The following is a 286,600-nucleotide window of genomic DNA, read 5'->3' as shown; positions in this document are numbered from 1 at the left end:
GATAATCACCAGGCCCTGGTCTGTACTCCCATCCTGAAGTCAAAGCCCAGTGGGCACTGGGGGTGATATCAAAACTGCATTGTTACACCCACAAAACCGAGCAGTGTGGTCAACACTCCAGGAAAACAAGAGACCTCCCCAGCTGGCCTATCCAGGGTTCACTGTCTGGAAGGACAGAAAACAAAACAGGAGGATAATGGGATAGGTCAGGTGCTTTATATCCCGGGCTATGAGGGGCAGGGGCTCAAAGAAAGAAATTGAAGAATTTTAGTGAAATGGCACCTTCTTAGAGTAAGCACTGTGATGAGAAAGAGGCACGCGGAGGTAATGATTCCTTACCCAGTGCAGAGTCTCAGGGTAAGGATGGCTCTGCACATGCTCATTTCCCAATCCGTAGAGATCATAAATATATGTATACTTAAAAATCTAGATCCGTCCTTGTTTCAGATTTTAAACAGTTTTCTAGCTTGGTTGCTTACAATGTTATGTCCAGAGGCGTTGCTAGAGGGGGGTGACTGAGGGGTCTATAGCCATGTGTCTTTTGGTTGTCGCACCGGATAGAAGTTCAGGGGCTACAACCAAAAGGCTAGCTAGCCCTGAGTCCTGACAGTCCTGAAATTAGCATAGCCCCTGATCTTTCCAGACCTAGCAACACCCCTGCTGTCCAAGGAACTCAAGGTGTTGTACAGGATTCTTTCTTTATCTTGTATGCACGCAGGATGATTGTCTTCTCTGTTTATAGCAGCAGTATTCAAACTGTGCGGCCCGTCCCTCGGTGGGGCCGCAGCCTCATGCACGGGTTTTTTTTTATTTCTTTTTTTTGAAGTCTTGGCTAGAGCTTCAGCCTCTTATGAGATTAACGAGGATCCTAAATGCGTGGACGCTGACGCTTTTCACACCTAGTGCCTGTACAGATTTCATAAGTGCGCTGCGCTTCTCGTCAGTACCTGGCATGATACAGGAAGACGCTAAATCGTCCTTTTGTGCCTACTGACTCTTGGCTCTTTGGTGAGTGTCTGCCTCCACCTTTTTAATCGCAGGAATGATCACAACCTGCTCTCCCAGTCCATTGCCTGTTTCCCCAAGGGCCTATGAAAGTGCAAAACTGCTGAGTGGCAGAAATCAACCTTTGCATTTGTGGCTCTGTTCTAAATCGACGGGGCAAATTCATGTAGAAGTTACCAGGAGTAAATCTGACTCACTACTGGCCTAAACTTTCTTTCAGTTCATAGATTCTCCCATGAGGCTGTCACAAGAGTGCACATTTCTCCCAAACATAGGATTGGTTTTAGTGGTCCTGTCACGTATGCACTGGGAATTGGACAGAGGGCCCCACTCATTTCATAAAGACTACTGAAAACCACAAGATAGCAATTCCTCATTGGTATAAAGCAGAGGTCTTCAAACTGTGGGGTGCCACCCCCGGAGTGGCATGGCCTGATGTCCAGGGTGGGGGTACATGGGACACCCACAAACCTACATGAAAAAATAGAGCCTGTGGAGGGACTCGGGGGGTTATTTTTTGATCTGGTGAGGGAGGCTTTGGAACGGGTGGTAGAAACCTAGGATTGTTTTTGAAGCAGCTGGGGGAGCCCTGGGATTGTTTTTGGAGTGGGTGGAAGGTGCCGTGGGGTTGTTTTTGGAGAAGGTGGGGAGTCCTGGGACTATACAGGGAGTGGTGTAAGGGGTGCCCAGGAACTATGCATGAAGTGGGTGGGGGAGCCCTGGGATTGTGCAGTGAGCAGGGGAGCATAGGGTGTGGGGAGCCCTGGGGATGCCTCAGAACAGGGTGGGGGAGCCCTGGGACTATGCAATTTGTGGGGTACGGAGAACCCAAGGACTATGCAGGGAGTGGAGTAGGAGGAAGGGGCAGGTTGGAGCCCTGCGACTGTGGGGGCAGAGGCATCCAGGGACTGTGGTGGGAGCAGGGTGGGAAGAGCAATGGGAGCAGGGTGGGGAGATCCCAGGGACGGGACTAGGAGTGGGATGGGGGAGCCCAGAGACTGTGATGTCAGCAGGTGCGTGAGCACAGGGACTATACTGGGAGCAGGATGCGGTGACAGCGAGATAGTTCCTAGCCATTTGGACTTACAGGCCATTTGGCATTTTTGGGGGGGCCTGGCCTGCCCACATTTTGCTCAGGGGGGGGCTCAGGCCAAAAGAGTTTGAAGACCGCTGGTTTGTAGGGTTATATGTGATTTTACTGAAGGAAAATTCAGAGTGGTACGTTTTACAGAGGTAAAAAATACAGAAAAAATACAGATTTTCAATTTATTTTTTATTTGGGGTGTATTTGGGGGGTCCCCCTGAAGCCCCTGTTTTCCTACCCTTTTAACACCATCCCAACCCATTTTAAAACCCCACTCCACATACATATATATATATATATATATATTTATTGAACATTCTGGTATTTTCTTTAGTCGGGGTAAAACTTAACACTCTGCATTTCTTTCGGTAAATTGACAGGATACCGTTTATAGCTGGTGCCCTATTCTGGCATTTTGGCTGCATAAACACATAGCTTTTAGATTTTGCTAACAGATAATCTAGCTGTTAAATGAGGTGGTGACCAGGCTTTCTATATATTTGTTCTATTGGTCACATGTTTGTTTGTTGCTGCATGGTTTAGCTGACTTTAATATCCCATGTTCCTAGTCCTGCGTGGCTCCTTGATGCTTTGCGACTGTTGACACTGTTCTCTACCGTTAGGGAAACCGAAGCTACTCCCAAGAAGAAGCCGGTGTTTGCATTCTCCCATCAGAGCATTTTGCTCTGGAATGTGCACTTTCTGTGTAGAGAGCCTGTGGAGAGGGCTTCACTGGCTTGATCTGGCCTGCAGGTCTTATGTTTGATAAGTCTGGTACAGGAGTATTTGCCAGCTTTAGTTTCGCAAGGTTTTCTCTATCTCTAATAATGTCGTTTGCAGGTTTAATCAGTTTGTGTCTGCATTAAAAATATGGGTTCGGTTGTTAAAACTGGTGTTGGAAATTATGTTCTTCACTCGCTGTGTGTGTGTCTTGTGGGCAGGGGATCTGTAGTCCACTGTCCCTGGAAGTATGGATGCTCCATCTTGGAATCTCCCATTTAATTCCACTTGGATTGCACTGTTAGTGTCAGGTGGTTGTTATTTGCAGTTTCCATGTGCAGCTGAAGTGTTTGGATGGGTATTTACTATTCTTTTGTTGTACAGGAGTTCTAGAGAGGAATTTCATATGCTCTGTGTTGTGGTTCTCTCCGCTAGTGGTCTGAGGTTGTTGTCTCTTGTTTTCTGTACCTTGGGTGTGTACTGGGATATCCTCCTTTGTCGGTTTATGTTCTTTTTTTTGATGCAGCGTTAGTGTATCTCCTTTCTAGTTTTTGTGATTTTTGTGGTAGAACACTCTGAAGGTTTTTTATCTTTGTACTTCTCAATTGGAGCTTGCTTCATTGTTTTCTCTTTTTACATCTAGTAAATCTGTGTAAATGATTTTAATCTATTTTATATTTATTTAATTTGATAGATGTTTTTAAGTTCAGTTGTCTTGAATTAACATATTGCTTGCTCATGGTCCTTTTGTATTTTCATCATATCAGCTGGTCAAAGGTACCAAGAAATGTCACATTTTTCAAAAACAAGTTCTTTGAATTCTGCAGAGTCTACCTCTAGGGTTCGCTAGACAGTGCTTTAGAGTTGCCCCTGTTTTGGGGTTGATGCTGTGATTTGCTGGTATACTTTGCATCTTCCACAATTGGTTCTGGTTTTATATTACCCCCTTTAGTGATATTGTGTTTCAGTATCTGATTCCTCTTTCATATTCCCATTATCTGTTTCTACTTCAATGGTGAATTTAGGGCACATATCTTGATAATTATCAAAATTATTTGTATTCCCTGTACTAGTAGTGTCCCAGTCTGACGTAGGTTAATCATGAATATGTGCCAAAGTGTGCCTGAAAGTGCACTTTCTGCATGGTTGCTGTTTCTCCCGAAACTGTTTTCCCTGAACCCTGGAAGTGGAGTAAGCACATGTCAAACCCCCTGGTCTGCTTATCCCCGGAACCCCAACTCTTCTCCTCCTCCTCCTCACCTGAGAGACTGGATTCCGGGCTGGTTGAGATCTGTGGTCGGCGGGCCTGGTAGTCCTTTTTTTGTGAAGATTGTGTCTACCCCCGGAAGAAGCCACAGTGAATGCTTACTCAAGAGCACACCTGTGACTCCTCTTCTGGGATGGACTTCTGGGGAAAAAGCACAAAAAACCCCAATGGACAGCAGGTACGGCGTGGTCAATGGGATTCCATGACTCGGTGCCTCCAGACGGGTCCGCAGGAAGGTAGGCTCCACTAGCATGTAATAGAAACAATATGGAATCCAAGTACCCAGATGGGGCTCTACAGACTAGAGATCTGAGAGCCCAAGGAAGGCGGGGAAACGCAGTTCCACAAGCAAGAAAGGCTAAGCTGAAACAGGGTCAGCGGGAAATAGCAGAGAGGCAGGAAAAGCGGAACAGGAGAACCACGGTAGTGTTGAAAACCGTAAAGAGGAATAGGAGAAGCTCAGGAAAACAGCACAGAGGCACGCAGCACATGAGAAAGGAGGAGGAAAGAATCGAAAGAGCATGAGCGTCCCTGCCAGGGCAGCGGGGCACTGTGCGAGAAAGTAGCAGAAAGAAAACTGGTTCCCACAGTGGAACGGAAAGGAAAACTTAGCGTAGCGTAACCAAAGACTGCAAGGAGAAACCGCAAAGGTTGAAACGCACCGAAGCTGGTGCGGGCGTGGCTAAGTAGCTCCAGCAATAGCAGTCAACAAACACTAGACCATGACACCCGTTGCACACACAACATGGTGGAACACCCAATGGCCGCCTAGGCGTACCCTGGCCACAGGCGCCACGGACACAGGCGCATGACAGCACGTCTATAAATGTATCTTTGACACACAAAAGCCAGAGCACAAAATTGCAGCCTGCATGTGCAATTTCTTCACAGTTGGTGTTTCTGCTCAGACTATTTTCTCTGATTTCTGAAAGTGGAGGAAATATGTCTACACCTTCATCTATGACACGCAAAGGTGCAAGCGGAAAAGGTCAGGCTGCACGGTCATAACAATAGACAGGTAAATCTGTATTGATTCTGATACCTTATTCTATGATCTTGATTATGTCTCACTATTGCTTCCCTTCCTGCTACAACCTTCGTAGTGGGCATGCTAAAAGTATGGGTGTATTTTATTGTGAGTCACAACTTTTGATTCAATATAAAACATGGAGTATCTCAAGTCAACCATTAAGACAGGGAAAATAACAAGCTATTTTCTCATAGCTTTTACTAAACAATGCTCTAACAATACACCTCCTACACACCGGCAACCATACCAACTATAGCTTGGCCCCAAAACAAGGTCCTACTTTTTCTACTATGCAAGAGCTCAAAAAAAGAAGAAGTCCATAATTGAGGGGGTTTCTTTGACTAACACTCCAGTACTGTTTGGCATTATCTCCTCTAATACAATATTGAATGTAAGAAATACTTCCAACATCAGGATGTATGAGTGGAATGATGAAGGGGTTCAACATACACCCCAAGATTTCCTAGACAAGGTTTAAGTCATCTACTGTCTCTGGATCAACCCACCCTGGTATAAAATTCCACAGCTGAGCTTAATCTTGTCCTCAAATCTCTAATTAGACTGTATGATAAGATCAGTCTGGAAACAAAAGAGCACTCATTCCTACTGAAAAGAAAGTTTGGAATCCTGCGTTCAAAGGAGACTGCAGGGGAGAGAAAATAACCTGAAAAGTTCATTATTTCTCTGGGAATTACATCCAGAGCGATCAATATCAACTGTTGAGTATCCAGGTACAATAATGGTTGTTACTGACAAACCTTCAAGTCAAGTGTGTCTACGTCAGCATCATTTTACCCTCTTATAGAGAGTCATGCCCCAGATATAAGGGAAGAGTAAACACTCAGTGTGTATCTAAAAAAATCAGTCCAGATCCAATTTCATAAAAAGACAAGATAACAGAAATGTATAAGATCCTTGGATCCTGAACTAAATTCTATATTGATTCTTCATGGTGAGGAAACATTAGATAAACTTGACAATGCAAAGAGTTTTCAAAGAACAAAGAAAAAAACACCAGAAAAAAAACCTGTCTTTTGAACATAAAAAGAATCCAGCTAAAGAGCTGACAAATGAATCTAAAGACTCAAGCATTGTAACTAGATTAATAAAACTTAATACAAAGCCTAATACATCTAAAAAGAACAAGTCGTCAACATCATACGGTTCTCACTCTGAGGCTAGTAGGGATGAGTCACTTTTGGACGTGTGTGTAAGGAGATGTGAGAAGTCATGAAGATATTTCTGCTACAATTAACTCCCTGACACAGGTATGCTCATCATTGAGGTTTGATCCCTCCAGCATCAGTTGGGAGAACATAGCGAAGTCAAATCTACAGCCACGGTAAGGGGGGGGTGATGAGCAAGGCATGACAAAATTCAGTCTCAAGGAAATAAGTCATCACAACACCAAAAAAACTCATGATGACGTTGAGCAGATTTTTAAGGAGTCTAATGAAGTTCCTTTAAACGGCTCCACACTTGTATCTTTATTCTCTGATTCCCTCTCTTCCTCCGCTACAAACACTGAATCTAAATCTCTATACACGTTGAATTTGTAGAGGATGATCGTTTAAATGTGGTTGTGTTTCATGCAAATTCAAGATTCAATTACAGTCTTATTTTAATAGGAACTCATGAGTTTTTGTCTATAGGTTTTGACTTGTTTCCATGTTTGCAACTTGCGAGTTCCTGAACTGTTATGGTAAAATCATCTAATTATGCGAATGCTGAGAGGTTACACAGAAACCGAACGGAAACCCACCGCAAATGATCCATTGCGTTGCACTAAAGGAGCTTGGAGGTTTTCGGAAGGTGTGCTTAATAAAAAATGATACTACTCTAACAAAAGATGAACGTTATTGGTCCTGGCCCTCTTAATATGCAATGGCAAGAATACTTTAAATAAAAAACATCTTTGATAAGAATGATATAAGACTCATCTCAGGGAACTCTAGTTGCAGATTTTTAAATCCCCAGCCCGATTTCCCAGATCTCTGCAATGTTCATAATTTTATGTTAAGGAAGTATGGTTGATTGCTCCTCTTTACTTAGAAGCCTATATTATCATGTTAAAAAAGCTGTTCAGGGTCCTAAAAGTCATCCTTTCAGTGGCCTTATTATTGAAATTGATAACGTTTTGGACCTGACGCTACAGGAATGGAAGTTGGGATCAGATAGTGTTATGGCGGTGGCCTTAGCTGAGATGACTGGGAGAAAAAAACATGAAATCTTGCTCATTAACATATAGTATCAAACAGGCCGAGGGAACCAACCTATCAGGTTGCTCGGACCGCAGGCTGAATCCCACAATCTCAGCCCGCTTCCCGAGCAGCCTGATGGTTGCTTTCCCGCCCCACCATCTTCCCCTCACCCACCTCTCCACTCCAGTCACCGTTCCCTGCCCTCCCTGCTTCCCTGCCTAACTCACCTTATTCATTTGGAGGCGGCAACCACCACCACTGCTCCAGCCTCTATCCTGACCAGCCAGCTAACCATGGAAATGCAAGACGGGCTCTGCAAGATCCACGGTGACCATCTTAAGTAGGTATTTTGTTTGAATGAACGGGACACCGTGAGGCATCCTGTTCATTCAAACAAAATGCATTGCTGTTAGCACCCCAGGTTTCCAGTTTTAAAACCTGTTGTGCTAATAGCAATAACACTAGATTCAGCTGGCGGAAATGGGTGATAACGGTGCTGGAGGCCATCGTTAAGGCCCTCACTGCACTCGGGCCTATAACATGGGCCCCGGGCCATTACCACCGAATCTGGCATGCCGCATCCGGTGTTAGTGCAGTATTGTATTCCTTTCCGAATTAAGGAAGAATCACTCCATTCTATTGTAGGTGATCTTTTTTGCAATCAAACAGGAAACAACATGATAGTTATAGCAGGAGATGTAAATTGTTACTGTCCTGATGTTTCTTGAATAGATGAAATGCAAACTTATTTACGAGGGAGAAGACCTTGAGCAGAAGGTCTCTCACTGGGTAGACCATAGACTGGCTAGCAAATGCACACATTGGGCCTCATTACACGTTAGGCGGTAAGGGATTACCGGCACCGTTAAGGGCACCGGTGCCGGTAATCCCTTACCGCCCTACTACGAGGTCCCTTAGCGGGTCCCTCCCCTAACGCCTGGTTTTGCCAGGCGTTAGGGAAGGGTCCCGCTAAGGGACTTCAGAGCTAATAACGGTACCGCAAATTGCGGTACCATTATTAGCTCCTTCCCCATTCCCATTGAGCCCTATTGGGGCTCAAATGGGAATGGGGAATGGTTCCCAGAATGGGGTCTTACCGGGTCCTCCAGGGTCAGAATGACCCGGTAAGTCCCTATTCCGGGAACACGGACCCGGAATGCGGTAAGGGGGTAGCCATGGCGCTAATAGCGCCATGGCTACCGCCTACCGTGTAATGAGGCCCATTGTATGCTAATACTCAAGGGGAGATACCCAGTCACGGGTACTTGGTGGCAGGTTTCCAATTCTTCCTTAAAGGAATGGTTCGCCCAAAAATTTTTATTTCAAAAATAGATAGCCAATATTTAAAAAAACGATTGCCATTTTTTTTTTTCGAAGTCCCTATGTAAAGTTTTGAGCAATTCAAGCTCAAAGATAGCACATGGGGGCATCCATTTTGTGAAATGGATGCCCGCCGCTGTTCTCGCTTTGGCATTTGCGGCACTAATGAAGGAAACAAAAGCTACCACTGGGTGGCTTTTCCTTCATTGGTGCCGGGACTCGGAGGATGTGGACCGGAGACTACAGGCAGAAAAGCTGCAGCTGCATCTCGGTAAGTGCTATTTATTTATTTTTAAAAATAAGCACTAGCTGCGGTTTTTTTTCTAAGTTTTCCGGGCTGGAGGAGCCCGGAAAACTTAGAAATAAAACCGCAGCTTTAAAAACGTTGTATTTATGTTTGCGGTAGCTTTTGAAGCGACCGCAAACATAAATACAACGTTATTGTGTTTGAAAACGCTGCGGTTTTTCTTTCTAACTTCCTCAGGCTCCTCCGAGCCTGAGAAACTTAGAAAGAAAAACCGCAGCGTTTTCAAACACAACCGCGTTGTGTTTCTGCCTAAATCTGCTTTCCCATTTGGGGCTCTAGGGCTCCGGGGAGCCCTAGAGCCCCAAATGGGAAAGCAGATTTAGGCAGAAACACTGCAGCATTTAGCATTTCCCATTTGGGGCTCTCGGGCCCCCCGTGGGGAGCCCGAGAGCCCCAAATGGGAAATCAGCTGTAGGCAGAACCACCGCGGCATGTGAACACAACCGCGTTGTGTTTCTGCCTGTCTTGGCTTTCACTTTGGGTCTCCGGTGCTCTCCTGAGGGAGCACCGGAGACCCAAAGTGATAGCCACGGCAGGCAGAAACACAACGCGGTTGTGTTTGAAAACGCTGCGATTTTTCTTTCTGAGAAACTTAGAAAGAAAAAACGCAGCGTTTTCAAACACAATAACGTTGTATTTATGTTTGCGGTCGCTTCAAAAGCTATAGCATAGCTTTTAGATTTGGCTAACAGATAATCTAGCTGTTAAATGAGGTGGTGACCAGGCTTTCTATATTTTTGTTCTATTGGTCACATGTTTGTTTGTCGCTGCATGGTTTAGCTGACTTTAATATCCCATGTTCTAAGTCCTGCGTGGCTCCTTGATGCTTTGCGACTGTTGACACTGTTCTCTACCGTCAGGGAAACTGAAGCTACTCCCAAAGAGAAGCCGGTGTTTGCATTCTCCCATCAGAGCATTTTGCTCTGGAATGTGCACTTTCTGTGTGGAGAGCATGTGGAAAGGGCTTCACTGGCTTGATCTGGCCTGCAGGTCTTATGTTTGATAAGTCTGGTAAAGGAGTATTTGCCAGCTTTAGTTTCGCAAGGTTTTCTCTATCTCTAATATTGTCGTTTGCAGGTTTAATCAGTTTGTGTCTGCATTAAAAATATGGGTTCGGTTGTTAAAACTGGTGTTGGAAATTATGTTCTTCACTCGCTGTGTGTGTGTCTGTGTGGGCAGGGGATCTGTAGTTCACTGTCCCTGGAAGTATGGATGCTCCATCTTGGAATCTCCCATTTAATTCCACTTGGATTGCACTATTAGTGTCAGGTGGTTGTTATTTGCTGTTTCCATGTGCAGCTGAAGTGTTTGGATGGGTATTTACTATTCTTTTGTGGTAAAGGAGTTCTAGAGAGGAATTTCATATGCTCTGTGTTGTGGTTCTCTCCGCTAGTGGCCTAAGGTTGGTGTGTCTCTTGTTTTCTGTACCTTGGATGTGTACTGGGATATCCTCCTTTGTCGGTTCATGTTCTTTTTTTTGATGCAGCGTTAGTGTATCTCCTTTCTAGTTTTTGTGATTTTTGTGGTAGAACACTCTGAAGGTTTTTTATCTTTGCACTTCTCAATTGGAGCTTGCTTCATTGTTTTCTCTTTTTACATCTAGTAAATCTGTGTAAATGATTTTAATCTATTTTATATTTATTTAATTTGATAGATGTTTTTAAGTTCAGTTGTCTCGAATTAACATATTGCTGGCTCACGGTCCTTTTGTATTTTCATCATATCAGCTGGTCAAAGGTACCAAGAAATGTCACATTTTTCAAAAACAAGTTCTTTGAATTCTGCAGAGTCTACCTCTAGGGTTCGCTAGACAGTGCTTTAGAGTTGCCCCTGTTTTGGGGTTGATGCTGTGATTTGCTGGTATACTTTGCATCTTCCACAATTGGTTCTGGTTTTATATTACCCCCTTTAGTGATATTGTGTTTCAGTATCTGATTCCTCTTTCATATTCCCATTATCTGTTTCTACTTCAATGGTGAATTTAGGGCACATATCTTGATAATTATCAAAATTATTTGTATTCCCTGTACTAGTAGTGTCCCAGTCTGATGTAGGTTAATCGTGAATATGTGCCAAAGTGTGCCTGAAAGTGCACTTTCTGCATGGTTGCTGTTTCTCCCCAGACTGTTTTCCCTGATCCCTGGAAGTGGAGTAAGCACATGTCAAACCCCCTGGTCTGCTTATCCCCGGAACCCCAACTCTTCTCCTCCTCCTCCTCACCTGAGAGACTGGATTCCGGGCTTGTTGTGATCTGTGGTCGGCGGGCCCGGTAGTCCTTTTTTTGTGAAGATTGTGTCTACCCCCGGAAGAAGCCAGAGTGAATGCTTACTCAAGAGCACACCTGTGACTCCTCTTCTTAGATGGACTTCTGGGGAAAAAGCACAAAAAACCCCAATGGACAGCAGGTACGGCGTGGTCAATGGGATTCCATGACTCGGTGCCTCCAGACGGGTCCGCAGGAAGGTAGGCTCCACTAGCATGTAATAGAAACAATATGGAATCCAAGTACCCAGATGGGGCTCTACAGACTAGAGATCTGAGAGCCCAAGGAAGGCGGGGAAACGCAGTTCCACAAGCAAGAAAGGCTAAGCTGAAACAGGGTCAGTGGGAAATAGCAGAGAGGCAGGAAAAGCGGAACAGGAGAACCACGGTAGTGTTGAAAACCGTAAAGAGGAATAGGAGAAGCTCAGGAGAACAGCACAGAGGCACGCAGCACATGAGAACGGAGGAGGAAAGAAGCGAAAGAGCATGAGCGTCCCTGCCAGGGCAGCGGGGCACTCTGCGAGAAAGTAGCAGAAAGAAAACTGGTTCCCACAGTGGAACGGAAAGGAAAACTTAGCGTAGCGTAACCAAAGACTGCAAGGAGAAACCGCAAAGGTGCTGGTGCGGGCCTGGCTAAGTAGCTCCAGCAATAGCAGTCAACAAACACTAGACCATGACACCCGTTGCACACACAACATGGTGGAACAGCCAATGGCTGCCTAGGCGTACCCTGGCCACAGGCGCCACAGAGACAGGCGCATGACAGCACGTCTATAAATGTATCTTTGACACACAAAAGCCAGAGCGCAAAATTGCAGCCTGCAAGTGCAATTTCTTCGCGGTTGGTGTTTCTGCTCAGACTATTTTCTCTGATTTCTGAAAGTGGAGGAAATATGTCTACACCTTCATCTATGACACGCAAAGGTGCAAGCGGAAAAGGTCAGGCTGCACGGTCATAACAATAGACAGGTAAATCTGTATTGATTCTGATACCTTATTCTATGATCTTGATTATGTCTCACTATTGCTTCCCTTCCTGCTACAACCTTCGTAGTGGGCATGCTAAAAGTATGGGTGTATTTTATTGTGAGTCACAACTTTTGATTCAATATAAAACATGGAGTATCTCAAGTCAACCATTAAGGCAGGGAAAATAACAAGCTATTTTCTCATAGCTTCTACTAAACAATGCTCTAACAATACACCTCCTACACACCGACAACCATACCAACTATATCTTGGCCCCAAAACAAGGTCCAACTTTTTCTCCTATGCAAGAGCTCAAAAAAAGAAGAAGTCCATAATTGAGGGGGTTTCTTTGACTAACACTCCAGTACTGTTTGGCATTATCTCCTCTAATACAAAATTGAATGTAAGAAATACTTCCAACATCAGGATGTATGAGTGGAATGATGAAGGGGTTCAACATACACCCCAAGATTTCCTAGACAAGGTTTAAGTCATCTACTGTCTCTGGATCAACCCACCCTGGTATAAAATTCCACAGCTGAGCTTAATCTTGTCCTCAAATCTCTAATTAGACTGTATGATAAGATCAGTCTGGAAACAAAAGAGCACTCATTCCTACTGAAAAGAAAGTTTGGAATCCTGCGTCCAAAGGAGACTGCAGGGGAGAGAAAATAACCTGAAAAGTTCATTATTTCTCTGGGAATTACATCCAGAGCGATCAATATCAACTGTTGAGTATCCAGGTACGATGGTGGTTGTTACTGACAAACCTTCAAGTCAAGTGTGTCTATGTCAGCATCATTTTACCCTCTTATAGAGAGTCATGCCCCAGATATAAGGGAAGAGTAAACAGTGTGTATCTGAAAAAAATCAGTCCAGATCCAATTTCATAAAAAGACAAGATCACAGAAATGTATAAGATCCTTGGATCCTGAAGTAAATTCTATATTGATTCTTCCTGGTGAGGAAACATTAGATAAACTTGACAATGCAAAGAGTTTTCAAAGAACAAAGGAAAAAAAAACAGAAAAAAAAACCTGTCTTTTGAACATAAAAAGAATCCAGCTAAAGAGCTGACAAATGAATCTAAAGACTCAAGCATTGTAACTAGATTAATAAAACTTAATACACAGCCTAATACATCTAAAAAGAACAAGTCGTCAACATCATACGGTTCTCACTCTGAGGCGAGTCACTTTTGGACGTGTGTGTAAGGAGATGTGAGAAGTCATGAAGATATTTCTGCTACAATTAACTCCCTGACAGAGGTATGCTCATCATTGAGGTTTGATCTCTCCAGCATCAGTTGGGAGAACATAGCGAAGTCAAATCTACAGCCACGGTAAGGAGGGGGGGGGGGTGATGAGCAAGGCATGACAAAATTCAGTCTCAAGGAAATAAGTCATCACAACACCAAAAAAACTCATGATGACGTTGAGCAGATTTTTAAGGAGTCCAATGAAGTTCCTTTAAACGGCTCCACACTTGTATCTTTATTCTCCGATTCCCACTCTTCCTCCACTACAAACACTGAATCTAAATCTCTATACACGTTGAATTTGTAGAGGATGATCGTTTAAATGTGGTTGTGTTTCATGCAAATTCAAGATTCAATTACAGTCTTATTTTAATAGGAACTCATGAGTTTTTGTCTATAGGTTTTGACTTGTTTCCATGTTTGCAACTTGCGAGTTCCTGAACTGTTATGGTAAAATCATCTAATTATGCGAATGCTGAGAGGTTACACAGAAACCCAACGGAAACCCACCGCAAATGATCCATTGCGTTGCACTAAAGGAGCTTAGAGGTTTTCGGAAGGTGTGCTTAATAAAAAATGATACTACTCAACAAAAAGATGAACGTTTTTGGTCCTGGCCCTCTTAATATCCAATGGCAAGAATACTTTAAATAAAAAACATCTTTGATAAGAATGATATAAGACTCATCTCAGGGAACTCTAGTTCCAGATTTTTCAATCCCCAGCCTGATTTCCCAGATCTCTGCAATGTTCATAATTTTCTGTTAAGGAAGTGTGGTTGATTGCTCCTCCTTACTTAGAAGCCTATATTATCATGTTAAAAAAGCTGTTCAGGGTCCTGTGGGATGTTTTTACCCATGCATCCAAACCCTACCATAAAACTGTGCAGTACTGGCAGGGAAAACATCATGATGGCCAGAACTCCCCAGAGAGTGCACAGGGAAAACATGAAGAATAGGCTGCCACCCATTTTTGCCTATGTTGTGAGCACAGGAGGGCACTGCCTAAAACCACCATTGGGCTACACACACAGTAGCCTGAAACCATTGGGAATGGCAATGCTGATTAAAAAAAAAAAACAATTCAGAACTGTGGGGAATTCATTTTCTTAATCCCAAAAATGGTTGCATTACCAGTACTCACCACTATCAGAAAGCTGGTGTTTTAAAACCACCAGACTTTGGTGTAAAACTGAACAAATGAAACAAAACCAGACCAAGGAAAGACTTGCTAAGAGGTGGATACAATGTAAAACTATATTCTGAAATGACTTGAAGGAAGTAAATATTTAATGTATAGGTAAAAATTGTCAGTCTGATTTGAATGTAGAAAACTGGGAACAAAAAGTGACATTTAGCTGAAACCTGGCTTAATGAAACTGGATTCTGCCTGACAACTACCCCCGACAGGAGTTGAAACCTGCTCAGCCACTCTTCCCCTTGCCAAAAGGAGTTGGCACCTCTCTGATTAGATTAGGGTTGGAGCACCTGGGGACTACAGGGAACAGAACAATGCAACTCCCTTGACTCAGGCAAATGTTATATTGGGGGCGTCGTAAAATAGCTTCCTCTTGGGAGAAACTGGGGGGCAGCTGTGCCTCTGTGAACAAGCTGGCTTGGGGGAAGTGGATAAACCAGTTATTCCACCCTGTGATTTGGGAAGCCGCACCCCTTTTTGACCGGGGCATAATTTTAAAAAGATAGATAACTCATAGTGCGGACTTGTCAGAATTATATAAGTAATATCATTATTTTTGTGATTATTTTTGTGATTTTTCTGTGGACATTTTAAGAGGCGTTAGGACCCTGTGGTGTATTCTGGGGGGTTGCTAGCGGAAAATAGGGTCTCACTCCAAATGTATGCATGTTAAAAATCTGACACTTTATCATCTGTAACCCATATCCCTGGTGCACATTTGTGTAAAATCTGGAAAGGTTTAGAGGTCGTTATCTGGATGAAAAGGGGAGAATTCTGTCATCAGTGGACACGACATTGTACAAAGACAGGGATCGGATGGTTTGGTGCTACAGAAAATATGTTAACTGGACCTATAATATTAGAAAAATGGTACATAGATAAATATGTATTTGGGTCAGAAATAGATTTGTGTGCAATCTGACAAAGGGAGGTTCCTCTGACCATAAAACCTACAACATCACTCTGACTCACATTTACTTCCCCCAATCAAGGGAGAGGGGAGGAATTGGCCAATGATAAGTGAGAGGGGCAGGTTTAGTTATGACCAACGCACACACCCACTTTCCAAAACACATAAAAAGAGACTGCTGGGACAGGTAGAGACATTCAATTCCATTTGCTGCGGAGCATGCTGACCGACGACTTCACATCCAGAGATCCAGACTTCAAATCCATCAATCTCCAGAACCTGTAGCAGAAATTAACTCCAGAATTTGTAGCAGAGAGGCCTGAATCCACCAGCTGAATCCTCTTCAGCAGGCCTCAAAACTAACCAACTATTCAACAGCCGGGCGAGCTGATTGAAGTTTTGCTGAGAATTTTTGCAAGAACCTGTAGCAGTACCCAGAAAGCAGTGTTACATCCAGAATCCAGAGAGGCTAGACCAGCAGAGCAGAGCTGACCCAGATCGCTGTGAGAAGAACCGGTGCCTGATTGACCCACCGAGCAGACAGAACCGCAGCCGGATGTGTTGACCAGATCCGTGACGAGGCCTAGTTCAAATTTATATTGTGAGTACCTAGCAGAACTGTGCAGAACCAATCTCTTAGTTAAAATAATCTAATCCAAACTATTTTAACCTAAGTAGAACTGCCTCCTAGAAATCGTGTCATCTGTCATTTTTAAAGCTGCACAACTGTCACCTGTCATTTTGAGTTTACTTTAAATCCGAAAAACTACCTTTATTTAATCGTCCGTATCTCTGGAACCTAGGAACTAGATTTAACTTTCCTCTGAAAGCTTAGAATCTAAGCTTTCCAACAAGCCTAGAACCGACTTCCTACTCCTTATACTTTTTCCGCAATCACGATTTACGCACTCGCGAAATTTACTGCGATTTGCGATTTTGGCTCAATTTCTCCACTTGTCAAAATAGCAGCTCCATTCTTTTTTTGTTAAAATCCGTTGCAACTTGGTAATAACTCATAGAGCATTGCTAAAGTGAGCCTGAACTAATACCAACACGCATCTCCCACTCACCCTGAATCTCTAGAGGGAATTAAAATCAGTTGGCACATTTTCCCATCCATTGCCATCACATTTAAAAAGCATTTTGGGCCTGTGTTTCAAACTCCTACCTGTTTCCTCTAAGCTGGCTGGGGGGAACTGAATTTCGTATTGTATTTGATTGCATTCCTGAGAACTGTGTGCTCCTCTTTCCATCTCCTTCCATTTCTTACATTGCATAGGGGAGAGGGGTGAATTGCCAGAGAAAAAGTGATTATCTTATCTTTTGCTAAAATCATATCAAGTATTTCTGTACTGCATTTTGTTCCTCATTGCTTTTCCCTTGAAACCATAAAAGTATTTTTGCTACTTTATCCATCCTATACTAACTCCTCATTGATTGTAAAGAAGTGTGCTAGTGCCAGATTACCCATTGTTGATCAACATCATATGTCTAAGTGTACTATCAGATATTAATTAATTATAAAGTGTGATATATATATTGTTTAAATTCTCAAATAAACCTTTTAATTTGCAAAAAAAAACCTACTTCTTGGCTCGGTGGGGTCAGGGGTATTCTAAGAGGGGGGTGTTATACAAGGGTTGTCATCCAGAGTACTGAACTGGATATAAAAATACATCAATAAGGGTTTTCCTCAGCATCCCAGACTAGGCATTGACTTAGCTGTAGTGTTGATTGAATATCGCTTACAGTCCTAAAAGTCATCCTTTCAGTGGCCTTATTATTGAAATTGATAACGTGTTGGACCTGACGCTACAGGAATGGAAGCTGGGATCAGATAGTGTTATGGCGGTGGCCTTAGCTGAGATTACTGGGAGAAAAAAACATGAAATCTTGCTCATTAACATATAATATCAAACAGGCCGAGGGAACCAACCTATCAGGTTGCTCGGATCACAGGCTGAATCCCACAATCTCAGCCTGCTTCCCGAGCAGCCTGATGGTTGCTTTCCCGCCCCACAATCTTCCCCTCACCCACCTCTCCACTTCAGTCACCGTTCCCTGCCCTCCCTGCTTCCCTGCCTAACTCACCTTATTCTTTTGGCAGCGGCAACCACCACCACTGCTCCAGCCTCTGTCCTGACCAGCCAGCTAACCATGGAAATGCAAGACGGGCTCTGCAAGATCCACGGTGACCATCTTAAGTAGGTATTTTGTTTGAATGAACGGGACACCGTGAGGCATCCTGTTCATTCAAACAAAATGCATTGCTGTTAGCACCCCAGGTTTCCAGTTTTAAAACCTGCTGCGCTAATAGCAATAACACTAGATTCAGCAGGCGGAAATGGGTGATAACGGTGCTGGAGGCCATCGTTAAGGCCCTCACTGCACTCGGGCCTATAACATGGGCCCCGGGCCATTACCACCGAATCTGGCATGACGCATCCGGTGTTAGTGCAATATTGTATTCCTTTCCGAATTAAGGAAGAATCACTCCATTCTATTGTAGGTGATCTTTTTACAAGGTGCAATCTAACAGGATACAACATGATAGTTATAGCAGGAGATGTAAATTGTTACCGTCCTGATGTTTCTTGAATAGATGAAATGCAAACTTATTTGCGAGGGAGAAGACCTTGAGCAGAGGGTCTGTCACTGGGTAGACCATAGACTGGCTAGCAAATGCACACATTGGGCCTCATTACACGGTAGGCGGTAAGGGATTACCGGCACCGTTAAGGGCACCGGTGCCGGTAATCCCTTACCGCCCTACTACGAGGTCCCTTAGCGGGTCCCTCCCCTAACGCCTGGTTTTGCCAGGCGTTAGGGAAGGGACCTGGTAAGGGACTTCAGAGCTAATAACGGTACCGCAAATTGCGGTACCGTTATTAGCTCCTTCCCCATTCCCATTGAGCCCTATTGGGGCTCAAATGGGAATGGGGAATGGTTCCCAGAATGGGGTCTTACCGGGTCCTCCAGGCTCAGAATGACCCGGTAAGTCCCTATTCCGGGAACACGGACCCCGAATGCGGTAAGGGGGTAGCCATGGCGCTAGTAGCGCCATGGCTACCGCCTACCGTGTAATGAGGCCCATTGTATGCTAATACTTAAGGGGAGATACCCAGTCACGGGTACTTGGTGGCAGGTTTCCAATTCTTCCTTAAAGGAATGGTTCACCCAAAATTTTTTATTTCAAAAATAGATAGCCAATATTTAAAAAAACGATTGTCATTTTTTTTTTCCGAAGTCCCTATGTAAAATTTTGAGCAATTCAAGCTCAAAGATAGCACATGGGGCATCCATTTTGTGAAATGGATGCCCGCCGCTGTTCTCGCTTTGGCTTTTGCGGCACTAATGAAGGAAAAGCCAGCCAGCTGTAGTAAACAAAAGCTACCACTGGGTGGCTTTTTCTTCATTGGTGCCGGGACTCGGAGGACGCGGACCGGAGACTACAGGCAGAAAAGCTGCAGCTGCATCTCGGTAAGTGCTATTTATTTATTTTTTAAAAATAAGCACTAGCTGCGTTTTTTTTTTCTACGTTTTCCGGGCTGGAGGAGCCCGGAAAACTTAGAAATAAAACCGCAGCTTTAAAAACATTGTATTTATGTTTGGGGTAGCTTTTGAAGCGACCGCAAACATAAATACAACGTTATTGTGTTTGAAAACGCTGCGGTTTTTCTTTTTAACTTTCTCAGGCTCCTCCGAGCCTGAGAAACTTAGAAAGAAAAACTGCAGCGTTTTCAAACACAACCGCGTTGTGTTTCTGCCTAAATCTGCTTTCCCATTTGGGGCTCTAGGGCTCCGCACGGGGAGCCCTAGAGCCCCAAATGGGAAAGCAGATTTAGGCAGAAACACTGCAGCATTTAGCATTTCCCATTTGGGGCTCTCGGGCCCCCCGTGGGGAGCCCGAGAGCCCCAAATGGGAAATCAGCTGTAGGCAGAAACACCGCGGCATGTAAACACAACCGCGTTGTGTTTCTGCCTGCCTTGGCTTTCACTTTGGGTCTCCGGTGCTCTCCTGGTGGAGCACCGGAGACCCAAAGTGATAGCCACAGCAGGCAGAAACACAACGCGGTTGTGTTTGAAAACGCTGCAGTTTTTCTTTCTGAGTTTCTCAGGCTCCTCCGAGCCGGAGGAGCCTGAGAAACTTAGAAAGAAAAACCGCAGCGTTTTCAAACACAATAACGTTGTATTTATGTTTGCGGCCGCTTCAAAAGCTACCACAAACATAAATACAACGTTTTTAAAGCTGCGGTTTTATTTCTAAGTTTTCCGGGCTCCTCCAGCACTTTCCGAGATGCAGCTGCAGCTTTTCTGCCTGTAGTCTCTGGTCCCCGTCCTCCGCGTACAGTACCAATGAAGGAAAAGCCATCCAGTGGTAGCTTTTGTTTACTACAGCTGGCTGGCTTTTCCTTCATTAGTGCCGCAAAAGCCAAAGCGAGCACAGCGGCGGGCATCCATTTCACAAAATGGATGCTCCCATGTGCTATCTTTGAGCTTGAATTTGTCAAAATTTTACATAGGGACTTCGAAAAAAAAAATGACAATCGTTTTTTTTTTATATTGGCTATCTATTTTTTAAATAAAAAAATTTGGGCGAACCATTCCTTTAATTGACTGTCTTTGGCTTTACACCTTTAACAATGAAAGTTATATCTTTACATATAATAGAAACACAGTAATGTGGCCAAGCTTGTGTGTTAGTAATTATGCAATTGCCTATATTATAGTTATCAACAGCCTTGGTGTTATCCTGTCTAGAAGTCAATAACTCTGGAAATAAAATGTTTTGGTCTCTTAACAGCACAGCTATATATAATGAAATCCTGTGAAAATCATTGGATAATATCGCTGACACATACTCATTTTATTTGTTCTCTATTTCCAAACTTAAAGAAATGATTGATCAAGTTTTTAATATTTTTGTATCTAATACTTTAAAATCTAAAAAATGAGGCTCATAGGATCACAACCCAGGTCTTCAACCCAGAAGTCTCTAAAAGGCAAAGAGAGTACCTAAAAACTGTCAGGAATCTAATGAAAGACCCATGTACTCATAATCTGGACATTAGTAGAATGAAGTGCAAATTAAAACAAACATATGAAAAGTGGATCAGATTCGAGAAAATTGCAATTAATCTACAACATATGTTGAGAAACACTAAGCACACCTTAGTCCAATAATAAGCTCGGTAGTAACCAAAAGAGCTCTCAAACAGACCCGATCTCAGGACCAAATTTCACAATATAGTTTGCTTGTATATTTGGTCCTGCGCTAGATACTGAAGTAGTTCAATCATGTATTTATTTATTTATTTATCTATATTTATCAAATTGAAAATATGTGGGTTTGTGGTTGGGTTTGTTGGGGAGCGATTGTTCCATATATAATACCACACTGTTTCACCAATCTGCATCAAATTTTGCATAGTTACCTGTTAGGACCCCTCGGTCATTACTTGCTACATGACCGCAATGAAACATCCAGTAATGTTTACTACATTGCCTGCTGCTTTTTCTACCACAAGACGTGCGGCTGTGTAAAGTCTGCTGTATTTTCATCTGTTCATGATTGGCGCCTTCATGAGGGTTGCCATGGAGCCAAAAACGCAAAACTCCTAATTGGCTCATCAGGTGCTCATCTGGGCCTACCAGGAGCCGGCGAGTGAGAGAGCATGCCGGCCTCAACAACAAGGCCCCCACAAAGGCCCCTGTCTGGACCTGTCTGGAGCTCGAGGGAACCCCTCCTGCATGCCGCTGCTCCAGCAACTTACCCCCAGCCAACGTCGCCGACCAAACATACCGTGCATTTTCATTCGATGACCATGGGCTATCTGTTCCTATCTGCACCAGTAAGCCCCACAGAACTTTACTACAACCCTTCACCTGGTTGCCATGGATGTTCGTCTCCATTTCCTTCTAGCATAACTGCAATCTAGATCTTGTTGAGCACCTATTATGTGTGTCTGCCTAAACTCACTAACTGCTTGTTTTCCACTGCTCATTAGTGCCTTCCTTAAAACTGCTCTCTATGCTTGCACCACACCTCTTCACCCTCCTTTTTTGTGCTGTTTGTGTGCTTTTGGGGTACGTTAGAATCTAGTGTGCTTTTTAATCTGTGCACTGATTGTCTTCCTTTGCACACCCCCTCCTCTGTGCCTGCCTGGCTGCTATGCCACTTGGTGAGTTCCAAGCATTGTGAAGCTACCCTGCTTATCTCTCTCTCCCCCTCTACTCCCATGGCACTCTCCATTTCTCCTATCTATTCCAACTGCTATTCTATCACTTATCTTACCTCTCTCACAAAGTCTGGAAGAAAAAGCTGAAAAAAGCTCTCCTGGACTCTAACCCAGGCCTACCTATTTCTGACACTTACGTCAATGCCACTTCCAGACAGACTTTCATGGGCATCCTCTTCACTGTCCCCTCTCCTGATCTATGGACCCTCCCCAAATCTGGTCTCCACTCTTTCTCCTTTCTCCTCCTCACCCTTTAATGGTGGCACTAGGTAGAAAGTACTCCTTTCATTCTTCTCATCCTCTAGGTGTATCATCAAAGTCTATCACAAAGGCACTATCTAGGTCCAAGGTTCTCAATGTATTCTTCTCTTTCTCGGCCGACACCTATCTTCTCTCATAAACTTCCTCCTTTTTCCTGCCACCCCTTCTTCCTCTCCCCTCAATTCTCCACCACCTCCGGTGGGAGTACCACACCCCTGTACACCCATTCGGAAAACCTTCAACTGTGGTACCCAGCTTCACTTAGCTACTCTGAATGCTTGCTCTGCCTTCAAACACTCCTCTGACATGTCTCCTTCTCAAATACTTTGACCTGGATGTCCTCGCTCTTACCAAGACGTGGTTCAATGCCAGCTCTGTCACTACTCTTGACCCTCTCCTTCCTGAGGGCTACAAAATCCTCTCCAAACCTGGACCCAATAGGCCTGGAGGTGGGATGGCCCTGATCTTACCTGAATGGGTCCATGCTTCCATCATTCCTACTCAACCCTACTCATCTTTTGAATGCCTCATGTGTAGGCTTGGGATCTCACCTACTCTCTCTCTCTCTCTCACCCTCGCCACTATCTACTCTACAGACTCCCTGGCCCTATCTCCCTCTTCCTCTCTGAATGGGCAGACATTGCCTCATCCCTTTCAACCTCTTCTTCCAAACTCCTCCTCAGTGACTTCAACATCCACCTAGACTCTCTTGAAACATCCACCTCTCAGTTACGGGTCCTTTGTGACTCCTGCCATGAGGGTCCGCCTAAAACTTGCCACCAAGAACAACAGCTGATACAACTCCGATCTAGCATCTCTGAAACGGTAGTGTAGAGTTGCTGAATGGAAGTGGCAGGCCTTGGGGATCTATGTGATCACTGCGCCACCTGTAACTGCGACGGCCAAAAATGCTGATGCCAGTTATGGCGCGGCGCATTGATCATATAGATCACTGTGCTCACTTTCCCCGGCCAGCATTACCCTTCCAAACCCCCACCCCAATTACCTTTATGGCGGCACACTTCTGTTTGTGCCGCCTGCACCCAGCTATCCCTGCAGAATGAGCTCCTCCCACTAACGTGGGTTAGAGCTGACACCGCAGCTTGCTTTTCTTTTTTTTCCTTACATGTCCCCCGCTTAACGAAATGGAAAGTGGGGGACACCCCCGCAACTTCCACTCTGCTTGGGCGCAGTAAATGTCGCCCTCCTTTTGTGTGCCTCCAAAGTCGCAGTGACTTTGGGTGCGCACAAATGAGGGCGACATTTTGGTACGATTCCGACCTTGGGTTTACCATCTGACAAACTGGCCTCTGCTGCCTGCTCCAAAGGCAATATCGCTTCTCTATCCGCTCCAAGAAGCAGGCCCACATCCAAGCCTGCATCTCTGGAGCCACTAACAACACGGCCAAACTTTTCAAAATCTGCAAGGAACTCATCAATTCACGTGCATTCTCTACCTCTCTCCTTCCTTCGCAGGCTCTGTGGGCTGCCTTGGCCTCCCACTTCACATCCAAAACTCAGGACATCCTGTTCTTACTATCCTCCATCCCATCTCCTCTCCCACACCTACTCTCATACCTCCCTTGGCCCCCTCCTCCTACCCCTCTCACTCTCCTCCCTCTTGCCCATAGGACCAGATTAGGTCTATAAAGTGGTCCGCTCTATGAAGACCTCCTCCAAACAGGTGCTCTCCTTCAGAACCATTAACGACAACATTCCCTCTCTAGCCCTGGCTCTTGCTGACCTCTGTAACCACTCCATCACCACTGGCTCTTTCCCTCTATCCCTCAAGCACTCCCTTGTGCACCCTCTCTTAAAAAATCCATCTGCTGGCCCCTCCTGCCCGGCTAACTATTGTCCTATCTCTATTACCCCCTTCCTGGGTAAACTCTTGGAGACCTTGATCCTCCCCCAACTGACCCTCCACACTGATGTAGTTGGTTGCCTTCATGACCATTAATCTGGATTCTGAGCATCCAGAGGCATTAAAACAGCTCTCCTCGACACCGGTGAAACCATGTCCGCGAATCTGGACTCCAACTCTCCTTCTGTTCTCATTCTCCTCGATCTCTCTACTGCCTTTAACACGGTCAACCATTCTATCCTCATAAAATGACTTAATGACATCCTTGGCATCACTGACCGGTCACTGGATTGGCTAACCTCGTCCCTCATTAATTGCCCTTCCCAGCTGCAACTGGGCCCTTTCTCCTCCACCACCACCTTCTCTACAGGTGGCGTCACCAAGGGCTCTATCCTATCGCTATGGCTCTTCAATATCTACCTTGCCCTTCATGCTCAGCTGATCTCCTCCTTCTCTTCTCATTTCCAGAATTATGTTATGATACATAACTTTCCTTCAGACTTCCCTCTACTTCCCCCCTCTTCTTCCTCCTCTCTCATCCCCGACTGTCTATCCTCCATTCGGGCATCGGTGTAGTGAATGATCTCTGTCTCAATACCAGTAAGACGGGGATCCTCCTCATCGGACACCTGCACCCTTTTTTCCTCCTACCCTCTGCCCACCCTCTTTGGGCGCTCTACCCCCACCATCTTGTGAAGCCAAAAACCTTGTGTCATCTTCAACTCCACTCTCTCTTTCACCCCTCACATCATAGACCTTACCAAGAAGTCCCACTTCCATCTCCACCTCCTCAGAGTTATTCTTCCTTTTCTCACCTTCCCCCAGAACCTCAATGTCTCCAGAGCTCTGATCCTCTCCAGGCTTGACTACTGCAACAGCCTCTTTCTCAATCTCCCTCTTTCCTCCCTTCGCCCCCTCAAGCTAATTCAGAATAGGGCTGCAAGACTTACCGTTGGCCTGAAGCCACGGGGCCATATCTCTCCAGCCCTAAAATCCCTGCACTGGCTCATTGGGACTGCAAGGATCAAATTCAAGACCCTCTGGGGCCTGTGACCATGATATCCCCAACTTTCTCTCCCTAAATACTCCACTGCTTGAGCCCTATGCTCCTCTAACTCCCACTCTCTGACTGTCAAACGCTTCTCCGAGCAGAGGGTTGGAGGCAGGTCACTCTCCTCGGCTGGTGCCTCCCTTTAGAACAGCCTCCTTGCCCCTCTCAGACTTTAGCCGGACCTCCTTAAGTTCCACAAACAGCTCAAAACTCTGCTCTTCCTTCCCTCTTTCCCTTCCCTGCTAATCACCCCACTGCCGCTATGACTAGTGGCCTGATCCTCATTAATCCCACATTATCCCAGGCCCTTCCTCCTAGCCAATACCAGCACCTCCCACCCCCAGTGTACCGTCCTACCTGCTTGGTGACTCCACATCCCTCCCTTGAGATTCACCTGCACTAGCACTTAGCCTGAGGTACTTCTCCTTGGCTCCCCTTAGCACTTCCCTCCCGGGCCCCCTTCCAGCACTTGTCCACTTCCCTGCTCCTCCTTCCATCCCAATCCTCTGCACTTCTCCTCAATGCACTTGCACGGCCGAATGCCACAATGCCTAGTAGGACCACGACTGTATATTTATTGTTTTTTGCCATTGTTATAATTTCCCCTGTTCCCTTCCCATTTAGCCTTGTTGCGCTTTGAAACACAATTATGTTCTATAAAGGGCCTTACACACGCTCAATAAAATAAACATGGATAAATGGCATTTGGACACCCCTTTCCCTGGATTTCAGCAAAACTCTGAATTGGTTTGTGGCTTGGTGAAGCGTTGTTCCTTCTGCAATTCCACACTGTTTCACCAATCTGCACCAACGTTTGCATAGTTACCTGTTAGGTCCCTCCGGACATTACTAGATATATGACATGTGGTCAACCCACCCCTTTCCCCAGATTTCAGCACAAGTCAACATTTGTTTGTGGCTTGGTGACACATTGTTCCTTATACAATTCCACACAGTTTAACCAATCTGTACCATAAGTTACCTGTTAGGACCCTCCGGTCATTGTCTCGGGAGGATAGCTCAGGGGCAGCGTGCTCGTTTTGGAAGCAAGACGATACGGAGCAACAAAAGTTGGATCTCCGGGTCCGTGCTTAAAAACCTCTGGCTATTAAGCGTGTTATAAATAACCTATTACAATTACAATTACTGGCTACATGTCATTAGAACACCCCACTGCTTTCCCCGGATTTCAACACCTTTACACTTGAGACGTTGCCTGAAATCGGTGAAACTTCAGTGTGGTTATAGAAGGACTGGTCCTCAACCCTAAAATGCATGGTTTCTGGGCCAGGTGAGGCAACAGGTGGGGAGAGACCACATAGGTCCCAGAATGCAGCAGCACACCAACTCTCACCTCACCCCAACGTCTGCTTCCGGGTACGTCAGTCAGTCATACACGCCCATTCTCAGTGCAGTTTACTTCAGAGCGCAAGGCACAGCAAGCGATAAGTGAATCGCAACAGCGACCTACAGGATCATTGATTTACAAAATTGATGAGTGTTGTCATGTTTGTCCACAGTCCCTGTTCGGAGGACGGGTAATTTTTGCTAGTTTCGTATAAATCTCAATATTGCAATAGGTTGATTGCCATGAGATCACTTCATGTACTCGTACTCAACAAACTACCTTGTTCTGTATATTTTCAGACCCCTCAAAATTCCCAACGCCCCTCCTCTTCAAGTTGTTTTGCTGTGATATTTGGCATGCACATGCAACCAAGCCAAGAGATAACATTGTCATTACTTATTTATGTGTGCGTCCCTTGAACGAAACCGCAACATGTATAAAAAAAGTTAGCTTAAATAAAATGAAAGTAACAAATCGAACTTCTTTATCTAAAGTTAATTTCACTTTTTGGCTTAGGAAACTATATCATGTAAAATGCACATCCGAGTTACATGGTTGCCATCTTTCACATTTGTATTCTAACCTGAGAAAACTACATCCAAATCGCAGAAGTCATGCTATACAACAGGCGGTTCCATTCCATTCTACTGCATTGCACCCAACATTACTCTGCTCATAGTGTGCGCTACATAAGCAAACCGTTCACTTGTATTCATTTTTTTCATGTTAACATTGTTATATGATTTTATGCAAAGTGTATTGCAGATGTATTTACTTTCTATTTCCCAGATATCTTTGAGAGATAAGGGCACTCCCCTAATGATCCCCTACATCTTTTTGGCTGGGGGTTTAAATGTTTGTAAGTATGGGACTAAACAGACAAAAGGTGGAGAAATAAGCTGTGGAAGAGAGAGATATGGGTAGAGCATAGAGAAGCTGAGGTTGCAGTGCTGAGAGAGGGAGGTTTAGGTAAAAACAGACTTGATTAATGTTGCAGGTTAGGACTGATGGGGACCGGAAGCCTCGGAGAGTGACATGACAAGCAGATTAAGGTGAGAAGGGAGCGAGAATCTTGGGCATGAAAAATGAAGGAGTAACTTAAAGGAGATAAAAGCTTGGGCATGAGAATCTCAGAGTAACTTAAAGGGGAGAAAATCTAAGGAATGGGAAACTAAGGAGTAACCTGGAGGGGCAGAGGGCGGGCATTGGAAATTAAGGAGTAACGTGGAAACTAAGGAGTAACGTAAAGGGGAGAAAAGCTTGGGCATGGGAAACTAAGGAGTACCTTGAAGAGAGAGAGAAGTTTGGGTATGGGAAATTAAGAGGTGCCCTGAAGGGGGAGAGGAGCATGGGCATGAGAAACTAAGAGTAACTTAAAGGGGAGAAAAGCGTGGGCATGAGAAACTAAGAAGTAACTCAAAGGGATAGACAAGCTTGGACATTGGAAACGAAGGAGTGACATGGAGGGGAGAGAAGCTGGAGCAGGGAAACTAAGGAGTAACTTGAAGAGAGAGAGAAGCTTGGGCATGGGAAATGAACAAGTGCCTTGGAGGAGTCAGCAGAGTCTGAGGGAGTCTGAGTGGAGGCTGCACTATTCTATTGAAGCTCAAGACCCTGCTAACCTGTTTGCAGTCTATTCACCATTTCCATTGACCAGAAGGAGGAGCTGCAGTTTAAAACCCTATCTCACCCGCGGAGCGGCGCAAAGTCAGCAGGGTCTGAGGGAGTCTGAGTAGTGGCTGAAGAGAGGTGCCGACATGAGCCGCAGAGAGAATGGTAACATTTAATGGTCTGCGCACTCCCTAGCGTACCAAAACCTTCTTTATGTCGGACCCCCCTCGGTCTCCCACTCCTCCTCTGCACACCAAACCCTCACACTCCCACTGTAAGCAGCCACGGACAAAACCGGCAGACAAACAATTGGATCACCGGGTGAGTACAATTGACATTGCTGTGAACAACTCTAATGTCGGTCTTGACTATATGGGGCCCAAACGAGAGGCTGCACAGACATCCGCGGTGCATCTGGTGGGCAAATCATTCTCCTCTATTACATACGAAAACAATATTGAGAAAGTACTTGTTAACAACAATGTCTTCGCTGCAACAAAGGACTACCCGCATACCGATAGTTTGTATGAAGATGAATTACAACAGTCATCTCAACTGCCAATGCGATCGCTCTCCGGGGATACCTGCCTAGAAAAGTTTCCTTCTCCAATCGCATATCGAAACATCACTGAACTAGTGTGTGTGGACACCAAGGCATCTGCCGAAACGAACGATCATCCGAAAATGGATATATTGCATGAGATGAGAAATGAACTATTCAAACAGTCAAATCAATTACTATCTCGATCGCCTACTCGGGTTCCCTACTTGTCTACGACACTCTTAAGCGGCACAAATAAATGGCCAATTGACCATAATGTCAATCAGTCATTGCAATTTGGAAATCATAAACATTCTGTGACAGTTTGTGTCAATCGATATAATGACACTTCTACACCACGTTCAGCTTAAAAATCTAAAGCAATATAAGTCAAATTAGCCTGGCAAGCTAATTATGATAAATGCAAAGCTCAATCATCTACAGCGGAGACACCGACAGGATTACAACATAAACTAATGGAACGATTGTCGCTAGATGTAACAGAAATTGAGGATCTAATGGTCGATCTCGTGAAAAGGAAACAAATCTTTGGCTAACCAAATATAGCGAGGCCGCTTTCGGAAAAAACTATACCCTCAACACCACGCCTCAACAAAAGAACACAGAAAAAGGGCATCTAACGAAGCCAAGACTCCTTTCTGAAGATACCGTGCCTCAAATGAAGGAAGAACCATCTAGGATGATATGACAGGAAGATGAACAAGAACCACGAAGTGACCACCATCATACCACGGAGGAGAAGGGCAAATGCTCACACTATGATGATCCACCTCGAGAAGCCATCCCAACTTCAATGGCTGAACTGCAAAACATCATGGTAGCCTCCTCAACTCATGCCTTGATCCCGTTTCTCAATATAAACGAACCCACTGCCAAAACCATGAGAGATCAAGCTACACTTCTGACGATGATCCATTCTAAACAACTGTTCTTTCAAAAGTCTGTGGCTAAAATCGAATCAAGACTCGATCTAGAGGCGAAAAAATCTAACCAATGGCAAATGAGGCTGTTTGACATCGCGAGAAGCGATAGAGCGGACAAGGTACAAATAACTGCAACAATGTTGGACATTTTATCAGATAAACAAAGGAAAGCTGCACCGATTGCCGAAGTTGATACATGCCATCTACCGCACTCACAACCTACAGGACATCAGATTAAAGAGTCTCAAAATGGCGAGACCAATATAGGTGGCCTACCACTTCCCCAACATATGGTAAACCAAGCCGAAATCCATCGAAAGGGTTAAGTGAGGAACCAACAATTATGGAAAAACAGGACAAACGAGACAACATCCCAATCGCAAAAGAGAAAACACTAAATCTGTTGCGGATAGACATTGAAGTATGAAGGACACAACAACAATTTGGAAATCTAGACCAATCGAGAAAACAAAGATCTCGTCTTGATACAGTACTTCAATTACCTAATTCACAAGAGACAGATAACATTCCAATATTTGAGCGAAACAAAATTGCCAAAAGTATAAGACAGACAACGAATAATAGCAAACATAACAAGGATCCTCTGGAGAACTAAAAAGGCGAAGAACAATAAAAGAAGCCCTAGAGCATTTTTAAGAAATGTATCAATGCCTACTAAACCACCTTCTGCACAACTTGTGAAAAAGTTACCATCACAGAGAGAAGCTTTGTCTGATAATCAAACCAATGCAACTCCGAAGGAGTAGACAATCGCTCTAATCCCAGGCACACGGGATTCATCAAAAATATAGGGACTACTGTTAATCTTCTTCTCCTAAATCTGCTGAAGCATTGAAAGAAAGATCTACAACTCACGCTGCGTTTATTGACCTACAGCTCGCGTTCGACACTGTTAACAGAACTAAGCTATGGGAGAAACTTGAAAAGTGGAAATGCCCAAAGGAAATTTTAGAACCCATCAAAGCCTTTTACACTAATTGGTCAGTTAAGATCAGACTCTCCAAAAGTGGCCATGTATCAAAGGAAATCCAAAACTGGAATGGGCTGAAGCAGGGCTGTCCACTTGCGACAATCCTTTTGAATTTGTTTGTATCAAATTTTGCAGATGACCAAAGGAACATCAATGCCAACAAACCAAAGCTAAACAACACCCAGATAGCATATATAATATATGCTGATGATCTGGTAATCCTTGATAAAACTCAAGTGGGGCTCCAAAAAAGAATTCATGGATTGGGTTGAAATGTGGCAATAAATGAGCTAAAGATAAACACTAAAAAAAACACAAGTGATGACCATGGCGCATATTTCGAATAAACAAAAGAAACCTCTAGTAATTTTTCTAGATGAGGAAAAAATAGAAACGGTCGTCACAGTCACATATCTATGATTAATGCTAAATCAGTCGGAGACCGAAAATGAATGGGTGGAGAAACTGAAAGAAAAGTCAATATCGCTAGCACGGCAAGGAATGATACTGCATCATAAATATGGAGCTTACTCACTGAAACCAGTGATTACTTTCTTCAGTCATAAAATAATGGCCATTCTTAAATATGGCTCAGAAACCATGTTGAATGCCTTTCGAAATATATGGATACACCTCGAAGGGCTAATTTGGAGAAAGATTTTATCTTTACCTGCAACGTATCCAGCTCAACAGATTCGACGTGAATTAGCATTATCATCTTTGGAATCAGAGAAAAATTGGAAATCTTTAGCCCTATCCAGGAAAACATTGCTCAAACATCATATACCTGCAATTGAGATCCTGCGCCAAAAACAATCAGCAAAGGCAACAGTCCTAAATCTGTGTAAAGACGCTTGTACTAAAATAATGGAATATGAAGAAATATCCATAGACATGCTAATAAATAGACCACAGAAAACAAAAATCAAACTACTAAGGAATGATTGGATGCGTACAAACCAACAGAATTCTCAATGTAAACTAGCATTAACATCTGAAAGCGAGGCACGTGCACTAAACCAACTGCCACAATACCTCAAAAAATGTCCTGAGCGCAAGATGAAAGATACCTTCTTGAGATCACGGATCAATTTACTGCCAACAAGAGAAATTCTGACAAAGACCAAACAATTGCCTACGTCATTAGTGTTTTGTAGGTTTTGTCAACAATCAAATCAGATAGAGACTCTGCAGCATATTATAATGCAATGTACAGCGCTAGACGACAAAAGACTTTTGTTTAGTGGAGTGCCTCCCCAATCAAGAGAACAACTTGAACCTTAACATTGATGGCTATTAATCTTGAGTGGAAACGATAGACTGTTGACATTTAGAGTAATCCAATTTTGGAACTCAATAATTAAGAATGAAAAAAGTTTGCAAAAAACTCAATAAAAAAAAGCAACAAAAAAACTAGTGCCTTGAAGGGGGAGAGAAGCTTGGGCATGGGAAACTAAGGAGTAACATGAAGGGAAGAAAAGCAACTTGGACATGAGAAATTCAGGAGTAACATGGAAGGGAGAGAGAGAGGCTTGGACAGGGGAAACTAAGGAGTACATTGAAGGTGGAGAGAAGCTTGGGCATGGGAAATTAAGGAGTAACTTGAAGAGAGAGGAACAAGAAGCTTGGGCATGAGAAGCTAGAGAGGAGCATACTGCAGTACAGTGACAAACAGAGAAGGTGCAAGAGACAGAGAGAAGGGGTTGGAGGTAGAGCAGCAAAAAATTACAATGTTGATATTTGTTTTAATGAAGTATAATTATAGCCAGAGAGCTTTTTTATATAAAAGAGAACTTAAAAAAAGAGAAAGAAGAAAATAAAAACAAAGACATCAATAAATAAAAGGCAAGGGCAAATGTGTACTTATGTAGTTACAAGATTCAACAATTTCCTGATGGTTATCCAAGGTTTAGTCAAATGATAAATCAGGCCGAGACCGTTGCAGTGGAAATATAACTACCATGTCTGTTCTCTGTGGGAAGTAATAGGTTTGGGGTTGCCATATGATAATGCTGTTAGTCTGCATATGTACACCAAACCTTCGCAGTCCAGCACTAGATGTTTCAATGTTTTCAGCACGACAGAGCAACATAGTCTGCATGTGCGCCTATTTCTGGACACAAGCTGTCTTGCCCCCATCACTTCATATGTTTCTATCACGTTGAACTTTATTCCAAGGTATTCCTGGAGGACCCAATTGTGAAGGACACACTGCAGAACACATGCACACTGGCGGTCACCCTCGGTAACCGTAATGAGACACAGCAGGTGGAGCGGCCGATTTACATGTCTTCTTTATTCCCTTCGTACAACAGAACTTCCCTTCACCCAGCCGCCCGCCTCCCTAGCTCCAACGTCACTTCCCTTGGGATGTGGCCCCAATGCGGGCCATCCCACATAACGATGTCACAGGGTTTGTCTGTCGCGTCCACGACATGACATCTCCCCCCTTTTTAAGACAAGAGATCACTCACATTGGTCAGTCCATTTTCTCGATCAATCTGGGAGGCTTCACACAACATCTCTGAGGCCTTGGAGTATGGAGAATCACCGGCGGGGGTTAGTCCACTCGCTCGCCACTGTCGTCTTCTTCCGGTTGGTCCCCATCCCCAAGATAGGATTCATCCGACTGTCTTTCATCGAGGCTGTCATATGTCTGTTCCCATCCAAAGGCCGGGGAGGCCCTGACCTTCTTTAAGTAGGACGAGTTTTTCGTCACAGACGGTTGTCCATCCCCACTGGCTGTGATCATGGTGCCCTTCTTTTGAGTCACTAATAGATGGTGAGGGGCGAAAGTGGTGTCTTTCTTTCAACCCTTTGTCTGACGCACTAGTACTAGGTCTCCTAGTTCAATTGTTCAGTCCTGAGCCCGCCTGCGGGTATCTGCTTGGTCCTTCATCTTGCTTTTCTCTTCCTGATCTTTGGCCCTTGCTTGCTGTTCAAGCGATGTAGGCGAGGCCTGGGTCGGTCCTTCCGGTAGCCTCGTTTTGATGGGGCGGCGAAACATTAGGTCTGCAGGGCACACTCCTGTAGTGCTCTGTGGGGTGTGGCGGTATTCCCTCAGCAGCTGATAGAGGGCTTGCTCGAAAAGTTTTTTGAGGATGGAGGCTATCTGCAGAGTCCTCTTGAGGTTTGCCATAAACCTCTTGACGATGCTGTTGGCTTGTGTCCATCGCAGGTTCACTTTCGTATGCTGAAAACCCATGTACTTCACTAAGTTTTGAAAGTCCTGGCTAGTGAACGGCGGGCCATTATCTGATTTGATAACACTTGGGATTCCATATGTTGTGAGCATTCGGTCCAGTACCGAGATCACGCATGTAGCCGACATGCTCTCGACCAGTTGAGCTTCTGGGAAGCGAGAGTGCTCGTCTATTAGCACGAGGACGTATGTGCCATTTCGAAGAGGGCCAAAGAAGTCCACTGCCAGCTCATCCCAGACGTTTCTCAGGGAGTGGAGACATTTGTAAAGGGTTCGGGTGTGGTGGCGGAGCCACTTGCGTACAGGTGGGACATCCTCCTACTATTTCCTCAACCATGGTGTCCATCTTGGGAAACCACACCTTTTGTCAAAGAAGGTGCTTAATGGACACCACCCCCCAGTAAGCTTCATGTGCCAGCCTGATTATCTTCTCTCGTAGTGCCTCTGGAATGACCACTTTGCAGCTTTTGAGGACGATGTGGTCATTGAGGATGGACAACTCGTCCTTTACTAGGTCTAGACACCTGATGTCATCTTGTACGGCTTCGGCCTCGTTCCTGGCTTGCTGTTTGAAGAATGAGAGTCTGTCCATTTTGATGCAATGAGTGACGATGCTGAGATCCTTGTCCTGCTCGTACACGGCTGCTAGGTCAGCCCAGTCCACTGGGAGTGATTGGAGATGGTGAACCACGTAGTTGATGTACACGTCCGCAATGTAGGGCCCCTTGTGGGCCAGGCCTGTTGGGTGGCGGGAAAGATAGCCTGCTGGATTGTCCTCCTTACACAGACGATATTGGTTGTTGAACTTATGGTCATGTAGGTGCAGACACCATGTGGCGATCCTGTGTGGCATTCTGGCTTTTGGGTCCCCGTAGATCATCAGGAGGGCCTGATGGTCCGTTATGACCGTGAATGCTTTCCCATATAGGAACAGGTGGAAGTATTCACAGGCTCATACCACGATCAGACTCTCCTTTTCCGCCTGCGAGTATGTCTGTTCCTTGGCCATGAGGTTCCTGCTGGCGTAGGCCACGATGAATACGTTGGAATGGTCGGTGGGGTCTTTCTGCATCAGGATTGCACCCAGTCCCACCTGACTGGCATCTATGATTACTTCGGTCTTCCTTTGTGTGTCAAAGTACGCCATGTCTTCGGCCCGGGCAATGTTGTTTTGCGAATTGTTTCAAACACGCTTTGGCAGTCTCTTGACCATTCAAACAGCTGATCTTTGCGGGTGAGTAGTCGAAGTGGGTTACTTACTGTGGCATAGTCCTTGAGATATCTGGAGCAATAGCTCGCCAGGCCCAGAAAGGATCGTAGTTCGGACGTGTTGTGAGCGGGTTGTGCCTTATTGAGGGCCGCCACTTTGTCCGGGTCAGATCGCATTCCTTTTTCTGAAAAGATATGCCCAAAGAACCAAAGTGACCCTTTTCCAAATTTGCACTTAGTCTTGTTGAGGGTGAGGCCGGCCGCCAGCCTCGAGTGCGGCACACACTTTGTGCAGGGCCACACCGTGCTCTTCCTTGGATTATCCATAGACCAAGACATCGTCCGAGTAGTTAAGGTAGTTGCGCACATGCCCTATGACCTTGTGAATCTCTTCCTGAAGTATCTCAGCGTCCGAGGAGATGCTGAAACTGAGTCTTTTGTATTGGAACAACCCCAGGTGGGTTGCAAAAGTGGTGATGTATCGAGAAGCTTGGAAAATACCTTCGCTCCATGGAGCAAGTGGATCTTGTCAGTAATCCTTGGCGCCTGGTGACGTTTGCGCTCGATCACTTTATTGGATCTCCGCATGTCGATGAATAACCGTATGGATCCTTCCAGCGTCTTCTTGGGAACCGGGTCTATGGGTGACACCCACAGGGTAGGGCCGGAGACTGGCTCAATCACCGGTTCTTGTCAGTGTTTGTCTAGCTCCTACTCCACTTGCCTCTGTATGTTCACAGGTATGCCCCGGTAGTGTTGGGCCACTAGACAGACTTCAGGATTTATGTGCAGTTATATCTTCCGGTGTTTCAGTTTTCCCAGTCCTTTGAACAACTTCAGGAATGCCTCCTCCACATCTGCTGAAATAGCAAAGTACTTGTAGGCCATCAGCTGGTATAAGATATGTACCAGCCCCATGTCAACCGCCGTCCTGAAGCTGAGTATACAGCCACTGTTGGCTTCCATCTTTAGGACGTGTAAGGGTATCTTCACCGCATAGGTCTTATGAGTGCACCAGGCTGTAATGACGCCCTTGCAAGGTAAAGGCGTGGTCGATCTATATGGGTAGATGTCGATTGTCAGCCTTTTGAGTTTTAGAGGCGGGGCGAGGGCATTGTACACCTTTTCGCTCATGATATTCACTGTCGCCCCTGTGTCACTGAGGAATTCCAGTGGTGTGTTGTTGATGTGTAAGATGAGTACTGGGCTATGTTGGGTGGCTGTACTGTTGTTGAGAGCCCACACGTAGCCCTTCTTGCGCTGATTGTCTCTGGATGATGGAGATTCACTGCTCGATGGAGATCTCATCTCTATGTATCGGACAAATCTTCTCCTGCCACTGCATCTGGTGCCCTCGGGGGCCCGATGGTCTTCTCGGGTGTACATGTTTCGCCATTCGTCCCTCCTCTGGCCCCTGGGCTCCCCTTCCTGCAGGTTGCCTGGCGGGCTCGCCCTGGCACTTCTCTGTCGTTCATGAAGTCTCTGCCTACTGGGTGTGTTGACTGGCGCATTCTTGCAGACAGCCTGAAAGTGGTTGTCTCCTCCGCATGCGGCGCATTGTTGCCCCAGGGCGGGTCATTCACCCATGTGGAGATGTTTGCATCCACACCGAAAGCATGTGGCTTCCGATCTTATGCCTGGTTGATTCAGCGCTGTGGACAGTTTGTTGATGACGTCTGTTTCTGACGGTTTGTGTTGTATGGTGATTTTCACTAAACTGTCAGGCTAGGACTCCACAGCCGCTTCCATCCCAGCCAGTGCTAGAATGTCCTCCAGCGAGTGCTGTTTTTGCAGTAGTCTCTTCCGGAATGCTTGTGACTCGCAGCCTGCGATGACTTGAGACCGCAGGGCCTCTTCATTCGGGTACCAGTGGAATTCGCTGTATTCGAGTTTGATGCAGAGCCTCATGACGTAGTTGTCCAGTGACTCCCCTTTCTCCTGACGTGTTGTATGAACAATGTGCTTCTCATAGTCTATGGTGGTGTGGGTAGTGAAGTATTCAGATTGTTTTTCATGCAGGTTGCGATATGATGCCGTGTCCAGGTCGAGTAAAACCCCTACGATGTCCCGTACAGCCGGTCCCACTGCCATGGACAAAGTGTTCTTAAGGCCGGGATCATCTGTGAGCCCTACGGCCCCTACAGAGAAATTGAAGTCCCTCAGCCATATCGCTCATCGGGGCCCCAGATTACTGGTATCACACAGATCGAAGGCATGGGACAAGTGTAGTACTTGCACGGCGCCACCGGATGGGTCTGCCAGTCCAGCAGCTCCTCTCGGCGTGCCATCGGCTGATATGGAGGCCTCCTGATCTGACATGTTGAGCGACGCTGGTGACCCTGCTCAGGCCTGTGATGCAGAGTCTTGTGCGTCCCGATACTGTCAGCTGGTAGATCATCCATGTTTTTGTGTCCTTCTGTTTGTGCGGGACTTGTGCTTGTGCTCGGGCCCTGTGGCTTTCTGCCACTGGTGACATCTTCAGGTGCTGTTGTACTCCATCTGGAGCCGTGCACTCGTGGCCCTTGTGATGAGGGAAAGTGCTCCCTCTCCCTGAGGGGCTGCTGGCCTCACGTGGCCTGTACAAAATGAGGAGGGGAGTGCCTCTCTTCCTTTAGCTTGTGCCAATCTCCCCTTGACTGCACTGCAGGCCACAGGTGGCTTTTCGCTGTGGATGGAGGGGTGCTTCTCTCTCCTCTCACTGTGGGCTGGCCTTCCCCCGAAGTCACGGCAGGCCTAGTGTGGCCTTTGCTAATTGGGGAGGAGGGAGGGTGCTCCCTTTCCCTCCTTTGATGATCCGGGAAATAGAGGCCGCAACACAGTCGTGAATGGGGACAGGCTTACCGCGGGGAGGCACGCCGATGTGCGTAGGACAAGCCCGATGGCATCCTCCCGGCCCGTTGCTCGCCGCATGGCACCACAGCCGGGCTCCTGCTGCGCTGCGTGTGTCTGTATCAGACTCGTCACCAATGTGAAGGTGAGGGTAGGCGGGGGCTGCCCGACACCCTGCAGGCACACGCACACTGGCGGCCACCTTCGGTAACCGTAATGAGACACGGCAGGCGGAGCAGCTGATTTACACATCTTCTTTATTCCCTTCATACAACAGAACTTCCCTTCACCCCGCCGCCTGCCTCCCTAGCCCCAACGTCACTTCCCTTGGGATGTGGCCCCAACGCGGGCCTTCCCACATAACAATGTGGTAGGGTTTGTCCGTCGCGTCTGCGACATGACACCAATTATCTGGCAAATATTCTCCGCTCAAGGATTTACATCCTAAATCTGCCACTGATTAGTCGTACCATAGAATGAGAGTCCATTTTTTGGTAAAGGTTTTGAAGATAGGTCTACTGACGACTGGGGGGCAAGATTATGCTGTGCACACCATAGTTCAGATTCAGATTTTAGCACGGCAAATGAGAGATTTTTTAGCTCTGGCTAAATCAAAGTAAGGTTACAATGCTGTATCACATTTAAATTGGAGTGTTGGAAGTATAATTCATAAATCGCCAGTGTAGGGTTAAGCAACGTGTAATTAGGCTCAAAACCACCCTTGCAATTCCCAACTCCAAAGTTAGGTACTTAACTGGGAGTCATGCAGGAGCCTTAAACAAACATTTGAGGCAATAACTCTCTATTTGCTTCAGCCTTCCTATGTGATGGGGAGCCCAAATGTCAGTGCCATGTAGAATTTTGGGTTAGAGTTTCATTGTATAAATCTTGATAATGTTTTTTTCTAGTATTCCCCGTGTTTTGAGGCAAACAGTTTTGCACTTCCCAAGTGCTGGCAAATACATAAGGAGAGGTTGTCAATATGTGAGGTCCATTTTAATTTATTGTCAGTAGTGATGCCCAAGTAGTTATATTAGGTGACTACTTTTTAATTGGTATTATCTATATTCCAGGAATAATTGGGATAATTGCTGTGTGGATTAGCCTTACAAATCATGATTTTAGATTTGTGTATATTAATTCTAAGACTATTGAAGTTAGAGTATGTGGCTACTAGGGCATTGCAGGATGCTTTTAAGCCTTTGGGGGTATAGTCCAATAGAAGCAAGTCATCAGCATATCCCAGCCCTGTCAGGCTTGTTTGGTCCAGCCTGGGAAGGTAGTTGCTATCAGCGTTCAATGCTTCTGTTAAGTCTTCCAGATAGAGATTAAACAGGAGTGGCGCTGGTATACATCCCTGTTTAAGGACGACATGCATGTGTTTAGGGTCGATGAAATGACCAGTAGTGGAGATCCTGACTCTTAGTGTGGTCTCAGAGTGCAAAACAATGATCATTTTTAGAACCTTAGTGGCATCCCCCAACTTGCCAGTTTATGCCATAGCACCTCTCTTTTCACTGTGTGAAGGCCGAGGAGTAGTCAATGAAAGCAATGTATATGGATTGACTGACATCTAGTATGCCATACACTTTTCACAGTGTGTGAGGGCCAGAATGTTAACTATGGTGGTATTTCCTTTTCAGAACTCCTTTTGGGAGTATGGAAGAATGTTGTGTACCCCAACCCAGCAGTTGAGCTCATGAAGCAGTACATCAGCAAACATTTTTGCCGGGGCATCGTCAATTGTAAGGATTCAGTAGTGTTTGGGGTCAGTTTGAGGGCCCCTCGTGTATAAATGGACAATAATACTGTCCACACAACTCTCAGATAGTTGTATTTGGGGATTTGGATCACTCCAAAGATGTGTGACTTGGTAAGAGTGAACATGAATGTGATTACTGTGGCTTTTAAAAATGATTTGTAACGATGGGGGTTACTGAATCTATCGCTTTGGGGGAAGGTCAATGCGTTGAAAATGATGTCAGCCCCTAAAATCAACTCTGTCTTAAGTATGGTCCCATTGAATATTGAGGCTTCTTATTGGAAAGAATTGGACAGGCTTATATAAGGATTCTTGTGGGACAAAGAACCAGCTAGATTGAGTCTGTGGAAGCTGCAATTACCTGTATAGAAAGGTGGTTTGGGTGTACCAAACTTCAGGGCCTATCATCTGGCCTTTAATTGTGCTTTCTTGGTAGATTACATGGAAACTAGTCCTAGTGTATGGGCTGCGGCGGAGGCTAGTGCAAATGGTCCTTTATCTCCAAGGGCGTTGTTAACCACTATATCGAAAGGAGTAAAGGATATATTGAGTACATCACTGAGAGATTCCTGGAAGAATTTGAATGTCTTGTTGGGTGCATACAGGGATCCGAATGCGTCCGTAAGGATGAATCCCTCTGTCAAATTGAATGGCAAATCATTTTTCTGGCCCGAATGGTTTTTGGGTGGTATCAAATGGATTGGGGACCTCTTCAATGAGGGTGAGTGGAAAAGCACTAGAGATTTACAAAGAGATTTTCGTATTGACAGATTCAAATTATCGGATTACAGGAAATTGGAGTTGGCAGTTGGTATGATTGATTTTCAGAATGGTCTAAATCTGGAATTTTTTACGAGGAAATCATTGGTGAATGAGGGCGGTTTGACAAGCTGGGTGTACAGGCAGATTGTTCTTAATTATAAAAGCAATGATTGCTTAAGAATTGAATGGGGTCGGTGAATTGGAGCGGATATTACTGTGGAAAGTTGGACAAGGATGTGTGAGAATGTCAAATTGTGTTCCTTGAGATTGACTGAATGGACAAGACAAATTAAGATCTTGAATAGGGTCTATTAGACTCCGGAATAATTGTGGAGGAGAGGTTCGAAGGATGGTCCGGCATGTTGGGCATGTGTTCAGGAGGATGGTACGATGGAACATATGATGTGGGATTGTGTGAAGGTCCGAGGGTTTTGGAATGATGTCGGTGGTATTTGCAGAGAAGTCTTGGATGTGACAATTGATTTTAAAATTCTGGGGAATGATTCCATTTTGGAAGATCTCACTCAATGCCAAAAAAAATGGTTCTTTAGAGGAGCTGCAATGGGTAAGAAGATTATCCTTAGAAACTGGAAGTCTGTTACTACTTTAGACAAAGAATTGTGGCTGAATGAAATGCGGGATTTGGCAACTATGGAGGAACGGTTGTATAGGAAACAGGGCAAGATGGGTTTCTTTGCAAAAAGTTTGGGGAAATTCTTGGAACTGTACTGAATTGATTTTGTAGGTTATGAGATGTGAACAGGGGGTTAGGGTGAGTTTCGTTTCATTGATATTGTTATATTTATTGTTTCTATGACTTTGTACATAACAATATTGCATTATACGTTGATGTTTTCTTATCTATATTGAAAATAAATTATCAAAAAAAGAAGAAAAAAAAAAGATAGTAATCCCAATTTGCTATTGGCCTTGAAGAGAAGCATCACAATGGCGGCCCATAACTTAGGGTTAAGTTTCATGAGGGCATTGCAAATTGCATCTGGGCCAAGGGCTCTAGAAGTTTGAACTGAAACAATGGTCTTCAGTATGTTGGCATAAGAATGATTAAGGCTCCATTTTCCAATGGGAGACCCCTACTTTTCTAAGTACGTAGGTTCAGTTCCAATGAAGTTCTCAATCCATGTTTCGCAGGCTGATTTCCAGAAACCCACAATTGGTTTGCCACTATTTGAACCGTTCTCTATTTTCCAAAACGTGTGCAAGTTGTTAGCACTAAGAACCATTGTCAGCCTGTTCCAACTCTCCATTTTAAGTAGTTTTCGTTGGGTTCTAAGCCACTTTCTGTATGTTAATTTTCTTTTGTGTATCATAGTAGATAATTCTAAAGGAGATGGAACCAGGCTGCCAAAGCCCGGCAAAGGTCTTTTTTTCATTCCCTTTTGGCAACCATTATCTTGTAATAAAATGTTTTATTATGGACAAAATGGGACACATTATGGCGAGGTAAATGCCTCTGTGTTTGTTTTAAACCACACTTAGATATATGCGATAATAGTTTTTCGTAGGTTGTCCAAATATAGCTCGTGAGAGTGGGTATCTCGACTTCGAGATCAGATAGGGTACAATTGTTGTTATGTTGACCAGGAGTGGTATCATCCTGCCCACTTGTGACATAATAGGCATTAGCAGCTGATAATACTTGAGTCCACAGAGCTTCGAAAAGTGCATTAGCTTGGCATAGATTGTCGGCCTTCCAGGTAATTTGGTTAGCTCTGATGTTAACATCTACAGAGCCAATGGTGTCAGTGTGACATCTACAGAGCCAATGGCGTCAGTGTTAGTAGAGAGTGTGGAAAAGGTGAACGTGGAGACTAATGGTAGGTGGTCACTTTCATGGCGTGTCAAGACTTCCATATCTAGAATAAAGGAGAAGAGGAAATAGTGTGCGAAGAGATAATCAATGGTAAATGCACTACTGTGCACGGATTGGGTATTTTGACCAGGTTTATCTCCAGAAAATCTTTAGTTGAGCATATAAAGGTCATTGTTAAGTATTTTTGCCCAAGTCTGACCTTTCTTCTTCATGTTAGTTTACTTAAGTGTGGGTGTAGGAAGAATGGTGGATGATTGCTCCCTTGGGACTTTAGCATTAAAGTCCCCCACTACAATGGCGGGTATTGCATTAGTAGTATGTTTTTCTAAAAGGTCTTCACTTATTTTAGTGATGTTCCTGTATTTACGATCATCTGCGGGTTCATAGATGTTAAAACTGAGCAGGGTTCTCCTATTACCCTTTACATGTTCCCAGTTTACAAGTCCCACCAGTACTAAATAAGAGGGAATGTCCAGTTTGACTACGTGTAAAGGTTGTTAAAAGCTTAAAAGTAGTCCTCCTTTAGGTCTACCTCGTGCACCCTCGATGGCGTGGAACTGTTTAGTGCTTCCCCTATTGAATGTAAGGGGATAAACTAGCCGGGATTCCTGCAAGGCCACCACTTCAAATAGGTCTGGAGAAGAACGTAGGCCATCCTCTGAGTCAAGGTGGGTATGTCTGCATGAGTTTCAGGAAAGAATGGTATAACCGGGCATAGTGCTGGCTCAAGAATCTAGGATGAAGTATATTATGCAACCAATTCCAATAATTTGGATTGGCCTCAGCAGAGGTTTGGGTAGTGCTAGCAAGTCTGGTGGTTCTTTGCCAGTTGGGGGTGGGGTGATACATAGTAACTCCTTTAACCCCTTCCGCATGTAACATTTTGTTACACTAACTCACTTGAATGGCTGATGGCAGTGGTTTCTTTTTTACTACCTGGTGACATGTATCTGCAGGCTGATACCTCAGCTGCAGTACATCACCTAATGGTGAACATTTTCACAAAATGGCCCCTGTCATCTTTTTTTGCCATTTCTTGTCAGTTAGTTTCCTCTAGGCTTTTACTCTGTTGTTTGAATCAGGTTTGAGTCCTTTGTGTGTTTTGCCTTTGGTGGGCTTCAGCCCTGAAGGCCACCCAGGCTACAGTGTGCCTGTAAAGCCAGGAAGTGAGGGAGGGTGCCAAACCTTTCCCTGTCCTTTGTCTCTAGGCGTGCCTGAGTGAAACCAGTTTAATTGTCTGGCTGGCTGTCGTGAAGGACAGCCACCCTGCTGTGTGATTGACAGGCTAGGGCTGTGAATGAATGGGAACTTGCACAAAAAGCGAGGTTTTTGGGACTAGAGGCAGAGTTGACCACTGGAGGACAACATTCGAAGCAGAAGATGTGAGAAGACGCCAGCAGCACCCTCCTGGACTGCAAAGTGCCAGGTGAAGCCATGCAGCTGTGCTGACCCTGTTTTCGGATCAACAGTGAAGACCCGTATGGGACGACTTCATCCCTTTGGCTGATAGGACCAGCCAGCCTTAAGACAAACTCTATTTGTCGCAACCCCCTCTCCCTGACTTGCTGTGACTCTCCAAGGCTGCAGAATTCCAATACCCAGGGTACGTCGACCATCTGTGAGTGCATTGTTTTAAGAAGTGCGAATCCAGCCAAAACCCTTGAGGAGTTTACAGAAACAGGAAATGAACATCCAGAGTCCCCTCACCAGAGTCCAGGACCAAGGGATCAAGGAACTTCCAACCAGAGCTGTTCGTTCTTCTTTTGCACTGAAAAAAAGGCGGCAAAACCACAAAGAGCTGCTGAATCATGTGGAATCCATTGCTGCCGAGTCCCTCTTTCGAGTGCTGCTGCAGGAGCCCGCCATACGTTCTCCCTTATGTCACCACGACCAAGGACCAGGAACAAGGCTCTGCTGCACTACAACCAGAAGGCATCCAGCTGGAACATATTCTTCAGTTCACAGGTACTGTGGGTCTTCGGGTACATTACCCTTTTGCTATTTGGAGTGCTTCCTACCTTTGGGAGTGCTACTTAACCCTACTCTGAGTGGACCTCAACTCATTTGCGCTGGCCGTGCAGCATGTGCTTCCTCAGGGTGACTTCTCTTGAGTTGCTGTGATTTCCTTTTGAACTACTGACTATTTAAGACCATTTTTCTAAGAAGAAGAGCATCAGAACTTTGACTTTGGCTGTCCTGGCTCCCTAAAGGCCACCTTCTGAATCTTTTGGCTTTGGCAGTGCGTGTTCCCTTACAGGTGTTAATTGTTGAACACTCTTAATGCTGGGATAAAAGACCGCATGCATCCTTTTGGGAGAATCTAACTGTTTTAGAGAATACCAGTATGTTCTAATGTAACCCTAACTTTTCCCTCCTTAATAACTGAATACTGCAAAGGTGATACAAAATAAGTGTTATACGGGCCTCAAATGACATCACCCTTGGTGCTGGAAAACATGTAACATATGAATGTATTACTCACCTGCTTTATTGTTCACTTTTTTAATTGAATCCTAATTTGGGATTAATGTTACTGCTAGTTACTGCTTTTTAAATAATGCTTTATATATCTTTTTGTATAAATAAATACATATTTATATATAATTTTAAGTGTGTAAGTGTTTACTTGGATACCTGTATTTACTGATTTCATTGTACAGCTCTACAGCTCACATTACTCCTCCTAAAATAAGCCTGGCTGCTAAGGCACGCTACCAGCGTGTGTAGTACAGGACTATATTAAAAAGTGGGTTACCTAATACCAAGAGATAAGCCTTGGGTAGTCCCACACCAGTTGGACTGCACTAATTCTCACCTAACATACGGTAAGATGGGGGGGTCGTCATTAAGCTCCTGTTTAAAATGGCAGTTTCCAAGTGGTGAATATACACTTGATTATCCTTCAAAGTTGTGACTAGCATGGGGGGGGTACAACCAGCGGCGGTCACAGCTGGTGCTGAGAAAGTGGGCAGTCAAGAGGCAGAGGAAGTCAGCAAAGTGGGTGAAACAGCCACTTTGATGGTAGAAGTACGGCCTGTGGGCACCTTAGTGGAATTGATAGTATAGTCTGGGGTAAGCTAGTGGACGGCATTATCTATAAGGCTGCTACCCATTCCACCAGAGAAGTACATATGTGTTGTGTTGATCTTGGGAGCTGAAGATGTAATATGAGCAATAGAGTTGCAAGCAGCACCAGCTTTTTTTTATCATTGGGTGTTCTTGGATGGCTAAGTAGATAGGAGGACCCCGCTTCCGCACAAGGTACCGTGTCAACCGGCAAGCTTAGCGTGTTCATTGGTGTAGCCGAGGAGGAGTTCTCTTCTGTGGAATAATGAGAGGAATATGTGGATGATACCAGTGTCTGTCCACCCTCTGCCATTCTGCCTGACGACGTAACGGTGACGCGCTTTGCGTGCTGCACACGCGCCAGCTGCACTGCTGAAGCGCCACTTCAGATTGGTGTCAGAGGTTTGTATGTGGCAAGGAGGGAGCTGCACAAATGGGGTACAGCTTCCAAGCAGCCACCACTTGCCAAATGGAAACAAAAGAAGCACAGGTGAGTTCCCTGATTTCCACCCACGAAGTAAAGGACCAAAGCAAGAGTCTGCACTTTGTTGGACATAATGGTCATATTCTACACGAAAATTGTGTTTGTAGTACTACTCTTAATGGTGATTATTTGTGTAAATTAAGACATTTCAGTGAACATGTCACATGTATATGTGGTACATTTCTTGACTATATGTGTAATGCTTGAAATGTTGGGCACATTCCGTGGTGGTTTGTGGGCACTTGACACTGATTGGAGAGCATTTTTTTATTCTGAAATTAGCCATTGATTGAGTAAATATTTTTATTAATGTGCGATCATTGAGGAATTAAGTATGTTGTTCAATTTCGCTGAGAATCTTTTAGAAATGGCATGCACAGACTACCGTCCAGAAACGTTTGGGCCCTGGTACTTAATAATTTACAAATCAAACAGATCGGTCTTTCCCAAAGTCTTCTGTGATCTTTTTCTTCCAAGTACTTTCACGGTGAGTGCCTCTGTCTTTGCCTGTCGGTCACTCGATCTCTCTTGCGCTTCCCTGCCTTGTCTCTACTTGCTTCTAGCAGAGAACTTGGTGTTCTCGGTTGACTGCCCCCGAGTCCTCCATCAAGTGCCAATTGCGAAATCTGGCACGCATCCAAACATTAAGTAAGTCTTTAACGTGGCAGGCGATATAATGAGGTGTACAGGCGGAGCAGGCGCCCTGAAGAGAGAGTCCATATGGAACTAAGGTGAGTGAAAGTGAGCAGGCCCTGGGCAAGTGGGCTCAGGGCAGTCAGAGGAATTGGGCAGGACTTTAGCAGGCTGGGTGTGAGGGAGCGTGCCGGTCTGAGCAGGCAGACCCCAAAGGGAGTGTGACGTTATGGCACATCACTGGTCATTAAGGCTCAGGTGGGATAGGACTGCTAGGAAAATGGACAGAGTTCTCCTTTTACGGGCACCATATTAAGCTTCACTTACACAGTAAAGACCGAGGACAGGGGGCAAATCACACATTTGGGGGATCCGGCCTGCTTTGAATACAATCAAAGAACCTTTTGGGAACAGCCGAATGACTGCGGATCCATGGTTTTATGCTAATCACATAATGCACAATGAGCGTGATGCTCTTATTTATTTATTTTTCTACAGCACTTACACTGACATGTTTGCAACATTGAGCATATCTATTGATTCGGGCAGTCTCAGAATTTGGATGTGAGGAAACGATGCTTGTAACATCCAGCGCTCCAGTGTGGCCCAGGGCCGATCCGGAGACAATAGTTCCTTCCCCAGTGCACGCTCTTAGCAGAGTCTCAGGGTAAGGATGGCTCTGCACATGCTCAGTTCCTAATGCACAGGCATCCCAAGAACATGATCTATATAAGATTATGAATTTCAATGGCTGATTCAGATACTGTCCATATAGCAGGCATGGCTTGCGCTCAGTGCTATTTTCATGGCACCAGTATTGTTTGATGGGATGATATGATATGATATGGCATTTATAACGCGCCAATACACAAGTGTTTCAATTGTCGACGTGGCAAGGTAGGGGGGACAGAGGGAAGACAGAGAAAACGATCTTACTAGGCCAGGTGAAATTGAGATCCCGCAGGTGCAGGGTAGTGTTAGTGTAGGTATCTTGTCGGGCTCAGAATATGTGTCTTCTCTGACTGTACCTGGTGTCGAAATCTGACACGGTGGCTGCAGGAACGCATCCTACTCACCATTAAGATTTTTGCTATAAAAGAACACCATTGCTTAATGGGAAGGTGGCTGTTTATTTCTACACATGTATTCCATTGGTTACACGCTCTCTGCCGCTGCCTCTGCTTTAATACCCTATAATTTTAGGCTATTTTGTTTAGTTCAGTGGTTCCTCTGCGTGACGTGCCACTGCCGCCTGCGTCTTTCTCACCTGCAGTGGCGGCTGGTGACTTTGAAAGCTGGTGGGGCGTACATTTCCATGTCCGAATTTGGGAGCTAGCCCACACCACATCAATTGGGGGTGTGGTGGGATTCTCCCCCGCAAAAATCTTTGAAAAATGTCTTCAATTTACTGTCCAAACCCACAGAAATATGACATAAAAAGCATTAGGTTTTACATCCGAATGGTGGTACATTATTTGTATGTGTGCAAGTGTGATGGTGTATTTTACAGCAGCTTGTATTGAGAATAGCTGCTACTATCGTGTGTGCATAAAGAAACAAATTATATAAATAACCACTAATACTGTAAACATATCATTTTGTCATGCTGTTACTGGCATTCATGTGCGTTTATCCTATTACTAAGGTGGGATGTCAGGCATTTCCTAAAAGGGGAGAAACTAAGCTAAAATATTACTTGTTTACCACTTAATTAAAACAACATTTGTTTTCAGTGTAACTGCTAGGTCCCCTGACTGAAATACTAATGTGGACAAGTGGGTACATTGAAAATATAGTAGTACCAGACTCACCAGACTGTATTGTATTTGTACAGTTAGGGGGAAATTGGCATGTGAGGAGGGACAGAAAGCTTGTAGGTGTTGATTGATTATTTACCCACCCATTGACTGCCCATGGGCAAGCTAATCCCTATGGCCATTCCCACCCACTTCCTGCCCTGCCCCGTGCAGAATACATCCTCCTGAGAGCTCTTGGAGCTAGCTTCATTAAGCATTACCATCAAACTTTGTGCTCGAAGTGCCTGCCAGTGTTTTTTCAAAGAAGTCTTCTGAGCGTTAATGACGTAATAGGAGCTCTAAAAGCACTACTGGTGTTATAAAAATGTCTTCACCAGGTCTGCCTTCAGGTACTTGATTTAGAAGCACTATTTGTCATTCGCCTGTTGAAAACAAGCATTGGCAAAGCCAACAGTTTTGGATTGTCTATAAGTATTTGGCAGTTACCTGGGCACTGCTATTAGAATCCCATGTACTTGCAACATTTTGCGCCTACTTCCATCAGCGGGCGGTTAATGCTACTATGAAAGTGCCTGGCTCGTGTCTTTCCCATGCCTACATAAAAGCCCAAACTGCTTGTTTTTAAAAGAAATTAAGACTGCTCATGATACATTGCTCCCAGGTTATCAGGCTGCAAGCAGATGTTGGCAATTGCAGCTTCACGCCATCGAATTGTGCTCCCCCCACAGTTTCATGTTCCCTTATGGTGAGAAGTGCCTTACAGGAGGACCCACTAGTTCACATGCTGGCAAACTTTATAAGAATCAACAAATGAATAGGAGCCAGCAGCTCACCTAAAGTAAAGCAGCTTCAGGTGCCCAGCAACCAAAACATAAGAAACAATAAATGCACGAGGCTGGTCCGCAAAGCGGTGTATTCAATTTTGCTTGAAGACGTGAACACTATTTTGGAGCCAGGACGAAAGTGCCTCCTTCAATGAAAGCTCAGGTGACACACACGACCTAGAATGTTGGAACGCAGGGATAGTGCAAACAATGCTTTGTTCCAGGGACCTGATGCATTCACTTTGGCATTAGTGTGCTGCGTATCAGAGCAAATAAAACACGAATGCGCTGAATTTATTTATGGACACGGCACTGGCGGGGAACCCACTGGGAGAGGTTGGACTCGTGGGAAAGAGAAAAAAATAGGGATGGAAAGAGTGCAATAAGCCAAAGAAGTTTTTATGGGAGGGCAAAAGGGGCACCTGCCCAGGGCCCCCAGCTTGGAGGGGGCGCCCACAAGGCTAGCGGATCTGAAGAAGTAAGATTCCATTGTTCACCAGTCTTAAATAGCACACGTCAGGATATTTTATGGGGTGCTGCTGAGGCTCTAAACCCATTGCTTTTCTGTTTTGGCAAGTGCATTCTGCCTTGATCAATTCACCATGTATTGCTTTCTGTCTTCACTGTGGTATACATAGTTTGTGTGTTCCTTATGGCACAACTCTGTAGCATTCTTTCCTTCCTGTGGGAATTATGTTGATCATGTGCAATAGGCAATGGTGAAATGCATAATGATAAATTGAGTGCCACAATGGTTCAGAAGTTAGATCAGTGTGCAAAGCACCGATTGCAGAGATATGTGTTCATAAGCAAAATTAGAATATCACATTCCAGCAAGGCTGGCAGAGCCTTTCCTATGTCTGAAGTTTATGAAGCTGACTGCATATGTACTTGGTTTTGCAGAACAACATCTGCTATTATCAGCAATGCACCTGTACCAGATAAGGGTTGCTATAAAAACTAACATATTCCCTGTATGGTGAAGGTCTAGAAATTGGTTTGTTCAGATGGGGTGTTTTAAAACCTAGGCAATCGCCTCCAACGATGGCATAAACTGTTAGTCCAAGAGGTGAATAAGTATCCAAATTCAAGACTATGGAACAACGGTGTTCATGTTTGTATCCTGGATTTGCCAGCAGACGATACAGTGATCCTGGTCAAATCATCTAATATCTTACATTACTGTGCTGTCTTCTGTGAGGTTTGCCTTCTTGCATGCTGCTGGTATCGTTTAGCCCATTACTTGATCTTTCTTCTTATGTAGGCCATTTGGGTGGAAGGGTTGGTAGACAGAAGAGAGTGGACCATATGTTGCAGACCTCAGGCAAGCATATTTTAAGGTCTGCTTGTTTGACACAAAAAAAGGTTTGCTTTTTGTCAAAAGTCAAAGCTTTTTATGCACGTTTATAAATGAAAATGTCACAAGCCATTGTTTTGGAAGTATTTAAAGCTTTAAAATACAAAAGACAAACCCAGATTAAATTGGTTAAATCACATCGATTGCTATGCTGGTTCTTATATACTTCCCTTGATGATGCAGAGAATGAAGGTAGAATCATTCCTATTTTGCATAACACCATTCTATAATATTTTGTTTAAAAATGGTCATGTTTGGTAATGTGATTTGTGTACTCGCCAAGTCCGCTTCTTAATAAAATGAGATTGTTTTAGTTAATGGTCAGAACTGGAAAATAAAGTCTTCAAATGCAGAAATGGCAGAGTTGGCACAAATCCCAGCTTCACCTCTTCACCCCTTAACCAATATGTGATCCTGGGCATCGCATTTAATCTTGTATTGCCTAACCTCTCAAAATTGCCAGTCCCTAAACCTTTCAAAATGTTCAGCCTTTCAGAGTGATTTCCTTCTCATGGTATATTCCTCATAAAAGCCTTATTCATGGTTTCACTGTCTTAATAGTGAGCATATTTATATCGCACACCACAGGCATTTGTTCCTTTGATATCTAATGGCAACGCTATTTGAAAACCATATCCCACTTCTAATCTCAGTCTGTCTGGATAAAGACACCTTCCTGGTAGCCTCTAATCTGCCTCCACTACAGAGGCGTAGCCAGGATTGTCTAGCAAGTGGGGCCTGAAGCTAATATAGTTGGGTCCACAACAGTGAAATTAACATATGTAAATGCCCACACAGTGCTGCTGAGTGGGCATTTACAGATTTTGGGTGGGCCTTGCCCGCTCAGGCCCTACCCTGTCTATGGCTCTGCTCCACTATCCATGCTATGGTATGTGTAGCGTCCTCCTTCCTTCCAATTGGGGGTCTCTATCCATCTATGAGCACTTTTGCATTCTGTGAAGCAGCTAGTGTGAGTTCTCTGTCTATTATAGGTTACATGTACCTTTTACATATGGTCCTGCATTAATACTACATCTACCTTCCTGGATGTTATTGATAAAAAGTATCCTGTTAGAGCAAGAATGAAGAGGGAAAGCGGACTTAAAGGGAGTAAACGTGCTTATTATGCTGCAAGACAGCGTATCAACCTATAGGATGTCAGTGCGACGGGTGGGGGGCACGACCAGTATTCTTGATCCCTTAATTGGTTTGGTGGAGGTGGGGGCCAAAGATGTCCGTGCCCATGGCCTCAAATCTAATAAGGATGGCCCTGCAATAAGCAAGGAATATAACAGAAGGAGACGGGGTAGACTGATGGATGGACTAGAGAGCAGGGGAAACGTTACTATAACTTTGTTCCACTACACCTTAATACTTCATTGCCCTTTCACACACACACACACACACACACTGCTTGCACAGCTACTCAAGCATGCCCATACCTAGAACACACACACATTGCATAACAAAGTGAAAAAACAGGGAGCGAGAGTTGCGAGCTAAGGATGCTTGAGGCCAGCTATATGGCGCGTCCCTCACTGCACAGTATTTTGAAAACCGTGTAGTGGAGTCTACCGTGTCGGTGACCCATGAGGAACAACAAGCCGTGACAGCTTGCTCGCTCGCTCCACCAGAGACAGTATTCATATAAATTATATTCCAGACTAAAGTCTTTATAAAATACTTTAGTCTGGAATATAATTTTGTTCAAAGTAATGGGGTACAGTGGCCCCCTGCTGCCTCTGCACCGCCTAACCTACTCCAGCCACCTCAAGGGCCATCTCCAGAACCCAGTGATTAACCTTCTTGATGGCGTAAGTACGGGACTCAGAGAACCTATGATGTGTACTGCCACATCAGGATGATTCAATCATGCTTCCATATAGCAGGCCAGGCGGGGTAGGCCCTGAATCGATGCAGCCTGAATCGACACTCCGGCAAGGCTCTCCTTTCTCACCCTGGCCAGGCTATGCAGGGCCTACCAGGCCTCACCTAGAGATGGTGTAATCTCGAGTCGTCCTCATACAAGAAAACTAGGCCCTGGATTTCACTTCACTGGGCAGGGTTCGAGGCGGCCCTGGAGCTGCCTGTCCTGGGGATTGCAGCCAGGCCACTCAGTGCTACCTGCAACAGCAAGTTAAATTTAACTTAAATGTTTACTTACCAGCGGACAGCGGTGGCAGTCCAGGCATCCTGGAGCTGGCAAATAGCCGGCCTGCTGTTCTCTGGGCAACTCCAACACCTCCATCAGAGCAGAATCGTTCTCATGACAAGTGAAGGTGGCCGTGCGGCACGCACGCAGGCACGCATCATGCTCCCATCTGTTAAGGATTCCAGTTGGGCGTCACACACTGGACCAGGACACTTGGTCTTATCCTGATATGTGGTGCTCAATAGGAATACTTTTTCTTTAATTTCAATGAATTCAAATTGAGCAGATACCCAACCCGTCTCACACCCCCTTTTACATATACCCTGGGTCTCAATGGACCATGAACCAGACGGTTGGTGAAAATACAATATTTATTTATTTGAAAGTTCACAAAAATCACACAAATTTTAATAGTGGGCAGCAATCACCAATGGGGTGATAATGACGATGGGAATGGAAGCAATGCACTTGGTTAACCTTCTAATAGAACATATCCAAAGCACAATTTAATGGGAGCACTTTTTGAATTCGGATAGATAGCCCCCAAGTTAAGGCTTCCCCCTGCAATGTTCCCTCAACCCACAAATAACCATATTCTGAGTGGATAGAAAGAAGCAGCAGGTAGTCAGGGATAAGAGGCAGCGAACAGAATCAAAATCCTTCCCTCACAAAATCAGAGGGAAAAACAGATTTTAAACCCTTTGTAATAGCATGAAATGACACTCAGAAATTGACAAATAAATAATGAATGTGCTGTTAAATCTTTGAGACAAATGCGACTTCTCAAGACAACAGTAATGCATAAACCCTAGCAATCAAAGGCAAGGGATCAACAAGAAGCATACAATTAAAAAACAGGTGGAAATTAGAACATGCTGCAGCCGAATGACACTTTGGAAAGTTGCAATTTTCTCAATTCCCATTTAAAATGACACAAACAAATTTAAGGAAAAGCGGGTGAAGTACTTGAATTCTCAATGCGGTTTTTGAGCTGGGGGATAGATATATATCACACGGGCAATATAGAGGTGAAAATAGGTCTCTAGCTTGGGAATTGAGAGAGATTTGGAAGGTAGAGTGAGGTTTGCTTTTAGGAAAATATAGCAGTGAAAAAGAGGAAATCGGTTTTAAAAGTGAAAGGCAAATTTTACTTGAACTAGATTTAATGGCTAAGAAAAGAGGAACACCACCCGTAAATATCAAAGTTACGCTGCAGCTATAACCCTTCACGCAGTGGACCACTTTCCTTTAGGGAAAATGTATTTATTTAATCAAAATATCGCTGATGACTTATGATCTATGCGGAACAAAAGGAAAACAGGAAAATGGCGCTAACGCTGGGAAATTCAATGACAGGGTGCATGGAGAATTCTAACAGTTTTAACAAGTTACCAGGGTAGGGAGAGGATTGTTTAGAGAGTGGAACAAAGACAAACGGGTCAAGATGGGATAGACTCTGTGTTATGGGATGTGGGATACCCACAGTCTACGCTTGTGTTTCGGAATTTTGGAACAGTCAACAGGGTTCTTGTCACTGCACCGCTCGGGTCACTAGGTAGCAGACTCTCCTGGCAAAAGACAGCTGGGCAAAGGTCTGGTCACTGGATGGCAAGTACAGCTGAGCAATTCGGGTCACTGGAGGGCACAGGTAGTGGACAAGCCGGTCTGGTCTCAGGATGTTAAGGTACCACAGCCTTTCCCCTTTTTAATGGGATTTTCTTAATCTAGGCCTTTGCTGGGATGGTCAGCAATGCTTTAGCCTTTCAGTGGAGTCTGGAAACAGCTATGTTTTAGCTTGGCAGTGGGATCTGGAGTATGGCAAGATGAATGTGGAAGATCAGGAACTCAGGCGCAGGAAATTCAGGAGCGAGTCCGTAGAGTCCTGTCAGGGACTCCTATTTATAATGCATAGTGACCTCATAGCCTATATGGTGGGGCAGGCTTAGCTAAGCATGCCTCTAAACAACTGGATTGGACAATCAATGTTGGTTGCCTCCTCTAGGATGTGACTTTAGGGGTTGTACTATATGATGTACAAAGCCTTCCCACAGTCCTTTTTGCCAAAATCCAATTTTGCCACAAATGGTACATTTATACAGTTGAAGTCTCTTAACAATTTACATAAACAGGTTACATATTTTATGCAGACAATTCCAGTCCAATCCTCCAGTTTGTGAGACATTGTTTCACCCTTCTACCAGTTGTTTGCGCTTTTCAGTGGGAATTATATTACTTAACATCTATAACTTTATACATGGGTGTGGATTCTCATTAGGCATGTAATTATTACAATTCGCAATGGCATCATGGATACTTTCCTTATAATACCCAATTCTCTGCCATTTCTCTTCCCAAGGGGTCAGCGAATGCTACAATGTCTTAAATTATAAACCACAAAATCACATTTGAACGGTGACATTTTCACATTTTTGTAAATTCATGCTGCAGAGATAAAAGTCTTCAAAGTTTATTTATAAAATAGTATCTGGAAACAGAGGCTGTATTGTTCCCCATATTTGGGCATAGCTTCCCAAGCTACCCCCTCAGTCCAAGGTTGTCACAGAAATGTTCTTTGAAGCTTCTGGTGGAAATCACAAGGAGGTGTGAATTTTCACTTTTCACTTTAGTATCCCTCAATTGTTTTTCTTCTTTAGTTCGCAAAACCCATTTTCACACATGTGGAGCAAATGTTGATGGGATTTATCTTTCAAATTAGTTTTTTTCCATCTGCCTTGCCAATATTGTTTTGCAGCCCTAGTTAGTTTCTGGTAGGCAGCAGTATGTGCTTGGCAAGATGGTGCAGCCATCTTTTTGTCGCTGCAAAACGTAGTTTTGAGGCCATGATGCTCACAGGAGCCAGCGCAGCCATTTTGCTATTGACTGCAGATGCGCAGCTTGGTGATGTGAGGAAGTACCTCTGAGTGGGTAAATATATCCCACAAATTCCCCCGACTCTTCTGAGACTCCGAGTCGAGGGAGAGTTGGGCAATCTGGGATTCATCAGGCGGGCAAAACATGGTTTATCAGGTATGAGTCCTTCCATCATCAGGGAGCGGTGTGCCACAATCCTCTCGCGGTCTCTCATTGGAGCGTGGGACGACACCCACATCTTTCTCTTGGCTCTTCCTTTATGGTGTTGAGCGACACCCCCAGACTTTCTTAGATATTTCCTTTCCTAGGCCCCAGGGAGGTTCTCCTTGGTAGTGAAGGTGCAACCAGTACGAATCTATGAAATAAACACAAACCAGTTACTACAATTTCCCACTAACTGCACCCCCCGGAAGGATGACAGCAGTGGGACACACATGCATTCAATAATGACAATTGATATTGAAGAAGAATACTCCCTGTTACATAATTATACTTAGAAATCCATCTGTTCCCTTCTGATTCTTCTTTGTTTTATTCTCATGCTTCAGATGTCTACTCTATTTGATTTTTTCTGGGCTCCGCAATTTGTTGCAAAGTGTGCTTAGGGTGACAACTTTTTCGCTGATTAATATGGACCCATTTCTCTTCTGTCAGTTCTCCTTTGGGGATGCGGATTCTGTAGGTGACAGGTGACATTTTATGTACAATTTCTAAAGGCCCCCGCCAGCTTGGTAAAAATGTACGCTCTTTGGTCTGGTTCCTTTGGAAATTGTACAAGTAGACCCTGTCTACTACTTAGTATTCCTTTTTGGTTGCTTTTAAATCCTATTGAGTCTTCATACCCTCTGCAGATCTTTCCAGATTCTGCTGAGCATACGCAAAGGCATGTTGAAGGTGTTTTCTTAGATTCTAAACATACTCATGAGTTGTGGAGGTGTTTATCAGTGTCTGCTCTTGTGTTCTATAGAGCAGATGCTGAGGTAGCACCATCCTCATCTAGTCATCAGCCCAAATGGAGACATCTTAGTTGCAGAAAAAGTTGTAGATCTGCTGGCCATCAGAACAAGCAGTAATCGGATGTCCCAACTTGGCCCAGAATCTGCCAAAAACTTTTTTTAAATGCTCACAATTGTTTTATTGTACCTCTCAACTCCCCCACTACAGGAATGCCGGTACACAATGTGAAGTTTCCTTTTTACCCCAAGTATCTCCCACATCTTCGCCGGTAAAGTGACTATCTCGGTCAGACTCAATACTTTGGGGTAGGCCAAAACGTGAGAAGATGGAGTTGATCATCACTGCAACTGCTGTTTCTGCCTTGCAATTTGGGACCGGGAGACATTCCAACCATTTGGTAAACAAGCATGTTACTGTTAACATGTGCTTGTTCCCCCTAGTGGAGCAAATCAAGGGCCTGATTAAATATACTTGTAAATCTGACCAAGGCAGTGTCATCCCCCTCTTCCGGAGGGGAGCTCTGTGTGTGAGTGGAGTTGGCTGAAATTTTGCACACACAAGACACCCCTCCAAGTATTGGTCGAGGTCCTGCCCCATGTGTGGCCAGTATGCAACCTCCCACAAGATTTCTAAAGTAGTGTGAAACCCCTGATGACCGGCTGTGGCCGCGTCATGGGCGTGACTAAGCATCAGGCTTCGGAATGAGGTAGGGACCACCCACTGGTCACAGCTAGATATGGATCGTTTTACCAACACACCGTCTTGGATTCAGAACATTTTGGGCCACTTCATCAACACTCTGAGGTCCTCTTTCCCAATGTAATCGGTATCCGTCAGGGGAAAGTTCTCAGGATCCTCAATGTGTTGGTAAAATTTCCCAATAATCGGATCCCCTTTTTGTGACATGATTAAATCAGCATCTGTGGTCTCCTTACTCCACTGGGCAGTTTGGAGTTCATTGTGAGCATTTGTCTGGGACCTAGTGATAGCAGTGACATGGATTTCCCCCAACAAGGACTCGATCTCAAGGAGATCCCCCTGGATGTCTCAGGTTTTGGCCAACTGATCAGATAGGTCATTTCCAGTTTTGTCTGCCCCCTCTATTCTGGAATGACCCTTGATCTTCTTCCAATAGATGATCATCCCACTAGAGGTGACCAGATCATCAACATTTTGGATTAGCTTGCCATGTTTGAGAGGTTTGTTATTAGCACATAGAATGCCTCTGGTTTTCCAAATAACCAGGTGCTCCACAAAACAGTTCTGGAAATAATCTGAGTCATGATTATGACCAGTTCGTGGAGTTGGAGTTGGATGGCAGTGATGAAAGCCTGATGAAATGCCATCAACTCTGCCACCTGACTACTACGGGGACCGATTTTGTACCCAGCGGAGGGTTTTGGAGCATCATTCACCCATGCATTCCCAACGCCGGCCGCCAGATCCTTTTCCCCATTGTTGTCAACATGGTAGGAGCACCCATCAACATAAACTGTGGTCATTCCCTCGTACTTGTCTTCTTCATAGACTTTGTGCAGGCAATTCAGGTATGCCTCCATGTTGTCCTGGATTTTAAGCCTTTCGTCCTCGAGACGGTTTTCACTGGCACAATCATGCAAGTCAGCCAGACCTTGCGCGAGGGGTCTCTTCTTGTTTTGGCCATATCTGACCTCCACAGGAAAGCCTTGCATTGACAGAATCCAAGAGGTAATTCTGGAATTACTCACATTTCTGGCTTGATTCTGTCACTTCGGAGGTATTGCAAAGGCTGCTGTGGAGTCTCCATTATGATGTGTTGCCCCTGGATGAACGGGCAGTAATTTTTCAATGTCCACACAGTTGCCAGGAGTGCCTTCTAACAATTGTTGAATTTCTCCTCCACAGAGGATAAAGTCTTGCTTGAGTAGGAGATGACTTTATTGACCTTGTCATGCTTTTGATATAATATTGCTGTCAAGCATGTATTCAAGAACCCTGTCTCCAAGAAGAACTCCTTGTTTTTGACAGGGTAAGCTAGACAAGGCGCTTGTGAGAGGCTTCTTTTGAGTTGCATTACTGCCTCGGCTTGTTCTGGACCCCATTCCCACTTGACCCCCCCCCTTCAACAGATGTATCAGGGGTCTTGTGATCTCTGCATAATCCTCAATGAACTTCCTACTGTAATTAGTCAGTCCAAGGAGGCTTCTTAGCTCACGCAGAGTTGTGGGGTCTTTAGTTTTAGGAGTGCTTCCACTTTCTTCTCCTGGGGACAGAGACCCTCAGGCGTTATCCCATGCCCCAAGAAGTTGACACAGGATCTGCACCACTGCGCAATTTGAAAGGACAGTTTTGCTCCGGCAACCCTCAACTTGGTCAGAACATAACGGATTTCCGCTATATGTTCCTCCACAGTTACGCTTTTTATCAGGACATTATCCACATAGGCCAGGTTACCCCTTTCACCCAAGTCGGGCAGGGCCTTATGTAGGAAGATGTTGAATTTGTTGCCAGAGTTTATGTATCCAAAGGGAGTCCAGGTCCATGTGTACTGCTGCCCCTCCGAAGGAAAAGGCCAGCTTGTATTTGTCCTCCCTACTGACGGACACGGTCCAGTACCCATTGGTCAGGTCAATAGCAGTGTATACCTTTGACCCCTGGATCTGGGCCAGCCCCTGGTCAGTGTAGGGGAGAGGCCATCAAGACGTGTGGATCCATTTATTTAGCTCCCCAAGGTCTGCACAGAGTCTCAATTGGCCATTTGGTTTTAAAATCTCCAGCACCGGATTATTAAAAGTGCTGTGGACTGGACGAATTATCCCACGGGACTTAAGGTTTTTGATTATTTCCGTCAGGGTCTCCATGGATGCGGAAAGCAAACGATATTCCTTCACAAACACTGGAGTCATTCCAGGGTCCGTGGGAATTGATGTAGTATGGGTTTCAGTGCGACCACAGTCATACGAGTCCACCGCAAAGAGATTCTGAAAATCTAAGAACACCTGTTTCAACTTTTGCTTTTGCTCTGGAGTCTCACAGGCATCAGCTAGGTTGACCCGCTCTTCAACCATTTCACTGAAGCTTGGAAAGACTTCCGGTTTTGCTATCTCAGCAGCCTCCTGAAGCTGGGTGGAGAGGTCTCTGGTTAGAGTATTGACCTGGACAGAGGGTTTCAGGTAGGAGAGGCAGTCATTGTGGACCTGGAATATCACCTCATCCTGCCTGATGTCACAGGTCACCTCTTCCTCACCGTAAGGGCAGGAGGAATACACCAGGTAATTCCCCCCTTGCCGGGTGAAGATCCTGTCTGGTGGTAAGTCATTGTCACTGTCATTGTCCAAACAGTCATTGGGATTGGTCCTATCAGTTCATTTCCTAGATCCATGGAAAAAAGTTGGTCATCAACCGACATTCCAATATAATGGTGCCTTCGCCCAGAGTGATACTCCTGAGGTCGCTGTTATCCACCAATATTGGAATGGTGATGTGTTCTGTATTGACTAATGGGGTTGGGTTTAACCCCAGTCCCTGCTGTTGGAAATGGGCACTGAGGTGTATATGCGTCAGGATTTTGCAGTTTCTGTCCTCTTTTAATTTTTAATTCAAGTGGGAATGGTCGTGTCCGTCCTGGGATGGTGACCTCCTCTCCAATTTGAACTTCAACCGCATAAGGCAGCAATTGGGCTGACAGAAATGCTTTTTCTGAATCATCAAAGTCCATGGCATTTCCCCCTAGTCGGGACCAAGCTTTGTAATTGATCAGGTCCAAATTAATGGCAAACCGATTGAGAATGTCACTGCCTAAATAAAATGCAGCAGGGACATCTCACACAACCCAACAATTATGTTCTATGCTTTTGTTACCTATAGAAATTTTGAGCATACACCTACTAGGCAGGAAATGTTTGGAATTGGGAGTTTCCAGGCCATTGCCCACTTATCAATCAATTTAAATGTGGGAATGGCTGGATCTTTTGGGAGCTTCCTGAACGTGGCTTCGCTGATGAAGCTCTTACCGTTGTTCACGCACACTTGGGCGAGAACAGACTCCTTCCCCTCATTTAACTGAATAGGGATGGGCCACTGTTCTCTAATTTTCTGAATTGCAACTAAACTTTGAGCTGGTTTCTCATCACTTTTGACTATAGGATTGGGGTTTTCAGATTGCAAATCAGCATAGAATGTCAGAGTATTTCTTTCCAGTGAGGAATGCCACTTAAAACTGGAAGGAAGGTTGATTTTCAAGAATAGAGAGGAGTTCCCATCACCAGTTTGCTGTCCTATTACTGTCAGGTCAGGTATTTGATGTTCTGGAAATGAAACTCAATATGATCAGTGCTCAACCATATGGCATGTGCCATTTAAACTAACATGGTTGACACTCTGTTTACAATTTTATTGGCCTGTTAGTGTGAGTCCAGAGGACCTTGTTCACACAGTCTATTAGGGGGGGACAACATGCGCAGGATGTCATTCCCTAGTAGACAGGGTGTAGCCTCTGGAGTCACGACTATGACTGGGTGTTTCACTTTGTGTCGTCCAGTCTTTATTTCCAAATCCGCTCTCCCCTTGACAGGAATTTCATTCCTGTTGAAATTCTGGAGTTGTCCAGGAAGAGGGGTGAAAGGGATCTGGTATCTCTCCCCCTTCCTGAAATCAGCTGCTCAAAGGCCTTTTTTGACAGAAGAGTGGCTTGGGATACAATGTCCACCAGCGCTGAAAATGTACATTGCCCTTGGACTGGGGCATACAATCTACCCTCCTTCTCCTCAAGTGGGCAAAGGTAATGTGCATTTTGGACAAGCTGGGTGGTCAATTTCTTTATTTTGGACTCTGACACAGGGGTAGTTTGGGCATAATTATGTGTTGGAGTTTGGGAATCTGAAAGCAAAATTTCACATTCTGATATTTGGGGAGTTTCGGGCGCCTTCTTTTCTGATTCTGTCCTGCCCCCCAACCCCTTTTTTGGAGGCAGTCACCAGAATTGATTCGGGAAGTTGGGAATCCTCTTTTAATATTTCATTCTCTGGATGCTCATTTGGGGTTCAATGACGGGCGATTCTGAATCTGCCCCCATATCCACCCAGTCTTCATTTAGATCTCTTGGGACCCATTTTTCTTTGGGAGGAGTTCCCCCATCCCTTAAGGAGAAGATGGTTTTCCCAGAATCCTCTGAGGATTCTTCCCCTTCAAACTGGAGGACACTAACTTCCTCCACATAATGGGCCTTTTTGTTGTCTTTATTTCTCCTACCCACCCTCTGTTCCCTTGGTTGCAGATTTTCTGGGGCAGGAGATTTTTGTTCCGGTTCCTGGGTGTCCAGGTTCTTTTCATGAGTGAGGAAGGAAGCTTCCTCTAGGGCTTTACACCCCTCTTTCCCCGGTGCCTCCTTCTCTGGAACCGGCGAGTTGTCAGGGTTCTCTCCCCATCATTGTTCTGGGGTTCCAGACGCTTGGTTTATATGGTTCTGAGCCGCCATGTTCATCTGAGGGTTCTGTTGAGCCCTCAACATGCAACCCGGATCCTGGGTAAGGATCTGGACCTGGCGCTCCAGTTGGGACACTTGTTCCGGCAGGTACGGGGGTCTCTGTTCAAATCTAGGTGGATAACGGGAAGGGTAACTATCCCTTCTCCCGTAGTACCCTGGATATTGTGAATTTTGCTAACCCTCCACCCTTGGCCTCCCCTGTCCCGGATTGGGTTGTCTGGTTTCCTGAAAGTGGCGAAAGAAAGGAGGGTTGTCCTGCAGGTTGTCCTGCAGGTTGGGGTTTTGTGGGTACCGGGGAAAGAATCTTAACCCAGGTCTAGGTCTAAAATGGGGGCAACCTTCACCTCTGCTTGTTGGCTGGCTTGGGTTTTTGGTCTGATTTTTGTTTTCTGGAGGTTTTTGGACTTCATAAATGCGTGTCGCCTGCTCTATGACCCAGTGTAGAGATCTTTTATCGTGGAATTCCCTCACCAGCTGGGTCATGATATACTTTCGGAGTGCATGAAAGAAGGTAGTTATAAACTCCCTGCTACCCGTGTCCCTTTGGAGGTAATGATTCTGCAGATCTGATTCCCTAACCTTCTCCTCATAGGAGGTTTCCTGGTCAGAGGCATCAGCCTTTATATTTTTGTACCAGTATAGGGACGCCCTTCTATCAATTTCTGGGGGACGCTGACCTGTCAGCTCCATTATGCTTGGCCTTTTTAGTTCTGATGGCCTCATGGTTTCCGGCTCATGTGAACCGGTAGCCATGAAGTCAACAGTGCACAAAGTGCTAAATGGGTTTGAGTCCCTTAGTACAGAGGTCATCATACTATGATCAGGGGTTGCCCTGTCCCTCTCTACCTGTTCGGGGTCCCTCCAGTTGGTATTAGGTCTAGAATACTCTTTCTCCAACCTTGCTAGTTTTTCCTTCTCAGCCCCTATCTCTTGATAATAGGCAAAGATATGAGCTTTTTGCTCAGCTATTAGGGTTTCACTGCCCTCTATGACCCACTCTTGATCTGCCACTTGTTTGTGGAGTCCATCATTCTCCTCACAGAGGGCCTTGTTGTCTCTCTGTGCTTCCTGTATGGTTTGGGAACAATGAAACAATTTGTGTTGCAGGAGATGAACCTCATTTTTCTGCACATTTAGAGCCTTTAAGGCCTGCTCTAGCTCGAGTTCCATTTGTGCCCTATGCCCCATTACTATATCACACTCTTCTTTTATACCAGTCAGTCCTTGAAGGTCTGACTCCCTTCTCTCCAGATTGATTTTTAAACTGCACATTTCCTGACACAGGGCCTCTTTCTCCTGATACAGGGTGCCCCTTTGTTCAGCCAGGTCATCTCTTTGTTGATTGATGGCATTTAGTTTTTGGCTCTCTTTGGCAAATTCTGATTGAGAGTGGAGGTCTCTCGTAATTAATGTATTATTTTCCTCTTCCACTTTCTCAATCTGCTTTTGTAACACGATTATTTGTTCTGAGCAAACTTTATTTAATTTTAGTTGTTGATTTAATTTCCGTTGACTCTCTTCCAAAAAGTCAACCTTATCTTGACACTCCATTCTTAAGGCATTTAATTGGACCTCTTGGTCTACATTATTTTGCTGTTGGAGAGCTAAGTCCTCTTTTCATTTTTTTTATATAATCTCCATATTCTGCCTCAGATCTTCTGCAATTTTTGTTCCGCTAATTTCAGTTCAGTCTGGATTTGAGCTAAAAGTTCAGATTGATTTTGCGCCAGAATGTATTTTCCTCATGCTTTTCCCTTATTACACCCATATTCAGATACATATAGGCCGCATTTCTAACAATTTTAATCTGCTCCTCTTTAATTTTTGGAGTCATGTATAACTTGCTGAAAGCTTGGTGTAATAGGCCACCATCCTGCCATGTATCCATGTCTGTCGCGGTGACCTGTTCTTCTAGCCATACTTTTTCATCTTGTTCTGGCCATTCCCCCCTGACAAATAGTTTGTGCAGAAGGTGCTCCCTAGCTATGTTGATCTCTACCGTGGCCTTTTTGAAAAGTGTTCTTTCTTTATTAATTTATTTATAGAAGGGTGATCTGTATTATATTGCTTTTTGTCTATTTTTAGACTTGATTTAGATTTAAATGTATACACAGGCCCGGTACTAGGATTTTTGATTTGGGGAGGCGCTTCTACAGTATAACCCAGTATTCCAACTACACAAAGTGTCACTACCTTGCAGGTTAGTCTGCTGCGTTTGGCTGTCACGGGTGAATAAACAAACTCAATCCCTGACTTGAGTCCCCAATTTGTTAAGGATTCCAATCGGGCATCTCACACTGGACCAGGACACTTGGTCTCAGCCTGGTAAGTGGTGCTCAATAGGAATACTTTTACTTTAATTTCAATGAATTCAAATTGAACCGATACCCGACCGGTCTCACACCCCCTTTTACAAATACCCCGGGGTCTCAATGGACCATGAACCAGGCCGGTTGGTGAAAATATAATATTTATTTATTTTGAAAGTTCACAAAAATCACACAAATTTTTATAGTGGGCAGCAATCACCAATGGAGTGATAATGACAAAGGGAATGGAAGCAATGCACTTGGTTAACCTTCTAATATAACATATCCAAAGCACAATTTAATGGGAGCACTTTTTGCATTCGGATAGATAGCCCCCAAGTTAAGGTTTTCCCCTGCAATATTCCCTCAACCCAAAAACAACCATATTCTGAGTGGATAGAAGGAAGCACAAAATCAGAGGGTAAAACCCTTTGTAATAGCTTGAAATGACACTCGGAAATTGACAAATCGATAATTAATGTACGGGTAAATCTTTGAGACAAATATGACTTCTCACGACAACAGTAATGCATAAACCCTAGCAATCACAAGGCAAGGGATCAACAAGAAGCATACAATTCAAAAACAAGTGGAAATTAGAACATGCTGCAGCCGAATGACACGTTGGAAAGTTGCAATTTTCTCAAATCCCGTTTAAAATGACACAAACGTATTTGAGGAAAAGCGGGTGAAGTACTTCCATTCTCAATGCAGTGCTTGGTCTGGGAAATATATATATATATATATATATATATATATATATATATATACATACATATATATATATATATACATACATATATATATATATATCACAGGGACAATATAGAGGGGAATATAGGTCTCTAGCTGGGGAATTGAGAGAGATTTGGAAGGTAGTGTGAGGTTCGTTTTTAGGAAAATACAGCAGTCAAAAAGAGGAAATCGGTTTTAAAAGTGAAAGGCAAATTTTACTTGAACTAGATTTAAAAGCTAAGAAAAGAGGAACGCCACCCGTGAATATCAAAGTTACACTGCAGCTATAACGCTTTACGCAGTGGACCAATTTTCTTTAGGGAAAATGTATTTATTTAATCAAAATATCGCGAATGACTTATGATCTACGTGGAACAAAAGGAAAATAGGAAAATGGCGCTAACGCTGGGAAATTCAATGATATGGTGCCCAGAGAATTCTGACAGTTTTACCAGGGTAGGAATATGATTGCTTAGAGAGTGGAACAAAGACAAACGGGTCAAGATGGGGTAGACTATGTGTTATGGGATGTGGGATACTCACAGTCCATGCTTGAGTTTGGGAATTTTGGAACAGTCAACAGGGTTCTGGTCACTGCACCGATCGTGTCACCAGGTAGTGGACTCTCCTGGCAAAAGACAGCTGGGCAAAGGTCTGGTCACCGGATGGCAAGTACAGCTGAGCAATTTGGGTCACTGGAGGGCACAGGTAGTGGAGAAGCTGGTCTGGTCTCAGGATGCCAAGGTACCATGGCCTTTCCCCTTTTTAATGGGATTTTCTTAATCTAGGTCTTTGCTGGGATGATCAGCAATGCTTTGGCCTTGCAGTGGAGTCTGGAAACAGCTATGCTTCAGCTTTGCAGTGGGATCTGGAGTCTGGAAAGATGAATGTGGAAGATCAGGAATGCAGGCGCAGGAAATTCAGGAGCGAGTCTCTAGAGTCCTGTCAGGGACTCTTACTATAATGCATAGTGACCTCAAAGACTATATGGCGGGGCAGTCTTAGCTAAGCATGCCTCTAAACAACTGGATTGGAAAATCAATGTTGATTGCCTCCTCTACGATGTGACTCAGTTTAGGGGTTGTACTTTACTATGTACAAAGCCTTCCCACAGTCTTTTTTACCAAAATCCAATTTTGCCACAAATGGTACATTTACACAGTTGAAGTCTCTTAACAATTTACATAAACAGGTTACATATTTTATGCAGACCATTCCAGTCCAATCCTCCAGTTTGTGAGACATTGTTTCACCCTTCTACCAGTTTTTTGCACTTTTCAGTGAGAATGATATTGCTTAAAATTCTATAACTTTATACATGGGTGTGGATTATCATTAGGCATGTAAGTATTACAATTTGCAATTGCATCATGGATACTTTCCTTATAATACCCAATTATATGCCATTTCTCTTCCCAAGGGGTCAGTGAATGCTACAATGTCTTAAATTATAAATCGTAAAATCACATTTAAACCGTGACATTATCACATTTTTGCAAAGTCCTTTGCAGAGATAAAAGTCTTCAAAGTTTATTTATAAAATAGTCTCTGGAACTAGATGGGCTGTATTGTTCTCCATATTTGGGCATAGCTTCCCAAGCTACCCCCTCAGTCCAAGGTTGTCACCAAAAATGTTCTTTGAAGCTTCTGGTGGAAATCACGAGAAGGTGTGAATTTTCACTTTGCACTTTAGTATCCTAGAATTCTATTGTACGAGGCTGGAGCACAGACAAGAGTCTGTCCAACCTAGCAATTATCACTTGGGTGTCCTGGAAGTTTCTGGTGGTTCCCTTTTGTTTCTGGTATCCTCTCATCAGAAACCTGTTTTGCGGCTGACATCCCCCCATGCAGCCACTGCAGTTTGGTATAATTTTATTTATTTTTGGCTCTGAATTGGAAGAAAACCTGCAGAATAGAACCATCTCATACATGTATCTTCACAGCACAATCCCTTTCACATTGCTAGGCAAAGAGAAGTTTTTGTTCAACATTGTACTTTTTAAAACAGGCGTTTATTTTCTTCTTTTGTTTGCAAAACCCAATTTGACACGTGTGGAGCAAATGTTGAAGGGATTTATCTTTCAAATTCATTTTTTTTCCATCTGCCTTGCCAATATTGTTTTGCAGCCCTAGTTAGTTTCTAGTAGGCAGCAGTTTTGCTTGAACCACAGATGCACTGAGACTGACATAGCCCAGAGCTGGAGTTTCTTTGAATTACTGATCCTTGACACTTTGTAACTCAAAAGTGAAGCTTTTCCCGTGCGGCAGAAACTTAAATTCCTTTGGGCCTTTTTCAGATTTAGCTTGACAAAGCCTGTCATTCAATGATCATGCTTGGTTTTGCCGAAGCACAATATGAATGTGGATAAGCATGGCAGGGTCTTATTAATAAAATATTGTGATAAGGAAGCAGAGTAAAAAGAGCATCAGAGCGGCATCATTTTTAAATGTGAATAATGCCCTTTTTCCATGGAACTTTGTGCTGGCAGCGAAGCACAGCTACCTTTTCACTCTATTTCTTTTGTATATGTAAGAACACACTAGCAGGCATCCTCACTGTGCACCCTTGTTCCATCCTGCCCAATATGTGCTTGGCAAGATGGTTCAGCCATCTTTTTGTCACTGCAAAACACAGTTTTGAGGCCATGGTGCTCACAGGAGCCAGCGCAGCCATTTTCTTGGTGACTGCATATGCACAGCTTGGTGATGTGGGAAGTTCTGCTGAGTGGGTAAATATATCCCACACATCACCCCACCCACACTGAAATGTTATTGGCTGGCAAACAGCCAAATACATTTCTGTTGCTATGTGCTCCTCCTGTAAGCAAGGTCAGAAATTACGAGATGAAGATCCATTGCGCTGTTTGCGTACATATTAATGCTGGCGGGGCCACCCCTCTAGCGCCCCACCAGCCTCCTAGTTTGATGGGGTTAAGTAAAGTGCATGGAGCTAGGAACTCCACGTACTTTACTGCAGAAAAGATCTGCGTAAAACAGGACGCGCCCCTGTGGCAGCCAGCTCATTAGACGAAGACAAAAGCAAGGTGAAGGGAACAACATAAACAGACAGTCGGAGAGTCTGTGTGGAGGCAGATATTTCTTTTTATGAATTGGTGCCTTGCTGCTCAAAGTCACAATGCAGCAGAACAGATCAGAACTTCTGAATCGGTTCTCTGCTGCACACAGCACAACTTGAAGTTGGGACACTCTTCCGTGTTGGTGTGGGGGTCCTGGATGGACATGCCCCCCCACCCTGTGAAAACGGCCGCCACTGATCACCTGTTACGGAAACAGAAGTCACTGGGGCATGGGAGTCTGGCCGTTGCTGTTTTCAATGATAGCATTCTGCCTTGGAATGCGCACTTTCTGGGAGGAGGGCTATGACTGACCCGGGCAAGAAGGCTGTAAGAGTGAGATGTTGGTTCTGACAGCCTGATTAAGGCGTGAAGTAGGGGAGAAGCTTGGGCAAGAGAATCTAAGGAGGAACCTGCAGCGGCAAACCGGAGGGAGCAAGAGACTGAGGGAATGGGGTTTGAGGCAAAGCAGGAAAGAATGAAAAGGAAAGACAATGCTGATATTCAGGGATTCATGTGCTCTTTCTTAGACATAATGCTCATATTATATGCTGTATTATTATGTTATAATATATGTATGTTATGGATTCTGTACTAAGATTGAGTTTTCTTGGGTACTTTAAATGACGGTTATCAGAGAAAAGTGGTGCATTTTAGTCAACATTTACTTTGAATATTGCAGGCATCTCATGAGAACATGCAAAATGTTTGATATTTTGGAGGCTTTTCACAGTGATTTGGGGACATTTAACACTGCTATAATGGTGATTCCTACTGTGGAATGGGGCCATTAAGTGAATATTGTTTTTCTTAGAAAGCACTTGTTTTACCAAATGTGATAGCACCCCCGGCCCCCTGGCTTTTTGCTGACTTTTCTAGGTTTCAGACTTGGTTTTTCCTTCCAGATTTGACCTAAAGCCTGAATGACAGTGGGTCTCTGTTTTATGTGCGCTGCCTTAAGAGTCCGTATGAATCCTTATGAATCCTAAGGCAGTGGTGCCTCAAAGGTATGCCCAGGGAAGGTACCTCTTATCTGTTAGACATGCTGCTAGCCTGGTTATGACTTCTTTGTCTGTGTAAAATGGCTCAACCGGTTTGGAATATATTTTACTTGCTTGTTTCCCTTTTGTGCCCTTCCTCCATTCCCCAGAATGATGGTTGTACATTTTTTACCTCAAAGACCTGAGGGGCCACTTGGCTATCTCCTATCATTCTTTGTGTTTTCAAGAGGAATATATATAGGAATTGGCTATCTTTTGCTTCTGGATGCTTGTGTCCCAGGACTGGGTGCTCTAGTCTGCCTGAAACCAGTTTTGACTAGCATATGCAGATGCCTATTTGGGATAGTGTTACTTGGTTCCTTTGTGTGAGAAACCCTTCCAGAATGCATGGTTGTGCTTGATGGGGTTATCTGCCAAAGGCTGTCCACCCCTCTTGTTGCATGATTCTTGGTCTGTGACTGGGTGATGTAGTCACTCATTGCCTCCTGAGAAGGGGAAAAGCAGGTCCGCTAACCACTCACCTTCTCCACTGCTGGAATTCTGTGTGTGCATTCCTGAAGGCTGCTGGTGAGGAAACATCAGGGTTTCCACGAGCATCCTCCGATGCACTGAAAACCCCGACAGTTCAGTACTGCCTCTCGAGATGACCCAGGGAAACCCTTTGCTCTCCTTTCCCCTGATCTGGGCTGGTCAACTGGACCACAGCTCCTGATGGAAGGCCTTGTGACCCTGAAGCTCCCGACTATGCCTGCCTTGCTGGACCTCGAAAAGGGTGGGCCTTTGCTGCCGGGACTCAAGAGACTCTCTGTGCCAAACTAACCAGAGAATCCTCAAGCAATCAACCCTGTTCCATTTCTCCTGGATGAAAAGTTCCAATGAGCTGTGCTGCTTTTGTTCCTTCAACCACACCACCAAACTCACCTTCCTGGTCCATCTTCTGTGGCTGGCTCCTCTTTGGTCTGACTTATTCAAACTTTCTTGCATATTCATGCTTCATTGGGGTCTGTTCAATCTGACTGCTTCCTCGGAAGCCAAATCATGTGCCCGATGATGATGTGGGAATCCTGCATTGATGACTACAATGGACCTAAGCCAAACCGCCTTTCTGCTCTTCTGGCTCATGCTCTTGAGCTGGGAATCACCAAATCTTTCATATATGTCCTTCTTATGGGTCTTGGGGTCCATCCTGAAATGGTGTGTCGTCACTGGGACCCTTGGAGATCATTGAACAACATGCACAGCAACTGCCTCTGGAAACTGACAACTGCCTGCTATTTCAGGTACCAAGTATAGTTCTCCTGACTCTCCAGTACTGCCTGTGAGGGTTTTCTTCATGCATTTCATCATTTCTGGACCTCTTGTAATCCTCAAGGGCCTCCCGTGGGAATCACTCCAGCGGAACCCGGCTACTTGGAACACTTAAGGTAACACTTTACCACCAAATATAGCCCCAAATCTGCAGTACTGCTCTCCCTTAGTCTCTCTCTTAAACTTGCTGGCCTAGATAATAAAGCTGTATACACACCTGTGACTCCATTTTATTTTCTAGGAAAGATTATTATTGAACTTTATAGAACACTTCTTGAAACTGTTTCTACTTGCATGACATATTGTGGCTTCTTTTGTTTTGCAAAGTTAAGTGATTTTTCTCCATTACTTTTGTTATGTAAATATTATAGAATGGGGATATTCTTTAGTGGGTACTACTGAAAATAGTGTACGTTACCTGTGAACCTCCCGCCACTACCGCCTGAGATTTAGTCCTGGGCTGCTCTCTCACGACTCCCACTCGAAGAGCCTGGTGAGCTTGAGGTAATCACTGCCAATACGTCAGGAAGCTATACCTAAATACTCTGACCACAGGGCCTGAGGAAAATCTCCCCAACAAATATGTTTTATTGATGTATTAGAATTTAACAATGCACTGTGTTGTTATTTTATGATGGTTATGTTGCATTTGTGTAGCACCTCCTGCCATAGTTAAGGAGTTGAACTGCGTTTTCCTGTTAGAGAGGCAAAGGAGCAGTGTGATAGAACATTCAGTAGTGGTAGGAAGAAGCAAAGTCGGGTGGATAGTTGGGATGAGGACGACAAATAGATAGGATGTTCTGAAAGGCATCAGAAGGAAAAGGTGGAAGAACTGTGTGTACAATTTGACCAACCTTATGGTGGGACGGCACTGTATTCTCTGGGGCGCAGCACTGAATCGAGAGATAGCTGGAGATTAGGTGTTCGCTGAACAACAGGGTATGTCTGAAATGTACTCACTGCATGAAGCCATTCCCAAGAAAACATGGACGGCAAACCCCTTCTATTTACTTCCTTGGGCCTCCAACAACATTTTGGAGGGATTGTATGTCAGAAATCTGAATTTGCCAAGTTTACAAAAGCTCCATGAAAAGCAAGCAAAACACCTCTAAATATTTAGTTTCTTCATTTATGTCACTATTACTGAAACCCTAGGCTTGTGCTTGTGTGCAAAGTGCTTAATAACACCAAGCCTGTCTATGGCTTAGCCAGGATCATACTTTTGAACCTTCCACAGTGTCATGGTGAGCTAACGCATGTAGAACCCATGCCCAAGAAAACACAGTGTGCAAAGTCCATCTACTTACTCCCCTAAGCTCATAACAACCAGGTTCTAAAGATGGGAACGCTAGACTGAGACTGACATAGCCCAGAGCTGGAGTTTGTTTGAATTACTGATCCTTGACACTTTGTAACTCAAAAGTGAAGCTTTTCCCGTGCGGCGGAAACTTAAGTTTCTTTGGGCCTTTTTCAGATTTAGCTTGACAGAGCCTGTCATTCGGTGGTCATGCTTGGTTTTGCCGAAGCACAATGTGAATGTGGATAAGCATAGCATGGTCTTATTAATAAAATATTGTGATAAAGAATCAGAGGAAAAAGAGCATCAGAGCGGCATCATTTTTAAATGTGAATAATTCCCTTTTTCCATGGAACTTTGGGCTGGCAGCAAAGCAGAGCTGCTTTTTCACTCTATTTCTTTTGTATATGTAAGAACACACTGGCAGGCTTCCTCAGTGTGCCCCCTTGTTCCATCCTGCCCAATATGTGCTTGGCAAGATGGTCCAGTGTAGTGATACACGAAATTGCAACCTTGCCAATCAGGGCTTTAGATGACAGCATTAGCCGCTGAAAGCCAATAGTGTATTCAAAGTATGTGCTAAAAATGCTGACAGTAGTCTGTTGTAGCACTTCCATTATGCAGTAGTGAGCTACAAGGAATATGCAGGCCTAGTATGAAATAGGTCAAATTAAGCATTGTTGATAGACAGGCAGGGAGGGCCCCTAGCTATGTAGCTAATAGGTATTTTTGGAGTGTTTGGAACATCATGGCACCTATATAGCGCTTAGATAGCCAGTCTTAAGCGCTATAAACACTAAGCTATGAGTGCATGCCTTTTAGAGCTTGCAGATGGGGTTAATACATCCCTGCTTCCCTTAGAATATTCAGCCTCACTAACGGTAGGCCTGGCTCCAAGCTAATCTTCCTTTTCTCTGGGAAGGTACTGATAAGACATTCCTCAGCCAGCGCAGATGGGAACCAAGGGAGGGGGTAGGAGCGAGCAGGGAGCATCTCAGAGAGAGCTGGGTTTTTTCCATGAACCAGCCTCACAGAGAAAGTTCTGGAACTATGCGTCATGGTGACTGACAGCAAGAGATTATAAAACATCCATGCACACATGGGATCAGGGGGAGATCGCCTGTGGACTTGATTCGTGCAGAAACAGGTGCCCGGAATTGGCTCTCACGGTGTCCTCCAGCCTTGTTTTTCTATGAGCGGGGCTTGTTTTACAGCTAGCTTATGAGAAACCCAGGTCTCCCAGGGCTGATTAAGGGACGTAAGACTGTGTTTCTCTATGTTTCTCTATATTTCTCTATGTTTCTCTATGTTTATCTAAGTTCCATGTTTCACTATATTTTGCATTGCTCTTTGTTTTATGCTTTGTAATATTCTCTAACTTGAATACCAAATGTATATGAAATTCACTGCTTAGAATAAATATGCTAAAGCTTTGAGGGTGTCATTTGTCACTAGCATGAGATCACTGCTCAGCACAATAGAACCTGTATTTTGGGCTGAATTGGGTATTTTTGCTCTCAAAGGGCTGGCCCCGAGGAAGATTTTGCCCAATATCAAGACATTTGGTGGCAGCTTTGTGGGATTTGTGAAGAGCAGTGCCGTGCTGACATGACAAATGGTGTGAGAGAACACAGTGTAGAGTGGGGAGCAGGCTGTCGCATTTCCTTGATGGTCTCACTGCAGCTCTGAGACTTCAAAAGGCAGCAATGTTGTGTCGGCTTGCCGTGGCCGATAGCTTGTGTGGTTAAGACTCCCTTCAGTAAATCAGTCGTGACTGACTTATTGCATGGGATTGGTGCCAGGGAGTACAAGGCAATAAACGAGCGGGAAATGGCTTTGTTTAAAGCACTCCGATGAATGGTTAAGAAAGATGTATGCTCAATTAGAAAAAGAATTTTATCATGTGGTTTCCCAAGTTTAAAGTTGTAATTTGGAATGCATAGTGAGACGGAGTTCTCATCTCTATTCTGTCATGAGGGCAGGAAAAAAAAAAATAATTGCAGGGATTTGACATGCAAATTGTGAATAGTGATTTAACCATTGACTCAGCCCCAGTGTGCTAGCGAGTGGGGGCTGTAATGTTCGGAGGCGAAGGTTCGTCTTTTTTGATATATGCTTTTGAAGGGTTGGCATTCCTGAATAATGAGGAAGGGGAATGAGCCATGCTTAGGAGAATGAGTAACATCTGTGCTGAGAGCCTAAAGAGTTTTTTCTTTCTTTTGGCAACTGTAAAATTCCATGTGCTAATGGTGGCAAATTCTGTTTAAAGGAAACACACTAAAATGGTTATATTGCATTTTAGGCTGTGCCATGCTTATATTGGGTGAGAGACTCACTTAAAAGGAAAGTGAGTGAATGTTATTTGGATTTTCGATTTTTGTGTACTGATTTGAAATTGCAGAACCAGTTTGCAATGGTTTGGGGGGAAAAACAATTTATATTTTTCTAAATTGCCCCTGGAGTATTTTTGACTGTCCCCATGCTATGCCATGGATTTGTGCTGTTGCCTTATAAGTGATGTATGCTTTGGAAATAGTGTCCTGTTGACTGTGATACATGGGGAAAAATGTTGTTGACACATTAAACAGCCCACAAGCAATAGAGTGTGGGTTGTTCTTGCAGAAAAAAAAAAAAAACGTGCAGGGAGCTGCACTAAATATGGCATTTTTATTTTTTAAATGCACTGAACTGAGTGGTTATAGTTTGGCAATGGTACAACAGAATGAAACATCTGTGTGTGATAAGATAGCACAAAGATTTAATGGGTTGTGAGTTCTCTTGAAAGATCGCACATTACAAGAAAAAAAAGACGCTTTGACATTTTGCAAAATTACATGGAGTAGAAAAATGACAAGAAAAGTGCCGCTTTTGAAAAAACAAGAGTCTTGCTGTGTGTGCAGAGCTTGTGCCTTGAAGCTGTCTTGGGCGAGGTGCGTGAAGGCAAACAAAAGCAGAAACAGTACAAGAAAGAGTTAATTTGGATGAACTGTCTGAAACGAGTGAAGCCGCCACAGTATAAGAGTTATAGGCAAAAGAGATAAGCTGCGTGCTAATGGCGCTGCCAGGTGCACACGAAAGATAAACATGCCTGCATTCCTGAGGAAGGGGGAGCAAAAACAGAGAGCTGTTCAAAAAGTAAAGAATTTGCCCAGTAAACTGTGGTACGGAGCAAAGGCTTCATGCAGGATGGCAGACGGGCACATCACATCTGAACATTTACCTATGCATCTGTGAATGGGCCAAGAAAAGACAGCTGCCCATTCCAACAGACATTACTGTGCAAACCGCATTCCCATGTGATGTGATGTGAAGTGAAGTAAAGCGCTATTGCTGTGCAAGCTGCATTCCAATGCTCCATGTGATGTGAACTGAAGTAAAGCGCTGTGCACTGGAGAAGAAACCTCTAGGCGCTTTGAGAAGAGAAAATACACATCTGGCAAACTGCAAGCTACATTGCCAGGGGATGGAGTAACTGACAAAGACATTATGGCATTCCAGATGGAAGCAAAACTGACAAAAGTGCTTAGCCGTTTTGCAAGAGACAACATGCAGAGCGGGGCTTTGAAGTACAACATGAACACTGCACATTAGCCATGATCCAGAAGCCACACGGCTTAGTGCAAGAATGAATGATTTGTTGAAGCAACAAAAGAAACTGGCTTAGACTATCGCACTCAAAGGGGTGGTTCAAAAACAGCAAACGCCCTTTGAAAAAATGACAAGTGAAAAAACCAGAGGCTTGAAAAGACACTGCTAAGAAAAGAAAGATAAATAAACAAAGCTGCCTGTACAACTGCAAGCGGTATTGGACTGAAAGACTTTACCTTTGAAAAATGGAGTGATGCCAGCAGGGCAACCTAAACCAAGATCATGGGACACTGGAAGCAAGTTGGCGCCTGGCATTGGTGATCGCTTTGGTGAAAAAGAAAAGCATTGTGCGACCTGGGTACTTACTATATGGCTTTGTAAAAGCACAGATCAGTCTGAGGTACCATTGACCAGCTATGATTGCATTGCACAAATGAGTTTGTGATTAGGCAGTTACACCCCGTATGGTTGAGTGTAAATAAGCCCCCAGAAACATGCAGAAAGGTGATAAATAATTGCAGTAGCAATGACAAAGTGTGTAGTTACCTGATGAGACTTTTTGAAGATGGGGGTGGTATTATGGGAAGGGGTGGATAACGCTGATATTGAAGTTTTGATGAAATCCTAACATTTCTGTTTGTATTTTGCCTAGGCAAAGCACGACAAGACATTTCATAATATCAGAAATTAATATGCAGTTTGTGGGTGACACTGATCAAAGAAGGGTCAGACGCATTCTCAGAGAAAGCGAGCCACTGCGACATGCTATTTCAACTTTAACGTGCCCTGCACCGCACTCAATGCTGTAACCTGCGAATAGTGTCCAACAGAGTAATAACTTTTGCTGAACTGGCACGGTGCAGACTTGGCTAATTATCAAGTATTTGATGCTACACATTTAAATGACATGTTTTGCCCTTTCTTGTTTAAAGGACTATGGACAATGAATTGTGGACTGTAACATCAGGCACCACATACAGCTGTGTGACACAGCAATTGAATGCTAACACATTGAAAAATGGTTTTTAAATGCACTGTTGAGATGAATCTGAAAAAAAAACCAAATGGTTTTACTCTTCCAACTGAATGGCTTTAACCAGAGATGTTTTGTTTTTTGAAAAAAAAAAATATTCTACATTGCACCTAGGCAGGAGAATGATTTATGAACTGTTGGGGCAGCAGAATTATGCAAGCAGGAGCGTAATTTATTTTGAGATAAGATGAGTGCGCACATCAAAGTCACCTGTGCGTAGGTTAAGATTCTTAATTGAAGTAATGCTGCCAAGTGTGTGAGCTATAATTTGAAATGGTAATCTTTGAAACACTGGATACTTTTACAGCCAGCTTAAGGCAGGTAAATGAAACCATGACTGACTTGATGTTTGATTTTATGACACAGAGTGTGACACGGTTTTTTTTGTTAAACCAACCAGTTTCATGTTTTTGTGGGGACAGCTGTCTCCAGCACACTAATGCAAAGAGTCACCTTTTGATTGTAAACATTTGGAATAATTCTTTGGAAAAGCGCTGCAAATGAGTATCCACATGGAATTGCTAGAGTACTGGCCTGGCACATTGTCAGGCATCTTTTGTCACTGAATGGATACCATTTGTTTAATTTGTCTAATGTGATGTTTTTCTGACCAAGAACTGCAGCGAGTGTTCTCGCCAAGATTTAATGAACTATAACTTGACTAAATGAATTTTTTCCATGGTGTGATGAAACAGCCACTGCCGGATAGTAGTATGGTGTTTGTGGCTAAAGTTATTATTGTATATGGTAGATATCCCACTTGAAGAAGGGTATTCTCCAAGTCACAGAAGGTAGACACTGTGAACCTGTTAGATTTTCCAGTAGTAAGACAACATGTAAATTGTAGACTGGTAATGCACACCTTCATTATTACAGTGCTACACTTAGACATAGATTTATCATGAGGCAATGTTTCCTTAGTACTACCAAGCTGCTACAAATGGAGTCCATTTCTATGGCCCATCACTAGAGTGCGCGTAGCTAGGGAGCTAGATTCATTAATTGCAGGAGCTTTATATGCTTGTGATATAGAAACTGTGCACAATAAGCTAGCCACTATGGGTTCTGATGCCAGCTCTGCTATAGAACTTCTGGCCTAGTGGGGCCCATTGATATGCCCAGCACTGCTACAAGTATTGACAGCCAATTGAAGATAACAGAATTTTAGACATGAAGACATTTTTGTCTGCCATAGTGCAGGTCAACAAGACTGCTAAATACACACAATGCATTGTATGGCAAACATTGTTAAATCAGCAGGTGTTGGCTTTTTACTGGGTGGGGGCAACCATCCTCCACACACTGGCACGCAGAGCTACAGTTACCAGCATACATATGGATTGAATTGCTTGCTTTTTGATTGCATGAATAACACATGCCATGCTTTGATGTAAATTAGTAGAATTGTTTTTATTTAGACAACCTGGTGCCCATGGGTTCACCTTGTTCACGAAATTAGATGGTTTCTGGTTGGGTTCCACCTACCTGGGGGAAGTGTCTAGTCACACAGCCCATAGTCACGCTTGAATGCCCTGGGATCAGGGGGAGGGTAGGCCCTTAGGGTGAAAGGCTGCCAGGTTTTAGAATTGGTAACCATACATAAATGCAATAGTGCATTGTAGATTAGACTACACTGGATTGCCTTGACATTTTAACTGCATGCTGCTTTTTAACTGACAATCAGTTATACAAAATTGATTTAGGTATTTTTGTGTAGGCCATGTTTTGGCTAGAGTAAATGTCCATGTTCACTTGGTGTAGGTATTTTTTGTGTAGGCCAGGTTTTGGCAAGGGTATATGTCACTGTTCACTTTGTGTACATTTTTGTTTAGGTAGTGTTTTACCTTGCATGCCACGCTAACTAACCGCTATAAGATAGTTTGCTTAAACCTCTTGCAAAGCCCCAAAGTCTTTATCACTGCACTAAATACTATATTGATAGGTATTAGTCAGCATTTGTCGCACAAACGTTGAATAGGGGTGGAATGTAGTGATACACGAAATTGCAACCTTGCCAATCAGGGCTTTAGATGACAGCATTAGCCGCTGAAAGCCAATAGTGTATTCAAAGTATGTGCTAAAAATTCTGACAGTAGTCTGTTGTAGCACTTCCATTATGCAGTAGTGAGCTACAAGGAATATGCAGGCCTAGTATGAAATAGGTCAAATTAAGCATTGTTGATAGACAGGCAGGGAGGGCCCCTAGCTATGTAGCTAATAGGTATTTTTGGAGTGTTTGGAACATCATGGCACCTATATAGCGCTTAGATAGCCAGTCTTAAGCGCTATAAACACTAAGCTATGAGTGCATGCCTTTTAGAGCTTGCAGATGGGGTTAATACATCCCTGCTTCCCTTAGAATATTCAGCCTCACTAACGGTAGGCCTGGCTCCAAGCTAATCTTCCTTTTCTCTGGGAAGGTACTGATAAGACATTCCTCAGCCAGCGCAGATGGGAACCAAGGGAGGGGGTAGGAGCGAGCAGGGAGCATCTCAGAGAGAGCTGGGTTTTTTCCATGAACCAGCCTCACAGAGAAAGTTCTGGAACTATGCGTCATGGTGACTGACAGCAAGAGATTATAAAACATCCATGCACACATGGGATCAGGGGGAGATCGCCTGTGGACTTGATTCGTGTACAGTCAGGTGCCCGGAATTGGCTCTCACGGTGTCCTCCAGCCTTGTTTTTCTATGAGCGGGGCTTGTTTTACAGCTAGCTTATGAGAAACCCAGGTCTCCCAGGGCTGATTAAGGGACGTAAGACTGTGTTTCTCTATGTTTCTCTATATTTCTCTATGTTTCTCTATGTTTATCTAAGTTCCATGTTTCACTATATTTTGCATTGCTCTTTGTTTTATGCTTTGTAATATTCTCTAACTTGAATACCAAATGTATATGAAATTCACTGCTTAGAATAAATATGCTAAAGCTTTGAGGGTGTCATTTGTCACTAGCATGAGATCACTGCTCAGCACAATAGAACCTGTATTTTGGGCTGAATTGGGTATTTTTGCTCTCAAAGGGCTGGCCCCGAGGAAGATTTTGCCCAATATCAAGACATCCAGCCATCTTTTTGTCGCTGCAAAACACCGTTTTTAGGCCATGGTGCTCACAGGAGCCAGCGCAGCCATTTTGCTGATGACTGCAGATGCGCAGCTTGGTGATGTGGGGAACTACTGCTGAGTGGGTAAATATATCCCACACATCACCCAACCCACAATGAAATGTCATTGGAAAGCTGGAAGGAAATATGGGCCCATTTAACTGAGGGCAGGATTTCGACCATGGCTTCCTTAGGTGCAGAAGCCACTTTTTGGCCTTCTGGGAGGTTCAGGAGTCCTGCTAGGGCCTGCAGGTAGAGGTTACATTTGTGTGTGAGACAATTATTCATTATTTGTAGAACTTTGCTTTGGAAATGTGATGTGCAGAGTACCTTCCATTGAACATTGTAGATTGTTGTACTCAATTAAAACACAGTATCAGTATCCCTCCTATACTCTTCCACAATCTCTCTTTCCGAATGTCTTCGACTGTCCCTTTCTCTTTCCTAAACTCTTCCACAGCAAGTGTTCCCGCCTTTGCCTGTCTGTCTCTATTTCACTCTTGTGCTTTCTAACTCATCTCTACTTCTCTCTACCAGAGTATTTCATGGTCTCGGTTGAATACCTCTGACACCTCCATCATGTGCCAGTTGTGAAATCTGGCATTTTTCCAACCAGAAAGTCTTTAACATTGCTGTGGATATAATGAGATGTAGAGGCGGAGCAGGCACCCTGAAGACGGTCCAGATAGATCTAAAGTAAGTGCAATTGGGAAGGCCCTGTGCAGGTGGGCTCAGGGAATTCTGAGTAATAGGGTGGTTCCTCAGCATGCGGACCCCAAGTGACTGAGTGAATGTCACGTCAGAAGTCATCAACCATCCAATGGGAAGAACTGCTCAAAAAATAGGAACAGTCCTCTTGATACTCACACTTGCTTACAGGTATAGGTACATCCCAGGCAATGGCAGTACAAGCTTCACTCACATACTGAAGAGGAATGCCATGAGCAGCTACAACGCAGGCTTCACTCATACTCAAAGCAGGAATAGCATCGGGAGCATCAGCGCAACATATCCTCGAAAACCAAAGAATCACAGCGTGGGCAGAAGCAATGCAATCTCCACTCAAACACGTGCTGGCAGCACTAATGCAATCCTTGCCCACACACAGAAAATGTATGACACAGACCGTAGCAATGCAGGGTTTCACACACACAGAAAATGGTGCGGCATGGACAGTGCCAGTGCAAGCCTCCATCACACAAAAAACAGGTACAAGAGTAGTCCACATTTCTTCACAAACGGAGCAGGTGCCGCGCAAGCACACTCTGCCTTGATGCGCACAGATAGGGATGATTAAAGATAAGTAAGGGTCTATTTCAAAATGACACGTACAGCCCACGCTCCCTTATCCCTGGTGAGCCCCAACCAACTGCTTCCTCAAAAATGCATTGTTTTGCTGGTTGGCTATACTTTATGGTTTCGAAGGTAAAACACAGTTAAAGTGAGACATTGTAGGCAATGGCGGATGCAGGGTGGGTGGCAAGGGGAGTGACAGCCCCCATTGCACCCCGCTGGTGCCCAGTGCGCACCCAGTCTCCCGCTTGTGCCCTATTATGCACACCCCAGCACCAAAAGCTCCTTCCGCTACTGACTGTAGGGCCCACAAGTAGAGCTTTCAAAGAATGCAAGATTGCATCTCAATGTATATGTCTGTTAACGCAACCAGGATATTGCAGAACACTTCCTTTGAAATTGTGCAATTTGTTTGAACGTTTCTAAACTTCATGGCATTTATTGACATTAAACCGTGGTGTAGAGTCCCAGGATCTCCCGATCTGTGGAAGGTTGAGATCATCATAGTCTGAGAGGCTTTGTATCTGACCATAACAGTGTGAGGGGTCTGGCTCTAGGACTATCCTAGTTTAAGGGGCTCTAGATCTCAGATCGTTATGGTCTGAGGGGCTCAGTCTGTAAAACCATCATAGTCTGAGTGGCTCTGGTTCTCAGATCATAATAGTGTGAGGAGATCTGATTCTAAGACCATCATAGTTTGAGGTTTTATGTCTCTGAGACTGTCATGGTTTGAGGGGCTCTGGCTCTTAGACCATAATAGTGTGAGCGGCTCTGGGTCTGAGACCGTCATAGTTTGAGGTGCCCTGGCTCTGTGACCATCATAGTTTGAGGACTCTGACTCAACTCAGAGACCATCATAGTTTGAGGGGCACTGGTCTTAGATCATCAATGTATGGGGGGCTCTGACTCCAAGTCCATCATAGTGTGAGTGGCTTTAGCTCTAAGACTATCATAGTTTGAGGAGCTCTGGCTTTGAGATAATTATGATATGAGGGGCTCTGACTGTAAGACCATCATAGTTTGACGGGCTCTAAGGCCATCATAGTCTGAAGGTCGTTGGATCTGAGATCTTTATGGTTTAATTATGATATGAGGGGCTCTGACTGTAAGACCATCATGGTTTGAGGTGCTCTGGCTCTGTGACCATCATAATTTGAGGACTCTGACTCGATTCAGGGACCATCATAGTTTGAGAGGCTCTGACTCTCAGCTCATCAGTGTGTGAGTGGCTCTGCCTCCAAGACCATCATAGTTTGAGGAGCTTTGGCTCTGAGATAATTATGGTCCCGAGGGGCTCTGACTTTAAGACCATCATAGTCTGAGGGGCTCTGAGACCATCATAGTCTGAAGGGCATTGGATCGCAGGTCAGCATTGTGTGAGGGGCTCTGGCTCTAAGACTATCATAGTTAAAGGGCTCTGGTTGTGAGACCATCATAGTTTGAGAGACTCTGAGATCTGACATTGATCCTGATACTATCCTAGTATAAGGAGCTTTGGCACTAACACTAGTAGTTCTAGGAACTCATAAACCATTTTGAACCCTCATTATCTGACACGCTGTGACATGTGGTCATTAAGGATATCACTCTGAGACCATTTTTCTAAGTGGTGCTGACACTGAGAGTCTGAGAGTTTGAGTTGTTCTGTGACTGTGGTAGTTTCAGGGACTCCGATTCTAACACCCACTCCTACAAGGGGATTTGTCCCTGACACCCTCATGCTCTGACATGTTCTTACTTTGAGCTTCTCCTTGTGCAACGAGGATCTGATTTAGAAACCCTGAGTTTTTGAGTGGCCCACACCCTCCTGGCCTAAAGAAAACAAATTCTGAGGCCACTCTAATTTGGAGAGCTGTAACTCTGAAACACTACTAGTATGAGGTGTAAGACTTTGCCAACCTTTCTAAGTATGTTAATTCAGCTCTTCAGGTGGGCATATTGTGGCATGGGCTCCCACGTAACCAATGCAAACCTTAGAGCTTGAAACGCATTTGTGCGGTTCAGGGTCTCGACACACAATTCCAAGAAGGGCCCACATTGCCAGTGGCACTTAATGATTCCTTTCGTAAGTGCCACTTTTCTCCAAATCCAAGTCCGTTTGTCATCCATGGCCTTCAACATTGTGTGGCAGGCTCTATTATTCCACTGGCATGCACAATGGATAGAATGAAGAAAGCAAATATGGCAGCGAATATAAGGGTGCTTTGGAGTCAGGCAGCTTGAGAACCTTTATAAATAATACAATCCAAGGGCCCACATCACACTGATGAGCCTCGTGCAGGTTGATACAATTGTGAGATGGTTGGACAGTCTTTGAAGATGACTGTCGGTGACAGTGAATAATTTAAAGTGGCACAACCTTTTAATGTCGGTATTTCATGGAGCATTATCCTGAAATCAGCAAAGCTCAACATTAGCAGCTTGAATAAAAGTGTGGGTTCCTCACTGATGAAGCACATACTTAGGCTTCTGCTCAGGGCCATCATATGTGATTTTGGGACCTGGGACAGAGGCACATTTGAGGCCCCCTCCGAACCAATGAAGTTTAGGAATTCAGAATTTCAGGTCTCCTATGCGTCTACCCCCACGGGCCACGCCCTTAACGCACAACATGATATGCTGCCGTGCCAGCAATCAAATAAAGCATGGGTGCCCCCTACAACTCCTCTTAAACGTTCAGCCTGGATGTAATAAGAATTTGAAACAAGCAGCATTTTAAGTGCAACATTAGCACAAGTAAAGGTACTTTTGTGTTCTAGCACAGATTCAGGAAACAGTTTAACAACAGCAGCCACGAGAAAAGTATATAGGCAGTAGTATAGGTGCAGGTCACAGTAGCTGTATAAGCAAGCATTAGCAACGCCAAGAGTTTGACTTTAGTGTATGCATGGAATAGACATTTGGCAGGCACTGCCATTATGGGACTAACTGGCCACTAATGGTAGAAATTGAAAGTGAGTACTTAGGCATATATAGTAAAGCCTGGTAAATGCCGTTCTAAAAGCTATGCACAAGCCACAACTGTTGGCTTTGCCAGTACTTCAGTGGTGCGAGGGCACAGATACTTCTTATAAATCAAGTGCCTGAATACACTATCGGTTAAGAAATTTTTACTACACCAGTATCACATTTACAGTTCCAATTAAGGCATTACCTCTCATTAGAGTGCTTTGAATTAACACTGGCAGAACCGTACAGTGCAAAGTTTAATGTTACTGCTTGATAAAGCTATCCCAAAGAGATCTCAGGAGGATGTGTTTTGGGTGGGGAGGAACAGGAAGTGGGTGGAAATGGTCATGGGGATTAGCATGGCCATTGGCAGTCAATGGGTGGGTAAATAATGAAACATAACTCCACCCACAAACTAGATGTCCTCATCGCCAACAATGGCAGCATTCTACAATAACAAAACAACATCCACAAGCTGTGTGACCCTCCTCTGCCAGTGTTAATTTAAAGCACTCTACTGAGAGGTCTTTAAAATGCTCCACTCATGAGATTAACTGGATATTGTGTTGCTTCATTTGTGATTATATTGACCATTGATAGACCGGTCAGCACGGCCAATTCATTCTTTGCTTGCTAATGGCAACACTGCCTGAAAATGATGGCCTGAGTCTATGATTGAATATGCGCACCTTCCTGGTAGCATTACATTTGTATCTGGCGTGTGTACCTTTCTCGCCGCTTCTAGTCTGTCTTCTGAATCCAAGCATGAGAACTTCTATATTCTGTGAAGCTGCCAATCTGAGCTTATTGTTTATTCTGGGGCCCCTGTACCTTTATAGTTTTGGCTATTGGGCGGCCCTAAAGTGCCACCTATCAGCCAAAACGATTGCATTGGAATACAACTAAGAGGGATCTCTTGCCCAGGCATCCAAAGCAAAGGGCAGCCAAAGAAAAGGGCAATTCCTGTTTGGACCTGTTCAGACCAGAAGGACTCAGAACCAGAACCCCTGCTCCATTAACATCAAGTAGCTATCTCAAATCTGTGTTTCACCCCTCTCTCAAAACAGCCCATCCCTACCATCAACACTCATCAGCAACCATGCCGGTCACCAGCAACATCATGGACACTGTATCGCAGCAATCTCACTTGCGTCACCACTCCATCATCCACAATTAAAAGAAAACGAAGGCTTGCCATTGTCTGCTCAGCAACCAACCATGCAGCAGACATCTTCAATCTCATAATCACACATAACTTGGATGCAGTCGTCATTACTGAGACCTGGATGACATCCAACTGCACCCACAAACTAGATGTCCTCATTCCCAAAGGTGGCGGAATTCTACAATGAGACCATCCAAACAAAAACGGCAGAGACCTCACCATCATTCCAAAGGCATCGTTGCCACCATTGGCTCTTTCGAAAACCTTTCCTGACACTTTCTGCTCTCCCCATAGGACATAGTCACCTCATCTATAGACCACCAAAGCCCAACACCTCCTTCATCGAAGTATTCATGGACTTGGTCATCACCATGTCTCTCACGCATGCCAAGAACATCTTCCTTGGTGACTGCAACAACACTGGCAACCGGGCAATCGAGCCCATAAAAGAAGATCTCCACTGGCTCCTCAACACTTTGAAGCTCAAACAGAACACGAATTACCCAACTCACAGGAAAGGTAATATGCTCGACCTCATTATCACCGCCCTGCCCACCCTCCATCACAGCTCTCCAAACCTGCTAAACTAGTTAGACCATCTGACAATCCCCTTTGACATTAGTCACACCGCACCAGTCAAGAAAACCCATCAGAAACCCTACAAACAATCCTTCAGATCATTCAAGAACTTCCCAGTTGAAGCTTTCATGGGAGACCTTGCTAAACTTCACTTCATGTGGGCTGATTTACCTCTGATGAACCAGGGCTGTAACTGACTCCTCCAAGAACTCAAGACCACCCTCACAACCAACATCAACCGCCATGCCCCAGTGAAACAAGGCACCCTCAAGCCTAAAACGTTTCACACCATGGTACATTCAAGAAGTCAATTTCAACAAACGAACCATCAGAAAACAATAGAAGACTTGGTGAAAATCTGGCAGCACATCCAACCTCAGCCCTGTTCAAGAAACTCTGTAATACACGCAGAAAACTGATCACCAATGCCAAGACCAACTACTACGAAAACACCAGAGCCAAGGCAAACAATGAAAGCAGAGCCCTCTTCAAAGCCGTCAAGCACTGCATCAACGCTCGGCCCAGCCCATCCGTACTGCATTCCATTGAGAAATGCACTATCAACTATATCCTCATCCACAAGACCAGGATAATCCACCAACACGTAGACACCAATGTTACAATTGCCAGCACATTATACATCCCATCTCGCTAAAACGCAACTTCCTGAACAACTTTCAAGACACTCACTATGAAAGACCTCACTGCCATTCTACCATCCCTCCAGGCCCCATTGAATGTGGATGACATCCTCTCTGCTTCCGTACTCATGACACTTCTGACTGAAACACCCTTCCTTTATCTGACAGCCATCAACCGCTCCCTAGCTCATAGCACCTTCCCCTCAACCCGAAGGACTGGACAATTCCTCCCATGTCTCAAGAGACCAACACTGAACCCTGACAACCTCATCAACTACCGCACCATCACCCATCCTCCCTTCCTAGTTAAAATCCTTGAGAAAGCAGTAGCCACGCAACTCCTCTAACACATCGAAGCAAACACCCTCCTTCAGTTCTGACAATCTGGCTTCAGACCCAGATGCAGCACAGAAACGGCTACCATCAAGGTGATCAACGATGTCCTTAAAATGGCTGATGATGGTCATCCATGCCTCCTGGTTCTCCTTGACCTCTCAGCAGCATTCGACACAGTAGACTATCAGACACTCACCAGAAATCTACAATGCTGCATAGGGATGAGAAAGATCGTCACCAGTTGGTTCAAATCCTACCTTGCTAATCTACACCAAATGGATTCCTCCTAATCACCAACTCTACCCATCTCCTGTGGAGTACCACAAGGTTTCCATCCTCTCCCCCATGATCTTCAATTTTTACATGGAACTGCACACAACATCCACATCCACCAATAGACAGATGCCACACAGCTTTACCTTAAGATATCCTCCATCGAAGGCATCCACAGACTCAAAGCAAAAAAAAGCGGTGATGGCTGAAAGGCTTAGAATTAATCTTAAACCTCTGGCAATTGCTCTGGGAAACCCTCCAGACCATGGTTCTTTGCCTACCAAGTCATTACAGAAAGGGGAAAGACCATATGCAAATCAGCCTCGAGTCCACCCATAAAGGAGCAGTCCAGCCCGAACTGCTTGGTCACATCCTTTCTGCATGAGACTGCAAGCAACCGCAGACATGTTTTGGCCTCATTGGGCCTCATCAGTAAGGTGTAACTTGGGTCTCTGGGCCCAGAAGCTACTGTACTCACACCGGGGCATACCCGTGTCACTCGGGGGGACAAAGCACAACAAAGAGGTGATGGCTGGAAGGTTTGGAATTAATCTTAAACCTCTGGCAATTGCTCTGGGCAACCCTCCAGACCATCGTTCTTCACCTGCCAAGCCATTACAGAAAGGGGAATGACCATATGCAAGTCAGGCTTGCTCCCACCCCAAAGGGGCAGTCCAGTCCGAATTGCTAGGTCACATCCCTTCTGCACGAGACCACAAGCAACAGCAGACATGTTTTGGTCTCGCTGGGCCTCATCTTGATGATTTGAAGGGTTTCACAGAGCTGTGCCAGAGGTGAGCTTAATTCAAAACCTTCCAGCCACCACCTTTCTTTTTGCTGTAGCCACAGGCTCAAATCCTTCTAATTGAGTCAGTCATGGATGTACAGTGCTTACCTGAAGCTCAACCCCTCCAAGACTGAATTCCTACGTCTGACCAACAACATTCGGCCACCCAGATCTGGTTCTCTGCTATGCACCTCGAGAGCTTCACACCGCAGCTCGCCACCTGGGCCAAATCCCTTGGGTTTGACATCGACAGACACAAGCTGCTTTGTATCATCTTCCTTTCCAGAGGGAAATCAAGCTCTCATCCCAGAAAACAACTTCAGATCTGCTGTCCAAGCCTTGGTCCCCTCCTACGTAAATGGTGGAAATTACATTTTGGAAGGCATTACAACACCCCTGTGTTCCCCGAGATGTGTCCTGCTTGCTGCAACATGATTTATTAAAGGACTCCGCAATCTCTTGACTCTCCTCAAACTGCACTGGCTCCTGCTGCAAGTCCAAATGATCTTCAAATCATGCTGCATCATCTACAAGGCTGTCACACAAGGTTGCCATCCTGGAGTCGCCAAGCTACTTTACTGAGAAAGAAACTCAGCATCTCTGGAGGCCTACGTTCCACCAGAAGTAAGGACATGTGCAGGCTTGAACTCCGCTGGTGCAGGAAGAAAAAAACAGAAAACAGGCCCAAGACTCTGAAACCTCCTCCGTATCAACATCCAACTCACCACCTCACTTCTACAGTTCAGGCAGTAGCTCATGACCCTCTTCTTCCAGGAATGGCTCTGCCCTAACACCTAGGTCCATACTCTGAACCATACCTGAGAATGGGTAATCTTGATCTCTGCTGTTTTCTCTCCGGGTTACCTGTAGATCCTTTGCTGACAATTGCGCTCCCTCCCCTGTTGTTAGATCCCCACTCCCTTGTTTCTCTGCTCCCAAATCTTGTTCTTCCTCCTATGATTGTAAAGTGTTCCGTTGCATCCCAAAGCTAGTTATGTTCTGAATAAATACCCTTATAACAATGATAATATTAATACTAATAATCATCATCATCGTTTAAAACAACTTTACAGAAACATGTTTTGCAAAAGGAGAAGGATTCTAGCTTCCTGTTCTACATCACCAAAGATAGTTGAAAAGCACCAGAATACTAATTGATGTGAGCCTAGAAAATAGTATCTAGGCGTTACTACTTATTTTAAAGCTTTAATACACCAAACACAGAGACTTGCAGATTGCTATTCATGATGGGCAGAAACACATTTTACATTTTTATTAAAATCAAACTTTATTTTGTTCAAGTAAGAAGAAAATTTGCTAGCTAAAGGCCTGTGACATTTGGCCATCTCTCTGCTGTCGACAAACCCTCCCACTCCAATGTCCTGCATAAAAAAAAGAGAAAGTAATGGGCTCCACAATGACTCCACAATATGAGTAGGCAAACTTTTTCACATATTCAGCACAGTACTAAACAGTGAGAGAAAATGTTTTTCGAGGATCACTGTATCTCCTGGTGTCAACGCAGGGACTTGAGCCACAACACTTTTGTTCCTTCGTCTTGACTTTGGCTACCTAGTCACCTCTACAGACAAACACTTTGCACACTCCATTAGGCATGGCTTTCAGTTTCTACAACCATCGTTTGGAGGAAAACAAGCTCTAGATCTGCACCATGATGACACTGTGTTCGTTTTTATAACCAGCGTTATAGATTATAGTGCGGCGGTCGATACACCATAGTTAAGGTGAGTAGCATTATTCACGGGAAACCAAGGAAATTGAATTGCTAATAACTTTTGACTTCCATAATGGATTTGGCTGATATTTTACAAAGTTTGTCATGACCCTCCCCTCCGGACTGGGCATTTTGAGAAACATTTGTTAAAATATGAAAGGGTTTTTAAGAAAGGGAAAAAAAACGCTGTTTTCGCCCTACTCCCATTCATTTTCCCATAGAGAAAAAGTCTCAATTTCAGCGCAATGCAGGGCACAAAAGGCTGGACGGAATTGGACCAAATAAGAAACAAAGTAGTCACAAAGCCTTGACTCGATTTCCGGGAGAGGTCTCGGGTTATTCTGTACAGTAGTTTTTAAAATAACTGACAGGTAGGGGGGTGCCCCTTCTCCCAAAAGTATAGCTACATGTTTCCCATGTTGCAGAGAGGCTGAGAGGCTTTTCGGAAATGTAAAAGCAGCACTTTATTATCCAAAATCCTATTGGTAATAACTTTTGACTTGCTGGATGGATTTGTATGAAATTTTCGAAAAAACAAACATTTGTCAAGGGACCCCCAATAATATGTTAATAAATTAAAATGTTATAAAGAAAACAAAACACTGCAGTGTTCAGCCCATTCATTTTCCCATAGAGAAAAAGCGCATTCTTTGAACAGTCATAGCGTAGAAACTGCTCTGCAGATTTGGACCAAGTAAGAAACCACTTGGGCAGAGAGCATTGTTGTAATTTCCATGACTGGTTTGGGTTAAATCCATCCAGTAGTTTTCAAAATATTTGACAGAAAAGGAGGATCCCCAAGCTCCTTAAAAACTTTATATCAGTCTTGATGCTTTGCAGCAGAGTGCCTGAGCGAAGCTAATAGCTTTTGACTTGATGAATGGATTTGGATGACATTTTCCAAACATAAAGGTTGTCAAGGGCCCCCTGAACTGGACATTTTGGGAACAATTCATAAAAAAATGAAAACGTTACAAAAAAACATAAAAACATACAGGCCGATTCATGGAATCAATGTGCGCCGAAAAAAACGGCGCACGCGTGCGAAAACGTGCGATTCGCAGTGAAATAGCGAAAATCGCAGTGCAAGTGCGATTATCGCACAGAAAACATCGCACATCAATTCATGGAAGTCCATGCACGCGCAAAATGTGGGATGTGTGCTGAAAAAGTGTGCGGCGCACGCTGGCGCACGCTGGCGCACAGGTCATCGAATGCCGTGCGATAAGGCCCCAGCGAATTTGCACATAGCGCGGCGCACATAACAAAAGTAGGCGTAACACGGGGCGTCACACGCAGAATGGGGAACAACTCGTATAAATGTGGGCGTCACGGGGGAAGTACAGGAGGCAAGTGCGCAGAACGCCCACACGCTCGCCTGCAACACGTATTCATGGAATCGAATAGGGAAAAACAGCGCACGGCCAAAGACGCGCACAGGCCCATATATGTCCGCCACACGAAAGCAGGCGGTAGCGTCCCTGCGCAGGAAAAAAATGTGCGCCAGAGAAGGCCCACACGCGATCGGGCCTCGGGGAGCGTGTGCGTGTATCTCAGAGGTGCGCGAGAAGTTTCACACGCGATCGGGCCTGGGGGAGCGTGTGCGTTTATTTCAGAGGTGCGCGAGAAGTTTCACATGCGATTGGGCCTGGGGGAGTGTGTGTGTGTATTCCAGAGCTGCACGAGAAGTTTCTCACACGCGATTGGCCTGGGTGCGTGTATTTCAGGGGTGCGTGAGAAGTTCCACACGCGATTGGCCTGGGCGTGTGTCTTTCAGAGGTGTGCGAGAAGTTCCACACGCGATTGGCCTGGGCGCGTGCATTTCAGGGGTGCGCGAGAAGTTTCACACGCGATTGGCCTGGGCGCGTGTATTTCAGGGGTGCGCGAGAAGTTCCACACGCGATTGGCCTGGGCGCGTGTATTTCAGAGGTGCGCGAGAAGTTCCACACGCGGTTGGCCTGGGCGCGTGTATTTCAGGGGTGCGCGAGAAGTTTCACACGCGATTGGCCTGGGCGCGTGTATTTCAGAGGTGCGCGAGAAGTTTCACACGCGATTGGCCTGGGCGCGTGTATTTCAGTGGTGCGCGAGAAGTTCCACACACGATTGGCCTCGGTGCGTGTATTTCAGGGGTGCGCGAGAAGTTTCACACGCGATTGGCCTGGGCGCGTGTATTTCAGAGGTGCCGAGAAGTTTCACAAGCGATTGGCCTGGGCGCGTGTATTTCAGGGGCTCGCGGGTGTTTTCACACGCGATCGGGCCTGGGGGAGCGGGGTACGTGTATTTCAGGGGCTCGCAGGTGTTTTTACACGCGATCGGGTCTGGGGGAGCGGGGTACGTGTATTTCAGGGGCTCGCGGGTGTTTTCACACGCGATCGGGCCTGGGGGAGCGGGGTACGTGTATTTCAGGGGCTCGCGGGTGTTTATACACGCGATCGGGCCTGGGGGAGCGGGTTACGTGTATTTCAGGGGCTCGCGGGTGGTTTTACACGCGATTGGGCATGGGGGAGCAGGGTACCACTCACCGTCTGCCTTGCGTGTAGAAGAACGTGTAGCCAACACCCACCCGCTGTGAAGTAATAGCGTGTGAACCCCAATGCCTGCAAAACACACGCACCGCACCCCACGAAAAGCAACGCCCGTGCGCGATACGTCACAGACATGCATACGCGCTAAGGGCCTTTGGTCCAATGGAATCGCGTATGCGTGCTGACGCGCTTACGCGCTAAGGGCCTTTCCTCGATTCACACGCTGACATGCAGAATTTTCACATGCCAAATCACTCTGTATCAAGCTGGCCACGGGTAAGCACACGGAAGACCACGCTCCTGCCCAAAAGGCCGAATTACTGCCCCCCAGAGCCCCGAGCAGCCTCCCACGAGACATCTGCTGCTGCCTGCCTGCCTGCTGCCACCGTGCCCTGCCATTTGGTGCCTGCACATCAGCCATCTGCAGGGGTCCAGTTGCTGTGTCCACCCCTGCTGGAACAGAACACTCCCGACTGGGATACCATCGCTCCACAGCCCAGCGCCAGGACCCAGTTGGCCACCCACGCCTGCCTCGGGGGTCGCCATGTCGGGGCAAACACCATCCGAGACCACTGGCGACCCCAGCCAGAGGGGCAGAGGGCCACCAGCTTCAGTCAGAAGGAAGTTGGTGTCCTGGTGGAGCTTGTCCTGGGGCATTATGATGCCCTCTTCGGATCACCACGCGCCGACAAGTAAGGACGGGACAGGATCTCGGACGACTTTGTGGTTGCCATCAACGCGGAGGGGGTGGCAACCCGCAACATCAAGCAAGTCAAGAAGCGCTGGGAGGACTTCAGGTCCAGGACCCTCATAAAGGCCCGGCGCCTCGTGGAGGGGGGCCGGGGCAGCATGAGTACCATCCAGCTGAGCGTCCTGGAACGCGTACGCCCAGCGCTCCATGCCCAGATCCTTGAGAGGCAGACCCGTCTGGAGTCGAGCAGTAAGTGGCCAAGCATTGCTGTGTGAGACAGGGCATGTTGCAGCGTGCTGGTTGTCTGATACTTGCCTGTATGTGTGACATAGGCCATGTACGCGTGTGTGTGTGTGCAGGGACATCATGGTCATGCATGTGAGACCAGTAATGTGTGAAGCACACGGTTGGTGTATGTGTTTCAATGTAACATGGGGAGCCCTATGCGGAATGGACACATGAGAGCATGCCAGTCTCTGTTCCTGGACATGGGTGTGGGTGAGGGATGGGTGCTGATGCCATGTACATGTATGGTGTCCATGTCTGTGTTTCTGACCTGCGTGTCTGTGACTTGTGGATGCCATGGATGCATGACACATGTCAGTGACAATGTTCAGATTCACTGATGCAGCCTAGTTATCCTTGCATCCACTGTGTCTGGGGTGTACGAGTCCAGATGGATGAAAGTACGTTGAAGTGTGTGCATGTGATAGGCATGACCCATGATGCATGTGAGTCCAAAAACAACATTGTATGCTTCAAGAGTCCCTTGGACATGTTTGCTTATGTCCATAGCATGCGCCATGCCTGTTACTGCATGTGTTTTGCCTGCACTGACCCATGTGTTGTGGAGGGACATGATGGAAGTGATCTTTGACAGTGCCACTCATCTGCTATTGCTTCCTGTCTAGGGGACCATTGTACAGTACCCTGATGCTTGTGTTCTATGTCTCCCTCTACACAGCGCAAAGTGAAGAAGAGGGCGGAGACGGTGCTGTGGAGCTAAGCGGTGGGGATGCCCCCACGGCTGCAGCGGAAGGGGTGGGTGAGCCCCCACAGGGGCTTGCAACGGCGGAAGATGGTGTGGAGCCATCCAGGTTGGTGGTTTCCACAGAGGAGGAGGAGGCCGCTACTGAGCCGCACATGGGCCTGGTGGGGGCATCCCTGCTGGTGCAAGTGGTGCAGTCCAGGGGCAGGGGCAGGAGGCAGCACAGGTCGCCGTGGAGGTGCCTGTGCATGTCACTGTCCCTGACACTGTGACTGCACCACCATGCACCAGCAGGGATGCCCCATCCCAGGCCCGTCCGCAGGTAGGGGGGATGTCCATGTCATCTGACTCCCCTCCATGTGCGGACGAGGGGACCCCTGGCCGTATGGAGAAGGTCCTGATTGGTGTCACGTTGCGCACGGCTGTCATTCGTGATGAGGTGCGTGCTTCCCGGGGGGAGCACGCACATCACGAAGAGCACCGTGCCAACGTGGCCCAGTTGGGAGCGGTCATGGTCGGGGGTCTCGTACATGTGTCGGGCACTCTGGCGACCCTCTCCTCCTCTGTGGAGGCTATGCGCCAGTCGTACTCCATGCCGTCTTCCGGCCCAGATGCCACCAGGGCCCCCTGTGGACCTGCCCCGACCAATGCAACCACCTCGGTGGGGATCCCATCCCTGCCACAGTCGGGAGTCGAAGGTCCAGCAGGGGTGGACACACCAGCAACTCGACCCCAGCAGATGGAGGATGTGACGGCATCATCGGGCAGGGAACGTGCACAACGGCGTTGGTGGTTTCCATCAGCCTGGATGCCGTCGTGCTGGCACAGGCAGTTGCGTCGGAGGCAGCGGCAGGCTCGACGTGGGAGGCATCATGGCTCGGGGCCATCAACATCAGGGGTGCAGGCATCGGCCGGAGGGCAGGAGAACCCTGGAATGGGAGTGGCTTCCATGTGGGAGCGGTTGGGCCAGCAGATAGGTGCGGAGCGGCAGCGGGCAGAGGAGGAATGGCTCACAATGGTCAGGGTGGAGAACTCCATGCGGAGGGCGCTGAGGCGGGCTGAGTGTCTCGAGGGTCTTCGCAGGGAGTTGGAGCTGGACACTGCATTATCCCTGCGGGACCTCCGGGCCAGGGAACATGCCCGCCTCCAAACCATTGAACAGGAGTTCGATGATGCCCTGGCTCATGACAACAACCAATGAGCCGTCGGACTAGCCCACTGCCCTTGTAAATAGTTATGTAGTTAGTGTTAGGTTTCCTTTGCTTTGTTATTTATTTTGGACCTTTTGGACAATGGGCCACATTTTTGTATATCGTTTTATTTTATTAGGTAGTATTTTTATGTAGGTTTCATTTCTTCAGTTGGGCTCATGGACCCTGGTTTGTTTATCTGTATATAGTTGACTGTTGGATTTTTTTTTTTTTTTGGATTTACCCATGGAGCAATGGTTTTCGGTTTTGTTTTTACCTTGGATTTACTTTCTTGAACTGTGACTTTGGACACCTTTCCTTTGGATTATGATTTGTCGTTTTTCATTATTTTACGGACATGCTGCTTTTGGTTTTTGATTCCCATTGTCATTTGTTTATTTTTAATTCCATTTATGCTGTTTTTAATACATTTTTTTCATCAAACTTCAATGTGTAGTATCATCTCATTGGTATCATGCATATCATGATATGGGTTTTGAGATTCACTGACACCCATTGGGTGTATGTGAGGGCCATGTGTTCATTTCCTAACTTGCTATTGGGGTTCTATCATGTCATTGCCATTTCTAAGTGGGTGGATGCAATACTCGAGTGGGTGTTTTGCATTTGGAGGCTGACCATAATGGCCAGGGATCTAGATTGTGATGACATGTTGGCTGGGGGACATGTGTGGGGGCCTGCTGGCAGGTGCCCCGCAATGCTGGGGGATGGGGGTGCAGGGGGACATGAGTGGGACATGAGTGTGGGCCTGCTGGCAGGTGCCCCGCAATGCTGGGGGGTGGGGGTGCAGGGGGACATGAGTGGGACATGAGTGGGGGCCTGCTGGCAGGTGCCCCGCAATGCTGGGGGGTGGGGGTGCAGGGGGACATGAGTGGGACATGAGTGGGGGCCTGCTGGCAGGTGCCCCACAATGCTGGGGGTGGGGGTGCAGGGGGACATGAGTGGGGGCCTGCTGGCAGGTGCCCCGCAATGCTGGGGGTGGGGGTGCAAGTGGACATGAGTTGGTGATCAGTAGTGCAAGGAGACATGTGCCTTTGCTGGGGGGCATGCCCATGTTGGGTGGGCTGCCTGCGGGACATGACCGGGGATGCAGGGTAGTCCCCTGTGGTGTGGGCTGCCTACAGGGGCCGTGGAGGGTGTACAGGGGACACATGGGAGGACCCACACTGCCAAATCACATGTAGGACTCCCCGGCACCCCTGAAATACATGTACCCTGCTGAAATCGCGTGTGAAAATTCTCACGCACCCCTGAAATACACGTACCCTGCTGGAATCGCGTGTGAAAATTCTTGCGCACCCCTGAAATACACGTACCCTGCTGAAATTGCGTGTGGAACTTTTCGCGCACCCCTGAAATACACGCACACGCTCCCCCAGGCCCGATCGCGTGCGGAACTTCTCGCGCACCTCTGAAATACACGCGCCCAGGCCAATCACGTGTGGAACTTCTCGCGCACCACTGAAATACACGCGCACACTCCCCCAGGCCCGATCGGGTGTGGAACTTCTCGCGCACCTCTGGAATACACGTGTGTGGAACTTCTCGCGCACCCCAGAAACACACGCACCCAGCCCGTTCGCGTGTGAAACTTCTCGCGCACCTCTGAAATACACGCACACGCTCCCCTAGGCCAGATCGCGTGTGAGACTTCTCGCGCACGCGTGTTCCCGAAACCCGTAATACACGTTCCCCGCTTTGCGTTTGCTGTTTGCCAGTCCGGTAAACTGGTACATGGTTGGCGCAGCCCTTTGCGATGGTTTTGCGATCTTGATGGCTTTTCCTTGCGCGAGGGCATTCTTGGAGCCGTAACTGGCGCTGCTGCAGGGTCGCTGCGCCACTCTGCGCCACGTCTGCTTTTGGAGGCGAGAATCCATGAATACGCTGTGTGCGGAAATTGATTTTATCGCACGCGGCTGGCACAGACATTCGCACGGGCACGCTGTGCGCCAGCCGCGTGCGACACTTTTGTGAGGAATTCCATGAATCGGCTTGATAGTTTTCAGCCTTTTTTCATTCATTTTCCCATAGTGAAAAAGTGCTTTATTTTACCAGATGTAGCGCAAGAATTGATGGTCTGATTTGCGCCGAACTTGGGAAAGAACTCCCCCACGACCTTACAGAGTCTAATAACATTCTCAACATCATATGTAGTCACTCCTAGGGTAACACTGATTGTTGTGCCTGACTGCGCTTAGATGGCCTAAGATACTAATAGCAATAGCAATCACATCAGGCTAGAGGTCGAGAGTGGGAAAGAAGACACCACGTGAATTTGGGAATTTGGGGGTGGGTTTCAGAGCCTGTTACGGGTAGAGGTTTTTCAGTTTATCAAGGGAAGACCGCTTCAATCTCACAAGAGCACCGCGGCAAGGTCACGAGACATGATCAGATAAACACAGAAAAAAATATGTGTTCACACTATGAGTGAGAGGGGGTAAAGGGAGAGGGTTAGGGAGGGAACAAACAATTGAGTGCAGTGAGTGGACCTGGAAGAAAGAAGGGGGACACATGTTGAGTGCCTGTGAGGACGTAAAAGACTTTTTAATTCTGAGAAATTTTGCCCGTTATCGAGGGAATCAGTGAACCGACACTCTAATGCAGGAATTTCTGTTATTGGAAATGATTACTGTGAAATTATCGTGGGAATAAGGAGTTAGAGAAAAAAGGTTTACCATCTGCAGTGCTTCCATCTGCTGGGCAGGGGGCAATAGGTGTTTGGTAACAAATGAATGGTGTGACATGGTCAGTGCTCATGGCTAGTGGTCCCAAAAGAAAGATATTGGTGCAACAAGTACAGAGGCCATAGCCGAAGGCCACAGCTAGTGAGACCTCACGAAACTATGCAACATGTTTGCCCATGGCCACTGGTCATGGCTGAAGGTCATGGCTAGTGGACCCAAAAGAAAACTATTGGTACAACATGTACAGTGGCCACAGCGGAAGGCCATGGCTAGTGGACCCTGAGTATACCAAGGTATAGCAAAACCCTTGAAAGTAAGTAACAAAAATGTGTTACGTGCGAGTTAAGGTGAACAGATTTAATGCAACAAAATCCTTGCAAATTCAGCACTCGCATCTCACTCAAGTCCACCACAGAGTAGAAAATGCATCACACAAACTAAACAGTGTTAAGGGGTAATGACCAGGAGAGAAAAAAGCAATTGAGGGGAGTGTGGGGACCATGGAAAGAGGAGAGGAATACTTGTTGAGTGCCTGGACAGGGAAGAGTTTTGAATTTTCTAGCCTAATCAGGGGAATATCAGGAGAATCCTGCAAGAATGCAGAGAGAGTGGAAAAAAAAGTAATTTTACACCTGCAGCGATCATATCGCCTAGGCTGGGGGTAATGGTCTCTGTGACGAAGGTCATGGCTATTAGGCTCCAAAGCAACCTATTGGTGCAACATGTACAGGGGCCACAGCCAAAAGCCGTGGCTACTAACCATGACCAAAAGCCATGGCTAGTGGGCCTCAATGAAACCTATTGACTCAACATGTACAGTGGCCACAGTTTAAAGCCATGGCTAATGGACCCGAAGACACCTATTGGTGCAACATGTACAGTGTCACAGCCTAAGGCCATGGCTAGTAGGCTCAGAAGAAGCCTATTGGTGTAACATGTACAGTGTCCATGGCCGAAGGCCGTGGCAATTGGCCCCAAAGATATCTTTTGGTGCAGCATGTACAGTGGCCAATGCTGAAAGCAGAGGCCACTGGCCATGGCCAGTGGGACCCAAAGAAGCCTATTGGTGCAACATGATAGTGGCCGCAGCCAAAGGCCATGGCTTTGTAGATGACATCACTGGTGACATCACTAATTACATCATACACGATATTACTATTACATTTTGAAATATGACAGCATAACATATATGTACATATTTCATACTTATACAGTAGAATTTATTCTGCCCTTGTTTCATTAAATATAACGTGCAGTATACAATTGCCTACTAATACATGAAATTCAAACCATTTGTATAGCATTACATATTTTATTTTAAGTTTATAAGTTGATAAGTACTACAAATGAATGTACCACACGTAATTATATTATACTTCCGTATCAGTGTATTGTTCCATGTCACTTTATTATTAAGTGTAATAAAATATGTAAAAAAAACAATCAACAAAATATTCTAACTTATTTAATCAGTAATTTCACATTTGTTGTAATGATGTATCTCATCGATGATGTCATGTATGATGTAATTAGTCATGTCACCAGTGATGTCATCATTGTGGACATACGCTGCGCAACAGGGGGCGCATAGTTATGGTAGACTTACTGGAGATGTGTTTGATGAATTTGAAGGATTTTGTTGCATTACATCTGATCACCAGAACTCTCTTTTAGCCAAGGTTTCTATCACTGAATATGTATACACACACTCAAGGATATCAACCTCTGAGACAGCAAAGGCCGAGTCAGCCTAGTGGGAAATTGGTACTGTGATCGGGCATATGAAGACAGACCTCTGCAATGAGTACTTAACTCATTGAGTTCTCTTCTGGAAAGTAGTGGCACTCACATTTATAAATAGGCATTTGAACTTTGGCTATGGCACAGGATCAATATATTCCCGACAGAGAGGTTAAAATATTTCAGAGCAATGACTACACTGAATGTTCAAACTGCATGTTCTACATCGAACAAAGAGTACATTAGAGGAATCATTGATCAGATTGTAACATACCTGTCCATAACAGCCAGGCAGTAGGCTCAGACCAAGAGCAGCCCACTATACAATATCATGACATGTTGTTTATGGTTTGTAAAAAACGGAAACTGATCTTTGAATTAGGCAGCCATGTTGAAGGCCAGTCCCTAGGTGGAGATCCAGGGGACGTGCCCCTTTTAGCCGTCCCGCGGAGATGTCTGTGCTTCTGCTCAATGATCAGGCTCTTTTCTTATGGTGAGATCCTTGGGGAAAGGGATGTGTGGGTGGGAGGAGTTAAATTTTTATATGCAAAGATTCACTTAAACTCTGCAGTGGAACAACTTGAAGTAGCAGGCTAGCCAAAATGTAAACAACCGGTTAACACATGCCATTCCTTCCAGAAGCACCTTGACGACCTGAAGTCTACCTCCATTCAAAACTTAACTTTTTGGGAGAGAAACCCATACATTTCCAACCCTAAATATGTGGATATCAACCCAGGATTAAGAAGTCAAAATACTTCCATGCTTAGAATCTTTGAAGGTGAATGACAAACAAATTGAAGGCAATTTTTCGGTAGACAGGACAGGTAGAATTGTCTTGCCTTCTATTTTACAAGGGAGAGAATAACATGGAAGACAAAGCAGCAATTGGATTTGTAAAAGTTTCAATCTAGCCATTGGGAGTGGAATAAGGGACTTTGGGGGATGTTCAGGGAAACGGAAAAAAATACCCTCCATTTTTAAAACTACTTCTAAGGCTTTGCAAGTGCAGGTTATATAATAAACACTGTAAAAAGAAGTATTTGACTTTATTGTCTGTTCGTTTTTTGTCTCTGACGCACACACATCTCATGCACAGAACAGATGTGAATATGCTGCAAGCATGTCTCTTTCCCTCACACAACCATGCAGAACAATGACCCAGCAAGAAGCATAGGTGCAGGGTTCAGCCTGAGCAGCAGTAAGGTGCCCTTCCATCTCATCATGAGCAGGCAGTGCAGCAGCAGTGCAGTATTCCCTCTCACATAAAATAGATATGCTCCACTCACACAGAGCCGGTGCTCCATGGGCAGTAGAACTGCAAAGTCCCCCCTTCCTACACACACACACAGAACATGTTCAGCCCAGGTAGCTTCACAAAAGGTTGCTCCCACACACAACAGACCCAGAGCAATCGTGCAATATTAACTCATGCACAAAGCAGAGATAGAAAATCTAAGAGTGGAACAAGCTTCCCTCTAAAAAACACAGGAAAGGAATTGCAGCTGCTGTAGGGCAAGCTCCACTGCCCCACACAGAGCAGGTACAGCACGGGCAGCAGCAGTAAAAGCTTCAACAGGGATGTCATTTGGGTGTCGCCAGGGGTTGCAAGTGCGACCCCTGAAGTCTCCCTTGCTACCCCTGTGGTCTCCTTTGCTACCCCTAAAAAAGAAATTAAAAAACACTGTTTTTCTTTTTTTTATATTAGCTCCTGGGCTGTGTAGAGTGCCATGTGGCTCTTTGTTTCTAGAGTGACAGGCTTTCTTGCTCAGGCCTCTTATAAAAGAATGGGGTTCCAAAAGTGTAACACTTTGAGCAGTGACCCTAAATAAGAAAGAATAGGAATAACAAATAATATGTCTTTCTGGAATTCTATGCAATACTTGCTAGACTCATTAAAGGTTTACGACAGGCACACCTCAGGGGGTGAGTCACTGATTTAGTCTGTTCTTAAACACCTCAACTCAGCCTTTCATTCCTCTGAGGTCGCTAAATGAGTACCAACACAGGTTGGGTGACATTGTATGTATATTTGTTCTATATAAAGTGCTTAAGCGTAAGTGCTATATAATAACACATCATTATCATTTGGCCTTGGACACTTTCTTGCATTCACAGTAATTTGTTAATATGGACCTATACACACTGATATTAACGATACATAAGGTGATTCATTCTTGTATGAAATGTATATCACATTATAGTGATATCGTAACCATGTTTTCTGTAGTGCACTTAGGAAAAGTGCTATGTCATGCAACTTCCTCTCTTGTCATGGGGTGAAAGGTTGTGTTCCATCGCTTCCTGTGATGTCACTTCGGGGTGGGGTCAAATGTTATCACTTCCTGTGATGGCACCAGGGGTCATGGGTCGTGTCAAGTCACTTCCGCTACCCCTGACATTTTGGTGAAATGACATCCCTGAGCTTACCTCACACAGAGAGCAGTGTAGGATTATCTAAAGCACACCACGGATACAGCACTGCTAGCTGGAGCACAAGCGCCCTGACCAGACACGCAGAAGAGGGGCAACAGTGGCTGAAGTGCAGGCTTAACCCTTCCCCCACACGTTTTTAAAGTCTTCCTTCACCTGCCTGTCATGAATCCACTGCTACTGTTCAAGTTCCCCCAGGGTGAGGGTGAGAGAAGGTGCATAGAATCACAACTGCTTGAAATGCAAACAGGGATATGGTGGAAGCAATCGCCTTCACTCTATATTAATGATCCTACGTCAAGCACTCTGGGCGAATGAGGACTGACAACTTCTCTCTGGACTTGATGTTTGTGCTGAAAGAAGAACGACCTTTCGCAGAACACTGCAAAATGCAAAGCCAACCCTTGATAATAGGGTGTTTTTGTTAACAGATGTCCATGTCTCTGGGCCTGGGTAATTACAATTTCTGAAGGCTGGTGACCGTGCAAGCTTGGACAACCTTGAGCAGTGGAGCCTTGCTAGTGAAGGGACAAGGGACTTCTGGGGCAGAGTCACTGATAGTCTCTGGCACATGTAGACACCGACGGCAGAAAACAGCCAGTCCATTTCCCTGACTGCTTAAACACATGCTAGTTCATCTCCAGCTCTGTCTTTGTTATAATACTATAGTTGTCACAAATATTGTTGAGTATAATTCCTACTTTTATACCTTTGTTAGAAGACAGTTCCAAGACTTTAAGATTTATTTCCGTGTAAAATACCTATTTTATGTTACTCCTCAGCTATTAGGTGCAAAGGGCGCTATTAAGGGCACGGCACATACAACAACCAACCAAAGCAAAGTTAAGCAACACCGTTTTGCAGAGCTTAATTTGTAACAAAATCAGTGGCAGGGCGCAGATATTTTCTAGCATGCTTGTGACACACCAGGCTGGACACCGCCCATGTCTGCTCCATTACAGTGTCAACATACTTGGGGTTAAGGCTGCAACACCCACGTGTTCAGAGGTGATTAATTATCTGACTCTGGCAGTGTCGACATAACATATCACTTGTGGCTCGAAATAACATAAATGTTTAAGTATTTCTAACATTTTGCTCCAATCCTATGAGTGGCAAGTGGAAAATATTGACCATCTAACTACAGACAAAAGAGCAAACATGCTTTCCTTCCATGGCGAAATGATGGGCAAAAACAGTCAAAATGATGACATTTCCTGTTAAACACTGCAATAAGGTATTCTTGTGTAGGTTGTTACTCGTAACAGGCACTCCTCTTCAACATTGGCCTTGTCACAGACCTTTTACCTGTGTTGGGGCTGCTCACTGGTGATGGTCCTGTTGTTGCCAACCCACACTGATGGGGCAGTGCTGCTGGTTATTAAGGTAGGAAATTTGCAGCAGTGACATGCATGCTTAGCAGAGGATTGTGCAGGCATGGCTAGCATGAGTGACCAGCATTGTCACCATCAAACTCATTGGGCCTCATTACAAGTTCGGCGGTAGCCTTGCCGGTAAAACTGGCAGGCTGCCACCGAATGTGCAAATTTTACCGGGGCTTGGGAATGGGCAATTACTGGGTCATTATGGCCTCGCCCGACGCAGTTTTTGCCCATTCCCGGACCCCAGTAAGAAATGCTCCCCGTTTCCATTTGAGCTCCATGGGGATCCCCATTCCCATAGGGCTCAATGGGAATGGGGAGGCCGGGTTCACCAGAATGGTGCTGGTGCATACGACATGCTCTGCTCGTGGGGGCCGCTCCGCCCGCCCGCCAGGTCCGTCCTAGCAGGCAAAAAGGCACCCGCCACCTGACCTAACACCTGACACCGATTGGGTCCACCTGGCAGCGCCACGATTGGAGCACCTCTCTGGCTCTCACACATGATCTGTCACTTAGGAATCTATCTGACCAAAATGCCCTGCCCACACACCTTCTCTTTAACCCCTTGGTAAACCTTCATTTCAACTAAAACAACAGCCAACACATGCAATTGCCAAGCAGTACGTTTTCGGCACCTATCTACAAGAAACACCTTGGGCCTCATTACGAGGTAGCCGGCCACGGAATGAACGGTGCCGGTAATGGACCAGCACCCTTCATTCCAGGCCGCCCTATTACAAGGTCTGCAGCGGGTCCCGCTCTGGACGCCTGGTCAGACCAGCGGCATGGCTACCTCCACACTCGTAATGAGGCCCCTTGTCTCTTGCCTATGAGACGTAGTTCACCTCTTTCCCTCAACATACAACCCATTAGCCACAGTATAAACTGTGCAGGCTCATAATAGAAGGCATCTCTTTCTTTGACTCAAGACCTACATATGGAACACACTTCATTCAACCAGCCTTCCACCCCCAAACCCAAGCTCTGGCTTACAATACTTTTGGATAAGCAGAAAACTCTAGATGGCTAGAGCAGGGCCAGTTGTGTGCTACAAAAATGACAATTGACGTAATTTATCACGATTCCCACCATGACCATGTGTTCTAGAAACAAAGTTTCACTAATATATTCACACGTCTGAATGGCTTTAGTGCAGGAGTCTGCAACCAGAGGCTCTACAGATGTTTCGGACTCCAACTCCCATGAGCCTACACCATTGACTATGCTGTCCTGGCATGGATTTCCATTTACAAAAATGCTTGGGGTATCAGAAATGAAATCACACACAAATAAACACACGTAATGATAACATTGAAGGAAGTGACAACACACAACCTTTGACCTTACCACTTCCCATGAAATTATATTGTGGTTGTAAAAACAAAAGAACATGTTAGTTTCCAAAAATATTTTAAATAGACCTGACTTGATATGCTATTGATGGGTTCACAATATGGCTGGGGATGAAATAGCCCATGGGCACTGCCTTTATTTTTTTATTTTTTTACAACCACATTTTTCAAATTTCAAAAACAATACATGCATTGTCAATATAACATCACAGTAGCTAACATCAATGAACAGTAAAAATAATTATATAATTTAAAAAGAAATGTGAACAGATAAAATAATAAATTCAGCATATATCTTAAGACATCCAACAAGTGCTAAAGAATGCAATGTATAAACAATTTAATTAAAACATCAATAATAGTTTCTTGGTGTGGACTCTCGTCTAATTCATCTTCTAAAATAGTAATTAGCTACTCCATACTTAATCAAACAACTTTCCTTTTTTTTTTGCATGTTCAGCATAAATCTTTCAAAATTGCAGATTGAGTACATTTCTAACATCCACACGTCTTTTGTTGGTGCCTCAGTCGATTTCCATATGTGCAGGATTACTTTTTCTGCTGTTAACAATCCCTTCAAAATCCAAGACACTGGATGATATGGCAGATCTTCCAAATCTCTATCTTCTCCCAGAATCATAGTTTCAAATCTAGATTCTCTTTCGTCGTCCAGTACCTTGTTGATCACTTCCGTGATCCCAGACCACAATGATCCTACTCTGTGGCATTCCTAGAGCATATGTTCAAGAGTACCTTGCGAGTGACTACAACACCAGCATGCATCAATTGTACTCAGCCCTTGACTATATAAGCAATCTGGTGTCCAGAAAACTCTGTTTAAAATGTTTACTTGTCATGCTCTTTCACCAATGTTCATAAACATTCTTGGGATATTTTTCCATAGTGCATAGTGCTTCCCAATGTTGAGGTGTCATCTCTTCCTCCAGTCAGGAAAATTAGAAAACTGATTACCCCCATCTCCACTGGTATCGCACAAATTGGTGAGACTTATAGAAATGTTGCATTACATATTGTCAAAAAAGGGAAATGAAAAACCTCCCCGCCATGAAACCACACACAATTATTACAAAAAATCCACTTTATTAATTTTCAATAATGCCTAATAAATTGTTTCCTATACAACACAACATCTGTGGTACAGATTAACAATTACTAAAACCACTGTTTTTGAACATGCAGGCAGATAATGAAACAAATATAAAAACAAATTACACTGGGGTAGATATCAATGTCTAAGAGAATTCATTTGTATATTCCATGATATGATGTAACATACTTATCCATATTGTAGCCTAATCTTAGTTTTGATCAGACAAAAAGACTTTTGCTATTTTCAGTCTAACAGATAGTCGACATGTTTCGGCCCCAATATATATGAGACACTGGGCCTCATTACGAGTAGTGCGGAATGGGTTTAACGGCGCCGGTAATGGTGCCGGCGCCGTTAAACCCATTCTGCACTATTACGAGGTTGCCTCGCGGGACCCGCTGTGGACGTCTGGTTTTTCCAGACGTCAATAGCGGGTTCCTCGAGGGAACAAGGGAGCTAACAACAGGCCCGTTGTTAACAGGCCCGTTGTTAGCTCCCTCTCCATTCCCATTGATCCCTATGAGGGCTTGAATGGGAATGGGGAAGGACCGGGCCCGGGTTCCATGAAGGAGGAAATACTGGGCCCTCCAAAATCGGAATGGCCTTTAATTCCCCATTCAGGGAACCCGGACACGATTTTGGAGGCAGCCATGGCGCTAATAGTGCCATGGCTACCTCCAAAGTCGTAATGAGGCCCACTATCACTAGTGTCCTTTTCTGGATGATTTCAAAGGCCTTCTTCAGGACAAAAATATTTCTTTTAGTCAATGTCTTAATCTTGTATACCCCTTTGGTGACCAGCATCAGTAGCACTACAAAATAACAACAAAACACAAATCTGTATTAAAACAATTATTGACTCGTGGCAGGTGTATTAACAATTAAAGGCAGGCTGTGTACAATTTTCGACAATAATTCCATTTATTTAATGTTGGTTGTTTCTATTCCAACAATGTGTCTAAGTTTCTAAAACACATTCTAAGCAAAATTTCCTAAAAAGACTAAAAAGAAACACCAATCTATTATTTACATGTGATATGAGCATGAGAATATTTCCTTCAAACCCAACAAATTAGAGGTTGTCATTTCTTTCAATGAAGAGACCATCTATATTGTTATCCTTAAAAGTGGGGGGGGGCATTTTATTTTTACATTTTGAAGACACAAACTCATTGTGTATTCTCTTTTGTCAGTATTCTTTACCTGATCAGTTATCATAGTTACTGGGAACTGTTCTTCCCATTCGGCATAGGCAGCTTTTATCGAGGAGATATGCTTCCTCTATAATGCAAAACACATTCATTGTAATTTAGAAGCCACTTGTATTGTGATGGCAATTCCGTTTTCAAGTTACTTAAATAATTCGTAATGTTGGTTCAGAAAGAAGGCAAAATGCAGAAATACACAATATTTCTACTTATCCTTTCACTTATTTATAAACTGTATTTAATGTGCACTAGGGACCTATCTACATTTTGGTTATTCATCATTGTATCACTTTTAGAGTTATTATTGTTCCCTAAGACTCATAGTTAATCTAAAATTGTATTATTAATTGTGCAATGTCTCTAGTTAGTACATCTCCTCCAACACATTTTTTTCATTTTCCCGTATCATTAACTCCTGGGGATAGGAAAGGGGGGAGGGACTTACTTGTGTCAAAATCGTTTTTTAACGCCCGTACTTGTATTCTTTTTTTCCCAAAAATTAAGACGCTGCTTATCTTTGCTGCAAAACAAAACAAACGTGTGTCACAAATCCGAGTGCACTGTGCACACGATGATAAGTGCCCCGAAGCCACACTGAATTGGCAGGCTTTGTTTTATTAATTGTGCTTTAAGAACCGGCAGAATGTGGCGAAATTTAACCTACTTGTTTTGTCTTGTCTCCAAACGTGGTGTCGGCGTTCCTCGTTCCTACGTCTACTCCATTATTTTCATGTTAACTGGCAAGCTAAGTTTGCAAAACATCTGGCTTTTATAAGAGGACGTCTGTAAGTCGTGCCACATGATACCGACGCCATCTTGGTTTACCTCATTGTAAATCGCGGCAAATACCGACATGGCAGGCCAATTCGATTTCAAAGGTAAATGTGCAATACATCAGAAAAAGCCATTCCTCACATGATTAAGCAAAAGATAAAGGGTTTGTTGCACGACCAACCGCACAGTTACATGCGCCCGTAAATACAGTATAGTGCATTGGAGAACCAATATATCTGATGTTGATGCCGTTGTTAATAAAAACCGCACAACATGCACCTATACATGCGAGCACGAAAGAAACATGCAAGCATGACAAGGAGAAGGCATATCCATGTCCACAAGGACCTTTCTCTAACAGTATTATTCCACGCCACCCACTAATATTCTTTATTCAAGGCAGCAGCCAGACAGAACATACACATTAGTAATGTTTCTGTCACTTCCCGGGCTTTATTATATTAGGGTATTCCACTCAATAGATGAATTTAAACCGTGTTTAACTGCTTCAAGATTCAAGATCATAAATACAGCGTTGTTCACATTTAGAGAACATGAGGTCTTTATTGCCCCCTCTCTCTGTTGGTTGTATTACCTGGGTAATAAACCAAAAAATATCTGTGTATTTATGTTGATGTGACACAAAGTGAGCAACTAAGGGTTTATTCTCCGCCTTGTTTCTCAGGCAAGATCGGTGCTCACAAATCCTTTGTTTGATTTGCCGTTTAGTTTTCCCTATATAGAGTAGATTACAGGGACACTTAATTCCATTCTTTATTTTTTAGATTCTGATATTGTCAATAAAAGTTTCCTCATGTTTGTTGCTGAGAGTCTGCCTTTTTTAAACCCAGCTTGATTTGGGTGAATTCGCTTGGTCAATACACGCTCTATCTGATATGCCACGATCTTTGAAAGAATTTTACAATCTGAATTAATTAGGCTGATTAGTCTATAGCTGCCCAGATTCAGTGGGGGGTCTTCCAGGTTTTAAAAGTAATTGTAGCATGTCTAATTGTGGGAGGTAGTCTGCCCTTGTCTCTACGATGCCTAAAAATGGCTTTAATCAAACCCAAAATGCCCAAGAGCATTTCTCTGTACAATTCAGCAGGCAAACCATCTGATCCCGGACATCTCCCTACATTCAAGCCAAACAGAGCCCTTCTTATTTCATCCATCGTTATCTCCCTTTCCAATTCCAAATGTTCCTTCACAGATAGGCGTTCAGAAATTCAACATTCTGTGTAGAATTTATTTGAGAACTGTGTCTCACTGTACAGATTTTCATAATATTCTCTAAAGACATCATTAATTTCCTGAGGGTTATAGGACACACATCCTCTGTGTCTTTCAATCGCACCAATCGTTCCTTCTTCTGCTCTCACACACAAACGATGTGGCAGTAAACGATCACACTACTCCCCTCCTTTGTAATGATAATATAATCTTACCCTGAAATGAGCACATTCAGCTTTTTCACTCAAGTTTTTTTTAAAGTCATATTTCATTTTTAAAAGTTTCTAGGCCTCATTACGAGTTTGGAGGTAGCCATGCTGTTTTTAGCGGCATGACTACCCCCAAACGCAGGTCTGGGTCCCGAAAAATGGGATTTACTGGGCCATTACGACATTTGCAGGTCCGGTAAATCCCATTTTCAGGACCCGGACCCGGAATGTCCCCATTCCCATTTGAGCCCCCATAGGGCTAAATTGCAATGGGGAAGATGCTAACAATGGACTTGTTAATGAGGGGTCAGTTTTTAGCATCCTGGTCTGCTCGCAGGTGCCAGTATGCACGTCTGGCCAGACCAGACGTGAATATCGCCACCCGTGAGCAAACTCGTAATGTGGTGGCCCGGTATGAACAGTGCCGGTACCTTACCGGCACTGTTCATACCGCGGCCGCCAGGGTCGTAATGAGGTCCTCTGTCTTTTCCATGCATCTGGTGAACTCTTAACTTCCTTTTCCAAATCTTTCACATTGGTGTTCAGTGTTAACAACTCTTTATCTTTTTCTTTCCTCTGAATCCCTGATAGTCTCATGAATACTCCCTTAATCACACACTTGTCAAGATCCACCTCACATTAGATTATGTGTGACATATTCCAACACTTCCTTAACCAAAGACTCCCTCGAAACATCATCTTTTAGGATTGCGGTATTCATTCTCCAAGTTCGTGTTCTGCTAAACAGAACTTAACGGGTGCATGGTCCGAAATTATAACACTCTCAATACTACATGTCTTAACATTTCCTGTCACCTTTCCAGAAGTCATAATATTATCTATCCTGAAGTAATTGTCATATGCCCCAGAATGAAATGCCAGTTCAGTCACATATCACCAGTTACTGCCATTTTATGGCAGTTGCAGCGTTACATGCCTGCAATTGTCATCATAAGCTAAACACAGCTATGCATTTGTAGGTGCTGCCACAATATGCCAGATGTAGCCTCACATGCCAGTTATAGCCAGAACAGAGAAGGTGCATTGTGACATATACAGGAGAAAACAACATATGCTAAGTGCAGCCTCACATGCCTCAGAAATGCCTAAAGAAATAGCCATTGCCACACAGACATGGTCATTTTCACTGTATGTAATGCTGCCATCATATGTCAAGTAGAGCATTAAATGCCCAATTATTGTTACTCAAAGCCTCAGATGCGAGGTATAGCCGCAAATTGTAAGGTCCAGACAAACATTTGCAGGTGCTGTCAACACATGTCAAGTGCAGTCTGAAAACCCCCAATAATTGAATCCATGACATGTTGTGCGGTTTTATGCTAATATGATGTATATTGAGCCAGATCACACCGTAGTAGTATTAGAGTGCCTAGGTGTGTCTGTGGAGTGGTGTATGCCCTCACCAGGACAATGCAGACTTGAGTCTGCTGGAATAAAGAAAATGAGTAAGGGGCAGATTAGAGGGTCCGCAAGTGGGAAATAGATGCTACAAACACAGGAACGGAGGGATGCAGTAGGGGAAGAATGTTTTGGGACTGCTTGGGTGTGTGTCAGTCCTTTTAGGTGCACCATGATTCAGCAAGAGGCAGGAGGCGGATGTGTCCTAAAGTGTTGCGATCCAGGGTTGCATGCCCATGAATGATTTGGGGAATTGTACATTGGTACACGCTGCAATGTTGGATGCAGAAGGGGCACTAAAGAATTCTGGAAGTTTGATGGCTTTTTTGCTAGGGGGTCTCTCTACTTTGTACCCACTGTCAAAGGTCAAACTCCAGAAAGTTAACTCTGTGACTGCCACACCTGAGCCAAAAGTGGTGGCATAGGCAATGATAGACTGTGTATAAAGGTCAATGTTCTTGGTAAGAGAAGGTTAAGGCGATGGAGCTGTGAAATTGAAAAGGACTGGCACCTCGGGTGTTATTCAGGGTTTGCTCCATGTCATGATGCTTTAGAGTTTGTGTTAGCTCACAGTGAGACACAGCGGTGCCTTACTTGGAATGAGGCTATCAATGTATTAGAACACATATAGCCTGAGCTTCCCGCGCAGAATGTGTTCAATAGACTATGTGGAAAGGGCAGGTAGATGTGCAGCCAAACAGGATAGGTAGGGATAGAAGGGCCAGGTGTTTGTCCTTCTGTATGCAGATACAGACTGGCACCCTTCTCATGTGTCATGTTACTATGGTTTGACTGTTACCATGAGGCTATGGCATGCTCTATACGGCCACCTCACAGGAGCGAGGAACACGGAGGGAAGGTTTCAGGTCTCAGGTCAAAAGCCAACAAATGTAAACACCAGTTAGCTCTGATACTGGTAGTAAGTGGCCCCTCAGACAGCCACAGTGGAAATTATGGGCATGAAACAGAAGTGATTGTGGCCCAAAATGGCCTCACATATACAATATAGTCACTATATATATCGTAATGTGCAGATTCCCAAGTTCATTTTTTGCCATGATATAGCAAGTGTAGCCTTAAATGCTCCAGTAATGCCCTCTAATGCCTCATATGTATGGTACAGTCACCTCGTGCAAGGTGCAGCCTCACATGCCATTTTATGCCATGCACAGCTTGGAATGCCCAAGTAACACCATAACTTGTCTCATATAGCCCAAATAATACCTTAAACATGCCTCATATATATTGTGTAGCAACCATATCTATAGGTAGCCTCATATATACAGTTGGTCAAGCATATCCTCTAATACCAGAGTAATGATATCCAATGCAGTTAATGGATATTGAAGTCAACATATGTATTGTGCAGGCTCATGTGCCCAGTCACTGCTATCAAGCACCAATTAAAACCTTCCAGAAGTGTCATCCAATACAAGTGCATGTCTCACATGTCCAGTTGCTGATATTTGCCAGTAATACTCATTAGTAGCCTTCAATGCCTCAGAAGTGTCATCCAATGCCGGTTTAAATGGTATATGCATGTAAGGGTTTCCATATGTAATGAGTGGCCTCATATACCAGGTTGCTGCCATAATAGTGCCCATCTGCTCTCCCCTACCTCCTGCCAGTTACATATGTTTGGTTCGACATCTAATGTGAAGCTCCCAAGATGCTAGGGACAATGGGCAAAGTAAACTTTACTTCTCCTGAGCCAGAGATGGCAAGGGTAGTGTCAATGATGATAGGAAAGGTGCTGATGCTATCTGCTGGTACCAATGGCAACACTCAAATGACATCCCTGTGACTAGGGCTGATGTCAGTTGTAGTTCAATAGTACCGGAGAATAACATTGGTTTATATGTTCACCTCTAATGCTACAAGTCAAAGATGTTGGTGGATGTTTAAAATTAAACACTGCACTGCATCACCTTTTCAGTGTTTAAATTGCAAAATCCGTATTTAAACATGTTGAGCATGAAAGAATGAAGTCATGGGAACATTGTTTGGTGGGAATGGCTTACATCATTTTGTCAGTACAATAGAAGTAAGTAAGCCTTTCGCACACATCATAAGTAGAGACATTGAGATGGCTTTGGCAATGCCTGTTTTATATATCTTTGGTGAACTTTGGAGTCAAAACTTCACTTCAGTCTTGCATAAAGGTTTCCGTGTGGGGGAGGTTAAGACTGCTTTGGTACTGGTCTGGGATTTTCTGAGTGGAAAGGTTTATAGTTGGTTGTCAAGAAAACCCATTAGGCACTCAGGGAACAAAGTTACATCTGGACTAGGCCCCTCCTAGAGGAGCCTAGTTTCAGAATAAATGTTCCAAAATGCATCCATTAGCATTTCCCAAAATTGAAAATTGTGGTGTGTGCACAGATGGGATCAGGCCTGTTTTTCTGAGGCCTTGCCTCAAACAGACCTCATTCCATTAGTGAGTCATTTTGACATGATTGAATTTGAAAATTGTGGTGTGTGCACAGATAGGATCAGGCCTGTTTTTCTGAGGCCTTGCCTCAAACAGACTTCATTGCCATTAGTGAGGCACTTTGACATGATTGAAGTTGAAAATTGTGGTGTGTGCACAGATAGGATCAGGCCTGTTTTTCTGAGGCCTTGCCTCAAACAGACTTCATTGCCATTAGTGAGTCACTTTGACATGATTGAAGTTGAAAATTGTGGTGTGTGCACAGATAGGATCAGGCCTGTTTTTCTGAGGCCTTGCCTCAAACAGACTTCACTTTGACATGAATGAAGGCAATGATACTGACCAGATGGAACCTAATGGATATTCAAACAATGGAGGCCCTGTGTCAGTGAATCCTGGTAAATTATGTGCTGAGAATATGCGTGAACATGTAAACCTTTCATTGATATAAAATCACATGATACTTTGCAAATGCATGCTAAAGCATTTAGCCGGTCCGATAGCACAGCGAGTAGAGCACTCGCTTTGACATCTGTGCAGAGCCTGCTGATGCAAGTTTGAATCCTGGCAGGGCCAAACTCAACCTTTTGTCCTTCCGAGGTCGATAAATGAGTACCACACACCGTGAGTAATAATAAGCAGCGCTCAGATACCTGAGGGCTCGTAGCGCTATATAAATGCTAAATTATTATTATTATTATACAAAACAATGGGCCTCATTAAAAGGTTGCTGGTCCAGGAACTACGGTACCGGTAAACATGCCTGTACCGTAGTTCCCGGACCGGAAAAACTACGAGTTCTGCCCGCAGCTGGCATTGCGGCCGCCAGACTGGCCTGGCGGCCACACCAGCATCCGCAAACAGCATCCGCAAGCAGATCATGTCGGATGCAACGGCACCATTCATAACGGTGCCTGGGCATCCGGCTTCCCCATTCACATTGAGCCCAATGGGGCTCAAATGGGAATGGAGAAGAATATTTTCTGGCGCCCAGGAATGGGCAAATACCGGGTCCAGCAAGGCTGTAATGACCCGGTAATTGCCCATTCCTGGGCGCAAGAAAAAATTAAATACCGGTGGCAGCCGTGCCTGGATTACAGGCACGGCTCCCGCCAGCCTCGTAATGAGGCCCAATGTCCCTTATAAAGTTACAAGCATACTGGTTATAAACAAGCTGAAAGGTGCATTTCGAAGCTGAGAGACCCCGTTCTAATATAACACTAACTTCAATAACAAAACTTAAGAAAATCATAACTAACCATAACTTTATGTATAAATATGCAACCAAGTCGAACCATATACCAAGACAGACTTAGGTAGCAGGTTTCTACTATTAATTATGGAATACACATTTTTTGGAATTTAAGAATTTTAAGAGCTGATTGACTGCCCACCTTTTTCTTTTCACACATAGCAACGAGCTTAATCAACCAGTGATGATTGGGGTTGTTCATTCTTTGCTAGTGTCTGAATATTAGGCACGGCAATGCAACAATTGGGTAGTCAAATAGTGTGACATAATCATGACATAAGCATGGATATATTTTGGCATTTTAAACAGGGAGTGCAGAGAGGGGATAGGATTCAGACTCTGGAAAAAGCTGCAGGAAAGACATCACATTCCCCTAGTGGATGAGTGATGAATATGGATATTACCTGCAGATGACAAGGCCTTATCCATGAGGGCATTGCAACCAACTTTAACTAGAGTCAGTCTGAGCTTCATGGAATCAAATCAGGTGGGGCCTTGCTGAATAGGGTTTTTCCAATCAGAGAGGGTCTCTGCTGGCCCCATGTCATTAAAGATCAATTCAAAATGTGTATGAGAATGTCCCAAAAGAAAATGATAGATGCTCTCTAGAACTATTCTCATGATAAGTCCCAGATGGGGGTGGTCCGAAAAGGTTGCTAACAAAATACATTGATTTTGTAATGGGAAATTGAAAGTACATCTCACTGCATGGACAAATCAAGTGAGATGTTATTTTAGTCCAGCCCAAAAGACATTTCTGAACTGTGTGCGCTGTGATACAGATAGCATTTTTAACAGTTTGCAAGCAATTCTGGAAACACCCAAAAAGTTCAAAAATAAATGGTTGTATGGCCTATTTGGCGGAATACGGCCAGTACTAAATAATCGAGGCCCAAGATACAGAGCATGAGGAGTGAAGGTTGCACGTGTGTCCTCCGCTCCCCCTGTTCAGTATTATGGGTTTCGGAGATTGCAGGGGTGTCCCCCTCTTCCTTGACATTGGAAGCGGGGGACCCAAAAAAAGAAAAAGAAAAGCGAACAAAAAAGAAAGCAGGACCCTGTGGTGTGAACTCTGACGTGCGTTAGAGGGAAGGAACTGATGCCGTAGGAGTACAAGAGAGGCAACGGTGGCTGACGAAAAGGCAAGTAAGGGAGGGGGTTTTGTCTAGGGCTGTTTACGGTACATGGATTTCGGTTGTTTTACCAAAGTGAAAATTGATTTGTGGTGAAACCAACTAAGGTAATTTCTGCCGCAATTGTTTCTACTTCAGTAAACCAACCCAAATACGCTATTTTTTTTATAAATTAGAATCTCATTAAATTGTACCCAATGCGTTTTCACAGAAATAGTTAACATTAAGCTGTGATATGAAGATGACCATACCATAAACTAATGAAAATCTGCTTTATATTGTATGTTATGTGAAGACCATAGCTATATAATAAGGATTGGAAAATGAGAGCTTGTTCAATTGTGTCATTTCTACTCTTATAGGAAATTATACAAATGTAAATCCCAGGCAATCCCCTCAATCCTAATTATATAGTACAGAAAAAGAATCTTTCGTCATTGGGACTCAATCTGAAATATAAATGTTGAGGGACACTTTTACCAACCATTCTCCCAGGATGGGTGGGTGAATGCAAATGTTGTTCTTTTTTAATCAATAACACTGTTTGCTTAATCAAAACCTGTACAATTCTGATGAAATTTATGATAAGCTTAGTTTAAAATACACACACACTACTAACAACCCATTGCACAATATTAACATGGACAATGTGAGTCATGCAACGGTTCTTTGGTTCTAGTATCTATTTGTGCTATTGGGAAAAGAATCATGTTTTATTCATCTGAACATGTTACTTTGTGTGTAATTTGGAGATGTTTTTAAATCAAGTGAGTTTTGATACAGTGGTGCACAAGCAGCATACTGATGACTAGAATGTCGATTGCTATTGAGAACTAAACATGTAGATATGTGATTATGTAAATGGAGGCTTGTGTGCAAGAAATAGCATTTTCAGAAGAAGGTTAATTTTGTTTTTGTAGACAAGATGCCTGTGATGGTGAAATATTGTGGTGACTTTCCTGCATAACACTTGGGGACCACCATTGCCTTAATTTTACTTTAATCAAATAAAATATGGATTATGAAATTAGCCTATTGCTTGTTGCCAGAAATGTGAGTGGAAATGTTTGTTGGGGGTATTATATCAGGGGGTACCCACTTAGTGAAAAGAATAATATATCAATTAATATATCTTACAGGAAAAATATATCAGAATTGAATATCTCAGAATCCCTGCAGCAATGTTAAACTTCCTTGTCTTATAGGAGAAAGGCACTGCAACCCTGTCTCAATTCAACACACTGATCCAGTGTTTGATGACAGGTTTTACATCTCTGTTCCTACCTATGGAGTCCTTTCATCCTTCGATGCAGAAGCTCCCTATACCTCTGCCAATCATCTGAACGCATCTACCATTCAATGTGTCAGGCACTGTATCTCTGTGCAAATCTACTCAACTATAAAGACATGAAAGGCAGAGGACCTGTATCCCTGTAGCAATTCTCCGTATAATACTCAGGGAGGCTTGCTCTGTATCTCTGAGTGAATCCCAAGCTCAAATTCCTCTGCCAACATCCTGAGCGATCAAGGCCAGGGTAATGGGTTAGTGGTCACCTCATAAAATTTTCTTTTTTTCCTTTACACCAGAGGTGGGGCCTTTTTTACTTCTCATTCAAGCAATGTTTTGTCCTCTTGCGCACAACTCATGCTGGGTCGTCTATGGGTAACAGTGGGTCCTGTCATGAAATGGCACCAATGTTCCCCCCCTGAACTCACTCCCCAGAAATAACATGTGCGTCTTTCCATGGATGTCACCTCAGGACCTGTTGCCCAAGGTGAACTCCAAAGACCTCCAGACCCTGATGAAACACTCTCAAAATGATCTTCACTTTATCTACCCGTGCCAGAACCAACATCAAAAACATCACAACTTGCTATCTGGGTGCACTGTGTTTTGTAGCATCCTCATTCTCTTATGGCAAGCAATATTTTTATAATGTATCTAATATGTACATACCGCACCATCTTGAAAACTGCTCACTCTTGAAACAATGCCCAGTATTAAGTTGCCTCTCCCCCTGCCTCCCCTTGTAATATAATGCATATCAGTTTGCAAGTTAGAGAAAGTATAATATGCACATACGCATTTGGCATATGCATGATGCAAATGATTTGGAAACCTTTGGCATTTGTGGATTGCTCCTTAAAAATAATTTTGCACATATATTGGTAATTGCAATCTAGCTTTTATTCAGACTCCTCCTTGGGCCTTATTACAAGTGTGGCAGTCCGGAAATAAGGGTGCCGGTCACACAGTACCAGCACCCTTTCTGTACCGCCACACTACACCTCTGCAGGCGGGAGCCGTTGCACCTGACAGGTCTGACCTACCAGGCGTAACAGCACCCGCCCGCAGAGTTTTCACGGACTCACCGTTAGCAACGGTGCTTCCGTGTCCCTATTCCCATGGAGTCCTCTGGGACTCCAATTTGAATGGGGAATTACAATTTCCGCTGCCTGATATCGTGGGCCGCCGGGACTTGGAATGTCCCGGTGGCACCAGAATCAAAGGTGGCAGAAACAGTGTTACGAGTCTGGCAGCAACCCACCCGTAGCACCGCCGGACTTGTAATAATGCCCCTTGTGTTCATATTCTCTAAACAAGACCAATAAAAGAATTGTAAGTCTTTCTGGCAATGCTATGACCTCATAAGATATTCTGCTTTTTCTACTTAGATCGTCATTATATCAAGGAAGTCCAGTCAAATCTCCTCAGCCTCTTCCACCACTCTGCCTCTCCTGGTGAATATAGCATGGCAATCTGTGCCACCTAAGTAGCATCCTGGACAGGAGCATTGAAAGGTCAAGAGGTGAAAATCGAAGAAATCAGCTGAAACGCATTTTGTATTGCCCTCAGTGGGCTCCCGTACGTGACCTGTAGAGTATAACCATGACATTCAACGACCTACTGGAGTCCATCGGTGGAGTGGGTTATTTCCAGATTCTGCACACGTTTGTGCTTCTGGTGCCTGTCTGTTTGGTAGCATGCCACAATTTCTTGCAGAACTTCACTGCGGCTATGCCAGGTCACCATTGCCAGCTTCCTCCTGAAGCCAATTGGACTGGGCCCACCAACCACACCTATGGCCTTAGCGAGGCAGGTCTTCTGATGGTATCTATACCGCTGGGTGGCAACAACAAGCCAGAGAAGTGCTGGCGCTTTGCCTCAACACAGTGGCACCTCCTGGAGACTAATGCTACAGTTGCCAACATGACGAAAGAGAGCATTATGCCCTGCACAGAAGGGTGGATCTATGACCACAGTGTCTTCTCCAGCACCATCATCACAGAGGTAAGAACGAAACAACCTACAAATGCCACCATCTGTGCAAGTTACTTTTTGAAGAAGAGGCCCTTTTTGACGCTGAGGGTTTCTTTTATAAAACAGGTATCATTGATGACGAAGATGCTAATACTGTGTCATGTGGCAGTCAGGGGTGGACTGGTAACCAAAGGAGGCACTGGAAAGAGGTCCATGATGCAGAGGCCCACTGGGAAATCTCCAGAGTTCCAAGTGGTTTAGTCCAGCCCTGGTGGCAGTAGACATTTCCTCTTTCTCTAAATGCCCTTTATCCGATTTCCCTGCATTTGGACTAGACCACAGACATCAGAGGAAGTAAGCCAGAATACAGATATGCTTGTGAGCCCAAGGAGCAGTTTTGAGAATCTGAACTATCATGTTATGAGTCATAAAGCGGTGCTGGGCAACCAAGCAGAGACTGCCTTCTTAACAGCAGAGTTGACTTAAATACCTTCTTTATCCAGAGGAACTTGCCTAGTTATCAATATTCAAATGCTAAAAGGTGAGATGAGCAAGCTGCTTTGTCTTTGGGTCAAAGTATGCCTCCTGGGTTCTGATTCACTGCCCGGGGTGGTAACATGTAGGATGTGTTTTACATCTGGGCCCAGCCATATGGGCACGCCAAAGATACTTTGCAGATAGATGAAAGAACAGAGTTTGTGGTGCTGTTGATACAATTCTTGTGTGGCCTGTGCTGAGGTGCTGAAGGAGGTACACGCAGAGAGATGTTCTGATCAAGAGTGATCTAAACTGATCAACAGGGCTCTTGTATACGCTTCTCAATGTTCATGGGTGTGCACTCCACCTGGCCTGTACATAACACCATACCTCCCAACATTACTTCTAATAACCATTTCTGCTAAGATGTCACAATTGATGCAAAGGCAGGCAGGGGACATGGCAAGGACAGGCTGTTCCTCCTTCAATGTTGGTGGCTTGGAGAAATCAGGTATGGGGTCTGCTGTAACTGAAGGACTGGCTCAAACCATCAGCTTTGATAAAAGTTGGTTCGTACATCTAGCTCTTCTAAAAACACACCAATTATATTTCATGCAATGATATAAAACATGCAAATGTACTTTAAACTGTTCATTGCACATATTTCCATGCATGAGGATAGTAGACAGAGCACGGTTTTGATCTCACATATGGGCTGAGCTGGACTGGGTCTGAACATTGCTCCTGAACAGTTTCTGGTCTGCTTTGGGCTCCAGGCAAAGATGGCATCAAGGCTGTGCATTGTGCTGATCTCTGGGCAGGGCACTGACTGGAAATAGGATGGGTTAAGTTCTGGACCAGTGGCACGGTTCGATTACAGGCACATCTTAGGTAGAGCATGGTTGGTCTCTGTGCTGGGCTATGGGATGAACTGGTCTCTTGGCTGCAGGGTCAGACAGGCCCATAGGGCAATAGGCCCATGACCGAACCAAAAACACAACATTCTAGTGTGGGCCAGGTTTTTTGGTCAAAGTGGGCCACTTTTTTAGCCAATGTGGGCCAGTTTGATAAGTTACCTCACTATGCATCTAGTAGTTTTGACCAGTGTTACTGCAATACATATCTTTAACATGCACAATTTGCATCACATTTCATCAAAAACCTCCCCCTTTGGTTCTACTCAAACAGTCTGTCACAAAAGGAATGAATTGCCATTTGCAACAGTGGGCCACTGTTTCATTGGTACTGCAGGCAATTTTGGGGACCAGTCTGACCCCGCTTGGCTGGAATGTTGTCATAGCTCTGGATTGGACTGTGCCCTAATAAATGGATTCTGGTTTGGGATACACTCCATATAAAGCTGTGCCTGGGCTGTAAGGTCTTAAGCAGAAAGGTGTGGAACGCAGGCAGGGCTTAGCTGTTCACAGGTTGGGCATCTGGGCAAGTTTGTGTTCTGGGGCAAGGGTGGGCTGTACAACTGGGATCTGTGCTCGGTTACATTATCACTATGACTGTGCAGAATTCCGGTCTAGGCTGGGGCGTGCGCTATCCGAATAAGGTATTAGGGTGTAGTTGCCAAGGACGGCTCTGGGTTTATGAGGCTCTCGGTGGGTCTGGGTTCTAGCTAGTGTTGCATGCTAGGCTTGCTTTTGTCTGGGGTAGGTTCTGGGCAAAGATGATATCAGGGCTATTTTCTGAACTAAACTCAGGGCAGGGCTAGGCTCTGAGCCAGGTTTTTTGATTGATTTTCTATGTCTATCGCGCTCGCACACGAGTGTTTCAGAGCGCAACAAGGCAAGGGAGGGGAACAGGGGAGAACCAAACAACGATCTTACGGTAAGTGCGGAGCAAAGGAGAAACAGATCAATAATAATAAATAAATAATAAAGGCAACAAACAGTGGTAGTGCAGCCAGCAAGTGGCAAGTGCTGGGTGGTTTAGGCAGCAGACAGGGTATGTCTGATGAGTGCAGGAAGAAGAGTGGGGGACAGATACAGACCCCAGTGCAAGGGGTGGCCTCGAGGCAGTGCGGGAGGGCCGCAGGGTGAGCAGGTACCTGGGCCCGGAGGACAGGGGGTAGGCCAGGTGCACAGTACTGAGAGAGAGGAGATCAGCATAGGAGAGGGGGGGCAAAGGCAGAAGCAAAGAGGAAGGTCTTGAGTGCTTCCAGAACTGGAGATGGTTCTCCTCAAGTTTCAGAGTGGGATGGAGGCTGTACAAGATGGAGGCCCCAGCCGAAGACAGAGGTCTACCCCCATCTCGGTGCTTTAAAAAACGACTGATCCTGAGGCAGTTAGAGGTCGAGGAGTGAAGAGCTCAAGAGGGGAGGTATTTGCAGAGGGATAGCTGAAGGTGTTTTGGACCCAGGCCCAGAAAGCCTTGTGGACAATGCAAAGGGTTTTGAATTTAATCCTTGCATCAGCTGGGAGCAAATGGAGAGATTTCAGAGCTGGAGAGATACGATCCGAGTGCTTGAGGCCAAGGACAAGTCTTGCAGTCCTGTTCTGGATTAGTTGCAGAGGGCGCAGAATAGAGGCAGGTAGATTTAGAAAGAGGCTTTTACAATAGTCCAACTTAGAGAGAACCAGAGCTTGTGAGATAGTGAGCTTCTGGGGGAAGGAGAGCAAAGGTAGAGTACCTTTGAGGAGGTGCAGTACAAAGTTTGACTTTTTAGAGACATCAGAGAAGTGGGTGGCGATGGGGCCAAGATGTGGGTTGGGTTTAGCCTTCAAGAGATTGTGACTTAAGGCTGGGCACGGGTATGGTTAGGCCTTAGCCTGGGCTCCAGGCAGAACTGGGCTCTGGGCTGTGCCTTGAACCTGGATGATGTATGAAAAAGGCTGAACTGCAGAAACTACTTTTGAACAGGCCAGGTTCTCTTCAAGGGAATACTGCACAATGTGGTTCAGCATCACAGCAGGACAGAAAGTGGTCAATAGTGGCTTTTTATTACATTCAAAACGTAAAATAAAACTGACAAGTCAGAATGATATTAGTTGTATTGTTCAAAAAATCATAGGCATTAATTACACTTGACAATTTTTCTTAGCAACAGCTCTGTAGCTAACTATTTTAATTAGATTTTCTCTATTTTTATGTTGGTTAATGCATGGACCTAACTCGACTGCAGAAGTGCTGCACAGGGAGTGCGTAGCCAGCGTTTGGGATGGCATATTTTAAAATTAACGCAGTAAACTGTTAGCTGTGGTGTGTGCATCCATTGTGATTAGTCCTTGGTCAGGTGTTGTTAAAAAAACCAGGCTTTGAGATATTTGTGAAACTGGAAAATTGTGGGGGCATTCCAAGCTGATACCGGGATCGAGTTCCAGAGGGTGGGTGCATGAAAAGAGAAGGATTTTTTGGTGGTCCTATCTTTGCGGATGAGTTGGTATTCATGGCGGAGGATCCATTTGCGGCACAAGGAGCTTTTGCTACCAGGTAAGTGGAGCTTAGCCACCAAGTATGTCATCACTTCTTTGTAGGTATTCTGTCCTGCAGAGGAGGTCAATGGGAATGGGGAGGATGCTAAGAACGGGCCCGTTAATGACGGGCCCGTTGTTAGCATCCTGGTCTGCTCGCGGGACCCGCTAAGGAAGCCTGGTTTTACCAGACATCCTTTGCGGATCCCGCAAGCAGACTTCGTAATGAGTCGGTAGAGGGTTAACGGAGTCGGCAGCTCTACTGGCGCTGTTAACCCTCTACCGCCAGCGTCGCAATGAGGCCCAATGTAGTTCACATAGGATGGGGGTTATCTGGTTGAATTTCAGCACACTCGTAATAAAATGTGATGCACCATGGTGGGCAGCTTTTAGGGGAGCCAATTGAGTGGCTGGGATCCTTATCAGGAGAGCATTTCCCCTATCAATGTCTGAGACCACAATCCCCTGCACTACTGTGTGGAAGTCATGCAGAGGGACGAAAGGTTGATTTTGCAATGGGTGCAGATTTGGAGCCAGGCCGTTAGGGCCTTCTTGGGCATGTGTTTCTGGAAGGACAGGCTGCTGTCAATGGTGATGCCTAAGAAGTCAGCTGTATCTGAGAGTTTAATTTAGTTTAGTTTAGTTTAGTTTATTATTTGATAATGCGCTCCAAAACCCTTGGGTAGCCGGGCGCAGCAGTAATAAGAATATTTAAGCTTGGTTACATACAGTCATTGCAGTGCATAATTAATTACAGTGTTTGCAGTACAATATTGTCTAAAAACATATCATTGAGCCATTGTTCGACAAGTTGTTGTTTATCACTACGGGCCATACACCATTGGTCTGTCACAACCCTCATCAACTTATCATGACTCCTAGGAAGTAATGGTTCATATCTTATTAGAGTTTGTCCTCTGTTTCATTCCATAAGAGTGTTTACCCTACGCACTGGTGAATTTCTTATTCACTGCTAAGTTTATCACAAAAAGAGTTTACTAGAAAGCAGATAGTAACGGAGCGCAAGTGAGATCTAGACAGGGAAGCATGCAATGATTTGGTGATGGCCCTCTAAGACCAATGGCATCAAGAGGTTCTGTGACCTAGTTTCTCTGGGCCCTTAACACAAAAGATTAGGTGATGGGCTAGAAACTAACATAGTGGATGTAAACTGGACTGCTAATTGTGTAGCCCTCTGCAATCCCCCTGAGGTGGCACTGGGCATGGAAAATACTGACCCTTATGATGCACTTGAGATTCTAGAAATAAGTACAACTGGTGTTATTTCCCATTGTAGAAGTAGCAGACACAAATTGCCCGTCATAAACTTGCCCATTCGCCAGGTCTGCATAGCATTCCAGCTGTCCTGTTTAGAGAAAATATAGAACTATGGGCCCCAGTATTGACAGCTTGTTTTAACGTTATGTGCACGAAATGCCTAATTCCCAGATTCATTGGGGAAAGTGATCATCCACCCCATTTACAAAAAGGGTACAGACCAATGTCTCTACTTGTCTCTTCATTCAAGATCTTCGGAAGAGTGCTGTTGGGTAAAATTGAACTTTGGATTGATACCAGTAGCATTCTTGATGACATACAACTTGGTTCCGGCCCAGGACTGTGCACAAGTGAACACAATGTAATCTTTATCTGATCCTGGCTAACTCACTTTATTTAAAGCACAAATCAATATATCTTGCTTTTATGGACGTGAGCAAAGCCTTTGATAAGGGTAATATTTATATTGATTTATTTATTTATTGGGTTTTTATAATGCGCCTATTCAAGGAACAACAAGACAAGAGGAGGGGACAGGGATGACAAAACAAAATGGTCCTACTAGGTCTTGTGCCATTCAGATCGTGCAAGTGCAGTAAACAGAAGTGCAGGGAAGAGGGGGGAGATGCCGGCGAGGCTAAGGGAGTGCCAGGGGTGGCCAGGTGAATAGAGCCTGGGGAGAAGATAGTACAGGGCAGAAGGTCCACATGCTAATTGCGAGGAACAGGGCTGGAGGGACTCAAGGGCTCAGGTCCTGCCAGGCTAGTGCAGGGGTAAAGAGCCCAATCCAATGCAGGAGGGGAGGGCAGAGGAGGCCAATGCAGGGTTAGACTGGTCAGGGATGTCCAGGTATCCTGTAAGAATCTGAAGTAACCAGGCAGCCAGTCGAGAGTCAGAAGGGGAGCATTAACAGGGAAGGGGGAGAGGGAAGGAGGAAGAGAAAAGCAGAGTCCTGAGAAGCTTCCAGAATTTAAGGAGATCCGGCTGAAGTCTGAGAGGGGTCGGGTGGCCATTCCAGAGGGAGGCACCTGCAGAGGAGAGATAGCTACCCACTACTCTCTGCTTGGAGAAGCGTCTGATCTGCAGAGAGTTACAGCTAGAAGACCGAAGGGCTCTAGCAGGGAGGTATTTAGGTAGAGGGAGTTGGATGTAGCGGGGTCCCAGGCCCCAGAACGCCTTGTGGATGATGCAGATGGTTTTGAAATTGATCCTCGCAGCACTTGGGAGCTAGTGGGAGGATTTTAGGGCTGGAGAGATGCGGTCCCTGGGCTTGAGGCCAAGGATAAGTCTTGCAGACCTATTCTGGATTAGTTGGGGGGGGCAAAGGCAGGATAAAGGAAGATTGAGGAAGAAACTGTTGCAGTAGTCCAGCCTGGAGAGGACCAGAACTCTGAAGACACTGGGCTTCTCATGGAAGGTGAGGAAAGGGAGAATGCCTCTGAGGAGGTGCAGCTGCAAGTGAGCCTTCTTGGCAAGGTCTGTGGTGTGAGGAGAGAAGGAGAGAGAGGAGTTGAAGATGACACCCAGGTTTTTTGCCTCATAAGAGGGTCCAGGGAGGGGCCCCATGGAGGGAGGCCAGAGCATAGGAGGGAAGGAAGGAGCTGGGGTCCCGATAAGAAGGATCACAATCTTACTGGTGTAGAGGAGCAGCTGCATGCCTCTGTAGGAAATCCTGCCCCCCTGCCTCCTACATGTTGGAAGTACAAGACTGTGCCATGTTTTACACCAGCAGTTATGCCAATTCTGCAGCGAGTGTTTGAAAAAAGGTATCCGTATGAGAAAACCCTATCAAATGTATCCCCGAAGAGATGACAATCTGAGGGAGGAATTCCCTGAAGGAATATGAACAAGAGTGAAAGAGCAGCCAGTGATATCATAAGAGACGAGCGTGACACACTGAGACTACTGGCTGAAGAGAATGTATGGATCTTGCAGAAACTGATGACGAAGTTAAGAATCGACTTTAATATGCAGAAAAGAAGATTGCACACATGTGAACTGCAGAAAATGCAAGCCGTTCAATAACTGTACAAGTGATAAGAAGCTGGCTATACGTAGTGAATAGACTGCAGACAAAGCTGACATTGTATAGAAACTGGACATCAGTGTCATGAATCTAGTAAGCCAAGACCCATGAGGAGGAAAGGCAGAGAACTGTGTTGCAGCAAGAATAAGCTGAGATCGTGAAAATTAATGGTGAGGCTCTCTGGCCTGGTATCAAAGCTGATGCAGCCAGGGTCGGTTATCTATTCTTGAAGGCAGTGAACATGAGAAGCTGAATCATCCCTAGTTAAGTGCAAAGAAAGAACACCAAGTGTGCCAAGTTTTATTCAATTAAGAAATTTAAATGCTGCAAAATGGACCAAATTGTGGTGTCCTGTCACGTGAGCCAAGGATGGAAATATATTTGAGCGTGGAGTCCTAGAACAATGTTAGTGCATGCTCGCACTCCATTATATTCCCAGAGACAAGAATACTTTGCAAGACCAAGTTCAAAAACAATTTTCATGGCAGAAGTCATGTGTGATGAGACATGTTGGTCTAATTGGGTGGGGAGGTAAAGTCAAGTCCACCTCCTGGCATCTGGGTCTGAGCTTACGTGCTGCTAGGTGAACCGAATGTTCCAGACATGGCACGAGCGTGCCAAACAATTATAGAAGGCTGTTTACCAAAGGGCCTTTTAGTTTAAAAGACAATGATAAACTGTGCACTTAATAGTGTTGAAGATGACATGTTTTAGAGGTAGGCATAAGTTGTCCACCTGACAGTAGATAGCCAATCACAATCCCAGCCGATATAGAAAGTATAATTAGATGTTCCCCTTGGACGTATCACAATCCCGTATAGGTTTTCTATTATTTGCCACGTAGTATGACGTCACGTCTGATGTATTTTTTGTATATCAGGATGTTTTTATGAGAAATGCGTTAAAAGCTCGAGCAAATGTCTGGTGATGTCCGTTGTAACTCCCTGTTAATAAAGCAGCATTTTGCCATCTTCCTGAGTTCGTTCGATTATTTGGTGTCGTAGTTATTCTGCATTCCCCATCCATTGCATGCACGATACCCAAAGGGCCAAATGCTCACTGGCATTAAGACAGAGATCGTTAGCACCACATCATACCTGCATGGCAGACAGTCAGGAATGAGAGAGGAAGAGCAGGAGGCAGACGAGGGAATCTTGAAGGAGAGCATAACACTGGAGGTTAGGAGAGAAGGCAAAGATCAGATCAGCTAGAGGGGCAAATTAGATGTTGAAAAGCCAAGGCGAGAGAACAGAGCCCTGGGGAACATCACAGGTGGAGAGTGAGATGGCGGAGAGAAAATGGCCCAGTTGAACCTGGGAAGGTAGTTTAGAAAGGAAGGAGGCCAGCCAGTCCAGAGCCAAGTCAGTGAAGCTGAGGGTATCTCAGAGCTGATTTATAAGGGTGCAATGATTGACCGTATTAAAGGCAGAGGCAAGGTCAAGAAGGATGAGAATGAAAGGAGAGTTGATATTGAGATTACAGAGCAAGTCTTCATGGGTGTTCAGGAGTGCAGTTTCCATGCCTCTGGCAGCTCTAAAGCCAGGCTCGTGGTCGTGGAGGCAACCAACAGATCCGGTGTGGTGGATGAGCTGCGAGACGGCCATCTTCTCCAGGAGTTTGCCCAGGAAGGGGGTAATGAAGATAGTGCAGTAGTTAGCCAGACAGGAAGGGTCGGCAGAAGGCATTTTGAGGAGAGGGTCTACAAGGGACTGCTTGAGAGGTGACGGGAAGGATCCAGTGGCAAAGGAGTGAATGTAGAAATCATCCAGGGCTGGAGCAACAGAGACAATGTTGTCCTTGATTGTTCTGGAAGAGCGGGGGAGCGCCTGTTTGGATAAGACTTTCATAAAGCAGATCTGTCTAGAAACCTCTTTGGGTATTATGGGAGAGAAAGAGGAGAGTAGGAGGGAGGCAGGGCCAAGGGAGGCCTGAGAGTGGGTGAGGGGGAAGGATGTGGAGTAGAGGAGAGTGAGTGCAGGATATCGTGAGTTTTAGAAATAAAGTGAGTGGGCAGAGATGTGCATAGGGCCAAGGAAGGCAGAGGAGAAGTGGAGACTGCAGTAGGGTTGGCGAGCTCCTTGCAGATTTTAAAAAGTTCAGCCATGTTGTTAGTGGCCGCAGAGATGCAGGCTTGGATATAGGCCCTCTTCTTCAAGCAGATGGAGTTTGTCAGAGGATGCGCTTGAAGCCTGCCACTTCCGCTCAGCTCCTCTGCACTTGCGCTTCAGAGAGGAAATGTCGGAGTCATACCAGGAGTTTCAGTTGGAGGCAGGTTTCATACGGATCTTCATGACAGGGGCAAGGATGTCCGGAGTGTTGGAGATGGAGAAGGAGGATAGCAGTGCAGGCGGGGGTTTAGCCAAGTGACCCAGGAGGTCCAGGTGAGTGCACAGGAGAGCAAGATCAGACCAGGAGGGAGGAGTAATGAGAGGGTTGGAGATGGGGATGTCTGGAGAGGTGAGAGCATCCAAGGTGTGTCCCGCTGAGTGTGTCGGACTGGTGGGAAGAATGAAGAGGGAAAGAGAGTCAGAGAGGTTGGGGAAGAACCCAGAGGCCGCATCAGGGGAGTCAATGTGAATATTGAAGTCTCAGAGGAGGAGAAGCTTGCAGGAGGAGGCCAGGAGAGAAGAGGTGAGGTCAGCCCATTCTAATAGGAAGAGGGAGACCTGGCCAGGGGGCCTGTAGATGGTGGCCAGAGTCAGAGAGAGGCCAATAGAGACACCAAGCCTGCAGACAAGGCATTCAAAAGAGGAGAAGGCCTTAGTGGGTATGATAGTAGCAGGGACTCACTCAGGGAAGATCAGGGCCACTCCAACACCAGGATGGCTAGGCCTGGGCTTAGAGAGGATCTTGTATCCCTCAGGGAGGAGAGTGGTAAAACATGTGGCAGTACCCACAGTGAACCAAGTGTCGGTTAGTGCAAGGATGTCTAGGTCGAGGTCTTCAAGAAGGTGGCAGATGCCAGAGGAGTACTTGACGGCAGAGCGAGAGTTGAGGGTAGCTAAGTGAAGCAGGTTGCCACTTTTGAAGGTCTTCGGAGAAGGGGTATAGGAGTGTGGTGCACCCGTCGCAGGTGATAGAAAGGCCAGAGGGGTGGCAGAAGGAGGAGTGGAAGGAGAGGGGTGGAATTGGATGAGAGACGGAAGACACCTATCAAGAAGGAGGAGTTTGGGCTGAGAGCCCTGGACCATGACAGTGCCATTTAGGTAGACATTAATGATGACCCTAGAGGACAGGAAGGGTGGCAAGAGTACTTCCCAACAGGTGCCACCATTAATTAGAGTGAAAGAGGAATTTGAGTGCACTGAGACCATATGGGGAATCCAAAGGTTCGGAGAAGGAACAGCAAAGAGGATGTCAGTGAAAGTCTGCCTGGAAGAAGCATTGACTTAGGTGTCAGTGATTGGCAGGTCTAGATTGGAGATCAGAAGATCCTTCTTGAACTTTTTTCCTTTCAGACTTCCACAGAGGGATAGGTGATAGAATAGCAGTTAGAGAAGATAGGGGAGATTGAGAGCAGCATTGATGGAGAGCACAGAGAGAAGGAAGGGGCGGGGAAAGGGAGGAAACTGCAGTGCACAACACCAAACTACACCACACAGCAATGCAACAATCTAGAACCAAATTTCAAGGAAGGGAAAACGGTCTAGGTTCATCATACAGCAGAAAGCAAGACACCAAGAAGCGAGTTATCTGGACACAGGGAAAACCTAGATAGATGGATAAAGGCAAAAAAGCCTAATATTTAAATACAACAGCAATAGGAAAAAGCTGTGTACACTAACAAAGCAAAAGCAGTTGAAACATATGGAGCCACGTTAAGGGGCTATGGCAACATACAGAGGATCCAAGTTGACGGGAATTTCATTTTTAAATGAATTCTCGGCCTTCCACAATCAGCCTCAAACTATGTTGTCCTTACTGAGTTAGGAATGTCGTTCTTGGGTGATGAAATGGTAGTGGAAGCAATCCTGCATTGGCTCAGATTATGGGCAAACCCGGAGGCCGGTGTAACACATTAAGTAATTAAACATCTGTGTAAAGACTGGAGGGGGGTCTGTACTTCTGCTCTCTAAATGGTATAGGAGAGGCACAGAGGACCCCTGCCAAGATTCTCTATTATGGTAGCAATGGACAAGCAATCAAGCCCTAGCTTCTCAGGAGGTGATTTAGGCTGGTTCTTAAGTACAGGTCAGTCCCCAATCCCCCACAAAGGAATGTCCACACACTGTATTAGTTAAAACACAGTCTTTATATGATTAGTATGTATTCAAGGTTATGTACACTATCACAATAACTCACTTTGTGCTCAGAAAATCTACAATGGTAAATATATACAGTTCTAAAGTGGTACCACAATTATTATCAGATCTCATTAAAGTGCATCAACTATACTCTGGTCAAATGTCACACAGATCACTTAATAAAGGTAACCAACAATAGATATAGGAGGAAAGCAGTTGGTTAGAACAATTGGAAGAATAATGGCCCTGTTACCTAGACACAATTCTGTGTGGAGATCCCCCACCCGGGCAACCTGTAAAGTAAAGATATCTCACAAGCCCAGTCCATATATTGTTCTATAAGTCTTATTTCCTTCTATAATGTTTCTACCACCCCAATGTACCTGGAATAGCAGAGTTTGACGGATCCTTCTTGAGCAGCTCCCTTTAAAGCAGGAGCCACGGATCGTCGATATTCCACAAAGAAAGTGTACTCGGTGTCGAGGCGGCAGCTTCGGTCCCAGAGGTGCTTGTCGTCGATGAAGCGAAGGCATCCTGCAAGTAAGAGGCGTGCGGGGCACCTCGATGACGATAGTTCAGGACCGCAAAGAGTTTATGAAGAACTTTGGCCCAGCAAGGACGTAAAGCCAGCAGGTGTCTCTATGGTCGTTGGGTGGCGAAAAACACACCGGCGGATGCTCCTCAGCGTGTCGAGGGCCTGGCCTTCTCTGGCGGGATAAGGTGGCGGCGGTGCGGACGAGCGCATCCGTGAATCAAAAGTCTTAGGCAAAGGGGCGTGCGGCTCTGGTTGTCAGCGGCGCGGCGTCAAGCGGTCCCCTCTTCTGGGCAACACAGCTTCGACGGGCCTCCAGCGGTTACAGCAGACTTGCGAACCCTGGTCGACGATGGTGGATGGAATGTCCGGTGCTGATCTTCGTTCTCCTCGGCGGTCCCAGTCTCCGGTTGGCAGCCTTTCGAGGTTCTGACTTCCAGGGCGCTTCGGCGAAGGTTAGCAGTGCTTGATGGTCCCTCGGAGCACAGGAATAGGGCGCCTAACCAGGTCATCTCTTGGATCAGTCTCGACGGCTTTAGGCTTTCGGATTTCAGCGAAGGGGTACAGCAGTCAACCTTCTTCTTCAGGCTTGGCTTCGAGGTTAAGCATCAGTTTCAACTTCAGCTTCTGAACAATTTTCAGTGGTGAGAGGTCCCCAGATATACTGTTCTGTCTCTCATCCACACTGCTGTATCACACTCAGCAGCCAATCATACAGAAGGGCATTCATGCAGTCAGTCAGCAAATCAGGCATACAGTGCATTCAGGCCATTCTCCACCCTCTCAGACACTCACAACAAGGAATGTGTATTGGGCCAAGTATCCAGCCATTCAACACTATACACTGCATTCATACCAGTTTCGGGCAGGGCTCTCTCAGTCATTGTGTCAAACACCAGAAGCCAGACATACACAACAGGAAGTGCATATTGGTCACACACTCCATTCACCCAGGTCCCACCCACAGGGTATACCCACAACATACAGTCACTGGGAAGGCTCCAGCCAGTCTGGCCTGGACTTCACAACAACACCATATATGGAACTTCCACCCAACAGCCAGTCAAGGGGAAGGGACAGAGTCAGGGCTTCCCAGGACTTTGGAAAAACAAGGTAACAGTCAATAGAGAGCAAGAGGCCACAAGGGCCATCTTGTTTCCTATCAGGAATCAACTGATTCCAATGACAAGGCCGGGGTATCCCAAAATGGAGGATACTCAGAGCACCTGTCAAATTCAGCATGGATCTGCCACCAGCCCATACCCTATTCTGTGGGCCACACACAGGTGCCCAAAAAACATACACTAGGGGCGCAGGGTTGTACCCCCACCAATGGGTGCCATAAGGGTATCCCAGGGGTCTGTACACCAAACCAAAAACAGGAAGAGCTGCACTGCCAGGAGTCCCATATGGACTCCTGGGCAGAAAACAATACAGAACACAAATGAAAAAGGACTACCGGACAAAGACAGGGAGGCCATGTCCCTCCAATGCATTTCCAGCATCACAATCTGTTGGTCAGAGGGGGAGTACAGTCAGTTTCCTGGTTTTCCCAAGTAATAAAGTGGCTGGTTAAATTGAATGTTGAACATCCTCTGACCAACACCACGTTCATCGCTAAAGCTGCTGCGACACAGTTCAAGCATCAGCTGTTAACTATCTAGAGCTGAGATAGAACTTATGGAAATACGGAAGGCCACTAATAGAAAAGTGGCAATTATTTCAATTGATGAAATTCAAAACGAATTAATATGGGTAAATAATCCTGCAGAAAGAAACCTCTTGAATGAAGCACGATTTAATTGCCTCCCTATAAGATCTACAATGTCTCTCTGGTCAGGGGGCAGAGAAGATAAAATGTGCCCCTTTGGCTGCGGAGGAGGATATTCTGCACTTTGTACTTTTCTGTCCAGTTTTTAAAGACATTAGAGCAAGAACGTTGGTCGCAGTCCTTAAAGATGCGCAATTTCGACATGCCTTGTTATATCTTCTATGGATAGAGAGCCGTATCAGAGTTGCGAGCTGCTATCGTTTTTAAAACAAGCTTTCGCCAGAAGGACATCTGTGTTCTCTATTATGCCTATCTGATGGATGTCTTGTCCTTGTCGGGTTTATAATCATACATAGGATGGACACATATGACTTTGTGAAAGTCAAAGAAACTGAATGGGGTGGAAAATATGTTAGCATATTCAAGCTGCTGCCTTTTATGCTGTTGTATTGATTATCTATGAATTTTATTTATTTTATTTTTTGTATTTGTTATGCGCCCAGACCCTGAGGTATCACGGCGTAGTTACAGACATCTTAAAATTATATTTTAGAAGCAGTATTCATACAAACAGGAGATCATCATATTACAGATTACAGGAACAATCACAGCAAAACTACAATGGTGTATATCAGGCACATGGGATTCAATGGTAGTGGGGCTGAGGGTATAAGGTGAGTCCCTCCAAGGTTTATTGGTCATCATCTAGTTAGCATTTATTAAAAAGGAAAGTTTTTATCAGCTTTTTAAAGCATTGGAAGGAGTCTTAATTTTTCATATTTAGAGGGAGGGTGTTCCAATGTGTAGGTGCCAAGACTGGAAAGCTGCTGCCTCCCGCACTATTGCTTTTGTAGCGCGGGATCGCTAGGAGCGAGTTAGAGTTGGATCTGAGCGTTCTATTCAAGTCTTTTTTAATGATGGAATTATTGATGTAACTAGGTGCTTTCTGGGCAAGACATTTATGGGTAAGGCATAATGTTTTAAAAAAGATTCTGGCCTTGATGGGTAGCCAGTGGGCCTCTCTTCTGATGTGAGAGATGTGGTCTGACTTTTTTAGTCCTAGGGCTGCTCATAGTGCTTTGTTTTGGATGAGTTGTAATTTAGCTAGATTGGCGTTGGAGTATGCTAGTAGGAGTACATTACAATAGTCCAATGTTGATAATATTAAGGCCCTTGCTAACGTGGTACAGTTTGTTGGAGTTAGGAATTGGCGGCTTAGGGCTATATGTTTGGCGGTGTAGGAGGTGGATGAAGCTAACACATTGATGTGTTTCATCTTGGTTAAGTTAGCATCTAGGTATACCCCTAAGGTTTTAACCTGTTTCAGGACAGGTATGGAGGTGCCGTCAATGTTGACAGAGTTATAGTCAGCATGGAGAGTATTGATATTAGTTGGAGAGCCCAAACTGAGAATCTCAGTTTTCTCATCGTTGAGACAGAGGTTGTTTAAGGCCATCCAATTTTGTACAATTGCACAAATATTGTTAATCAAGAGGGTGTCCTGTTCATAGTTCCCCAAGATTGGTATGAGGATCTGGGTGTCGGCAGCGAAGTTAGTATTTATGACGGCCATGGCATCCAGTGCTGCAAATAAAAGCTTGGTGTAGGCATTGTATACGGTGGGAGATAGGCAGGGTCCTTGGGGGACCCCTGTGGGGACTGGTATGGGATCCGCCGCCTCTTTGCCGATGGAGGCTCTGGAGGTATGTTCAGCTAGAAAAGATTTGACCCAGAGGGTTGCTTTGTTTGATAATCTGAAATCATTGACTAGGGTAGTACAGAGTTTATCATGATCAACCAGATCAAATGCTGCAGATAAATCTAGTGATAACAGTATACCTAGTTTATCTGCGTCCCTGATGGTATCCATCTGGATTTTCACACCTAAAAGAGCCGTTTCTGTGCTGTGGTTGGGATGGAATCCTGATTGTCTGGCACCTAAGAGCTGGTTTTGTTCTAAGTGTGCTTGGATTTGGGTATAAACAATTTTGTCTATGATTTTGAGCAGGAAAGGGACCGTAGTTATGGGATGTGGGGATGGTTGGATCCAGAGAAGTTTTTGTTCAGCAGTCGGGATACCCATGCTTCTTTTATACTGGCTGGGACCACATTCCTGCTGAATGAGGAATTGACAAAATTGGTGATGATGGGGGTGAGGGTAGGGGCGCAGAGCATGACTAGGTGAGCTGGGAATTTGTCACCTTTACAGTTAGAAGCTTTTAATTTAGCTATAGTTTTTGATACTAGTTCTTGGGTCACTGGAGTGAAATGGAATAGCGAGTTGGTGTTGTCTAGCGATGGTGACATGACAATTTTTATCAGCTAACAGATTTTTTTTATTGATTTTATTTTGTAGTATATCAATCTTAGATGCTACAAGCGCTTAGGATGGTGGAGCACCAGGCTTTACTCGAGTTGACAGGGGTAGTGGCTGGGATACGATTTTCCAATTCTGTAAGGATGCTGAAAAGCTCCTTAGCATCAGAGTTGGCATTGCTAATGCAGGTGTTGTATGCGTTGGATTTATGGGTAATGATTGCTGTTCTGTAGATTTTGCTTGCTGCTCTAAAGGTGTTGGCCGTGTCTATCGTAGGTTTGTTTGTGTAGATATGTTTGGGGATCTTTTAGTTTGTCTGAGGGAGAATAACTCTTCATTGAACCAGAAGCTATTATGTTTCTCAGCCTTTCGTGTTTTTGTTGTCACAGGTGCTAAGGAGTCAGTGGTAGAGGTGAGGCAGTTCGGGTAGAGGTCTGGAAGACATGGATTATTAATGTTTACAGAGTTGGTTGAGAGATTTTTGCTGAGGATGTGGGAGAAAATATCGGTTGTGAGTTTCAGGATATTTCTGGTTTCATAGGTTTCAATTTTTTCCATGGTACCTTGGTGGTTACATAGCTGCTTACAATGAAGTTAACACTGTAGTGATCTGTCCAGTCTAAGGGTAGGATAGAGTCTATAGTTACATGGGTGTTAAGCGTAAGTAACCAATCAAGGATTCTTCCTTTATTGTGGGTACAGGCTTTCACTAATTGAGTGAAATTCATATCTGTGAGTGCAGCTTAAAAAATGTCTGCTTTGTGGTCGGTCTTGTCATTGAATCCTAGGTTGATATCTCCGAGTAAGATACATTTGGTATTTGGGTTGAGATATGGGGTGAGCAGGAGCGGGATATCTAGATCAGGATGGGTGTTGTTGTTAGGTGATCTATAGATGAGTAGGATGTTAGTAGTTGTTTTAGAGTCGGAGATTATTTTGGCTAGGAGGGGTTTGTATCCATCTATTTGTTCAAGAGGGCAAGCCCTGATTTGGACATTGGCTTTGGCTATTATGACCACGCCGCCTCCCTGAGCCTTGTGCCTGTCAGACCTGAGAATATTGAAAAACTCATGGGATGGCTAGCGCGAGGAGCGGGCCGGAAGCTTGGTGTAATCAAGTTTCTGTGACAGCTAGGATGCCCAGTTGTTGGTCAATAATGTAGTCATAGATCTCTATGCCATGAACGCCAAGTGATCGAGCATTAATGAGCGCACCTTTGATGTTGAGAGGGTGCTCTGAGGGATGGGGTTTAGGTGTGATAGGTGTCTTAGTTCCTTTAGTGTTAGGGGATCTTTTTGTTGTGGCTATAGGCGGCGGAGAGAGTTTCTGAGCCACAGGGAGATGGTTTTGTTTATGGGATTTTGGGCTGTACCCTACTGGGATAAGATGAGGGGATTGTTGTTCTGTACTAAGGCTTGGTTGCCATGGATACAGTATTTTAGTCTGTGATCTTAGTCTAGTTCGTCTAGTCGTACCCTGAATAGGCTTGGTAGTAATGGGTTCAGTGTTAGTAGGCACAAGGTTTGTAGTCAACATGGGTAAGATGACCGTGAATTCGATTTTGTTAAGGATCCTAGTACTGCTTAGAGTATTGATATGCTCCTTGTTGGGCAAAAAGGCAGTTGTGACGGCAGGCAGAAAGGGCGTTAGGCATGGTATGGGATGATGCCTGTCGCATCCAATTTTGGAGAGGCCATTGCCCGGGGCGATAAAAGCATTTCCTGTACATGGGATGCAATCATTGATGATACAAAATGGAAAAATGGTGGCTACTAATAGGATTAGCATATTTGTAAGCTCTTGGATAATAATATAACATCGACTATGATTGGCATTACAGCCAGAACGCATAATTAGTAGGTACGAAACACAATAGAACTGATGTCAATTTAACACTATAGATTTTCGCTTTGCAGCTTAAGTTAAACATTGGCAATTTTAGGTGCACCATTCGACGGGAAACACATCAAATAACAGGTGGAGAAAAGAAAGCAGCAGTACTGTCTAGAGTGGAGAGGAATACCAGTATAGCACAGTGAGGGTCACAGGAAACAGATAAACTGTAGCGTAAGCGATTTCGTGTGCGTAACAGATTAACCAATCGGTGCAAGTAAAACAACTAGGTGACCATTGGTACCGTGCAGTTGAAGTATAAAAGAAGCATGGTGTGTCATAATAGTGTAGTCAATATTTACGTTGGGGCGAATTGGTATGGCTCTGCTGCGAGCTAATAAATGAACGTTATGAAGCAGACATCTTAACATCTTATGTTAGGCATGCTATTACGGGCAATGACGTGTTAGCTAGAATTGTAACAAGACATTGGGCCTCATTCCGAGTACGGCGCTAACCAATGGCGCTATTAACGCCTTGGTTGACGCCGTACCCGGACCGGCAGCGCCTTGGTGGATGGCGGAATTACCGCCCCATTCCAAGGTTGGCGGGGCGGTAATTCCCCAATCCCCATTTACCCTTCCCCATTCCCATTCTTGCCCCATAGGGCATAATGGGAGTGGGGAAGGCGTCAATTACGCCACCGTAAATTACGGTGGCGTAATTTACATCAAGGTCCCTTAGCGCCATGGTTTTTAACACCTGCTAAAAGCAGGTGTTAAAACCACCATGGCGCAAAGGGAACTCGGAGTATGGCGGTAAGGGATTACCGCCACCGCTCTCGTTAGCGGTGGCCGCTATCCCTTACCGCCATGCTCGGAATGAGGCCCATTGGCAACTAGAGTACGGATAGAGTGGTCTAACTTACACGACAGAAAAGTTCGGGAGGGTTGGTTTCACCGCAGGCTCTGGGTAGAGCATTGAGTTAAATAAGGGTAGGCCAATTGTGCCTGATTGGTAGAAGGAACGGTGTGCACTATGATGCGACCTCCGTTTGATAATGAGATAGCGAGCTATGTTTTAGTAGTGGTTACAGAGTTAGTGATCATGATAATACATTTTGCGACAAAATGTTTCAGCTCCGTATAACAAAACGAGTCGCAAATGTCAATGTCAATGTATGATTGTGGAGCGTTCGCGTGAGAATAGGGCAATCTTACTCACGATTTGCAATGGTATAGAGAGGTGATGTCCCTCCGTCCCGCCCTGCTCCGACAGGCTCGGGACATGAGTGGCCTTGTGGGTCTGGCAATAGGGGGAGGGCTGGCTTCTCGCCGGCCGGCGAATCAGGCTGGAATAAGTAAGAGGCTCCGACAATAAGGACTACCTTTTATCCTGCTGAATTGGTATTTATGTACAGGTTTTTAAGAAGGATGGCACTGGTCTTAAGATGAAAGGATAGAATATTATATTTGTTGATTTATATTTGGATCTAGCTGGAGCACAATATTGAGAAAACTGGTCTCCAAGATCCTTATCGGACACAGGGTTTGAAACTTAGCATTCATGGAATTTTTCAGAAAAACATAAAAGGTGTTTTTGAAACATTTTTTCAGCCATTTCCACATTCAACATGAAGAATAAACAGAGGAAGATAGAGCACTGTACTATCTGTTCATCAGTCATGTTGTGTGCATCCTCTGATCAAGATGTAATAGATTGAACAACTGTGGGGGGGACAAACCTCTCCATGACTCCTGTTGTGTCGTATGTGTTGCAGTGTGGCTCCACAGACTTTCAGAGGCATTGGCTTTTCATAGTTTCTCCCACATTTCTGATAGGCCTATCAGCATGTGTGCATTAATGATACATGCTGGGGTGTCAGTGCTATGCCTGTGTATTGTTCTGGTCCCCCTGTTACATCTGGTGTTGCATACTGAACTTCTATCGCGATGTTGGTTTTGTTGGTGGTGTGGCCAACATGTGTGTTCGTGGCCATTGATAAAGTAGTAGCAATCACTTTATAGTTTGTCAAAGGGAATCTGTCAGGGGATCAAGATTGCTTGGGGCTACAGCTCTTGGTAGCTGTGCCCACAATACCTGAGGCAGTTGGATCTGCCGGTTATGGGATGCACAGCATTGCGCTAATAAAGGAGACCAACACCTCTTAGAGTGTCATGCTCTGACCTCGTCCAGTTGGGCGCAAGGGCGCAGCCCTCCTTTATATTCCCTTTCTTCATCAGGTGCGCTGGTCAGTGCAATGGCTGTGGCATGATGTGACAACAAAGATGAACCCTGGGGTTGACTGTGTTTGTCAAGGGAGCGGTATTGTCATCTGTGTGCTGGATGTATCGTCAGTCGCATGTGTTGCTGTGAACTCATGGTTACTCGTTATGTGGTCTTCCAGATGTTTTCAACTGCAATGATCTCTCACCATGGACTATGCTGACTAGGGGTGTTGGGAGCTGAAGTCCAAAACATTGGAAGGGATGCATAATGAGTAACCATACGAGTGTGAAGTGTTGAGGCTGACCAGCAAATTAAGGCAATTGCTTTCCTATAGTTGGGAATGGGTGTAGATGTCCTGTTCTGGTTGCTCACCTTGATTCACCTCTTTGCGCCTGGTGTGTTGACATGCATGGCACAACGTTCATTCATCGCCCACTTTTGTTTGCGGCACTTTTTGCAGACAACGTTTTGCTGAAAAGAAACATTGGAAAATATGGCAGGAGCATATAAGAAGTAGGGTGGAGTGCTGTATAGAGAATAAATAATAGGGGAGGGGAGCTTGGGGGGGTTGGAGGGACCCCCCCCAAAAAAGAAATTGATTATTTCTTTAAGCAAAATATTTTTGGCAAAAAAGTGCCGCGAAAATAAACGGGCGATGAATGAACATAGAACCGGCATGCATGCAGAGTGCATAGGGCAGTCACAGGGAGTCTCAGAAATCACAATATGTACATTCTGAGTGGAAGAAAGGGGAACTAGGCCAACAATCCCTGCACAGGAGAAGGTTTCGAGAAATCAGATTGTTTCATAAGATTTTCACCCCATTGCCAGAGGGGATTCATTTCTTGCTCGCACATCCATCAATGGTTCACTTAAGTACTTTTATTTTTTTCCCCATCTATTTATTCCGGAACACAGATTCTTGCCTTGATTATTCAGAGTGCGATAATTCTGGTGCCAACCATCACTATTATTATTTCAAGCAAGCATGCAGTGACCTGCAATGCAGTGACTCTCTGATAACTCATGCACCTGGTGCCAAGAACGTGGAGTGTTGCTACTCCCTCTACCAACACAATGCATCCACTCCATACGACGCGTGTTCACACTGGAAAATACTCAATTAAAATACGAGTATCTGAACCGCCCACTTGCCAGCCTATTGGGTAGCCACCTTTTCTGTATTATTCTTTGCCCTTTCTTGTAGGTTTGGGCTATTATGTGTCACTTGTGACACCTAAAATAGCCCAAATGATTGCACTCAAATACTGATTCATGTATTCATAGGGAGAAGGGCTTTTGAAGAGGAGCACCCAGAAATGACATTATGGAGGGATACACTGTTATGCACCCATTCCTTGCCCATTGCCTTGCTAAACCCTATGGCTAACCCCACCCCTTCCTGCCTTTCCCCGCCCACATGTTCTCTGCATGGGAACTCTTTGAGGTCTGAGCTCTTCCGTGCTGATGGCCATATTGGAGATGCACTTAATTGTTATCCTGTGAGGAAGATCATTGATTCATCAAAATCACGTCATTTGATTTGAAATGTAGGGCTTACAAATAATTCTGTTAATTTTTCATTGTGTGTTATGAAAACCTTTGCTCATATTTTCAAAATATTGTACTTTTCCAAAGACAGTATGTATTTGTTAAAACATGTTTTCAAATTGCAATGTGTTCACATCTACAAAGAGTTTTGTGTTAATTATAAATAGTTCGGTTTCTTTAGTAACTGACCCATAGCAATGAGTCACAAACATTCCTTTTTAGGATGACATCTGCATTCACAGTCCAGCCGCATGAAAACATTGCACTGCACTCTCCTTGGTTGCTCCGGGAATGGTTGGTGGATGTGAAACAGGCTACTGTTGTGGGACTGCCGAGCTGGCAGGCTCTCCCTCCTCCCCTCACACCCACTGCACACACACCGAGCAGATGAACCTCTGTGTCTTTAAAAGCAGGGAACGCGGGCATGCTGCTGGCAAATTATTCATCCAAGATGTGAAGTTTCTGACACTACCTGCGTCAGATAAACTGTCACCCAAATGTAAAATAATTAGTGATTGATGACAGAATCATTTACATTTGTTTCTCAGTTTCCGGCTGGCAAAGACTGCCAACTGTTTTTTTCTGTTAAAGGTAGGCACAGAAAAACCTGCTGAGGTTTCTGCCGAAATCACTGCCAAACTTCCCTGAATAGTTGTCTCTGTCCTAACAAGTTGGTTAAAGTGCTGCTGTGGATAGAAAATGACTCCGCTTTGAAATGGGATTTTGAAGTGTTTGCTGACATTAGTACATTAAATGTGCCATACATCAAAACTGCCCATATGCACGCACGCTGTCCATTGTTGGACACTTAGGGCCAATATCTGTCAAAAGGTACGAGTACTAGAACATATAATGCTATTGCCTGGCAAATGCATATGCAGGATCTGGGCAATGCTTGTTTTTACTTCCAGTAGCACTTTGGTGTTAATGGACAGTGAAATAAAAAAAAGACAGCTATTAAATAATAGGCATTAAAGATACCATCGATCACTGGCAGTGTCTGGAGGACCTTGAAGGAAGTTCAAATCAAAATGTCGACGTACTTAAAGATGCAAAAAAGGTAACAGGCGCCCCTCTCTCGAAAGAACACGGCATGATAAACTGTTCAGTGGTTATTAACCACTTTGAGAGTTCGCAGTCATCTGCTTTTTGCTCACTGTACCTTTAACAGATGGGAAATATTGATTTGCATATCAGTCTTGTCCCACCCACATGGGCAGTCCAGCACCGAAATGGTATGGCAATTCCCTTCTGAACAAGAGTACCAACACCAACCCCATACACGTGTTTCAGCCTTGTTGGGCCTCATCAGTGAGGTGGAGCTGTGCCTCTCTGAGCACAGTGAGCAGGGAGTCCACGTCTGGTTGCCCCCAGGTAACTTAGGGTAACAAACCCCAAGTTCCTTCCAAATATACAAAAAAGGTAGCAGGCGCCCCTCTCTCGAAAGAACACAGCATGATAACCTGTGGATGTTAACCACTTTGAGAGCTTGCAGTCATCTGCTTTTCACTATAACTTTCACTAGGGATCAAAGTGGGGGAGTCTGGCACATAAAGTTTCGCTTCTCATTTCATGGGAATGTAATTTGTTATTAAAACCACTATAATGTGTTTGTGTGGTCAGTAATAATCACCTTTCACATATTTAACCACGAAACACAAAAGTAATGTAAGCTTGCACTTCACAGCACTGTACTGTCATTTGACTCATGTTTAAGTGCATACGAGTTTGGCAGATAGTAAGGGAAGTCTGCACAATGAAGTAAAGTGTTTTGCCAATTAGCACACATTGCAGTTCATTTCATGATATGATAGGTTATTAATAACACGCTTAATACCCAGAGGTTTCTAAGCGCGGACCTGGGGATCGATCCTGTGGTGCTCCGTGTCTCTTGCTTCCAAGGCAAGCACATTGCCCCTGAGCTATCCTCCCGAGACACCCGAAGCACTCGAGTTACCCATTAATTACATTGAGGTGCCCTGTTACATTTTGCACCTTGATGTTCACAGATACCTCTGCATAACTTTCAACATTTGAAGGCAGGGTGCAAAAGTTAACTGCAAAAAGGTGGCGTAGATGCTCATACGCCACTCTTTGCACTCTGAAGTGCAAAATGAGTAAACACTGCCTGCCATGTACATTTGCGAGTCAGTGCTTACAATGGATTCCAATGGAGGTTCTCTAGAGATCCACAGCATTTGTGCCAACATGAAAATGGATGCTGTGTAAATGCTATAGTGGGATGTAGGAAGACTGAGGCAGAATTGTAACTTACGACCCAGCCCTTCTCCACATATGCATTCTCTCACACAGGCACCACCCTGCTCTGAAAATACAACTATGTTCGTTCATATTGCACTGTCTGCTCATGGGCAAAAACCATGCATATACCCGACACCTTGATCACTGACTCCCTTATGGCAACAAGGTACAGTGAGCTAAAACGTGCCTGTAGACCCTCCCAAGTGGGGACCTACACAGAAAACAGGTTATTTGGCTGTGTTCCTTTTCGATAGAGAGGCTCCAAGACCATTGTTGAAAAGGGCTTAGAGAGGCACAGCTTCACCATTCTTCGGATGCCCATCAAGGCTGATACACGTGTCTACCGTTGCTCTTGGTACTCTTGTTCATAGGAGAATTGCCTAGCATTTATCTGCTGGAGTGCTCAAGCGGGAGTGTCCAGAATTGTACGCAAATTAATATTTATTTTCTTTCGACAAGGTACAGTGAGCTAAAAAATGGTTGCAGACCCTCCAGAGTGGGAACCTACCCATAGAACAGGTCATTTGGCCATGTTCTTTCTCGGTAGAGGGGCTCCAGAACTTTGTTGAAACCAATTAATAAGAGTCTGTTCCCTATAGAACCTCCTGTTCACTCCACTCAGGCCATCAGACAGACCCTCATGTGGCACACAGAAATACAATTCAACTACAAAGATGCCCCTGCGTGTTCCCCCTTCTGCCAATATGGCTATGTGGCCCTCAGTAAGAGGAGGTGGAAAACATCTCAAACCACAGATCACTTCCTACCAACTGCAGCTTCACCCCCAAAGACACAAAGACACTGAATCCCTAGACAGGCACACTAGTATACCTACACACACATGCACTAACACAACAACAACAATGTCCATGCCCTACATTAGTCGAAAGTATAAACCCTGGACAGCACCCTCACCATATAAACAGACCAGCAATCCCACTGCATCTAGATCTCAGATGGTGAAAGGAGGCTCATCACACATCCAGCACCCATGAACAGTGCACTCCCCAAAGCATTGCCACAAAAACACACACCGCACACCACGAACCCATCTTGACAAAACCACACTGACCATGTTCAACACTGGCAAGTCTGAAGCAATCCCTTGAGCTCCGGCATCCTTTGAGCTCTCCATCGCAGCGCACATTGCATACGCATCTCGCACTTCCTCCACTACTCAAGCAATGTTGCTGCTTCGTTCCTTAATAGATGCTCTCCTTCCAGCGCCCCTGGTGGCAATTTTGAAATTGTTCTTCTACATTAGCGGGTTCAAGAAGTGCACTGCCAACTGTGACTCCTGTGCATCGGATAGAATAAACATCGACATGAACACTTGTTGGCCCAACACATTTTTCAAGAACTGTGAAAGCAATACTCATCCACCCACCCCAGGAATGTTTTTTGTCAAATCCAGATGGCGAGATTATTGAAATGTCTATTTAGATGCCGCTGACAATGAGAGACTCAGGTCTGAAAAAAAGAAATCCTTATGGTCGCACTCTTTGTGACCAAAGTGTCTAAGAAAGTTTCGTCCACATCCCCCCTCAATGCAACTGAGCTGGAAACATGACCGCCTGCCTGACATGGCTGTCTGATATTACTACAAAACAGCTTGGCTTCTGTTGACTGCCCGCCTGACCTGACTGCCTGATGTTACTAGGAAACAGCTTAGCATCTGTTAGCATCTGTTAACCACCCAAAGTTAACCTTGCCATCAATAGATTTAATGTTTACTCCAGGAAACCAAGAATTAATAAAGGAGTGGAAGACTAGGTCTCTGTGCTTTGCTAATTGACTCTCTTCTGCACGTTTTGTGTATGCATCCACACCAAATACACACCTGTGGAGGAGTGCATGTGGGTGTGCAGAGATCGAACCTGGAAGAAAGCATAGCTATTGTCACGAATGTGGAACATATGGCCAAAGCTGATGAACCCAATCAGTCAACAGCATAACAGAACCACCTGATGGCGAGTATCAGAGGTAAAAAGAGGCCAGGGAGCCCGAGAAAGTTAGGATATAAAAAGAGCAATGGAACCTCTAAAAAGGAAAGACAAAGAAGGGCAAAGGATGCCCATGACACCCACATACCTGCACAAGATCAGATGATTTCATTGCGGCAGAACAGTGCATTGTGCCAGTGAACGCATGTGTCCAGCAGTCAATCATTAATGTGCAAACTGTTGAGTGAAGGGACACTTTGCAGCTGCATGTCAAAGAAAGAGTTGGATTTTAAAGGTAGACTCTGTTGTAAAGGAAGGATCCTGTATGCTACTCATTATGGCTGTTAGTACTATTTATTTAAATGTTTGTAAGGCGCCACATACCCGTAGGCCTCTATGGAGTAGAGAAGTAAGCTGTTGATGTCGGCCCTCTTAATTTCAATGACATGTGTGCCTCGCTCTACTGAGTACTTTGCGAGTGCTCCTAAAGGGATCCAGATGCACAGGGAATGTGTGCTTTTAACACGCAGGGCTGTGTGTGGATGTGATTGGTGTGACATGTTACACACATACAACAGATGCCTCTCCTGCAGTGTGGGGTCGCATCGAACTGAGGGAGGTGGCCATTGAATGCTTATATTTAGAGACATTTTATGGGAAGGAATTATGTAGAGTGTGAGAAAGCTCTTTTAATAGCAGTGGAATAGAGGGCCAGTTCCCCTTTTTCTATCCCTATTGGACAGGGGGCAGACCAGCGCTCCCTAAGGTAAGAGGATACCTCCGAGGGGATAGCGCAGTTCTTCCTTGAGGGAAAGAAGGAGTGTAATCTGAGGACATGTATTGCTTTCCTTGGAATCACTCTACCCCGCGCTCCCCCTGTGTGTGTTAAAGATCCTAGTGTTTGGTCATTATGAAAGCACTTGGCTTCTACATTGTATTACACCCTCACACGTAGTTAGCTAAAGAAAGAAGATAGTAATAGGTCTGACACGGAACAAGTGATGCACATACAAGACTAACCACCCTAATCCCTTAAAGGAATGGTTAGGTCAAAATGTTTTATTGCCCCTACGGGTCAGCCATGTGTTTTTAAGCCTAAGTCGCTCGATTTTAGAAAAATTTCCTATGGACCTTAACCGAGTTTTCATCCATTAAACCCACGCGAAAACAGGCATCAGGTAGCTGCCATTTTGTGATAATCCTATCATTTCCCCCATCGCCCTGGCTGACCTGCTTTTGCGGCACTAAATCATATCCCCCGCCCCTGAGCCTGTCATCAGCAGACGAGTACCGCCCATTTCACAACGCCAAAGCACGTCTCGTGTCAACATTCGCTGCGCTTCAGCTAATGACGTGTCGCCATGGAAATGGCAGGACGCCTCTTTCCTCAACAAGTATAAACAGACCGTTTCACAACACATAGCAGCAGATTTTCGATTCCATTCCTCTCTCTGTGTTACTTTGAGTATTCTGTGACTCGTTTCTGTGCTCTGGTCAGCTACCTTCGTTGCTTGTAGCCCGTGTGAACAGATACCAGTACCACCCCAATCAATTATTTTAGTTTGTTTAACACACAATGGCTACAATAATGCCCTACATGTACGAGCCCGAGTATACCGAGGAGGAACTACTGGAAAGGGAAACACGCGAAAACGATGGCTCTTCGGACGGCAGTTGGGAGGACGATTCAACAGCTGAAGAGCCTGGACCTAGTCGCATGGACGGTGTTTCCACCTGGTGCACATGCAGTCGGTGCGAGCTAATGCCAACCGAGGACGAGAACTGCTGCTGCTGTGAAAACTCGGGATGCGTGGCCTACATTTCGGAAGGCGAGCCACGACCGCAATGCATCACCGAGCTGCCAGACTTCAGGGCAGCCTGCCTCACATGGTCCGTGTTGAGGATAATGATGGTGCTTATGCACGAACTTCGTGCAACTGTTCGTCCTCGTAAACCGAGTAACGAGTAAGTATATTCTGCTTGTCATGCCACTCCTATTTCATGGTCTTCTACTATATCCAAAATTACATAAACATATCATTGTAACGCACGAAAGTCTTTCAATAGTGTGCAGTGTCTAGATAGCATTTGTCCGAGCAGAATGCCATTAGTTACAAGAATTGTCATTGACAACAAACGTTTATTAAACTTATCTTGGTAATTTAAAAACAGTTTGTTTCATTCCTTTTCACATGTGGTACAGGCTGGTGGCCTATCGTTCCTTTACATGGTGGCTTCATGGGAGGCTTGGACACCACGTTCGAAGAGTGATACCCGCCTGTGCTGTTCGTGCCATAAGAGAAACGTTCCCGAGTGACAGCGGTCAGGACAGGGGATTTTCTCTTGCTGCGCTGCAACCTGAACTGTACAATGTGTAAAGTTTTGTATTTTTGTGTCATCAAAATAAGATACAAAATAAAACACCACATGTATTTTAACAACGGTTCTTTCGATTTTTTAAATTAATCAAGTGTGTCTCCATTCAAGGATGGACGTCAGACATCTGTGCTCGGAATGGGTGAAGTTCAGGTCGCTGTGAAGCGGGGTGGTCACTATCTAAGCTAACATAATATATTATCAATAATGCATGCACTAAATAACACTTGTTCAAAGTCTTTCAGGCGGTTATGTCTCTATAAAAGTCACACATATATCTATACTATCAATTAATATTGGATTATACAGGCCTTAGGTCAAGGGTCTTGACCACTATAATACACTGTTTGAAGTGTGGGTCTGTGCTCACAAGAATCTCCGGTATGTGGCATTTGTTATTGATAGGCAACGATATACTGCAGTAGGGGTCTAATGTTAGTTGGGGATCTGCTAGATGGGCATCATGGCGTGGTCAGTGGTCTGGCACATGAAGAGAATACCTTGCAGGGACACAGGGTCAGAATGGCAGTAAGTTTCCACTGGCGAGGGTGCGTGGGCAAGGACACGTTTGTGGAGATGAACGAGCTATGTGCTTGGTTCAGGCCGGTTCACATGCAGGACCGTGATCTCAGAGAGTGATGTGTTACATTTATTAGCTGTTGCAAATACTTCTGGAGTTTTCCAGTCAGAGTGGGAACGAGGGTGTGGGCCATGTGCTCTGCGCGCTGTACTATCGCAGTGAGGCCTGGTCACCAAGATGGAGTGGAAAGGGGGTACAAAAATGGAAGCCCTGTGTCCTGCTCAGTGTTCCCAGCTACGCGAATGTCATCCAAAGTTAACATCACATAAGGGCAAGGGGCGAACCCACTACTGGAGGCACTTGGTACGAGTTTCTACTGAGAAGTAAAGGATGAGAGGGGCCTGATGGCCCCTCGCTCTCACACACTTGCCTGCACGCCCCAGGCCCTCTATCAAAAGTGGTTCGCACCCGGGGATGAGCGCTGGTATCCCACGCCCAGGGGCCATCGTTCACATGGCCTCCTCAGACCCCGTGTCTCCAGGCAGGCCTCCCCCGAGGCAGGCCGCCCCCCTGCAATCCACATAAGTGTGTCTCCATTCAGCAGTCTTCCTGTGCCTTATCTGTCGCCCCAGGCCCATCCATCCCACCATCCCACCCCCTCTATCAAAGGTGGTTCGTACCCGGGGATGAGCGCTGGCATGAGGAGCTGTCACGGCCGCAAACGGCCAAGGTGCCAAACAGCATGTACACTTCAAAAGGTATCCCACGCCCAGGGCCATCGCTCACATGGCCTCCTCAGACCCCGTGTCTCCAGGCAGGCCTCCCCCGAGGCAGGCCGCCCCCCTGCAATAAACATAATACCACGACATACACACGTCATTCATTCATTCACAAACACACCCCTGTTTCTAATACTTTATAAACCACTTGATATGTCTCATGAGAACATCTTTGTGCTTTGCAAGTCAACTCCTGAACCTTCTACCTGAGAAGCACTGAGATCTATGCTAATCTGCTCGTCGCCGTGCTATCTGTGACCGCTTCGAGCAAACTCGTCAGTGTGCTACCTGTGGCCATCTACCTGTTCTCCTGCAACATACTGTTCGGCCTGCTGAATCCAACTGTTTGTTGGTCAAGGTAAGGCCGTGTATCCTAGTCATATTTCGGTCATTTTTACATTTCAATCTATTTGCTATTACAGTACCCAATAGAGCTGTGGTCATTGGTCTCATTGCTATCGACTTGAGTTTCAATTGTTATGCTATCAATAGATCTTTTTATTTTCATCTGTGTCAATTGTCATCGAATGGCATCCTTCGGGGGTCCAGTCTATAATGTAACCATGTTTCCTTTTCGTGCAAGACAGAACATCCAAGGGACGAGTCACATGTTCAGAGTTTAGTCACATAATTAAAAACATTTCTGTAACTTACGCAAATACTAAGCCGCACATGATGAACTGGTATGGTTCCGGCGATCAAAACAAACCTTGCATTGAGCATGGTATGGTTCATTTACTTTTTTTATGACATTTTTATTCATCAAGGTTTTATAATAATCTTGATATTTAATTTTCAGAATTTTCAACAATGCCTGCCTGTTCGAGTAGCAGTTGCCCTTCGAAGACCCATGCTAAATCTGAAGGCACTACAATGCATGTTTTCCCGAAAACTGTTGATCGAATAAGAGAATGGGTCAGACATTGCGGATATCCACTGGATGAGCTGGAAAGTAGAGTCCAACAAGTCTTTGAGGACAAGAGGGGTGATCGATACCGTATCTGCAGCCGGCACTTTCCCTCGAACATGTACACCACATCTTGGGTAACAAAGAAGAATAAACGGCGATCGACACGAAAATTGCTCGCAAACGCTATTCCCACTCTATTCGTCCACAATCCGCCACTGGTGAGTCAAGTGTCCGTTTTTAGCTTTAGGCCGTGCGGTAGTGTGTAGGTAGCGAATGGATTCATTGATATTTTAGATGTTGTTTCCAATTTGTAATACTTTCGACATTGAAATGAGTGTATAGCTTTTTGAATAATGACATTTATCAATATTTTTTAGATTTCATAACACACAAATGAAATCTATATATGGGCACAGGCAACTGTGCTATATTGCGCATTACTCAAGTATTCTGTCTCCTTACATGGCAATTTTAAATATTGGCATTTCATTATCAAACAATAATTTACCTTTACAACTTCTTGACTATCCCTTGAATCTGAAGCAAGAACATTCTACTTCCGTCACATGCTCGCAGTTATCAACCACTTCTAGCGCGTATCAGGTAATCATACTTGGCTATTCCGCTACAGACTTGTTTTATGGATGTCAAGTAATAGTTTTGATGTATCGTGTGATTATTTTACCAATTGTTTGATTAGTGCTTTCCAATTGATATACACCTTAGTTGTCATCCCCTGGTGTTTGTTTTCAATTATAATTAGTGTTATCCATACTAATGCAAGTACTGTCTTTCAGGGAGATGCTGAAGCGTCCACCACATTGACAACAGCCCTAGATGTTCTTCAACAGCACGAGGTATGGATACTGACAGCTCCATCGACCGTGATCGTCAGGACTGGAACACTTGCCGTTTGATTGTTCTACACCATGTTTCATTCGTGGTTAGCCGTTGATCTGTACCTGTGCGGTCGACCCCAAGCGTGTGTTGTGTTTTCAATATTGTAATCCTTACTAATGCAAATACTATGTTTCAGGCAGTTGTTGAATCGTCAACCCACGCAGTTGATGCAGAGCCTGACATTCAAGTAATTCCGGTGGAAGCGGGACCATGCGGATACGAATCGGAGCAACAGCTTTCGGATTTACGCACCACATTGACAACAGCCCTAGATATTCTTCAGCAGCACGAGGTATGGATACTGACAGCTCCATCGAGCGTGATCATATAACGTGATTCCATTTGCTATACTTTCTTCCCTATTAACGCAAGTACTCTGTTTCAGGGAGACGATGGAGCTTCCACTACAATCACAAGATACCATTTAGATGATGCAGATGTAAAGAAATCGGAGAAATAAGTCGATTAAATCTGATCATATTTAAATATTACTTGATTCTTTTAGACAATGCAACATTTGTGGTTATCTCTTTAGATGTACCTGTGCCGTCGACCCCAAGTGTGTGTTATGTTTACAATATTGAAAACCATACTAACGCAAGTACTGTGTTTCAGGGAGTTGCTGATGCCTCCTCTTCAACACAATCATTCGTGGGAGTCCATGCAGAGCCAGAGCTATGGATACTGACAGCTCCATCGAACTAGGTCATCAGAGCTCGAATACTTGTCGTTTGATTGTTCCACACAATGTTTAAATCGTGTTTGGCTATTGAGATGTACATGTGTGTTTGTCCTCACGTGTGTTTTATGCTAACAATATTTTGATACACAGTAATGAAAATACTATGTTTCAGGGAGTCGATGGAGCCTCATTCCGTGCTGTCTATGCGAATACAGAAAATATAGTCGTTGCAGCGCAAGAGGAAGGGGAGACATGCGGATACGTATCGGAGCAACAGAGTGCAGATGTTGAAGGTCGAGTCAAAAAAGTTGCAAAGAAAAGAAACAAAAATAAGGTTAGTTACAAACAGTTCATAACTTTTATGTTTTTTTCAAGTCAATTGTACTATACTTTATCTTGTGTTTAAACTGAACATCCCTTTTCCAATCTATCCTCTAGTTACCGGTGGGCGTCCGAACTATACATACACAGACAGTGAAGCGAATGAGAGATGTTGCTTGCCAGACCATTTACACTATGGAGGAACTATTAATTCAGACGCCGCATGTTGAGACTAGAGATGCTCATGTCCAATGGCCAGAACATGAAATTAATGTGTCCGGAGAATCCAGTAAAGTTGTAAAGGACCATTGCTACAGTGCGACCGCACCACCACAAGAAGATGATACTGAATGTATTGAAGATAGCTCTGAAGTAGTCGCAGATTAATTCACACAATCTACACCCGCAAAAAATTGCCACCCAAAAAGCTGTCGACATTGTTGTGTTCTCCCATCAATGTTGAAGTAGCAGGTGTTGAAATGACAGAGAATGAACCAGCAGCAGCATTCACCAACGCATCAGAACTTGATAGCAGCGATATTTCTTTCAAATGTGGTGATATGTCCTCAACGTCACAGGCCGAAACGACTTTGACGCAGGATGACAGTCTAATGAAAGAGGGCAAATACATAGTATTCGACAGTTGTTTGATGAATATTATAAGTATGCTGAAATGTGAGCATTCAGTTAGAGGGAAAGTATGTGGGAAGCCATTGATTCATGTGACTCGTCAAAAACAAGGCAGTAACGTCAAAATACATGCCGCCTGTAGATTAAATCATACGTTCTCATGGTCTGCACAACCGATGCTGGGGAAACTGCCAGCAGGCAATCTACTGTGTGCAGCTGCCTCGCTTTTTAGTGGGTCCAGTTTTAGAAAGTTAGAGTCTTTCTTTCAGTTTGTCGGACTCCATTTCATTTAAAAAACGCAGTACTACAAATACCAACATGAATATCTGTTTCCGGCCATTAGTGATGCTTGGAAAATTGTACAATTGTCTCTAGCAAGTACATTTGAAGGCAAACTATTCAGGCTAGCCGGCGATGGACAGTGCGACAGCCCTGAATTTTCTGCCAAGTACTGCACCTACCACTTTCAGGACATGGATAATAAGACAATTGTGAGTTTGGTGGTTGTGCAGGTAACACAATGTACATCCTCAGTGGCCATGGAGAAACTAGGATTTATAGGATTTATAAAATCAGTGGAATATCTGCAATCGAGGGGAATGCACATCGACCTCATAGCCACGGACAGACACATTTCAATTGCCAAGACAATGAGAGAGCAGTTCCCACATATTAAACATCAATTTGACGTATGGCATCTTGCTAAATCAATCAATAAGAAAATCTCGGCTGCAGGGAAAAAAAAGGTTTGGAAAGTATTTCAGAGTGGTCCCAGTCTATCAGCAACCATCTTTGGTGGAGCTCCAAAACTTGTGAAGGGTCAGTGGAAATACTACTTGAAAAATGGCGGTCACTGATGCACCACTGTACCAACGTGCACCGCTGGTCAGAAAACCTACATTTCCACCAATGTGAACATGGCCCTTTGTCCCCAGTGGAGGCACGGAAGAAGAAGTGGTTGAATCCATCTTCACCGACACACAAAGCGATTGAGAAGATTGTTTTCGATAAAACTCTATCAAGAGATTTGAGGGGACTGACAGAATTCTGTCACACAGGAGGTTTGGAGGTGTTCCACAATATGTGCCTAAAGTACAGGCCAAAGCGCTTGCATTTCAGCATACAGGGCATGAGACATAGGACTCTACTAGCGGTCTTGGCCCATAACGAGAATCTCGGCCGTGAACAATCTAGGACTAAGGGTAATGTAAGGATGCCTCGCTACACTAAGGCCTTTTCAAAAAGAGGTAAGCAATGGGTGATCAAACCAGTCTATGAGGAAATAGAGTTCGACTTTGTCAAAAGCCTTATTGTTGCTGTATTAGAGAAGCACAGGTATGGAATTTTGAACGTTCCTGTGCAGAGCACTGATCCATTGCCACCCAACATTGCCACTGTGCCATGTCCACCCAAAGGAGAGCTGGTTGTGAAGTACAAATCCCGGTTTAAATAATTGTAATACGATTGTCTTTTTGTAAATAAATGTTATTGTACAGTGTGCATACAAAGTACGCTAACCCTAACCCCTACCTTCACCATCCTGGGTGCCGAACAACCTGGGTGTCATCTTTGAATTCTCTCTCTATTCACCTCATATTGCTGACCTTGTCTATATGTGTATGTATATATTTTTGTTGATGTAATGAATTTTCGCAATCTCTTCTAAATGCTGGGCACTGGTAACCAAGGGGAGGCTTGCGTATTGCAAATAATAAAACAAACAAACAATAAATCTCACTTTCAACTCAACTCCTCGGGTACTTTATACTTTCCCTGACCTTCCCCAAAAAATTAAAAGTCTCAATAGTTATGGTTCTTTAGGGCTTCAAAGCTCGCAGACAACGAGGACAAAATTGGGGGCCTTAGAACACGCCAAGCGAGCCGTTACAGATGGGAGAGAAGCCAGTTCGCATTTGCACATTGAGGCATAGTACATAGATGGATTCGAACCTTCAAGTTCTCACAGATGGCTTTGCTACGGGATGTTGCAAAGAAAGAATGTATGCTCATTTCTAGTGAAGGTCAGCGGCTTTGATTTTCAGCTCGCACCCTAAAGAGGCCCACAACTCGCACTGGCAGTATACAGTTCTATTGTTTTTTGACCTTGAGAGATAGGGACCATGCCGAAAGAACTTCATTTGAAGGGGTGTTGGGGAGTGCAATAACGTAAGAGACGATAAGGCAGAAAATTCTTAAACTAGATCGAGTTTCATGTTAGTTCAGTATACGAAAAATCGTTGTCAAGAGCAGAGTGGGATTTACGGACTGCATTACGCAGAGACACAATGGAAATTGCAAATATAATGTAAGTAATTCTTTAGATGCTTTTATACCGGAATGAAGAATTAATGAATGGATGCATGAATAAATGAATGAATGAAGAGCTTTGAAAACGTTTGTGGGATCGTCCTTGTAGCGGGCACATGGGCATGCAGGTCCACATTCCACACACATGTAGACAAAAAGTCGTTTCTCATTGTGTACTAACCGCGATTTATTTCGTTAGTTTTCGCATTGATTTTAGAGCCGAACATACTCCATTGCACTATCCTATAAAGCAGATAGTTTCAGCTCGGCCGTAATAAATAAAATTAATAATATTAATAAAGATCGGCTGGCGAGACTAATTATAAATTGTATGTTTTCAAAACAGGTATATACTTCCCTTTTGCCACTGCCACCAGTTTCAGACACCGGCAGATGGTTTTTTCAACCGCCAGCTGCAGCTTAATGTAAACAACTGCACCATTTTGATGATCTTATGGGACGATCGCCAAGGGCCCATATGCCCTAACGCGGTACTAGCGGCTAGAAGCAACATATCAACCTTTACGCTGGCCTAGTGCCTACTTGATGGAACAGCCTTGCGGTTCAACGTGCGACAAAAGTGCTTCTTTGAGCGAAAACCAACACCCTGTGTACCATAAAGGAACAGCGCGTGACTCACGATAAACTTTTACGGATTTGCGGATAGAGATAAAAGAAAATAAATGACTTTCGGAGTTCATATGGCAATTGCTAAATATTCTATAAACATTGTCAAATAAGTGTACTTTACCAAATTTACCGTGTTGCTGTTTGATTTTAAAGTACAGTTTCATATTCCGAATTGTGGCGCGCTGTGTTGTGAGCTGATCTGTGTTGGTTTACAGGTTCTGTGTGAAGTCGTGTAGAAGACGACTGGGTGCGTTTGCCTACGCAGCACAGAAACGTCACGGAGAGAGGCGGGGAATATGAATGTTTTGATAATGTCAGGCTCAGGGGTGGGGGATCTGATTTAGTGTCGCAAAAGCAGGTCAGCCAGGGCGAAGGGGGAAATGATAGGATTATCACAAAATGGCAGCTCCCTGATGCCTGTTTTCGCGTGCGTTTAATGGACGAAAACTCGGGTAAGGTCCATAGGAAATTTTTCTAAAATCGAGCGACTTAGACTTAAAAACACATGGCCGACCCGTAGGGGCAATACAAATTTTTGACCGAACCATTCCTTTAAGTGTCCAAGTTGTCGGATTCTTACCAACATGCATTGCACGGAAATGATGGCTGACAGCTGTTCTTGGTGCTCCATTACAATCTGCGAGGCGTTGGAATAGTTGCAATATAAGAGGTCAGTGGGGAAATTCAAGAAACCTGACATTAAGAACTCTACCAGATTCAAATACTTGATGATAGAAATTATGGGTTTCCATCTTGAATTAGTCGAGTTTAAAGACAGATGCATGCTGGTCGTACTGGTCTCTACCATGGAATTGGGGGAATAAAGACATCTTCAATTGTCATGGTGGGTATTATGCTAAGTGGCCATTTCATGGGGATTTCATGAACAGTATCTTCAGGAAGGTATTTTGCTAAAGAAAAAAGAAAATGTAAGCCTGAGTAGGGAAGCGCAGTGAGGAGGTGCAGTGGCAGCAACAGACCGCAGTCAAGCAAACCTAGAGATCTGCAGTTATTTCTATGCTGTCACTAATGAATCTGCCAACACGACCCTAAAATAGGAAGCACTGTCAATGACTTTGCCAGTGTGAAATGGTATCCAGTCATTGCATCGACAACCAAAGGATCGACAGCCATGTCATCCAAAAAAAAGCATCTAAAAAAAGCATCTAATACATTTTTTAGATGGTAAAGGGTTTAGTTTAATAACAATTGGTTTTAAAGGTTAAAAAAAGGAGGTTGGGGGGCATTACAAAAAAAGAAAAAAAATGCATTAGATGCTTTTTTTTAAGATGCTTTTTTTTTTAGATGGTATGGTATTAGATGCTTTGGCTGTCGATGGAATGACTATAAACCATGTGAAATATCTTCACCAAGGACCTGGAATATTTCCACTATTGATAAGAACTGTAAACACATTGCACACTCTATAGAAACATGATTTGTGGGAAGCCAGGCAAACATGATGGCACTGGGAGACTGTGGACTCACTTGGAAAACAATAATCAAACAGAATTGCATACTCACCAGAAAACGAGTAACAAGGGACAGTGTTTATGGTTGAGGAAGAAGATTATGATGGTGCAAGAGCAGTCAGAATGCATCTTCAAGAAATGAGAAGAACCTCAAGAACCATGTCTCATATTGCCTCCTCCATGCAGCATAGCAATGTTATAACTTAGTGAGCCGGGCACCCACGGTGGCAAGTCTGGCAGCACATTTTTACAGACTAGTACTCCCAAACAATCCATCATCAAGACTGCTTTCGTCAAGTGTACACATTACCACAGATAACATCCCTGGTGCATTTCTATTATGAGAAGACAGACAAAATATTGTCAGTTCAATTCCTGCAATATTCCTTGGTGGACACCAAAGGATGCTGGCTGTTTGTCAAAGCTGTTTGTCCAAAGTTTCAAGTACTCAGTCACATATATTTATTCATGTTTGCACTGCATGATCAGCAAGGAAAAAATATTTAGTGACAATCAGGGACTGGCTCCTTAACCTACACAAGCTCAACTACCATATTGTGAAAGGTTCACCAGGAAGCAGCTCTTTCAATGTTGCACATCTTGGCAGTATTCAAAGCTACGGTTTTGACATAGCTCAAACCAAAAAAGGGCTCACTGTTGGTTTTGTTGTTGGGCGTGCAATGGTAGATTGTAACCACTAATGTGTGCCCTGGTTTGTGCATTGCCTGAACCACATAGCACAGGACATTCTGAAAAAAGACACAGAGGTTGCCAATGTAATGATCCTATGTTAATTGGCAGTCATTTCAGCTATTCAGTCAAAGCCTGGCAAATTAACTGTGAATGATCTTCTCCAGCTCAGCCGCACAACGGAGGTTTTAGAACTTTTTCAACGTTGCTACCCAGGCTATCAGCAATGATAACACAACTCTCAGGGATGTAATCCTCTTTATTTATTTATTTATTTATTTATTTAGATTTATATAGCGCGCAAGCAGCCCACGGGCATTGAGGCGCTGTTACTTGTGAGAGCTTAGTTACAGAGGTACAGGAATGGTAGCAGTTGTTGGTACATTATAAGTATTACAGACATAATACAATACTTACAGCTTCTGCGATTGGTCATTACATTCCAGCTTATGCAGTGGGTCAAAATGTATAGTATTCATGCTGATGTGAGGGACCTTATGTGAAGAGGATGGTTTTCATAGCTTTACGGAAGGCGATGAGGGAGGCCTCACCTCGGATAGTGGGAGGTAGGGCATTCCAGTGTGTGGGTGCAAGATATGGGAAGCTGGAACCCCCCGCTCTGGCTCTTTTTACTAGTGGCACATAGAGCATGTTGGTATAGGGTGATCTGGTTGGCCTTGTGGAGGAGACAGGGTGGATCCTTTCGGAGAGGTAAGCGGGAGCAGTGAGGTGAATGCACTTGTGGGTCAGTGTAAGAGCTTTGAAGACAATTCTTTCCTTAATTGGGAGCCAGTGGGCTAGTTTTCTGGCCTCCGAGATGTGTTCTCTTTTAGCAATGCCTTGGGCTGCACGGAGAGCACTGTTCTGTATGACTTGTAACCTTTCCAGATTTTTGTTGGAGGTTCCTAGGAAGAGTATGTTGCAGTAGTCTAGCCTGGAGCCAGTGATGGCTCTGGCTATGTTTGTGCAGTTCTCTTTGGAGAGAAAGGGCCTGACTGCGTTGATTAGTTTAGCGTGATATGCAGCTGAGGAGGCTATTGCATTGACTTGTCTCTCCATGGATAGGTTGGAATCCAAATAGACTCCAAGGGTTTTGACTGAGTCAGAGACAGGTATTTTGATGGTGTCGATGGTGAAGTGACTGAATTGGGAGTCTAGATTTCTTAGTGTGTCGGTGGAGCCTACCAGGAGGAGTTCAGTCTTATCGGAATTGAGGCATAGTCCATTGTCTGCCATCCAGGCTTGAATGGTGTTGTAGAGGTTGTTAAGGGTCAAGGAGTCAGTGTCGTAGTTGCCAGTGAGGGTAAGGAGGATCTGGGTATCGTCAGCATAGTTAGTGTATGAGATACCCATAGCGTCGAGGATGAGGAAGAGGGGCCGTGTGAAGATGTTGTACAGGGTGGGAGAAAGGCAGGAGCCTTGGGGCACACCGCAGAGTATGAAGGAGGGTGAGGCGGAGGCTAGGTCAGAGAATACTTGCATGGTTCTGTCTTGTAGGAAGGAAGTGATCCATGCAGTGGCGTCAGGGGAGAACTTGGCAGTGGAGGAGAGGTGGTGGCAAAGGACGTCGTGATCAACAAGATCGAAAGCCGCGGATAAGTCAAGAAGTAGGAGAAGTGTTGGTTTGCCCATGTCTCTGGCATCGTCCATCTGGTTTTTCAGGTCAAGTAAGGCGGTTTCCGTCCCGTGTCTGGGGCGGAAGCCAGATTGACGGCGTCCCAGGAGTTTGTTCTCTTCAATGAAGTGCTGGACCTGCAGGTAGGCTGCTTTGTCCAATATTTTGAGGAGGAAAGGGACAGTGGTGATAGGTCTGTAGTTGTTAGGGGATGTTGGGTCAAGAGTTGGTTTTTTTAAGAGAGGGCGGACCCAGGCTTCCTTGAGGGAAGCGGGGACTTTCCCTGTGGCAAAGGACGCATTGACAAAGGCTGTCAGGAAGGGAGCAAGCGCTTCAGTACAGTCCTTGATGATGGTGGCTGGGCATGCATCCCCTTTACAGTTAGAGGGTTTGATATTCCTCATTATGTTGATGATATCTTTTTCCTGTATGGGTTTGAAGGAAAAAGGTTGGGGGGGGTCCGAGGCTGGTGGTGGGACAGGGATGTGTGTATTAGGTAGGGCTAGTTTGGTAGCCAGTATTTTGCTTTGGAGAGTCTTCAATTTGGTCTGCATGGCCGTTTGTATTTCGTCGCACCAGGCTTTGTCTTTGGTGAAGTTCTGGGGGGCGAGGGTGGGTGTCTCCAGCTCCCTGAAGATGGCGAAGATTTCTTTTGAGCTAGATTGGGCTTCTGAGATTCTGGATTCAAAGGATTTGGACTTTGCTAAGGTGATTGCCTTTTTGTATATGGTGGAGCGGGTTTTAAAGATCAGCTTATCTTCGTCGGAGTGGGATGTTTGCCATTGCGTAAGTGCAGCCTTTTTCTCATTGCGGAGTATGAGAAGGTCCGGGGTGAACCAGGAGTTAGAGTGGGTAGTTGGTTTGGATTTCCGGGGTTTGAGTGGTGCAATGGAGTTGATAGCTGCTTTGATGGCAACATCATAGGCTGTTGCGAGGGTTTCTGGGTCTGTGGAAAAAGGTGGTCTGAAGGCTGGGCCTTGGAGGAAGGGCAGTATCCTTTCCTTAGTGAGCTGACGGGAGCTTCTTGCGAGGCAAGGAGGCAGGGGTTGTGGTGCGGGAGTGGAGGGGCTGGTGGTAGGGATGCTAAAAGTGATGATGTGGTGGTCGGACCAGGGGGTGGGAGAGTTTCCAGTGATGATGAGTGGGCAGTTATGCTGTGCAATCCAGTCGAGAGTTCTGCCCTGGGTGTGAGTTGGGCAGAAGATGGTGTTATTGTATCCTAGTGCCCTGAGGGCTGAGTCAAGGGATTTGGCTGCTGAGTCCTTGCTGTCCAGGGGGCCTAGGTTGACGTCCCCAAGGAGAATGGCTTTTGTGTGTTTTTTGAGGTTGTCGGAGAGGAGGTGGGTGAGAGAGGCTTGAAAGTCTCCTGTTGGGCCTGGAGGGCGGTAGACAGTGTGAATGGTAATGGTACAATGGGGAGAGATGTTGATTTTGATTTGGAGGTAGTCGCTGTTGTTGTGTAGGGATTTCTCTACATTTCTAATCGAGAGGGCGTCTTTGGCAATGATTGCTACACCTCCCCCTTTAGAGAGTCGATCCTGCCTAGTGATGGAATACCCAGAGGGCAGTGCAAGGGAGAGCGCGGGGCCGGAGGCCTCGTGAAGCCAGGTTTCTGAGATCATGAGTAGATCAAGGTCATGGGTGGTGATGAGGTCATGGATGTCCAGAGCATGGGCATTGATTGACCTAGCGTTGATCATGGCGCATTTGAGATGGGGTTCTGTAACGGCTAGGGGGGGGGTCCACGGGGAGAGTGGGTGCAAGGGTGGGCGTGGTTACACCTGGGGTGGTAGAAGAGTTGCACAGTGCTGATTTTCCCGTGGTGGTGGACACATGTGGAATCACATTTGGCACAATAGCATTCAAGGTGGGGTCAGAAGAATTGCATATCACAGATTTTGCATTGGGGACATCATTTACGGTAGTGGTGGGCACATGTGGAATAACATTTGGCACAATAGCATTCAAGGTGGGGTCAGAGGAATTGCATATCACAGATTTTGCACTGGGGACCTCATTTACGGTAGTGGTGGACACATGTGGAATCACATTTGGCATAATAGCATTCAAGGTGGGGGCAGAAGAATTGCATATCACAGATTTTGCACTGGGGACCTCATTTTCGGTAGTGGTGGACACATGTGGAATCACATTAGGCATAATAGCATTCAAGGTGGGGGCAGAAGAATTGCATATCACAGATTTTGCACTGGGGACCTCATTTTCGGTAGTGGTGGACACATGTGGGATCACATTTGATATAGAATGAATATAATTTGGAATGGGGTGAGCTGATTCATTGACAACTATATTGTGGGTAGCTATAGTGGCTGTGAGCTTGGCAGTTGGGCGGATGATCCTGGCCCTGTTTGCACCTATAGTGGGGGGCATAGTACGGGAGCATAGACGTTCATTTCGGGTGCTAGTGGGGGTGGGCTGGGTGCTGAGGGTGGACTCTAGCGTGCGGGCACGCAGTCTGAGGCACCTAATGGCAGGGCCTGGGTGGCAGCTGGCAAACGGGCACCTAGGCAGAGTGGCCATTTTTGAGAGGTGAGTCTCGTGCTTATAAGCAACGGGATAGTAGGCAAGGTTAATTATGCTCAGCTCAGTACAGAGCGACAGGGGTTATAGAATGGCACTTAGTCAGCAATGGTGGTGGCAATGACGAATCAGAGTTCAACATGAGGACATTTTGCGTTTGAATGTTCCTGTTAATCTTGCATAGTAGAGCCCAGAGGCTTACCGTAGTGTTGGAGGCCCATCATTGGAGAGGTTACAGTTCCTGCGGTAGAATGGTGCATTTGTTCATTTGTTCATTTGTTCAAAGACCAGGTTGAGAACCTAAGGCAGGACATTATGAAAAATAGGATTTTGAAGCTCTGGGTCTGGTCAACGACACCCACCAATACTTAGAAACAAATGCCAGGAGCAACACAGATGTAGTTGGATCGGGTGAGTGCTCGGTGCTACAGTTTTAAACCCATGCTACAGATTTTGATAGCCTGCTTCTTTTCATAAGGTGGCGTGCCAAAATACAAGACCTAGATCCTGGACTGAATTGTGGCACATGAGAGGTCTCACCTGCAAGTTCCCACGATAGGAGCTCAAGACAGCCCTTTTCTTTCACCTCCATGCATAGCAGTCTCTGAGGCACCTCCCTCTCCACCCCTAAAAAGAAACTCCCAAGACAGTGAAAACCAGTAGCCTCTCCAGCGTCTCCTCCATCTGTTACCAGTGAGAAAAGTACAAGTCTGCCTTCCTCTATCGGAGCTTTACAAGTTTAGTCCGAAGCAGAGAACCCTATTTGGAAAAGCTTACCCAGATAAGGATTAAAGACACAGCCAACAGAGCAATTGTCAATATAAAGAAGGCCAGCAGAGGAGAGGCTTGAGCAGTATCTCACAAATATTGAGCTGTGGACCATACTTAATGAGTCTCTGCTTTATTGGCCCAGCAAACCCGAGTACGAGTAACCGCCAACACTAAGCAAGCTGGCAATCAAGTAACTAGTGTTTCCTGCTGTCAGGGTGAACTATGAATGTGTTTTTACTCAGAAGCAGCCAGCATCGGCGACAACAGAACAAGTCTGTTAACCAAAGATGTAGGAATCCTAAATATGTGAATGGTGAATCAGTTCTACCTTCCCTGCAAATATATTGTTGCAGGTGAGGGCCGGGAGGATAGCTAAGGGGCAATGCACTCACCTTGGAAGCAAGACGACGCCAGGCAACACGTGTGATCCCCGGGACACAAGCTTAGAAACGTCTGGGTATTAAGAGCGTTATAAATAACCAATTACAATTACAGGGGTTTAAAATTTGAAGCATGCACATCTGAGAGACTTTGAACATGTACCTGAGGCTGCTGACATGACCACAACGCAGAGGGTGACACCATCCTGTATGTATGCTACTGGGGGGTCAGCTGATTTTTCCCAGATGTGGGTTATTCCTTCCCTAAACATCATAGTTACATTAAGATCATTTGATATTTTAGGATGTGCACAAGAATACGTAAATGTGCCCTAATCCTACACATCACGAGAAGACCAGCCAACTGAGGCTGGGTATATGTCCTTTTTCAACAGGAAGATTTCAGACGCTGCAATCATGTACTTTACTTTGAACAGTTATATTGTACATTTCAATCATTTTACCGGATGTTTGTATACTTCATGTTTTTATTGCGCAAACCACTTTACAACAAGGTAAGTGTTTCACACAATGTACTCAGTGACTTTCTGCAAAAATGGAGTACTCACCTCACAGATGGGAAATGTCAGCCAATCAGAGCTATAGAAGAAGAGACCAACAGGCATCAGTCCTACAGCCCAGCAGACCATTTGATTAAGGCCCTATGTCACCCACACATTTAACACCACCCACCTTGACAGTGTCACACTGGTCTCTTGGCTCCAGTAAGCCAAATAACATAACATAGCAAATGGCTCACAAGGGTGCAATCACGTTTTAAAAAGAAAATATGATGCATTTCATACTGAGAGTAAATTTAGAACAAAATACTAACACTTTTTGACGTCCCTATTGTGGTGATAGTTCAATGCCCAACTGTTGACCTTATTACTGTAGCGTAGAAGAAAGTCCAAAGTTCATGACAAACGTGAGGATCACAGCAGACCTGGGCACTCCACGCTGGTAGGTTGGAAGAAGTTGGTGCTATGATGTTTGGACAGAGCAGGTCAGGCTGCGATGGAAAAGACATGTGTGAGGTTAATATGCTGCTGGATGTAACGTTTAATAAGACATATAAAGATATCTGAGAATGAAACATGTAATGTTGAATGGAGGCGATGGGCCTCATTAATACCACCAGGAAACCGGCAAATGAAATCACTGTTACGGGCACCTGGTCTGCCGGAATTACCAGCAGATCACAAGTGCAGATAAGGACGGTGAATCCCCGTTCCCTAGGACTCCATGGGGGATTTGCCAGTATTATCGGGTAATACCGTCTATTGCTGTTGGTGGGGTGGCGGAATGACCTTCAGCTCTTGGCTGGAGGTAATTGCAGCCACCCCACCGCCAAAATTGGACTTTAACAGTGCATTAACCTGCCAGTAAATGTAATTAACGGGACGTTTTTACTGCACCGGCAAACTCCTAATGAGGCCCTATGACTAAGATTTGAGATAAATAAAAGACGTGCAATACAGTTCTGGTTTGGACACATATGGGTCCCTTTTCACCCCGACGGAACAGGTGTAGGACCTGCTGAGTATAGTAAAAAAAAAAAACTAAGTATAAGAAAAGGTGGAGATGCGTTGCAGAGGGAGTTGTGGTTGTACAAGGATACGTGGAGGTAAGAGCTCAACATGACAAACTTGCAACACAAATTCTATGTGTACCTCACAGGTAGTGCCTAGAAACATTGAAAGTAGAATTGTGCAAGCGTGTCCTGGTTCCTTTAACAGTCTCAGCGTGCATGAATTCATTGAATCCAACTTGAAAGCTCTAACTATCCTTTGTGGGTCTCAGTGGCTAACAGAATGTTTCCCCTTCTTTTGCAGTGGAATCTTGTGTGCGATCGACGGCAGATGAGACAAGTGGCCCAGACCATCTACATGGCGGGGGTGCTACTGGGAGCTGTCATCTTTGGAGGCCTCGCAGACAGGTGACTGCCAGAGAACATTGAAACAAAAATGGGTTTGAGCCAAGTTGGTAGCACTTGCATGATATCCTTGAGATGAACAGTAGAGATCTTTTTTGTTAATTAATGTTTGTAATTAACCTCCTCGGTTGGCCAAACATTAACGTTTTACCGGGAAACATATAATCGGCACACAATCTTCTGCACTATTTGTATTAGTACATTTTGAGAGCAGGCAATGCTTAGAAGAACAATTGAGGAACACGGTGTTTGTCACTGCTCTGCTTTCCAAATAAAAACTGAAGCAGCCGTAGTTTCTTTAATTCTAAAAAATAAACCTGCACCTCCGTCCTTCTACATGGCACATCCATGACAGTGCAGTTCATCCCTGCCCTGCAGCAGAATATATTTGTCCAGTAGACAGACAGCAACTCCCTTAGTGCACCTCATGTCTGTCATGCAGCCCACCCTGCCATTCAAGTCAAGAAAAAAAGACATCTGTGGAAATTATTCTGAATCCTGCCCTAGAACACTCTCAACTTTGCCAGTAGTGGGGTTCATAACCATTTACACCAATGTGCCGCAGTCTTTCCATTCAGAGCCCTCTCCTACTCCAGCAAGACAACCGATAAACAACTCTGCCAGTGCACCTCAGTTCTACTCTGAAGTGTCCTCCTGTATTTTCAGTACATAGACTCACACACACATCTCTGCCAGGACACCAAAAATCTGACACACAGCACCCCTTATATTCCAGTGTAGGGATCTAGTCATAGCTTTGCACAAATAATACACATCATGTCTACGGATGCTCTCCTAATGCATCTCAGTCTTGACCTGCAGCCTCCTGGATTTCCAGCACTTGGGCTCATGGTCCAACCCGCTCTGCCAGCAAACCAGAGTGGTAGCCTGCAGCTTCCCCTACTATGCCATCTCTGTAGAAGCATTGTGCTAGTGACCTGAGGTTTCTATGATAAGCCAGGCTGCACCAGATAACACACTGCTTTCTGTTATCCTTCTGCTCCTAGGTACGGGCGGCGGGCACTGCTGACCTGGTCCTACTCTCAGATGGCCCTGGCTGGCACGTGCGTGGCATTCCTGCCCTCCTTCGTCAGCTACTGCTTCTTCCGCTTCCTGTGTGGCATGGCTTTTTCTGGGATCATTCTGAACACCATCTCCCTGCGTGAGTTCCTTGCCAGTTGTTAGCAGTGCTGTCTGCCGGCAACGTATGAATTGGGATGAAGCCGTGGCAGCCCCCAAATCTAGAACCCGCTTTGCAGGCATGCCACTGGTTCAGGGCTCTCCCTCTAGAGTAGGGTTGAATGTGAGAAACACAATTCTGAAAGACAAATTGATATTTTAAGATTCTAGACATTTTCGAACATTTAACTCTTACTATCTCGTCAAGTAGGCATCCAATCACACTTTGCAATGCTCATTTATTGTATTCATTGGATGGTTTTTGGTAGGTGTACATATTGCTATTAAATCATTTCAAAGCTTCCAGAAGAACTGGCTACAAACGGGAGCCAGTTAGAATACAAATAGGATCCGGTGAAAATTTGACCTCCAAAGATCTCTTGCATTGGGAGCGAATTGCTGAGATACAGATTCCTCTTGCTGAGGAGGCGGACCCAGTCCACAAAAAACAGGCAGGCATCGGCATGGCATCTTAGACCTCTGAAACTAACAACGATGATGGTGGGATCCACTGTACATTCAACCTTCAAGAAGATGCCTGTGCAGTAGAGGGGATAGAAAAGCCTTCTAGATAGAGAGGCCACCATATCATGCGTTTGCTGGGCATGATCCAGTAGGTCTCGTCAGTCTTAGATTTCAGATGGCCTAGCCAGTGTCCAGGGTGATGAAGATGGCACCAGATTATGGTGCTTCTCAAACGATAGGCCCGCGGTATCGTGGAGTGTGCAGAACACAATGGAATTTCATAAAGTCTCCTTGTCAGGGCAGGTAGAACAGTGCTCCAAATCGATGCCCTTTGTATGTGTAAAGTTTAGCCTTCAAATGGTATCTTGTTGAACTGATCGTGAGAAGTCTGTGGGGGGAGGCTGGCTTAAGGCGAGAGGTTACGTGGTATTATTGAAAGACTAATCAGTAGTAGGCAGGCATTTGGCCTTACAATCCCTTATCTACAAGAAACAAATAGCTTCATTACAAGTTTGTCGGTGTAGTAAGAAAGTGGTTGTAATTACGTTACCAACATTTTTTTGTCAGTAACAGCATTACCGCTATTTTTACTGCACCACGGAATTCTGAGAAGTGGAGGATTTGCCTCCAAGAACATGCTGGTGGTAAATCATCCTCTATAAGGTAAAAATGGGGATTAACACTGCCCTTCCTCATAATCCTGTGATAAGACCACACGACTAACTGGCGGTAACAGTAAATTCAAATGATTTACTGTTGAATTACCACCAAACACACAATGAGGCCAGAAATCCTGAATGTACCTCCATGAATGTACCTCCATGTGGACTGATCTATTGAGGCTAAAATTATAGTGTATGAGAACTCAATACTTCCGACCATACTAAACACATTAGAAGTGTTTCCCAGCAACCAACCCGCATGGTTGCGAAAACTGGAGGGGAACATTTTGCGGTCTCTTCTAAACCTCCCAAAAGGGGTACTGGTGGCAGCCATTAGGTGTGAACTGGGTCTGCCTTCTTTAACAACCCTGTGGCATATAGCAGCCTGCACATTCTGGGATACGATCCACTACGGCCTTGTGGGGGGGCTCATTATTGGCGCGGTCCACCTACATGCTTTGAGATTCACCAAGAGTGTTTGGTTTAAGGACCTGGAAAATTCTGTAAAGCGTTACCTAGAGTTAATTGGGGTATTCAATCTGCCTGAAACATGGTTGCATTTTAACCTGGCGAAAATACAGGTGAGGTCCCTTAATTTCTAGGCTGGTGAAGATTTAGATTATTTAGTGGGCAGACGGAAATATGCACCATTTTCAAATCAAGCTTTTTCAATATCGAGGCCTAAGACATATCTATTAAAATGATGACTTCCAGCTCTGACCAGATTCATTTTATCTCTTCGCCTGCAATTCCTTCCGGTTCTAGAAAATACAGGGGCCTGGGTGGGTGTCTTGTCCCAAAAGTGTAGAATCAGCTCAGCACCTACTCAGGCATTGTGAGGTATTGGGTGAGGTCTATGGTTTGTATTGGTCTCCTCTGATGAATCTGGAGCATCATATTTGGGGACGAGTCATTGGTGATCACGGCGGCAGCTTTCCATGTTTGACACTCATTTGTTCATAAACATGCGCTTCCGGGTCAAACCTGACAGTGCAGTTTGTATCTAGGAATGAAAATAATTGTATTGCTTACAGTCTACCTTGCTGACAATGGTTTTCAATGGTTTTGATGAGTGTAATATTTTATGTAATGTATTTAATGTATTAAATTTTGTAATGTAGTTTTTATATTTGAGTGTAAAATTTTACAATCGATCCAATAAAGTCCTTAAAAAAGAGCAGTGAGGTTGGAGAATGGGCAAGTGTGGAAAATGAGCAGGTTAGTCAAAGTGCAATTAAGAAATGTTTGTATTGTTGTAAGTGGGGTTAGAGTTAATGTTGGGACACTTACAATAAATTAAAGGAACCAAAGAAAAGAAGAACACTTCTTTAAAGGAACAAGATGTGTTTTATAATTTGTAACTGGGGGTTTATCTACTTCATGGCAACCTGTGAATGTTGTGCTGAGAACGAGAGCCATGTTCTATGAAGGAAGCAGGCGAAGTGGTTGGCGCTGGCGGAGAGGTTGCCTGGAGCGGGGGCTCTAGGCAACCTGTGAATGTTGTGCTGAGAACGAGAGCCATGTTCTATGAAGGAAGCGGGCGAAGTGGTTGGCGCTGGCGGAGAGGTTGCCTGGAGCGGGGGCTCTAGGCAACCTGTGAATGTTGTGCTGAGAACGAGAGCCATGTTCTATGAAGGAAGCGGGCGAAGTGGTTGGCGCTGGCGGAGAGGTTGCCTGGAGCGGGGGCTCTAGGCAACCTGTGAATGTTATGCTGAGAACTAGAGCCATGTTCTATGAAGGAAGCAGGCGAAGTGGTTGGCGCTGGCGGAGAGGTTGCCTGGAGCGGGGGCTCTAGGCAACCTGTGAATGTTGTGCTGAGAACGAGAGCCATGTTCTATGAAGGGAGCGGGCGAAGTGGTTGGCGCTGGCGGAGAGGTTGCCTGGAGCGGGGGCTCTAGGCAACCTGTGGATGTTGTGCTGAGAACGAGAGCCATGTTCTATGAAGGAAGCGGGCGAAGTGGTTGGCGCTGGCGGAGAGGTTGCCTGGAGCGGGGGCTCTAGGCAACCTGTGGATGTTGTGCTGAGAACGAGAGCCATGTTCTATGAAGGGAGCAGGCGAAGTGGTTGGAGCTGGCGGAGAGGTTGCCTGAAGCGGGGGCTCTAGGCAACCTTTGAATGTTGTGCTGAGAACTAGAGCCATGTTCTATGAAGGAAGCGGGCGAAGTGGTTGGCGCTGGCGGAGAGGTTGCCTGGAGCGGGGGCTCTAGGCAACCTGTGAATGTTGTGCTGAGAACGAGAGCCATGTTCTATGAAGGAAGCGGGAGAAGTGGTTGGCGCTGGCGGAGAGGTTGCCTGGAGCGGGGGCTCTAGGCAACCTGTGAATGTTATGCTGAGAACGAGAGCCATGTTCTATGAAGGAAGCGGGAGAAGTGGTTGGAGCTGGCGGAGAGGTTGCCGGGAGCGGGGGCTCTAGGCAACCTGTGAATGTTGTACTGAGAACGAGAGCCATGTTCTTTGAAGGAAGCGGGAGAAGTGGTTGGAGCTGGCAGAGAGGTTGCCTGGAGCGGGGGCTCTAGGCAACCTTTGAATGTTGTGCTGAGAACTAGAGCCATGTTCTATGAAGGAAGCGGGCGAAGTGGTTGGCGCTGGCGGAGAGGTTGCCTGGAGCGGGGGCTCTAGGCAACCTGTGAATGTTGTACTGAGAACGAGAGCCATGTTCTATGAAGGAAGCGGGCGAAGTGGTTGGAGCTGGCGGAGAGGTTGCCGGGAGCGGGGGCTCTAGGCAACCTGTGAATGTTGTGCTGAGAACGAGAGCCATGTTCTATGAAGGAAGCGGGAGAAGTGGTTGGAGCTGGTGGAGAGGTTGCCTGGAGCGGGGGCTCTAGGCAACCTGTGAATGTTGTGCTGAGAACGAGAGCCATGTTCTATGAAGGAAGCGGGCGAAGTGGTTGGAGCTGGCGGAGAGGTTGCCTGGAGCGGGGGCTCTATATTTATACTTAATACCGCTTTCAAGCGACTATTACTACTACTATGTGTCCTGGATAAATGGTATCGACATAACAGTTTCCTTGCAACACATGTGAAAGATGCCATGGGTAGACCAGATCGCCAAACCATTTACTTACCGGAATTCCCCACGTTTTGTTGCCCCAGAGATCAGGTGTAGTCCTTTTGGATATTCAAGCTGATGCAAACATGTTTGAGATGATCCTTGCAAGCCTTAAAAAGTCTAGACATAGACGATTTAAGGGTTAAATACACGCTCTCAGGGAACAGAGGCCTGGCCAGAAAGAAGTGACCCAATTATGCATTTAGGAAGTTCAAGGGGGAGACCTGTGAGAGTGAAAGCCTTGTCTGGAACAATCAAAAACATTCCGTTTTTCAAGACTGCTAATTGGGGTCCAACAGAAACACCTTTTTGTATGCTGTGGACGTGCATACCTGCAAATTAGAACAACCTTTGTCACATCTTCCAAATCTGAAAATTCATCTTCATATTAAGTTGAAAGTCACCTACAATATGGAAGAGGCCATACCCATCCTACAATAACTGACAAAAGGAAAATGGACACTTGATAGGGAAGTCTTCCTCCCAGAGGGGGGCAATTCACTCCTACTCCCCAACTTTTCAATACTTCCTTCCTCATTACTTTGCATGGACATGTCTGCTTAACCGCTATAGATGCGCAATCACTCGCTCTGTCATCACTACCACACCACCCCTTGCACTCCCAGACCTCACAAAGCATCCCATGGTTGTGGGGTATAAGCATTTCCCATATTGTATATTTGTGGATACGTATTAATTTATGGTCGAACATTTCAACCATCTACAGAGCTGCCACTCTTCTCTGAAAGATATCTGAAGCATATCTCTGAAAGGTCACTGGGGCCACCACTCTTCTCTGAAAGATATCTGAGGCATATCTCTGAAAGGTCACTGGGGCCACCTTGGCTCTCAACAGATGCTCACTGTGACTGTTTGAGGACTGTAAATTGCTCAATGTGTAGCACTTCAGAACGCTACCCGCCACCCACCTTGCAGGTGGATATTCCTATTTTAGCACCCAGGGTTTTGCCCACCCACCATAGGTGATGAAGAAGCGCTTCGAGTTCCCCATTATGCCAAGTAAAATGTCAATGACCTGATGAAGGATTGGGGAGGAATACTGGGAGGTTGATGTCTTGGTTAATGTGAAAGACAGAGGCAATCGTTGGCATGCAAGTGAAATGCATGCACAAACCCATGTTAGATTTATGAAAATGAACAAAGGGAAGATCAGTGCACAGCTTTTGGACCTCACCACTACCAGAAAGATGGTCTTCCTTGTAATAAGGCTCATACCTGACAAAGCCATGGCTTGCAGTACCTTAACCATCAGGGCTAACAGGGCCAAGTTTAGATCCCAGGAGGATACGGAATGTGCAAAAGCTTTAAAGGTCAATTAAAATGTCTTTTATCAAAAACATTTGACAGTGATCTGATCCTTGGAAAGACGCAATAAATGTTAAGGGAGAGAGGTTTTCGCAGAACTGGGCCTAACCTAAATAGGGGACCCTCACCATAGTGTAGTAAAACCCCTACTTAGATGGAGACAGGACTGGCCCACAGGTGAGACTGCACTTCAAAAAACTGGGGAATGGAGCTATGGACATACACAAGCTTCACCTTGCTCCCTCTAGCTTTCTTTACTTTGGTAGCCATTACGACTTTTGTGGTATCTGTGTGGTAAATCCACCCAGATACCACCAAACTGTATTACTGTTACTCCACTTGGTCTGGTGGTATTACCGCTGTATTACAAGTGGCAGTGTAAGTCCCCATTTCTTTTTAGTCCATACGACTCAACAGGGTATTTTTGGAGGAATTACCGCAATGGTCATTCCACTGTGTTAATTCCACTGAAAATGGGCAGAAAGCCTGCAGATTTATTCCCAGCTCATAGCTGGAGGGGAATCCTCCAACTTTCGACTACCTCACAGTTGGCCAGTGCAGTAATGCAGCAGTATATGGTAATACTGCCGCATTTAACCCACAACGCAAAACTCATATGGAGGTCCTTTATATTTTCACCAACTTCAGATGCCTAGTCTTTTTTTGAGGTGTAGAGAGGCTTCTGACCCCACCTGTCTTCCTCCCTCAGATCCTCCAGCCCATCCCCCAAATACATAATTCAATCTCTTGCTGAGATTGACAAGCTGCTTCACTTGGAGGACATAGAGCTGCTCCAGCATCACAAGGAGGAGGAGGTGGACTATTAGAGATTGTTCCCCTGCCTCGCATGTCCTATGTATAAAATCCAGAGGCCCTCCAGTTGCACCTAGTATGGAGCATGCGGTAAAGGATAGGACTCCAGTGACCCCTCTTGGATCAGTGAGTCCAATTTATTTTGACAAATAGGTTTTCATGCAAGATTTTGAAACAATAGCAAATGTTTTTTAAAGACCCTTCGATACGCTCATAAGAATAGGTTTCTAGTAAGGTTCTCATCTCATCAATGTGGATTTACATCATCCATTCTTGTGCATATTGTCGGTTCTCTCTGATTTTCTGTGGTAGTAGACAGTGTAATGGGGATTTACAGGAGTCACGAATGATTAGATTTGAGAAGGCCATGGCAAACACTTTTAATTATAGCAAACCTTTTCCACCCAACCCAGCAAATCTAGAAAATAACTCTATAAGCAATGCTTACGACAATCGCGTTTCACATATCACAGAGAACATTTCCAGAAGGCAGATGACGAAATTCATGAGTTTTATCATCTATTGCTTTGTTGTACTAAAGAAACGGGGGAATGGATGACCTACTTTGAAACTTTGAAATACACAAACAAATTGTCAAAAAGGTTTGTATTTGGTATCCCCCAATGTCTATGAATTTTGGTGTCAGCAGCAGAGTGATGGCATGGTACGAGGATTTCTGCCTATTCCTTGGTGTGCTTGCATGTACTTGGAGCTGAGGGGTGTTGGGCAGTGTGGCACACAAGATGTCAGGACGAGCATGCAATAATCCAATTTGGTGGCGTCTTAGGGGCAGAGGTAGGGAAAACATTGCCCAAACAGATAAAGCATGAACAGGGTCACTGAAGGCCTCTCTCACACATCGGTACAGCATAGACCAGGTCAGTGCAAGCTTCCCTCACAAACAGGTACGGTTAAGGTCAGTGTGAACTCCATGCAAATAGGTACTGGTACAGGATTCTGGGGCCAACGTGATTTTTCTAAGCAAATTTGCCCAAGTACAGCTTTGGCTGGGTAACTGTATACCACGGTCTGTGCAAATTTGTTATAAATGGGTACACGTACAGCACACATTGGACCAGTAAAACCTTCCCTCACAACCTGGTGCAGGTACAGCATGTGTAAGGCCAGTCCAAGCTTCCTTACAGATGGGAACAGGGGCAACATGGTCAGGTCATTTCAAACAAGCTCAGGATTGTCACACATACAGCATGGGCAGAGCCAGGGTAAGCTCCCCTCGCAGACACGAGCACTGCACGGACAGTGCCAGTTCAATTTGATTTGCAAAGAATCTTTACAGCATGGGTGCTGGCTACAGACAGCTTATCAGCTTTCAGGAATACGTATCTCTCTGCTTTCAAATGCACCTTACTCCAAAATAACAGCTCTTACCAGAAGTTGCCTTGGGGGAGGCGGCAGGTACATGGGGTGCACTGCACAGACATGCAGCTTTCTGCACTATGTCCTGGCAATATCTCTCTGACAGTTCTACTTCTTGTGTTGGAGTGGATGAGAAAGGTCTGAAAATGGGGTGGTGAGCACAGCTGTTGGTAGAGACACAGCACATATCTGACCATGCACGCACACACATACACACACACACACACCCACACACACTCTTTGGAGTGCAAATTCACTGCAGGCAAAGTGTTTTCTGCATCCCCTATGTTGATTGCCACAGCCAATGGTGTATGAGTTGCTCTGTCTCTGCTTTTAAGTGACCCCAATTTGGAATGTCAGATCTTTTTTTATCATCAATTACCAGTATTCTTCAATGACATTTCAAAATGTTCAATTAGTTTAATAACTTACACCGCAAGTTTAATATAGCATTAGAACAGACATGAATCATAGATAGGTTGAGTGCTATGCATTCACCTTCAACATGAACACATTATAAGAATAGCCCTAATCTTGATTTAATAGCCTGCGCTTGATAAACATACACTGTCAAACACGCAGGCGAGCCCTGGCTAGTGTGGTTCACCATTACTCAGAATGTTTGCACAGAAAACTGCAAAGCAATTATGAAGTTTTTTCTTACCAATTTTCCAAGAAATTCTAGATTATGCTGCCAGCTATTAAACACCCTCACGCAAGGTACGGTAGCTTGCAAGTAGTGTTTGCCCCCAGAAATGTATTTATGCGGTAGATTTAAAGTGGCATGAATAAATATATTTCAGCATTATGGCAAATGCTGCAATACATCAATTATGGGGTTAGTACTCCAAGCCACCCCTTCCACGATTGCTTGAAAAGTTATATCAGGTTGATCATATTAATGCAAATGTTTAAGAGGAAATGTGCTGCAAGCATAGCGTGCTTTGTCCTAGTCTGCGATTCTGTTGAAACTGCTATTTAGCTCCTCCTTACTGAACTTGCATGAGATGCCTACTCCCACCTCATTTTCCTCCTGTTCCTACTTGTATGTTCTCCGCTTCTGCGTTGCTTTATCAAAACTACCTCTTGTTAGGCCTGTGTGTTTTTACATTTCAGCTAGACCATTTGGAATGCAGACCAATTCAGGTGTCAGCGGGAAATAACCCTGTTTCATCTTCAAGCACAAAACAAGGTGTCTATCTTACTACATCATGATTTATTTACACCAAATTATCAGTGACTTTTAAAACAGACAAAATAACAATTGATACCCGGGAAGGAATTAAACCACAAAATAAGACCCTGCGGAATGAAGATGCAGAAAAATGGGAATGGATCCCAGAAGACCTGGCCAATTCAACTAGTAGATAGCCATTTATCGAATTACTACATAAGCACGGGTTACATTATGAACAGAAGGAAACCGCCAAAAATATCATCAAATCACGCTGGCCTCATGGAACACCAGAGGATTTACTCACCTCCTCTCTCCTAGCGACGTCAATTTGGGAGACTTTGAAGTCTTATGTCTACAAGCTACGTGGCTAACCGAAAAACAATATATGGACGTTTATGAGGTGTTCATCTCACCAGCTCCGAAGGTGCTTTTGATCGACCCTCGTCAGGACTGCTGGCCTTCATTCGATCAGGAGGGGAACTGCACCATGTAAAAACTCAGGTATCTAGTTTATTCTTCCAATTGTTACAACTAAACCAGAGAAATCAAACGTTGATAGAACCAGGGGATGTTGGGGATGACTTTATTATATTTAACACATATTGGAATCCCTTAGCTGTGAGTAACACAACAAACTTGCAAATGGCAGAAAATATACTTGATGATGTCTACTTGAATATTCAGCCAAAATATGTGATGCTCTGTGGAGACTTGAGTATATCGTAACCAAAAATTAGGAAAACAAAGAATCTAAGTGACATCAATAAACCAACTGCACAAAGAGGACTCATGTGGTCGAATCTGATGATCTCAAGAGAACTACTCAATCTTCACTTGGCAACACAGATTGAAGTGGAACCAATACCCACATGGGAAAGAAATGGTAGCTCAGCAATGCTAGATCATATTTTTGTGTCAAAAGAATTATTGGCCCAGATAACAGCCTTCTGAAATGTAAAGACAACCCATAGTGACCATAATCTAATGATGGTAAAGTGGCACTACAGGTGTGCAATAAGAGCAAAGATGAAGGCCGCAATATAAGAATCTTGGGGGAGAGTGCGTTCGAAGTTATCAGCAACAGCAGTCGAAAGCTTAACTTTAGCATATACCTTGACTGCATCTGGGAACAACTTCTTGAATCATGGAAATCCTGATTATGAACCACTGTTAACAATTTACCAGAAAAAAAGTTAACAAAAGAACAACGCATTGGGTAATCAAAATAGACATCTATATGATAAAAAGCTTGTGCAAGAAAGAAGGAAATTGAGAGCATTGAAGAGATGAGCAGGGAAAACCCAAAAACTGGAGGATATAAAAACAGCAGAAGCAGCAATGAAGACATATAAGAGCTGGTTAAGATCATACCGAATAACACTATATCAGCTAGACGCAGAAGGTTTGTTGAGAGCTATATGTGGCCGAAAACAGAGAGAATTATGGACTTTCATTAAATCAACAATGAGAGAAACAACAACCTTCTCCAAAACAGTGTTGGAGAAGAAGCGTGGAATAAACATTTCACAGATCTCTTCCAGAAACCTTGCTTAATGCTCAAGGATGATCTGAATCTTCCAATCCAACGTAGGGATAGTAGTCGCCTCAAAGAAACACCACCATATATGAATTTAAGATGGAATGTTCTACATGATGAAGAATGTATACTGCAGAAAATCAGGAAACTTACCAACTCAAGAGCACCTGGCCCTGATGGCTGAACTAATGCACACTTAAAGGAGCATCCTGCAGAATGGGCCAGCTTAATTTCAGAAGTTATAAAGAAAATCACTGAATTTAGATCTATCCCAGACTCATGGAGAACTGCTACAGTGGTACCAATCTACAAGAGCAGACAAAGAGATAACTCAAGACATTATGGACCAATACCATTATTGGACGTTATCGGGAAGATATTTGGGTCCCTTCTATTGGACCGTTTTCAAGATTGGGCAAAAGTAGAAGGACTCCTAGATCCCTTTCAATCAGATTTTTTTAAGAACGCTGGAACTTCAGTGAACATACTGCTTTTAAGTGCGCTAAAGGGGAAAATAAAGGATGGAACTCCGAAGATCTATATGGCTTTTGTTGACCTGATTCAGGCATTTGACCAGGTCAACCGACAATTTCTCTGGGAGAAATTCAATGCCAGGAAATGCCTGAGTGAGATTCTTGATCCAATATGCTCGCTTCATAAAAATACATTTTTGAAAGTAAGATTGAATCAAGCGTGAACATTATCAAAATCAATTCTGACGGCAAGAGGAGTCAAACAGGGGTACCCTTTAGCACCAACCCTCTTTAGCTCATATCTTTGGGATTTTTAAGAATCAGAAGCAAATGTAAGATCATTTCCGTCCAGCATGGCAAGGGAAAAAATCTCACGACTGCTCTACGCAGATGATCTGATATTATTAGATCAAACTGCAATAGGGCTACAAGGTCAACTGGACAGTCTGGCAGGATATATTCTAGCCAACAACTTGGAGACTAACAAAAAATATACCAAAAGTATGATGTTTGACAAGATCTCACGAAACAAGGAAACGTCAAGTTGGTATCTGGAAGGAGAGAAGATCCAATCTGTGAAGGAATTTAAATATTTGGGGGTCATCCTGAGCAATAGCTTAAGGGGAATTAATATGCAAGAAGCCTTGTTTTGAAAAGATCAGGAAGTTGTCATCTTAAGCAAAAGCCATTGACAAAAAATGTGGCCGGTACACTCTAATACCCCTAATACAATTCTAAAAGGGAAAGGTCGTGCCATGTTTGACCTACGGAGCAAGTGCAATACCCAAGATCATTGATGAAATCTGGGATATTTTTGGCGGCAGATATTAAATCTTCCGAAGTCAACTGCATTACCAGCAATACGTCGTGAACTATGTATTCTCTCTCTCCAAGCTATGGTGGACAGGAGCACCATGATGCTCTACAGGAAAACAATCCTACCAGATTGCACAAAAATCTTTGATATAATTAATATCGAGATGACAGGAGGAACTTGCTGATTGGGCTGAAAAAAATCAAAGAAAGCTCGACGAGATAAAGTCCTCAGAAGATGAACTAAAGTTAAACCCCACAAAGGTAAAAAAAGAAAATGTCTGAGTGGGACTGGATTCAAACCTTGGCAAAACGATTGAATATAGGTCAGTAGCCCACCTTCTGCCAACAATGAAATGACTTGACGCGATCAGATCGTATTGGGGGAAATACCCAAACAAAACTTTAAGAGCAATCTTTATGAAGGCGCTGTTAAATATTCTCCCAACGAATGAAATCAGGGTGATAAGAAGCATTTCAACTTCAAACACGTGTCCATTTAGTTTGAAGGACGGCCAAGCGGAAACCATCAGACATTTGCTCTTGTCCTGTAAGGGCCTGTCAGAGGATCGCAATTTTCATATGGGAAGCCTGTTTAAAGATCTGATAACATACGATGAGGAAACCTGGTGGAGATGCTTGATGGATGGAGAACTAGTAGGAGATGTGATAGCAGTGGCGCAGTTCCTCAAAAAAATCAATTTCCAGAAAAAACGTAATGCACAGTGAAAAGATGATCTGATTCCACTCATTATCTTTGGTGGGAATTTTGGTGTTTGCCTATTCTTCTCTCCTTCTATTCTTCTCCTTTCATTTGGACGTGAGGTTTTATGATTTAGAGTTTGTCTGATGGTTTTAGGATGTGTTTTTTTTAAAGATGATCTTCTTTTTAAATTGATTGGAGGATTGGAGGAAATGTTTTCTTTGTTCCTTGTAAAAATTATTTCAATTGAATCAAGTTAATAAAAAATAAAAAAATAAATAACCCTGGTTCCACTGCCAAGTTACTGACTCGTAGACTTGTGAGCACTGTGGTTTGCGGGAGGTCATCATGCAGACACTTTAGCTCACATTGGTTGACTTTTCTTTTGCAAATTATGATAACAGACAGGGACAAACATTAGGCAGCTGCCGTTTGCCTCGTTTTTTTGCATCAGTCCTGCATGTTTTGCAGTTGTCTCGGGAGGATAGCTCAGCGGCAAGGTGCTCGCCTTGTTAGCAAGACGACACAAACAAACACAGGTTCGATCCCCGGGGCCACGCTTAGAAACTTCTGGGTATTAAGCGTGTTATAAATAACCTATCATATCATATCATATCATATCATATCAAACCTTATTGCCATGCAGCAGTGATACCTAGTGTCAACAGTAAGGAATGCAAAAGTAACACTTATTGGATTCCCTTTCAGTTCTCGAATGGATGCCCACGAAGGGACGGACGGCTGCGGGCACACTGATGGGATACAGTTTCACCTTTGGCCAGATAATACTAGCCGGGATGGCATATGGTATCCGTGACTGGCGCTGGCTGCAGTTTGCCTGCTCGGCACCCTTCTTCGTCTTCTTCCTGTATTCCTGGTGAGCAAAGAAACAGGCTTTCCTCCCACCACCGCATCCCTCCCATTGTGCCTACAACGCTCTTGCCACTGTTTCAGTATCTTAAGGTTTATAGCAGCATGTCTCCTCCACTGCTATTTATATAATATTATGCATTCCCTGCCTTCAGTACTGTCGCAGTGTGTGTCCACTGTTCTTGATACTGGAGAAGTACGCCTCCGCTTTAATACGGTTCTATGCAATAATGTCCCCGCAAAAATGTCGCCTCACAAACACATCACTGGTTTTTGTGGAGAATTCATTTACCAGTGGTGCAGGGGACATCCCTGCAACCCGTCTCTATACATGATGTCTCCCAGCGACATTATGTATGGGGACATTATAACCTGATATTTATACTACATCAGTGTGACCCATGTGGGCCTTAAATCTGTAGCACTACACTTAAACTAAAGCAGTGTGGCAGTGTTTCCTCATCCTTATCCACCAATGCACCTGACAATTCAGACACTGTGCCTCTCCCACTGGGAGTTTTGCACTGTGCATCTTCAAAAGCATTAACCTCTGTTCCTCTCCTTAAGTACTCCAACACTGTGGTCACACTTCACACTCCAGAGCTTTGTCTCATGCTCAATACTTCAGCACTGCACCTCAGCACCTTCCCTCCCAGGACTACAACTCATTGCCTTTCTCTCAGCACTCGCTCTTCCTCAGAACTCCAGCATCGGTCCTCTTTCTTAGTTCTTTAGCACTGCACCTTTCACTCACCACTGCAGCACTGTGCCTCACACTGAGCCATCCTGCCCTACAAGTCTTCCTCATCACCCTAGCGCTACCCTGCCCATCCACCTCAATACCCCCTTTTACTTCTCACACAAAACACTGCACGGTGCTTATCTGTTTGTCCTTTACCAATGTAACCCACCATCTGTCCCTCAGCAGAATGCCTACCCTCCTAGACTAATATGTAAGGTCTCTCCTTATGAATTAAATTCCTCCTGTTTAATAAATGGAATCAATAAATATAAACCTCCTTTAGTACTCCTGCACTGCTACCCCAGCACTGTTTCCTCCTCAATACACCAGCATCGTCCATCTCTGTCTCTAGCAGTGTACAGGACTCGAGCTCTATGCTTGTGAGTACTTTTGCAGCACCACTCCAGACGCCCAGTAGTGTGCCTACCCTTCCACACTGTAGGTTGGAGCCTCTCCTTCAGTACTCCAGGCAGGCCTCTAAATCAATACTTCCGCGTTAAGTCCATCAATACCCCAGCATTGTGCTTCCTCTGGAGAACTCCACAACTGAGCATCTCCCTCATTAATCCAGCAGTGTCCCTGTCTCCGTGTACCCCTTGAGTGTCCCTTTCTTGTAGCACTTTGGCCATAATAGTTTAAGATTGTCACTACGCCAGAATTATTCCTCCATCTCAGTTCTCCAGACCGCTGTTCCTTTATCAGTAATACAGTGTATGTGTACCTGTGCAGCACTATACCACAGACCCTTTCCATAAATACTCCAGCACTGTGTTACTCCACCTGAACTAATTCAGGAACTCTCACTGAGTTCTCTCGCACTGTCCCCCTCTTTTAGTACTCCATCAATGTGGCTCCTATTTAGTACTCAATCATTGTTTCTCTTCCTCAATAGCCCAGCACCGTGGCTCGCCCTCAATGTCTGACTACCAGCTAGTAATTAATCTGATATTCCCATTTTTCTCCTTCTATGACCACTTCAGGATCCTGCCGGAATCTGCTCGATGGCTGATACTGAATGGAAAGTCACAGGTGGCCCTGAGGAACCTGCGTAGGGTGGCATGGGTGAACGGGAAAGCAGCGGCAGGAGTTGCCCTCACCGAGGATGTAAGGAAATCCCACATAAGGGCAGCATTGCATTACCTAGGTTCTGAATGGCCAGTAAGGGAACAGGAAAGTGGCTGGCCTGGAATATCCTTGAACTCCAGTACTTAAAATGGCCGAAAACGGCCCATGGTTGCCATGTGTGCCTTGAATAACAGGCAGATGCATGAACACTCCATAATTTTACAAGCCCCCATTCAGGAACTAACATGCCCGAACGCAGCACAATTATGCACCTACTAAAATGAGAGTAACACATGGCAAGCTGAAAAAAACAAAAATATGTACATTAATCACCAGTGCACGAACACGCATTAGTGCCCCAAAAATGTCCCAAACTCCACTGGGTTATCCTCAAGGTGATGATACCCATCCAAGTGCCACCAAATCTGCAACGTCAACTTAATTACTTATTGGAGTGCATCCTTTATCAGTGTGGGCAATCCTCCTCATAATGGGAGGAAAGCAATTCGGTGGCATTTGGGATCACTAAAATGCAATGCACGGATTAACAAGCTGGGTACAGACGGAGAGGAAGACTAAGGAGAGGAGAGATGGAGGCGAAAGAGCGGCAGCAACCAATTCCCAGTCAAATGCCTACATCACCCGTAACAAGGAGAACACCCTATTTCATACTGCTGCGTCTCATGAAGGCCATGTAACCATTCATGGCAAAATATGGCGTGAAAAGAATAATATGAAAATGACCATTAATAATGTAATCACATTATACTGAGACTGCATAACCGTTCCATGTAATTGATCACAGTCTGATAAAAAGATGGCAACCTTCCTTCGTGTGACGTCCACATGGTTAAACGTGTTCATTTTCAAGATGATATGAATCTTCTTTTGTATTAATAAAAACTCTCCATTCCCATATAGTTAGGTGCTCTATGTAAACCCATAAAGTGTCGAATTCCAGGGCCACTTTCCGGCACATCTTCAAAATGTGTCTTTGAGGATTGCCAAATCGGCCAATTTCAGTTGTGCCTTTTAGCCCAAAGCTACACACCTCCACATCCTCACTAAACTTTCAGGCGTGCTGCATGGCTCTCCCAAGAATGCCAGTGACACTCAACAGAACGTTCCAGGCGCTTGGCGGGGCCTCTGAGGTCCTATGCATATGCAGCATGCCCACGGCACAGAGCAGAACCTCAACGTCATTATCGCGATCCGATGTGTCCTCCACAGGCATACTGCAAGAGGGCCAAACCTTTATTTCCGAGATCTGGCCGCAACTCGAGTAGCATTCACACAAAACATTGGACCGGAAACTCCTTACCCGTATTACATTTTACAGACGTTAAACTGACCACAGTACTGTCTTTCAAAGAGAGGAAGAGAAAATCTAACTGTCCCTCAAAGCGTCTCAGCATTGCCTAGAATGCGGTAGTGAGCCGCCTGTTGGGGGTTTGTCCTTACCCCCAATCGCGATGCACGTAAGCCCCGCCGCGAGTACAGACTCACACACACACGTCCGTACTGCTCGGGATTCCCGGTCGCACTGCTGCGGCCGGGAACGCCCCCTTTATTTATACTGCACGCGGCGGCGTGCAACGTCACGCCGCCGCGTGCGCGTCCCTTCAAGGGACAGCGCCACACTCCTCCTTTTTCGGGAGGACAACAACAAATGCTTTAATGTTACACACTCCAAACCAAAAAACTCCAATAACACAACACTTGAAAACAGTTTCCCCACACACCCCTTTATTAGCATCCACCCGGGTCCCCTTAATTAACAGTCCAAGGACTCAGGCCGATCAGATAAACGTCCCGGCACATAGTCGCTGAGGTAAGCGGGTTTCCCTCGCCCAGCCCTCTGGGGCTACCTCCCGCTTACCTCCGGCACGGGTAGTCCACCCACAGGCATCCCCCTGGCAGGGGACTCAGGTGTGCCGGATTGGCCTCCTCCGTCATCAGGCACCTCCATTAAGTCCGGTTCATGGGGAGGGTCAGTTCTCGGGTCCTCTAGCTTCTTGAAGAAGCTTACATTGCGGGTGACGGCCAAGCTTCCGTCTGGGGCAGTCACCATGGACCCCTAGACAGCCACAACGTCCAGCGGCTCCGGCTCGTATGGAAGGGAGAGCTTTCCATGAGGGTGTCGGTTTCTGATGAGGACCCCGTCGCCTGGCTCCAGCCGCTGCGGGCGGAGCCCCCTTCTCATGTTTTCCTGCTCAATCCTCAATCGCCGGTCCACCTCTACCTGTTGGTTATCAATCACCCCCGGTTCCTTCTCCCCCACCTCGGGCAGCAACCCCCGAGGGCAACGCTTGAATAGCGCCTCGGCCGGGGCCACCCCCGTGGACACATGCGGGGTGGTGCGGTACACACGCAGAAACTGATAGAGGGCTCTCTGGAGGGACTGTCCCTGGCCTTGGGCAATTCTGAAGGTCTTGTTCAGTGTCCTCATTAGCCTTTCGGCTTCTCCGTTGGCCCGTGGCCACAGGGGGGTGATCTTCCGGTGTTGTACCCCACAGCTCTCCATCAGTTCCGAGAACCGCTCGCTCTGGAAGGGTGCCCCATTGTCAGAGAAAAACGTGTGGGGGAACCCATGGGCCGCAAACACCTTCTCCACTGCCACCACCACGTGCTGGAAGGCCGCAGACTCCACGAATTCCACCTCAGGGTATCTCGAGTATTCATCGACGATCACTAGGAAGTGGGTACCCATCGTTGTAGATCCAAAGTCCGCATGGACCACCTCCCAGGGTGGCGTCCCTCCAGGCATCGCCTCTATGGCCGGCTCTCGTTGCAGAGGAGACGCCGCCTGACACCAAAAACAGGCCGCCACAAAATCGTCCACCTTCCGCTCCAGCTCAGGGAAGTATACTTTCAGCCATAGCCTGGCCTTGGTCTTTGCCGCGCCCTGGTGTCCATGGTGAGCAAGGGTGATCACGTCCTTTACCTTGGACTGGGGAACGACTATCCAGTCACCTCTGAGCAGCAGGCCGGATGCCGAGAATGATAGTTCTTCCCTGACCTTCCACAGCTGCTCTAGTCCCGTCTTGGCCTCTTGAGTTCGTCCCGCCAGGGACTCCAGCACCGATTTCCAGGAACCCTGCTGCATGGAGTGTCCCAGGATCTGGAAACACTCATCTCCTGCTGCTGCGGCCTCGAGTTCCGCCAGGGGCATCGGCGTGGCCGCCTCCACCACCATGCGGACGTGATCCTCATGCACATGTGTCATATTCTTTTCCCCCATGTGCACCCGGGTGTCGGGATAGGTAGTCTGCCGCATTGTTCGCCCCCGGCCGATACACCAAAGTGACCCAGTACTCCAGGAGAGTGAGCATCCACCGCTTAATCCTCGCAGGTGGCTTGGATGACGACCCTGCCAGAATGGGAAGCAGAGGCTTATGGTCTGTCAGAACCATCACTGGGCGTCCCAGGACATACAGCATGAAGTGTCTACAGCCCCAGAGCACCGCCAGCGCCTTGCGCTCAATCTGCAAATACCTCTGCTCCGTCTCAGACAGCGCCTTGCTGGCAAAGGCCACCGAGCGGACACCCCCGTTACGATCTATCTGAGTTAGCACGGCGCCCAGACCAAATGGGCTGGCGTCCACAATGACTTCCGATGGTAGGGCAGGGTCAAAGAACGCCATGGTGTCTTCGGCCGCCAGCGCACCCTTGATGTCCTCGAACGCCGCCTGCTCAAGCGGGCCCCAGTGCCAGGTGGATCCTTTCTTTGTCAGGGCCCTGAGGGGTTCAGATCTCGAGGCAAGATTTTGAATAAACCGTCCACAGTAAGTGACCATGCCGAGGAAGCTCCTCACATCGAACACCCACTCGGGTGGCTGTGCCTTTTTTATGTCCTGGACTTTCTTGGGATCCGGCGACACATCTCCCTCCTGGAAAACAAAGCCAAAGAACTCAATGGACGGGCGCAGGAATTCACATTTTTCACTTTGAAGGGTGAGGCCCAGCGACTGCAGTCTTTCAAAAGTCTTTGCCAGCCTCCGCAGGTGGTCCACCTCCGTCCTAGCAAACACCAGGATATCATCACTGATGTTCAGGACACCCTCTAGGTCAGCAAGGGCACCCCGGATGATATTCTGAAAAACCATTGCTGCCGAGGACACACCGAAGCTAAGTCTTTTGTAGCGGTAGAGTCCCGGGTGAGTGGTGAACGTGGTGATGTACCTTGATTCTGGGTGTAGGACCACCTGATGGTAGCCCGCCCGGAGGTCCAGCTTGGAAAAGAAGCAAGCACCCTGCACCTCCGCATAGATGTCATCAATCGTTGGGGTAAGGTGCCTCTCCCTCTTGATTGCTTTGTTCGGCAGCCTCATATCGACACAGATGCGGACAGAGTCAGGCTGTTTGGGTTTCCTCACCATGACAATCGGGGACACCCATGGAGTCAGACCCTCCACCTTCTCGATTATGTCGAGGTTAACAAGATTGTCCAGCTCCTTGTCCACCTGCTCATGAAGGTGAAAGGGTACCCTGTGATGTTTTAGGGCAATGGGCTGCATGGAGTCGTCTATATGTAGCCTCACTGGGTCACCGACCATCTGTCCGATTCCATTGAATAGGGCAGCATACTTGTCAAGCAGGTCGTTAATATCCTCCAGGTACACTGAGTAAACAAAACTGACAATGCCGAGGGCCTCGGCCGCTGCACAGCTCAACAGGATGTTCGTGGTTACCGCCGTTACATAAAATCGTCCAGTGATCTGCGAGCCATCATGCTCCACCTTCGCCACGAAGGCACCGTCCAACGGGATGGGTTCCAAACCTCCGAATGCAAAGATGCGAGCCTTCGGTGTGACCAGTTTGGGAGGCGTGTCCATGGCGTTGTAATGTCCACGGACCATCACATTGATGGACACTCCCGTGTCTACTAGGACCGGGACTGGTGACACACCTCGGCTGTCTCCTGTTTTTTCCTTTTAGGGCCACCACACTGGAGACGAAGAAAATGTTCTCTTCCTCCTCTTCGTCTACCTCCTCCACCGGGGCATCTTCCTCGCTCTGGTCCATCTGAGCGACATTCGGCGAGAGATTCTGGTGAAGGAACCGGGCCGGACCTCTTGGCACCATCACAGGCAGGGCTGCCTTGCACACCTGGGAAAAGTGATCGGCAGTCCGCACCTTCCACATGTCCTTCCAGCCGCTGGGCACTCCGTTGGGTGGGGAAGGTCGTACCCACACTTGGCATGACTCACCAGCTCTTCCAGCTCTGTCACGGGGTCTAGCGCCAGGTCTTATGGTGCCTCTTCCACCTCGCCACATGGCACACACCTCCTCTGTCTTAACTGAGCGGGACCCTGCAACCATTCTGGCTGCCTAAGCCTCAGACACCTCATGGCACCACCCCAGCTCATTAATGCGTGGCAACGTGGTGCCCGGCTCTCTTAGGACCTGCCGTCTGAGCTTGCCCAAGGAGCACGCCTGGATGAGCATTGTCCTTATCATGTCCTCTGCGTCGCCCCACGCACATGCCAGCGACAGGCGCCTTAGGCGTCCATAAAGGTGTCCAAAGTCTCATCCTCCTTTTGCCTTGCAGACAGCATCACAAATCTTTCACAGTCCGAGTTGGTAAGGGGCAGAAAATGAACCTGGAGTGCCGTCTTTGCCGCAGCATAGGAGCCATCCCCTGGTTGAAGCAACTCAAATATCTCCTGGATCGAAGGTCCCGCTGAATACAGCATGGTTGCCAGCATGCTGTCATCATCCGTCGATTGTGCAGCCCTTAAGTACATATCAAGGCGGTCAACCCACCTTTTCCATCTGGGCCCTAGGCTGGATGGCGGGCCCGAGACGTCAAATTCGGGGATGGGATGCAGGGCCGCTTGGGCCCGTGCTTGGGCCATGACGGGACGTAGTGGTTCAACAACAGGCTGTACCACTGGTGGCGCCTGAGGCAATGGAGCCTGGCCTCCTGCTTGAGCCTGAGGAGGCTGCTGTTGAGCTGCTGGTTGCCCGCCGTCCTGTGGAAGCTGCTATTGAGCTGCTGGTTGCCCACCGTCCTGAGGAGGCTGCTGTTGAACTGCTGGCAGTCCACCGTCTTGACCATCAGCCCCGTTCATGGGCGTGAGCGCACAGGCACCCCCAGCGTGGAACCTGGGGGCCGCAACTCACTCCCAACACCGCAAAACAGTCCTGACACACAACCAGGCAAAATAAATGTCCAACCTGGGAACGAAGATGATGATGGCAGAGTGTCCCCCTCCGCAGACTGTCTCATGTACGGACACAGCAGCTGGATATGATGATGAAAAGGATAAAGAGAATGGAAAATCCACAGCTGCAGCAGTCTACCCTGATGATGAAGAGGATGAAGAAGAACAACTCCCCAGCATATTGATGAAAAGAATGATGAAGAACGAAATCCCCAGCTGCAGCAGCAACTTGTGGGCACCGATGTTCCAAAAATTGAGCCAAAGGAGAACTTTGGGCTAAGCAGGCCCAGCCATTGTAGCCTTCCTCCTCGCTTTCACTCGACGTAGGAGACTCAAGGATCAAAGAAATATCGAAAAATGGGCATGGGTATGCAGGTATAACTGCCTGCTAGCAGTGTGTCCAAACATTTGGCCTGGATTCCACTCACCGCCCAAACCGGAGCTCTGTGAAGTTCCACGGCTGAAATTCAAAATGGCCACCAGCCGCGTGGTCGAAGCACGGCCTATGACATGAAACGAAATTCTATCAAGATTCTGCTTTGGGAAAAAAATTGATCTTTCAATCACCGCCGGGCCCAGGCATCATCCCCACCTCGTCGCCACTGTTGAGGGTTTGTCCTTACCCACAATCGCAATGCCCGTAAGCCCCCCAGCGAGTACAGACTCACACACACATGTCTGTACTGCTCGGGCTTCCCGGTCGCTCTGCCGCGGCCGGGAACGCCCCCTTTATTTATATTGCACGCGGCGGCGTGCAACATCATGCCGCCGTGTGCACGTCCCTTCAAGGGGCAGCTTGACACCGCCTATCTATGATAGTGGATAGAAAAAGGAAAAGGAAATAAGGGAGTTGGGGGGGATCAGAACACCTTCTGTCACACTAGTTGTTATGTAACAATAACATGTTGGCTAGTAGTGCCAAGAAATTCCTTATTAATGATTTGTGCATTTTTGTTTGCTTTTTATTATTGTTATTGTAAGCTATGACACAAAAAATACAACAACCTCAAAAAATTGTACTTGTAGAACTCTAAAAATGGGAAAACCACATAAAGCCACTATTTTTTATTTTCCTCATTCGTGTATCCCTTGGGGGTACCTCAACCCCATAGTTAAAAACAACCATGATCACTGCATTATTTAAAATGAACTGGTGCGCAAGGGTATAACGTGAATCAACAATATCCCTTACTGATTGGTTGACCGGTTTCAGTGACAACCCACTAATTCTGGTCGCCTTCGTCAGGACCATATGAGACAAAAAATATGTGCATAATGTTTTTAACAAACCCCTATTTACATTCAACATGGCCGTGTTAGGACTATTATATGCATGACCGTACGTGATGTATATTGAAATGTACAATTCACTCCATACACCTTGTCAGCATGACTATGAGCTGCCTATTTTCATTGGTCTCAGGTAAAAGTGTCCAAACCTTTCTTGGGGGAATTGTTCTGGGGCACATATAATTACCATCTGATCCTGCAATTTTTTAAATGATATCTTAATATCCCGCTCTTGACAAGTACCATTCACTCATCACAGTTGCTTGTAGAAGTACCTGTATATCAACAGCATAGCCACTCCTGCGGTCTTCCTAACGTTTCCTGTGGTCCTCCACAGGCATTCCAGAAGACCCCATGGAATTGTGGCTTTTTCTCAAGGTATGGTGGCAAACAATCAAACCTTCTTGCATTACCTTCTCAGTATGTTGTGCACCATGTTAACCTGTATAATTTCTGTGGTATTCCACAGCAATATGGTGGCATACAACAAAGCCAGCAACATGCAATCTGATCATGACTGTGTGCAGTAAAACTAGATACCACGAAACTACATAGTCACCAGCTATATCATAACCTCATCCTCAGATACCAGAAGATGTACTATTTTGAGAGTTTTGCCAAACACAGGTTGGGCCTTAGCTGTATTGTGTTTAACCCAGTAAAGAAATGTTAGTGAATGGGCATGGTAGAAAGACTAAGCAGTATTGACCTGCCATTGTATGTGCAAGTTCCAAGTCCACCAACCATGACCCCGCAAGCAGCTGGCATACATGCTACACAAATGACCTGCATTCTGTTCTCCCTTTTGACCCAGGTGGTAAGGTCACACATGAAAGCCGAGACGATGGCTATGAGATCGACTCACTCGGCGTTGGACCTTGTGCGCACGCCGGCAGTTCGCAGGATCTCCTGCCTCCTGGCCCTGGTCTGGTAGGTGCACTATAGCACTAGACATTATTAAATGTTCTGCTCCATTTGTCTTGCTTTGTTGATATTTGCAAATGATCTTGGTATCCGTGGCAAAGAGTTCAGTTGCTGTGATGTCCTTAACTGCATGTAGTGAAGATGGATGCCTGTGACGTAATGTGGAATGTTTGGAAAGAGCCTGGTTCAAGTGTTAAAGGTTTGTCTTTGAGTGCCTGTGACTGAAAGGTGGTGGGTGGACCAGTGAGTGTTATCTCGTTTAACTTGTTCTGTGTAACTTGCAACTTAAAGTGGAGGTTGAATTACGTGAATCTGAACACCAGGCTCTAGACTGTGTATGACAACTTGTAGCAGAAGCATCATATTACAGTTCGGCTATGAGTCATAAAAGGACCAAGAGGGGCTGTGTGTAGGAACCACCAAGGACTCCCACCATCCCTCAAAGCAGGTTAAACCACCTCCACCTCCACAGAAGCAGGGGAACAAATCGAAGAACCACCAACTCAAATTTTATGCCAAAAAAGCACAGCCAAATGTAGTTGCGTTTATTAGTATCAGATGGTGCTTCCAAGCTGGTGATGGGCGGGTGTTCTGCCGCATCAGCGCGTACTCCATCACAACATCCTATTCCTGGTACAAAGAAACAAAAAAACAGCTTATATACACATCCGCGCAGCTCATAACATAGTAATGTATTCGAGATGGGATGCTGTTCCTTGTGATCTCTGATCTCTGACTGCCCATTTGCAGTCGTTGCCATGTAATTTCTTTTTTCTGTGACCTCCCACAGAGGAAACTCAGATGGTATGCTCAGCTTGTGTCATGGGTTCCTGTTCCAGATAAACACTCCATCTCTAATGTCCAGTGAAACATCTCAGACCTGCCTTCTTATTATTTCCTTGTTATTGTCATGTATTTGTTTTCATCAAAAGTGGGTAACATCTAGTGTAGCTCTCTCTGGGACCCGTCTTCTGGTACGACCGTCCTCACTTTTTGATTCCATACGGCCTGTACTGGTGACACCCCTGATGCCGTGTGAGGCAATATACTATGAGAAACATGGTGAGAGCTTTCTCCAGGGCTTCCCCTTTCTCGTGAGCATTGCGGAATGCTAGATTTAGCATTCTCATGAACCTCTCTACATCTATGTTGGCTCTGTGCCAGCAAGGCAGGATCCCTTTGTGTCTGCTTCTGTACTGGTGCATGAAATTCTCAAATTCCTTCCCCTGGGATGGCGGCCAGTTTTAGGATCTCACCATCTCTGGTATTACATGTGTGGCTAATATCTCCTCAATCACCAGAATAACCTCATGATGTGATGAACTGCACCTCAATGTAGCGGGAGAATTTTTCCAACACCACCAGGTAGTCCATGCTCGCATTGTTCCAGGGGATGGGGCTCCTCTCGTCAGGTGGCCATAGACATGGTTGAAGTTAAGACTACTATGGCTGAACTTAATGGAAAAGTCACCCATTTGGATGCAAGGGTAACAGATTTGGAGAAGAAATCCTCTGATATGGGATTCGAAATGGCTGGGAGTTATAGAGCCTACAAAACTTTAAGGGCTGATGTCCAGAAGGAGAAAGATCATCGCCTAGATATGGACTTGAGATTGTGAGAGAGAAATCTTAGGCTGGTTGGAGTTTCAGAACATTCGGATCCTAAAAATGAAAATCTGCTGCCATTGATTTTACAGATTTTTAAGGAATGCTATGGTGTGGCCTCTCTGGAGAGTGACATTGGCCATGTTTATCGGATTGGTAAACTTCCTGGCTTGAAACCTAGGCACATCCTGGTGTCTTTCACTCTGGCCAGGATGAAAGAATCAATATTAGCTGCTTCTAGGAGCAAGGACTCTGCCTTTTTTTTTTCATAACAACATTTTATTGGGTTTTACAAATGAGCAATACATTGAGCACAACGACATATGATCAGCAACCGCTAAGTATAGTAAGGTGATAATGACTCTTGGTGAAAGCAGCTGGGGGGGTTGAGGGAGAGGCCATATTGCTGTATTGAGCAAGACTCTGCCCTTTTTAAAGGCAAGCCTATTTATGTGTTCCCTGATTACCCTAAGGAGGTGATGGAGACGAGGAAGATGTTTAAGGGGGTGAAGGAACGAGCAAAATCACTGCAGATAAAGGCTTTCCTGAACAGATTTAATAACCTCACTTTGACTTTGCCAGATGGCAATAGATCCACTTCAGATCCTCAAGAAGCTCTTTCTTGGCTGGAGAAAGTCTGTGTTTCTGATAACAATATTCACTAACTGAACGTTTTTTAAAAATCTTTTATTACATTTGTTTTTTTATGTATACACTTTGTATTGGTCAAAATGGCGCCCAGCAAGGATTTCAGTTAGTGTTTTCTTTGTTTATTTCGGAATCTTTCCATTGTCGTGGTTTCATAAGATGCATGCAGCGCAGTTCAGAGAGTAAAGCACCTTTGTTTGGATCCGGTCAGCTGACATGTTATGGATGCGGCTCTGATTGGCCGCGCCGATATCCGGAAACGGCTCACGCTGCGTGAGCTGTGTCTCCCTCTGCTCTGTGAGGCCACTGGCAGCAGTGCTGCTTTCGTTGGCTCCGTGCGGAGCGTAATAGCAGCGTCATCGCCAGCGGGTCACGGCTGAGCGATGGACTGCATACACCTTCTCTTGTTTATGACACTCTGAGTCACCGTGGCATCTGATGCAGCCACATGGGTGACGGACACCATGCGACCGGTGAGTTGTGTCTGCTATTATTTTACATGTACTGCTGCTATGCCTGGATTCAAGGAGGTGACCTGGTATTCTTGTGTCTAATGACACTGAATCTCCGTGAAGAATAGGGGGAGCTGGCACCTTCTCTCACCCGCCCTCGACATTGGCAGCTTGGTGTAATGCGGGTCTCCAGGATGACTCACTGCTCCCTTCGTCCACTATCTTTTAGCCTTTCATTATCTGCTAGGTCTAACGGGCGCTTAGCTATGGGATTTGGAGGTTTTGATGCTGACTGCCAGTCACTTGGAAGCACCCCAGCTGTGAAGTATTCAGATGTGGAAATTTTGTCACCTTTTACAAAACTTTCTTTTTTTTTTAAACTGGAGGAATTCGCTTGGGTGAAGACGGGACTTTCTGCTGATTGTTTACTGTCAGCCAACGCACTCCTTCCCGACTACTGTTGTTTCCAGCTTTTTGGTGGCTGGCTGGCATAGTTGCGAGCAGGCTGGAGGAGAACATTCATGTTATGAACAGCTGACTTCTTAGGGTTCACAATCGATTTGGTGATGCATGATAACATGGTTGATGAGGATGGGGTGTTTGCGGGTTACTTGCCTATCAGCATGGATGCCGCTTGATGAGGCCAACCTTGTCATTGATATAAATACCACATTTTATTACACAGCGATTGAATTATATGAAAACCTTTTCTTATGTGTACGCTTCATCGCTGTTTCATGCATGGCCGAAATTTTTAGGATCTTTTCCAGCTGTACTACGCCAATTGACAGTCTTTTGTACATCTGTTTGCATGTTATGATGTTGTCACTTGGGCAGTTTGAAATGCTGGCTTTACGGTGTACACACTTTAATGTTCACCTTTAATGTTGGGATCTTACGTTTTTGTGAGGTAGGAGACATGCTGATCTTCTGGTTCATCTGGAGAAGATGGGTTAGCAAATGTGGAGTATGATTGATGTGTGACTTGTGGACTCAGTGTGGGATTTATTACGTGGAGATTCCCTTGGATTTGGGAGGGGTGCCGGGAGTATTGGGTTGGTCTTTTTTGCTTCTTCAGCATTGGTGTTCTTTTTCTGCTGCAGGGGGTTTGGGGTTGTTTCCTTTTTGTTGGTTTTTGTGTTTTTGTGTTTTCTTTTTTTTTAGACCTCTTGAATTTTCTGTCATATCTGCCACTGGGAGATCTCGGCTTTTGATATCTTCTTGGAATGATAATGGGCTGAATAACCCTGTCAAACGGCAGAACATTTTGAACAGCTTAATGGATATGCAGTGTGATGTTTATTTCCTACAGGAGACTCATCTTTTGTTGGAAGACATTGGGGTGTTGCGTAAGCAATGGCTGGGTGATGTTGTTGCTTCCTGTTATTCCTCTAAGAGCAGGTGGGTGGCGATTCTTTTACAAAGGGGTTCTCCTATTAAAATTCTGAAGACTGGCTGTAACCGGGAGGGGCGGGCCGTAGCTCTTCTAGTGGAAATACAATTTGTCCATCATGTGTTATGCACTGTCTATGCCCCCTCGGTGGACAATGTTTTTTTTTGGGGAAGTATCTCACATGATACTTTATTTGAATTCAGCTAATATTGTTCTGGGTGGGGACTTCAATCTGGTTGATGATCCTTCCATGGATAGCACTGGACGTTCGGCTATGCAAAGGACAGATGCACATTTTTGCCTCTTTCGGACACTGATTGGGGATTTTGATCTAAAAGATTGTTGGAGGTTACAACACCCAGATTCCAAGGCATCTACATTTTATTCAGGATCTCATAACACTTATTCTAGGATTTACATGTTTTTTGCTGCTGGTGGGGCAATTACTAATCTATTGTCTGGTCGAATTCGATGTGTTGCAGTCACTGACCATACACCTATTTTTTTTAGTTTGTCTTTGAATTTTGAACGCTGTAGAACTTTTCAGTGGAAGATGAGCACATCTATTTTACAGGATAAGACTATTTTAGAGAAAATCAGAACAGAGGCTGAATGCTTTGTGCGTGAGAATTCTTCAGATGATCTTAGTAAGAAGGTTACATGGGAGGCGTTCAAATGTATGTTAAGAGGCATTGCTTTAGGCTTGTCCTGTGGCAGGAGGAAAAGGTTGGCAAATGTGCAGTTGGAAACTCATGCCTTTATTGCTGAAGTGATGAGCGGTTTTATTCGTGATCCAAATAACACTGATATGAGAATAGAACTGAGGAGATTGAAAAAAAAACGTAATGATATTTTGGACGCTAGGGCCGAGAAGGATTTATATAAAATCAGGAGTGCTTACTTTGAGAAGGGCGAGAAGTGTGACAGATGGCTTGCTTACAGATTGAGGCAACAGATTTCTGAGGGTGCCATTAGTTCTATAAAAAATTTGGATGGGGTGATCACTTTTGATCCATGTGAGATTAATGCTGTTTTCAAGGACTTTTACATGAACTTGTATGAGAATGTTGATGAAATTAGTTATTGCTATTGCTGGATTGAATTCTGGGAAAACACCAGGACCTGATGGTCTGCCGGCCGAGTTTTACAAGATTCTTCCTGAAGCGGCATTGGGGCTCTTGAGGGACATCTATGTTGAGTCCAGGAAGGTGGGATTTCTTCCAGAATCTACCAATCATGCTACCATTTCAGTATTTCTGAAGAAAGGAAAGGACAGTGTCTTACCTTCCAGCTACCGGCCGATAAGTTTATTAAATACTGATAACAAGATCCTGGCTAAAGTACTCGCTTTACGCATTGAGGATGTGATTCAAAGACTTATTCACACAGAGCAATCTGGTTTTATTAAACATCGTAGTACTTCTAGCAACAATCGGATTCTTTTGTTGACCATGTCTCAGGCCCAGAATTTGAATGAAGATGTGGCTGTGTTCTCTCTGGATGCTGAAAAAGCGTTTGATCGTCTTAATTGGCAATATATGTTTACTGTGCTGAGGGCGATGAATCTGGGTGATGATTACATCTCTTGGATCTCCCTTTTGTATGCTCGTCCTACGGCAAATGTTAAGACAAATGGTTTTTTGTCTGTAACTTTCCATCTTTGGAGGGGCACTAGACAAGGATGTCAGCTTTCACCCTTATTGTTCGTGCTGGCTATCGAACCACTTGCTATTGCTCTGAGGAACGATTTGTACTAGAAAGGTGTGTCCTTTAATGGGGTTGAGCTGAAAACTTGGTTTTATGCTGACGACCTTTTGCTGGTTTTACGGAATTTGGAGATTTCTTTGCCATCTTTGATGAACATTCTGGATCGATTCTATGTGGTGGCAGGATATAAAATAAATTGGTCGAAGTCCGAGGTTTTGCCTATCACGGGGAGTTGTGCTAGATCATTGGTGACTGGATTTGGATTTTAGTGGTGTTTACGCAAAATGAAATACTTGGGGATATGGCTGACTCCAGCTGTAAATGATATGGTGGAGGTGAACCTAGGGGAGGCCTGCCGTGAGCTGAAGTCATCTACGCAGAGGTGGTTGGTCTTGCGTTTGTCCTTGTGGGGCAAGGTGAATGCCTTGAAGATGGTTGCGCGCCCAGAAAATCAATTATGTTTTAAGTATGCTCCCATTGAGGATCAGTGCTTCTTACTGGAGATTAATTGATGCAACTTTACAAACCTTCCTTTGGGACGGGAAACCTCCTGTACTTAAATTGTGGAAGCTGCAGCTGCCTGTTGAAAGAGGGGGTCTTGGGGTTCCCAACCTTAGGGCGTATCATCTTGCATTCTCTTGCCAGTTTTTACTTCCTTTTCTGGTTGATTCTCCAGGTCCTTGGGCTGTGCCGGAAGCAAGTGCTTTGGGCCCTCTTGCCCATGAGCGTTGCTTACGACTGTCAGTAAATGTGGTAGGAAACTTCCTTTGACCGAATTTATGCGGGATGTATGGAAGGGCTTTCACAAAATGTGTGGTTCAATTGCTCTGAAATCACCTTCGGCCACGATAAGGTTCAATAAGGCAATCACAGAGGCTGGCAAACCTATGTTTTGACTGGAATGGTTTGTTGGTGGAGTTCACTGGATTAAGGATGTATGCAGAGGTGGAAAATGGATTGATTTTGATGTGCTTTGTGCAAATTTCAATATTGAAAATGTTTCAATTGTAGACTACAGGAAACTGAAGAGATGCATTGGTGAGATTGATGGGAGTGAATCTGTGATGTTGGAACATTTGGTGATGGGTGGTCAGTCTGTTGCAAGTAAAGTGTACCGCCGAATTGTTGCAAGTTACAAGGACAATACTGGGCTGATGGATGAGTGGAGTAGACGATTGGGTTGTGAGATCACTGCTGATATGTGGAATGAGTTTTGTGCGAATGTGAGACTTTGTTCAGTTAATTTGAGTGAGTGCTCTAGGCAAATTAAAATTCTAAATAGGGTGTTTTGGTGCCCAGAGAGACTCAGGAAAAGGGGCACGTCGGATTCGGACATGTGTTGGTGTTGTGATTTGGAGGTTGGTACTCTAGAACATTTGCTTTGGGGTTTCTGGCTGTCACGCTCACCTGGTCTCCTCGGGGGCGTCGCTCGAAGATGCTGAAATGATGTCTGCCCTGGCGTTACATGGCTGGATGGAGAGACTTGCACGCGACTTCTCCTTCCCTGTCACTTCCCCGAATGCTTTTGCCTACAAGGTCGAAATAGGATGTTAGCACCGTGAGGAGCAGGGTTGTGTCCCACCTCCCGTAACCTCCTAATGCCCCCTCTCTGCTTCAGCCTCACTTTGGTTTGTTAAGTGGTGGACTCTCCATCCTGCGATGACTTGCAGGGGCGCAATATGACAGTCTCTCCCTGGATCAAGTTCCTTCACTGATCCTGTGGGGGTGTAGCGGAGTCTTGATTTGCTTGACTCAGCAGGTAAGTCTCTATACCAATAGATGCTTGGAATAGTTGTTTAAATGTCTTATTACGCAAGTTTTAACCTTGTATTCACCTTTCTTTCAGGCGCGGTCTTGAGCAGTTTTTTAATGAAGATTTGACTCGTCCTTCAACGCTGAGCAGATTCTATGTGGGTGTGTATAGCGTTCCTGAGTGGCGCCAAATGTCTCTATAATGGTTTCTTCCCATGCGCGACTAACCTGCTGTGTTCTTTTCTTTCCTGCAAACAGGTGCAGCGTGGCTCCGGAGCGGCAATCGGAGGAACCGCTGCAGAGGAATCCCAAGGGAATCGGTCTCTGGGTGAGTATCAGCTGTTTTTGCAGATGCTTTCTTTTCTGCAGGTGCGGCGAACTGAAGAGCAGCTGAAGAAGCGGCCGCTCAGATGGAATCCTTCAGGTAAGGTTGAAAACTCAGTATTAATTCCTGTTTCTTCTTCTTCTCTTCTTCTGTTGTCAGGTTCCGATGGATGGAAGTTCCAGAACGGGCGTGGCTGCTGACGTTCAGGTACTGAAGCTAAGCAGACACGGTGAGCGTTATGCTGCAGGAGTGCAGAATAACGCGAAGCGTGTTCTGTCAGTAGGGTGTGGTTTAAATAGCCTTGTAAGTAGTTCCAATAAAATAGTCCTTCCAGCCTCATTCTGCAATCACAGGTAAAGTAGTCCCACAGCCACACCCAGGATAAGCCAGATGATTCAGCCCCTTTTGACTGGGCTGTATGTAGTCCCATGTAGTGCATTACCAGATGGAAAATTATGAGCCTGGCGCCAACGGCGCCACAACTGAGTCCAGGAAGTTCTTGGACTACCCTTGGGGCTTTATAAGCCCTGATGGGTGTCAGTGACTGGGAAAGGCCCACCAGCTCCAAGTGTTTTGGAGCATGCACCATGACACTGGCAAGAGGTGTGTACTATATGTTTATGGGTCCTGAAATGCAGTATTGATTTATATTTTAAGACAATGGTCTTGGGCTGTGGTGTCTTTCCATGGCTGAGAAGAAATTTCTGTTCAGGGGAGCTTCTGTGTCCAAGAAAATTATATTGAGGGGGTGGAAATCCCGGATTTCACCTAAATCGAATGATTGGATAGATGAAATGATTTCTTTAGCGGCTATTGAAAAGGGAATGTACAGAAGAATGGGGAAATTACATCTGCATGCTAAGGTTTGGGATGTTTTCTTAAATATGTATTAACGTAAGAGGTGGTTTTTTTTGTTCTTTTTCCTTTTCTCTGCATATGTTGTATATATTGATGTTCTTCGTATGTAATATGGCGTAATTGTTTCCAAATTGGTGTATTCTTGTTTGATAAAATGTAAATAAATAAACCAAAAATAAATAAATAAATAAAACATCTGGCAATGAGGGAAGATGACCTGCACATTCTCGCACTCATTGATCCAGCAGCGGTGCCATACCCCAGCTGTACGAGAGAACACCAAGAGGGAATGCAGCAGTGAGGGAAGGACAAGTGAGTCGTGGACAGTAACGCCTCAGGGACAGACTTTGACAGGGATCCTCCTACTGAAAGAGTGCGCAGTGCACTCCTACTGCCTGGCATGCCTTCCTCCTCAAAGAGATCGCATTGCTGAACGTGAGCTGCAAAACTATTGCAACCCTCAGAATTTCACACTCGTTGCTCAAACTTCAACATTGAAAAACACTCCGTACCGCAGTGCTCAATCCCACGCCTCAATACCTGCACCAGCAACACAGTGACATGCGTCACAGCACACTTAAACTCCCTGGACAGCATGACAGATGAAGCTGCTGAACTGCCTCAGACAGGGGGCATCCCTCTGTGGACGCAGATAGCTGCTTTGTATAACGAACCCCCTCACAAAACAATCAAAATGATTGGGAAGAGTGGTTGGAAGAATTCAAGTACTTTATGAAAGCATGAGGGGACGATGTTGGATCCTTACCCCAAGTGGGCAGCTCCATCCAAAGAAGGCCCAACATCTGCCTCCCAGCAATACATTGGGATGGAGAAGTAAGCCCTAGGACTGGAAGGCTGACACTCTCACTAGCAGGCAAAGATACACTTCACAACGGGTACAAATTAAGAATCAAAAAGTAAATCCCTCTGTATGCTGTCCAATACTAGAGGAAGATCGCAAATTCATCTGCTAAAGAAAACCAGCTCCCAGCCGCATTCATTGGCATGTGCACCCTGTCCCCCATGAAAGCACCCTTGACCACCAGGCACCCATTCCAAAATAAGGCCCAAATGCTCCCTTCATCAGAAAATGAAGTGCTCCCAACCTTCTCCCAGGATAATCTGCAGACCAGGAACAAAGTCCTAGAAGTAGTCTGCTGCTGCACACGATACCCATCCTCACTCACCACTAAAGAGGTAGCACCAGGATTTCTTTCCTTGGGTGGCCCAGCAAATGCTATGTGCTAAAGACACTTGCCTCTTTACTTTTCTTGAACTAGCCGCTTTGGCACTTCATGGGGCCAACAAAGAAACTCAAAGATGTCATCAGGACCACACCCTAACGCATTGTTCTGGAACTTCAGTACAGTTAGATTTCTCTTACAAAGATGTTGCCTAAAAAGGGGTCTGTTGGCTGGACATGCAACCCATTAGTGTTACCTCATTTTTTAATACCTTTCCATGGCACTGCCTAGTGACCCAGTCCTGCCTAGGGATCATCCAGTGTAGACTGCCTTACAAAACTGACTCTCTGCACTGAACCAGCAGAAATGTAGAAGTCTCAGGCGTTCAGAGGACCTCGCCTTGCCAAACTATAACCAGCAAGCTCACAAAAGTGCATTGTTCCATTGCATCGAGTGACTTATCACTGGGAACCCTACACGTTCTTGATTTTACCATTTTAAGGGAATTAAAGGTGTTTGCATTTAAGCAGCATGAAGTAGCAGCCTATTTCCTTGTAGCCCTGGTGGCTACCACCTATACCACATAATATCCAGCATTAACACCTCTTTCTCTTTCTCCTCTTTTGCTTTGTGTTGGAATAGTGTCCATGACTCACGCAAGTAAAGCCTCACGGCGAAGGGCCTGCTTCTCTGAATCCTACCTGGTGAATTATGAAGTATGTGGAGTTCTTGGCCCTCGAGTGTGCCCGCCTCAATGCCTACTGCAATGAGGTTATGTACTCTAAGTCACTAACACAGAATTTGGTAAAAGTACATACAAGGTACTCAAACACTTAAAAGAAACCCTCATCACTGACACATATATCCGTCTTAAATTTAGTATCACTACCCAAATGCAAAAGATGCACTCTGATGAGCTACGGGAAAAAAGCGGAACTGGAATTAGTAGTTATTAATCTCCCTACTGCTATATATACCACGAATCCGGAAACGACTCGAAATCTGCCAAGATGCATTGTGCTTAGTAGCTGGAAGCTACTGAGCTGAAATCACCACTTGCAAAGCTTTCTAGCACTGAGCTAAACAACAACCACACAGAGCACAACAGGAGGTGTGCATTCCTACCTCTCTGCAATTTAATGGTTCTACAAGAAAGCACTCTAAAAACGTAGGTATTTCTTCACTCTTGAAATTCCCAGTGACTTACTCATAAAAAGCACACCGTTCCTCAAGCCCTCGCTGAAACAGCCAAAACCAACCAATGTCTGAAAACTGTTAAAACCTTTCTCCTCTTTCCAGCTTCCGAGTCGGGCACCCTGTAATGCATGACCCCTGTGTGGGGATCTACGGCTCAGGCGATAGACACACTACATATGCCATCATACGCTGTGCCGAACTCATGAGAGATCATTAACTCGTAGATGCAGATTTCATCCTTCCCAGTGGCTTGAAGCTGCATACCTTGCCACCATAAAGTAATCTTTAAACATGCACTATTCTAAGCTAATTATAGCCTGGACCACCATTTGGACATCTGAGATGTGCAGTACATTGGAGTACTATTTGTTTATGTAGATTACCTCATTATTCTATGAGTTACATTTAGTTACATTCTATAACTAATATTTGATTTTCCTTTTCAACTTTGACAAATTGTGGTGCATAATTGATATAATTGGAAATGTGACTATGCCAAGCGTATTAAGGCCTAACTTTTGTTCCACCTAACATCGGGTTTTTGGCGATTGTAAGAGGATGCAATTAACTGATCTCGGCAAAGGAAATCTGTCTCATTCTCAGATTAAAGCCTTAGAGTGCCTGAGCATCGAGTGGATGCAAGAATTTAAATTATCCAAAGAAGTTGGCAGTGTAGTACTCTGGCGAAATCATAAATATCTAAGATAGAATGTTCATCAGTTTAAGGATAAAGCAGGTTATAATATTACTGCTAAGGATCCTACAAGCAGTCCTAATGACAATTTAAAAAGTAGAATTGCAAATATGGCAAGGGGCAGGCCTGATCAACAAGGATGACGACAAATATTTCTATGTTAAATTTTCTTGGATTCCAACCTTCTTTTATTTCTTACCGAAGGCATCAAATTCATCAATGAATCTCGCAGGCACAAAATTGTAGGTTTGATTGGTTCGCTAATTCAGCCATTGTACAATTTCATCCACTACTTTCTGGAGTCTTTTGTAACAAAACTTCCTTTGTACCTTCAGGACGCCCGTGATACCCATAGCAGGATTTCAAGGATACCTTGAGAACAGGATGATTTCTCTGTTATTCTCGATTTTACCCATTTGTATACTTTGATGAGACTTAGCTAATAAGCCAGCATTCTCATGAAATATTATCTATGAGTCATTTCCTGCAGGATAGATCAGCAAGTTTGATGAACCACACCAACATGCTCATCAAGATGGCATATTTTGTTTTAAACAACAATTCTGTTGAAGTGGGAGAATGGAAGACCAGGCTCCCGTCCTTCACCTCTCGCGCTTGGCCTAGAGGGTCACGACCCAGACACCCGCCACGAGAGGAGTTTGTCCATTTACCAGACGACCAGATACCCTGGTACAGGAACATACGGATGTGTCCATCTGCCTGCCCAGCAGCCCGCACTGGCCATGCCGACACCTGCGGCACGGACCAACTAGACTAAAATCTACACGTCGTTAGAGATGCCATGACGACCTAGACAACGGGAAGCACATCTGTACAAATATACACACTGGACATTCCCACACCGATCTACACGAAGAATATACTCAGTGCTATGACGTAGGCGACAGGCATATTCACGGACGTGCATCTTTATTATTTTTACATAGGCTCTCAGAATGCAGAAACGCAAGACGCGTCATGAACTCATCTACAAAGCTTGCTCACGCTTCTCTTGAAACCAGTTACCACCATGAGAGGTATAATGAAGACACGATACTGGTCATGGAACTATATGCTACTATAACCTAAAGCACCTATGCACCAAACGGACCACTTATGCACCAGGCCCAAGTAGGCCTCAAACAAGAGCTCCCGTGGACATTAACAAAGCAAGAGTCAGGTTGCTGATCCTGCAGAAAGAGCCCGGTGGAACAACCAGCCAAGGTCGCAATGTTGCAAACCCACATTCCAAGAGCAAAGCATCAAAGGCACGATGTTGCAACCTCGCACTCCGCGTACCAACGTTAAGGTCACACCTGCAAATTAAACCAGACACACAGTGGAAAAGCAATATTAATTGTGCAGAATTCTGCCTCAAACACGGTCCCTCCCCACGTGACCAAGCCGAACCTGACGAGATGCCAAAACCCAGGAGAGAAGAGGCGTCTGGATCCCTCGCTACGAGACACAGGCAGATACACTTGAAAGGCTCAATGGACATCTGCGACAGTGGGAGCGGTCAGCCTTCCAGCTATGAATAAATCCTCACATTGTCTGCACGTACCCATAATGAAACATTGTTGCAAATTGCAGGTACACCGAGAGCTGGGAACAGCGGTAGTCCCAGGCTGGGAAGCTCACGGGCGCACCAATCAGAACATGGGGCTCTTACCACTGACGCCAGTAATATTAACCAATCCTCAGGAGTCTTCATGTAACAATTCTCATGTATCTAATTGTAGGGACAACCCAGATATATCACCTGACTACCCTTTGTCCACTAACATTGTTCTCTATATGTGTGCTATACTAACCCTACCACTCGAGCAACCAATTAAGAGTGGCAATAGGTTTTTTGTTAACTTTCTGAAGTGACTCAAGTAGCGCGTCATAATACAGTAAAAAAGGCCTGCGAGCCCCACGATTGTGTGTGTGTCAGGACGGACGCGTACGCTCCTTGACCCATCCCTGCCGTTTGTCTAATAAACAGCAGAGTCACCTTGCTCCTTGTGTGTGTCTCATACTCTATCTCATCTGGGATATACACGGGAGGAGTTGGGGCCTCCCTGCCTGGAGGTCTGCGGACGGCCCGGCCGACCCCGGCAGAATTTCCCCCCGACAAGTTGGAGGCACTGCTGAGATCTGTTTAAGATCGACTTTTTATTTTTACTTTTTCCAGGCACTCCCGTTGCGAGGAGGCCCGGCGGCGCGGCCCCCTCTGCCGTTGCCCCCTTCTGAGTACTACAGGACCATCGCGGAGCTGCGAGAAGACCGGACAGCGCAATCCGGATATTGGCCCTCGGGAGCCGGTTGAGAAGTATCCCGCCCGCGGTTGGCGAGTGTCCAGACGTGGTCCAGATGAGGGGAGGTGGCGAGCCGCTTGGAGGGGTGCACGCAGTCGAGCGGCCCTGCATCGAGAGAACTTGGTGAGCATGACACGCACAACAAGCAATGCGAAATTGTGAGGGAGGGGGAGGAAGTAAATAAGGGAGGAGGGAGGTGTTGTACAGATGCACGGCGAAGGTCTAACAACTTAGTGTTGCCAATGGAATGAATGGTAGCGAAACGAGTGCGAGAGCAGTCGGCTACATCACGCGAAAGAGGGGGGCGGAGCACGAAAACATCACGTGCGGCCGCTCGTAAGACACTGATTGGCCTAAATCGCGACTACGTGTAAGGGTGGGTGTGTGTGGTTTCCTACGATTTGGCATTTATTGATCAATGAGTAGACGAGGATCCCTATTGTTCGAGCAAGAAACTCGATAGGTAGATGACGTTTCCCTGTAGGCGGTAGCTAGTTGCCTAGTTGCCCAATACGGAAGATAATTGGCTGGTTAAGCCCTCCTGTTGAGGGGCGTATCACACGCGAGGCGACGCAGTGTGCGCAGTCCGATTATATTATTGATTTGATTACCTTGTTCCAGGAGTGACAGGAAGACAGCTGTAGGGTTAGCGGGGGTAGATTGCAAGTGTATTTTGAACTTAAAGAACATATGAAGAATGTACCAGTAGCTCAAAGAAATCTGTGACGTCACCAGTAGGGATTTAATAGGATATCGCGAGCACAAGGTTTTGAGAGTGGTGGGGAAGAGAAATATGATAAGGGAGCGGACACGGAGATAAACGATAGACGAGTGGATCGGGAAAAGGAGAAGGGGAGAGGGGCGTGGCTGCGCACGGAGAACGCCGGCCACGGCAAGTGTAAAAGGGGGAGGAGAACGGGGAAACAGGACGACTGTATAAGAGCGTCGTAAAGGGTACGCAGCCGCAGGGGGCTGCGTGCGCTTCGGCCGCAGGGGGCCGTAAGGGAGGGAATATACAATATAAAATCATACACATGTATATATACATTTTTTTTTTAAAAAAAAATTTTAATAATTTTTATTGCATGATCTGTCAAAGGATTGTCGTAAGTCCCCACACTTGCGGGGCCAGGTAAACAATAAAAGGTTGTATATTGTAAACTGCTAGTGAAGGGAAGGGTAACAAGTGGAGCGCCACTAATTCATACGGGACAGGGTCGGGAGGGTGGGGGAACACCCTCACTACCCCACTACAACACATATGCACCACACTGCCACCCCATAGGGAGAAATTAATTAAGTACAGCATAGAGTGGACCCAGGGGACGGATAACAAAATGTTAACACCATGGCCGCCTAATGGTAGTTTCGATCCATATGCCCAACATTCACTGCTAAACCATCTGCACAATACATACAAGGGGAAGAAGTTGGCAAACCATGTGGAGGTGTTTAACTTATGGAGGATGTTCCAGGGGTCCCGACCAGGACCAAATGGAATGTTCACTATGGGGGAAACACCGGAAGAAAAGCAGATTAAGAAAGAAGGAGAGGATGGGAAAAAGGGGCGTGAAAGCTCAAAGAATACGGGGAACGGAGGAGAGGGAGGAGAAAAGATTGATAAATCAGACGACATAAAAAAGGAACCGAGCAACGAGATACCCATAACACCGGGAGTGAAAACAGAGGGAGGAGGGTTGTACCCTTTAAGAGAATTAGGAGAAATAGAAGGACAGTTAAGGGCGGCTGAAGGATACTCGAACCCGGCATACAGCCCTCCACCATATGTGGCTCATAGGAAGATACCAGTGGGGGAGGGGAGGATTGGAGAAGAGCAGACTGTAGAGATAGGAAATGATGAGTGGGTAGCTGCACAAATATTATTAAAATTACGAGGTTCACTAACTGGAGAAGAGAGGGAGGTAGTAAAGAGAACAGACGAGGATAGTGCAAGAGAGAGTGAAATGAGGGGGGAGGAGCTATTACAACAAAAGGAAGAGATTTTGGAGGAAAGATTAGCAAAGCTAAGGGATGAGCAGAATGAATTGATCAAACAGCTTGAGAGGGAGGAAAGAGAGAGAGTGAGGAAAAGGAAAGAAGGTAAGAACGAATTGGAAAAATTAAGGGAACGAAATGAGGAGCAAAGGAGAGAAGCTGAAAGGGTAAAAGCAGCAGCAGACAGGGTATCAAGAGTAGTGCTGAGAGAAAAGAAGAAGGAAGAAGAAGAAAAGGAAAAGGAAATGGCAATATGGAAGAGGAGGGTACTATCAGAGACAGCTAAGAAATATGAAGAGGGGAAAGTAATAGAAAGTATAGTAGAAAGAGAAAGGGTGAAATGGGAAAGGAAGAAAGAGGATGAAAGAATATTGGAACAGATGAGCAACGAAGTGATGGAGGAATTGAAAAGGAAAAGGGAGGAAAATAGTAGGGAGATGGAGGAGAGAAGTGAAGGGGAAAGAGAAGGGAGGAGTAGGGAGAGTGAAAAATGGGGGGATGTATATAGAAGTAGAGAAGTAGCAACAACATCAGCACTAGGGGGAGCAGTCGGTAACAAAGGAAAAGAAGAAATAGACCTAATAGATTTAGAAACAGTAACAATAAAAGGGAAAAAGGCAGAGTGGGGGGTACCATTTATGAATGATTTTTGTAGTGAGGAGGAAGAAGGAGTGGAGAGGGAAGGAAGAAAGAGTGAAAGGGAAAGCTTAGATAAGCTATACCTCACTCGAACAAACATAGACTCGCCATGGGTCAGTAGGAGAAGGGAGGAACTGCAGAGAAGTGAGGAGGGAGTGAAAGGACTAGTGGAAAGACAAACCCATGAAACCACACCATCCCCATCTCCATCACGCCCTCCCCCATCACACCCTACATGCTCAACCACCGCACGCTCGCTGCGCGGAATGAAGCTCGCGCCCTTCATGGACGAACTGACACCCTATGCATGTCGGCTTAGAGACCTCCCTAGTCGCAGGCAAGACAGACAAATAAACACGCCTACATTAAACACAGGAAATGACGAAAAGAGGGGAAAGGATGGAGAAGGAGTTAGGAGCAGGGGTAATAAGGACGAAGTTGAAGAGGTAAAGGAAACGGAAGAAGGGGACGGGTGTGAGGACTCGATATTATGGAACATAAAGGGTGACACAAGACACAACTTAATGCCACTGTTGGAGAGAGGAGGGGTTAGACCACAGTATGTCCCTTGGAAGCACACGGATAAAGAAAATATAAAATGTAGGCTCCCATCACTAAGTGGAGGTGCGGGTCAGTGGATATATGAAATGGAAAAACACACCGCAGGACAGAAACTAGCAGTAGGAGATGTAAAGGGCCTGTTAATATCAATATTAGGGGATAGAGCGGATGACATTTGGAAGAGAGCGGGATTCCATGGGGTAACAATAACAAACACATCGCATGATGGGGCACCATTTGCAAACTGCAGACATGCGCTATGGCAGGCACTGAGAGTACAGTACCCAGACACATCAGACATAGGAGCAATTACTTCCCGTAAGATGCGTGAGAATCAGGATCCTGTTGATTATATCCAGGATATCCAAGAGAAGTGGCGCATGGAAACTAGAGAACAATGGGACAAAACACCAGCCATATTTTATCATATACTAGTACAAGGGCTCCCAGAAGGAGTTCAGAAACAACTAAAGAAAGTAGTGGGAATGGAAGCAAAACCATGGCCAGAAATACAACTGGCTATAGTACATCACTGCAGGACATGGCAAGGGAAAATGAAACAAAAGGAAGAAGACAGGAAAACAGAAGAGGCTAAACTAGTACAGAAAAAACTTACTAAATACACAATGGAAGGGGCACTAATAACTACGCCCACACCAATGGCCCAAAGCCCCACACAAGTAGTGGCTGCACAAGATCCCGCTCAAATAGCACCTCCACAGACTATAACACAACAAGTCCCGCCACTGCAATTACACGCACCAAACATGGGAGGAGGGTACCCAATGCAAGGAGCTGGGTATTATAGCTATAACAGGGGGAGAGGAGGATTTATGAGAGGGAGAGGATACGGATATAGTACCCAACAGCAGGTGGGAGGACTTAGAAATTCCTACCCCACAGGGCAACCAGTATACCAGGACAACACAGGGAGCTTCCCATGGCAAAGCAGGGAACCACCCGTGTGTTGGAGTTGCGGATTATTAGGACACATGTCACGTACGTGTAGGGTCAGGCCAGGAACACCAGCATGGAATGAACAGGCACAACCTAGGACCTCACAAGAGCAGCAGGGCATACAACAACAGCAGACGTTACAACAAGGAAGTGACCCACAACAACAAATAACACAACAACAGCCACAAACATATTCACTGCCACAACAACAAGTAGCGCTAACACAACAACCCCAAACTTAACAAACGCAATTGGGTAGGGTGACGGTGTTGGGACACAACCCTTACACAGGGAATGGCCAATCATTGTACCCCCAATAGGATAGCCCACAGACGGCCTTGGTGTGTCCCATCCTGTCAGTAACACCTAATAGTGCGGAGGAGCCACGCATAGAGGTAACGATAGGTGACAAAAAATTATCATTCCTTGTTGACACCGGGGCAACCCGGTCTTGCATAAGGGAAGGTAAATTTAAGATGTCAGGCGTAGCCATGAACACCCAAGGATTTTCTGGGGCTAAAGGGTTGGTTCCCTTTACTGATAACGTTCCCTTATCTATTGGAGATTATGATCTGTCGGTCCCACTTTTGTATTATAGTGCCTTACCAGTAAATATACTGGGGAGGGACATAATGAACAGGTTGAATATGACGATCTCCTTTACAGAGGATGGCATAATTTGCTCTACTCCAGGGATTAACATGCTCGCAGCACGACAGATTATGCAAGCATACTGTGGACAGACAGCGATTAGGGCGGAGCCAGTAGATGGCGAGCTATTCCAGTATGGAACAGACATGGCATTTGCATGGATGCCAGGGATAGAAGGGAAAATATGGAGGAGGCCAGCAGCCTATCTGTTCCGACCAGAAACACCTGTTAATGAACCAGAAGGAAAGGTGGTTGTAATGGACATTGAGAGCATTATTGCAAAAGCTGATTATATTGCTGTGCACGCCCAAGATAAAGAAGGGAGAGCATGGAGGGCAGTGATAGCACTAGCAGAAGGATGTAGGCTGACCCAGGTGTCAGATGAAGAGCTGTTCTCAGAAGAAAAGGAGGAAGGTGAAATGGTGTTCATGATGAGTGTAGAAATATGGCTAAGAGTGGCTTACAAACAAGTAGCACAGAAAATTGCAATGGCACTTGAGGCACCCGCATGCACCCCAGTCCCATTCTTTAAGGAGGATATGTCAAGGGTGCCCAAATCATTATGGACTACTAGCCCTTATGACGCGGGATGCATAAAAAGCATAGGGGGTGTAAGGATAAAATTAAAAAAAGGTGCCATGCTACCAAGAGTGAAACAGTACCCACTGTCAAAAGAGGCAGTTGAGGGCATATATGAAACCATAACGGCCCTTATAAACAATGGCATATTGGTCCCCTCAGAGTCACCATGTAACACGGCTGTGTACCCAGTGCGCAAGGCTAAAGGGGGGTCTTGGCGCTTCATACAGGACCTCAGGCCTTGAACAACATAGTCGAAGCAGAGTATCCAGTAACAGCAAACCCGGCCACAATATTGTGTGGCATTCCAGCAGAAGCATCACGATTTACAGTGATTGTCCTTAAAAATGCTTTTTTCTCAATACCATTACACCCAGACTCACAAGATTTGACAAGCTTCACTTACCGAAATACAAAGTAGAAACATACCAGATTACCACAGGGGTATTGTGAATCACCCTCAATTTTCAATAGAGTAATACAGATGGATTTGGGTAACGTTGAAGTGGAAAGCACAGTGTTACAGTATGTGGATGACATAATAATTTGCAGTACAAACGAAAGTAAATGCAGAGAGGACTTGTTAAAAATGTTGACGATATTGGCTGAAAAAGGGTACAAGGTAGACATGGAAAAGATACAATATTGTCAGGAACAGGTACTTTACATTGGCTAACTGATATCCCAACATGGAAGAAAGATTGCACCACAAAGAGCACAGGCCATTTCAAGCACTCCAATGCCACAGACTGTGAGAGAACTGCAGCAATTTCTGGGGCTGTGCAACTACTGTAGAGCATGGGTATTTGATTACAGTTCCTACATAGGACCCCTGCTTGAGGGTTTGAGGGAAGCCAATAAAGGGGAGAAAAAGTTGGGGTGGACTATGGAAATGAGGGAGGCCTTTGACGAATTGAAAGACGCGATATCAACTGCTCCAGTACTGGCATCCCCAGACTATGAGCGACGATTTTTCATATTTTCACATTGCGACTCAGCAGTGATGAAAGCAGTATTGGCCCAAAAAACGAGCATGGGCTATAAACCAGTAGCATTTTACAGTGGTCACTTAGACCCTGTGATGTTAGGTCACTTCCCTTGCGAACAAGGTCTCGCTGCAGCTGCTTTTGCAGTGGAAAAAGCATCAGCAATAACCATGGGGTGTCCAACTACACTGTTTGTGGAACATGCACTATTTGCAATATTAAATAAACCCAAGTCCACACTAACAACACAAAGGGCATCGGGTTATGAGATCATTTTGTCTAGAGCTGAACTAGCAATTGTTAGATGTAGCACGGTTAACCCTGCAAGGTTCCTAGCAGAAGTAATTGAGGAGGGAGATTACGCCCATGACTGCACCCGAAACGTACTCAAGTACTAGAAAAGTTGAAGAAAACGCACTAGAGGGAGGTGAGCTTTTGTTTATTGATGGGTCATCAACTATTGATCAAGGAGATGGGATACGGAGGACTGGGGCAGCAGTGGTAAAAATGATGGAGGCGCCGGTGTGTGTGGCTATGAAATGTGTACAATTACCACATCATTACTCTGCTCAAGCTGCGGAACTGGTTGCACTAATATTGACATTGAAGGAAAGTTTTGACAAACGGGTAACCATATATTCCGACAGTGCATATGTTACATCCACTGTCCACTCAGGGCTATCAAAATGGAGAAGAAGAGGGTTTAGGAGAGCTGATGGCACTCCATTGCAACATGCCCTCTTGTTGGCTGAACTAATTGAAGTAATAAACGACCCCCAAGAACTAGCCCTAGTCAAATGCACCGCACACACCAATGGTGAAGACCACGTCTCAAAAGGGAATGCAGCAGCAGACGCACATGCGAAATATGCTGCATACTTTGGTGAGATATGGAACCCCACAGACTCACAGAGAGTGAGAGGGCGGGGATTGGCTAGGGAGATGTTGATAAGAGAAGGGTACACCCATCTCCCAGCCACACAGATTATGGAGCTACAAGCGGCTGCACCAATGGCCGAAAAAGAAATATGGGTAAAAAGAGGATGTACAATGTCACCAACCGACGCACTATGGCGCCAGGGTGGCACTGGAAAAGTTGTAATACCATTGGCACTTTTAAACACCCTGAGCCAATTACACCACCCAGCCCATACAGGCAAGGAAATAATTGCAGCACGAATTAAAGAAGATTGGTTCTGTCCCGAGTTAAATTCTCATGTGTCGAATTTTATCAGCAATTGTCTCACATGTCAACAGTTTACGGCCGGTCATACCCTAAAAGTGATAAGAGGTACCATACCCCGGCCAGAGGGACCTTTTCGGCACCTTCACATTGACTATGTTGATATGATCAACATATGTCAAGGTAATAGGTATATGATTGTAGTAGTATGCCCATTCTCTAGGTGGATTGAAGCAGGGCCCTGTTCACACCCAGATGCATTTAGAGCAGCCAAATTCCTACTAAGGGAGGTCTTCCCCAGGTGGGGAGTGTGCGAGGTCTTAAGGTCAGACAATGGCCCGCATTTCGCAAACGAAATGTTCCAGCATATCACATCCTTGCTGAGCATAAAACACAAATTTGCATGTGCATACCACCCACAGGCTAACGGTGTATGTGAACGCCTGAATGGCCTATTGAAGGAGGCAATTGCAAAAATACAACAAACAACAAAGAAAAGCTGGTTGTATTGCCTTCCATTAGCCCTATTTGAATTAAGGAATAGGCCAGGGTCCGACCACCACCTCACCCCTCACGAGGTGGTTACTGGACGTCAAATGCGTCTTCCCCTAACGCCAACGTCAAGGGCATTCACTGACCACGAAAGTTCAGCGAGTGTGTTAGGTGATGAAATGTATCAATATGTGTCTTCTTTGATTACTAGTGTTGTGTTTGTGTCTCAACAGCTCGAGCGCACACGGGGCGGGTCTACCAGCAATCAAGAAGAAGGTGCCAGTACAGAATTGGAAAAGGAGAACTTGTGCAAACTTGCCAAAGGTGACCACGTGCTACTTCGCAATTTCAATAGGAAGTGGAACGATAAGAGGTTCACTGGCCCCCATCTGGTAGAGGACGTATCAACAAGAGCAGTAAAATTAAAGGACAAGCGTGCCTGGAACCACCTACATGATGTAAAGATCTACAAACTGCAGACCCGCCCCAGCGCCAACGACAGGTCCATTGGAAGAACAGCAACAACATCCCCGACAGCGGAAGGAAGTTCTACCACAGACAACGACCCAATTGTTCCCTTACCGTGTAACTACCCAGCTTCCCCGGAGACAATAACTGACGAAGAAAGGGGTGATCCCCATACTGCCCACCCCATGGTCACACGCTCAAAGAGTAAAAATACTTCCGCCATCTGAGCACAAACCCCCCGCCCATTGACCCCCAAGTATAGTTATAACTGAACTGAAAGACATTGCCTGCACAAATACACATGTAAACACGTGAATGTTCTCTTTTTCTCTCGCACATACAGGAACTGCGTATTATTGTATTGTAAGAAAAAGCTAACTAACAAGTTCACTGCCCAGGCGTAGATGGTACTCCCAGACGATAACTACCCAGAAGAATTGTCACACCAATTTGTATACGAAATAAAAAGGCCAACATACCTAAAAAAGAGAAGGGTACGTGTCTACTACACAGCATTCCTCCTGGCCATAGAATATTCCATGCCCCACCTCCGCCCATATTTGCCGGTCCTAAGAGACCGATCACTTAGAGTAGCGTGGGAGCAGCTCTTCGCCTGGGCACTGAATGACTATTTGATAGGGAGAGCTTAAAGGAAACAAAAAACTAACATTTAATAACAAGCATTTTGAGAATTTTTAGGCGGGCAACTTTAACGTCGCAAGAATACGCTGCCAGGACTGCAGCAAGGTAAGAGCAAAATGCTGGTGAGATTAGCATATGTAATAAAAGTAATAGGGATTTTGATGATCACCGGGTTCTTGGCTGCCTCTGTATGGCAGTACAGCTATGCTATTAATTTTATTGCTGCACCCAAACCTAATATACCCCCGTCCCCTGCTGCAACAGGTGTTACGTCAGGTGATAGTAGTAACATTGCACCCAAGAAAAATAGAGTTAAACGCAGCACATACTCAGACAATAAAGGTATTGATAATTATATACAAGATTCAGCACACGTCACAAACAACATATGGTACGAACACATGACCCGCATTGGTAAGCAGACAGCTGAGGATAGCTGCTACGTTTGCTCATTAATACCATACGCCATGAGTGCTTCACGAACATTTGTTGCTACAGAAATAGATGAAAAGACAGCACAGTGCATAATATACTTGGCACTGTTCCAAACAAAAGGAAGATTTCAAGGGACAGTAGTGCACATGACATGGAAAACACAAGACTCATACCCATATGAAAACAACTTCCTCAAGACCTATTTGAATTACCACAAGAGCAGTTTACATGCTGAAGCATTCAGATACATAACAAGTGGCCCTGCAAAAGGAGAAACAAAGAAAGTAACACTGCAGTATCTACCATGTGATTGGTACGCCACTGAAGTTCCGGGTAAACAAGGATGCTGGGAGAGGCCGCTGGTGACGATAACAGGAAAGGTGTATCTGGACAACAGCTGGGAGATAGGAGTGATTGGCAGCAACATGGTAACAAAAGAAACTATCTCAACTATCGAGGCACACAATCACTGATGTTGGACGACGTGGATCAAGTATGTACCAATGCTCACGTGGGTAGAAACAGATGAAGACCCAATAACCATACTACCGCTGACTGCGCCCAAGGTGTGCTACCAGCATAAAGGAGAGGTGGACGTAGGATATAACACCAATTGTGCAAGTGTGATGGAGTTACCTGAGGGGGGAGCAGGAACAGCAGTAATAATGGACCATTATTGGGCCTGTGGAGAAAAGGCATACCATACACTGCCTCCCCTGTGGAATGGTGTGTGCACAATGGTGCACGTCAATGTACCATCACTAGTGGTACCTAAGAAGCATGTCAATGTGGCGAACTTTCCCAAAATGGATGAAGGGGACAAGAGAAAAAAGAGATCTGCACCACTTCAGGAGGAGCAAGGGAACAGGACCAACAGCAATGATACTGTCCTAAATAGAAGAAAAAGACAAGGAGAGCCACTGACAGGAAATTACCTATGGGGAAGGTCGGAAACGGCACTAACCTCAATACCGCCAGAACACAGACTATTGAGCAGAGCAGCAATGTTCTTCTCCTCAATAATACACCCGGGACTGCAGGCTTACGCAAACGCAAAATGGCTCCAAATAGCTAGATGGGAACTAATGATGACCATCAATTCTACAGTAAATGGGTTTAACGCAATAAAAGAGGAGCTGCGAGCTATAAGGATGGTAGCACTCCAGAACAGATATGTATTGGACCTTCTCACAGCAATGGAAGGAGGAGTTTGTGCAAAGATAGGACAATCATGCTGCACGTTCATACCTGCCAACGATGCTGACAATGGTACACTGACAGAAGCAGTTTCACAATTGGCCCAGATGCACTCCAAAATGATGGATGAAAGTAACGTGTAAACAAGGATAAGAGCTGGTTTTCACTATTATGGTCATGGATGCCATCCTGGCTGTCAGATGGATTGAAAATAATAGTGGGTTGTACTATTTTGGCTGGAGCTACGCTGATCATAATTAGATTTTGGAAGGCCCGGAAGGCACGTACCACTGATGAGTTGCTCGAAATGGTGGGAATGCACCCCTTGATGCCAGTAGATGACGGCCAGCATACAGGTGTGATAATACAGGAGAGGGAGAAGTTGCGCACCCAAATCATCACCAACCATCTAGACCCACCATCAGTGAAGGTCGAGAACCCAAGAAACCCCAGGAGCTACATAGGAAAATGGGTATACTGTACTCCTGGAGGAACCTGTGAATATATGTATTGGTCATTTGAAGATCATGTAAACCATTATGGACATCTAGGAGGAATAACTAAGATATGGCGAGTAAGAGGAGATAACGAGAAGGATATGTTTGTGGTCGACAAGTCGACCAGAGGGGGGACTGAAGTGGGAGAATGGAAGACCAGGCTCCCGTCCTTCACCTCTCGCGCTTGGCCTAGAGGGTCACGACCCAGACACCCGCCACGAGAGGAGTTTGTCCATTTACCAGACGACCAGATACCCTGGTACAGGAACATACGGATGTGTCCATCTGCCTGCCCAGCAGCCCGCACTGGCCATGCCGACACCTGCGGCACAGACCAACTAGACTAAAATCTACACGTCGTTAGAGATGCCATGACGACCTAGACAACGGGAATCACATCTGTACAAATATACACACTGGACATTCCCACACCGATCTACACGAAGAATATACTCAGTGCTATGACGTAGGCGACAGGCATATTCACGGACGTGCATCTTTATTATTTTTACATAGGCTCTCAGAATGCAGAAACGCAAGACGCGTCATGAAATCATCTACAAAGCTTGCTCACGCTTCTCTTGAAACCAGTTACCACCATGAGAGGTATAATGAAGACACGATACTGGTCATGGAACTATATGCTACTATAACCTAAAGCACCTATGCACCAAACGGACCACTTATGCACCAGGCCCAAGTAGGCCTCAAACAAGAGCTCCCGTGGACATTAACAAAGCAAGAGTCAGGTTGCTGATCCTGCAGAAAGAGCCCGGTGGAACAACCAGCCAAGGTCGCAATGTTGCAAACCCACATTCCAAGAGCAAAGCATCAAAGGCACGATGTTGCAACCTCGCACTCCGCGTACCAACGTTAAGGTCACACCTGCAAATTAAACCAGACACACAGTGGAAAAGCAATATTAATTGTGCAGAATTCTGCCTCAAACACGGTCCCTCCCCACGTGACCAAGCCGAACCTGACGAGATGCCAAAACCCCGGAGAGAAGAGGCGTCTGGATCCCTCGCTACGAGACACAGGCAGATACACTTGAAAGGCTCTATGGACATCTGCGACAGTGGGAGCGGTCAGCCTTCCAGCTATGAATAAATCCTAACATTGTCTGCACGTACCCATAATGAAACATTGTTGCAAATTGCAGGTACACCGAGAGCTGGGAACAGCGGTAGTCCCAGGCTGTGAAGCTCACGGGCGCACCAATCAGAACATGGGGCTCTTATCACTGCCGCCAGTAATATTAACCAATCCTCAGGAGTCTTCATGTAACAATTCTCATGTATCTAATTGTAGGGACAACCCAGATATATCACCTGACTACCCTTTGTCCACTAACATTGTTCTCTATATGTGTGCTATACTAACCCTACCACTCGAGCAACCAATTAAGAGTGGCGATAGGTTTTTTGTTAACTTTCTGAAGTGACGCAAGTAGCGCGTCATAATACAGTAAAAAGGGCCTGCGAGCCCCACGATTGTGTGTGTGTCAGGACGGACGCGTACGCTCCTTGACCCATCCCTGCCGTTTGTCTAATAAACAGCAGAGTCACCTTGCTCCTTGTGTGTGTCTCATACTCTATCTCATCTGGGATATACACAGGAGGAGTTGGGGCCTCCCTGCCTGGAGGTCTGCGGACGGCCCGGCCGAACCCGGCAGAATTTCCCCCCGACACTGTTGTCTTCGGTAACCATTTGTTTCTATAAATTACAGCAACAGACTTGGGGACTCATACGTAAACCTCTTGATAAGGTACTCATACACAAACCTCTTGATAAGGTACTCATACGTAAACCTCTTGATAAGGTACTCATACACAAACCTCTTGATAAGGTACTCATACACAAACCTCTTGATAAGGTACTCATACACAAACCTCTTGATAAGGTACTCATACGTAAACCTCTTGATAAGGTACTCATACACAAACCTCTTGATAAGGTACTCATACACAAACCTCTTGATAAGGTACTCATACAAAAACCTCTTGATAAGGTACTCATACACAAACCGCTTGATAGGCTACTCATACACAAACCTCTTGATAGGATACTGAGAGGAACAGTGGGTATGGTACAATGTGCAAACCCTCAGGGATGACCAAATAGAAGTGTGCTTAAAATACATTGATGGACTGTTCTTAATCTTGGAGGGGTGAGGTACTGGATTTACCTATCTTTATAGAGCTTTAGATAACAATCCCACCAGCATAGATTGCTCTTCTTCTGTTGATAAGGAGTGATTTTCTAGATCTTAATTTAAAGGCCCATAACAATCAAATCCAAACGTCAATGTACAAGAAATCCATAACTGGTAACAAGATACCTCATGCTTTATTGGGTTCCCTGTCTGTCTGCATGGAGTACGTGAGCGAGGGGCCTGGAGTGAAGAATGTCCAGAGCATGGCCCAGAACGTGAAGTCCGCAAGTAACAGGTAAGAAAGCCTTTTTAAAAAAAATAAAATGTGTGCATGTATGTTTAAGTGTGTGTCAGATGTGATTGTGTATGTGTGTGGCTTGGACATCTTTTCTTACAGTATTACTACTGGCAGTATGCGCAAAGCAAACATGAGTATGTTCTTATATGGGAATATAGGCATATATATTGGTGCAGCCAGCATGGAAATGTTATTTATATTGTGGGGGAAGTCATCATGAAAATGCATTGGGAACTGCTCCTGTGCACTGTTGGTGACCTGTATCTATTGGATTTTTTCATGGGTTAACCTGCAAAACCGATTACAAAATGTCTGGCTTGTTAACCCAATTTTTCACAGACAGTGTGCTGTACAATGCACCATTTTAACCCATTATGCAAACTTCTCGTGGGGAGAATCCAACCGAGCCCCACTTGGTTGGTTCAGGCTCCATGGCTATGCTCGGGTGCTCTTGTATATTTGTGGCAAATATTGACGCCCCCTCCAATGCAAACATTCACCAACCACCTCTAGTGGCTTGTACATTTGGGTACCAGGAGCCAGGCACTACCCCTTGTTTCTACTCTAGGTGAAAGATTTAAGCTTTGATTAAAAAACATACATCTTACATCTAGTGCAATGCGCTCCGTGCTGCAGCATGATCATCATGGGCATTACGCATGTGTGGTGGTCCAGGCCGGCCTGGAGTGCTTCACGACCCCTGTTTTGTTTAGGAACTGGAGGGGAGCCTTAGCATGGCTCACAGTGGGGCCTCCAGATGCTGTTTTACGCCACTGTCCCACTATACGGTGGGGAGGACATTCATACAGTTTTCAATGTAGAGTTCAAGTTCCCCACTGCTGCTTGTAAAAGCCACACTCAGGCCAGATAGTTCAGAAAGATTTGTCTACGTTTACATCAAAGTAATCAAAATAAGGGACCGCAGGTAAAATGGCTTAGATTCTGGGGAGAGAGGGTGGGACATGTTGCAGCACAGACAATTGCAACATCATTTCGATGGCAGTGGTATGGCCACTGTGAAGAGTGTGACTGATAGCACAGCCGTTCTACTTCCTAATCCTTATTTTCACATGGCTGAGATGGAAAAGGGATTCGCTAGATGAGTGCCGGCAAGAGCAGTTTACCAGGTCAGTCATTGCAGATGTGGTGAATCTGGTGATGCACAGGTGCGCCCACCATTGCAAGTCCTGTGGCCCTACGCCGTAGGCCATTTTGCCTGATTGCACCTGATCTTTGCTGGCATAGCAAAATCTGGCACAATCTTGGAAAATTCTCCTCTCCAGGGCACATTTTAACATGGGTGCAGTTTTGCATGCACTTGCACTGCACGCACAGTGCATCTGCATGCATGTATGCAATGCCTGTCCATACTGCAATGTCCATTTGGCCCACATATTTACAGCCACCACTGAAGGACATTGGTGAAGGGCATAGGCTGATGTCCTGGAGGCATTAGACATCTAATAAGCAGTCAGAATACATTATGACAGGAGTAGACTGACACTGGTGCAGCAGTGGCGCCTAGCTCTTAGTAAGGGCAAGACAATGAGATAGGTATTGAAATGAGTGCCATCTACTGGTGCAGCATTAACACCCTTGGTAGTAAGACATTAATGTAGGACTTGGTGAGAGCAGATGGGCACCAGTGCAGCACGAACACCTAAAGAGCATTACGTTGTCTAACATACATTGCCTGAGGTTGTGCCACCTCAAAATTAAGCTTTGTAAATTGTGCCCAAAAAGAAAGAGTGTTGTCAATCATCCCTGTGCCATGAAATACAACCAGAGTGGTAAAATAAATATGTTTAGAGTCAATAGTACAAAAAAGAAATTCTGATCAGGTAGTTGATGTATTCTCTAATCATTAACAATTACTATCATACATTGTTGCGTCATGCACTTGCACATTTAAAGGGCCTGGAAAATATTTTAAGAGATAGCTTGAGGTACTATTTATAATAGTGATCTTTTCTTCCTACTACAGGTTCGCCATGAGCTTTGCTTACTATGGTCTAGGCCTGGACCTGCAGAAGTTTGGCTTCAACATCTACCTCATTCAGGCATGTTTTGGTGCCATTGACATCCCTGCCAAACTAGTGGGCGCTGCCACTATGAGCCTAATTGGTCGCCGGATTACGGAATCGTCTGCACTCATCTTGGCGGGGCTGATGATCCTTGTTAACGTATTTGTCCCTCAAGGTAAGGTAAAGGAGCATATGCTTTCACTGGTGCATTAGAGTGTTATGCGCTGAGGTCAATATTGCGGCATGCTGTAACTGTTGTGGCCTGTCTGTGTGCCTGTTCTACGGGCCTCTGGTCAGCACATTGCTTGTGTTCACGGTAGCTGCCATTTTGGATCTGCTAGCTGACTATGCAGGTGGGTTTTGCATTCTAAAATGTCTGCCACCGTGTATGTTCTTTAGATTATTGCACTGGGAAGGCCATGACATTTTCCATGCCATCTTGGTATTTAGCTACTGTGAAGGCATCATAAAAAAGGACACAGACAACAGATTCAAATCTTAAAATTAATACTTTTTTTAATTTAAATGTCAGTATAGAAAAGGGACTAACTTGCCCTATACTAAGGTGGACTTTTCCTACCTAAAGACAACTAAGGAACCTCTGAGTCATCTGTGTCCAAAACCTATACTTGCCCTCACAACTAATTCTATGCAAAGATTAGGGATATTAGCAACCAAAAGAAAACAGTGTTAAACCCCCAATGTTCTGAGCTTCTTCCAGCTCACAGCTTCTGTTCAACCCTGTTCCCCAAGTGGAAAAAAGTTGCATAACAAAGTCTCAAAATTCCCCTTTTGAAAATTCCATGGAAAAGGAAATAGTTTAAACCATCACCCGGCGTTCTCTTCCACAAGTTTAAAGCTGCTCCCAACAAAAGCACCAGGGGTTTGCACTGTAAGCACTCCCTTCACCAAGTTCAGGATAGCTCACAATGTAAGCACTGGGGTTCCCTTCCCAAAGTTTAGAATAGATCACAATGTGAGCACCGAGGATCCCTTCCCCACCTTTGTATTTGGAAAAATGCCATCTGCTTTGTTGCGGTTTAAATAAAAGCTGTCTGCTTTGTTTTTATTCAATTTGAAGTTTAAAGAAGTATTTTAAAAAGTTGAGCAATGAAGATTCTCACCATTAAAATGTTTGTTTCTCAGATCGGAACGTGCAGAACTGCTCCTTCACCTTCTTCAAAGTGTACAGTCTCTTTAACGCTGTATATAATTGTTAGTTTTAATGAAATGTTTGTTTCCCAGATCGGAACCATGCAGAACTGCTCCTTCTCCGTTTTCAAAGTGCACAGTCCCTTTAGTTTATATAATGATTAATTTCAATGAACAGTTCAAACTGAGACTTTCGAGAACGTGTTCTGTTCCATTCAGACCCAGGCGACCACCCCGCAACAATGTATATGTTGACAATTATTGAAGAATAGCTCACAGCACTCGCGGTCAATTTCACACCAGGTTTCCTGACTTCTGAAACTCGCTGGCTTTCTCCACAGGGTTTCCGCATACTGTGCTGGATTTGAATTGATTAGGTTGTCTCCAGGGATCCTTCCTCTGCCCCTGAGACACTCCCGTGCTCTCACAGTGCCACGGGAGAACAAACACTCCGCTTCTTTTTTAGAAGGCCGGCCCTTCAGCATGCTGCCTTCCCTTGCCGTGCAGTTGCGCCAGAGAAATCCTGTTCTCGCACCACCTCAGTTCGAATCACCTGCTCTTGCAGCCTCTGCTATTCTGACCCTTGTTACATGGCAGCTCTGCATCCAACTGCTTCCATGCAGTGTCTTGCCTTTCTCTCCCTGCTCTTTTGGTTTCCCAGAATGTATGCACCTGTAGTTTGTGAATGAGATGCAGGTAGGAGTCCTCTCTTTCAATTGCCTGACCATAGTTAGGCTTATTAGTGAGACATACCTGATCTTGATAGTGGTATTCCTTTATTTTTTTAATTTAAATGATATGGTTTGATGGACAAACCTTTCATCTTTCATATCATTATTACATTTCAAACTGCATTTGCAATCAAGCTACGTCCATATTTTTGTTAGAAGGGGGTGTCTATCTCCACACAAGAAGGACACTAATGGGTGTCTCTTTGCTTCCTTTTATTTCAAATTTCAGAAGTGTCCATGATGTTATTCCAAAATTTCACAATCGTGTATATCATTTTATTTTCATTTCCAAAGAGGATTTGGGCCCATCTGTCTTCAGGGCAGAGCTGATTCTGGTTTTTAAAGAACATTTCTCTGTATTGGTTTCTTTTTTCCATCAGTGCCGGGCATATCATAATGATTTGTTTCAATGATTCTATTGCATCTTTGTCATTACAAAAGCGGCAGTGGTTGTGTTTGTACGATATCATTTTCCTCGATGCCAGGATTTCACACGTCGGCATGATGTTTAGCCGTATTCTCATGAAGATTTCACGTATGCCATGTGATGGAAATAACTTCAAGTATGTTGGTAGCTTGTTCAGGGGTCTCTTGTCGAATCAGCATGGAAGATCATGTTGATATTGAGCTTTTAGGTCATTTGTTATGATCCAATCGTTGTCTGCAATTTTCTTTTTTGCTTTTTGCAGCCGATTCATTAGTGTGTCCATTGATATTTCAGCTGCTTCTCTTTTGATATCTACAACTTTTTTCCATATAGCCAATTGTTGTTCGGTGTTTCCGCTGGATTTGTACCGGAAGATGTCGAGTGCTGGTACATTTTGTTCAGTAACTATTTTGCGGTCGAGGTCACGTTGTTTCCATGCAACAATTGGGGACAGTGATTGGAGAGCCAGTTCAAACTGAATACGGGGCATCGGGAATGTTGGTGGTAAGGCTAGTGCTTTCCTCCAAAAAATGCCCTCAAGTTGTTGCCATGTCACATCGTCCATATTGATCATGGTCTCACCGCCGTATACTAATATGGCTACCCCTTTTTGTCTGTAGAAGCTTATCAGTGGTATCAGAGAGAAGTTCCCAAATTGCTGATGTAACATTCGGGCTTGTCGGGCTAGTGATAGCGCTTTTATTTTTAGACGCTGGGTCCATTCTTTATCGACGGGAGATTGATTGAGCCAGACTCCCAGATTTTTGAACGTTTTCACTTGGTGTCATTTTTGGTTGCCAAGAAAGAAGGAAGTAGTGATTGGCTTTCTCGTGAGAGTGACATGACTTTTGCTTTTTCCACATTTATTTCCATTTGATTATTAGTCATGTATTCTTCTGATTTATTCAGGGCAATCTGTAGTCCTCTTGGTATTTTATCTAACAGAACAATTGCATTGGCATACATCATTCTCGATATGGGAGTGATGTTCAGTTTAGGCGGGTCTATCATTGGGATGGATATATGTTCCTCATAATCAGCTGTCAACAGGTTGAACATGATAGCTGCCAATGGGCAGCCCTGTTTAAGTCCATTCCAGGTTTTTATCGGATCGGATAGTGATCCTTCCTTGGACATTCTGATCTAGATCGACGTGCTCGAATACAGCAGCTTGATTGGCTCGAGTATTGCGACGGGACACCCCGATGAACTTAGCTTTTTCCTTAGAGGGTTCCAGTTCACCATGTCGAACGCTAATTTCAAGTCTACAAACACAGCAAAAGTTGGTGTTCTGGATTTAATAGCTTCCTGCTTTAAAAGATTGAAGAGATTGATATTCGTTTCGATGTGTTTTACAAATCCAGTTTGTTTTACTGCATATCATTTTTCTTTGACTGCCCAGTTATTTAAGTTGCCAAGGAGCACTTTTGCAAATATCTTCCCAAGGGGGTCCAGTAAAGCGATGGGGCGGTAATTTCGTGGATCCTTAGTGGGCCCCTGTTTGTAAATTGGGATCATGATTGCTTATTGCCATGTTGTGGGAATCTTATTCGTCTTCTGGATTAATTCAAAGATGCTGCCAGATATCTTTCCCCAGATCTAAGGATTTGTTTTAATCATCTCATTTGAAAGGCCGTCAAGACCCGGTGCCCTTGGGGAGTTTAACTTCTGTATTGCATTCTGGATGTCACTTGTCTCCCAGTCGAATTTCCACTTTCGATTATTTTGTGCCGGGGGAGCGTCAACTTGCAAAGGTCTTGCTTTGTACAGATTTGTGATGTGTCCAATCCAGCTCTCCTCTGTTACATCGGTGATCAATGGGTCTCTTATCAAAGATTGGCAGGTTAGTAGGGACCACAGCTGTCTTGTGTTTCTGTTTTTCATTGCATATAGCTTTTTTTCGGCATCCTCCTGTTGGATGATCATTTTGTGTCTTCAAGAAGGAAGCAGATGGCAGCAGAGTGTTCAGAGTGGCTGAATGGGCGTTAAGAATCGCCAGGTGAAGGCGGTCTCTGCCTTTGAATGTTTTCTGAGGAGGAGTACAGGGGCATGGTACTTCATTTGGGGGAGTAGAGGAGGGACAAGGGGGAGAGGCAAGAGAAGGAAGAAAGTTAATGAGGGGTGGCAGTATCCAGTCAAAGAGAAGGGGGTTGGCCTGAGGACCGTGAACCAGAATAGTGCCAGTATGGTAGACATTAATGATACAGCATGAGGAGAAGGAGCCCGCCAATAGTCTAGCGTTCCAGGGAGTGATACAATGTTACCAAATTCAATGTTTAGTATCAGCTTTGCTATCCATGGGTGAAACAACTATCATACTCCTGCCAGTCCTTCTGCACTTGCCTCAGGACCCTGTACCCCACCCCCTCACTGCACTTGTAATAAATCCTTGAGAGCTTCTCTCTCCACACTTCACCAGTCTCTACCGAATGGGTGCCCTTGGTTCCCCTGCCCCTCCATTGCCCTGTTCGCACTTGCACGATCTGTACACAGCCCTGCCTGAAGATCATTCTGTCTGTTCTCCCTTGTCCTCACCCCTTAATGTGCACTCGAAAAAAAACGCAGAATCGCTGTCAGGCCTATTTGCTGAATCTAAACGGTTAAATGTATCATATTCACTTAATTAGACTGTGCAGACCGTTATCGTCTCAGAAATTCAAGGGCTCTGAGCGACTGTTGTTTTTACCCCATGTTCCCACCCTCCTTGAGCGCTTTAAAACACTTGCCTGTGTATAGGTACTATATAGATAAACATTACTGTAGTATAATGACTTCTCAAGACTGCGCCAAATAGTGGTTAACACAAACTTAATTGGTTGGCATAGTTTCGTTTTATTTTCTGGTGCCCTTAAACTGACATGTGTTTCGGCTGATTCCAGCCTTTTTCAAAACAGGGCATATTCCAAAGTTTTTCAGTTTGCATAGTTCATTCAATGTACATGAGCACATATTATGTATCCATAACATAACAGTAAAACATAAAGCATGTATTGCAAGTCATGAGATTACAAAAAACAATTCATAATAACCATGGATCAACCATAACATAAGGACAGAAAAAATGGGGTTGGTGTTGGGGAGGATTGTTGGGAGAAGGAGAAAATAAACCGTGTACTAGAACGTTAGTTGGTAATTGCAATCAAAAAGATAATGTCATTAGTATAACCTAAAAACGGTTTTCAGGTGAAACATAAGGAGTCTGTTTACCAAAGTTTTTCAGTTTCATATGTCATGGGTTAGATGTCTCATGTCCTGTAAATATAAGATACCCATTAATGCGATTGAAAGTGGCATTGGGCGATTAACTCATTGCCTTGTTTTTTTCAGTAAGATATTGTGCGCAATGCAAATTAATCATATATTGTATTGAGCAGTGTACGCTCTTTGTAATAGTTTCAGGCTCCATTCAAACACCTGTGTGCTACCCTTCCAATACTGAGGTGACCTGGGGAGAAATGAGGCACTGATGAATTGCGGGGTCTGAGGGAGATATGCCCTTGTCCCGCCCTTGTCCCGCTTAGGAGGGCCAAAGCCTGGGCAGGATGCTAGAACGTTGGCGTGGCTCAAGGCCCCAGGCCGCGTCACAGGTGTAGCCTGAGCAGGACAGAGGCAGCCTGTAGGAACAGCAGCCTTCACCGGGGCCAAAGAGGCTGGCTGCCAAAATGGATAACCCAGACCCCTTTTCTGGAGTGCCCTGGGGAGAAGTGAGGGACCGATGAATTGCGGGGCCCTGAGGTAGATCTGTCCTTGCCCTGCTTAGGAGGGGCAGATCCTGGACAGGGTGTTAGAATATTGGCTTGGCTCAAAGCCTCAAGCAGTGTCAAAGGTGCGGCCTGGGGAGGACAGAGATAGCCTGCAGGAACAGCAGCCTACACCAGGGCCAAAAATGGCTGGCGCCAAAGAGGATTCCAAACTTCCCACCCAATGGAGTCAGTTCCTTGGTGGGGTAAGCATAGAGTCACTGGAGTGAAGCAGTAATGCTGCTGCCCAGTGCCTCCTCCCGCCTTGTAGCACTGCGTAATAGCAAGCAGTCCTGGCAAAGAACGCAGGGCCCGGGAGGTGTGCAAGATCTGCAACGTGGGGTTGGGCCTTCTCCCTTTCACGCCATTCCAGCATCCATAAAGGCACTGTCAAAGAGGAAATTAATTTGTATATCTAGATGGCGTATGCAGGATAAGTGTACCCACCCCTAAAGTGCACATCAGGCATGGGATGGAGAGGTGGTGGGTACCCCCGAGCGGCACAGGCCAACATGTGCAGAGAAGGTAAATGCAAGGTGTGCTGTACTCAGAGGGACCTAACTATAGATAAGAACAGCAGACATGAGTCTCCATAGAATTTAGAGCAAATAACTAACAAGAAAGGGTTGCACTGAGGGTTAGCTCATAGTCCTGGTTGCTTAACTAACCGTTTCCTTTGCAGCTGGACTGGGGGTGGAGCGTGGTTTTAGTTGTCCCTCCCTGGCTGAGTGGGCAAGGATTTGCAACAGCACTCCGGGTCAAAAACACCAGCATTACATGTGGTTTTGTGTTTACGTGGAGCATAGCCTGGTGACTCTCTTATAGCGATGAGAAGCCCAGAGAACTATAATGTTCATCTGAGTATCCAATTACAGATGCTGCAAGCTGAATCTGTCACACCTCTGTTTTTACACTGAACTACATTTCTACTGTGTTTTTTCCATAGGGATGAAAATTGCACGTACTGTGCTGTCGGTCTTGGGTAAAGGAAGCTTAGCTGCAGCCTTCACGTGTGCCTACCTCTACTCTGGGGAACTCTACCCAACCGAGATCCGGTATGGATGAGTATTATGTTATAATATTAGTCTTTTATACTGTGCACATCACCACCATAGTGGTGTTAACCAGCAACTGAACGTGCCCCATCCCTGTATCTATTTGAGAGGCATTGGCCTGCCAGCAATTCTCCAGACTGAGTTCAGTCCTTCCCAGTCATCAGGAGAAATCAGACTTGTGGGTTGTTCAGCATCAGACCCACTAAAATTAATAACATGTGCCCATGCTTCTCTTTCAGGGTTTCTCCAGCTAATATTATTGAGGAGGCTGCTTGTCACATTACCAGGCCCTGCCACTCAGTTGCTCCCTCCACCACCAGTTTTGGCGCCTTCCAGGGAGCCTCTTTTCCTTTGATGCTGTTGAGCAGGCACAAGTGGATCTAGATCACGTGGGCTAAGCTACACCCACCTGCTTAACCCTGCCACTTCCATTCAAAGTGAAGAGTAGAAGAAGAAAAGGGCAGTTTCTGGTTGGACCTGCTCGGAAGGGGAGGACCCAGCATTAGCATCCTTGCTCTTCTACCATCCGTAAAGCTCTCTCTAATATGTTTTTCATCCCTCTCTCCTAACAGCCCAACCCTACAATCACCAATCATCGCCAACAACTCCACTCACCAACAACATCATGGACACTGAATTGCAGCAATCTCACCCACGTCACCATAGACCCCGTCAGCACTCATTCATCCACCACTACACAAAAACTCATGCTCGCCAATGTCCACTCAGCAACCAACACCAACCATGCATCAGAGATCACCGACATCATCGCCACGCATATTTGGATGCCACCTTCACAAAGGAGACCTAGATGACATCCACCTCCACCCACTTGCTAGATGTCCTCATCCCCAATAGCTTCAGAGTTCTACAATGAAACCATCCAAACAAGATGGGAAGAGGCCTTGCCATCATTTGCAATTCATCATGACCATGCATCTACCAAAACATCGCCGCCATGTACTCTTTTGAAAACCTTTCCTGACACTTCCTGCTTTCTCCAACAGACACAGTCACATTTCACCTCATATACTGATCACCGAAGCCCAACCCCTCCCTTCATCAAAGACTTCACTGACTTGGTCACGACCATGTCTCTCACTCATGTCAACAATAAATTCCTCTGCGACTTTACTATCCCTAGTAACCAAGTCAATGAAGGAAGATCTCCAGTGCTTACAAAGACCCAAGTGACAGGACAGGTAATATCCTCAAACTCATCATCACTGCCCTGCCCCCTCCATCACAGCTTTCCAATCCAACTCGACTGATCAGACCATCTGGTAATCCCTGTTGATATCAGTCACACCAGAGCAGTGAAGCAAACCCATCAGAAGCCCATCAAACAAGCCCTCATGGAAGACCTCACCAAATTCCACTTCAGACAGGCTGATCTAATTTTTTGAACCAGGACTGTGACTCGCTTCTCTGAGAACTCAGCACCACTGTCATAAGCATCATTAACAGCCATGCCCCAGTGAAACAACACACCCTCAAGCCTAAACATTTGGCACCATGATACACTTAAGCACTCAACTTCAACAAACAAACAATCAGAAAACAACAAAAGACTTGGCAAAAATCCAACATCCCATCCGACCTCAACCTACTCAGGGAATTCTGTGCTACAGGCAGACGACTGAACACCATTGCCAAGGCCAGCTACTACCACAGCACCATAGCCAAGGCCACCAATGAAACAGAGACACCTTCAAAACATCAAGCACTGCATCACCTATGTGCCTGACCCACCCATACTGCACCCCACTGAAAACTCCACAGCCATCAACTCTTTCTTCATCAACAACATCAGCATGATCCTCCAATACATACAATACACCAAGGATACAACTGACAGCACAATACACATCCCATCTTGCAAAACCACAACTACCTGTACAACATTAAAGACACTCACTACGGAAGACCTCACTGCCACCATTGCATCCCTCAAGGCCAAATCATATGTAAAAGACATCCTCCCTGCCTCTGTACACAAGACCCTTCTGACTGAAGCACTGCTCCCTTTCCTGACAATCATCAACATCTCCCTAACTCAGGAAACATTCCCCTCAACCCTCAAGACCCAATAAACCCTCCTGCTTGTCAAAAAAGCAACACTGAACACTTTCGACCTCAGCAAGCATGGCCTCAGCATTCATCTTCCTTTCCCTAGGTAAACTCCTTGCAAAAGCAGTAGGCACTCCTCCAGCCAACAACCTCCTTCAGCCCTAACAATCTGGCTTAAGACCAGATGCAGCACAGACAGGGCTACCATCAAAGTGATCGATGACGCCTTTAAAATCCTTGATGATTGCAATCCTTGTATCTTGGTTCTCCTTGACCTCGCAGCAGCATTCGACACAGCATTCGACACAGTAGACTACCCGACAGTCACTGACAATATACATCGCTACATAGGGATCAGTGAGAATGTCCTCAGCAGGTTCACATTATACTTGCTAATCGCCACCAGTTGTACAAATGGATTCCTCCAGATCTCCAATTCTAACCATCACCTGTGGTGTCCCGAATGGATCCATTCTCTCCCCTGTGATCTTCAATCTTTACATGCAACTGCTTGGAGCCCTCCTTGCTCCACACAACACCCATCAATATGCAGATGACACAGAGCTCTACCTCATGATATCCTCCATCAAAGACATCCACAGGCTCAAGGCCTGCCTCTAATTGATCCAATCGTAGATATCCAGTGTTTACCTGAGGCTCAACCCTTTCAATACTAATGTCTACTGCAGACCAACAACACTGAATACCCTGACATCCAGACCTGGCTCTCTGCTATGCACTTAGAGGGCTTCACACCACAGCTGGCCACCTGTACCAAGTCCCTTGAGTTAGACATCGACAGACACCTCTCCTTCAAACCACACATAGCAAGGAAGACACAAACGGCATGGAACCAACTTTCTCCCGTGTGGAAATTCAAGCCTTTCATCCTAGAAAACAACTTCAGATCTGGTGTCCAGGCCTTGCTCTTCTCCCACCTCGCCCTTTTGGAAGGCCCTCTGGTGACTATGCTTGCACTACGACTCATCAAAGGACTCAGTAAATTCAACCACATCACCTGAACCTCATCAAACTGCACTGCTCCTGATGCAAGCCTGTATCATCTTCAAATCTAGCTGCATCATCTACAAGGCTGTCAGCCAGAAGTCCCCAAGCTAACTCGCTGAGAAATTCAGCATATCTGGAGGCAATGATCCACCAGCAGTAAGGATATGTGCAGACTTCAACTCTGCCGGTGCAAAAAAGGAAAGTCCCAGAAGACAGGCCCTCTCTGTCTATGCCACACGATTCTGGAACGTCCTCCCCATTGACATACATTTTAGGAGGGTGCTCGAGACTCTCCTCAAGGAATGGCTTCTCCCTAAGACCTACGTCCACTCACCCTCCACTCCCCATTCTACCTGAGGCTGGGTGATCAGATCCCACCTTTAATCCCCTGATTGCTTGTAGATTTCTTGCTGACAAATTGCTTGTCGTCACCCTCCCCTGTTGTTAGTTCCCCACTCCCATGTTTCTGTACTTCCCTCACCGTGTTTTCCCCCTGTGACTGTAAAGAGCACTGTTGTATCTCTAAGGTAAGGCTGCGTTCAATAAATACCTTGATAAAATTATAATAATTAAAAACATAGTAGAAGGGCTGCCAAGGCCATAAAACCCAAGGAGTTTACTTTCTGCCTCCCCAGTGTGTACAAGGTGAACATCATTCTAGCAAGATGCCCCAAAAACATATATTATAGCAGGGTACTTAGGAAATTTGCCAAACTCAAAGCATCAATGTTACTAGCGTGCATCAAACCATTTCCATCATAAATAATGCACAAGTGTTATGGCATTGTCCCAAAATGCCAGCATTTGTCCCTTTAATGACACATATGTAATTACTTTGATACAAAAAGCCAACATCTGTCCCTGTAAAGTCAGGAAACGCCTGATATGTCGTTACCCCTAAATGCCAGCATTTGCCCCTTTAAAGAAATAACTGTGATGACTTTGCCCCAAGATGCCAGCATTTGTCGCTCTAAGAATATACATGTGATGGTGTTGCCCCAAGATTCCTTTGGCTTAATTTGCCAGCATTTGCCCATATGAAAAAATTGAATTTACATTGAGCCTAGGAGAAAGCATGAATGAATGAATGGTTTATGCATGAAGTATTTGGAAGGCACCAAAGTATTAATGAAGGCATGGGTGAGTGAGTTGATTCACGGATGGATGCAGCTATGAAGGCAAGAATAAATGCCCCCATTAGTTTATGGCAGAGCACATGAATCAATGAATGTAATGCATGTGCACATGCAGAAATGAAATAATGTACGCATGCTTGAATAGATGCACAATGAAGGGATGAATGCGTGTATGACTGAATGCAGTTATCCACAAACTGATGTATGTATAAGCAACAAATGTAAGTGTCAATTTATTTGCATGTATGTATGCACTAGTTAGTACGTGATTAATTAATAGTTACATGCATGTTGGGAATTCAATAGTTGCCAGCATCGAAGTCTCTGGGAGACCAGGTGGGTCCCTCAGCACCAGACTGCTTAATGTTTCGCCCTTCCCTTCAGATCAGGGATATGAATCTGGGGTTCACAGAGAGGCTGTACTTGGAGGTGACCGTGTTCATTCGTTCAGTGGTCTGCTGATTGATCTTGTCTCCCAGGATGTATATTAGCCAGACCTTTCACATGTTCACTGCCAGCAACATTCACAGTTTTGGGGTTACTTCAGCCCATCTCGGGGAATTAGGTCCAATCACCAAATCCCTATGACCTCCAGTCATGTGGCCCCTCCCGACCCTAGGAGTTAGGTGAGCTGTGCCCATGACCACCTTCCAAAGCAGGGATATGTCTTCTCTTAGCGAACAGTCTACCTAGAGTTATACTAATATCTATTTGGTATGCAGTATTTATATCGAAAATGTTATAAAGAATTAACATATATCGAATTTATTTTATAATGAAACATGCACTTATGGGTGGGATAAGGGGTTAAATCTTGTGGGGAAACGGTTAGGGTGAGTTTTTAGGGGTGGGAAACAGGGTTTTGAGGGGGACCCCCCCAAAAAAGTGCATTCTTCATAAAATGTTTTGGTATAAAGTATTTGATATAATTGCATACTTCATAAAATGCTTTGTTATATAGACATGTAACCATCTATTTCTTATATAGTGCTACACACCCATGGGTCTCAGAGAGCTGAAATAACAGCTGTCATTTTTATCCCACAGAGTGGTACTCAATGTATCAACCACGGAAGGATGAAAGGCTGAGTTGACCTCGCACAGATATCAGGGGCGAGCGTCCAACTTGCTGTGCTATCTGACCGCTCTGCTATATGTCACAGTTTAGTCACGGGGAAGGTGGAATCTTTAGATTAAATAGAATCAGTAGAACAATTGGATGGTTAACAACAAAAACACAATGGTACCCTCCCCAGAGTGTATGCATTTCAGTACACCTTTGGCTATAGTCGGAAAGGCAGGTGTCTACTCTGGTTGGAATTCCAAGGCATACTAGAAAGGCTTCCGTTTATCCTGGTGAACTGATGCCTTTTTATTATGTCTGTGCTCGATGGAATAGTGTGCAGACCCTACTTTGCACACGCTTGTCAGCATTCAAAGGTATTTACTAGTTATATGGACTTTAAGTAACGTTTGTCAAATTAGAGCCTGTTCTCAGATGGTGATATCACCATCTACCCAGTGCTTAGCCACAGCAATGGAGGAGTCTTTAGGGTGAATACTCATTGGTAGAACAATTAGATGATTAACTGAAAACAATAACTACCAACTTGATTCATGGAATTATTTGCATAAAAAACGCAGATTTGCGCACCTTTCTGCCTGAAAATCCCTGTTTGAAGTATGGGGATTTTCAGGGAGAAAGGCGCGCAAATCTGCATTTTTCACGCAAATAATTCCATGAATCAGGCAGAAAACGTTTCCCTCTGCAGAACAATGCAAAGCAGTCCAAAAAGCAGGCGTCTAATCTAGTGGGAATCCCAAGACATAGAAGCAAGACTTCTGTTCAGTGCAGTGAACTGAAGTATTTTTGCTATGTCTATACTTAATGCAAAAGTGTTAATATCCTACTTTGCATGCGTGTTTCATCATTCAAAGGGATTTACTAGCTATATGAACTTTAATTAGGCACGTTCTGCCAATTTACTGTGGTTTTTGATATGGTGAAGGTCACCCATGCCGCCTTCAAGAGATAACATTGCAGATGTGTATTCATTATAAAATGAGGGCACATAATATCTTATCCGTAGTCATTTGAAGACTTTTTCGATTGACACTTAAAGAAAGGTAAACAAGGCTACCTACGCATGTGCTTAGGCTGCATGTATGTAAACTACTGCTTCAGTGAGCCGAGTTTCAATTCTCCATTCCGACAGCAAGCATTTATGATTAAAAGTTGAGTCTCTGTGATAATACCAGGTGGGTGCATTGATTATAAGGTCTAGTTCTCTGGAATGAGTACATGTTTCTCATTGTTTGCTTGAATTCACTTTCAGTCGCATTTCACTTAAGATCTTATTAAATCCTCAAGACATACACCTGTATTTGTTTGCCAGACTGGTAAATCCCTTTGAATGGTCAAAATGTCTGCTAGTCAGACTTTGCATACTATTACATTAAACATAGACATTGTAAAAAATACTTCCAATCACCATGGTAAATGGAAGTCTTTTTACTATGCCTGCTTAATGTAATAGTCTGCAAACAATAACCTTTACACAGCTCCCCCAGCCCCTGTGATTCTTACTTGACATGACATACATGTCCAGGGGACACAGCAGCTCCCACACCTGACCAATGGAATCCCTCCACCCACAGGATTCAATGAGACCTGTGATTTTCCCTTTGAATCCAATGGCTTGCAGGTTTTCCACATCTGTGGGAAAAAAAGAGTGCGGATCACAATTTATGGCTTCGCCATTTTGCTTGTGGCGCCTATACACCATTTGCAACATCCTCAATGGTTGTATTGTATAGTTTTCTAGACAGAGGAAGGATCTCGTGATTACACTGCAGGCACTGTGGAAGCCAAGGATATGCAAAAGGTTTTTCCAAATGACCAAAATAGAGGGAAACCTATATGGGCGCGCTTAGGTACGACACACTCGAAGTCTGTGACTTCATTTAATAAACACAATCAAATAGAATAGAATGCATTGATTTAGTTGTCATTTATAAAACAAAGTTGAGCCTGGCATATATTCCACACAAGGCATATTTGTTTCTGTTTTTGCTGGGATCATTAACCCCACTTAACATTAGGTGAGCTGAAGAGTGTAGCCCTCAAAGACCAAAATAAACGAAGCAACTTAAACTTGGACTCCTAATGAACAAGAAGAAACATACCCATACCCATCTCCACCTAGCCCTGCCTATTTCCTGAGTCAACCTACCAGGCTGCTGCTGTGCAGCAGAAAGGATTGCCGGTCGATCCACAAGTAGAAAACATTGTGTGAATCACAGTGGGGCCTGGCCAACTTCAGCCTATGGTCTCCCACTCAATGCGGTCAAGACTGTGCAATAGAGGTTAGTGAGGCCCTAAAACAGTCACTATAACTGCGGACACACTCCTCTCCACTACAGGAGAACTACTTGGCGTATACTCCTGTTACCTGCTTTTCAATCAGCTATATACTCTACCAGCTTTACACTATACCAAATATGGGCAAGGAGCGGGAGAGCCAGAATTAGAAAAACCCAATTGGGACAAGCGAAGGTCACACGCAGAGATGCCAATGTTTTCCAACACAAAGATTTGGAAAAAATATTGAACACAGCAGAGCAGGCATGTTAATTCTTGTCACTCGCAGTTTCTCACCTGTTAATGCCATGTTCTTGTATCTACTCCACCACAGGCAGACCGGCATGGGATTTGTCTCCATGAATGCACGCGCGGGCTCAATGGTGGCCCCTTTGGTCCTCATGATTGGTGAATATGTTGCTTTCCTGCCCCCATTGATCTACGGATTGGCTGCAGTCCTAGCGGGCAGCGGTGCCTTATTCCTGATGGAGACACTCAACTGTCAGCTGCCTGACACCATTGTAGATGTGGAGAACAGGTAAGTGACCAATCCATAAAGATTCTTGTAGACAGTGACTGTTGGAAGTGGGAGCAAACAAGGTGTATCATTCTTGTCCATCGGCAGACCAATGACAAAATCAGCAACCAGGAAGGGTTTCGCTGTTCAGGGTAGACAGTGGAATAGGCACTCTTATTATGCTGAATGGTTCTTATATAGCACGCAAATCTATATTTGATACTTGAAAAGATGACTGAAGTCTCCCACACTGATGTTCAGGCCAGCTAAGTAAACGCAGGGGGTACTGTAGCTCAAACTCAATGTCTGTACAGTCGTTGTGTTGGCAACTGTATTCCATGGTTAGAATATGGGTTTCACCCCCCTAGCAGGGGGCGGACATGGCTGCTAACCGCCCGCAACCTCAGCCATGGTAGGCACGAGAAAAGCGAGGTCCTAGGCGAGGGCTGTGGGTCATTCCCGGCCATCCCCGCACCCCCGCTGTGGGGGTAAAAGCCATTTGCACACCGGGGTTGATCCTGGTGCAATATATTTTTTTCTTCCCTCAGGAGAATTGCTGCTTGAAAAATTGATAGCCGCCACCAGAGAGAAAGGGGACTAAGTCCCTTTTCCATTTCTGTGGCAGCGGCTGAGATTGGAAGGTGAGCTCAGCTCAGCTCCGGTCCCGCTGGTAACTTGGGAGGAGGAGAGGGGTGGCAAAAGGGGTTCGTTGGTTTTGTGGGGTGAGGGAGGTGGGGATGCAACAGTGAGAGGCTCCCGGTTGCCTCCTCACATACATTTTGATTTTAAAAATGGCACCACCCGGGGAAGGGCCTCCGGTGGCTGGAACAGTGGGTGGATAATGTATATTCTTGCCTGCTGTTCCAGCCATCTGATTGACCAATTGCCCTTCCCCAGGTGCAAATGGTTGAGAATGCCCTAACATCCCAGTGGCAGAACGTAGGTGCCAACTAATCCTCGGTTGTGTGACACCTTCAATGAGTGCTGGATTTTTAGGCATCATTACTTTGTATGCTGGACTTTTAGGCCCATACTAAAAAACTGCACAGCAGCATAATGAGTAGGGTGAGAGAAATAGCTTTCGCCCCTAAAGTTACACATTGAAGGTAACCACGACCTATTGTAGTAGTTGGTGATTCTGTGAGTGTCATCAAGAGGGCTGATACGTCAAGAAGCACCTGGCAATGGCCTTACTTTCACACAGTCGTTTTAAGGCACCAGAAGCCGACACTGCCAAGAGAGTGGCATTGAGCTGTTCCTTGTCAGGTCTCTGCTTTTGTCTATTATTGATGTTTTGGTCACCCACACTACCGCTATTCATGAGCATTTCAAAGCCCCCAATTTTCTGCAATTTTAATCTTAGGCCTAAGTAAACTGAATCGCTAGATAAGCATCTTTTTAAAATGTTTATATAGTTGACTTGTCCATGTCTGCTGTTTTGTGAGAAAAAAATTAAGTCCCTGATTCATGGATTATTTGCGCCGAAAAAAACGGGATTTGTGCGCCATTCTGCACGCAAACCCTGTTTAACAAATGGGGATTTGTGGGCAGAATGGAACACAAATCCCGTTTTTTTCAGCGCAAATAATCCATCAATCAGCCTGTTAGTATACCATTTTTTGCAAATCTTCAAATGGTATGCACATTATATATAATAACAGGAGGTGCTGCCCGGTCAAAATATTAATATAAATTAGGGGAGACTGTTGAGCAGCTGACAAAATGGCTGCTTAGCTTTGTGGCTCCAAGCACTGCCGCTTCTTATCCGTGGACATCTGCGGTCATCCACATTATCCTGCCTTCACACCCGTCCCCTGCCTTGCTGAAATCTGGGGCTGCCTGCACGCGAAATTTATTTTGAATTGGTGCCCTGCGGCCGCTATACGCAGTCGCGCTGGGCCTGGGACCGGGCCTCGGTAGCTGTGGAGGCGTGCGGCGTGACCGAGCGACGCCCTCTGCTGCCGATATCCCTGTGCCTATGAGGCTTATGCCGGCTGCCTGCTGAGCTTGCCTGTTTATCCGGGCTCGCCCGCTGTGATCCTGGCTCGGGCGGACTGGTGTACGGAGTGGCTGTGAGCCTGTGGGTGCCCCGGGCGAGACGTGTCCCTGCACTGAGGCGGAGCCTGTCCCTGAGAACTGCCAGCAGCCTTCGCTTGGACGGGGCCCACGTATTGCGCGGCCGCTGGGGCCGCCCTGCTACGCAGCACCTTGCTCTCCTCCTCGCCGAGCCCGGGGGGCGGAATATCTCCTGCAACCTTGTGTGCCTGCCGCCGTGCTGCTGCCCGAGCGGTGCAGTTCCTGGCCCCGGAGGGCGGAGACTTGCGGTGGCGGGACTGGGCGCACCATCCCTCCGGAGTCCCTTGGGGGTGCTTGGCCGCACTCTCTCCCTTTGCCCTGCGTTGGATCCCAGCGGGCTCTTTGAAGGCTTCTGATCATCCGCTTCTTGAATAGCGTACTACGCTGCAGGTGAGGAGCTGGTGGGATTGATGCGCAGTGCTTTCCTCCACTGTCCCCCGACCTCGCTGCTGCTGCCCCATATCCTTGCGAGGGCTGATCCTCACGTTTCCATGGCTCCAGGACCCCGAGCCTAGGAATCTTCCCTACCCTGGTCACCATATCTGCAGTGGCACTGCGCTTCCAATGTGAATCATCTATGCTGTCTTCTATCCTGGTCTATCCTGGTCTCCCTGCACTGCGTCTTTCAATCTCTGGCTGGAGGCACCGGCTGCTCTCGCCTGATAGAACTGTGGACCCCTACTGGTGAGAGCGGCAGGAGAGCTGCTCTCAATAACGTGGAGCCCCCACTGGGGGATTGCTGGCGGGACTTGCCCTTCGAGACGTGTCCAAGACCCCTAATAAGGGGTTCCCTCGCCCAACTGAGTGACTGGTAGGATCTGTCTGGCCCCTAATTCTCTGCGCCATACGACTTTTTGTTGCATAATACCCATAAAATACCCTACTCTGAGGGCTGAGAACTCAGCCGCCATCTTGCACGATGTCCAACAGGTCCAGGAATTCTAACAGGACGGGAGCCATGGACACAATCGCGAAGGCAACCCCGAGGCCGGATGCAGCCCAAACATCAGGTGATCAGGTGGACAAGACGGTCCCCGCGGAGGCTCTGGCCACAAATCTAATGGTTATGATGGAGTCAATGGCCAGGAATTTCGCAGCCTTCCATGAAATGTTGGATAACATTAATGCGAATGTTGCCTCACTCAGAACCAAACTGGATCAACAGGGATCGAGAATCACGGAATCTTAAACCAGGATAGGTGCTAATGAGGACAACATAACTACAATGCAGGACACGGTGACCACTCTGGTCCGTGATATGAAGTCAGTTAAAGCCAAATGTGATGATCTCGAAGCCAGATCACGGAGAAACAATATATGCATTGTTTGGGTTCCGGAGAATGCGCTGAAGGCCCAGCTCGAACTGGCAACTGAGAATCTCCTAAAGGAGCTGCAGGGCAACCCCAAGCTGTCCCCTTTCTTTACTGTTGATAGAGCTCACAGAGTGCTGTCTCCGCACCCCAAACCGGGGGATTTCCCGAGACCTATTATTGTCAAAATCCTAAGTTTTAAAGACTGTGACAAGATTCTCCGACTTGCACGAGAGAAGGGAGAGCTCAGACTGGAGTCACAAGTGATCAGAATATTTCCAGACTTTTTGACTGGGGTGCAACAGTAGCCCCGCCAATTCCTTGGAGTTAAAAAATTGCTTAGAGAGGAACATTCCCTATGCCATATTATTCCCTGCGTGCCTGAAGTTCACATTCAACAACAAACTGTACTTTTTCACGGTGCCGTCGGAAGCAGTGAAATTCAGAGAAGCACATGTTCCCTTACATGCTCCCGCTGACGACCTTATGGACATTGATTGAGCTCTAACCTTGGCCTGTGTCCTCTAAGTCTTCTACTCATACGTTAGTCAAGAATCATACTGGTCATCGGTATTGGCGTATAACTAAGCTCAGTCATGTAATTTACCCTGTCACACCGCTTTTGCTGTTTACACGTCATTTAGTCCCTAGGGGTACAGGTTATTGAGCTACTGTAAAACTGGATAGCTTAACCTGATTATGTCTGTTGGTTTGTCAGTGATTAAACTGCACTGCCTCAATGTTTCACAGGATGGCCCCTACTCCCCACTTAAAGATGGAGGGGCAAGCATTGGACAACTGCTAACACTGTTTGTTTTGTAATGGAACCTTATGTGTTCCAAGCGTGCTAGTGCACGGCAATGACGCACCCCACTGCGATTGCACTGTTCTTAGATATGCCTCTGTTGCGGGTGAGCCCCAGTTGGGCTTCCATGCAGGTTGGGCCAAGTTGGGGATGGCTCAACTGTGTGCAGGTACGGGTGTGTGATGTTCACACTGCTAATTGGGGTTTGGTGGTGAGGGAGGTGGGAGGAAACGGGGTGTCATTCAAAAAAGGCTCACGAGGTTTCACAGCACACGCATTGAAGAGACACAAGTGCACTTTCAGCTCTAACTACAGGAGTTTACACAATCACTGGATCTGGGATGTCCATTGAGGTAATGCTATGCTGTCTAAACAGTGTTCTGGAATGTCTACGGGATTGGGAACATCATGTTGGCCCAGGAGACTATGGTGTTCGCGCTGAGACATGGTGTGATAGGCACTTAAGTGGTGACCTTGCAAATTATATCTGTAGATCGCGGCAGGTGCTATGGATTAGCCTTTAATTGCTGAAATGCCCACTGTCATAATGTCCTGGAACGTCTGGGGATTGAGTAATCACACCAAGGCTTGCAAAATCCTGGCCTATGCTAATAGATACGGCTGCAAAAAATTGCTCCTGCAGGAAACACACTCCAATGGTCGCATGCCGAGGATCATGGCTCCATCCTGGGGCCCTGCTAGGTACTTCACTTCCTATTCCACCCAGGCCAGGGGCGTACTCACGATGGTCCACAAATCTATTAAATTTGTATTACACAAGAGCTACATAGATCCCGATGGGCGCTATATCATACTACACTGCACGTTGGTCAACAGGGAGTATCTGCATGTGAACTCCTACTGCCCCAATGTAGACTCCACAGAGTTTTTTGATACTGTAGCGACCATACTGCTGGGCTATGTGGGTATTCAGGTTATATGGGGGGGGCATGAACCTCATTTTGGATACTGTTCTGGACAGGACTCGGACTGCTGCCGGATCTCTGTCTGATGCTGCACGCAGGCTACATGGCCACATCACAACCCTCAACATTTGTGATGCCTGGAGGACACTACACCCTCAACGCCGTGAATACACTTATTATTCGTCAGTCCACGATAGCTCCTCCAGAATAGACCTGTTCCTTGTGTCGAGTGAAATTATGGGCAGGGTGTGGGGGGCCCAGATCTTGCCCTGCACATTGTCTGACCACGCCCCAATCACCTTATCGGTGGAACTGGAAACATCTGTCCTGACTTTCAGCACCTGGCGCTTTAAATCTGAGGCCCCTCAAGGATGTTGTGTTCAAGGCTGATATACTGACTGATATTGAGTCCTTCTTTGAGCACAACTCCCTCCAGGCCACGTCTGCTGGGGTCAGGTGGGACGCTTTCAAAGCATATATCGGGGGGATGTCCATTTCCAGGGAAGCGGGAGTGCTGAAAGCGATAAGAGCTGCCCTCGGTCGGTCTGAGGCCAAATTGAGACAGTTGGAGCTGCAATGCTCTACTGCTGCTGACCCCGCCAAACTCGCCCAAACTAGCGAAGAACTCCAGACATACAACGCACTCGCTACCAATGAAGTCCAATATTTTAGCCGCCCACAGGCCGCACGGAAATATGGTGTGGGTGATAGACCTGGGAAAACATTAGCGACCCTGGTGAGAAGGGAATCTGGCCGGGCCCAGATCACCTCTATCAAGGACAAGCAGGGTAATACATAGTGGGCGGAACAACAGATTTTAGACAGATTCACTGACTTTTACAGGTCCCTATACTCTCAACCCGCTGAACACATTGAACAACACATGCGTGAGCTGCTTGACCAAATACCCACCACATGTATCTCCCCCTCTACCAGGGACCAACTCGAATCCCCAATCACCCTGGATGAGATAGTTACAGCTATCTCAGACTTGCCTAAGGGTAAAGCGCCAGGCCCTGATGGGCTCACCACAGAATTCTATCAAGAACACATTGCTATATTGGCTCCCAGGTTGCTTGAGGTCCGGGACGAGTCACTCCGCATGTCCGCCCTCCCCCCTCCTTACGCAAAGCTGTCATTATGGTATTGCTTAAGCCTGGTAAGCCTGACGACGAATGTGGGTCATACAGACGACTTGCTCTCATGAACCTTGATACAAATTTTTTTGCCAAAGTCATAGCGAACCGCTTCCTCCCGATCCTGACATACTTGGTTCATGAGGACCAAGCAGGTTTCGTCCCCGGGAGGTCCACCTCCCATAATATCAGGAGGCTGTTTAATGTCATGTCCCGTATTGACCAAGATGCGCAAGCCGTGACGGTCACGCTCGACGCTCAGAAGGCATTCGACATGGTCTCGTGGAGGTACATGTGGTTGGTGCTGGAGACAATGGGCGTTGGCCCGAACATGATTGGATACATTAAACTATTATACACCTCCCCCGTGGCGCGAGTGTGGGCCAACTCATTGACATCTAACCTGTTCACACTTGTTAGGGTTACCCGACAGGGTTGTCCCTTCTCCCCGATCCTCTTCGCTCTAGTAATAGAGCCAATGGCGGATCACATCCATGCACGCCATGCCCACAGGGGAATAAGACTGAAATACACCCCAAAAATGATATCCCTGTATGCGGATGATGTATTACTATACATTAGGGACCCCACCACCCATCTCAACCCCATATTAAGAGACTTCACCCGCATTGGTACCCACTCAGGGTTTACAATTAACTACTCAAAGTCTGAGGTGGTCCTGCTCACTAGTACTACCCAACAATCTACCACTGACTACCCTCTTCACTGGTCCCCTGACGGAATCAGATATTTGGGAGTCCAGATATCCCTAACCAAGCCCACCCTGCTTGCCGATAATTACCTGACGGTAGCATAAACAGTCAAGACGAAAATATCGAGGTGGCGATCTCTCCCGTTGTCTATGGCCAGTCGACTCTCCCTCATCAAAATGGTCCTACTTCCCAAGCTACTTTACACTTTCAGTAACATACCCATATGGCCCGGGAGGGAATATTTCACTAAACTACACACACTATGTACACAGTTCCTATGGCACTCCGGCGCGGTGCGCAAGAAATGGGCGGATATGGTACTCCCCTACAAACAAGGGGGCTTCACGGCTCCCGATCTAACACTTTATTGGACTGCGGCCCAGGCCCAACACGCCTCTCACTGGTACCCCGGCTCCCCAGCCCACCCACATGTTAAGTTGGAGAGACTGGCAGCTGCCGGTATCAACATAATGTCCCTCATACTACACCAGCGCTATACACCTGACTACCCCATTGATACGATTGGTGCGACCCTTCGTGCCTGGACCCATTTGCTGCACCCAACAGCCGAGTCTCCTCCATACTATAAATAGCTCCCTGTGTGGGCCTTCCCCGGTTTGGAACCGACACATGATACCGCTCTAGCTCGACATTGGGGGGCTCTAGGATACCAGGCATTGTCTGACTTCTACCCCGATGGCAGGTTCATTGACCCCCAGACATGGAAACCAGGACACACTTGGTCCGCTCTGGAGACCCTCCAATATTATAGGCTCCGGGCTGCATTCCGTACTAAATGGCTCCCCTTTCCCAATGAGCCCCCTGATACTCCAGTGATCGCATATATTGCCAATTCGGGCAGCGCCCGTGACGTCGTCTCCTCATTATATAAGATACTACAGGACACTGTCCAGGTTCAGACTCTCAGGGCATGCGGTGAATGGCGGCGGAACTGGGCCTGGAAATCTCCGACCAAGTGTGGGAGAAAATGTACCTCAATACTCAAAAGGTTTCCCTTAACTTCTGCTACCGCGCCATGCAGTATAAACACTTGAATAGACTGTACTATACCCCACATAGGACCTCTAGGTTCATCCATATCACTGTACACGCCTGAGCCCGCTGCAATGCGTAGGAAGTGGATCATTTGCATATGTCCTGGACCTGCAATAAGCTGGGGGAGTTTTGGGAAAGTATCTTAGAAACACTTACTGTGATTGCTGACACTGTAATTGACCCTGGCCCCTTGGGGATCCTGTTTTGGATGTGGAAAACAGATGATACTAGACGCATGGCTAAATTCCTCAACATAAGTTGTATGGTAACTAAGAAATGTATACTTCAGAGTTGGAAAAGCTCCTCCCCGCCGGTTTCTCAGAAATGGATTGGTCTCGAAATTGTGAGGAAGAATACCTTACCATGCTCCCTGCTCACTCTCGCCCCAAGAACATCTAGGTTGAATTTAATACCTACCTCAACAATCAAGGGGAAAAGACGCCGATGTCTGGCTCGTCCCCGGCCCCATCAGAAACCACTTCCACATCGTGAGTTGCTATGCCCCGCTCTTCCCATAAGATGTTATACTTGCATTGTTGTGATTGCTGCATTGTGACTAATGTATTGCTCTATAGTATACTTGCTATGTATATCTTGCGCTTCAACATGTGTGCCTATTGTGAACCTCTGCCAATAAAAAGAAAAGTTTTTTTTAAAAAATCTTTAAAAAAAAATTACTACAAAGTAATGACCTCACACCCCCTCTTAAATGATGTGTGCAACTCTTGAAAGAAGTACAACCTGAGCACATTCTCTAGTGAACTCAAAATGTTCAATGTCAGGTGGGAAATAATCATCCAGACTAGCTTTAAGTTCACGTCATATTGCATGTTGGTACTTGGAGTTCTGCACATGTAGTTTGAATACTAATGCAAAATGGCATGCACTAAAAATACGAGGATTTACAAAGCATGATTTGGGTGATAGGTCTCTTTTTCACTAATTTTTTAAGAGGCAATAGTGTGAATAACATAGCTTGAGAAAAGTGAGTAGGGGCTCATTACCAACATTAGCAGGCTTTAGTTTTCATCAGGTAATTGCATGCTGATCACTGTTGTGTGGAAGAAGTGAAGCATACTCCCCTGGGTCCTTTGTGTGTGGTCGTGTCTGCCTTTCAAACGTATGCTTGATAAAATAAGTACCATCTAGTGGGGCAACAGTAACGTCTATGATTTACAACTCCATTAAGCTATTGACACTCTTTGTGCTGCATTGAGGTTTACTCCTTGTGCCAGGTAGCCTCTAGACTATAGTGATGTTGTCAGAGTGGGATGATGGAGGCCAACGATATGGCTGCTTGGGTCCCACCACCTCATTTTCCACCATGCATTGAAGATGCATATCACCCCCCAAAAACAGCAACTTTTCAGAGGTTCACCCCCAGTGTTGCCTTGCTGTATATTCCACTATCCCAGCATGCCATTGGCTGTTAGCTGAAATAACATGACTGAATGAAGGTGTTACATGTTATGTGGAGGCCACCTGGCATCAATGATGCTGGTGGTGAGTGCCCTCACTCTCAAACCTAAGAGGTTTGACAGAGGAGCCCCGAGACAGTGAGAGGTGTGCCTCCAAGAACCAATTTAAATGCAGCAAGAGGGTGAAAGTGCAATACGTCCATGCTAAGCCCCCTTTTACAGGCGTCCTAGGCGCCTAAACTCTACTGTGCATTCTTAACTCTGTATCCTGTGGAAGGTTTTCACACCCGCTAGCATGGCCAGCTGCCAAGTGACCCCCATCTATGCCGGACCTGGCTTTTTAGCCAACAACACTTTGCATTCTACCAGTTGTTTTGTGCGTCCCATCTTAATTATTTATTTACAAGCACCAACATAGGCAGGGCTGTTGCATAACAAGTCAAGAGTGACTTCGGGAAAAAACATCATTCAAGAGTTAAAAGGGGCTTGGTTGCCAACCAAGTGAGCAGCAGTGGACAGTGACAAGTGTCAAGATAGCCGGTTCTGAGGGATTTGGTTTAAATTATGCACCCGCTTAGAGAGTTTAGGCACATTTGCAAAATAAAAAAGGACATTTGATGTTGATATCAAAATAAGGGAATTTTAGATGGGTCTATCAAGCTCGAGGAAAATCGGGGTCACTATCAGAAAGGCAAAGATCATAAGTTAACGTATTCAGCTGGCGAAAATAGCAAGGGTATTTATCGAGACCCAGTGCAAAAATAGGCTGACTGCATAGGGATCCAAGGCATTTGCACCGACACGAAAATCCATGCTGGCGCAAATGCTGTAGTATTTGTATGGTGGAGAGGAAGGGAGCAGCGGAAAGGTATGTTCCTCCCCTCCGGCATGCAAATCAAGGAAAATGGGGCAGGGCGTAAATGGAGGGGGTAAAAGCCTTACGCAAGGCATTTACGTCTTCCACTTACATTACACCCCCATTAAAAAGTTAGCATCTGCGGAAAATGCAAGGCATGTTCCACAGGAATCCTTAGGTTTTATACCTGCAAGAAAACCTCATGCACATTTAAAACCAAGTGCTTTTCCAAGATGGAGGAGCAAAGGAAAGCAGAGATGTACACTTCACTGTTCTGCCCTTAGAAAGGCACACAAATGAGATGGCGCAAAAAAGGCACGTTTACGCTTTTTCATTTTGTTCTCCAAATTGCAAAATTACACCCATGGGGTCGGATTAAAAAAATACATTATTTGCCCTTGACTTAAATCTGGAGAAAGCCGAGTCACAACGAAGTTACTGAGGAACGTGTTGGGATACTTGTATTGGAGTGAAGGCGATTAAAGCTCAAAAGATCATGTTCTGGGAGTTGGGGGATCAGGGAGTTAACTCAATCATTACTATTTGTCACTTTGCTCAGGGTGAAAACCAACAATCACTGATCTATTTCATTATCTCCACATAGGATGAGAGAGAAGCACCTCCCAGACAAAACCATGGCCGGCGAGCAGATGGCACTGACACAGAAAGAGCACAGCACTTCACCCGGATGCGTTCTGGACAGGATATAAAGCAATGGAGAACATTAGCATCCACGCTGTCACTTATTGACACAATCTCATGAAACACACAGCAGGACAAAGTTTCAGAGGCCACGCCCAGTATTCCCTACGAGCTCTGTTGAATCCCCCTTGTTGGAAACCAACCTCAAGCACTTTCATTTTCTTTGCTTGTACACTACTCGAATCCCAGAAGGAAGTGGGCATCATGGGGCATGGCCCTCAGCCATCACCCGCTGCTGCTCGTCGTTCACCTCCTATTGCAAGTGAAACACTCAGTCAGGCCAGGTGTCGGTGCACTTGGGAATCTCATTACTGCTATACTCTCACTGGCCACGAGATGGCGCAGCAGCCTCGGTGCCTACGCTCTCCTGTCTGGAAATGGCATTAGTCTTCTTAAACCCACATGCTCAGATTGCCGACAAGATGCACAGGAACCAAGAATCAAGTCCCAGCGACAGGGCATTGATTTGTATTATTTACCGGAAGCCTTTGGTATATGAAGATCTTTCCTGACAATTAAAAATCTTCAGAAACATTCGGATACATGTGTTCTTCTTGCACTAGTGATGTTTTGTGTATTGTTACTTAATGAGGGTCTTTAGTAATGGAAGTGGCAAGTCAAAGGAACACGTAAAAGCAGTTCATGATGTCCTGTAATGCGCCATTTCATGTTGCCGCTGACCTGAGGCATAGCAGGGCTTTGCCTTCCACTTGCATCTCAGGAGAGCATTTGATTTGAGGATGAGATTTGCTGGCGGGTGTAATGGATTCCAATGGACTGCGTCTCACATTAGCACCTGCGAATGAGCAGGTGGATTCTGGGAGTCCATCAAAAAACACCAACTGAAACGCGCATCCGCAGGCAGTGTTTTATTTCTCCCAAACTGGAGAGTAAAAGTTAAAAGTAAAGAGCAAAGTCGATTTACCCTTCATTTACTCTTTAAAATTACACTCCACTTTGGGAGGGTTTAGACTTGCATGCAGGGGACCAGCAACCCGTAAGTGTAAGATCCGGTGCCTCCCCCAACCCCGCATGCAATGACCCTTTTCTTTAACATAACCCCCAATATGTCTCTCTGAATCTGAACATAGGATTGGCATGTATTTGAAGGGAAATACAAGTCTGTAGGGTACTCAGTCTACACACATTGTTTTTGTTGATGGAGTGGTTGAAAATATGGTAGGTTTCAGATATAACACCAAGAAGTGTATGTTCAATGCGGACATAACGTTAATGGAAATGGGGGTTAGTGTTAACGGAAGGCGTAAACTCACGCTTGTATGCCTTCTAGTAATGTTACCCAGCATTTGTATTTATTTGTTTGGTGGAGAGGAGGGGCGGAACATAGCTTGCGTTTCCGCCACCTCCTTCCTCTCGTACATAAACATGCGCCAGCATCTGCCCTGACACAGCTTTTCCTGCCGATGCAAATGCTGGAGATCCAGATGTGGTCGCCCATAAAGCAAGAGGATTCCATAGGGTCCACTCAACTCAAGCCTATCTGGACTGCTAGTTCGGAAGAGTAAACCCAAGGCTTCAATCTTAGAAATCTATTTCAATAGAAAATGGAATAATCATTTGCTAAAAACATTTATACATTCACCCTTCGGTTCAGCTTCAAGGTTACGTTTTTCACTTTTGGTTATTGTGCTTCTCAGTTGTTATAACCGAACAGGGTGTCACTTTAGCACATGGCGCTTTACACTATTTTTAAGATATGTGTTTTACTATATCGGACATATATAAAGTTGGCCGGGTTTTATGTAACTAAACCTTCAAGCTAAACCGAAGGGTGAATGTAAACATGTTTTTAGCAAATGATTATTACATTTTCTATTGAAACAGATTTCTAAGATTGAGGCAATTGGTTTACTCTTCCCATACTAGCAGTCTAGGTAGGCTTCGAGCTGAGTCGCGCTTTATTAACCAGGGATAACCTGCCTGCTGTTAAACAAAGCCCGTGCTATCTTCGAAAGTTGTAGAAAGGACCCCGTAGGGTTGCATTGTACACACTCGGCAGGGTGGATGTACAATTACAATGAGCCCCTGCCCGACAGGCTCGCATGTCAGGCAGGGTTTAATTGTATTTGTGAATCATGCGAATCATGTGTACCATGTGAGTATGGTAAGCAGCGTTCACAACTGAAATTAAATCCTGCTCGACATGTAAGCATGTCCGGCAGGGTTTAAAGTAAACGCTGTCTGGCATGGGAGATGCCAGGCAACGTTTACTCACTTTGCACGGTGGAGTGGAAAAGTGCAGGGCAAAAGGCAGCATGCACAAATGTACGCCACCCTCTGCGTGCATGTTTGCACTCTGCATGCAAACGATGAAAATTTGGCGGCGGGGAACCATTTATACTGCAGTGCAAATGAAATGGCTTCCCGCCATCACATTACACTTTAGATTAAAATGGCCCCCGAAGAATACTGCTTTTGAGGTCATGACAAGTGTCCAATACGGTTTTTACAGAATAATAACGACGCAAGCTAAATTGTTAGCTGGGCAATCCTAAAAATTCCCTATGCATCTCTATATTTCTTCCTCAAGTATTTTCCCTCCAGTGTTATATTCCTTGAGTGCTTTTCCTCGAATGTGCGTTTTCCTTGCTTTGCTGCACTTGACATCCGTAAAGTTATTTTGCTAGAGTTGTTTTAACAGGGTTTTTTCTCAATATTCTTCTCTGCGATTTAAAAACATGGTTTGGGCTCCCACAACATGCCTTTTTCTAATGGCCATGTTACGAGTTTGGCAGTATATCACCCGGTAAACACCATTACTACACACAGCAAAGGTGGACAGTTACCATCAAGCGTGCAGTAGAGCTATTTACAGGATGAGACAAAAGATGAGCAGCCCTGGTAATACTAGAGGTGCATCCCCACGTCCATTCATACATGACTTCTACAATACAAAAGACAAGGCGACAGAGAAAACAGGCACACAATTCATCCCATATCACACAATCAACAGCAATGAAGATGGCAGTGGCACTGGTGGCGGAGGCTGGTGGGTCATCTAATGGCAAAAACCGCCCGAGCCTAAGGGGCACAATTGTAGTACAGGGTGCCTGATAAGGTGCAGGCAGTGTATGCTTATCCAAGGTCCACCAAGGACACAAATGAGGTTTGCGATGACCTGAAGTGCCAAACACAGGCAGGAGCGCCAAGCCACTGGAGGGGGTGCAGTCCTTGACACCATACAATTATGTAGAGGAGGAGCTAAGTAACCCCACCTCAACCGTTCCGCCCCTTTCACCTGCATGTTAGAACCACAGTATGTGACATACACAGAGCAGTTGGAACGACAAAGGCCAAAGGGAACCATTGGGGCAAGGTTCCCATTGAGGAAGCCACATCTACATACAAGGAGTTATGATGGTTGTTTAAATAAGATTCCTGAAGAAGCATGAAGAAGCAAAGCAAATAAACAGCAAGGAAGAATGGTAACGTCACCAACCGTCGCCAGTGTACGTCACACAGAGCTGAGCTGACGTACCGAGAAGAGATGCAGAGACCAGAGAATGCAGATATTCTATAAGGCATCAAGAAAGTATCAAGGATAAGTGACATCTTGGGATCAAGGTGAAGAAGCTTATGCCACAAAATTGATGAAGGCATTGAGTCATTTTACACAGATCTACATGATCCGACCATGCCAGAAAGATGTGAAATGTACGAACCACAAAAGGTTTGTACATTTCCCATGCGAACACACGTTCAATACCCCTACATACCCACACCCCCACCCACACCCACAACACACCCATGACACCCCCCATCCACACCCTCAACAAACCCTCACCTACACCCCAACAAAAACAAATCCCTACTTACCTTCTCTTCACGCTGTGTCCCTGCGGCGCCAGTTCCCTTTCACTTCTGTGATCAAGAACCGGCGCCGCAGGGTCCTTTTCTTTTTTTCTCGGGAGCTGCAGGCGTTTCTCCCGCAACCCACGTTCACTATACTCTAAAGTATAATGATGACGAGTTTTGTGTATAAGATCTCAGTTTTTACTAAGAATGTTGGAGTAAGAGGATCGAGCAATTTTGTTGATGTTCGTTAAGCTCCCTGTTTTAGATCATTGATATTAAAACAGTCTTCCTTTTGATTATTGATGTATGAATACAAATCTGCATCCCCATCCATCTCCAGGGTAATTGCTACTCATCTTAAAGGGCTGGGCTATCCAGTTCACTTGGTGGCGGAGAGGATGGTTCACAGCCATCGACATGAATACATTTTAGAGTCCTGGCAATATCGAACAACCTTTGCCATTCGGCTGGAAGGACGTGAAGCTCCACGTAGATAGTGGTTAGTGTAATCTGAAAACGATTGTAGGCTGGGTGTGACGGGTCCCCTGGTTTCAGACAGAATCCCCTCTGAGGTCTACGAGAAGCTGATCAAACAGAAGTTTGAAGAGGCGGTAAAAGAGCTGTACGATCCAGAGAGTCGGAAGACAAAAATGTGGTGAGTAAAAACTGAGAGAGTTAGCAAAACGTATGGGTGATGAGTGAAGAAAAGAAGTAAGAGAAGGGAAAAGTGAGTAACGGAGGGGGGCAGGATAAAATATAACGTGAGAATAAGAGTGTTATATATATGAGGAATGAGATATTGACTTGAGTGTGGCCAAGCAATAAAGTATCTTGAGAGAGGTCACGATAAGAGAATACGCCCTGGCCTGCGTTTTAAAGAACGTATCAATAGAAATTTGAACCTGGAGTCTCGTAGCAGATGAAGTAGAAGACGGATTTGATTAAATGCAAATCTAAAGAGGGTAATTTACACTCCATATGGAGTATTTTAGAGGGCAAGACAGATCTTAGAGAAGACTGTAGAGAAGAATATATGTGGCCCGTCGAGTTTGTCTGTTTTATGTGATTTTGAAAATTATGATGTCGTAAGTGGAAAAAAACGAATTGACTGTTTTAAATTGAACTTGGTGGTTGTTTTTAGCAAGATTAAAGTAAAAATTGTGATTAAAGGGATTGGAGCCTGCTACAAGTGGTGCACGCTGATATTGTATTATTTTTCTGAAACATACCTTTTTAAATCTGTGGTTAAAGTAAGCGAGTGTCAAACAGGTTAAGAGTAACTAGTTGAGAATGGAGGATATTACTCCACTTACGCATCTCTGCAAGCAGTTGCCGAAACATGCACCTAAGCTTAGACAGTATAGCGCGGAATGGGTTAAAGGAACCGCAGATAAAATGTTTATGCCATGGCCGCAGGAGGGTCACTATCAAAGGCAGTTCTGCAGCATATGACGACATATTTGCATGCAGCATATACGGGAAAGAAGCTAGACAAGCAACTATCTGATCTAGAGCTTTGGAAGATGTACCAAGAGGAGCGAGATGAGCCGCCTCCTGAAGATTGGATACTTAATGTATGCAAAGAGGGGGGTGAGGAGCCCTCTGTTCCCCCCGCCCCAGCTGAAATAGAAGACGAGAACAAGAAAGACGATGGGTTAAACCCATTAAGGAAGCTTAAGGCAGCAACAGGTTATAGTAACCCTGCATATGAGTCGCCTATGCAAAGTAGTGACGAGTAGTGACGAGGGTCCAGATAGAAATACTGAGAGAGATGTAATCTGTAAGTTCCCAAGGGACAGGGAGGGATGCGGAAAGGAGAGAAGTGATCGAGCAAGCACATCTCTAAAATAGATAAAGGAAGAGAAATAAAGAGATGGAAGGGAGAAAGAGACAAAGCTGATGAGGTAGCGCTTTCACAGAACAAATGCATGGGTGGCCAGATTTTGCTTAAACTCGATGGTACAAGCATCAAGGATGTGAGGCAAAGGGAGGATCAAGACAAGCAAGATATAAAAGATAAAGAAAGAGAAGAACGATTGAAAGACGAAGGAGCGAAAAGGAAGGATAGGCAAAGATGAGAGCAGTTATATCAAGAGGAGCAGTGAAGAAAACAAGAAGAGAGCAATAGAGAAAACAAAACGATAATAGACAAAGAGCAATTGATGAGCGGGTAAGGTTAGAATGAAAACGAATGGAAGAGGAGGAACAGAAGTTAAGGGATAAGAGAATACAGATACGAAAGGATGAGGAGATACGCAGGGCAAACGAGAGAAGGGATATGAAGAAAAAAGAGGAAGACAGTGTAAGAGAGGAAGCAGGAAAGCATAGAGAGCTTGATGACGACATATAATGTAAAAGAAGGCAGAGAGGATGCAATCTCGATCGCCTGGAAAAAGAGAAAAGGGATCACGAACCAGAAGTAGCATGGGAGAACATAGAAGAATTCTTCCCAAAATACGAGTCATTACCAGGCCCATCTAGAGTAAATCTGGAGAACGAGTTTGACTCTAGGAGCATTGGGGAAGTGATCGATAAGGTCTACCATGAAATGAAAGCCCAGAAAGAATCAAAGGGGAAGGAAAAAAATTATCGACTGGAGAGCACTCAGTTGTATGACACAGAGGGAGCCTTGTGTAGTATGAAGCATAAGGAGCTGTCTCTAGATCGACACTGAAACGAGATGAGAAGGAGAGATGTTGCACGAGTTAGGCACAAGAAATGTGAGACGAAGACAGAGACACCTTCCGTGGGGAAGAGAGAGGGGATGCATGTGGTCCTGAGGGATGTTTTTCAATGGACAAGGAAGTAAGATGGTCATATTTAAATGCACCGTATACCTTGGGCGTCCGCACCATTGACACAGTCAGATCAACCTAAAGGGCAACTCCATGGTGAGAGGGGGGAGTCGCCACCATATGTGTGCAGATTAAGATCATTTCCAGGGAGATGGCAGTAAGGGAACCTTATCTCTGTGGTGGACAGACAAATGATGAGAAATGAGAGTGAGTTTGGGACTTCACAGTTTCCAGTGCTAGAAAAAGGGGGGCCAGACCACAGGATATACGGTGGCTCCAGATGGACAAAGATAATTTATGGTGTAAACCCCCGAGTTTAACTCCTAGTGCTGGGAAATAGATACATGAGTTAGAGAAGATGACGGCAGGAAACACATTGGCAATAGGGGACATTAAGGGTCTCCTGATCGCCATACTTGGTGAGAGAGCTGATGACGTTTGGGCAAGGTCAGGATATGCTGATGTTACTACAGTTAACACTGCTCATGATGGAGCACCGTTCAATAACTGCAGGACAGCGATCTAGAAAGCGCTTAGAGCACTGTATCCAGACACGTCTGATATGGGAGCTTTAATGACACAAAAAAAGATTAAAGAAGGGGATGTTCGGCTTGTTTACATTCAGAATCTCCAAGAGCAGTGGGCCTTGGAGACACGTGAAGCTTGGGCAAAATCTATACCTGTGTTCTATCATATATTGTGCCAAGGGCTGCCAGACTATGTACAGAAGCAGCTCAAGAAGTTAGTGGGTATGGAAACCAAACCTTGGTCAGAAATTCAGCTGACCATCGCACATTACTGTAGGCTCTTGCAAGAGAAGAATCGCAAGAAAGGCGATGTTAGGAAAAGCGAAGAGGCGAAGTTAGTGCAGAAGAAATTGGGCAAATATGCCACTGAAGGGGCAATGTTGACTAGTGTAGACAGATGGAACTCACAGTAGACCGTGAATATGCCGCAGGTGAATAACCGAAGGCAGTTTGATCAGGGTAATAATGGATTTGCTCCGCGAGGAAGGGGAGGATATCGAAGAAGAGGTTTTCAAAATAATCCAGGGAATTGGCAGAATAATCAGGGAAGCTTCCGGAATAATCAAGGTGGGTTTCAAAATATGCAGAATGATGGTCAAAATATGCAGGATGGGCAGATTAGGAGACCTCCTACATGTTGGACAGGTGGTATGACAGAGCACTTGCTCGTATCTGCAGAAGTCAAGGGTGCGTGCAAAAAGGCCAATTTTGAAGAGGAGGGACTTCAATCCCAGAGTTGAGACGAGTTTGCTCAGAATCAAACGATGCAGCAGCAGCAGCAAGTGCAGAGAGTGCAGCAAGGCTTGCAAACACAGCAGGTAGAGGTCAACCCACCACAAGGGCAGTCACAGCATTCGCCCATGCAGATTCAGCAGATCTCAAGCACAGGACAGCTCATGACTCCTAGACTATGGGGTGTCACTGTCAGTGGAGGGAAACCTTTTGCAGGTAACGGAATGAGGCTGTACCCGCAATAGGACAGCTCACTAGGAGACTTGATGTGTTCAGTACTATTTGTGATGCCGAATCCTCACAAGGAACCGAGGGTAGATGGCAATATAGGAGGCAAACATTTTTTGATTTTAGTAGACACGGGTGCAACGCGCTCATGTATACGAGAGGGACATTTTTCAATGTCTGGCAATGCCATGAATACTGAGGGTTTCACAGGAGCTACAAGTACAGTTCCTTTCACTGAAGAATTACCAGTCTCTATAGGAGAGTGTGACATGTCAGTGCCATTGCTATATTCAAGGCAGACACCTGTCAATATATTGGGTCGAGATTTTATTACAAAGTTGAATATGACAATCTCTTTCACTGATGAAGGCATAGTGTGTTCAACACAGAAATGCATTATTTAAACGTGAGTTATGCAGTACGCATTCTGTTGACATGGCTACCAGGCCTAGTAGGCAGAAATATGAGAATACCTGATGAATTTTTGTTTAGACCAAAAATACCTATGCGTGAAGAACAGGGACACGTTTTTCCATTAGCACTGCAACTTGCCATAGTGCCAGGTGAAATGGCTTTGCTTGATGGAAATGATGATAAAGGCAGATGATGGTGTGCAGTAATTGCCATCAGGGAAGATTAAAGATCAAGGGACGTCACTGATGACAATCTTTTTGGAGATCATCCATCTGATGACGAAGTGATATTTGACATGAGCATCACTTATTGGGTAAGAGCAATCAAAAGTTCCTCAGAAAATGATACTAGAACAAAAGCATCCTGAGTATCTTGACGAAGATATGGCGAAAGTGACAACTTAATTTTTGACTACAGACCCCTATGACATAGGCCTGTTGAAGGGAGTTAGAGAAGTGAAGATTAAATTGAAACCGGGAGCAGTTTGACCTCGAGCACGACAGTATCCCATGTCTCGAGAGGCAGATGAAGGTATTAAGACGATTTTCACCATGATGGATCAGGGTATCTTAGAGACATCAGAGTCACCCTATAATACTGCTGTGTGCCCTATCAAAAAATCTAAGGGGGAGTCTTGGAGACTAATTCAAGATTTAAGGCAGATAAACCAGATTGTAGAGTTCCCTCTAGTTCCTAATCCTGCTACAATGTTATTTAATATACCTGTTGAAGCATGATATTTCACTGTGATTGATTTGAAAAATGTGTTTTTCTCAATCCCATTGCACAAAGACTTGTAGGATCTGACGTCCTTCAAATTCAGACAGACTAAGTTAAAAAGCACGAGACTACTGGCCACCAGGGAGCGCACGGATGAGCTCCATTGTGTGGTCCCTAAAAGCGGTCTGGGCCCCAGCCACAGTACCCCCCATAAAGGAAAACAGACAAAAGGATGGCAGAAGCTGACCCCAACATAGCGTGAAAAAACCTGACACGAATCGGACATGGAAGAGTAGAGAAGGGGGGCCCCGGCGGGAACGCGTAGCGTTTCCCCCGGGGAGATTTTTGGCGCTGCACACGGCCAGCGAGTGGCCGTGGTAGGCAGAGTGCCTCCCGGGGTATTTAAGGGGCTCAGGGAAGGTTCGGGAGCCAGGCGACGGTTAGGACTTGAAGATTGTCGTTCGGTCCTGTCGCCTGCTCCCGAGCCTTCCCTGAGTTAGCTGGGCCTTCGTTGTCAGGATAGCGTAGGTGAGAAGGATAGTGTTAGGTTCTAGGGGAGGTTGTATTAGTTAGTTGATATTTTGTTTAGATAATTTGTTTTTGTATTAGCCGGGGGTACCGTAGATAAGGTACCCCCACTTACTGCTTTTTCAGGTGCCACTCCCTGCGGATTCCGGGTCGGGGGAAGAGTTTCTTTTTGGGCACGGCATTTTGTCGAGGCATCGGGGAGTGTGTAGGGAAGGGGATTAGGTGGATTCGCGCTCAGACGGTTTTCCTTTCTGCGCGTCCGTTGGTTTGGGAGGGTGGGTGTGCATACGGGGAGCTACGTTAGCCGTCTCGTGTCGGAGGGGGCGTTGCGGTGTTATTAAAGGGGCCGCAGCATAATTTTTGTTATTTAGGTGCGGTGGGGCTTATAAGCCACCAGGGGGCAGTGTGAATAGTCGCATCTCGCCCCAATTTATCTGGGTTGCTGGTTTTTAGGGTTTTATTTTCTCTGGGCACTTTAGTTGCCTGGGCTGCGGGTTTTTTTTAAAGGTTTAGGGCATTAATTAAGGGGTAAGTTTAGGAATAATAAAAAATAAAAAATAAAAATTAATAATTTTACAGGAATTTTTGTGGAAAGCTGCTGGGTATTTTATTACATTTGGTTTTTTTTTAAGTGCTTAGTTATTTAGGTGTCAGTTTGAGTTTTCAATTTGGTACAGGTCCACGGGTAGAATTTGGCTCGGGAGTTAGGTTAGCTAGTGAACATTCTAGAGGTATTTATATATATTGTAGTGCACATCCAGGTTACTGTGCAAGATGGTGGGCCAAGGAGTCAGCAAGAAGGGTAGGGTTGATGCTAGGGCTCTTAAGGAGGCTCTGGAAATAATTAGTAGGGCATCTAGGGCCCAATTGGAAGGGGCAGTTGGGGAGGTCACTGGGGGAGAGGGCACGGGGGAGGGGGAGATAAGTGGGGGAAGGCCGCAGAGGAGAGCTGCGGCAGATGGGGCTCTCGCGGCAGTGGTGGCTTGCACCCCCGCGGCAGGGAGAGGGGAAGTATGGGAATCCAGGGGAAGGAGGTTGAGAAGGGAGATAGACAGGAGGGCGTCTGAGGGAGAGATGATTTCAGGTGGGGAGCCTCTGAGGGAGGGAGTGAGTAATAGCCCCAGGGAAGAGGGGAGTACGCAGATGGAGAGGGCTCTTGGGGACACGAGCGAGGGGGTGCTGAGGGGGGTGGCAGGGCAGAGGGGAAGAGGGGGAAAATATTTGCAGAAGAGTACAGGAGGGAGAAGGAGGGAGAGGTCCCCATCAATCGAGGAAAGTAGAGTGGGGCGCGGAACGGCCTCCAGGGGTACGAGGATGGAGGGTGGAGGGCGCTGCGCAGCCCCCACTGGTCAGAGTGAGGTTGAGGGTTTTAGTACGGCCCCACCTCGATCAGCACAACGAGAGCCTAGAGGGTGCAGCACGGCCCCTAGCAATGAGGAATACAGGGTGGAGGATGGAACGCCTCGCCCGGGAGAAGAGGACCAGGCAGGGGACCCCCCGGCCCCGCCAAGAAGACGTCAAAGGAGTGACGGGGCGTACGCCCCGGGCTCGCAAGAAGAAGATCGCCTCAACTTGAGCAGGAGCTCGCATCAGCAGTGGTACATAAGGGATGATGAAGTTGGATTGGAGGAATATGTGGGGCAGTGGGGGGAAGAGGGTCATAGAGCGGCAAGGGAAAGGGGGGAAGAGAGAAGAAGTTTGATGTGGGATAGGGAAAGGCAGGGGCATAGGGGGGTAAGGGGTCGGGGAAATTATTGGTTGGGTGAGTCTGTTGACATGTTTTGTCCCCGCAGTAGGAGCCCTCTAAGAAAGGAGATGAGGAGCAGCGGGGAGGACGCCAGACCACAGACGGCAGGCGTGGAAAGAGGTGAGCAGGAACGGGAATGGTCCTCTGCATGGCAGAGAGGGGTCACGAGAAGGGTGACGGGGAATGAGGGGACGAGTTTGCATGGGGTAAGAAAAGAAGCTGGTGTGCAGGCCATTGGAGCTTTGGGGGTTGAAAAGAGCATGTGCTAAGTGGAGGTCCAAACGGACAAGGCGATGGAGCCATTGGTGCTTGAAGTGCAAGCTGGTAATAAAAAAGAGAATGAAGTGAAAGGAAAGGAGAAAAAATTTCCGTACATGGGGATAACAAAACCATTGGGGGCACACTTGATGGCAACGACAAGGGAGACGATTCAGGCAGGGGAGTTTGTAGATGTGTTCAAATTGCTACATAGGGAAGTGAGAGCAAAAGAGGGGTCTAAAGAGGAAGAAAGGGAACTGGCGTCGCGCCCAAGGGTCCCGGTGACTATTGAGAATTGGACGTCGGCATTTATCATTTATGCCAGCGTTTATTGTGAAAGATTTCCAGAGCGTTGCGTGGCTCTGCTTAAATATATGGATGTTATCAGGAAGGCTTTCACGAGTTTTGGGGGTTTTGCATGGGTAAGGTATGATGAGGAATTCAGGGCGAGATTGGCGGAGGACAGTCAGGTGGTCTGGGGGGAGATAGATATGGATCTTTGGTTGCAATGGATGGCTCCAACGAGGCCTGCCCTGACGCTGCACATGGTGAGCGGGCTGCCGTACCTTTCCGGCCCTTTCTTGGTCGCCCCGCCCACGAAGGGGCGGGGGGAGGAGGTAGAGGGCAGTCATCTGCAGCGTGCTGGGGGTATAATAAGGATGGCTGTGCACGGACCCTGTGTAGGTTCAGGCACGAGTGTAGCAAGTGTGGTGGAAAACACCCTCTCACGCAGTGTTTCCAGCAAGGGGACAGGGGGAGGGGAAGGGGGACAGGTAGAGGGGTTGTGGGGAAAAGCTTTTACTCCAATTAAAGTGGGGGTGCTAGAAAAATGGTTACAATTTTATCCGGACAGAGAAGGGGCGAAGATCTTGAGTGAGGGTTTCGGTCAGGGGTTCAGATTAGGGTACCAGGGCCCAAGAGTGCGCAGGTGGGCTGATAATTTGAAGTCAGCAAGAGAAAATGTTGACGTGGTGAGACATAAATTGGCCAAGGAAATAGAGGCAGGAAGGATAGTGGTCCCATTTGATGATTTGCCAGGGGATTTAGTAATATCCCCATTGGGGGTGGTGCTGAAGAAAGCTCCGGGGGAGTTCAGACTGATACATCATTTGTCATGGCCGGAGGGTATGTCAGTTAATGATTTTATTGCTCCGGAAGAGTGCGGAGTTGTGTATGCCAGTGTTGACCAGGTGGTGGAACTGATAAGGAAAGAAGGGCGAGGGGCCTTCATGGCCAAGTGTGATATCAAGGCGGCTTTCAGGCTATTGCCGGTGCACCAGGAGGATTTTTGGTTGTTGGGTTTGCAGTTTGAGGAAGGTATATACATAGACAAATACAAAAAAGGTAGCAGGCGCCCCTCTCTCGAAAGAACAAGGCATGATAACCTGTTCAGTGGTTATTAACCACATTGAGAGTTCGCAGCCATTGCTTTTTGCCCACTGTACCTTCACAGATGGGAAATATCCATTTGCATATCAGTCTTTGTCCCGCCCACAAGGGCAGTCCAGCACCGAAATGCTATGGCAATTCTTCTCTGAACAAGAGTACCATCAGCAACCCCATACACGTGTTTCAGCCTTGTTGGGCATCATCAGTGAGGTGAAGCTGAGCCTCTCTAAGCACAGTGAGCAGGGAGTCCACGTCTGGTTGCCCCCAGGTAACCTAGGGTGACCAACCCCAAGTTCCTTTCATAAATACAAAAAAGGTAGCAGGCGCCCCTCTCTCGAAAGAACAAGGAATGATAACCTGTTCAGTGGTTATTAACCACATTGAGAGTTCGCAGCCATTGCTTTTTGCCCACTGTACCTTCACAGATGGGAAATATCCATTTGCATATCAGTCTTTGTCCCGCCCACAAGGGCAGTCCAGCACCGAAATGCTATGGCAATTCTTCTCTGAACAAGAGTACCATCAGCAACCCCATACACGTGTTTCAGCCTTGTTGGGCATCATCAGTGAGGTGAAGCTCAGCCTCTCTAAGCACAGTGAGCAGGGAGTCCACGTCTGGTTGCCCCCAGGTAACCTAGGGTGACCAACCCCAAGTTCCTTTCATAAATACAAAAAAGGTAGCAGGCGCCCCTCTCTCGAAAGAACAAGGCATGATAACCTGTTCAGTGGTTATTAACCACATTGAGAGTTCGCAGCCATTGCTTTTTGCCCACTGTACCTTCACAGATGGGAAATATCCATTTGCATATCAGTCTTTGTCCCGCCCACAAGGGCAGTCCAGCACCGAAATGCTATGGCAATTCTTCTCTGAACAAGAGTACCATCAGCAACCCCATACACGTGTTTCAGCCTTGTTGGGCATCATCAGTGAGGTGAAGCTGAGCCTCTCTAAGCACAGTGAGCAGGGAGTCCACGTCTGGTTGCCCCCAGGTAACCTAGGGTGACCAACCCCAAGTTCCTTTCATAAATACAAAAAAGGTAGCAGGCGCCCCTCTCTCGAAAGAACAAGGCATGATAACCTGTTCAGTGGTTATTAACCACATTGAGAGTTCGCAGCCATTGCTTTTTGCCCACTGTACCTTCACAGATGGGAAATATCCATTTGCATATCAGTCTTTGTCCCGCCCACAAGGGCAGTCCAGCACCGAAATGCTATGGCAATTCTTCTCTGAACAAGAGTACCATCAGCAACCCCATACACGTGTTTCAGCCTTGTTGGGCATCATCAGTGAGGTGAAGCTAAGCCTCTCTAAGCACAGTGAGCAGGGAGTCCACGTCTGGTTGCCCCCAGGTATGGGTATGGGTACACGTGTATGGGGTTGCTGGTGGTACTCTCGTTCAGATTGGAATTGCCATTGTATTTCGGTGCTGGACTGCCCCTGGGCAGGACAAAGACTGATATGCAAATGGATATTTCCCATCTGTGAAAGGCACAGTGAGTAAAAGCAGTGGCTGCGAACTCTCAAGTGGTTAATAACCACTGAACAGGTTATCATGTCTGTTCTTGCGAGAGAGGGGCGCCCGCTACCTTTGTAAAAAAAAAAAAAAAATAATAAAAAAAAAAAAATATACATAAACAAAGCCTTGCCAATGGGGTGCGCAATTTCCTGTGCTTTGTTTGAGCGGTTCAGCTCTTTCTTACAGCGGGTATTCTCATTCAGTTCGGGTTGGGATAGTGTGCTGCATTATTTGGACGATATTCTTTTCATTAGCGGGGCAGAAAGGGGGGGAGTGTAAAAAAATGCTGCAGTTGTTTCAGGAGCTGATGGAAGAGCTGGGGGTGCCATTAGCAGAGGACAAAACTGAGGGGCCGGCAGTGGTATTGACATTTCTAGGAATTGAGCTGGATTCAGTGGCCATGACCTCACGCTTGCCGCACGACAAGGTGAGCAAATTGGTGGTTTTGTTGGAAAAAGTGGTGGTTGCCAAGAAAATGACGCTAGTTGAAATGCAAAGTTTGGTGGGGCATCTGAATTGTGCATGCAAGGTGGTGGCCCCAGGGCGAACATTTTGCAGGAACATGGAGAGGGCTATGGCGGGAGCGAAGTGCCCACATCATCGGATAAGAGTATCGGGGGCAGTGAGGGAGGATTGCAGAATTTGGTTGTGCTTTTTGGAGAATTTCAACGGAGTGTCAATGTGGTTGCAGGGAGACCCTGTGACTTGGGAAGTTCAGATATTTTCTGATGCAGCAGGAGCGGGAGGTTTTGGAGTTTTCTGGGGAGGAAAGTGGTGTGCGGAGAGATGGCCAGTACGGTGGCTGAAGGAGGGAAGGAGTATAGCATTTCTGGAATTTTTTCCACTTCTAGTTGCATTGCAGTTGTGGGGGAAGGAGTTTCAGAATAAGAAGGTGAATTTTAATGTTGACAATGAATGCGTAGTTCATGTGGTGAATAGGCAGTCAGCTAAGGATCAGAGGGTGGTGAGATTGATGAGAGAATTTGTGCTGCGGTGCATGGAATGGAATGTGGTGTTTAAGGCAACACATGTGCCGGGGAAGGATAATGGCATCGCTGATGCATTATCTCGTTTTCAATGGCAGAAATTCCGTGGATTGGCTCCAGATGCAGAGCAGGAGGGGCAACAGATTGCGGAGGAGCTGTGGAAGATAGGAAGCTGAGAGCGCTTTCACTGGTGGAGGGTTCATTGGCCTCGGCATCTAAGGAGGCATATAGGAGGGCCTGGGAGGACTTTATTAGAGGGGGAGCTTGTAGTTGGAAGGGTAGATGGGACGCGGAAGAGAGGAGGAGAGATGATGTTATGAATTTTCTCCTGAGGTGTATGGACAGGGGTTGGTCAAAGGCAACGATTGTGGGGAAGTTAGCTGGGATTTCTTTCTATGGGAAATGGTTTTGGGGTTTTCAACCAAGTGGGGGGGAAATGGCAAATAGGATGTTGGAAGGTTGGGCTAGGAAGAGTAAGAGGGACAAGGATAAGAGGAGGCCGATATCGGCGGAATTGTTGCAGAGGCTGACTGAGGCGGTGGGGGGAGTTTGCTGGTCAGTATGGGAGGGGGAACTGTTTGTGACTTGTTTTACTTGGTTATTTTTTGGGGCTTTCAGGGTTTCAGAGTTGGTAGAGGGGAAAGGGGGGGTAGGAGGACTGCAATGGGATGATGTACGAATTACAGAGGAAGGTCTGGACATCAAGATCAGAAGATCCAAGACTGACCAGAAGGGGAGGGGTTCTTGGGTTCTACTGGGTAGAGGGAGTAGGAATTTAAGTCCAGTACAGGTAGGATTGGTGTGGAAGGAACGTTGTGGGGGTAGGGCAGGCTTGGTGTTTCAGCATGAGGATGGGTCGCCGGTGGCAGCGGCACATGTGCTGGGGGTTTTGAGGAAGGCGTTGGAAGTGGTGGGTGAAAAAGCAGAGGATTTTGGGACTCATTCTTTTAGGATGGGCGCAGCATCTGAAGGCAGTAGGTTGGGGTTTTCCGAAGACGAAGTGAAAAGCTTGGGGCGTTGGAAATACAAGGGGTACGTCAGGGATTTCGATAAAGGGAATGTGTGATGAGATGGGGGAAAGGATTTTGGGGAGGACTGCTCTTATTGTGATGTTTTGACTTGCCAGTGATTGTTAATTTTCTTGTTTCAGATGCTGCTCGAAAGGAAGGGGAGTTGGCGCAAGTGTGGATTGTTGGCCATTCAATTGTTAAGTGGGCTGGGAAGGAGGCGGAAAAAAGGGTGTTTGGGAGGCAGCTGGGATGCAGCTATAAGGAGGTGGTGGTGAGATGGCACGGTTTGGGGGGTCTGCAATGGGATCAGCTGCTTCCTATACTAGCAGGGATGAGGGAACGCTATGGGGTTCCAGATGTGGTAATTATTCACGCGGGAGAGAATGACCTTGTGAAGGATACGGGGGTCTCTCTGCAAAGGAAAATGAAGAGGGATTTAGTTTGGATGAGGGAAATGTGGCCTAAAGCAAAGGTGGTTTGGACCAAGTTGTTGCCGCAGAGAGTTTGGAGGGGGGTGAGAAATGAGGGAGCAATAGAGAGGACTAGGAAAGGGATAAACAGGGAAATGGTCAAGTTTTGTGCCTCGGTGGCGGTACAGGTGATGGACCACATAGACATAACGTATGAAGGGCTCCTTATTTTTAGAGAGGACGGAGTACACTTGTCCATGTATGGGAATAGTTATTACCTGGCGGATCTGAGTTCCTGGCTGGGAGACTGGGTAAGAAGTTGGAGATAGGAGGGGAAAAAGGGGGAGGGGGAGTGGGGCAGAAAGAACTCCTCAGGGGAGGGTTTTTCTGGTGCCGGGGGCATGGCCCCTTTTGATGTGAGGGGAGGGAAGCACAATGGGGAATAACACGGGAAAGGAGGGGGTGGCGCTGTTTGCACAAGCAGGTCACCCCGGGGGAGCAGGTATTGAGCCTGGAGGGGCATGGCCCCTGGGAGAAAGCGGGACGCCTGGGAAAAGGGCAAGGAGACGGTAGGCTCCAAGGGGTAAGTAGGGAGGAGATAGATGAGTTATTTATTTAATTGCTGGGAAGATGAAAATGAAAAAGGAGAATGTTTAATTATTTAATTGTTTGTTGTAATATTTAGTTAGTTTGTTAGGCCATGGAGCCAGTTAAGCATTTTGAATTGTAAGCTTTGGCCTGTCACATTAAAGCGACCTTTTCCACTTTTAAATGAGTCTGGGTTTTTGTGCAGTAAGCCAAAAGGGGGGCCCCGGGGGGAACGCGTAGCGTTTCCTCCCGGGGAGATTTTTGGCGCTGCACACGGCCAGCGAGTGGCCGTGGTAGGCAGAGTGCCTCCCGGGGTATTTAAGGGGCTCAGGGAAGGTTCGGGAGCCAGGCGACGGTTAGGACTTGAAGATTGTCCCGCCCTCCCACCCCTTCATTTTGGGTTGTAGGAAGAGGTCTGTTTGAAGCAGAGAGAGGGTCCAGGGTACATTTTGTGCGGGGTTTTTGCTAGAGGTAGGGGTGGTAGTTTTTTGTGACAGGTCAGGGCATTGTGAAGATGTGATGTGATTTCAGTTGCTGATGTGGCAGGTCAGGCTGGCTGCAGGTCGGAGGAAAGGGGGAGATTGGTGTAGAGGGGAGTATAATGGGGTTTGAAGTGTTCTGGGCGCCGGGGGCATGGCCCCTTTTGATGTGAGGGGAGGGAAGCACAATGGGGAATGACACGGGAAAGGAGGGGGTGGCGCTGTTTGCACAAGCAGGTCACCCCGGGGGAGCAGGTATTGAGCCTGGAGGGGCATGGCCCCTGGGAGAAAGCGGGACGCCTGGGAAAAAGGCAAGGAGACGGTAGGCTCCAAGGGGTAAGTAGGGAGGAGATAGATGAGTTATTTATTTAATTGCTGGGAAGATGAAAATGAAAAAGGAGAATGTTTAATTATTTAATTGTTTGTTGTAATATTTAGTTAGTTTGTTAGGCCATGGAGCCAGTTAAGCATTTTGAATTGTAAGCTTTGGCCTGTCACATTAAAGCGACCTTTTCCACTTTTAAATGAGTCTGGGTTTTTGTGCAGTAAGCCAAAAAAGCCCTCGGTTGTCCCACGCGAACTTGCTGCACAGCAAACTATGTGCCTGCAGCTCCGAAGGGATACGAGGCATTGCCAGCTGCCCAACAAGTGGAAGCAGCAGCTCAGTGAGCCGGTTGCAGGGACGGAAATCCGCCCCCCCCCCCCCGCCATATGGACACCCTCTCAATCGTAGCACCCAATGCTGGAGCGTCTCAGAAGCCTGCCCCCTCCCTCCCACCTCCCCCACCCCTGCTGCCAACACAGGGTTTTTGGGAAGCACATAGCAACATAGCACATAGCAGCAGGTCCAAGGGGCGCGGATGAAGTAGCGGTGAGCCGTTGAATGCAGCACACCTGTTCGGCACTGCAAGAAAGACTACCGCCCTTTTGTCTTTCGGGGCACGTTCCGTGCCCCCCCAGATGACGGCTGGAAAGAACTCGGACCTCGGCTGAAGGCACTCTTCCGATTGGAGGACCACGAAACTCGCCCGTGCCTTTCGCTCCTGTGAGGCTCTGATTTTGGCGGCGATCCTGCACCATATTAAATCGCACGCAAGGGAACCTTTCACGACGTGGTTTCACTGAGCCGCACTCGGTGAGAAGAAGACTGGCCCACAAATGCACGGCTGCTGACCTGGATTTACAGGGATAAGGTAGGACTGTGAAGTGTGACTGAGAGAGTGGTCACCCCCTATGATCCATATTTCCACGGCCCAAGAAAGCTACTGTTTCCTAGCGTGCCCAGAGGCTATGAGGGTGAATCTATGCGCTTGAAGCTGGCCAAAGCTCACTGACAGTGTAGGCCAAGGTGCTAAATTGGAGCAGCCCGCAAAGCGCACATGGACATTTAACAGAGGACGTGCATGGCAGGTGGCTGGCCCCCTTGGTGCGCACACGGCCCAGAGTGGAATTCATTAGAATCTGCTGGAAAAGTGCCCCACGGCCCCAGTTGACACGCGCTGCAGGTGCTCGAGGGCCAGCCAGAAGTCAAGTTTGTTGAAGCTGCCCCCACCTATACCATATCAAAATTAACTAGCTCCCAACTCCTGGCAACACTCGAAGGGGCGCCCGAACAGTTAGTGGGAGAAGTGGGCTTGAGAAAATAAGATTGAAATGTTACACGAGCCACATCAGTAGTGCGTTCATACAGAAACTTGACCCTGAGACAGTCGAGGTGCGGGACGAAGTGTGCCCCTCACAAAGCTCCTAATGAAACACAGGTCCCTGGAACACAAGATTGCCTGATTAATATTAACCAGAGGGCAGTTCTCAAACTTTGAAGCTGGAAAAGGAATTGCACCAGGCGAATCGGCAAAGGACACAAATGAATCATAGGTACTAAAACACTTCCCTGGAACCATCCGGAAATCACCAGACGCAGATTGTTTGATCTTCACAGCCATAGTAGCTGTGCAGCGAAGAGGTTCACCTTCCAGGACACAGCAGGCAAATAGAGACCCGCATTGAGCAACGTCCATACATATTCAAGTTCCCGGAGAGTGTACCTCTCCCTCGGTGCCGTAGTGGCCCCAGAGGGACCCTCGTCACATACAGGCCAAGCAGATCCCCTCAGACATCACGAAACGTAGTACTTGATAAGTGCTCGCCGGCCTCAATATCCGGATCACATCAAGGCCCCACTGAGAGCACGCCCCCCATCCTCATATGATGAGATAGCGTCCTCTTCTCCCCTGAAGGGTTGGGCCCCCGAAATCGGGGCGTGTGCCCTCCTTCAGCCGACAAGCTGAATCGCTCATTCTGTAACGCTCACCTGGCTCCCACGGAGGCGCGGGCGTGGCTGGGACTGCTGTGACCTCTTCTGCAGAGATGCGTAAGACCCGGAAGATGGACTGGACTGAATTCCCCAACCTGGCTTTTCTGGCTTAGAGGAATATCCCACTGTGTGTGAAAAGGAAGGGTTAATAGTCTGCGGGTAATGTTCCGACCTCCCACTTCCCTTCTCTCCCTCCGTGAAACCCTTTTGGGATTCCCTGCGAAGACTCACCTTAGGGACCAAAATGACGAGCTCTCCATCCTGCTTCTGATGCAGGGGCGCGTTGTGATTCCAGTTACTTCACTGGATTGATGAGTTTAAACTAGTTTGTCCATTCCCGTCGTACCGCAAATGTTTATGGCAAGTTTGAGTTTATATTCACTCATCTGTTCTTTTCTTTCGCAGGTGCTGGAGAAGATTCCGGGCTGCAGGCGATTTGGATGAAGCCGAATTCTGGTAAGAATTCCGATCAGAGATTCCTTTGCAGTTTTAAGTATCTCCTTTAATGTCCAATGTCTTTTTCCCCCTAGGGGCCGGGGTACGGCAATGCCGGAGGTAAAGCGCCAACCCGAAAAGAGCTGCTGTGTCTCTCTTGCAAATGGGTAAGTCTTGAGTGAGCGTATTGCTAATGTTCTCACATGCTCTCACTAATACAATGTCTGTTTCTTTTCCCCTTAGGGGCCGGGGTGCTGAGATGCCGAAGGTATGGCACAAACCCGAAGGCGGAGAGGGAATTGAACCACAGGTAAGTTCTACTTAGATTCGTGTTTCCCTTCTCACCTCTCTTTCTCCTTCCTTCCAATAGGTGCTGGATGGCGGTGGAAGCTCCGGATGGACGTCGCAGAACTCGAAAACGCCACGTGCAGGTGAGTGAAATGCAGCGTGCTGCGCGCGACGCGATGCGCGTTTAAAATGTTTGCCTTCTTTGCAGGATCGTCGGAGTGCAGAAACCGGAGTGCAGATGTATCAGGTAAGGTTCTTGTTTTCACCTGTTCTCTTCCCTTTTCTTCTTTAGGTGTTTCCAGGATGCTGGCAGGCGTGATGGAGGACCAAGGCAGGAGCAGGCACGGTGAGCGTCCAGCTGCTAAGTGCAGAACAACGCGAAGCGTGGTCTGCTGCTTGGGTGTGGCTTAAATAGCCTTTCAAGTAGTTCCAGGTATGTATTCTTCCCCCAGAAATATGTATTCCTCCACCGGTCACACCCTAGGGATCAAGTAGTCCCTAGAAAAATAGTTCCTTCCAGTCTTGGAAGTTGCAGCATGGTCTGCACAGGTAAGTTTACACCAAGCACTGCTCCCAACCTACTTCTGTATGAGCCTGGCGCCGATGGCGCCAGGACTGATGTCCCCTATGAGCCTGACGCCAACGGCGCCAGGACTGAGTCCAAAGGGCCCCCATCTGGGGCTGCTGGGACTTCCCTTGAATGCATGGTGTCTGTCTCTGAGGGTGCCGGGCCTGGTTTGGCTCCTTGGATGAAGGCATCATGACAGTACCTCCCCCCAAGGCCCCTCCCAAGGGTGTCCAACCTGGAGGCCTCGGTTTATTTGGGAACTTCCGGTGAAAATTCCGTATTAGTCAAGGTGCATGTACATTCTCACTTGGTTCCCAAGATCTTTCCTGAGGTCCATATCCTTTCCAATCAATCAGATAAAAGAGTTTTGACTTGGACATCTTAGAATCCAATATGTCCTTAACTTCGAATTCCAATTCCCCATCTATTGGAATTGGTTCTGGTGGTTTGCATAACCTGGTTCCGGGTGGTACTGGTTTCAACAGTGATACGTGAAAAACGGGATGGATTCGCATATTAGGTGGCAGATCGAGTTTGAAGGCTACCGGGTTAATGATAGCTTTGATTGGATAAGGCCCTATATATCTTGGGTTAAAAGTTTGTGGACCTTTAAGCAGTAAATGTCTAGTTGCAAGCCACACTTGGTCTCCTACTTTGTAAGGAGGTACTTTACTTCGATGTAAATCAGCATTTTCCTTGTACCTTTCTTTGGCTTGTTGTAAATGAGTCTTTGCTTCCTTGAAGGCTTGGGTTATTGTGGCATGTAAATGATCCACGGCGGGCATTTCAAGGCTTTGAGGGGATTCAAGGTCCGAAGTCCTGGGATGATGGCCGAATAGGGTATAGAAAGGAGTCTGACCCGTTCCAGAATGCACAGAATTGTTGTACGCGTACTCGGCAATCCATAGAATGTCCTTCCAATTACCCTCAGATTGAGGTAACATACACCGCAGATACTGTTCCAGGGTCTGGTTTGTTCTTTCGGTTTGACCATCGGTTTGAGGATGGTGGCTGGTGGATAATCGCACATCAACTTGGGCCATTTGGCAACACCTTTTCCAGAAATGAGAAATAAATTGACTTCCCCGATCAGAAACCAATATGGATGGGAAGCCATGTAAACGAACAACATTTTCAAGAAATTCCTTTGCTAAGGTGGGGGCTGAAGGCAACCCCTTCAATGGGATAAAATGAGCCATTTTGGAGAAGAGGTCTACAATCACCAGGATAGTATTATACCCATGACTAGGAGGCAGGTCAGTTATAAAGTCCATCGATAAGGTGTGCCACGGTGCCGGAGGGATGTCCAGGGGCCGTAAAGGACCGGCTGGTTTTTGCTTCTGACTTTTATTTTGGGCGCACACTCCGCAGGTCATCACAAAGGATTTAATATCCTTTCGCCAGGATGGCCACCAGAAATGCCGTTTGATCTTTTCCTCTGTTTTAGCGATGCCCGGGTGTCCTTCCATTAGTGTATCATGATAATGTGCTATAACGAGTTCTTGCAATTCCTTGTGAGGCAGAAATAACCCCCCTTGGAAATAGGGTAAATCATTATTAATGGAATAGTTTGAGCCTTTCTGGCTCCATTCTCGTAAAGCTGTAGCGTCGAAAAGCAATTTAACTCTACCTTGAACATCCTCAATAGTTTGAGAAGTGATTACACCCAAAATCCTCTGTTCGGGAATAATCGGAACTGTGTCTAGTCTTGAGGCAATGTCACCCATTCCAATTCGAGATAGAGCGTCTGCCTTGCCATTCTTGCAACCCGGGCGATATGTGATTATAAAGTCAAATTCTGCAAAGAACAGAGCCCAACGGAGTTGACGAGAAGATTGAGCTTTGGCCGTTTTCAAGTATTGCAAGTTCCTGTGATCTGTAATCACTGTAACGGTGTGTCTTGCGCCGAGCAGGTAGTGATGCCAAGCTTTGAAAGCTGACTTAATAGCCAACAGTTCCTTGTCTGTGATTCCGTAGTTCACTTCAGGAGCCGAGAATTTCCTGGACCAAAAGGCTACGGGATGTAGTTGATTTGAAACTGGATCCCTTTGAGAAAGGACAGCCCCCATGGCTAAACTAGAAGCGTCGGTTTCCACAACGTAAGGGAGGTCCGGACGAGGATGTTTTAACACAGGTGCAGAGGTGAATTTGGTTTTTAGTTCCTGAAAGGCTTGTTCTGCCTCCTTATACCACTCGAAGCGTCTGTTTTTTCGTAGGAGCGCCGTGATGGGTTGAACCACTCGAGAAAATTCCGGGATAAACCTTCTGTAAAAATTGGCAAAACCTAGCATACTTTGAACTCCTTTCGCAGAACTAGGAGACGGCCATTTGAGGATCGCATCCACTTTCCGTGAGTCCATTCGGACTCCTTTAGGACGAATCCGAGAAACTCAACTTCCGTAACATGAAAAAGGCATTTTTCAAGTTTTGCAAACAGTTTGTGCTGGCGCAGTTTCTCCAAGACAGTTCTAACATGTATTCGGTGATCAGATTCCGAGGAGGAGTACACCAGGATGTCGTCAATATATACAATGACACAAACATCGATGAGTTCTCGAAAAACGTCATTCATAAAATATTGAAAGGCAGCAGGTGCGTTGCACAACCCGAAAGGCATTACCTGGTACTCAAAGAGTCCATATTTGGTGCGGAAGACAGTTTTCCATTCGTCGCCTTCTCTGACGCGCACCAGGTGGTAAGCTCCCCTTGAATCTAACTTAGTATAGATACAAGCATCTTTTACCTGGTCAAGGAGCTCAGGGAACAAGGGCAGAGGATAACGATTCTTGACCGTTATCTGATTTAAGGCGCGGTAGTCAATGCAAGTTCTAAGGTCGCCTTCTTTTTTCGGTACGAAGAATAGAGCTGAGGAAGCAGGTGACTTTGACGGGCGAATATGATGAAATGCGAGGTCAAAGAGTCTGTCTTCACGCTCGGCAAGCGGGCCTCTATGCTTGTCGGGCTTGGTCGTTTCCCGAATCAGGTTCTGGAAGATTACTATCTGTGGCACCAACCACCTTCTTAGGTGGTTTTACCGGGCAATCCCGCAGGAAGTGTCCAGAAGCTCCACAGTAAAGACATAATTGTTTTTGTCTTCTTCTATCTCGTTCTTTCTGAGTTAGTGGTCCTTTAACTCCCCCAATTGCATTGGCTCTGAAGCGTCGGTACCCTTGGGGCTTGTGTGGGTTTTGATCAGAACTCGGGTTTCAAATCTGGACCGATCCGCTTTTCTATTCTGGAGTCTATGATCAAGTTGGACCACAAAGTCAATGTATTCTGCGCAGAGTTGAGGCGGGTTCACTATTTGAGCAAGAACGTCTTTTAGTTCTCCATGCAGACCTCGGTGGAATAATGTAATTCTTTTATTCTCAGGCCACCCAGTCTCTACGACCAATCTGTTAAATGTGGCTATATAAGATAGGAGATCTTGGTTTCCTTGCCGCAAGGACAGAAGTTCGTTATCCAAGGCCTCACCCTGAGCGTGTCGAGCGAATAATCTTTCCATGCTTGCCTGGAAGCCTTGAAAGTCCTGAAGGATTGGGTCGTCTTGATCTACCAACGGAATCGACCAATCGGCAGCACTGCCGCTGAGATAAGATAGCACAAAAGCCACCTTGGTTTGGTCATTAGGGAAGGCCCCAGGTCTGCATATGAAATGTAAACGACATTGATTCATGAAAACGGCATATTTCTTGGGATCCCCAGTAAAACGCTCAGGGGGGCCAGAGGCATATTTCCTGGCAGGTTAATTTGCACCGGGTTGGTTGAAACCATCGGAGTGGAATTCATCCTGGAGCCGGGTAAAGGCGTTTGTCCTGCCTGACTCTGCAAAAGCTGTTTAGCCAAATCATCAGTTCGTTCTTTGGATAAGATTAGTTCCCTTCTAAGGGCGTTAGTTTCCTGGCGGGCGGCATGCACTTCTGCCCGTAATTCCCCCAATGATTGGGCCAGTTGGTCTGTCTCGGAAGTCTCCATGCCGCCTGGGTGGGAAATTATGGGTAGGCTTCGCGTTCTGTAATGCTCACCTGGCTCCCACGGAGGCGCGGGCGTGGCTGGGACTGCTGTGACCTCTTCTGCAGAGATGCGTAAGACCCGGAAGATGGACTGGACTGGATTCCCCAACCTGGCTTTTCTGGCTCGGAGGAATATCCCACTGTGTGTGAAAAGGAAGGGTTAATAGTCTGCGGGTGATGTTTCGACCTCCCACTTCCCTTCTCTCCCTCTGTGAAACCCTTTTGGGATTCCCTGCGAAGACTCACCTTAGGGACCAAAATGACGAGCTCTCCATCCTGCTTCTGATGCAGGGGCGCGTTGTGATTCCAGTTTCTTCACTGGATTGATGAGTTTAAACTAGTTTGTCCATTCCCGTCGTACCACAAATGTTTATGGCAATTTTGGGTTTATATTCACTCATCTGTTCTTTTCTTTCGCAGGTGCTGGAGAAGATTCCGGGCTGCAGGCGATTTGGATGAAGCCAAATTCTGGTAAGAATTCCGATGAGAGATTCCTTTGCAGTTTTAAGTATCTCCTTTAATGTCCAATGTCTTTTTCCCCATAGGGGCCGGGGTACGGCAATGCCGGAGGTAAGGCGCCGACCCGAAAAGAGCTGCTGTGTCTCTCTTGCAAATGGGTAAGTCTTGAGTGAGCGTATTGCTAATGTTCTCACATGCTCTCACTAATACAATGTCTGTTTCTTTTCCCCTTAGGGGCCGGGGTGCTGAGATGCCGAAGGTATGGCACAAACCCGAAGGCGGAGAGGGAATTGAACCACAGGTAAGTTCTACTTAGATTCGTAAGTTCTACTTAGATTCGTGTTTCCCTTCTCACCTCTCTTTCTCCTTCCTTCCAATAGGTGCTGGATGGCGGTGAAAGCTCCGGATGGACGTCGCAGAACTCGAAAACGCCACGTGCAGGTGAGTGAAATGCAGCGTGCTGCACGCGACGCGATGCGCGTTTAAAATGTTTGCCTTCTTTGCAGGATCGTCGGAGTGCAGAAACCGGAGTGCAGATGTATCAGGTAAGGTTCTTGTTTTCACCTGTTCTCTTCCCTTTTCTTCTTTAGGTGTTTCCAGGATGCTGGCAGGCGTGATGGAGGACCAAGGCAGGAGCAGGCACGGTGAGCGTCCAGCTGCTAAGCGCAGAACAACGTGAAGCGTGGTCTGCTGCTTGGGTGTGGCTTAAATAGCCTTTCAAGTAGTTCCAGGTATGTATTCTTCCCCCAGAAATATGTATTCCTCCACCGGTCACACCCTAGAGATCAAGTAGTCCCTAGAAAAATAGTTCCTTCCAGTCTTGGAAGTTGCAGCATGGTCTGCACAGGTAAGTTTACACCAAGCACTACTCCCAACCTACTTCTGTATGAGCCTGGCGCCGATGGCGCCCGGACTGATGTCCCCTATGAGCCTGACGCCAACGGCGCCAGGACTGAGTCCAAAGGGCCCCCATCTGGGGCTGCTGGGACTTCCCTTGAATGCATGGTGTCTGTCTCTGAGGGTGCCGGGCCTGGTTTGGGTCCTTGGAGGCAGGCATCATGACACATTCTTGTTTGACCTGGGAAGCCTATTATAGACTTTGAACTCTGCAAATCTCAGAGGTTCTTTTGACGACCCTTCCAGGTGTCAGTAATAGACTCTTCCTACCACCTCCTCTGTACTGCAAACCTACGACCCCTTTTTACTCTTCGTTGCAGAGCATGGAGCAACCCCCTTACCACAGGAAAGTTTAACTGGAAGGACAGAGGAAGAGTTGCTCCTGTGTATATGAACATAACATTGAAACTTGCCAAGTTCGCCTACTCTCCGCTCCTCCTGCAGTTGGGAGCACTGCTATCCCGATCATGGAACCCTCTGGAGCAGACTCTCCTGCCACCAAATGGGACATTGCTGCCCTTCTGAGTGAAATAAAGAGCATGGGGCCAACATAGGCGGGAAGAAGATTACACAGTGCATGGCTAAGTTTGAAGGGAGACTCAAAGGAGTAGAGAATAATCAAGTCTCCATAGACACCCTCGAAACCCAAATGGAGCTCCGAATAGCAGAGATTGAGCAGAGTGAAGAAGAGTTCCATCTTAAAATGGACGATTTGGAAAATCGCAAGAGAAGAAATAAACTTTGCTTTTTTGGTATCCCTGAACATGACGGTGAAACTGAGGGGGACCTTAGGAAGACGATCCATGATATAATCAAATTATTAGTTGTAGACGAGCAGATCGACAAGACCAAAATGGAGGGAGTCCACGGGGCCGGAGGTCCAACAGGTGGACCGAGATTGGTCCTTGCCCGCTTCCATAGGTACCAGGATAAGGCCAGGATCCTGGAGAAAGCTAAGACCAGTGGGTCCATCACCCTCGGAGGAGCACAAATCATTATTTTCCAGGATCTATCTTCCTTGACCCTAGCTCTAAGGTGAATGTGTGTGCCCCTCATGAGATGGCTCAAAGAACGCGGAACCAGATACAGATGGGGTTATCCCTTCTCCCTCTCCTTTGAACACGAAGGCAAGAAAATACGTCTGAGATCAGAAAAAGAGATATGTGCATGTTCCTCAGAACTCCTGGAGACACATGAAGATGGTGGAAACCAAGAGGAAGCGGGACAAAGTGGACAGAAATGGCATCTCCAAGGGCCAAGGAGTTAACGGGTCATGGGATCAAGGAAGTTCCGGAGAGGCAACACATCACCTGATAGGGACAACTGAGTCCGGCAGACAATTCAATCGATCTCCCAAAGTTTATTTCAGGTCATACCAGAAGTGTGCGATGAAACCGTGAGATAATTGAAGGGCCCTCATCTGCCCAGTCCCAGCCTGGCATGGATACGGGGAGAACCTCATTTGTCGGAATGCTCCTTACTGAAGAAAGAAGGGTGCTTCACTGGGAGCGAACATGTCGGAGAGACAATTTTTCAAATATTCTTATAAGAGTTATTGTTTGGAATTAAGATGGGGGGATGTGAAAGAGGAGCTCAAACGTTATTGAAGATGCTCTATGAGATGGGACCGTGAAGTAACGTCTCCACTGGTGGTCCGATTTAAAATTAGTGTTTTCAACTGATCTCGGTCAGACGCCACCAACAGGAAATGGTGTATGGGGTTGGGGGAAGGAGGAGGGAGAAAAGGAGCGAGAGGGGGGTCGGTTAGGAACAGAATCCTCACTAAGATACGATTGGGTACACACATGAGTGTACACACATGATTGATTAATGACTCACTGGGTTGCCATAAGGATTCACAGGGTAGGAACGGCAAAAGTTTTGATGTATGTGACTACGAATGGCAGTTCACACGGACCAACAGATGGGGGGGTCTCCTTAAGGTTGGAACATTGAATGTCAAAGGTCTTAATTCCCCACCGAAGAGGTCCTTAGTACACAGAGAATTCCGCAGGGCGAAGCTAGATGACCTCCTTTTACAAGAAACAAAATATGACAGAGGGGAAGAACAGAAACTCCTAGGGTTACGAACGGGATCTGAACTTTGGGGTTACGGGCCTCTAAGAAAAGGGGCCATAGAAATACTCATCAGAAAAGGGCTGGGCTTCAAGGCCACCAAGACATGGGCTGACGTAGAGGGGCGTTCTTTACTGGTAGCGGGCTCTACAGGAAAAGTGAACATAACATTTGCCATGGTATACTCCCCTAACTCAGGACAATCTAGATTCTTGGCTAAAACAGTCCCCAAAATCATGCTAGAGGCCACCGGCCATGTCCTCCTCGAAGGCAACCTTAATATATGGGCAGACCCCAGCCTGGACAGGAAATCGGGTAACCCTGATACGAAAGAACGAGCTGAGGGAGGTCGCACTGAAGTTGCGGACATGTTCAATATATACAGATTACGGGACATATGACGGGAACTTCATCCTGACGAGCAGGGGTACACCTTTTATTCTGCCCCCCCATAATATGTTCACCAGAATCGATTACATATATTTATTGGAGGAGTTATATAATACTGCAATAAGATCAGAGATTGTCCCGGTCACAAGGTCGGATCATGATATGGCCACAACAGACATGAATAGGGAAAATTTACCTACGAAGGGAGGCAGATGGAGATGTAACAAAACCCTCTGTAAAGATCCTATCTTCAAAGCAGAGATGGAAAATGAAATTACTGAGTATTTCAAGATAAACAATACTGGGGAGATTTCCAAATTAACAGTGTGGGAATCGGGGAAAGCGACTTGGCGCGGAATCTTGATTAGAGAGGGCTTGTGTATGAAAAGAGAGAGGAATCTTGTTGAGAATAAACTCAGGGGTGAGATTCTTCTTTTAGATGAGGCGGCAAGGAGGGAGGAGAATGGGAGAGCAGATAAAATCCTAGAGGCATAGAGGAAAAGGGAAGAGCTTTGCCTCTTGGAACAAGGATTAATAGCCTGTGGGTTACAGCTTCTGAGATCGAAGTTCTATGAAAAAGGAGATAAGGCTGATGCTCTGTTGGCAGCCAGATTATGCGACCAAAGAGCAGAGCGGAGAGAGTTTTGGAAACAGTGGATCGAGAGAATTCCCAGAGCGCAACAAATGCAGAAATCCCAGAAGAACTTGCCACATTCTATGAGGCGTTATATAGGTCGGAGCCTCAGCCTGGCGTGGTGGGGATTGGTGATTACTTGTCCTCTGTTGAAATGCCAAAACATTCGTGTGACGAATCCCTTGGCTTGGAGGGCCCGATAACTGAAGAAGTAAAAAATGCGATTAAGAGGCTGTCACTGGGCAAGGCTCCCGGGGAAGATGGATACACTGCCGGATTCTATGAATCCTTCCTCCCCTGCCTACTCCCTTTCATGGTGGATCTCTTTAATGAGATCCTTGATACTGGGAGAGCTCCGGACTCTCATTCGGGCTCTTGTCTATGTAATTCCCACAAAGGGGAGGGATCCCAAGCAATGTGGCTCCTACCTCCCATTATCATTGTTAAAAGTGGGCGGCAAGATATATACTAGACGTCTTACGGCCCGACTAGAAATATTCATGCCACGTCTAATACATGCTGATCAGGTTGGCTTTATACTGGCTAGACAAGGAGACGATACTATGAGGAAGACCCTACACTTGATCAACGCATCCCAAAAAATGGTCAATGACCCTGCCCTCCGTCAGTTGATGCATAGGAGGCCATCGACAGGGTTGAATGGGTCTTGCTGGTGGCGGTCCTCCGTAAGGTGGGGATAAGCCCAAAACTCAGGGAAGGGATTCAGGCAGTGTATACATCCCCTAAAGCCTCTGTCTTTGTAAATGGGGAGTACTCCATTGGTTTGAGCTAGGGAGGGGAACACGACAGGGATGCCCTCTCTTGGCCATACTCTTTGCTCTCTCATTAGAACTCTTAGCTCAGAAATGAAGGGACGATCATCAGGTTGAAGGACTTCGACTAGGAGCAACTGAATACAAGGTATCCCTGTATGCAGATGACCTGCTTTGGCACATTTCGAACCCCACATCCTCTATACCCAAAGCAATATGACTAATCAAAGAATACAGTAATCTCTCAGGTTTCAAAATTAATGTCAATTTTATTTCCACTGCATAAAACTACACAGGCAGACGTGGATAGACTTTCCCTGCTAGGCTTCATGGTGGAAAAGGTTCAGCTTAAATATTTGACCATACAGATCACGAGGGATATCAACGACCTCTACGAAGCCAATCCCCCCCCCCCTCCTCCTAAGGTTCCATGCTGATCTCGCCAAGTGGGAAAAACTGACGATATCTTGGTTGCGTAGGCTAAATGCGATCAAAATGTTATGCCTCCCCGCTTTCTATACCCTTTTCAGATGCTTCCGATTTGGATGCCGAAGCCTTTCTTTGATGAGGTTAAAAGGGCTATTACAAAGTTCCACTGGCAGGGAAAGAGACCAAGGGTGGCGTATGACACCTTGGCACTACCTAAAGATATGGGTGGGATGGGGCTGCCAGACCAGCGACTGTCCCGGAATGGCTATGGGTACCGAGAGACAAATTGTTACAGAGACTGTGAGACCACCCTATATTGGGGCCTATCTGGGAAATATGGAGAAAGGGAAGCGACATGGGTAAAATTACTTCATGGCCCTCCCCCCTGAGTCATCTGTGGTCCCCCGGCATTAGAGAAAGCATTCCCAATTTGGAGAGATTACAGCCCTGGTTTGAAGCTGGCCTGCAGATGGTAGGTCAGCTGTGGAAGAATGGCTCCTTCATCACAATCATAGAATTAGGTGAAAACCTAGGTCTCGCCTCCTGTCTGTCTTCCAGTTTTTGCAGATCAAGGGTGTTTTAACAAGGGAAGTATGGAAAGAGAACGTAAGTAGAGAACTCACCCCTTTTGAGAAACTGTTAAATTCCAGAACAGAAATGAAAGGATTGATATCTGCCATGTATAGGGAACTGATTAAGGCTGGGAGAGATTCCACGCTATCCCTAAAGAGTAGATGGGAGAACGATCTGGGTGAAGTAGTTGATCAGGCCATGTGGGAAAGGATGTGCAGGGACGCCCCTCAGGTTTCTATATCCAGCCAATACAAACTTCATGCGACCAAACTGTTACACAGGTGGCAGAATGACCCCCTCAGGCTCTCTAAAATGTTTCAGTCGATGAGCTCCCTTTGCTGGCGTAAATGTGGTAGAATTGCTGATTACTGGCATATGTGGTGGAGTTGCCCCCGGATTAGAGTTTATTGGGACGAAGTCCTGGAGTGGATGAAGGACCTTGATGGAATTCAAAGGACTGCAGATCCCTTTCTTATCCTCTTTGGATTTGAACAATGTGATGATGAATAAAATAGAATCAAGGGTCTAGTAGTTCACCTCTTGTTGCAAGCCCATGCCGCCCTAGTAATTAAGTGGAAGTCTGAAAGTACACCAAGGATGGGTGAATGTATTAATGTAGCCTTGAATATTTGTGTTATGGAGAAAATAACCTCGACCCAGCATGCAAAATCTGTACAATGTGACATATTCTGGGGAGACATTGGGCCTGATTCATGGATTATTTGCGCCCAAATAAACGGGATTTGTGCGCCATTCTGCCCGCAAATCCCCATTAGTTAAACAGGGATTTGCCGGCAGAATGGCACACAAATCCCATTTTTTGGCGCAAATAATCCATGAATCAGGGGCTTTGTATCTAAATATTTGCTGGAGACGAATTGTTAGACCATGGAAAGGAAACTGATAGTCACATCTACTCCCCTGCTGGGAATATACCAAACTATATGCTGGGAAAGACCTACATCAAGGCCCTGAGGAGGCCACACTGAGGCAAACAATCTCAACATGGTCGATACAGAAATAATATTGTGCACTGACAGAGTCATTTTCAAACAAGTACATCAGAGAAGGAGTGAGGAGAGAGTGTTCCGGGAAGGGTGGGGAGTGGGAAGGAGACATTTATTTGAATAGTTGGGACTTATTGTTTGGGATGGAAAGTTTCAGTTGTTTCTAAGTCACTCTGCTAGACCTTGAACATTGTTTTGTAATGCCTTCCTCCTTGCCTTTGAAATTCTTAATAAATTCAAATAAAAAAAAAAAGCTTGAGTTTACCCTAAGGGTATTGTGAGTCTCCATCGATTTTCAATAGAGTCCTGCAGATGGACTTAAGCAATATCAGTTTAGAAAGCACTGTGTTGCAATATGTAGATGACATTTTAGTGTGCAGCACTTCAAAGGAACAGTGCAGACGCGATTCTGTTCAGCTGATGATTACACTTGCTGACAAAGGATATAAGGTTGACAAAGAGAAGTTACAGTATTGTGAACAGGAAGTGTTATACATAGGCCAATTGATTTCACATGAAGGAAAGAAGGTCACTCCTGAGAGAGCTGAGGCTATTTTGAAAACCACAAAGCCACACACGATAAAGCACATGCAGATATTTCTGGGATTGTGTAACTATGTGAGAGCATGGGTCTTTGATTATAGCTCATGTATAAGGCCTTTATTGCAGGCTTTAAAGAAAGCACAGGCGACACAGGAAAAAATCGTGTGGAGTGAGGAAATGGAGAAAGGGTTTGATGAGTTGAAAAAAGCAATTTGCACAGCTCCAGTTTTAGGGATTCTTAATTATGCAGAGGAATTATTTTTGTTCTCGCACACAGACGGCACTGTTATGACAACAGTCCTTACTCAAAGAATCACATTGGGGTACAAGCCCCTTGCATATTACAGTGGGATTTTAGACCCAGTAATGAGAGGTCACTTTCCGTGTGAACAATCTTTGGCAGCCGCCCTGTTCGCCATAGAGAGAGCTGCAAGCATACTGATGTGATGCTCTATAACGTTATTTGTTGAGCATGCACTATTAGCCATTCTATAGAAACCAAAAGGCACGTTGACTTCTCAAAGGGCTTCTGCCTACAAGGTAGTCATATCAAATCCGGCGATCAAAATAGTTTTATGCAGAATAGTAAATTCTGCCATGTTTGTAGCTGTACCACTGGCAGAGGATGAGCATGCGCATGACTGTGGAAATTATGAAGAGTTCTATGACAAAATCCCAAGGATAAAAGAAAATGCATTGACAGGTGGAGAAATTGTTTTTATTGACGGTTCTTCAAGAATCGATCAAAATGATGGACAGAGGTACACAGGTGCTGCTTTGGTAAAGCACACGGCCAATGGGGTTGTTTCAGAAGATGGTAAGTGCTCGACAACCGTCTCATTATTCAGTATAGGCTGCAGAGTTAGTGGCGCCGATTATCACGCTCGAGAATCATGCAGACCAGGAAGTAACAGTGTACAGCGACTCCACCTATGTGACGTCGACAGTGCATGCAGGGTTAGCACGTTGGAAAAGGAGGGGCTACCTCCAAGCGGATGGCATGCCAGTGCAGCACGCCACCTTATTGTACAGGCTTATTAAGGCACTGCAACACCAATAGCCATTGCGGTCGTTAAATGCATAGCTCACTCTAAAAGGGCAGACTTTATCTCACGTGGAAACCAAGCAGCAGACGATGAAGCGAAACTTGCTTCATGTTCAGAAAATATAATGACATTTGACATGCCTGATTTAAATGAGAAAATGGTTGTAATGATGAACGTGTCTGAAAGATATAGTGATTTGTCAAAAACGCAACTGGTAGAGGTTCAGAGAGAAGCACCTCAAGATGAGAAGGCTTTGTGGACGCGAAGCGGGTGTTCTTTAAACCCCTCTGAAGTATTGTGGCGACAAGACAGCACTAGTAAACCAGTGATGCCTGTAGCCTTATTAAGGGTGGCGCTGGAACAGCTACACTACCCTGTGCAAAGCACAGGAGAGAAACTCTCTGCAACTATTGCAGAAGATTGGTACGTACCAAATTTGTTAGAGCATGTTGCGTTCTATCTAGTGAACTGCATTGTGTTTCAAAAATTCACGGCTGGGCATATACTGCGCATAGTTAGGGAAGTTATTCCGAGACCCACTGGCCCCTTTCAGCATTTGCATATCGACTATGTCGACATGCTGCAAGTATGTAATGGATGCAGATATATGATTGTAGTTTTTTGTCCCTTTTCCCGGTGGATTGAGGCTGGTCCGTGTACACACCCAGACTCTACCTGTGCAGCCAAATTCTTAGTGCGGGAAGTGTTTCCTAGATGGGGAGTATATGAAGTAATGAGGTCAGACAATGGTCCACATTTTGTGAATCAAACATTTGAGCAGATTAGCGTGTTGCTTGGTATAAAGCACACATTCTCCTTGGCCTATCATCCACAAGGAAATTGGATCTGTGAATGGCTCAACGGCTTGCTTAAAGAAAGGATAGCCAAGTTGACGCTTACTTTGAAGAAAGGGTGGTTGCATTGCCTACCTCTGGCATTATATGCATTGAGGAACCAACCCAGTTCAGACCACCATCTCACCCCCCATGAGATAGTGACAGGGAGACGGATGAGGATACCCCTCACGCCTCCATCCAGAGTTAGAAGTGATGCTCAGCCTACAGCAGAACTGTTAGGAATGGAGCTACGTGAGTATCTTATGTGTACGACTTCAAGTCTCTCTGTAATTTCCGGTCAGCTACGGCAAAAAGGGTGTGGGGCAGTACAGAACACAGAAGGAGATGCTTTAACAAGTCGTGTTCAAGAACTGTGTCTTCCCTAATTATTCCCCTGAGATGCAGTCCTAATCTGTAACTTCACGAGGAAGTGGCATGAGAACAAATTTAACGGCCCTTTCATTGTGGAAGACGTCACGCTGTCTGCAGTCATAGTGCAAGGCAGATGCGCTTGGACTTTTTTAGGCGGTGTCAAAGTTTACACTGGAGAAACCCCTCTGCCCCCACCCTCTTGGGAAGCAAGCATCAGGGAAAAACCTCAGCAAATACAGAAAATGTCTAAGACGAGGAAGAAGGATACAGAGGCTGTCGAGTAAAAGAATAGATTTCATTGGACTGTGGCTTGGTTCTGGACACTCTTTTTGCCACTTATAAAAGAGTTAAGAGAAGCTGATGCGAACACTCTGTGCATTCATTTCAGGGTGAAAGGAATATCTTTTGTTCTTAAAGCCACACGAGTTTACTGACTTTGGACTGAGGCATGCTTTAAGCCTTGATAAGAAGAGAAATATGGCACATTCTGAATTCCTTTTCGACAATTGGAAGAGGGTGCAGTACCCTGATTCATTTCTCACTGAATTTCTGTTTGGATTTGCCCATGGTGATTCCCAATGACAACGTTTCAAGGCTCATATTTGATGTTTTTCTCTTCATTCTGCAAACTTATCGGCTATTGTGGGGAGAACTACTAGCGTACATGTTTATCTGCAAGATCCTGAGAAGGTTGCTCACAGCAATAATAGAGCAAGTTTTGCAGTTGCCAGAGTATAGTGGGGAAAGGACAAATGCCCCTATCCATTGATGATGCTCACAGACTGGTCAGTGTGGTTTTCTATTGTCTGATTGAAGAATACCTGCATCTTGTTGGAAGACACACTGATGTGCATACATTCCTAAGGGACCCGAGAAACACTGCAGAACTAAGTGAAATCTTGAGAGGTTTCATACTGCAAGTAAATGCTTATTTTGTGAGAACTTTGAGGTCTGAATGAAACTTTCCTTCGAGGGACAGATCGAGAGGTTGCTGGCGAGACAGATCTTTTGTTTCACGCTGAAAGAATTTCATCATGTCATCTGGTCTAAGGCAGATTCGAGGAATCGACTGGGAACTAGTGTATGTCATTGAACTTGTCTAGACTTACTTAGGTCATTTTTCTTCTTGCTGTAGAGACATCCACATTCCGTCTGGTTAAAGACTTGCTCCAGGGAAGCATTGAAGAGTTTGTTCTTGCCATCCAGTAAGCAGACAGCTGATCGAGGACAAATTGCTGAGTCAAGACAGCAGCTTCCAGAAGCAGTACATAATGCTGATGCATTAGAGTTACTTTTTCCTTCCTTAGGCAATAAAGATGGGAAGCATAAGCAGTATCATTGTTATGCCAGATGCAGAGAGACGTCCATGTTGTCCACAATAGCGATGCTGTAAATTGACATATCTCTGTGTTATTTATGCTTGCATTTTTTTCATAATTATACTACTTTCACTCACAGTACGCACATCATACTATATTAATGTACATGGAGCTAAGACTCCAGTGAATCTTCCTGAGCAGAAGGAAGGTGCAATTGTGGCAACTACTAGGCACCCAAGACCCTATGTAGTTATTCCTGTTCCAAAGAAAGATGACAAAGTACCTGAGTCTGAGAAAAGTCTCACTAACAATAATTCATATGTAAGAAGTGTCTTAGAGACCCTTTTAGGACACAAGGCTTGGCAAGACAGGCAGGAAAAGAGGTTGTTAGACGGTGAGCCTATACAGGTAATGCATGCAATTACATCTGGTCCTGTGCTATATGACCCAAAGATGAATCCTAAGAGACAGTCACACATGGACATTTTAATGCCTAAATGGTATGTTGAGAGGATGAAACTTTCTGAACTTTCTCCTAGTCAGATAGCACATGTAGGTGTACCTATAATTGATCCAGTTAGAAGAAGTTATGCTAAGACGCTTTATGAAATTATTATGGAAGGTCATATGAGAAGAATGAGGCCTAAAAGAAGCACCAAAGAAGATGATTTTGAACTTAATGATTACCTGGACAGTACAGCTCATCTGGGAAATAACATATGGTACCAACATATGAAAGAAGTAGGAAAAAGCATTTCGAAGGAGGAATGCTTTGTGTCTGCACTCCTACCTTATAGTATGGGAAAATCCAAGATCTTTATAGCTATCGAAATAGATGTCCAGACAGCTTATTGTCTTTCACACATAGCACTTTGCAAAACCAGAGGCCAGTTCATGGGCCGAGATGCCTACCTCAAATGGGCAACTGAATGGACAGATCCAGACGAAGATGACTATATCCAAGATACAAAGACAAGAAACAGAGCCCATACCAAGAATCATGGGATCAGACATGAGAAACCTGGAGTAAAAGGAGCTAGAATCAGATGGGAGGTAAACAGAAAACTGGAGAGTCCAGGAAAATCTGTAGAAGACATTCAAAGAGAGGTCAAATGCAGATCTGGGGATCAGTGTTATCACCAGATGAATGGGAAGACGGAGTGGTAATCTGCAGAGCCTGGGTGGTCATTGGTTGTTACAAACCTGCCATTGACATTGTACAGAATGGCTGTAAGCCATTATGGCCAGGACTTGCTAAACTACTGACTTGGGTCGAAGACAGAGGAGGGCCCTTGCAGATAGTGCCCTTGGAGCGTTCAAAGTTGTGCATCAGAAATAATGGCACAAGAAAAGTTGGAGAGAATCAGAACTGTGGTTGAATATTTGATGTACCAGGAATGATACGTGGAATAGCAGTAATCATGGATCATTATTGGGCTTGTGAATCCATGCCGTACATGAAGCTACCCAAGGACTGGGGAGGACGATGCGAATTAGTGAATGTCCATGTTCCAGCATTGGTGATTCCAAAAAGTGATCTGAATCTTGACAGTTTCCCAAAAGCTGATGCTTACTTGAGGAATACGAGATCTGTGGAGCTGATAAAGAGGTTAGAGTTGGAGCAATCACCAAATGGCTGCAGATCACCAGATGGGAATTGCTACAAACAATCAACACTTCAATGCTATCAGAGAAGAGGAAAGTCATACAACTGATGACTCTTCAGAACATATATGTCTTAGATATGATTACAGCAATGGATGGAGGTGTTTGTGCAAAAATTGGAGAATCATGTTGCACATTTATACCTTCTCATGATGACGAGAATGGAACCTTGACAGAGGCCATAGACATGCTGACGAAGCTCCATGGTCAAATGATAGATGAAGTAGAAGACATTGCTGATGACAGCTGGTTTGGATGGCTCTTTTCTTGGATTCCAGAATGGATGGCAGACATATTCAAATTTCTTGGAGCCCGGATTGTGTTGCTGTTGTTTGGATTCTGTGTGATTGAGATAATAATCTTATAATGCAAGAAAACAGCAAAGAAATCCATAAGGATGAAGATCATGATCGATGCCGAATCAGGATGGAAAGCCAGAGACTTAACAGATGAAGAGATCAGAGACTTTGTGAAGGCCAGTATCCATGCACCTGAAGGAAACAAAGTTCCTGTATCCAAAGAATCATAAGAAGTATGTGGGAAGATGTATTTACTGCAGTCCAAGTGGACAATGCAGTCTCATGACATGGAACACAGATGAGCATGTCAAATCAGCAGGATGCCTGAAGGGTGTCATAAAGGTATGGATCCCAAAGAAGCTCTTTTTCAGAAGGGGATGCCTGGATGTGAAGAATGATGTGAGAGTGGTCGATGAATCGCCCAGAGGGGGGAGTGTAGAGGAGGAAATAAGTACCCCCACCTCAACCGTTCCGCCCCTTTTACCTGCATGTTGGAAACCAGAGTATGTGACATACACAGAACAGATGGAACGACAAAGGCCAAAGGGAACCATTGGGGCAAGGTTCCCATTGAGGAAGCCATATCTTCTACATACAAGGAGATATGATGGTTGTTTGAATAAGATTCATGAGGAAGCAGAGCAAATAAACGGCAAGGAAGAATGGTAACGTCACCAACCATCGCCAGTGTACGTCACACAGAGCTAAGATGACGTACCTAGAAGAGATGCAGAGACCAGAGAATTCAGATATTCTATAAGGCATCAAGAAAGTATCAAGGATAAGTGACATCTTGGGATCAAGGTGAAGAAGCTTATGCCACAGAAACAGAGTAAGACATTGAGTCATTTTACATGTGTACAGAGGCAAAAAACGCAAGCAGACGAAGTAATCTTGAGGCTAGCTTTATAGTGAAAAGATTGCGGCAAGCGCCAATGTATACATATATACCTATGGACTAGTAAAGGATCAGTGTTTCCACCACCCATTATAGCTGTGCTGGACAGTAGCAAGAAGGCCTGATTTCTAGTGTGTCGCAATTAAAAAGCAAATTGAATTACAAAGTGAATCACAGCAGACAAGGCTGGATGAGCCAAAGAAGCCATGGTCTTATCAAACTCGAGTAAGCTGACATTGGATACAAATCGTGTGAAAGAACAGAACCCTGTTCAGAAGGACTGAACATAACAAGGAAGACGTCAGAGGTCTATTAAAAAATACTATTAAATGCACCAAAAGGGTTGATTGCATGGTCTCTAGTCACATGGAAGCATGACGTTGAACGAACGAGATGGACACACCTACGCATGATGGCAAAGCTTGCTTTCACTCCCTGAATTTCTCAGACCTAAGAGCACTCCCAAGGCTGGGCTTCAAAGCCTGATTGACAGTAGACCACTGAGGTAATGATGGTGTACTGTATGGACCCCACCCGACCCATAGGACTGGGGGTTTTCAAACAGCACTTTAAGATGAGCAGCAGCACTCTTGAGATGGATGGGGATGCAGATTCGAACTCTTGCACCAAATCAAAAATGCTTAATGGTTTGGCAAAGGGAGTCCGTTTAATTACAAGTTAAAAAAAACGGGGAGTTCAATGAATATCAGCAATCGCTCGATCTTCCTTCTCGCTTCAACTCCAATTAATTTCAGAAAAAACATAACATTTATACCAAAAACTCATCATCACTGAGGTGTAACTCTTTAAAACTTAGCATGCAACTTTATTGGTTCTAGGAAGGTACCTTTAATATAGGCACTATATCTGTATATGGTAACAGGTAGAGGGGATTGGATAGACAATGGGCCTCATTACGACCCTGGCGGAAATCGAAAAACGATGGCGGAAATGCAATACCGCCATCGAATAGCGCTCGGTGCGATCATGACCCGTCACCGCAAAGTACGATGCCATTAGCGACACCGTAGTGAACGCCAACGCTAACTGCACCAAGTACGCGTGCGCGCGCCATGCCAAACCGTAATTACCACCATGGCGCAACGGTACGCGAATTCCGACCCTAGCGGACATGCACCTAACACCATCAAGCACGGCGGAAAGTACCATTCCGCCATGGTGAGAAGTACGGCATCGCGAACCAACCGTAAACGGCCCTACTGAGTGCTTGTACACCGCTCCCTGGCCACATTGTACAACCCCCCGTAGGTGCAATGAAGTCACACAATGCAACCATTGAAATGCACTAGTCATCCATGCCTGCCAACGAACAAATGAATCTCAAGAGGGCCCAATGGGAGCTGCAGGGCACAGATGGCACGAATACAGAAGCTATACAAATGGACATGACCTCAGTCTCCCACCAAGAAACGCACGCAAACACAGGCACCTGTGACCAGCAATATTCCGATAATCACATCATTCCACCAATCCAACTGGCTGACCGGCATCTGTTACACAAAAGCTAATCCCCCGCCCCTGAGCATGACATCATCAAAACAGTCATAATGGCAGCCCTTATCCCTGACCTCACTGGGCTTCGTAGGCAAACGCGCCCAGCACAGTACCACGCTACTATACCCCGAAGCTGGAACCCAATGCAGATCTCCTCACAATACATCGCTCCCCAAATAGTAATATGCCACATCACTTGCAAAGAAGAACGCTACACGGTTCATATCAGAATAGAAATTTAATGCACAACAAATTCTCCAAGCCCATACAGCCATTAGGCCATGAACTCCAAAATACATTTCACCATTGTGGGCTGCATCCGCAATAAATGACCAGCTACTTCTTGTGTGACGCCCTGTTCCTTCATGGTACACAGGGGCTACATTCCCGTACGAAAAGGCAACATGGAAGCGCCTAGAACCGCAGGGCCGTCCCAATAGGGAGGCACTAGTCCAGCTGAAAGGCCGAAATGTTGCTCCTAGCCACTAGTACTGCATAAGGGCATGTGGCCCATTGGCGATCGTCCCATAAGATCGTAATGCTGCTCCACTGATTAACACGAAGCAGCAGGTGTCGGGAGTAAAATCCATCTGCAGGAGTGGCATATAGATGGCAGTGGCAAAAGGGGAGGAGATACCTGTCAACCAAATGAAATGAAAAAGAATAGTATGGCCATCAGAACTACATTTGAATTACTCACTTCAATGGTCACACCAAATCCACAGCCATATGCATGCTAGCCCACTCCAAAGGATCATCACCACCCAAAAACCACTTGCGAATCATAACTATCTATATCGAGGTGAAAACACTATCACAAACGAGTGTACCTGTGCATGCGTCTGTTAAAACAGAATCCATCAGATGGGATTGGTAACGTGCATAGACACAAGTGTCTGAAGGCGCGTCGAGACAGGGAGGGCTCAACAAGGCCAGATAGACGATGGTCCCACTATGGCAGCCCTGCATCACATAGCGCAGGGGAGGCGGATAGATTCCAAGAAGCCCTGTACATGGCAAACTCTGTATCAAATCATCTGTCCATGCATCCATACATCATTCCCTCATCCCGTAATGAAAACGCCTGTTTCCATACTCACATAACATGTGAAATTTCCATTGAGTCTGTGCGTTATGCAGCCTGCAAAATCCACTGTGCCCCAGCCCGTTATTGCAGTGTTGTGAAGTAACATGTATTTGGGAACGTCCGGCCTCATCGCCCACGTCGCTATTGCGCATCCCAAACTATTCATATCAATCATTGCATCCTCGCCATG

General features: G+C 45.6%; 1 protein-coding gene across 1 annotated transcript; it reads left to right on the top strand.

Annotated features, from left to right (window-relative positions):
* Positions 1-46,231: 46,231 nt before the first annotated feature.
* LOC138567099 (solute carrier family 22 member 20-like) lies at positions 46,232-244,369 on the top strand. The gene is made up of 11 exons (XM_069644970.1): positions 46,232-46,259; positions 117,198-117,813; positions 163,025-163,128; positions 164,133-164,287; positions 177,408-177,576; positions 179,292-179,415; positions 187,648-187,763; positions 217,595-217,809; positions 224,631-224,739; positions 232,649-232,852; positions 243,732-244,369. The coding sequence occupies exons 2-11, from the start codon at positions 117,412-117,414 to the stop codon at positions 243,835-243,837; spliced, it is 1,704 nt and encodes a 567-aa protein (XP_069501071.1). The 5' UTR covers positions 46,232-46,259; positions 117,198-117,411; the 3' UTR covers positions 243,838-244,369.
* Positions 244,370-286,600: the final 42,231 nt, after the last annotated feature.

This window comes from Ambystoma mexicanum, chromosome 2p, assembly GCF_040938575.1.
Source record: "Ambystoma mexicanum isolate Mex_15411 chromosome 2p, UKY_AmexF1_1, whole genome shotgun sequence".
NCBI classification, from domain to species: domain Eukaryota; kingdom Metazoa; phylum Chordata; class Amphibia; order Caudata; family Ambystomatidae; genus Ambystoma; species Ambystoma mexicanum.
The sequence above is the reverse complement of the archived record's forward strand: the minus strand, read 5'-3'. Positions and strand labels throughout refer to the sequence as shown.

Bases quoted from the DNA above. Each gene is read 5' to 3' on its own strand.
- LOC138567099 (XM_069644970.1), top strand. From the start codon at position 117,412: ATGACATTCAACGACCTACTGGAGTCCATCGGTGGAGTGGGTTATTTC. The intron at 164,288-177,407 runs GTGAGTTCCTTG...ATTCCCTTTCAG, and splicing joins TCTGAACACCATCTCCCTGC to TTCTCGAATGGATGCCCACG. The intron at 187,764-217,594 runs GTAGGTGCACTA...TTCCTACTACAG, and splicing joins TGCCTCCTGGCCCTGGTCTG to GTTCGCCATGAGCTTTGCTT.